The 288,358-nt window shown below is 39.3% G+C and overlaps 4 protein-coding genes and 2 long non-coding RNA genes across 10 annotated transcripts; 2 read left to right on the forward strand and 4 right to left on the reverse strand.

Moving 5' to 3' along the window:
- Positions 1-3,202: 3,202 nt before the first annotated feature.
- PGM2 (phosphoglucomutase 2) lies at positions 3,203-22,320 on the reverse strand. Its single transcript, XM_055796639.1, has 14 exons — positions 22,174-22,320; positions 17,392-17,559; positions 16,413-16,519; positions 16,001-16,085; positions 14,658-14,741; positions 13,013-13,206; positions 11,696-11,885; positions 10,900-10,997; positions 8,832-9,012; positions 8,615-8,708; positions 7,657-7,786; positions 4,908-5,097; positions 4,134-4,267; positions 3,203-3,602 (listed from the first exon to the last, which is right to left on the reverse strand). Exons 1-14 carry the CDS (start codon positions 22,243-22,245, stop codon positions 3,500-3,502), a joined length of 1,830 nt encoding a protein of 609 aa, XP_055652614.1. The 5' UTR covers positions 22,246-22,320; the 3' UTR covers positions 3,203-3,499.
- LOC114013823 (uncharacterized) lies at positions 20,905-23,672 on the forward strand. Its single transcript, XR_008745908.1, has 2 exons — positions 20,905-21,499; positions 23,285-23,672. It is a non-coding gene; the product is annotated as an uncharacterized LOC114013823 (long non-coding RNA).
- Positions 23,673-24,625: 953 nt separating this feature from the next.
- Positions 24,626-60,769, reverse strand: LOC129783872 (uncharacterized). The gene is made up of 4 exons (XR_008745909.1): positions 50,042-60,769; positions 36,678-36,770; positions 35,617-35,712; positions 24,626-26,678 (listed from the first exon to the last, which is right to left on the reverse strand). It is a non-coding gene; the product is annotated as an uncharacterized LOC129783872 (long non-coding RNA).
- RELL1 (RELT like 1) lies at positions 49,594-74,339 on the forward strand. Of its 4 annotated transcripts, XR_008745907.1 has the most exons (8): positions 49,594-49,771; positions 60,777-60,986; positions 63,221-63,292; positions 64,560-64,617; positions 67,321-67,560; positions 68,202-68,389; positions 71,827-72,067; positions 72,657-74,339. XR_008745907.1 is itself a non-coding variant. In XM_055796641.1 (7 exons), exons 1-6 carry the CDS (start codon positions 49,684-49,686, stop codon positions 68,380-68,382), a joined length of 849 nt encoding a protein of 282 aa, XP_055652616.1. In that variant the 5' UTR covers positions 49,594-49,683; the 3' UTR covers positions 68,383-68,419; positions 71,827-74,339. The 4 variants fall into 4 exon arrangements, 3 of the variants coding, with proteins under 3 accessions (XP_055652616.1, XP_055652617.1, XP_055652615.1); XM_055796641.1 differs by having other exon boundaries at positions 68,202-68,419; positions 71,827-74,339; XM_055796642.1 differs by having other exon boundaries at positions 71,811-74,339.
- Positions 74,340-84,869: 10,530 nt separating this feature from the next.
- Positions 84,870-128,986, reverse strand: C2H4orf19 (chromosome 2 C4orf19 homolog). 2 transcript variants are annotated; one of them, XM_005243215.4, is made up of 4 exons: positions 128,689-128,986; positions 103,765-103,819; positions 88,573-88,620; positions 84,870-87,419 (listed from the first exon to the last, which is right to left on the reverse strand). In XM_005243215.4, the coding sequence occupies exons 3-4, from the start codon at positions 88,602-88,604 to the stop codon at positions 86,480-86,482; spliced, it is 972 nt and encodes a 323-aa protein (XP_005243272.2). In that variant the 5' UTR covers positions 88,605-88,620; positions 103,765-103,819; positions 128,689-128,986; the 3' UTR covers positions 84,870-86,479. The 2 variants fall into 2 exon arrangements, with proteins under 2 accessions (XP_005243272.2, XP_027650854.2); XM_027795053.2 differs by lacking the exons at positions 103,765-103,819; positions 128,689-128,986 and having other exon boundaries at positions 88,573-89,972.
- A 5,399-nt stretch (positions 128,987-134,385) lies between these two features.
- On the reverse strand, positions 134,386-192,470 carry NWD2 (NACHT and WD repeat domain containing 2). The gene is made up of 7 exons (XM_055797454.1): positions 191,251-192,470; positions 169,623-169,711; positions 164,721-164,837; positions 144,495-144,698; positions 142,523-142,667; positions 141,634-142,223; positions 134,386-140,060 (listed from the first exon to the last, which is right to left on the reverse strand). The coding sequence occupies exons 1-7, from the start codon at positions 191,399-191,401 to the stop codon at positions 136,125-136,127; spliced, it is 5,232 nt and encodes a 1,743-aa protein (XP_055653429.1). The 5' UTR covers positions 191,402-192,470; the 3' UTR covers positions 134,386-136,124.
- Between the last annotated feature and the right edge of the window lie 95,888 nt (positions 192,471-288,358).

Here is a 288,358-nt window from a genome sequence, read left to right on the forward strand (position 1 = left end):
ATAATGGCAACAGCTCAGCAGAAACCCAGCCTGTCACAGGAATGTGAGGGATAGACCAGGTTGTCCAGTTCTCCTTAGCACCCCTCAACCGTGAAGCACCTTGGCAGACTTGGCTAAGGCTGAACACAGACAGATTTCCTAGAGAGAGGAATCATTAGCAAAATCCCAACATTCATCCTCCCATTTCTCATGTAGCCAGTACATTGAAATAAGGCCCCTTCCTCTATTCTGGGGACCACGTGCCTGTCTCTCCTCCTCCTCCCCGCAACTTGACTCTGGGCTAGAGACAGGCACAGACAGTCAGGAGTGTATGTGCCAGGCCAGTAGTGACAGAGTGATTTGCTGCAGCAGATTACTACCCAGAAGCCAAAAAGCCCAATGCCACCAGATAAAGAGTGCTATTCCTTGAAGAACCAACTGCATCTGCATGCAGAGTGAAACAAGTCATAGCTGAATACAGATGGCACATGCATCACTCCCATCATGACGCAGAGAAATTTCTTAAGCTTTTCAAGAGGTTCTTTCCCCACACCCAGCTGCATAACCAGTGCAATCTTAAAGTTGTATTGAAAATAACAAGGATAGAGAACTTGAGTTCTGGGAAGAAAATTAAAGCCTTAAAGTTCTGCATTTATAACAAGTATGTAGCTCTGGTTGTGAATGTAAGTCAGTCATAATTTACAGATAGCAAACCTGATTCCTTTTCTCCTGCAAGCTTCATCCTTTTCCTAATTCTGCCAGAACTGATGCTGCAGCTGAACATGACACCTTGCATCAACAGTTATCCCACACACCCAAAAGGCAGCATTCCTTCAAGGCAGGATGTTCCACATAGAAAGGGTCTTGCTGGGAATGGCAGAGTGAACAAATTAAGGTAAAGTTTGGAGAATCACGTGCCCCAATCTTCCACTCTGCTTCTCATCCTCTTGATCTTTTAATCAATGTGTAAAAGAGCAATAGCACATGGGAGCTATTTCCTTTCAGCATTGTTCTCCTACTTGAGCACAGGAGGATGCAATCTCCACATGTTATCTCAATTTAATCTTACCCCTTACCTTCTTCTTTCAGCATCTCCCTGCTGCCTCATCACAAATGAAGGAAAGCAGGACCTCACGTGCTGAGGGGCAGGGAAAGAAGAAAAGAGGAACCTTTGCAATAGCAGGGTTAGGGAGCAGTGGGTAGGATTCCTGCTTGATTTCTCTTCTTAGCTCTTGCCACATTGAAACATCACAGAAACCTCAGAACCCCAGGTGCATGCTTTTTTCTGTGATGTCTCAGCACCATCTTATACTTGGTCTCACAAATTTGTACCACACACCTATTATTCCAGGCCTCCCAGGTACTGAGGAAGCAGAGGAAATAGAACAAGGTAACATCTACTATTGATAAGTACTTCAGATTTGGACTATGCAAAAACCTAAAGTTGTCATTTTAATTCCTTAATAATAGATCCTTGTTTTCATGCCCTCCTCTTATGGATGGTCTTGAAATCCCTCCCCATCTTAGCTCTAGATGATAAGGCATGAGTTGGACTTTGAACTCTCAAAATACTTCCAGGGACGAAGATAAGATTACTAACCCCAACATTTTAAGACTGGTAACATTGCCTTCAGATTTCATTGTAAAAAAGTTTCTTTATTTAGAACCACCACCCCACCCCAGATTAATAGACTTTTCTGCCACAAGGTCAAGTGGAAAGGGACTGGTGATCAATCTATCTCAGTGTCTTAAGTAGTTCTACTTTCCTTTTGAGCATCAGTTCAGGTTTAGAACATGCCAAATGCACTGGTTTAGCACACTTAACATGCAAGAAAAAAAGTCTAAATTGCTATGTATTTAATTTAAGCCTTTAATTAGTTCTTAAAATTTCTTTTCAGAAGGAAAGGACAGTGGGAGTTTATAGGTGCAGAAGTTTCATCCAGTGTGACAAAGCTGACTGCACTGAAGTCAATATTGAGATTCTCTTCACAGTTACTACTACATTCAGTAACCTCTAGGGTCCTATTTAAGAGTAAGGACTGCACTATTCAAGGCACCAAACAAACACGTATCAATAAAAAACTGTCTCATCTTTGGTTTAGTATAAGAGAAATGGCAGCAGAAAAGCGGAAGGTGTGCGCAAGCACTTTCTGCACAAACTAGTAACCCATCTTTTTAGTTTTATTCTTAAAGGACTAGGATTTGATAAATAGCATATTCTGTTTCCTCAGTTCCCTTCTTATTACATTATTTTGAGGTTAATTTTCTATGCCACACAGATGGACCTCAATATGCATGATTTAGATACTGCCTTTGGCTCTGCACAGCCGAGAAAAACAGATGCGACAGCCACAGAATGCAGGGACTACTCCTTTCCATGCATCCTCCGATGGTATCTCTGAGGTCTTTAAGGTAAAAGCAGGCATCCAGTGTTCATTGCTTACCATCTTAGCTAACACAGTAAGCTAGTATTTACTGGGGACAGAATAGCAAGTTTGTTATTTCATGAATAATTTGCTAAACTTGACCTATGCTTGGTCTGGCAACTAGTCATTCTCCATGGGATACCAGAAGCAATTCTGGCAAAGAGCTTTCTTTACCCAAGAAGTACTGGGGCTGTTAGAGCTACACTGATATCCCAAACAAGTACTGAAAATGCAGAAACCCCTTGTATTAAAGTCAAATGCTAACCTCCAAATAACCCTCTCAGGCTCTGCAAATGCAGACAATAGCATGCAATAAAATGGAAACTTCTGCTCTAAATTAGACATGCAGAGTTACGCACACCAAGTCATGGTAGCATACAGTATAACAGGCTCTGAGATTTGGGTATGTATTGAACTAATTATGTTTAATTCAAAGAGGCAACAGAAACCTGCTGTATGTAGAAACATTATCTTAGTATGTCCATGGTATTAAAAGGCAGTTTAGTACACTTAGTATCTCTAACCTGGTTTATGATGCATAGTCCCACACCAAGCAGACCTTCTGCAAATTCACTGTTAGTTTCTTGTTTATTTGGGCCAAAATCCCCAAGAAAGATCACTGTTTCTGAAACATTTGCCCCAAGTTTATCAAAGTCTCACCTCAGGCTTTCATTACTTCTTGTTAACAGAAAAACTTGCTTTGTAAATCTAAAGCTAGGTAAAATTGCATAGTATTGTAAGATTACAGTCACAGAAGAGAAATAAAAGTCCCCACAAAACAGGCTGCATTTCAGAAATCAGGATATTACTTATAATATTTAATTAAAACAAGTTTTGATTGAAATATATTTGCAGTCAACTTTTAGTTCATAAAGCTTTCAGTTCAACTGATTGGGGTTTTTTGGTCCTTTAAGGGTAAAGGTACTTTCCTTCCAACATAAGATACTAGATCCAAGAGAACCCAGAATAACTCTTAATAAAAGCAGAAGTCTTTTTAGTTTGAGTTCTCAGATGTTTGGTCCTAAAAATCCTTATTTCTTAAATAATGCACTTATAATGCTGTAAAAATCAGTGAAGGTAGTAATATTGCTATTTTACTCAGTCTTTCGTTGAAGATTATTTTTTTCTGGTTGAAAGAAGTGTTTTTCAAGAGCGTTGACCAATTCATCTAGTTCCTTCTTCAGCTTTTCAACATCACTGAGAAACAAAATCCACACAAATACATTCTGTTACTAGATGTCTGTGATTAGAAATGTAACTTTTATACTTATAATAGTATTTTCAGGTTAATTTTCATCTGTGAGAAAGCCTTGGAAATCATATAGTCTTAAAGATAAGTATTTATTAACTTATGTAATGAAAATAAGGCTATCATTCAAGGATATAATTACTAAACATAAACCAGTTTAAAATACATTAGAACACTTTTATATAAGTTTAAAGCAACCGTGTATGTAAAAAGAGAGTGAATGTATTTAATTCCATTTAAGGCAGAATGTTTTTCTTGATTCTTGTTTTTACTGAATGTGAAACCAAGTTCAAAGGGATTTCAGTGACAAGAAGGCATCAACAAATTTTGCAGAATTGAGGGAATGCATTTGCATAAAGCTTTAAATAATGACTGTAGTAATACTACTTGATCACAGAGAGCCTCTTCCCCACCAAAACAATACCAAAAAGCCACACAGCCCCATATTACACAGAATTCACTGCTGTACGTGACAATACCTGTTTCCAGGTGGTGCACAAAGTTCAGAATAGTATTTGATCTTTGGTTCCGTCCCACTTGTTCGCATTGTGGCCACTCCTCCATTAGCAAAAGTGAATGTTATCATTTGGCTACTTTTACTAGTGGGAAGTATCTATAAATAGTATGAATAATTTTTAGAAGCTTGGACAGTGACTGCATATAACAAATTCAAGACAAAACGGATGACTTGATGTCATATCACTAAAGGATCAGCTAAAATTAAGCTTTGTTCTGTTTTCTTCATCATCGTGGTCTTGAGACCACAATAGGCAAATGACAGCCTTACCCTCAACCTAGAATCTGGTAGCAGCATATTACTTCTAGGTAGCTCACTTCAAGTCTAGTCAACATTTTTACTGCAAATAGAAATTGCTCTGTGATGGCATTTCTCAGGAGGAAAAGAAACACGGATTGTGGAAAACTAAAGAAACCAAGCCACATCTCCACAGAGAATTTTAGTTGCACTTTAAAGAAAATAATGCAAGATTGCTGTAGCAAGATCTTCTTACCGCCCTTTACAGACTGTCAACTTGGAGAGGAAAACCACCACAAAACAATCAAAAAACCCCAACCCTCCCACTCTCCCCAAACCTTCATTTCCTCCCACCAAGGCAAAACAATTATCCCAATCTAACTTGTTTTAAGACTCAGAATGTAACATAATGTTAAGAGTTTTTCATTCATACATTTTTTTATATATGTATATACATACTTATATGGTTTATATATAATTTTTTAAAAAATATACTTACAGCCTTTTGATCTGGCTGGCTGCTGTCATACCCAGTAGTTAGATCCCTTATTCCAGAAACTTTAAATCTACCACAAGATTTTGGATATGTGTTTTTTCCATCAAAATTTCTGAGGTTGTCAAAAAGCTGTTGAATAACTTTAGGATCATGGCAGATGAAATATGAAGCTTTGGTAACATGGAAGCCATATCTGTGAAGACAATACTAATGAATTGAAGAAGCAGTGTTCTTCTTAAGAGTTGTACACCATACACATTACACAACCTTCTATAAAGCAAGAATCTATACTCCTAGTCACCCAACTGCAGCATCAGTTCACCCCCTTACCATTTTAAAAAGGCCTCAACAGCTTAATTGTCCTATTATACATAAAGAAACTTCTGTGCAGAAAGCTTTTCCTTTTAATGATTAAAAATAAGAAATTTTACTGCTAAATGAGAAGAAAAAAAGATGTCATCATTGCCTTGAAGACATCTAACCATCAGAGGAAGAGAACAGACTACATCTAAACAGCTGCTTTGACAGCTGACCTTCTCCAAGGAAAACAAATCCTAGACTGTTTTTTCCAATGCCACTTCAGAAGCTGCTCTCCCATTAAAGTGTTTCTACTAAACCAAACTGTTAAAAGAACATTGTCTCTTTACCTTCTCTGTTTGCTGCCGGGTAATACGATGCAGAATCTGCATCAAAGACAAATGACCTGCTAACACTGACTTTTCAGAACAGCATGTAGTTGAAAATCATACAAACCTAGACTGGTCGTTTAATTGAACTCTTACTAAAGAGCAACACTTGATGATTATATCCTGGTTGCCAGAGAAAATCTGAAGGGCAGAATCTTTCATTCAGGATGTTCATGCTAGAAACCTGAACGGTTCCCTAACGGAGTCATGTTTATACCCAAATGGACATCTTGAAGATCAATAACTGTTAAATCCGTCTTGACGATCCAGCAAGGGAATTACCAAAACCTATCCTATAATTGAAAGAAGCGATGAGCCTGCTAGGACAGTGTCCTTTTCCCAATCTGCATTTGTTTCCTTGAGAAAAGATCCCCCTTCTATACCTCCACAACCCAGAGTAGAGTTTCTTCTATTTCAACAGCAACCCACAAGACAAATCTGACAAAGAATAAAGGAGTAAGGAGTAGAAAACTGCAACTCTGTATTAGCCACAAACAAACAACAAAATCAAACGCACAGAAAACGACCCCCCAAAACAAAACAAGACCCCCTTCTCCAGTTCTAGTTATCAAGCATCAAATCAAGGCAGATTTGTATCCTTCCCTGTTATGTAGGTTTTCCACAAAGAGTGACTATGACTATGTGCAGTGACATCTTTCAGGTACATCTACAGACTGCTTTTATGCTAAATAAGCTCTGACTTTTAGAGTCCTCTTCAGTAGTTACGTAAAGAGTGGCACTGTGACACAGAAAGTTCCACTCCGTCAAATATTCTGAGGGCAACCTGAAGGAGGTGTTTACTGAATGAGTATTAAAAAAAAAAGTGCAAGCCAGAGAAGGATAATTCTTTGAATATACACTTCCAGCTACCAGTACTTAAGGGATTTCTCATGTCAGATGATATATTTGCAGCTCTAGGTATGCATTCCTCTTCCATGCATTTATATTACTGTTTCTTGAACACACCTAAACTTCTGCCGCATACAACAGCTAATAAATCCTACAATTTATTTATGTAGTGTGTTAGCAAGTGTTTCCCACTTGACTCCTTCTTAAACAAGCATGGCTAGTGCTGCATGCAAATGAGTTCTGAGGATTGGTAAAACAAGCAGCACCAAGGCTGGAGTCTTCCATGAGTCTCTGCAGGTTCCACCACTCCTTCGTTAGCATCTGAGACACAAAGAGGTGGAGAGTATCAACCAGCTTGTGCTGCTCCCTCCTTTAAAACAAACAACCCAAACTCCCCACAAAAACCACTGTCTGTCCCATGAAATCCAGTAGTCATCTTTGCTATTGATTTCTGTAGGTCTATGAAAACATTAAGAACAAAAGAAAAGCAGTGCCTTGTATTAAAAGCTCTCAAAGGGATACCCTGCCATATATGGCCAATAGTTATGGCAAAACAGTCACAGCACTTCTGCATAATCAGCTCAAATCTCATTCACGTGCAGAAACAACCACCAACATCTACTATCCATTAAAAAAAAAAAAAAAGGACAGATTATCATCATAAAAAGCTTAATTTTAGAGCCAACTAGAATTAATTTAATCACAAGTAGCCCTGCAAGCAGGACAGAAGCAAGCTGGCTTCTATGAGTAGCATAAATATGCCAGAGGTACTTAGACCCATTCTGCAATCAACAATTTTGTGCATCTGGCACATTGAAGCAGCTGGCGACACTGTGATGTCCACAACACAGTAATACTACTGGCCAAAACCCAGGCCAATCTTCTGTAAAAGGACCCAAGAGCAGAACTTCCCAAAAGGGAAAAACCTTTCAGACAAGCAAACAAAACCACCTCAAAAATCTCATTAACTAATAGGGAATTAGTAAGGTAATACTATTATTTTTAAAATACCTTAAAATGACACAAGATAAAGTCATAAATATATTCATGAGGCAGGAGCGCTTTCTAGAAAATTACTATTAACACACAATTGTGTTAATACTGCAAGAACCCAATTTTTATTTCTTCCTATACTATAGCTTGCTAGTGAGTCCCTATTAACCCCAGTACATGGAATGGAGAAAATCTGAAAATTAAACAATTCTAAGAGAACTCACTCATCATAGACAGCTTTCAGCTGCTGAGACAAAGACAAATTCCTGGTTGCCAAAAAGCTAGCCATCTCTGCAGTTATAACAGCAGCGCTGACACCATCTTTGTCCAGAACAGCAGGACAGCACATATATCCTAAACAAAGAAAATTATATATATTTGATATATTTTTATAAGAAAATAAGATAAAATGGGGATGGGGAGTTAATAAACCCAACATCTTTTAAAGGAGAAATGCACACTACCATAGTACAGACATTTTATAGTTAAACAGAAAGTGTTAATTTTGACAAGCAAGGCATTTAATGGAATTTCAAGCTAGAGACAGATTTGTGTCAATGCTAGATGCTCCTGAGCATTTTTGAAGCTCTCGTTAAAAAGAAATGCCATACTGCAGGAACAAAACAAGTATAGCACTTTGTCTCAAATGTGATTACCCTTACATGGTAGCACCAGTAATCATCTGTAAAATTAATCACATTTTCCCTGGTTTTCAGGTACTGACATACTCCAAAAATAGCATTATAGCTTTCGTTTCCTTCTAATGAATTCACAGCTTTTGTTCATGGCTTTCCAGTTTACAAGTATAATTTGGGAGATTTTTTTTACTTTTTATTCACATTTAAAATCAGCTGAAAAATGTCAGGTAAACAGACTCAACCTGAAGTCTGAAAAATGTGTGTTTGTTTTTTTTAAAATACCTTGCAGAGCGTTTTCAGTCCAAGTCTACATAGCTATGCTACTGAAGGTATATACATCTAGCTCCTCACATCATCATACTCTGTGCTAAGCCGAGATACACAGGATTAAAACTAGTAAAATCGATCAGCCAAATGGATGATTATTGATTACTCACTGGAAATAGACCTATTGTGCTGAGGGCACCGTTACATTGGCAGTTTTTGCAGCAGGACTACTTTCACTATTTTACAGGATACCAGAATATAACATTCCGTTTCATACCTATAGCCTCCTCAAATGCAAAAAGAACAGCTTTTCCCTGGTCCATGAGCTGTTTGGCACGGTTGCCCATCCACTTGAAACCTGTCAGTGTTTCCTACAGCAGTGAGGAGGGGTGGGAAAAGAAAGGCATTAGAAATAAAAGTAATGTTTTACAAAGATATGACACTGCGTAGGAAAGCGTATAAAAGAATATGGAATAACGTGTAACGTTGCTTACCTCAAAGTGAAAACCTTCCTTTAGTGCAATTGCTCTCAGGATTTTGGAAGAAACAGTACTGGATAACATGTAGACATCTTTAATGGCACAAGTATCCCTATTGTGATTTTTCCAGCAAGTGAAGATCCACCAGCCTAAAAGAGCTCCCAGCTCATTTCCAGAAAACACTTTCCATTCACCACTGGAGAGAGGAAAAAAAATAAACAAAGTGTATGAATTCAAAGGATAATACTGGAGGAAAAAAAAAAATAATCTATTGGTTCTTGCATACATGAATACTAACAAACAACTGCACCTGAAATCCAAGTACCAGTAACAAGGTGTCATGTGTTCATTTTGACCAAAAAAAAAAAATTCCTCCCCAAAAATTTATGAAGTGGTTACCTTTGTCCTCCATAATACATACCAGCTTTTGAATTTATCAAAAGATGAAACAATGCTATTTCCAGCATATTTTTGTAAAACAAAAATATTCAGCAAATTATAAAATCCGTGATTAAGACAAGCACAGAGACACAAAAATACAGTTCTCAAGATCAGTACTTTTAGTTGACTCTGTGACAAATGCTTTTATATATAATCACAAATACATCAATGGTCATTGAGAAGATTGGAAAAAACCTCAAATGGGTGAAAAAAAAAATTAACATTGACATGTTGCTAGAACAAGAAAAATGGAAGGAAAAAAAGAAAGATGGATGTCAAAATTACCCAGAAATTCCCAGTCACAAAAGGGGACAAAGACACTGCCAAACTGACAGACATCAAGACCTACAGAAACAGTACCTGTTGTGAAAGAGAAGCAGACTCAGTCTCCTGCATTTATTGATGCCAACAGGCACAAAGCAATGCAAAGTGACAACTTAGTGTAAGAGCTCTAAGAGACTGTGCTCTAGCAGGAGTTTCTGTCAAAGAAGAAGTACAGATACTGTAGAAGCCTGTATTAATATATTCAATTAGTGTATGAACAGCTAAAGGAAAAGTCTGAGAGAAGGACGCAGGACTGGAAGTTAGGAGACAACTAAGACTGGCTACACAATTAGCAAAGAGGTAGCAGAATGAGAGCACGATGCTCTCAGTGGTGATAAATACAATAAACTAACATCCCCTCTTCAAGCCTCTGATAGCTGTAAGTTTTTAGACAAAAACTGTTTTAACCCATCATAACTAGCATAAACTGAAGCTTTTAATGCTTTTTCCTCAATGGTGAATTGCCAGCTGAGGCTGGCACAGGACAAAAATATTAAAATAAAGATATTCCAGCTACCACTGTCCAAGCAGAGTCCAATCAGCCCATTCCTCTTCAAATGGCAGAAAAGCCTCCTTAGTTCATGCTGTGAGGCTAATGAGTTAGAAAAAGACCCAAAACCCCAAAGAAAACACTGCCACCTTTGAAGCTGCTACAAGATCAAAAAGTATTATCTGGTGAGCAAAATGGGTATTTGGCATTGTGTCCTTTTACTGGGTTTTTGGAATTTGTGTAGCTGATAGAGGTTCAAATATTTGCATCATCCACAATCACTGGATGTGAATGCATAGAAATGGGGAACTGAGTGAGAGAGGCCTAAACCATCTGATTAGAAAAACGTCTGGTCTAACAGTATTGAGAAAGAAGGAACGCATGAAAAAACAAGAGATGTTCCCTATTCCTGAGATTATCAGCAAACTATATAAAGGTTCTCCTGAATATTCAAGTAATTATTTAATAAGCATAGAATAAAAGAACATTCATCAGTCTTGGGTGAAAAATTCCTACCTGAAAACCTACCTTTAAAAAGCTATAGCACAATCACAACAATTCATGTGCTTCTGTGCATGCCTCAAGTACCGCAAGTGTCAAGTATTTATTCAGGCTTCTGTACAGTATCTAATATTAATCATCATTTCACCTGCTGCCCCCACTGTGGTCTGCTTCATACAGTCCTCTCTCATTTCTACACGTTTTCAGTCCAAAATTGACTAATGTGACTATTTATCTTCCTCTGCAACACAGGTATCAAAAATCCCCCAAATGAACCTAGCCTTTAGGTAAAAAATGTAAATGGCTTGCAATTCTTTATTACCATACCTCTCTTGTTTCTCTGCCACTGCAAGTCGATCAGCATCAGGATCATTTGCTAAAATTATTTTTGCCCCATCTTTTTCAGCCAAAGCAAAAGACAATGTCTAGAAAAGTGGTAAGCAAGATGAGATGAGTGTTAATACTCCCAAATAACATTTTCACTTTCTTTATAGTTTTTAAATAATTTTCCCCATTTATTTAATCTCAAACACCCAAAATCATGATGTGTCTCTACAAAAAAGTAAATTTCAAGCCTGGCAGCAGTAGAGCACAGTCAGGATATTTAACTTCACCTAGATCATTCCACTTCTTCAGCCTGAGTCAAACACTATTTAGATTCAACAAGATCCTTCAGTAACAGTGTGTAGCAGAAATACTTGCAGCCAAAATTCTAATGACCTGTCAGGACTTCCCCTGCTGCCTCCTGGTGAAGAATCAGAACAATTTAGTCTTTGTATTTCAGATGTAAATTGTAGAAATTTCTCAAAACCAACTGTGAAGATCTTATTGTTATTATTTTATTTTTTAAAAGGAACTGAATCACTTTGTTCTACGTGCAGATGCTGCCAATTCTGTTAGAGCACAGAACAAATTAGTTTAAAGTTACAGATAATTACTTCCCAAGTGGTTCAAAAAGTTAAAAATTTCAATGAAAGGATACCAGCTAACTCTTCACTAAATGTAAGGCTATGAAAACAGAAACAAAATAGACCATCAACCAATATTTATAGCCATGACTACTGGCAGAAAGGATACGTTATTTGAAATACATTGGAACTATTAAAAAAAAAATTCTATTTACCAAAACACCTTTGCCTTCTTCAGGATTTGGGTACTTTACTGTGGGAAATTCTGGATCAGGATCCTTCTGCTCTGGAACAGCAAAAGGAGGGCTAAGGTCAAATGCCTTGAAGGCCAGCTGCACAAATTTATGACCTACGCCATGCACAGAAGTATGAACAAATTTCAGGTTTGTTTCCTTGTTTATATTCCTGAAATAAAACACATTAACAGTTAACTTGGATACGGAAGAATATTCTGCAGAAAATTGATTATGTTCAGAAACCGATACAATACAGTATTCTATATCACTGTTAAAATTATACACTAAAAAGGTCAGATTTTAAAGGTAATTGCTTGAAAACTGGCTTATGCCTCATTTTTCAGCGATATGAGTCACTCTTGGTATCTAGTGTCCTGGTATGTGCAAATCACTGGAGTAAGACAGTACACTGCACAAACCTCAAAGGAGGTGAGTGGAAAACAAATACAACTGCCTAATAAGACTCTTCATCCCCAACTCTGGCATTTAAATCAGCTCCAAAGACTGTGATCACAGTGGACCGACAGCAGCATGCTTCATTTGAGCGCACTGTTTTACGAAGTGCATTCCTGACACTGTAGAACATGCATGGAAACTCCTAAGGAGACATTCAACTCCTATTCTGAAAATGCAGCATAATTTCTCACATAGACCAAACTTTCTAGTAATCCTGACTATGTTTTTAGTAAGAGTAAGAACACGGTTACTGGTGGTTAAAATTTTGATGTAAATAAGCAGATTAACAGGTTGCTGCTCGCCTAATCCATAAACTGATCCTACGAGTTAATCATAAAATAAAACATGCACTTGATTTTGCTGAGTAAAGTTTTACTGAGCAAGTGACAGGAATAGGCTCATGCAAGGTGCCCAAGGTCACCAGGAGCACACACAAGGCTACAATGACAGAGCAAGACCTCCTTCCAGAACTGGCTTAACAGCCTGGTTCACCTTCGCTCTTAGCAGCCCATTTTAAGACTGTTGGACTGTCAGCGTCAGCGCAGCCCCAGGTGCACAACATAGCCCTAGTCTTGCTGTGGCACTCGGTCGATGCATGGTCATGCACATACAGGGAGATGATATAATCAGAACCTTGCTCACTTTGCTGGGTTAGATTTCTGCCAGGCCACCTATATGAACTGGCTTACTATGTCAGCATGCAGCTGCCAGTGCTACCACAAAAGGTGACAAGAAGGCACAGACAGAACTGGATCATGGCAGGATAATGGCCGCCCTGACTTCCATCAATTTGAACTAGATGGAAAAACCCATACTCTTAACGGAGTTAACACCGGTTACCTGTGAAAGCACTGTTTCTGTATGTCTTTGAAATACTCCTTATTGACCATGGCATATGGATCATGAAGTAGTAGGCTGCTGTCAATCAGTTTGTCATCCCAAGCCTGAGACCACGGCTCTTGGTTCTCCTCAATAGCCTGAGAAATTCCTTTGTCATGAGGGGAAATGATCTGAGCACCATTTTCCCAGTAAACCTAAATAATAAATAGGGTAAGGGAATATTTGGTCATTAATATTGTAGGATAGCACTGTTATTTCTTTTGTTGGCTAAAGTGCACTACCCTCGGTAAAGCATTACAGTAAATTAGGCTGAATTATACCAAGAGTATTCCCCTGTTCATATTCTCAATGTTTCCTCTCACATCCCATTTTTGTTCTATTAAACAGCTGCCTTTTTCTTTTTTTTTTTTTTTAAATCAGAAGATATCAAAATCCATAATGGAACACAAAACAAGACCCAGCTCATTTACTGAAAAGATTCCAGTATCAGCCTGTCTGCCAGGCTTGGGATTGATAACTTGCCTATGCTATTTCATATACCTTCTTCCAGATTTTTAGGTATAATCATTATATATTGAAGAATTTTTAAGAGGAAAAAAGTGCAAAATTGAAACACATTTCCCACCAAAAAAAAATTAAGGAGATAGGCACAAAAATTTTGCAGTTGCCTGCAGCAGCAGTATTGCCACAACAGCAAGCACAAATTCAACTAAGTGTCAAGATGTTCATTACTTGTAGTCTTCTCCTTTTTGATAATTGTTTACACATCTAGAAAGAGGTATATTTCCTATGTTTTACTTTTTGACAGTTGTTTGCACACTTCCTTCTATTGATGGTTTACAGACCACAGATTTTAAAAAAGCAACTGGCCATGTACATATGTAACCCAAATATCAAAAATTAAGAAAAAATGAAATTGATGAAAAAAGTAGTTGATAAAGCATCCAAACAAGCTATCAAGATCAATACACAAAATATTTTACAAAGCAATTTTAAAGAGACATGAAGTTCTGAAGGGAGAGACAGCAAGAAATTATTCCTGCTAATGCCTTGTTTTTCTATTAAGCTGACAAAAAAAGATCTCCCAATTTCAATTTTTGTATTTTGGAAACTGTCTGTATATGACTAGTCCAGCTATGGGTGACTGGCAGACAGGCAGCTCAGCCATGTCTTTTCCAGTGGAATGCAGATTTCTGTCATAGAAAAAAAGTCACACCGGTAACTGTATCATTTAGCGCCAAAAAAAAAAAAAAAAAAAAAAGTGCTACAAAAAATTAATGGAATTTATTAAAAATGCTTTGTACAAGCAACTCATTAGATTTCACACATTTTTAATTCTCTGTGTTTGTAAAACTAAAGACATCTTTTAAAATCATGAACTGGAAAAGTGATTAATGCTTTTGAAAAGAGGTCAGTTAATATTTTAAAGTGTTCCAAAGTACAAAAAGTACTGCTTTTTAGAACTAAGATTTTAATTATGTCATTAGTGTAACATGCTACTAGCTTTAAATACATACATCTCATTGATAGTTTGATCTCTTCTAATTTGGTCTATATGATGATAGGATATACACAATAATATTAGCGTCTCTACGTGGAAAAAAAAGTTTGAAAAAGAGCCAGAAAGTAGATCGTACAGAAATACCTTGTAACCATTATCTTGTTTTGGATTATGAGAAGCGGTAACCATAATTCCAGCACAAAGCTTCAGATGAGTTACTGTGTATGGCTGTAACAAGAGAAAGTTATCTGAAGTGGAACGTGCAAAGTATTTTATATTATTTATTCTCACGCACATGCAATACTTCTATACTGTTGAATGAAAAGAAAGCCAGGATATGATTCCTACAGACTGACTCTCTAAAGCAGAAGCTTTACTTGCTCCGCTAAACCCCATGTGGCACAACTTGAGTCCTTGCTTTTTCCTGTGCATTTTGCCTTTTATATATATATTCTTAGTGTTGTATCAAATGCTTTGTGGATCTCTAGAGTGGGGTTTCTATAGAAGGCAACCGACTAATGCGGAATGACCTGAGATACCAGAGGTCTTTAAGGGTGCAAAGTCTGTTGGGCTAATGACAGAAGTCTGCACAGGGTAGAGAACTACACCTGCAGCAGTCTCATCCACACTACCTTTTGAGAGCAGCCCGTGGAGCAATTACTCCATCGTGGTTCAGAAAAGAATTGTTTGGGAGAGAGCTCTTGTACAAATTAGCTCCACATGGGTGGAGTGAATGAAAAATATAGCATAGTTTGTGATCATAAGTCCAGTTTGAGTCTACTCCTGGCTCTTTATTTAACAGCCAATGCAATCAACCCCAAGTTTTGCAATACTGCTTTAAGCTGCACTGTGAAGAATCTGACCCTAAATCTACCAAAATTTCTGTCGATACAGGTATGCTACATATCAAGTCTTCATCCTGGTATGTTGTGTTTGCAGCACTTTACTGGAGCAACTGGTACCGGGAGAAACTTGTTTTTAGTGCAGCGGTAGGGGTTTTCTTTATTGCTTTAGAGGACTGACACCTAGTGATCTGATGATGAAAACGCGGTCACATCGAGCCTCCCGGCGCAACATTGCTGTATTCCAACCACCTGCTATTTGAAAAGGCTACTTTAGATTCAATACCCCGAAAAGAAAAACAAAACCAAAGCACCAAACCAACCAAAAATCACAAAATTAACGGTGCGTGTATGTTTCAGCCTCCACAGCAATCTGGAAACAACGAGCTGTCTTCTGAAAGAAACCTGCCTGAAAGCCAGAATAAATACAAACACATCCATCCCACTGTCACTGGCATTCCACTAAGCTTCTTCCTTTCTCTTGCTGTGGATGTTGTAAACTAAATATAGCTAAATACGCAGAGGTTCACAGCAGGTCCAGCTTAAAAAGTTAAAAGCAGTTTGTCTAGTTTTCCTTAATGTAAGTAATGCAAGATGTCTGACAGAATCTGTGTGTATAAAAAAAGATATAATAGAGAAGCCTACCACAAAAGGAGTTGGTATTATATCAGAGAACAGATAAACTGGAACTCCTTGGCTGATGAAGGTATTAGCAGCAAGTCTTGCAAACCTAAACAGGAAGAAAAGATGCCTAGGAAATATATTCATTTTCTCACCAATCACAGCTTCACACTCTGATTTAAAAAAGAAAACCAAGAAACTAAACCCCTATGAACAACCCCCAAATCATTATACAGACCCAATTTAAATGTGTTCCCTCACTATCGCCAACAGACAAAGCACAATAAGAACTGCTTTGGCATTTACAGAATACAAAAATACTATAAATCCCTTACCTTGCTTCACTCTACAGAAAGAGAAAATACTGTTGAAGCAGATATAAAATTATGATGGATCATATAAGATACCCACAAAATACTTAAATCCTAAAAAGTACCTTTTGCTACTACCTCCACTGGAAAGATGGGCACGAGCATCAAAACCAATCACAACTCCTCTCTTTTTCAGGTCACTGAAATTCTTCTCAAGGTATCTGCAAAATCCCTAAAGACAACAAGAAATTCAATTCATTAACCCAATCTTGATATTTAATCTATCATTGCATTAAGATGATTGCTAAGATGTTGACATCTCAGAAAGGTGAGCACACATAACATCTCACTGAACTGGATTAGGATTCAGTTTGTCTAGGACCAATAAACACCGAGAAATATAAGAAACGTTCAAATCAATACAGTGAGTTGGACAGCATTTCAGTACTTTTCCAAAACTCAGAACCAACTCGAGAAAGGAACAGTTAACACTATCAGTCTGAATCACGGATTATGATAAATGATTTAGCTGTGTTAGGTCTCAAACAAGGAAGAGAAGAACTGGCCAATATTCCAGGTTTTAACTGAAACCTCTGTTTTTTACTGAATCTCACTCTTAATAATGACACACGTTTAGGGCATGAGACACCACCACTCCAGGCTGCAGGAATTTAAGTTTTGGGGATTTTTTATGCTCTCCCCAGGTAGATTTACTTTAGGACCTACATGCACATATATATATGCAGCTTCACTGCATTTACGTAAATTTATGTTCCAACATACACAAAGCTTAGCCAAATGCTGGCTACCTTTGTGGGTTTTGGTAGTTATTACATCAGGACCAACTGATCCACTTGAGCTTAACTGTAGCTGTGTATAAATTCAATTGCAAATCAAATATGGAAAATAACTTATTTTCATGGCTTAATACCTCCTCTCTGCTTGTTTTCAGAGATCAGCAGTCAGCTAATAATTATTTACATGACTTCTGAAAACTGGAGGAATAGTAAAAAGCTTGTACTTCCACAGAATACCTGTTTGCTTGTCATAAATGAGGCTTATATATACAGCCAGTTAAGTGAGATCAAGTGCTGAACACAGTACCTGGGTTGTCTGGATAATAGTTAAGTCATTCATGTGGGAAATTCCTGCTCCCATGGCAGCTCTGAGCCCTGCTGTGCCAAACTCCATCCGTGAGCCGAAGTATTTCTGCAGTTCACTGGCATTTCCTTCAACAAGCAGTTGCTTCACTATTGCAGAAGTTTTTGGATTCTGTAGACACAAAATTCAGATTTTCTAGAACAGGTTTTGTTTGTATGTTTGTTTTTAATACCCTTAAGCATCTTAACAGAACTTTCTTGCCCATTCTCTGTGCTGGGTTATTTCAGTATCAAAACATCACACACCACTTCAAGAACACCAGAACTCCTACTACATCTTCCTAATTTTAAGTCAGTACAATCTCAAGTATTACTTATTTTAGATTTATCTCCTTAAGTTAACACTGCTGTCAAGGCAACATGTATATATCACATTTTAGCAAGTGAAAAGATTTCCGAGATGTCCTTTAATTTTAATACTGCCTGGTTTTAAAAACAAAACAAACAAAAAAAGGCATCTTTACATTCCAGAGAACTTTTGTCATCACAACACAAAGACTACACTAAACATATACAAAAGTAAGTTAAGCCGATGATTAATAAGTATTTGTTACTTCCATAGCTCTCTAAGTAGAGCTAAAAAAAATAATAAATCAGAACCTTGACCTGAGACTGGCTAACACCAGAGGCAGCAGCAAAACTAAGCAGACTGGTCAGAAGATAAAGATAACAATTTGCAGTGTATGTGCAGGTAACGGTTGTAAAAACAAGCACAGCCCTCAGGATGGAAGCCTAGCAACTACAGCTGAATTCCTCAATAAAATGGCTGTGCAGAGTGGTGACAAAAGGCCACATCAGATTAATCTGTGAACAGCGAAGGCCTTCTAAGTCTCACTGCTTTCCTTAGTATATTGCTTGTATCTACTCTTTATTGTTCTCAACTCTCTGTTTCCAAACTTGGGAATTAGCAAAGTCCTGTATCCCCAGCCTCTCAATCTTACTAAGAGAGAATACGTGAAGATTTCTGGATAACAGCGGAGCCAACCAGACAGACGGCACACTCCAGCCACCAGGCAACAGAGTTATGTGGAGAGGCAGCATCCTCCACAGGTTACTCACCATGATCACACACACTTTACACTGGAGTACAAAGGTTATAATTTCCAAATGGATAGAAACTTTGATTTCTAGTCAAGCAAATAACCTCACAGAAGTCAGAGACCATACTATTTCTTGGATGACCTAGGTATGCTTACAGCAAGGGAAGGCATATCATCCTATGCAAAAAAAACCAAACCACCAACCCAAAAAAGTATTTTCTGCAGCTCCAGAAAACACTTCCGAGCACGAACTGCAGTAAACAAGTGAATGAGCTTGCATACAAATGTGTAAGCATTCTGCACACCAAACTGAAACCAGGGTCTGGATGCCCTAATTGTTGACCTGTGTACCCCCTGCTGCAGGACAAACATCATAATTTAAATAAATACTCAAAAAGCTTCAGAGCTTTTGATGCTATTGAGTAAACTATATAATGCAGAATAAGTTAAATGAGAAAAAAAACCACCACGTGTTTCCTGGGTGCAATAAGCCATTAGGTACCCCATAATTACTGATTTCCAGTTTAAGAATTACCAATTTACCAGTCCAAGAACGTTGCAACTGACATTTCCTCGTAGGAGGCTCAACAAAATTCTGTATTATTATAATTATATTCTGTAAGAACATATATAATGTTATGTTATTATAGAATAATATAGGTCAGCATAATTATTCTGAGTTTAGGCTGTTAAAAAGTTGACGTGAACTTTTTGCTGCAATATCAGGCCTATGTCTCATAGGTAAAGTCTGAATGACATTTTTTGCATCAGGCTTTGTACGCTGCCTAGTCACCTTTTTTTTCCGCCCTGCATGAGCTCTATGCACCTGAGTTGTCTCTCACCACTGAAACAGGCACCTCTTTAGGAGGATGCCACACGTTTAAACATATGTTGGACAGAGTAGAAGCTCTAATGCCAGCACACAAGGCCAGCTGGACACTAGGAACATCCTGTAGCTCTCACTACCATAGAGAAATTTCCCAGGTTTGCTATCTACTGTAACACTACAGGGATCCTCCAATTTTTCAGGTCTGGTTAAATGATCGTACCAGGCAGCTGCCCGAGACTCACAGTTTCAATCCACATCATTTGCCAGAGAAAACTTGATTGTGTTAATTTAGCTGTTTGGGTTATTCCCTGCTTCCCTCTGCCCCACAAAACAAACAAACAAAAAAGGTAAAAGCTAGGCTCAAGTCTGTTTAATATACCAGAAGTATTTTTCCAGAATTACTGTTATAATTATTTATGGTTGTATTTGCCTTTTTTTTTTTTTTTTTTTTTCAAATGGTACAGAAGGCTGTTCCCATTTCAATTTTAGGACTGTTATGATGCCATTGTATGCAGCTAAGGAAAAAACCAGAAACTTTTTTTAAGCAGAATAAAAAGCCAAAACCAAATCTTCACAGCATCTCTACTAAAGAGGAACCCAGTTGTATCTGTAGAATTAAGTGCTGGTTTTTGCTTTCCTTGTTGGTTCTCTTCAGTTACCCTTTTTCTACTCTCAAATAAAACTGGATGTGAGTATGAGAACATTGATTTCTGTAAATGCAGTGGCAGATGATTTAATACAGAGTTAATATCCAGTAGTACAACTCGCTTGAACATCACCTGGTAACACTTGAGTTATTTACTTTAATCTACACTACAGGAAGACCTCAAAGAGGCTTCATCAGTGTAGGAGTCCCCGTAAAGTTTTAGAGTAGAAGGACTGCTACTGACTAAACAGGTTTTATTTTTTTAAAAAAACATAAGCTACTTTCTATTCATAATTTTATGATTGATAATAGAAAGAATGAAAAATACACTACTACTGTAATGAAGCTTGGTAACAAGCTCAGTAATTATCATCTAGGTAGAAATTTCCTGTTAAGTCAGCAGGACCATCTTCAGCCTTAAAAGCTTGCTCTTGCAAACTATTATCATGTAAGAAACTTGTAGCTTATCATCATTAAATATTAACCTATCTCTACACTTCAAAAAAAGAACTTTTTTTTTTTTTAATATCAGAGTAAATGGACAAGGGTTATATTGGATTGTTCTGTTAATACAAACCCATAACAGCTCCCCCAGAAATGAAAATTGCTCACTATTTTTGAGCAATCAGCAACGAGTATTGCAAACTAGTCAATTATTACTGAGTCAGACGCAAGCGTTAACAAAGAGTTAGCCTTTCAAAAGTAAAGATATCATAGGGGATGCTGCATTACATTTCCAGAGGGTTTTACAAAATAATTGGAATAACCAGCTGAGAATGAAATGAGTGGACAGAAGACAGGAATATAACTAAGGTTAGTCAAAAAGTTAAGGAAAGAAGAGGCCCTTTAAAACCAGACTGTATTCTCAAAATCAATTAAACTGGGGGGGTGGGTGGAGGGGGGGGGTGGGCAGGGAGACACAAAAGCTTACTGTCAGCTTACATCATAACATTAGCATTCCCCAAAGAAGGTCTGGTTTGGCACCACATTATCATTAATAGAAACAGCTGGGTAACTGATCAGTTAACCAGTTGAATGATCTTTAATGAAGAATCACAACAAGCTTGAGGTATTTCTAGTGATGTCCTTTAGAACCTGGAAAGGATACTAAAAAAAAAAGAATTATTCTATATTTTTATTGATAATCTTGAAATAAGAAGAATACCCCTTCCCAAACAAGTACATAGGTTGCACAGAGCCCAGAGAGCACTGTACAGTGCTGAGCCCTGGGCAGTCATTACAGTGACCCAGCAGGGGCAATGGCCAGTGTGTTCCAATACAGCCAAAGGAACAAATTTCACATGCAGGGACAAAAAAGAAAAAAGAAAACCCAACAAAAAAACCCAACCAAAAAACGCAAACCACATATACCGAATGTGGGCCTGCATCTCAGTAGGAACTGCAGCTGCAAGCAACTCCATAAAAATTTCCAGAACACCACTATGGCAAGGCACTTCTTTAGACATGTGGGATATAAAAAACCAAGGAGTTTACTTCTGCATATAGAGCTGTCAAGACCAAAACCGAAGACACAAAAGTAGAGTCTTAAGATGTTTAAGTATTTTAACAGGAAGAGAAGTAACACGTGCTAAAGGATTCATAAATCGTAACAGAAAAGGGGAGAAAAACCATGAGACTAGATAATGTTGAAGATTCAGGAGTTAATTTATTAAGTAAGGATCACTAAGCAGTGGGCAACACTACGGGGGGGGGGGGGGGGGGCGGGGAGAGCATGTATTCTGCATTTTCCAGTGGTTTTGAAGCATGCCTACGTGTCTTTTGGCAACAGTATTTTAATCAACAAAAATACGGAGGTACCGGGAAGCTGTTAACACTGAGAGCCAGACGACGCAGCACCGTGTTCCTGCCTTTAATAATTAAGGCAACCGGCTGCCCCGACACGGCACAGCACGGGCCCCTGCACAACAGCAGCTCGGTGCAGCTGGAAGCCGGGGACAGCGGCGGTACCCAAGGGACCAGCGACAGGGGTTTCTGCGAGGCAGCGGGGGCTGCTCGGACAGGTGGCGCCGCGGGCCCCGGCAGCCGCACCCCCCCCGCTGCGGCATACCCCGCCGCCAGGGCCTTGGGCGCAGGGGACGGGCGCCTCTGCCGCGCCCTGACACCGCACCAGCCTGCGCCCCCCAGAGCCCCTGCGGAGCCGGGGCGCCCCCTCCGGCCCGGCTCCCGCTCACCGCCCCCGCCGCCCCTCACCTTGTCCCACAGCAGCCACTGCTCGGCTGCGCGGCGGAGCGCGGCGTCCCCGGCCGAGCCCCGCGCTGCCATGCCGCCGGCGGCCCGCTCCTTCCCTCTCCGCAGCGCGCCCGCTCCGCTCCGCTCCGCCCGCCGGCGCCGCGCCGGGCCGGGCCGCCCCACCTCCGCCCCGCCCGCCCGGGTCAGGGTCAGGGTCAGGGCCGTGCCGGGGCCGCCCCCCCTCCGCCCCGCCCGGGGTCGGTGCCGGGGTCGGTGCCGTGCCGGGGCCGGGGCCGTGCCGGGGCCGCCCCTCTTCCGCCCCGCTCCGAGCCGCCGGGGAGGCGGGCCGGCCTGCGGGCCCTGTCGAGCCGGGGGCCTGTGGCGGTGTTATCTGCCGGGCCCTGCGTGCCACCGCGGGGCCGAACGTTACCCCCCGGAGCCCTGCGAGCCGGGGCCGGCCCGGGGGCCCGTCGGGACGCCCGGCACCGGCGGGGCCCCGTGGGGCGGCAGCGCGCGGCCCCTCCCGGGGGGGGCGGGGCGGGGCGCGTGCCCGGGCGCTGCCGGCGGCACTGCGGGACCGAGCGCGGCTGGCGGGGGGAACTGCGGTTCGCAAAAAGTGTGGCTTTGCACGGGCCCCGCACGAAGGCTCCTCGGGTTTGTTTCTGGAGCCGGTATAACAAAGGAACGTCCTCGGCGGGACGCTGGTTTGGGATAAAGATCATCAGCAAAACACGCAGAGTCACCCACTCTGGGCATAGGTGCGTGTCAGCGTCCTTCCGTACTCTGTACGGGGGGAGGTGCTAGTACGGAAAGGACAAAACAAAGGGCCCGATCACAATTTCTAGCCGTGTCTGGCTTTTGGCATCCTAACAACTGTGTGGCCAGTCCTTCCCATAATAAAACCAGGCCTGAATTCCATTCACCTGGAGACAAGCAGGAAACAGCCCGGAGAAACTCCGTTTGCAGCTTTCCTCCTGGTTTGCTCTGTCCCGTACACTCGCTCCAGAGCACGCTGGAATTCTGCACATGCCAAGTGGCATGCAAGGGGGATATTTCACTGAACCACCTGTAACTGTTTTTAACATTTAGTCTCAGACTTCAGAAATAAATACGACTTCTGTTTCTCTTTTAGTTGCCGGCCAGTCAGCCACAGGAGGCTCTTTATGGAAATCACAGCGCTCTACTCGTGCCGATTCTGAGCGAGCACGCAGCAGCCTGGCCTTGTGTCACAGCCCCTCCCGACCAGAGATTACCGTGATGAATCCTGCATGATCCCTATTCAGTGCTGTGAGAAGTTGGCTAACTCCATTCCCACTATTGGGGGCTAAAAATCCCATTCCTAAAAAAAGCTTGTTCAGTATTGTGAATATATTCTCCATATCAAAGAATGCTTTTTGTTTATTTGTGAATAAGTTTTCTATATATTACACCCTTTCAGGTTGGAGCTGCTCATTGTTATGACCTGAAATATATTATTTCTATGTGTTATAATTTATATACTAAAGCACATATTAATGGCATGTATGACTGGTTAGAATAATGACTACTAATTGGGTAAATTTTCATACAAGTAATGACTTGTACAGAGATTTGGAAACCTTTCGAAGTTCATCAGTATGTTGCCAGGAAGCACACAAACAAGAGAAATGCAACACATTACTTGCAGAGACGTTAATCAATATCCATCTGCACTACTGATCGGTAAAAATAACTGTTAAGATACCCTTCTGAAAAACTCTGAGATGAAGGATCAGTGGAACCAAAGAGTAAGAAAATCAGGCAAAAAATGTGTTGTTTGGCTGCTTTTGGAATCTCTGTTTTCTCACCCCTAGTGCTTGGGTAACCGTCCTTCAGCAGCAGCTCCTCTGGCCTCTGCAGCTCTGTCTGGGCACAGCTCCACCCTCAGCTGCCAAATTAAAAAAAAAAAAAAAAAAGGTAGCTGATTTTCGCTCTGGAAAATGGATTGTGTTCGTCCTGCCAGCATTAAAGAACAGTTAACACTGCATTGATGGAATAATTATTATAGCTTATAGCACAGCGTCTTTGAGAGAAGCCCGAGTTGCCAAGCTTTTGCTCTGTGTAAACAGTTCATTTCACTTAGCCTGGCTTTTGGCTGGAACCCCCTGCAGATGCCAGATAAGCCCCTTTGGCCAGTTTGATTTCTTACAACTTCTGGGGCAGAAGCACAGCCCAGAGAACACTGAACTCCCTTTCTTGCATAACGAGATACCCAGCACCAGCTTCCCGAGGTACTCGGGGAACAAGCAGCCTGCTCTGGAGCTTCAGGGCAAGGCGCTCGCTATTCAGGAGCTTTTCCCTACATCTTGTCAACCTCTGCCCGAAGCTGAGCTAGGCCAGGTGCCACATAACTGCAGAGCGAGCTGTGAGGAGTGGGTGGGATTTCCCCGCTCAGCTCTGCAGTACAGGCCGAGGCAGGGGGAGAATCCCCGGGTATGGCACACAGAGCGCGTGTGGCAGAACTGAGGCTGCCAGGCAAGGTGGCTGTGGCGTACAGGAGGAGCAGCAGGCACCCTGGAGCCAGCAGAGTAGCTTGCCAGCGCTGCCAAGTCCTGAATCTGAAATCCCATGAGGGATATAGCTATCCAGGTGTTTTCCAACAGTGTTTCAAGGGGAACAATCTGAGCATCTCTTTTGTACCATGTTTAAAGGATGAGGCAAACGAGGAAGGGGCTGCCCTTGTGGAAATGTCACTGAACTGCGGCCATGCTTCTCAAAGGCAGGAGAGAAGTAACCACAGAAAAACCCTGACTTTGCACAGCACCCTGACAATGTATCACCGTTGACTCAGCTGAAGGAGCAGTGGCAGACAGAACAGGTCCATGGACTATCTCTTCTTTCTCCTGAGTGCCACAGGTTGACTATAAATCAAAATGATTTGCTTCAAGATGGGGGAAAATGATCATCAGGATCCATCAGAGTGTAGGCTCAGATGTTTTCAGTGTGTCACTGAAAAGCTGTTTGAGAGTCCCCACCTCCCCTCTGGGACTGCTCTGAACAGAGTGGCCAGAACCACGCAACTTGCAAAGCGCCACAGTCCTAAAAACTTCATGATCTAGTGGAATTAAAGGAGGCTGAAAAAGGAGGAACAGCCAACTGCTGCCTGCAGTTGCTGCTGTGATTAACATCATTTTCAAGCAAACAATACAATGTAAATGATTTCAAAATACCAGATAATCTAACAATTAGATCCTTCCTAGTGACTCTTCCAGAAAGTGAATTTCCAAGCAAGAATTAGAAACCCAACAGTATTTCATGACAATCTCTAGATAATGGGTTGGAAGAAAGTTGTATTTACTTGACCACAGATCAAGAGTGTTATGACATGGGCTCAGCACAGCTGCAGCTGCACAGGTTCTTTACACCACGTATGAACGAAACATTTGCTCGTTAACTGTGTTATTTCTTTAGACGTAACACCACAGCAGCAAACTGCTTTAACTTGTAGATAGGAAGGAAAATTAGTAAAATTATTACAATGGCACTCATTAATATTTTCTGACAAGTTTTGAATTTTATGTTATGGGTGGTTTTTTTTAAGGGCTTGGTTCAGTTTTGAGAGAGCCAATCTGTGTGTGTAGTGGTTAAATAACCTGTCATTTCTTCTCAAAGCATGGCAGTCCATGACCATGCCTGCCCTCTGAAATAAAAGCAAACCAACAAACCCAACAACGACATGACTGTAAAGCTCCAAAATCACTCATGGCTGCAAGTCAGCTGCAACACAGGACATCTTTGGACTATGTCATACAGTTAAAATTGTATTCCACAGAGTGACTGCTGTGTTGGGTACAGTGTTTTCTGTTTTAGCAAAGTAGAGACAGTCTTACTTGTCAGTCAGAGGACTAGGAAACAGTTTGTAACCTTTTGGAGGACTTTTAAGCCCACAGGTCATCTGCTGATGCAGTTGATGTTACTATTACCGATTGCTCGCAAAGAGCAATATAACTACAACAAAAGAGAAATCCCGAAAGAAATTTAAAGACGTTTAAATTTCAACTCAGTCACAAACAAGATCATTCCCAAGTCAAAACAGCATGTGATTTCTGTAATTGTCAGTAAAATTGGCATTTTGATAAATCATATATTTTATGATACTTTTCTGCGTGATGAAAGAGCTTTACCTAATGTATCTGTTATATATTTTTTGGTTGTCATTTGTCTGTAAGCTGCAAGGAATGCTATTTGTTGCACTTCGTAAGGTATTTCTTTGTCTCAGCTTTCACGCTGAAGAGTGTCATCACTGGAAGGAAATCCAAGGAAGAAAATCCAGGGAAGAAAAGAGAAACCAGTATGGGATGCTGGCAGATAGCTGTTTTGTCTTCTGGTGGGTGCTTAGTAAGGTGTGAGCAAGGCTTTGCACTTGCTGCCACGTGCAGCCAGCCCGCCACAGGAATAAGGGCACTGCAAGCATAAGAGAAGAGACAAGCAGTGAATGGTTCGATGTTTTCTCCCTCTCTGTCAGTGCCCATGTGCCAGTTTGTCAGATTCAGTGTTTCAGTTAATACCTGAAATACAGATAGCAGTGGTAAGTTAGAAGTGTCAGCAATGACTTGCATTTTCAACGCAGTATATAAGTTTAGCACTAATTGTTAGCATAAGTAATTAGATATTACTTGTGGTTCTCCAGGTAATAGATGAATTTGCTGTGTGATAGTATAAAAGGCACATTTATTAAGGAAGCTGGTGTAAGCTGATGAGATCTGCCAAAGAGCTAACAGAAATCTGAAGCTAAGTCACAGACTACTTGGCCTTTACTACATTAGAAATTTCATAGGCATCGTAAAAAGACATTTCCTAGGCAGCCTTTCAATATAGCATACTATTTTCCACATGCTGAAACAACATGAGAGATGACCAGTTAACTGTTATCAATAAGGATTTTTTAAAAAGTTATCTACAACTTTAGGTTGTACAGGGGGATTTTATCAGCATGTATCAATACCCGAAGGGAGGATGCAAAGGGGAAGGAGCCAGGCTCTTTTCAGCAGTGCCCAGTGGCAGGATAAGAGGAAACAGGCACAAATTGAAACACAGAAGGTTCCAGGTGAACATTAGGAAATACATTTTCACTGTGAGGGTGACTGAGCACTGGTACATGTTGCTGAGGGAGGTTGTGGAGTCTCTGTCCTTGCACATACACAAAAGTTCACTGGACATGGTTCTGCGCAAGCGTCTCTTGGTGTCCCCTTTTGAGCAGGGGACATTGGACCAAATGATCTCCCGACATCTCCTCCAGCCTCAACAATTTTTTGATTCTGTGATAGGTGAGATGCTGTATATCCTGGCAAGGCACGTGATTTTTTCATTGTTGATTTCTGCATTACTGTGATACAGCCATACAGAAAATTTGTGAAATGCTAACAGGGAGTGTCACAATCAGTGATATTTTCCTGTTATATATGCAGATATTACATTTAAGCTGTTCTATCCAGTTCCCTTATTTTCACTATGCTTTTAGTGCATAACCATTCTCCATGTATTGCCAATTGGGACATAGCAATTGATATTTGTGGTACCTACAGAAAAGAAAAGGATTATAGGATATTATGCTAACAAGTTAAAGTTAGCTGTAGGTTCTCAGAGCTTAAAGTGCATACATGTCTAAGCTCTACTATTTTGTGCTGTCTCAAAATTTCAAGGTATTTTGTTAGTTTCCACTTTCATCACGAGCTTGTAATACCAGTGGGAGGCAAGAGAGAAGAAAGCTTTGATCCTGTAGCACCGATTGACTGGCAAACCGTGGTGCACATTGCACATTTAAAAAAGCACATACAGCTCTCAGAAGAGGATGTTGTCCTAAATATAGCACTGTTCTTGTAACCTAACGAGAGGGTAGAGGGAATCAGGGGAAGAGTAGGAAGGACGTAGTGGATATTGTATTCTTGGGTTGAGTTTTAGTATTTGTTCTCCACTTTGTCTGGTCCTCTGATCATCTACCAGCTAACCCAAGGATGTATCAGGTTATTTTACATTTCCTCTTGGAAAATTTTTCTCCATTGTTTATTGTAAGCCTCTTGTTCACAACTGAAAATCTTTTCTAGTTTCCACTGTTCAGCTTAAACTCCCAACCTCTGGCAGGCAGGCAGATCTCAGATCCTGTGGCAGCTGAACTACGAAAACGTGCTTTTTCTGTCTTGTTCTAGACAGCACCCAGCTTCTAGGTTCAAGGACAAATTAACTTACGTTTGTTTAACAGATAGGACAAAGTTAGAGCTAATGCCAGTTCTTTTCAAGTATATTTTGGACTGCTGCCCTTCTCTTAGATGTTGCTTCACTTTTAAAGCCCCAAAATGCAAGTTTAAGTGAAAAATAAAATTAGTTTGACTAATAAGGACATGACCTTGAACTCACCCTTATGCAAATGATTCAAATTATGCTGTGACAAAAATGTATTTAATGTTTTGGTTTCACAGAATTACAGATCCATATGCACAGATTATTTTGGCCCAATTCCTTCATAAAAAAAGTGAGTGGGGTAGACTATTATTATGTATGTTCTTCAGTTCTGTTGTAAGTGTAATTAAACTTTCTTCCCTTGTTAGGTAAATTTCTGGATGCCTAGGTAGATTTACTAAGCCTACAACTTGATTTGGACAGCACAGTGCCGTCTGTTAGAAAAATGGGGTTGAGAGTGATTCTGGCAGTTCTCTCACACTAAGTTATGGAAAGGTTTCCTTAAACAGAGAGTTATCCAGAGTAGAAGTAAAAAATCTATAGTGGTTGCAGCATAAATATACTGCATAGATATTTGCCTTAACAACAGTAAGTTATGAGGATTATAGACAAGTTTCCCAAAAATGTTAAGCTTCTAAATCCAACTTCAGACTTCTAAGTAAGCTGTTTCTCAAAAGTGCTGAACCTGCAGCAGTTCCCATCGAATGCTCAGGCTTGTCAATGCGTGACTAGAGGCAGGATGGCAGTATCAAAGGGGAAACGCAGTTGCTTTAAAAAAACTGGCACAGTATGCTTTTATAATATACAGCTACACGCCACAGTTTACACCACCAAAGTTGAAAGATCTGTTTTACAGCCAGCAAAACTGAGCTCAAATGCAAAAGATGTGTCTCATGTCCCACTGATGGAGGCAACAGTATCTAAAATATGGGAAGTTAACAGCTTCACATTTGTGCTAGAAAGCTGCTCTAAGAAGATAACACTAAATGCCCTACCTAAATAAATTAAAAAAAACCCTGCAATTAATGATCTGATTTTAAAGAGGTAGGCTTTTACTAATACAGATCATATACCCTTGGTGGAGGAGATAAAGCATATCCTAATGAAACCATACAAGGGCTAAATGAAAGGCTATACTGAGAAATTTGTATAGCAGGTCTTAAAATAGCCTCAAACAACGTGGAGACTGAACTACAGTCTACTTCGTAAACAGCTGCATTTTTAAATTTCAAAAAGTTTTAGCTAAAATGTAACAGAATAGTTACAAAAATTAACTAGGCTCTTGAAAAGCAGTAGTCATGTCATGATTTACTAGGAAAAGGATGCCCTCTCTTGGTAATAGCAGAAATAATGACACTATGATCTATTGCTGTAATACTTGAGGTAGAATTGCATTCCCAGTGTCCTGCCTTGTAAAAAATCCCCACATTTCTCCCAGACAACAATTGTTTGATAATTTAGTGCTAGTCTTCCTGTAATTTGGGGCGGGAGTTTCCACTGCCTGTCTTCAGAATTGTGTGATAGAAAACAAATGTTGGTGAATAAAAAATATCTGCACTGGTCCTCAAGCTGATCCAATATTCCTGTTTCCATGATGTTTCATTATCAAGAAATGAAAAGAAATACTGAGAACATAACAGGAGCAACACGCATTTGGAAAACTACCATCTTTGCCATATATCATTTTGCATAAAACTTTAAGTTGAAGTTGTATTCAACTAAATTTTGCTTTCTGAAGTCCTGTTGTTAATATATATAAAACTTAAATAAATTATCATAGTAATATGCTTTAGTAAAGGCTTTGAAACTTCACAATGGGCCTAGGGCATTTGTTTTGCTTTCTACCCTCTTATGACCAAATTGTGAAAAGGAATTAATGTTGCCACCTCTGAGAACAATTTGCTTCTGTAACCATTCCTGTATTAATTAATTTCCTGGTGTCATGTGCTTGCTCGGTAAATGCAAACATCTCACTAAGTATTTGGCTCGATGCCTTCACTGCTTGAAAAATTGTTTGGAGATTGGCTTTTTGATTAGCATAATTACAGTCATTTTTATTCTTGGTTTACTTGCCAAATACTCAGACTCAAAGCTACTTCCTGCTTGTTCATATTTTGTAGGTGATAGGCTAGTCCTAGGATGCCTGTTTTTCACAGCAAGATTGCTATGATATGTGATCAAAAGAAGTAGCATGATAATGTCTTGCAATTCTACCCTATGTCATAGAATGGGAATGCACTGAAAAGGTTTTAACATGTTTGACTGAAACTCTAGTTTCTTTCTTATATAACAGCTTCATAACATCACAAACAGTAATTAACTCCTTGCAAATATGCTATAAGTGATTCATAATATTTGGCCCCTCCAGCACAACTATCTGATACCAGTAGCAGACATGTCTGCCTTGTCTAGGGATGTATGACCACCATATAATTATATCTATATTAGGAACTGATAGCTCATAGTGTAGCACTTTGGATCATATGGTAGCCAAACCTTAAAAAAATAGTCTAGCAAAAAAAAAAAAGGTTACAAAAGCTTTACTCTTGAGGAAGGAAAGCACTCCATACCTAAAAAATGTACTTGCAGACAGAGAAGGGTAACAGGAAAACAAGAAGCTTGAGTCAAATTTTTGGGAAGCTTGAAGTTTGCTTGAAACTTTTTAGGAAAATATGACAAGGTACAACACCAGCACCGCAGAAACTCTTCAGTACAAGCTCTGCAAAGGGAGCAATATTATCGATTCTGAAGGATTATCTTTCCATTCCTAGTTGTGTCAAAATCAGATTTATCCTTAGAATATCTGTCTGCGTCTGAAGCAGCATTAACTTTTCATGTAGCAGAGGTATCACTCTGAAAAAAAGCAAGAAGTTTTATTGAAAGTGAGAAGGCTGTTAGTAGGAAAGAGACAGGATCACAGTATGAAGTACCATAAAAACAAGTTAAGTAATATATAGTTTACACTTATGGACACAAATTTAAAGCTTCCATATGTCCACAAAAAAGCCCCAGATAACCCTACTTGAGGAAGCATTTTTTTGCCACTTCTGTAGTCAGCGAAGAGGCCAGGATGGCTTAGTGTCTTTACCACATGTCCACTCTGCCAACACGGAAAAGCCCAAATCCAGTGACGTGTAGACAGGCTACAACTGCCATTCAAACCCTCTTTGGTGAATGAACTGTAGGTATTGCGCACCAATGACAAAGAGAGAGAACAAAGTCTCTGTAGGTGCCAGCTGATGAAAGGAATATATTGAATGATAAACTTTTCACACTACATTCTGAAACCTGGTCTTTATTACAGCAGTCTTATTATTTTTTTACTGTACCTACTGCTGGTGTATTGTAATACAATATTATTGTAGAGGAAACTACAATTTCCTCTATAAATGTAAATATGTCCTGGAACAAAGTCTTTCTGACAAGAGCACCATTAAAGAATTCTCAAGCAATTCAGTGTCAATAAGATGAGACAATGCTTTTATATTTAAAGACTTGCTTTAAAGCAATAATCTGGCTTATAAATTAAAAGAGTAATAAATATGAGGTAAACTGGGAGAGTAAACCCCATACACACATTGAGTCATCATCAGTGTGGGCAAGCGTGGACAATTGTTCACATCTTTCTTTTCAGGAAGCAGCAGTATGTGAGTTCAGTCACATACCAGATAAAATGTCAGCGAGATGACTTACTGAATACATTATTCTAAAGTCTTAGTTGAAATGATTAAACACAGCATTCATCTCGTGCTCTAAAACCAAAGCAGAGAAATACATGCTCAGACACAAGATACTCAGTTCCCCAATCTACAGACTTTTAATCATGCAGTAGCTGCCATTTTCTTAGCACACTAAAATGTGTGGCACATAAATTTTGGGTGTCTTCCTTTTAAACACATCTCCTTTTATTTTCTCCCTTTCCCTCTATAGTGTGAGGGACTTCTACTACGGTTAGTATACACTGCAGCAAATTTAAACAGTGCTAAGTTTTATACATAGCAATCTAAGAGTAAAAACCTTGGCTATTTCGGTATCTTTTAAAACCAGGTTTGCAATTTTTTAAACAAGAGATATCTCTGTCTTCAAAGTATTTTCGCAGCTTTTTTGTTAAATATTGCAGTTTTATGAGTCATGGGTTTTTTTCTGATTTAAGTATTCAAAAAAAAAAAAAGGAGTCAGCTTTGGTATCTTAACAAGAAATTTGATAAATATTTGTGGCAAAAGTGGGAAATAAAACCTGCAGGGAAGTAAAATACTTGTCTTCTAGAAGATGAGTATTCTCTGTCTGGGTAAGGGGGTGCTCCCAAGCCCAGGAGTGCTCGTGGGTCCTCCCACCTCTGTCTCCCACCACTACCTGGTGCCAGATGCCCTCTGCAAGCTGCTCAGGAAGCCAGCAGGACACATGGCCACCAAAACTGAAAGTTTCCACCCATCCCATGAAATGATCTAGTGCTCTGATGGGCTGAGAAAGTGCCAGAAGAACTCTAGAGGAAGGCGTCTTTTTAAAAAAAAACACAACAGCTTTTAGATGGACTTCACTGCTTGCCAAGCAGGAGAGGAGGAGACCTGAAGTTTCTTCATGTCCCTGCTCCTGGTGCTGCCACCTTGCACCCTGGGATCTTGTGCACAAAGTCCCAGTCCTCTTCTGCCGTGCTCTTTTCCAGTGCAAGAGCTAGGACATGTTAAATAAAAGCAGACAATGAAGGTTCTTCATGCGAGATGTCAATTTGTGGAATGCCCTGCTATGGATGCTGGAGATCTGCATGGTTCACAGGGCAATCAGAAGCTTAAGGAACAGAAATTCTACAACGGCTGTTGAGTATGTAGGCACGACTTCTAACAACGTGTGCAAGGGTGCAGATTGTTTGAGGCCCTGCAGATGGTCAGTTGGAGTAGCCTTGTCCCATAGTCTGTGCAGTCTGGCTAAACACTGCTGGGACTCAGCTGTCAGTCATCTTGTAGATGTATTGAAGGGAAAATCTTATTTTTTTCATATAGAAGCAGTCTCCCTCCTCAAAAAAGTAACACAGTTACGTGCTGGATAGCAGCAGCTGTTCTAACTACAGCGTGACTTTCCCATTGCTTTTCTTGCCAACCATTTTTTCCTGCCTCAGAGATCTGCATCCTCTGATTTATTTTGCTGCGTGTAATCTCTTAAAGTCAATACATTTAAAAAATAGATACTCTGTAAAATACAGCACTTCAAAGCAGACCTTGATTCTGAGGTAAAGCTCTGCCTCATATTGCTCATTTTCATCCAGGAATCTAAATACTAGCAGAACTGATGTACATATTTCTGTTTATTGTGTCTTGGGATGCTCCTCACTGAGATCTTTCTCTTTTCCTCAGCCTGAAGCAGAGGTTTACACCTGAGCATTCTTCAGGGCAGAGTTTTAGCAAAGTCACCTTGTAATTACTAATATTATTACTTCCTCACTTCTCTCCATTTTTAATGTTATTTTATTTTAAAAAGCAAACTGCACCCTGCCTCTCCCCTTTCCCAAGAAAGACATTTTGGTGCAGTGGTAATATGAAGAAGCTACCTTGTTACCAGCAATAAACATAACACACCATCAGGTTATAGACAGGGCAACACAGTACTGAAGAGGTAAAAAATTAATCGAGTAACCCACTGTTGAATACAAAGGTGTAGTGATTTTTCATAAGGTGCTGTACGATAGGACAGATAAGTAGCATAAAGCAGGAGAGCAACATTTTGTAATAACCTAGACAGATAAAGTCATCACTATGTACAAGTTTCATCTACAGTACTCCAGGTTGTAATTAGAGTTTTGACTTCGAGGACTTCTGACCAATTCTAGTACAATATTGCAGTTTATCATATTTTTCATTTCATAAAACTTGTATCATCATAGCTATTATTAAAGCCTTCCATAGCCAGTCTTAATATCTGTAGCATCACTGAAGAAATACAAATAGGACAAGCAGCATTTTTCTGTGTGTCAAGCCACTCTCCATCATCTTTGAAAGGTCATGGAGAACAGGAGAGGTGCCTGAGGACTGGAGGAAAGCCAGTGTCACTACAGTCCTCAAAAAGGGCAGGAAAGAGGACCCAGGAAACTACAGGCTGGTCACAGAAAAGTGATAGAACAGCTCATCCTGGAGGTTGTCTCAAGGCATGTGGAAGAAAAGAAGGATGTCAGGAGTACTTAACATGGACTCACCAAGGGGAAATCATGCCCAACCAACCCAATAGCCTTCTGTGATGGAATGACTGGCTGGGTAGATGAGGGGAGAGCGGTAGATGTAGTCTGCCTTAACATCAGCAAGGCTTTTGACACTGTCTCCCTTAACATCCTCACAGGCAAGCTCAGGCAGTGTGAGGTAGATGAGTGGCCAGGGAGGTGGATTGAGAACTGGCTGAATGGCAGAGCTCAGAGGGTTGGGATCAGCAGCACAGAGTCCAGCTGGAGGCCTGTAGCTGGCACTGCTCCCCAGGGGTCAGCACTGGGTCCAGTCCTGTTCAGCTTATTCATCCATGACCTGGATGAGGGGACAGAGTGTGTCTTCAGCAAGTTTGCTGATCATAAAAAACTGAGAGCAGTGGCTGATACCCCACAAGTCTGCGCTGGCATTCAGCGAGACCTGGTCAGGGTAGAGAGTTGGGTGGAGAGGAACCTGATGAAGTTCAACAGAGGCAAGTGTAGGGTCCTGCACCTGGGGAGGAATAACCCCATGCAGCAGTATGGGCTAGGGGCTGACCTGCTGGAAGGCAGCTCTGCAGAGAGGGACCTGGGAGTTCTGGGGGACAGCAAGTTGCCCATGAGCCAGCAGTGTGCCCTGCTGGCCAGGAAGGCCAATGGGGTCCCAGGGTGCATTAGGAGGAGCATGGCCAGCAGGCTGAGGGTGGTGGTCCTGCCCCTCTGCTCTGCCCTGGTGAGGCCACACCTGGAGTGCAGTGTCCAGTGCTGGGCTCCCCAGTTCAGGAGAGACAGGGAATGGCTGGAGACGGTCCAGCAGAGGGTTATGAAGATAATGAGGGGACTGGAGCATCTCCCTGGTGAGGAAAGGCTGAGAGAGCTGGGCTTGTTTAGCCTGGAGAAGGGAAGACTGAGAGGGGATCTTACCAATGATACAGATATCTTAAGGGTGAGTGTCAAGAGGATAGTGCCAAGCGACAGGACAAGGGGCAATGGGTACAAACTGCAACACAAGAAGTTCCATCTGAGTATGAGGGTGACAGAGCACCAGAACAGATTGCCCAAAGAAGTTGTGGAGTCTCCTTCTCTGGAGACATTCAAAACCCACCTGGACGTGACTCTGTGCAACCTGCTCCAGGTGAACCTGTTTTAGCAGGGGGTTGGACTGGATGATCTCCAGAGGTCTCTTCCAACCTCGACCATTCTGTGATTATGCAAACCAATCTTTAGGAAAAAATGGCACAAGATACCAAAAACTTTTTAAAAGGTACCCCTGCCCCTGCCTGCCCCCTCCCCCTGCCCCCCCCCCCCAGTGTAAGAAAATGTTCACCTAATTATGAGCTTTTGGTTATGGAAGTGCCACTCTATCACTGAATGGCTTAAGAGAGTTCCTTAAATCACTACCCATCATGAAAATACAGCATTTTTTAAAATCTTACAGCTGTAGACAATAGGCTAGCAACCACTGACAATTAAAACAATTTTAAACCAATGCAGTTACTCAGATTTCTTTCTGTGCCACTGAAAAAACTTGGTGCGTTCCATAAGCAAAAACCGTCTTACATAAAAAATAATGTATCAATGTGAAGAATATCAGTTGTCCCACATCTCCCATTAATGCGTTTGTGTACTGAAAAGAACCAGTGTAACACTTTTGTATCACTTTTTTTCTGACATAAAGGTGGAGGTTTTTCTTGACTTGTCCATCTTCTAGGTAAGGCAACAATGTACATTGAAGACAAAATTCAGTCTTACATTAGCTGACAGCCATTACACTTTTGAAGATACCTGAAGTACCTTCATTTTATTGCCTATTCATTACAGTAAAATTTTAATCAGAGTTCTAGACAAACTAATTTAATGTGGCATCTCTGATTCTTTTGCCTTAAAGGCTTAATGTGATGTGAACCTGATGCCAATATTGAAGATAGCAAAGCATGTGCATTTGAAGTGCTGTGAGAATTACAGTGACAATTAACTAAGTTTTCAGGGTGGCAGTGAATAAAAGGGAGGTTTTCAAATGTAAAATGACTTCTTTCCTCAGTGACTCAGAAGTGACTTGCAGTTTACCAGTTAAATTCTAATGAAGTGATTTATTTGTAGCTGACAGAAGCTCCTCAGAGAAACAATGAGCCATGATTTCCATTTCACATATACTGTATGACTTACCAGCTACTTAGGATCCTTCTCGGTTGCTTGGATGACTTAGAGGTTCCCAATAGGTCAGCCAGCACTGAGGCATCAAATATGATGTCAACATCACTGTTAAACACAGGGAGAAGTGTTAATTGTCAAAGAAAGGAAAATGCATTGGCCATAGCACAAACAAGCAAACAAAACCCCAATCTCCATCATTATTTGGAATATTTACAGGTATAGCCGATGGACTAGACAGACTAATATAAACCTAAAAAAGTCAGAAAATAGAAAAAAAAAAAAGTTGGAATAAAGAGTGAAGGAGTGAATGAGACAAAATCCCAGGTGTCAATAGGGCAGTTCTCCACAGAATTATTTACTACAGATGGGTTGTCTGTTCATCATCCACTGGAAGTATTACAGCCCTTTGAACAGAGAAACAATCAGCAATATAAGCCTTACTTACCTGTACAGCGGGGGAAGGGGGCGGGGAACTCAAGAATGCACAAAGGACCAAAAGTAATCCCTCTCCCCACCATACTCACCACCCTAAGTTAACCTGAAAACACTACTATTTCCTTTTTGAAAAAGCATGTAAGCAGATATCTGTGTGACAGGCAAGGATCACATGCCAATGTTTCCTCAGCTGGTTAAACCACAAGCTCTTGGCATGGCTATATTGGAGCTGGTAACCTTTTCAGCTGCTAAAACAGATCTGTGTTCCTATTTTAAGGTGCAGAGCTCCTTGCTCTGCAATGCTCATCTGAACTTATTTTGATACCTAGCCTGATTTATGTGCTCCCTACCTCAGGAAGTGGCTGTGGACTTTGTGACTGGAAAGTGCATCAGTCAGGTGTCCTCTGCCAGAGTCAGAGCTTTGTCAGGCTCTTTCAAAAGGCACAACCTAAACCAGTTAGTGATTTTATGAAGAGAAAACCATGCCATCAGCATCTGCCCTGTTTTGTTGGAGCAGAATGTCCTGCTTCAGAAAACCGCTGATTTCACTCAATCACTTCCAAGTTTTGTTCTCATTTATTCTTATGGGTTCCCGCAAACACTGTAATGTTGTTTCCACATCAGCTTTAGCAATGAGGACCACTGACAGTGTGCTGATTAATCAGCTCTTGCTCCCCTTCCTGTTACTCTGATCACATCTCTGTTTTTTTTCCAGCTCTAACACTATCAGTGGCCCCAAAAGAATCAGCAAAATTTGTCTGTATAATTTGTCTCCTAACAGAAAAATGTAATTCAGGCTGTCGTTTACTCTTTTGCTAGACTTCTGCTGCTTTTCAATTATAAATTGCATGAAAAGCAGAGTCAAAAGCTGTGTTGCTTTTAACCACAAATGTAATCTATGGCAAATGCCAACTTCACTAGCACCTCTTAGACTCTGATGCTCCAGTTACTCTGAGCCGCCCAAGGGGCCGGTCCTCCTGCATCCAAGCCTTCCTGCAGCCCATGGCAGCCGCTCTGGCAGAAAGGCAGGAGGAAGAGCTGAGAGGGAAGCAGCATAAAGTACTAACACTAAGTTTATGGACTGTTACTATCTAATGGCATTTTCTCTCAACAGAACTTACACCACTAATTGAGGTTGATTTGGGGTTTGAAAAAGGGTATTTCATACTTTAAAGGCGAAACAGAATCCTCTTGTCAGGATTCCTTGCAGTGGAGAATTAAGTGGAGGACACAGCAGCACTGTCTGATTTGGCTTGCACTCTGTTCTTAATGTGGTGTGTGGACAAACACCATTGGAAAAAAATGCTTTTGTTTTTTTTGAGTCAAAACATTTTGAACTGAAGGAATGTGAAAATATTCACTAAGACCTTTACCATAGGACCTCTATAGCCAAGACAAGATTACATTTTACAAACATCAGGTGGAAATCCTGATTATGGCTACTATTTGTAGTGTGCTATCATCAGAAGCAAATATTTGGAGATAGAAGGCCTTTTGTTGACTTAACCCTCTTGAGGGATGCTGTGGAATAATTTAGGTGTTTACTTTAGGAGGCTGAATAAAGGTCAAATGAATCCTTAGGAAAAAAACTCTAGTATGATATCCTACTTATACATTCCCTGTGAAGTGTTTAAGGATCTGGGATTTTTACCTAACATAATTCTAGGTTATTTCTCTATAATATATTATACATTACACATATGATGGAGATATATATCATATATTGTACAGATATTATAGAGAGATATAATATATTATATCTATCTAGGCACTAATATAACTCTAGGCAGTGCCTTTCCTGAGGAAAGCTGAGTCAAGTATTGCTCCTGCAGTAACGCTGTTAAGGATAAGATTATTGCAGATTAGTGTTTGGCGTACAGTGATTCATACAAAAAATATCCTTTACAAGTCTGTCCTCATCGTAATGTATTAATATTGTTTACACTATTACACTGAGATAATGCTTTGCAAGTCTAGGCTGGTTATAAAGCAATTTTGCCTATACCTTTTTGTTCCCGCCCCCATTCCCATTAGAAAGTACTCTGGCAGGAAGAAACTGGCTTGCTTTATACCAAAGCTGGGGCTTTCCTGAAAGTAAATAGCAAGAACACTTTATAAGAAACAGGTGACTTAACATAAAGTTAAGTATTTTATTGAAACAATTAATAAGGAGAAGTGAATTATAAACTATGGAGGAGTTTCTCTATTTTCACAGTAGTCCATTTCTTCATTTGCTGTATTCTCTCAGAAGACTGGAGCTATGTATTCTGGCAGTGTGTTAAATCATCAAACTGCACAATGTTTTGAGATTTAGACAGTGTTTTAAGTAAAAAAAGCCCTTCAAATAATCATTGAGGTAGCAGGAAAAAAGACAATTGCTTTATATTCCTGTGATTAGGACACAAGATACTGCTGACTAGTTTCTGCTGCTCTGAAGATTTGGCTGGTTGGACCAAGCAGAACACCATCCACAATTAAGAAACAGAGCAGCCAACCTCAGCTTCCACAACTCTTTGATTAGGGCTCTGTTTAGCAAGGCAGAACCCATGAATTTAAGTCATTCCAGTCCCAGAAGGAAATTAAACAACTTATCCATATCCAAAACGGAGGCTAACACACTGAGCTTTTTGCTTAAAAAAGCTTTTTTTTTTGCTTTTTTTGTCTCCTTCCTCTGCAAACAAGTGAACCTGATCCCACCATTTGCAGTATGTTTTATCTGTCATCATACTGCAACAAGCTTGACTGCATTTATTAAACAGTTTGGGAATATCTGAAGTCATGTATTTTAATGAATTTACTCTTCACGCCTGCCATCCTTGCCATCACCCTACCGAGAAACTAACTTGCTAAGACTTGATATGTATAGGCATATCCTAACCAAAACACCTATTTATCTACAAGATGATTTTCATATTAATTTAATTATCACACACCTATTAAAATCCTGTAAAATATATTTATCTCAAATCCTGTGGAAAGAGTAGGTGGTACAGCAGAGTAATGAGGACAATTAACAAGTCCCCATGCTCCGCACAAAACATGAAAGATGAGCAGCTCCTTTATTTACCACTGTTTCAGAGCACAACCGACTTGTTTCTTTCAAAAAAAGCACACTGCCTTCTGGTAAGAAAATTATTGTTTAAGCGGAATTTGTATCAAAGTTAACCCCTACAGTTTTTGAAAGTGTGACTCTAAAGGTAGATGAGCTCTGCAATGGTCTTAATCTAACCAGGGCAGGCCCAGGTTTGTGACATTCGGTGAAAGGCACCAGGATCTTTCTTATCGTCACAAGATCCTCTTCAAAAAACAGCATCAGAGTCCATTTTACCAGCTGAGCCTTCTCCTTTCCCCCAGAGTGACTCTCAGCACCCCTGCTGGCCTTTGGCACTAGTTGCTTTCTGATTATACTATTTTCTATTGCCAGTGAAAATTCTAACTAATTTAAAGCAAACAAACGAGAATATTAGTCTATACTATAATTATAGTATATGTGTATATATACACAATATACTATACTATACTGTAAATAATATAATTATTTATATTTTTTGGGGGGGGCAGGGAGGGAAATGGACTTCTCAGAATTACATATTTTACCTTTTTAAAGCTGTCACAAAAACTGACTGTTCATGAGCTGTTAAAACAAAGAATATTCTGACTTAATCGTGATTCAGATCTCAGCTTTGTCCTGATATGAAAGACAAAAATCTGTCAAAACCTTGTAAGTCTTCACAGTCAGGGGACATTATTTCCTGACCAGCTCTAGGAAGCTTCTCTTTCCATTGAGAAGTTTTCTCTAGACTCTCAGCCACCTGCCTCTCCTACCTCCATCCATCCCCTAGCTCCCTCTCAGTCTTCAAAACTGAATCAACTTCTGAATCAACTGTGCTTCAGATCCACACTCCCAGGTAGTTGATCCAACAAGGTCTTGTTAGTACAATGAAAACTTTGTGCATCAGAAATCAGGTAAGATTTCCCTAGCCCTTTTCATTTCAGTCCTTTTCAATAAACTATTCTGCATCTTCCAGAGAAAAAAAGTTACTGCAAGATGCTACCTTGGTCTGAAGATTACTGCATAGCTGGGCTTAGAGAAGGCAAGATTAAGGAGCTGCAGAAATTCCCAATACTCATACTATTTTAGGAAAACCCAAACATTTTCTGCCAGAAAAGTACCAAAATAATATCTAGCATGTTACATTTAATAAGTATCCATACAACTACATCCACTGTATATCTTACTGCATTACAGCATATATATTTTTCTAACTTTATTTGTGTACAACTGCTTTTAAGTGTTCTCTGGCTCTAATTGCTTGGTGACCTACCAGAGATTATACATAGAATAATCAATGAATAGAATCAATAGAATCGATGAATAGAAATACTGTTGTGAATACAATGGACTGGAATTAAAATCAAATATTTTCCCTCTCCCTACAGATTTTCAGTCTGTTTGTGATTTCTTATCTGAAGAGTTTCATATAAAAGCAGTGGAAATAAAAAGGTCTAACAAGATTTGAAGTTTATTTTGACAGATCTGTTCTTGACTGAGTTTTAAACCAAGCTCCTTGAGTGCAAACTGGGTGCGTCATATCTGCATAAAGTAGAGCATGCTTCTGAAATCTTGGAGGAAATCAAGGCTGTCCTCTACATACTAAGACTTTAAATTGTTATTTAGTGATTACTTACTTGGCTCTGGGCTTTTAGCCACATCATATATTCATGCTTAAGGAGATTAAATGTGGTAGCTAATAGTCTGGTCAAGAAGCCTAACCCTATCAGCCTAACAGATCACTTACCAGATTTTCATCCTATGAAAATGTATGAGGAAGTGTTAGCATAGTAGCGTGACTTGTGTTTTTCTTTGATAGTTCCAGCCTCAGTATTACTTTGAATGAATGTGCTATTCCACCTTCACAGCCAGCATGTTCAACTTAAAGCAGGGCTTTTTATAAGCAAGTGGGCCTCTAAGCTAATAATTGAAGCACTTACATCCTTTGCTAGAGGTCTCTTGGAGGTCTACATAGTTTCTTCTTCCAGGAAATTAAGTTAATAATTCCTAGAACTAGATTCTTTTTTTTTTTTTTTGAAAATACTACTTATGGGTGACTAAGAACTGAGAAAGCGGCTTCTGAGATGAGGATTGAGAAACCCTCGAAAGTGGCTAAGCATAAATGTTGCTGGCCGGCCAGGACCACAAATCTCCAGATGTGAATGCCAGATACATACATTTATGCTGTATCTCCTTACTAGTTTACTGTCATTGTGTTCTTATAGCCTGTTTTTTGTCATTACAACCTTCAGCAGGTGTGTGGGGTTTTTTTGTGTTCCACAATAAAGCTGCATGGGACATAATCTATACAAATTATTACTATTTGACTACCTTTTTTACTCTTATGTCACACCAGGATGGAAGAAAAATAATCAAAAAGTAATTGGTTTCATATTAGTTCTTTATATATTTCACAAAAAAGAAAAAAACCCAAACCTTTCATGAAATCACAAGGGAGCAAATTCAATACAAAGCTACTTCTGAAGAGTCCATGGTAGCACATTTGCCATTACTAATCACTTCTTACAGGGATTTAACTGCTATCACTCATATGGCGCTGGAGACAGAGGCCTGCTTTAGAAAGGCTGGCCTATAAAAAAAGCCAAAAGATGAGGAGAGCCAAGGAGTCCATTTCTACTGAAAAGCAAATCCCTTTGTTGCATTTGGGCAAAGTCACTCCTGAATTATCTATTATATGGACACTTGATTAATATTTATACTTTACAAAATACTTTGTAACTTTCCTTTTCAAATAAATTTAGTACTATCATATTACAGGACAGGCAGTTTGTTATTGATGATCAAATCTCAGAAACAAGGGAGACTTACTTCAAATCTTAAGTTTTGAACACAAAAATCATTTAACTTCAAAGATCAGAAAGTTATTTTGTTTTCCAAATAGGAACAGGGATAGAGAAGATGAGGATAACAAGTATCTTCAACCTGGCTGGATAAAAAAAGTCAGTAGAATTAGTTAATTTGAATATCCAGGCTTTTTAATTTGTACTGATCTTCTTACTAGCTCTGGGAATTGGAAAACAGCTGCAATGCAACACACACTGCAAGTCTGCCCTAGGCAGAGGATGGGGAGGGACTCCACTCAGATGTACTTTTACACAGCCAGCCAAAGTCACTGCAGAACCAAGAAGCGGTTCCAGGTTTCCACACACATGTCTCCATTTGTCCTTCCTGCTTCCCTGGTTGCCGAAAGGCAAAAGTGACATTCTTCAGTTACTTTGCCATTTTCATTTATGTATGCTGCCAAAATTATTAGAGATGAATCAAAATACTAATAGAATATTTATACTTCTCTATTTCCTTTTATATGTACATATATAGCTTTAGGCATCCAGAGCTGTGAATGCACTATTTGTAATATGGCCATTAATGAAGCAAATTCTTTCATGCTTAGTGACTTCACACAATACTACTGGGCTTTCCTGTTTTCCACCCACCAGTACTATCGTTTAATTCCCCCAATGAGTACTTGCTCAGCTGTGACAAATTCAAACTCCACCAGATTAATTCATAATCATGTATGAATGGGGAATGGGAGCCAGTGGATTTTGGTTTCATTACTGTAGACCTTTGCTTCATTTTTAATTAACTTAAAATAAATATTACAAGGTAAAACTTTAATATAGTATTTATATGATGATTTTTACTTGCTAACTACTGTGTGATAAATTTCTTAACAACTGTGCCAGCATAAAACTCAGAAAAAGGTGCCATCTCTAGGGACTCCTTTGCGCTACTTCAGTTTGTGCCTCTACCACACACCAAGCAAGCCACCCCATATATTGTATATTCATAATACGGTTCTCCACAACATTCAAACCCACTAGTCTTCTTTCACAACTCCTTTAAGCGTAGGATGGACTTTGCTGTTTTCCTTTAGTCCTCCTGTCAAGCTCAGAAGCTCCTTTGGTATCTGTTCAAGATCTTCTCTTTTCCTTATGTTCCAAGAAGCTGATGTAGTAACATGCAATTCCTTATATTCTACCGAAGCCCAAGGCTGTTAAACTTAGGAGACAGCTGAGCCTCCTAAGAAGCTGTAGCATAGCCTTTAAAGTTTCCCAGGCTTTAAAAGCACATTTGTTTTCATGTTTCAGACCTAGTTAATATCAAATCATGCCTAAACCCGATCAGAAGCCAGAACTTCAACATTCCTCTCTTCCAGTCCCCTGAGGAGAGCTCTATCTACCAGGCACTCACAGGGAACACCTATCAACTATCAACAGGACTATCAACAGGATCTGGCATCTCAGGAAATATAATGGCAACCACAACAGTTTTCAGAATTAAAGCTAATTGCACCACTTCCCTCTTTATTCCCTACCACAACTGCTATAATGTTAAGGGCTGGCATCCTGGAGGGATGTGCTAGGCTCAATTCTTGTTTTCAATAGATTTTTTTCAATCCACACGCAGATCATAGAAACACAGAATCATGGAATTGGATTGGGTTGGAAGGGACCTTAAAGATCATCTAGATCCAACCTCCATGCCACTGGTAGAGACAACTTCCACTAGACCGTGTTGCCCAAAGCCCCACCCAGCCTGGCCTCGAACACTTCCAGGGATGGGGCATCCACAACTTCTCTGGGCAACCTGTTCCAGTGCTCACCGCCCTCACAGTAAAGAATGTCTTCCTAAAACGCGATTTCAATCTATCCTCATTCAGTTTAAAGCCATTACCCCTTGTCCTGTCACTACAGGATCTCATAAAAAGTCCCTCTGCAGCTTTAGGCCCCCTTTAGGTACCTTTATGTAAGGCAATACCTTTCAGAAATACATTTACTTTCATCACCAGAAACAGCTGCATACTGGGCGAAGTAGAAAGTAATCATTAGGAGTTTAGCTTTTAAACAGTTTGCTGGGAGTGTTCCTCACAACTTTTTCTTAACTAAAGGTTTGATGAATATAGCTGCTTTGAGTTAGAGGTACCGTTTCCAAGTGACATGGTTTAACTCCAGGAGGCAGCTAAGTTCCACACAGCCGAAACCAGTACATCAAGGTAGGTTACACTGTCTGGGTCCATGTATTTGATTTTATTTTTTAATATATAATTTACCATAAAATAATACACGAGATTTCCTAGTCTTCAGACTGTAGACACAAATACTAAGAGGTGGTCTCAGTCCAACAGAGATTTGTAATAGCTGTTTTATGAAAGAAGAATTGAGCTTATGAATACATTAGAAAAAAAAAATAGTCTGCCAGAAACCAAAAATTAAACTTGAGTTTTATAAGTACCTAACATCTTACTCACCAAATCGATTTGCTTTTTTCTCATCATCCCTGCTCCTGAAGTTAATATTTTTTTAATACTTCTACATTATTATTTTTCTTGTTCTGATTTGTGAAGTAAACGACTGTCAGGTGAGTTACCGCTACCAAAGAGTGCTTCTTTGATGTATCTGAGTGTTTTAAATACTGTTGGTATTTGGATGCAGTATTAAAATGTTTTAGAAGTATTCTTGCCTTGAACATATAGATAATACATACAAAGAACGCTTTGAGAAAGAACCCTTAGACAGCAGAGACAAAGAAACCTGTGTCTTAACTGTGATTCCAGTAATAAAACTGAGCAACTAAATGATGTGGGAATATGGACCGTTTGAATTTCAAAGGCAATCTCATGTGTTCAGGCTTTACTAGCACTAACATTGGTCAGCTTTACACTAAGGTATTTGTGCATACATGTAATAGAGAATTTTTCAAGCATACTTATCTATATATATAGTTAATTGTGGAATTAGCATCCTGCTCAAAGATTTTCAAGTTCTGTATGAAGAATCTAGTTAAATCATATGAAAGTGCTTGATGATGTGACATTTCCAGTGTCACTTTCTTTGTTTTGAAGTTTAAGACCATGTCACTTAAGATGTGAAAGCAATGGGTTCTCTGTCTTCTTACTGCTGCCAATGTTTTTTCTTTCTGTGACTTAGAAATGAGGATGGCTAGTTGTCTGACCTGTTCAGGCATTCTTACCAATAAAAATGAAATCCAGAAGAAGTCTTCCAATAAGGAAAGTCAGCAATGAAACAACAAAGGAAAAATGTGGGAAATTAATTAATAGGACGTGCTCTAAATAATATGTAAGTGTGACTCAAAATAAAATAACAGAGAAATATCAAGCAAAACCTAATTGTGTCTTAGTTATAAAGGTCAAGAAAAGGCACATATGTTTTCCAGATTTCCAGTAACAGCAGAGAGGACTTACAAGGGAAATGCAGAAATACAGAATAATACATACCAAAAAGGCAAAACCTAAACTCTTCAAAGTGTATGCACAAACTAAGTACCAAATAAGATCATTAAATTTGGTTTTCAGATGAAGTGTCAAGAATTAGTAGTGTAAAGCCAAAGACTACGTAAAGAAGAAAATTCCTTGACTGGTTTGCATTAGAAAAACTGTTTACGTGTTTCTTAACTCATCATGCTCTCTAGTAATAGGAACAAACTGAAGATACATTCTAGAAGCCTTGAAGGAAAAAATGACATAGATAGCATCAACTAAACCCCACTGCAACTTAGTTTTGAGTCTGTTAAGTGTTCATAGTGTTTTGAGTGAGGTTTACTGTTCTTTGTAAAAGCTGGCAAGTGGTTTCACAGATCTTCTAGTGGCAAAGCTGACTTAAAGATTTCCTCTGTGTTTGGAGTGTTTGTTCCAGTGGGTGAAGAAGGGCTGGAAATCACTGCCGCAGAAACTGTACCAGTTCACTGCTTGTGAGCTGTGTTGTAAACCCAGATTGGTTCTCAAATTGCTGTTTATTTTTTTTAATAAAGTACAATCTTTCTGAAGTCAGAGGGAGACACTGAGATAAAATCTACCTCTGGAGAGCTTGTTTCATGAAGTCAGATTTGGTTCAGAAATCCTGAATTTTTGCAGTTACCTGTGAGCTGGGAACTGCAGTGCTATACTTAACCAGAAAGAAGGATTCCCCCTCTCTCTGAGTCTGTCTCCTTCATGACACTGAGTGCAGTTGACACAGAACTACACCCTCAAAAAAAGAATAAATCAAAGTTTGAAAGGCAGAACAGAGACAACTCAGGTGAGCAGCAGTACTTTCTGTAGGAAATCCAAAAGGAAGAAAGACTTGTTTTTCTAAGTGCAAAGAACCCTATCTCCTACTGCTTGCCTTCCTCTTCTGTTGAAAAGCACAGTTCTACTCATTCCTTGTTAGTTTTCTTTATTAATAAATAAATCAGTCTCCCACCAATTCTTCAAATAAGAAGAAATCTGAGATTTCATGTTCTTGGTTATCTACTTGACTGAGAAGAGGTATTTCCATTTGTAAACATTATATTCATTAAATTCCTTAATTCCTTCAGGCTGAGCATTTGATTTGATACACAAGTTACACTTGAAAAAAAAAAAAAAAAAAAGGACAATGAGCAATCCCCACTTATTCTGCTCATGTACTGTATCCTGTAGCTTTGGGTTTTTTTTCCTGGGCTTTAACGTTTTATTTTTATTACCTATGTCATAACTGTTTATGATTACTTAAATCATCTGTTCTCAAGACTGCTGTACTGCTTTTTCTATTTGGATGCTGACGATGAGCAAATAGCAGTCAAATTCAGCTGAAGTGTTTCAGAATTTGCTTCTATCAGGATTGAACTTTGAATTGTGAAAGGAATTGTAAAATCATGGTACTAATAGATGCTAAAAATGGAAATGTAAACAAGTATCTAAACAATCAGTAGCGCTCTGTCACTACACTCAGAAAATGCTTATTCTCTGGAAAGGCCTTTTTCCCTTGTGCCTGGAAGGATAAAAGACAGCTTTTTTACTTTTTGCTTGTCAACATGTTTATCTCCGATACTAAATCATCCTGATTTTTTATACATATATCTCTGAAAAAAAATTAATAAAAAACAGTGGCTACAGTTTGTACCATGAATAGACCTGACAGTCAAGCACAGAAGAAAAGAGTTAAAATGCTTTGGTTACTTCCAGAGCTGCAGTTTCCAGACTGCTTTATCTTCTTCAAGTGCACAAACGGTACTGAGGTACTATTTTTGAGGACACAATTGTCTGCATATTTTCTTTACCAGAAAAGACCACCAGGGTAGGGTAGGGGGCAGGGGGAGGAGATGTCACATGGGTTGATTGTCCCAGACAGGAAGGTGGTAGTCTGGTGTACTGAATCTGGCTGCGGATAGCTCTAGTCAGTGACTGTTAAGAATATTTCTGCACACATCATTGGTATTAGGTGAAAAAATAATTCAAGAATATATCTGCCTTTATAATTACTGCTATATTGCTTCTTAAATGAATGGTGTTTTTTGCTTAGGTATTTAAATAAGCAAGTAAATACATTCTTTAGACTAGAATCATTTAATGTATTTGGAAGTACCCAGGAGCTATAATCACCTCTGCCTTGATACAGGAACAGGACTTGGTTTCACACCATGTCCGTAGAAAAGTCCAGCAGCAGATGCTGAAACCCAAAGTGTCCCAAGGCCCCAGCACAGGAGTTAATTTACCAGAGTGTAAATCTAACCTGGAGTTTAGCTATGAAGAATAAAGGAATAAAGCATAAATTTGAGGCCTCGCAGATGGGAAGAGGTAACAGGGCGAGCATGAGCAATGTCCCTGCGCGCAAAGGGGCAGTCACTGCAGGACCACGTTTAATTTCTGGACACCTGTGCGTCCTGGTGGGAATGCTGCAGTGGTGGCAGCTGCTTCCACAGGCCCCTGCAGCCCCGGGCGGGGGACACACCGCCCTGCCCACGCACCAAGTCGCTTCAGCGCGGCTCCGTAAGCACCCAGGCTCCCGCGGTGCCGGGGAGCCCCCGGAGCAGGGCAGCTGTCCCAGCCAGTCTCCTCGGCCCCTGGGCCTCGCTGCGCCCCGGCGCTGGCAGGGCTGATGCTCCCTCCCGGCAGGGTGAGCGTGGCCGCTGTGGCAGAGAGGCTCCTCTGGCAACAGCTGAAGCCCATCGGCTTCAGGGGAGACACCTGAGCTCGCCGGGGTGAGAGGCCGCGGGCAATCCCCCGATGGAGGCGCAGCCCCCCGGTGCTCGGGAGCCAGCGCGGCACACATCGCACACTAAGCAAGTGGGGCGAGGGCTCGTTTTAGCCTGACCCGGATCCTCCAGGCTACGATGCACCGTCTCCGTCTTGCCTTCCCGCTGCAAGCCAGCGTTGCTAAGGGGGCCGGGGGCTGGCCGGGCTCCGAAAACCACGTCTAGGAGCAATGCTGCCCTGCTTCTGGGGGTGGGGAACTGCCTCGGAAAAGCCCTTACAGAAGCGTATGCAGGCCCTCCCGCGCTGTCAAAGGCAAGGCAAGGCAGGGCAGGACAGGGCAGCGCACCCCGCCAGCAGCGGCTTCCCGCGGCAGCCCCCGGAACCGCCGGCGCCGCCCGCCGCACGCGGGGCGGGACACCGCGGCGCAGCGCCGCCCCGGGCTGGCCGCTCTGCGCAGGCGCCGAGCGCTCAGGGCGCGCCCCGCCGCCGGTGGGCCGGGCAGGGCCGGGCGGCGCGGCTGCCAACGCGGAGGCAGCGCGGGCGAGGCGGCGGGTATGGCTCCGTCAGCCACGGGCGGGATCCCGCCGACCGCTCCTTCGCTGGGCCCGACGGCTGCCTGGCTGGGCAGCCCCCTTGCTCTCGGTGGGTCGCTGCGGCCTCGGTCCTTTGCCGCGAGTGGGAGCTCTGCCGGAGGCGAAGCTGCAAGCCGGGACCCCCCCTCGCTCCCCGCCGGCAGCCCCCTCGTCTCTGCCCGGGTTCCCGCCGCCGGCCGTGGCCTCGGCGGGGAATGCGAACCGCCGGGCCCCGCCGGCCTCTCCCGCCGCTCGGGTGCTTCGGCCGACCCCGCTGCTTCTCCCCCAGGAGTCCCACGCCCCCAACGCCGCGGGGCAGAAGCGGGTATCTCGGGGGTACCTGGCGTTGGGTCACTGCGGGCTCGCCGGAGAGTAGCAGGACAGGGGGGCGGCCCCGGTGGGACGGGCGGGGGAGGCTCGGGGCTCCGCGGTGGCGGCGGCTGAAGTTCCTGCCGCCGGTCAGCGGGGCGGGGGCTCCTGAGGGGGAACCGGTGCCGCCCGCGTGCCCTGTGCGGGGGCCTTCTGCCGTGAAACGGTTCTTCATGTCGCGACAGCCCCGCCCCGGCTGTTAATTTAGTCAGGTGCGGCCGTGAGTTGCGGGAAGGAGGGAAGCTCGTAATGAACTCTACAAACTCGAGTCTGGGGACTACTCCGTAGTTGATTTAAGCTGGAGTCTGGTGGCTCACAAGACAGAAACGCATCAAAGAATTGCTTCTACTTCACCATCTGTTGCGAGATTAAACTTGGCGTCGGATTTAGGTGTCGGGAATTCAGCTAACTGTAACCCTTGCAATCTCTGAGGACAGGCGCGCCTGCAGCCGCCCGTGGAAGTCGGTCTTCAATGACATTTGCTTTGTTTATATCTAACCGCAAATGTTGTGGTACTAGTAATCTCAAAGTGAAGATGATTTTCATGCCTGTGTAGTCTCAAGTACTTTTTTGTGTGTTGTCTGTGCTTCTCGAATGTTGTGTCTAAGAGGATGCTCATTTTTACCTGGTGTGATTTTCGGGTTTGTTACCTTCAGGCAGTGTGATGTTGATAAGAGTGTACTGGGTTGTGTGAGAGTAAACTTGGTGGAAGCAGTGAACATGGGCATGCTTATTAGCATAAAATTAAGCAATAATTGTTGCTAGTGTTTCTATACTTTTGCACATCTGTAATTTTACTTGGTGCAGGGCAGCTTGGTCAGAAGGGATTGAGATGTCTGCCACCGGCTATTTGTTTTCCAAAAGCAAGAGGAGTGGGAGGCTTGTCATCCAGTCTGCCCCTCTCTTCAGGAGGGTGTAAGGAGATAAGTACTGCTAGGCACAACTGGGGCCAGTGAAATGGTGCAAAAGATACTAGCGTTATTAATCCTTTCTTTTTTCCAGCTAATCAATTTCAGTGAATGAGTTCAAGCATCTTGAATGTCAAGTTTGTGTTGACTGGTAGCTAGTGCTCTCCAAGGCCCTAATTCTTAATTTTTTTCATGTTTTGTATGCAGAGGCAGGAGGAGGAGAGGAATTGTAGATCTTTCTTCTCTTTTTGATCATGACCAGCTTTTTGGGCTTTTTTTCCTTCTCAGTTGCTTCAGTGTAAAATATTTTTTAACAGATTATTTGCTCTTTGAGGGTTGTTACTTTGGCATATTACTGCATGTTCCTACGCATCAAGATTATTATACAGTTTACCTACTACTGGCATCTTGAAGAGAATGTAAACATGTTTTAGTAAACAAAAGGGTGTGTATACATAGGATTATACTGACTTCTTACAAATATTTATACTCAGGATTGCCTTACTGAGCTTGAAGGCAGTTATGCTGGAGGACTGTTGGTATGTCATGCGCATTGGTAGGATTTAATAATGATAATAATAATTTAGTCTGGTATATCTAGATAAATAGGATTGTACTTAAGTAAAAGTTGGCAAGTCTAGCAGGAAATGCGAAAGCTATGAATTTCTCCTCCCTCTGAGTGTGCCAGATAAACTGACAGAAGGTATCTGATGTGTCTTCAAGCAGGAGACGCTGGCTTTGGTTAAAATTTTTTGACTTGTCTAAACTGGTGTAGATGTTAATTTGCATAAATGCATTGATGTGATGTATTTGGTAGCATTAATTTAATGCTACTTGCACTTGTAAAACTACCTGTGAGATGGAATACTTCAAATCTTTCCTGAACACACCAGATACTTTCATTTTTTAAAAAACTGGTGAAGTGTGTTCTACTAAGTGTGTGTGGCAGCTGCATGCAGTGTGTATTTTATTTGCAAACTGAAATTTGAGGAAGAAATTTCCAACAGAAATGCAAAGCATAAGTTCTGTGTATTTTTGTGGTAGGAACTATGTACTGTGTAAGTAGTGACCAGAGCAGTCGCACTATAAGCACAGAGAGTTTTACACTGGTGAACGGTGAAATACGAGCTTTTTGTCCCTGTGTATGTTTCTGCAGCTTTATCAACTGCATATTGTACCATACGCAAGGAATGGACTGAGTCTCTGTTACTGCCCTTCATACTGCAATTTGTCCCTTTTCCAACAGGACAAAACTGCTCTAGATACTCTTCTCATTTTTTTTATCATTGAATTCTTAATAATGTCAGATTCCTTCGTGGTGTGATTATTTGGACTGCCTGGGTGACTGACGAGACAATTTGTTAGATTTGGTCTTACTTTTTGGTTCCTAAGAAGCTCTGTCTGGGAGTGTAGACATTGCAGTGCTTTAAAATTGTTGAGGGTTATGTGCATTGTGTAGTAATGCTTTTAGCTATAGTTTGCTGTTAATGGGACTTATCCTTACACAGGTGGTATCTCCTCTCTGAATCCCCACCCCCAGGCTTCCAGGGAAGCTTGCCTAAAACTTTTTTGCAGGCAGTTTACAGAGTGTTGATAGGGCATGTAGTTCAGAAGTAAATAGGGATTAGGAAAGAACTCATTAGGGCAGAGACATATCTCTGAGTAGTAAACCCTCTTTCCAGACCTACTGCAAAATCTGCTCAAAAATCACAATTTTTGTGGTGACATCAGTGAGCCAAAGTCTCAGTCTCTAAGGACTCGGCAGGCTCCATCTTTTGTGGTACTATGAAAGACTTGCAGTTTTATGGTTTTGAATACAACGTTGGGTAGTAAGGATGCTGTTAGGTAATGTGTTCAGGTAGGTCATCCCTGAGACTTGCTGCATGCATCTGACTGTTAGTGTTCTCAAAATAGGTGCAGTTAGAACGAGCTTTAAAGAAACTTGATTGATCCTTCTGCTGCCTTTCTTGAGATACTGCTTTTGACTAATGAAGGTTTTGAGGTCTCTTCTTAACAGCAGACCTTAAAACAACCTTGCTCAACCTCGAAGGCAATTGGCAGCACTGTTACTAGTTGTCAGTATGTTCTTTCGTCATGTGGCTTCCTCTTTCTCATCAGGCTTCCTGCTTATTTCACTTCTGGTTGTAGGTTCTGATTACTACGAGGAAGCTAGACATTAAGCGGAATTCACAAACTTGTTGAATGTTCCTCTTCGATGATAGGTGTTTTTCCTTTGTTGCTCAGTTTGTGCATATTCCCTAAAGTACAATTTCCTTGAACAATAGATCAAGCAAATGGTAGGCAATGGTTTTTCTTGCTTAAGAGTTTTTTTTCCTCTGGAAAATAAACTTTTTTTAACCTGTTCTTTGCTGTCTCTTCTAGTTTGCCTGACCTGTTCTGTAGCTACCACCTTACTAGTAAGGTGAAGAAGCCCAAACGTTTCCTAAATACCTTTGTGTCTGTTTTATGCAGTGATATACTTTGACTTGTGATTGAAATTGCTTGTTATTTCATCTGCTTAGTTATGCAAAGGCAATTTGACTGTAGTGTCCAGAACAGATAAATACTATTTAAATCAGATAACTAACTCTTTAAAAATATATTTAATTTGAAGTTGCAGCAAACTGTTCTGGTTGTATTTACTATCATTAAAATAACTAAAAACCTGTATTAAATCAGTACGTAATTACGATCGGGGTTCTAAACAAATTCACTGGTAAGCACTTGAATTGAGTATCTAAAAAATTAGGCTTTGATAACAGAAACCTCTACTGCAGCTCTAGTAGAATGATTTATTTTGTCTAAGTTGGATGTACAGAATGAAAATAAATAGCTGCTTTAGATTTCCATTCTTTTCAAAAATATCCACCACTTCTGAAATGCCAAGGGACATAAGCTGGCCATTTTTGGCATTTTAATTAATTTCACTAAAATTCCATTACCTTAGTAAAGCTTTTAAAAATAAAGCTAGTTTTCTTAATTCATTGAGAGTGAGGTATTTGGTGTGTATATAGGAAATCGAGCTAATGAACTTTTTTTTTTTTTAATTTATGCCTGAACTTAAAAGTGTGTCATTTAAAATCAAAGTTTCACTTCAAATGATACTTAAAATTAAGGCTTTACTTAAAATGAAAGCTTACATCTATCCACCTTGGATGTCTGGCCTGGAGGTCAGGAGCATTGTAGTTTAATGCAGTTCTACTTCCCCTAAGGCCAGGAGAGGATGAAGGACTAGGTATGATCGTCAGGTGCTTTTTCCTTGTTGTTCTGGCACTGTCAGCTTAAGTAGTCCTTTGATTATGCCCTTTAAACCACATGTAGGTCCACATGGTGGAATGAACTAGAAGTGATCCAGGTATGAAAGAAAGAAAAAGGGAAAAAACCAACAAAAAAACCCAAGAAAGAATTAAAGCAAACCATATTCTGTCTAAATTATTTTGAACCTTAAGTGCTCTTTTTTCATGGATGGGTAAACCTGGCACATTAATTGTGAGGAGGAGGAGAAACGTATAAGCTGATGTTGCTACTGAGACATGTTTCCCAGTTATGCTTAGCTGAGATGTTTGAGCAGATCATATGCCATATCTGAGTATTTACTTTGTCTTGTACTTAAATATATTGATCATAGTTAATTTCCTTAATTACTAAGTAATGCTAAGGCCAACGATAGTTTGTTTCTGCATACTGTGAGGTTGGTAGCTATGTTTTGGTTTGGTTCCTGAAAGCAGGAAATACAATCATGCAACTCCTTGAACTCTATGGAGAAGAAGATAGTGAATGTGTACTTATTTTTAGCAGGTAGATTGCTGGCACAATCAAATTCTTAAAATGTCAACAAAGTTCTTTATAAGGCATGCTGTAAGAAATAAATGGCATAGGCATAATGGGCAAAATCCAGAGTAACCAGATAGGATTCTTGATCAGCAGAGCAGAGAGAAGATGACGTCATTATTTATGGGATATTTTCTGTAAACTAAACAATAAAACACAACTAGAATGTGCTTGAAGTAATCAGCTGGATGTAGGTTATACTTAAGTTTAGCATAGGAGGTTTGGAAAAGTAAGTATAATGCATTATTTTAATCCTGAGGTTTATATTTCTTATATAACAACTAGACAGGCTTGATCTTCGTTACAACAAGGATTTCTTTTTCAAGAATCTGATTTGTTCTTCAAGCAATATTAAATATTTCTAGATATTTCTCTTCTGCTTCATGAAAAGTTTGAGAAATGTCTATTTAGATCAATACTAAAGGCAAAGCTTTGAGATAACTGGGGTGCATTTTGGGGAGGTCCTAGTGATCATGCCAAGTGTGAAATCTTTTCAGGTACATGCAGCTAAAACCAAGGAAAGAGTAATTCCATAATTCTGTGCAAGCAGAATCTGATTTTGTGGTAGTAGATAATAAAGGAGGAATTGTTCTGACCATCTATTTACAGTGAGAAAGAAAATAGGTGTGGAGGGCAAGCTTATTACCTTTGTAGGACCTCTAGCCATGCTTTGTAGATAGTTGTCTACGTACAGTTAATCCTGCTTTTTGATAGTGGGATGAGGCGGGATCGACTTCTCTAAGGTGCTCCCATCTCTCTTTTCTGTGAGTTTATAAAACTTTAAGAAGAAAGAGACTTTGTTACAGAGTAATACCTTTGCTTACATGGTTGGCTCCAGCTTTATTCTTTCTGCAGCCTTCAAGAGGTTGTAGTCTTAGAATATTTTTGTGGTCAAACTTTATTTTACTAATATGGAGGGAATACAGTTTTTAACTAGAATGTTAACAGATATGTCTAGGCCATGTAAAAATTGCAGTTTAATGAAGGATGAAATATTTTTTCATCCATGTGCTAACTTTTTGATCCTATATTGTTTCCTAAAGGTGGTGTAAAATTTTCTTGAGCCTTTGGTGTGATGGAAAAACACTGTCTTTGTGTCAGTGTAAAAACTTGTCTGAGATTTACTGTACCTATGTTTTGCTGTTTAGGTAAAGATTAAGTTGGGGCAGACAATATTCAAGTTCAATACCTAACACTAATTTTTAAGCAGATGAGTACATGGGATGTGAATTAGTAGCATGAATGCAGTCTGTGATCTATGGGTTAAGCAACGCTTTAAATGTGCTGAATATTGCTCCTAAATCTTTTTATATTACATATTCAAGTAATCTTGATATGTAGACTGGTATACAATGACAGGTATATAAAAATGCCAGGACAGCAAAACACTGAAGCAAATGAATTTCTATATGAATCGACTTGAGTCAAGGAAGATTGCTATGGCCTGAACTTGTCATTAAAAACCATTGTGAAGCAACATCATACATCGTGAGAATGAGGTAGACTACTTGCACTCTGTTAGTAAGCATAATATGCCTCTGGGGAAGAGGAATAGGGAACACACAATGAATGATGTAGCTATGACTTGGGACATAAAATATATTGCTCATTAGCTAGGCAAACCTTGTTTATGCATTGTGTCATAACTGCTGAAGTTTTTGAGGGTGGTCATTTTGGTATGTGTAGGGTGTTTGATAACGAAAGCAGAGTGCTTCACTCTGCTTATAAGGTTACCCAGCACCAAGTATTTGACCAGCTACTTCATTTCTTCCGGGATATTTTTGGTTTGCTTTTAGTGAATTTTTACATTTCTGAACATAAAATTAATGGCATCAAGCAGTTTATGGACTTTGTGTAGATTATGTATTTATATATGAATATAATGTTTTACTAGTAATAAGCAAAATACCTTACAAAATTTTTTGTATCTTGTTGAATTTTAATGGGAGAATTAGATTTTTTGGAATCTAAGGAGAACTGAGGAAAAATCACAGTTATCTGTGTATGCTGGAATGTTAAAGTATCTGTTTGTTAATGCATTTTTTAATGAAAAAAATACTTTGTTTTCCTGCCCAGTTCAAAAGCTCTTTAAATCTCCATGCAATTAGTGGACTAATCTATGCTACAGAGTATTCGGTTGATAAATTATGAGTTTAACATCCTTCTGTCAGGAAAAGAAATGCCATTTGAGGCCCAGTTCTGGCATTTAATTTTTTTTTTTAACTTTTATAGGTTGCGTCTATCCTTTGAGAACTTGTCTAGACTGTCATTACCTTTTGACTGGGGTTTAGATTGTGGCTGGTGAGGTTTTCTCATTGGTGTTTCAGGTGGCAGTCTACAAGCAGAGGTACTAAACTAAATCATAAAACAGATTAGGTAGGTAGAAAACCAAACATAAAACAAAGAAACTCAAACCATGGTCCTTACCATGCAGATATTGATAAGTGATATATGTTAGGTAGGCTGGGAGTATATCTGTGAGACAAAAACTACCATAATAGTTTCTGATGGTTTTCTTTTTTAGAGGGTAGGAATGGTATTTAGTGATTGCTCACCAATGATTTGTGCTTCTGAAAATGCAGTGTAGCTCTGTCACTGGAGTTGCTTGTGAACTTGGTTCAGGTTTATATATAACTTTTTCTTGTTTACTGTGAACATTTAATGGCATTTGGGATCCATTTTCCCATTTCCTTTGTATAATTGTTTTCTTCTGTTGACTCTGCAGCTTTGTGAGTCAGCTTTGTATTTTAAATTGTATGTATGTTTTCAGTGGCTATGTCAAGCTGATGGGGTTTCAAGTTGATGATTTAAAAATAATTGTCCAGGACGTGGTTTTTTTTTTGTTGTGGTTTGTGTTTTTGTTTTTGTTTTTTTCTTTCCCCATGTCCTGCCCTTACTTTTGGAACATACTCTCAGACTGCAGTTACTTTAGGAAAGCTTTTTTTAGATGTATGAATGTACCCTTATTCATGGTTGCTCATTCCCCCACTGAGTTTATTCAGTACCTTGATTGCCTTGATAAAGCAGTTTGCCAAACCACAGGTCATACTGTTTCAGTAAAACGACTGCCTAAAAACTGAAGACTTTGAGTCTTTTTTTTCTTAAACCTGGTCACCTTGGTAATCCAGTTTAAAACTCTTTCAGGGCTACAGTGTGACAGGAACACAACCACTGGGGTAGCAGAGGACTGAAGGGGAAGGGACTTCTTAAAGCTACTTTGCATCCAGAGAAATTGCAGTGAACTGCAACTTGGAGAGTCTAAAGCAGGGGCCTTTAGCCATCCAATAAGGCCTACTTGCTCTCTGGGTTTGAAGTGGGAATTGCCTACCATGGTTTTGGAGAAAATACTAAGAGATGTTATTTGTTCGAGCAATGCATGCCACTCTTGCCACAAAGAGAGGTAGAAAACATAAGAGTTGAGTCGGATTAATGTTGTGCCCCTCCCACCCATTAGCTTGACTAGTAAAGTGACTGTTGATGTCTTAAAAATAGTGCAGTTAGGTCTTTTTAGTAGTATCCATTTTAAGAATAAATAGGAATGTGCAGCAAAATCCAAAGCATCTGCCTGTTTTTGCCTTGTATTTGAACATGAAGGTTGCTTGTTCATTAATACCCTTCTGAGCTTGTGGTGTACACTGTTTAAGTTGGATTTCTTAGATTCTGAGATGTTGTAGTCATCAAAGTAATACTTCCCTGGTGTGATGGTTTTTCTCCTGCCTGGAAAGTAAGTTAAGCTACTCCGTGTGATTAAGTGGGGGACTTTGTAGCTATTGCTACCTGATGAGTTAGCAAAAATAAAATTTAAAAACCCACCAAAAAAACAAACCCAAAAACCTTGTGTATTTTGATGTATTAAAACATTAATTATGAATTCTTAGAAAGCAAATAAACTGTATGTAAGATCAACTTTCCCATTTATGTGGTTGTGTACATTACCCTTTCCTGTTTTTTGCTTCCTTGTAGTGCAGAACAGCTGTAGCCTTAGAGTGTTAAATTGTGTATATTAATCAATGTCCTGCTCAGGCATAAGTTAATGCTTCTAAAGGTTACTTATCTAGTAAATTCTTTATACAGTTATATATAGGATTGCTGGCCCCTCTTAAAAGTGAATAGCTTTGGTTTTGGGAGCAAGCTAGACCATCTGGCTTTGTCCAAAGCAAACATCCTGAGATTTTGTTTTAACATGTTAGCCTTGTGATATGTTCACTTACATTTCTTTCCATTTTCCTGCATTTCTGCTATTGTATAGAAAATTAGTTTAGAGAAATGCTTAATACACTTTTCCCCCTTTTTGCTATTTGAGGTTTTATCAATTGTTATTTCAAAGAAGTTGCAGTGTTTTTTCACTTTGAGCAAGTCTTGTGTATTACTTAGTACTTCCGAGTTTTCCAGGACAGTACTTTAGAAAGAGAAGGTTTAGTGTTTTGACATAAAGAAGACTAGGGTAAATACCTAACGACAGGTTTTTAAATCTTTTCTTAGCTGTCTGTCACCTGACTGGTGTTTTTCAAATACAGCTTAGTTAAACAGCTAAAGCAGTAGAGGTGTTTGTAGAATAGGGATCTTCAGGCAGTTTTCTGGAGGCTCCCATTACTGTTCTTTTTAAAGGGAAGGATTTGATTGCTCTAGACATTTCTATTGTGAAAGGGGCAGTCATGTAAATGGTTTTCTCAAGAGTCTTCACTCCTTCAAGCAGTTTGATTAATGGAATGATTGTGAATTAACTTGTCTATTTCAATAAAACCAGATGGAGAATGGATTGAAATAGTGTTAGATATTTTTTTATTGGTCTTTTTTTGTTATCATTCTTTCTTAGTCAGAAAAATTATTTTCAGCTGAAGTGGAGAAGAAGAATAGGGGGTAAAAATGCAGCAATATTCTTGCATATTGGAAGAGTAATATTTGTCTTTATTATGTGGGATGAGGAGTGTACAATTGAGACTCAAGGAATTTTAAGTATGCAGACATGTATTTTCTTGGATTTTGCTGAACAGTTGAATTTGTATAGTTTGATATATGAGTAGGTACTGAGATTTCAATTTATATGGGTATCTTGGCCATTGGACCAGGCTGCCCAGAAATGTTGTGGAATGTCCGTCCTTCAGATAGATCAGGTTGCCCACATAAGCTCTAATGAGAGCTGCTTTTAGCAGCATTTGGGCTAATGAATTTCAGAGGTCCCTTCTAATGTAAATATTCTATGCTTTTGGTAGTTCAAACCCCCAATCTATAACATGGAATATACATCTGATAAACTCAGACCGTAATTGAAACAAAAATGCTTAGTTGTGGGTATAGAGTTAGTGTGTGCCTATGCTGCAATATAAATTCTTTACGAACAAAAAGAAAAGCCTCTTTCCCATCTTGTTTCAAGTTTAGATTTGGAAACCCATTTTGTGTTTAAAACGAGCAAAGAATGAGCCCACCTGATGCTGATGAGAGTAAGTGTTCTTTCCACTGTTAAGAAAAAAAATGAAGGCTATTTCTCTTGTACTTGATACTCTTTGTTTGCAAGGATCAATACTAAATCCTGTACTTAACTCTCATATTAGGGAAGTATCCATGTTTTTGTGGCAATTTTGCATGAGCTTACGACCAGAGGAATGGTATGGCGCTTTCTTCACTGATGGGAAGAAGGAACAATGGTGGTGTTGTTCTTCTGTGAAGTCCTCTTGTTGAGGCTACAGGCCTATCAGGCTCGAATATTGTTTGTTCTTTGCTGTTACACTGAAAAAGTATCATGTGGGTTTTTTGCATGTAAGATGTTTTGTAATTGTTTTATGAAGAGGGAATATCAACTGTTACAGGTGTGAGTTTTCAGCCAGTAGGGTTCGTGTTGCCCATTCAAGTCCTCACAGAAGGTACATCACATTGATGCTATGGGGATTTGGTCATGCTTGTAATTTTCTAAATGCTTTGAAGTGTTTTACAGTATATAGTAATAACTGTGTTTATTTGTTTGTGTAGATAATGCAGAGTTTCTTCAGACAACTACTTCGACAACTAAAACTGATGGCAAGGCCGAACACCTAGAGTATATTGCCTTTGCACTGGTTCCTGTTTTTTTCATCATGGGTCTCTTGGGGATCCTCATCTGTCATGTCCTTAAGAAAAAAGGATATCGTTGTACAACAGAGGCTGAACAAGTAGAAGAAGAAAAACTTGATGAAAAAATAGGTAATCAACAAGTCTAAACCAGCTTTCTATTTCTGTACACTGCAACTTCTATGGAATAAGTATTTTTATTACCATTATGTCTGTTGGGTTTTGATCTTTGCCAGTTAAAACTAGGAGTGTTCCAGTTTCCCATGCAAGTCCTCTAACATCAATTAAGAGCTTAGAGGGATAAAAGTATCCAGTATATTTGTTTGTAACTATACACTGCAATTGGAGTCACCAGATTGCTTTTCTGCATTCCACATGCTGTTGCTGTTAGAAACAAAGTGTTACTGTACATAAGTTTATCTGAGGAGTGACAAAAAGCTGCTGTTCAAAGCCTGAAATCTTAAGTTTTATGTTTAGCAATCTTAATTTATTCCTGTTGTGCTGTCATTCTCATTGCCCTTTTCATGAAATTGAGTCTTTGGACTGACTATGTTCTGCTTTATGTAATGTGGGCTGCTGGTAATCTTCTCTTAAAGATACCTTTGTTTTTGTTCTAATGTTTGTTCGTTTGTGCTCTTGTCTTTATGGTTCCTTGTTCCCACCTACTCTTACTTAAAAAAAAAAAAAGATGACACAACAAACCCAAGAAAAATGTTATCACTTGGGAAAGGCTACAGTAACCTGATACAGCATTTGGCTAAGTAAATACAAGGGCCAAGTCACTTGTAAATGCTTTGGGTCTCTTGCTTTCTCTCAAGTAATTACTGTCGGTAGGTTCATAATAAGTGCAAGTTACGGTGGCCATGTGGTGCAGTAATGATGCGTTGGTAATGTTCTTAAGCAGTTACTGCCTGGGGCATGTATGCAGTGAATGGGACTATTTTATCTGTTAGTTCACCCGAGCGGTAACAGCAAGGTGAGCAGTAATGAAAGGGGGACAACTTTGAGATCTTAGTTTAGGGAAGTACCTGTGTCTGTTGCATTGCAAAGTTGCAGGTATTAGGAAGAAGATGAAGCAAGGGTACAGAGAGGGGGAAGCCCCTCATTTATTACTTAGACAAATCTAGAGTCTTGCCTATCAAACGTGCCTCAATCTTGTGATTTATGTATATATTAAATAAAAGTAGCTTTATAGTTTGAGGTCCCACCTGGAGTACTGTGTTCAGCTCTGGACCCCCTGAAGTAAGGACATGGACCTGTTGGAGTCAGTCTGGAGGAGGGCCATGAAGATGATCAGAGGTCTGGAGCACCCTGATCCTGTGAAGACAGGCTGAGAGAGCTGGGGCTGTTCAGCCTGGGGAAGAGAAAGCTTTGGGGAGACCTTATAGTAGCCTTCTAGTACCTAAAGGGGCCTACAAGAAAGCTGGAGAGGGACTTTCTGCAAGGGCATGTAGTGACAGGACAAGGGGTAATGGCTTTGAACTGAATGAGGATAGATTGAGATTAGGTTTTAGGAAGACGTTCTTTACTATGATGATGGTCAGACACTGGAACAGGTTGCCCAGAGAAACTCTGGATGCCCCATCCCTGGCAGTGTGCAAGGCCAGGCTGGATAGGGCTTTGAGCACCCTGGTCTAGAGGACAGTGACCCTTCCAACCCAAACCCTTCTATGATTCTATAACAGTTTGAAGGGAAGGGCAGAGCTGTACCTCTTTGTTGTTCAGTTTCTCAACCCGATCTTTCCCTGCCTTCTGAGGTTGTGCTGGGGAAGCTTTCAGTATTGTTAACAGACACAATTGATTCCAAAAGTATTGTCATGATGTTTCTCTGTTAAATCCCTTGCTCCTCTAGTCATATGAGAATATTTTTTTTAATTAAAAAAAATATTCAAATGTTGTGTCCTTGTAGATGTGGTGAAAAGCTGTAATTTAATCTCTCTTAGACTAGAAGCTGATAATACCTATTTTGAAATAGTAACTTGAGAAAATTTAATGCTTTTTTTTTGTTTCTTTTCCTCCCAATTGTTAGGATTAGAAATACTGCTCTCTTGTTAGTCTCCTCCTTGATAACTAGAGAAGGAATTTTGACATATGCTTGTGAAAATATTGAGTTTAAAGTTTTAGATGAGTATGTCAGAGCTGATGTGTGGATTCCATAAACTTGTGTTTCTGTTTTTTCCTGAATAAGGATTAAAAAGTCTTATCTAAGCTTTCTTTCCAAAGGAACAATAGATCTTGTCTTTGTTTTACTGTAACTACTTCTGGTGTTTGTTTTTGTTTTGACTGTTTCCTTATTGTGTTTTTAAATAACTAGTTCTTGATTCAGAAGGCCAAGATAGTGACAAAATATTTATTTTCTTGCACAGAAATGAATGAAACATTACACGAGAATAGCGACACTGTGGGTCAAATTGTTAACTACATTATGAAAAATGAAGGTATAGTATTGTGATATTGAAGTTATGAGCCTTTGTGGTGGTGGTCTGTAACAAATGTTTTTTCAGATACTTTAAAGTACGGTATGGTACGTTCATGTGTTTTCATTTAGTAACCATTTTGCACATGCTTAACTCTTTGAGATTGCCTTCAGAGGCAATAACTTCAAACAAAACTGGAAAGTTTTTTTCACTTACCTAAAATTATTTTGCATGGTAAGTTTAGTTTGTGAATTTCTTGATGTCTTAACTATTTGGATTTTTTTTGTTTTGTTCGTACTTTTGTGAAGTAAAAGCTCAAGGTAGCTTTCTTAATGGCAACATTTAAAATGTGGAAAATTTTATGTTTTGATCAGATTGAACTTTTTGTCTTGAAATTATTTTTGCAGCTGTTGGATGAAAGATGTGCGCATAACTGAGACAATAAGGTAGACTAGTACTGACGAATTCTGGATATGGTAACTCTGTTCTGTGTGCAAAGTAAAGAATAAAGAACAAATGACTAAAAAAATCATAGTTAAGCAGCACATGGAATGCTTGGTTAGCTCAGAACATACTTGCTTAGTAGAGGAAACATTTAGGACACTGCATGTTCTTATAATACAAGAACATTTAGCCCTTTAATTTTATGTTTGTATAAATTGAAGTTTCTGAAGCATTGAACTGGCTTTGAGTTACTTCTGAATGAAGACTATTTCTCTGGAAAAATTGTATTTTTGGGTTTATTTGTGGGGTTTTGTGATTTTTTATTTTTTTTTTCTTAACTGTTAGTGCTTTCAGCTTGTGTATTTTTTCCTTGAGGTTGGGATTAGGTAGATCATGTGGTTTTTAGAATATGTGAGCAATCGGTAGTTCTTGGCTGATACTTAATTTGCATTTTGTAGGGCTCGCTTAAACCGGTGTTTTTAGCCTGAAGTTGCTTCATACATGTAAGGTGATGGCACTCCTGTGGTCAAATGGATGTTTTAAACTTTTCAGAGATCTTTATTTGGGAGTGTTGTGCAGATAGCTGTGTTATATGGCTTGTATTGGGGCCGAGCTTTGTGTATAATATGAACTGTAATTTTAGTAGCTCATGTTAAGAAAATACCACAGAATTATATTAACACTTCCATTTGCATAATTTTCTCTCATGCCTTTTTGGAGATACAGATAATAGTCATCTTTCTTTTAGATGAAATTTCTTTGAGGACCTTTACTTTTGTTGTTTGTTTTTTTTCTGAAGCTAGAGCTGTACACTTTTGAAGAGTTCTATTTATTTTCATTGCAGCAAATGCTGATGTGTTAAAGGCCATGGTAGCAGATAGCAGTGTCTTTGAACCTGAAAGGTAATTATTCATCTTTCTAATGCATGTTACCTGAGGCAACTAAAAACATACCCTTTCAAAGGATTTTATTTTCTGAGCACTTTTAAGACTACATCTCTTCCTTGAGTTATTGGCTAAGAGGATAATACTTTGATTTCCTTGTGGTGTCTCTGAGTCACTAAATTTTAATGTATGCCCTGGGTTAGTAACTGGCTTTTCTGGTTATGTGTTGTAGGTGTGTGATATGGATTTATTGCTTTTTGGGGTAAAGATTTAGAGAGGCTGCAAATACTTGTTTACTTTAGAGTGAAGTTATTTAGTGCAAAGCTACTCTGACTTGAAAGAACGGAAGCAGCACTCATTTCATTTGTATGGATGCTAACTTAAAATAGACATTTCTTTCTGTCTCCTTCTGGTTTACTTTTTTCTTTATAATTGTGGTAATATGCATTGGCTGGCCTACCTCTCTTCCCACCCCCCACCCCCAATACACATCTGTTTAGAGAGTTATGTAGAGGAAGTAGTTCAGCCCTTGAGTTGCAGATGTATCATTTGTCTAAAAGTAGTTAGATCTGTACATAAATATCTTTAAACTATGTCTATACTACTATAAATACTCCTCATATGTAACCCTGCGTTCTTATTCAAGGCAGAGAAGATGAAGGCTCAGGTAGTACTGTGTCACTAATAAAAGTTGCAGTGTATGGTTGTAGCAAAACAAAGAGTGTGCAACAGTTTACCAGGTTTTAACAGTGAGAGGCTTGGTTATTGAAAAAAAAAAGAGTTCTTAAAGCACAGCGAAATATTTCTTGAATTTTACCTCAGTCTTTTTGTGTTGGCATGCGTGATGTTATTTTGGGAGTTTTAGACTATTGTTTCAGTGGTGAATTAATATGCAGAAAGGGGAAGGGGAAAAATGACTGATGGCTTTTAGATGATTACTAACAGATACTCCTAAAGCTTTAGTAACTCAGGTGCAAATTCACTGTATTTCTTTGTAAGTTTGGTGCACTATGAAATGCTTCCTAATGAAAGGTATAGTAATGGCTGAGTAAAATCTGCACTTCTGCCACTTAAAACCTGTTCAACATCTGAAGCAGATAGGAACTAATGGCTTTATTTCCCTTAATAACATTCTTTTATTTATTTGAAGACCATTACATGTCTCCTGTCAATTTCTTTGTTTTGAAAATAAACATCCAAGTAACTCCAGTTTTTCATGGCATGTTTTAGTTCTTTAATTTGTTCTTTCTATTCTCTTTTGGAGAGAATTTGTTAATATTTTTCTTGAAATAACATTTCTGAAATGGGATGGAATGATCAGCTGAGGCATGATTAATGTTAACTTTAGGTTAACAGACTATAGTCCTGTTAGTTCCTTGTCTGAAGAATGATCTTCTGGCTAATTGCTTTTTAATCTGGGTATGTAAAGTTTTTCTGCTAAAGCACAGAAAGTTTTGTTGTCCTTAGTGCTAGACATCAGTATTTTTAAAAAAGATTTACATATGTATGAATGTCTTTCACACACATGCTCTCCTCTGATCATCCTAATCTCTCAACTTGTCCTCTACAGTTACTATGGGCGACCCAAAGTTTATTGGTACTTTAGCTATTCTTCTATTCCATTACCCAAGGAACTATTTAAAACTGTGAATATAATCAGTACCAGAGTAACCACATTTAGTATGTCTTTCCAGTTTCATAGTAAACTGCTGATATATAACTTCTGTTACCTTATGTGACAGTAATTTCACCTTGATGCACTGAGCTGTAGCTTGCTTTAGGAGAATGTGTTGCAAGACAGTGTCAAAATAGATGCTGAAGTCCAAAACCCTGCATCTACTGGTGTCTATCTATTTGCTTTTCTGTTTTGGAAGAAAATTAGATTGGTTTGATATGCTCAATAAATGCCTTTTGGTGGTTGTACTGCTTTTTCTTTAAAAAACATTTTTCTTCTGAAGCTTAAGCTGAATGATCTGTTGATTCCTTTTGTCTTCATGGTAGACAGTTTTGCTTCTTTGCAATACTGTGGGACTATGCTCTTCGAGATCTTGGAGATCCTGTAACAATTCTGAAATACTTTCTGTAGTACTCTTCTGTAGAGGAATGAAGCTGGGTTAATTAACATTGCTAACATACAGCTGTGGGCTGGCTTCAGGGCGGTGGGTTGGCTGATGTGGATAAGGTGCAGCTGTGGCTGGTTCTGTGAAGCGGTTGGGCAGCCAGTGAAGAGACAGCAGCCGAGGAAGAGAGAGGAAGAAGAAGCAGAGAGAAGGGAGTGTGTGCCCTGGCTGGAGAAGAGACTGGGAGAAGGCAGCAGGGGGACTGGTGTGAAGAGTATGTTGGTATGTGGTGGTAAAAGGCCTTGTTGCAGCTTTGTAGTTTGGACTGTGATGCTCTTCTACTGATGAAGACATCTATTTAGCTGGTTAAATTTACACTTTGTCACCTGTTCTCTTCTGTTTTAGCCAGAATTTTTATTTCCTTGCCCTTTATGTTACCTTAACCACATGACTGCAGCTGAATTAATTTACAAGTGATTTTTAACTGCAAAAAATATGAAATTGGAGAGAACCTTAAAGCAGACTTTCTCACAAATGAATGATCCCTGAAAAAACTAGCTATTCATAGATATAACTGAAAGTTATGTTTTATCCTTTTTTCCTTTTTAAGAAACAGGATTTTATAGTAAACATTAAATTCCCTTTATGCTTTTACCTACAGCCCTTTATCTCCTACCTCTCCTGGGAGTCCAACGAGTCCAGGATCTCCTTTATCACCTGGTGCTGTTCCATTTAAACACAGCTGCAAAGGCCATCACTTCCATACTGTTGGAGGAGTGGTAGAAAAGGATGTTTGTACTCGTTGTAGCCACAAACGATGGCATCTTATAAAGCCAGCACACAAATCTAAAGAGCACAGAAGAAGTCGTCTTGGAGAAGTCACAGTCCTTTCTGTGGGAAGGTAAGACTTACGTCATTTTACTGTACACTTTCCTTTGGGACACTACAATGGCTTATGTTGGATCACGTATCCATTGATTTTACTCTGTTTATAGCATCGGTGATTGTTTTTTGTAACCCCATTACTATTAGACTGAAGTTAGTTTTGGAAGAAGTAGATGTGATTTTTTTTTTTTAACTATGTAAATAGATGGCAATTTACTGTGAGTATAAATTTAAAGCTATTGCTCTATTGATCCTGGCTAAAAAGAAGCAAGGATTGCACACTAATAAATTCCTGTTTCTGAATTTGGTGTTTCTCAAGCAAGTGTGAGCTATAGAAACCACTTCATTCTGTTTTATTTTTAATTTCTAGCTGATGTTGTAGTTGTCTTAGAAAATTATTGTTCTAAGTAGTAGTGTGTAGTCCGTGGATTCTACTTTAAAACAATTCCCTGAGAAAATGTGTTTCAGCAGTAGTGAGTGTTAAAAATATATGTAGGTAATGGGAAGGAAGATTGCTCTGAAATGAAGCTGGCTCTGTGCAGGTGTCTGCTCTGATGTAGAGGTCTTGGGACCTGAAAACGTGTTGCTGTCCATACACTGGGCCCTGAGAATGATCTGTGGGGAAATACAACTCAATCTTCATTTTGTTTACATCAGATTTAGAGTCACAAAAGTGGAGCACAAATCGAATTCCAAGGAACGGAAAAGCTTAATGTCGGTTACTGGTGTGGAGAGTATCAATGGCGATATGCCTGTCACGCCTGCAAAACAGGAAGTGAGTGAAGCATCTGCCATGCCAGTGAAACAGGAGATGCAGGAGAGGAGAAGCTTGGAGTAAACTGCAGGTATCAAACATTGGGAACTCATTGAAAGCGGTATGTTACAAAATAAGTGAAGATAACGTTTTCAACTTCATTTGCCTTTACTGGTTAACAGTTCTGTGTGAAAACTCATCTTTCAGTTTCAAAAGTCTGCAAAAATTAATTGGATCACTCAGTTAATGATAAATTGGTAAAGGCTAAATTGTCCATCAAATTCTTATCTAATTGTTTATTTAGACTTTGTAATTACAGTAGATGTTGAAGTAAAAACTATTTTGTGGCGGTGGCATCACTGGTCTGAGAAATAAAACATCTGCATATTAATTTTTGGCAATAAATGATGTTTCAGATTCAGTGGCAGTGTCGTACCCAAAAGAAGCAAATGCTGCTGACAGCTGCATCACTAGAACAACTACGCTGCTGCTTCTTGTGCTTGCTGGCCCTGTACTGTGTGCTTGTATAAGGTGACTGCTTACTAGATATTTCTCTGATAGATCAGTGGAGCTTTGGCTGATTAGAAGGGAGACGTGAAAATGATCCATCACAGGCATCTGTGGTAGGTTACTAAGCCAGGAGATTGGGTTTTTCTTGTGAGCTGTTAAACATCAGTGAATTGCTTCAGGTACTCCATTAAGCATGTTAAAAAACCAATGTCAGGCGTCCTTATGGAATGCACCCCGACTACTTTTTAAATTTTTTATAAGAATTCATGTTGGTGGGGAAACCCTGTAAGTCAATATGTTTTGCTTCTAACTGTGATAATCTGAAGGGGAAAGGTGAATTTACACAAATGTGATTCAAAATACAGGGCTTGACCCTTGGAAGAAAGGAGTTCTGGGGTGACAAAATAAATGCGCTGGGTTCGAAGCAAGTGAACAAAAAGTGCACAGTGCCAAACTATGCTGAGAGAGGATAAACTCATGTTGTGTCAGCTCAGTCCAGTTCCAAACTCTAACTTCAAATAGAGGAGGGGAAATGCACAACTGGAAATTGGGTATGTTTAAAAATTAACAAGACCCTCAAGTGTCTTGAGATTAAATTCTGTAAGGCCAAAGTGCAATATGTGACCTTTTCTTTATATCCATTGTTTATTCATTAAGAAAACATTCTGTAACTGTATTAACTTAGAAAAGAAGACAAAGTAGGAAGCTGGTATGCAATGTGATACCTGTGCTGCCAGGAAAGGTTGGAAGGAAGTATGACTATTGAACTAAGCAGAGTGTATTCCTCTGGAGTCTGTGCCTCATCGTTAAATTACACCAATTTTTTCAGAACCATTGCCATAGAGGAAGAAAGACTTGGAGATGTGGTATGCTTCCAAATGCTTAAAAAGCTGTGGAGGGTAATGAAGTAAATTGTTCTTTTTGCTCAGTGGGTAAAAAGGTAAATAGTAGGCTAATTTGCAAGGGGATGGAGTTCAGGTTTCAAAAATTAAGAAGCTGGAATAAGCTGTCGTATCTCCATTGCTGGACATTTGTAAAACCAGACTGGACAAGTGCTTGCCAAAGCCAGTGTAAATATAGCTGGCCGTGTGCTGGAGGCAGGTGATAGATGACTGTATGGATGACTGGGGTTTTTTTGTTGTTGTTTTGTGGCAAATCATAGCTTTATAGCGGCTGCAGTCTCAATACTGCTCTGTAATCTATGAAGGATCTGCAGATGTCAGTGAAAGACAAACTTTTATTTTCTGATTCAAAATTATGTCCTGGTACTCAGGTTTTTTTTTGTTGGTATAGTTTCGTTTTCATTTCTTCCCTTTTTAAAAATCAGTATTAGCTAACTGCAATAGAAAATAACCTCTTCCTTCACTGGCTGCAGTGGCATTTTCATGCCCACTAATTGTTTTGTTACTTCTGTGACTACTTTTTTCTTTTCTGTGTCTCTAATGGTAGCATGATTGGACTGTTCGTATTGTGATTTTTGACTTAAAGGCAAACTAGTTATCTTCTCTTTAAGCATTAGAAATAGAAAGAAAAGGGCATTTATTGAAACAAATTCAATTCCAGTGTGCTTTGATTTTTTTAAAAAAAATAATATTTTGAAATCTCTCTATAAATGTTTGGTAGTACAGTTCTATTTCTAATTTGTTCTTTCCTCTCCTAAATAAGAAAGCTGTTCCCTGTAATTACCTAAAGATTGTTCTCTAAATTCAAACCATTACTAATTTAATCTAAAAATAAGCTGTTCTCTAGAGAGATAAGATAGTATAGCCATAAATATGGCAGCCTTTTATTGTAGAACCTCTCTTAGGGTTAAAGTATCGCCCTTTCTGAAAACAAATGTTCTAATAGCAGAGAAATAGCTCTGTGGAATCTCTTCTAAAGGTCTCTCCAGTCCAACAGTACTATTCTGTAAATCATCTGGGAAACTAGCCAGGCCTGTTTGATGTGCACTACAAAAAACAAACAGATCTTGCTTGAAAGGCTATGGTACTGTTCCCTAGCATGGTTCTAGATCAGATTTTGTCCACTGCCGTGAAAAGCTGTTCACACATAAACAGGCAGTGATTAAACCTTTACTTCAATTACTTACTTCAGACTTCTAATGAATTATTATAGCTTACTTTACTGAAACTGAACAAACTTCTGTGCCTCCAGCCAATAAATTTATGATAAAAAAGCGTACAGTTTTGGAGAATGTGGCTCAGACCTTCAGATGCAGAGGAAGAAGACAGACACAAATATGTGTTTAATTGCTGCCAGAAAAGGTTTGTTCCGGCATTTGGAGGCAGTAGATTTGTGCTTTGCGGCCTGACTTTAACTGCTGCTACTGAGAGTTCCTGTATGAGATGTAATTCCTGAGCTGAGTGGTACTTGAGTGACATAATGTTGCTGGTTACTTCTGTTCACTGCTACTGTTGAGTTTGGGGTTTTTTTTCCCACTAAACTGACATGTCCTTGATATTTTCTTGAGGTGACCTCTGCAGTGTTTCAGCTTATTCTAGCATCTTGCTGACTGCTTCATTTGAAGTTAGAGCATGTCTTGTTCATATTCTCAGCAGACTCCCATTTCATCAGTTAAGTTTGTTTAAAAAATGCTTAGTGACATGAAAAAAAAAAAGTAGTAGATACACAGCTGACTGAAGTAAAAATTTTGAGCTGAGCTCTTGCACATCCACTGTGAGGTACTGGTGCTGTGAAGCTATGTAACATATTCCATCCCTAGTGTCCTTCTCAAAATTGGGTGTGCTTTGCACTGTGATGTGATGATGTGATTTGTCAGTTTGTGTGTGCGTTTGTCCTTTTCATGAGTACCAGCTGAATTTTTAGTTCCTCTCCTTTAGGATTTCACATGCTCAACTGGCAATATATGGCAACCACTTTGTGCGATTGTGGCGTTTTTTTCCATTTCAGACCATCTGCTAAGTTTCTAATTAGTGTTCCTCCTAAGACTGATTTTGCTATTTAGATATTATATTTTTATATATATATTATTTTTAGAATAGTTTTCTTCTCTTGCAGGTGGAACTTTTAGAAGAAGCTTTTTCTGCTAGCACTTTGAAGAAAACTGAAAACTCCCAAGAGATGCATACAGTTTTTGGCACTGTAGCATTTTGCAAGTTCTGTGATGGCATCCATGCGAGGTTAAACACTTAGTGGCTTTTCACCAGTAAAATCAGTAAGATTTAGACACTTAAATACTGTTGTGTTGTGTGGACCTCGTACCAAATGTTGGGCTTCATCTTGGAAAGAAAAAATACATGTAAGTCTTTGGACAGGAAAGGTAAAAGCCTTATCAAATAATCTTCTTTTTTGTACTTAAACAAGCATTTTTAATGAGCTCAATATTATGAGTAATATGATTACCCTATGGATAAACTGTGTTTATCCCTCTGGTCCATCTGGATTTTTTTTGCCTCTGTTCTTCCCCTCCAGAATTGACAAGTGTTTGCTGAAGATAAAAGCCAGCCTTTGGAAGATGAAAATACTCTTTTAATCTAACTGCTAGTAGCCAAGCAAAACATACAAGGAAATAATTGTCAGCCAAAATCTGCATATGTGCCTTTAGTACATAAGCCCTCAGACTCTGTGAAGGGTATTTCACAGTACAGAGTGGTTCAACTATATACAGATGTTAAATTAAATTGTTGCCTCCTTGCCCCTTACTTCCCACTTAGTACTTAACATAGGCTGAAGAACATCTTTTTCTATTTAGTTGGGTGAGCTCTTGGGAAGGTTACTTTCCTCAAGGCCACTTGTTCTCCTGTTTTCTTCTAACTACTCACTCATATTTGAAGAATGCCTAATAGTTTTGCCTTTTTTTCTTTTTTTTTTTTTTTTTTTACCCACAGGTTCCTTATTAAGCTAAGGCAACATATTCAACCATTAGATAAGGATATGGAATATTTGGCGTTAAAAATTTATGGAGTATATTCTAGACTAATTCTGAGTGGCTTTACTGGACTGAGAGTAGCTGTTTTCACTGGCACCAAAATCTTTAGCCAGTGTCACTCCGTTCATATTTTAAGTGTGACTTACTGCTAAACATACCAGGGATGGTTTTGTGATTTTAATTTTTTTGTCTACTTATGATCTCTGCTTTGTCCTGTTACTTGGTTTTGGAAGGGAAATATTTGCAATACTTAGCAAACTTTGCTGTGTAATAGAAACTGAAAAATAACATTCTGAGTGCCTAAGAATATAAGCTCTAATGTAATGCATTTTAGTAGAGGTTGCACTATATTCTGAGAACTATAAAGTAACTTAATCTGCTTTATGAACTCAGTGAAAATCGTTGTTTTGAAATTGATTTGTTTTAAATTAATACTTTCAATCCTTTTAGTTGAAGTGCTCTAAACTTTCTCCTTCAGATCTGAGAGTCTGGTTTCTTCATCAGTTTATGCAATGTTAACAATCAATGTGCACAAACATAAAAATTAATCTTCTTACGTATTAGATACTTCCACGTCTTGTCAAGGATAAATCAAAGTTGTTTTACTCTTGCTGAAAGTATGTACATCTGATTGTCTTCCTTCTACTTGTATCCATGAAATACTGACTGGACTTATCAATATATACTTTTCACCAATGCTGTATTTGCCAATATAGCACTCCACCAAAGCTCTGAAAGAATAAGCGGTTTATTATTCTTTTTAAAATGGGTATTTTTAGGGATAATGTCCATCCTTGGGAACTCAAAATAACTCCTTGGTCAGGACTGGATCTTGCATGTTTAGTGTCCCTGCTTGCATTAATTTAAACCTGGCTTATGAAATCTCTTCAATATTTTTAAGTATAACATAAACACCAAGCTCACCTTATACAGGCATATGCATTTAATATTCTTGTATTTTTGTCTTCTTCAAGCCTCACTTGATTATTTGCATGAAGAGCTAATACTTCTGGAATTTAATTAGCTCCGGTTATAGTAGTTAGCTTTCAGTTTCCAAGAGATTGAGAGCTATGAGTATAAAATGTTACTGGAAAAAGGGAGTATTGGGCAAAACCAGGCAGTTCAAATAATTTTCAGAAAGAAGATACACAGTTATAGACTGTCCCAAAAGCTTTAAAAAAAAAAGTGTGGGGGAGGGCATTTTGATAATACTGTGTTTTGATATGTGATGGGTTAGTACTGCAAGTAAATTTGCCAAAGGATGGAAAAAAGTTTAAACAGAAATACATATTTTTTACCTAATTTAAAAGTAGTTTCTATTTTGATTCCATTGGAAATATGTAGAATAAAAAAAAGAACTTGTGTTGGATATGTAAAACATTGTTTACCTGTACAAAATACCTAAGGTATTACAAGACGTGATATGTGCAAGAACTTAATTTGTGCATTGATACTTCAATAAGAGGATTTAGAAACTCTGCCTGTTTCATTGCATTTAACACTACACTATTTGGTAGGGGTGTGGATATTGACACAATTAGTTTGCCTTTCTTAAATTTGCATATCGGATGTATTTTTAACTAAAAGGTTTATATACAACTTTTGTACTGCCAAGCAGTAAATAAAAAATATTGGTTCTTAAGCTTGCTTGTGACTTCCTTCAGCCTGTGTCCATTGTGTGAAATTTAACCTTTGCATAGTCTTAACGTATAATGCAATCTCTTTGCATCTTAAGCTTTTTTTATGGAGGTAGTAAGGATAGGTGGTTGTGTTCTGTATTTCAGAGTAGTTTTATTTTCTTGGGAAAGGACAACTGCAAATACTAGTTCCATTTTACATGGGAAAGAAGAAAATCTGTGCTTTAATCCAAGTTGGTATCTGATAAAAAACCCTTTACCTTTAAAATATCGAGACTTAAGGTTTTTTATTATCTGACATGGAGGTTTTTTTTTTTCTAAAAAACCCACATTATCTCTCTCAATTGTTTTGAAAGGTATGGAATGAAAAATTACAAATGGCAGGAAGCTCTTTGTAGTTGCTTGCTCTCAGCCTGTGTCCCTCTGATACTACAATGCTTAATGGGTTACATTATGTTCTCACAGATGACTACTGTCTGTAAACGGCATTAAAAATGAGCTTTGCTGTATTAACAGTGTGAAGTAGGCTCAAAAGAAATTGTTGTGGCTAGCTGAGATGTGTAATTATCAATGTACCATCCTGTTTGCAGGGGTTTTTGTCCTTTATTTCAGTATTCCTGGCTGCACCACACAAGGTTTGTTTTGAGGTCTGTATTTGAATTTCAGAGGTTTATATTCAGAATTTAAAAAAAAACACCCAAAACCCCCTCAAACAGTCCCTCTAGGCCTTGATTTTCAAAGACACTCAAGATACTGTTGATTGTGAAGCTTCTGGAGATTGGACCCACTTTGATTCTCATTTTCAGGGATTTTTTTTTCTCCTTTTGTTCTTCTACATAACAATAACTGGAGAGTAATGTATTATACTACTGCGTAATTCCTTTAGCACGTTTACCTTCTGACTCCTTGTCACAGAATCATAAGAGTGGTTCAGGTTGGAAGGGACCTTAAAGATTCTAGTTCTAACACCCCTGCCATGGGTAGGGGCATTGTCCTGTAGACCAGGCTGCTCAAAGCCCCATCCAGCCTGGCCTTGAACAGTTCCAGGGATGGGGCATCTACCACTTCTCTGAGCAACCTGTTCCAGTGTCTTACCACCATCACAGTAAAGAATGTCTTCCTAAAACTTAATCCCAATCTATCCTCATTCAGTTTAAGGCCATTACCCCTTGTCCTGTCACCACATGCCCTTGCAAAAAGTCCCTCTCCAGCTTTGGGACCCTTTAGGCATTGAAGGGATGTTATAAGGTCTGCTTGGAGCCTCCTCCAGGCTGAACAACCCCAACTCTCTCAGCCTGTCTTCACAGGAGAGGTGCTCCAGCCCTCCGATCGTCTTTGTGGCCATCTGTACTTGCTCTAGTGGGTCCATTTCTTTGACTTCCTAATGCTTTCAGTAAGAATTGAAGTTAAAACTGAATGCAAGTATAACTGTATCAAGGAACTTTGATGCCAGAAAGGATAAGAATAGAAGATTTAAATTTTGTGTAATACACAGTTTTTATTAGATAATGTGCATATATTGAAATATTGAGAGGATTGCTGTATTAAAGTTTGAGAAATTCCATCATAACTGGACTAACAGAAGTCCTCAAATATGAAGAATTGTATCTAGATGGATTTTTTTTTTAACATGGATAATAGTTCTGTTACTTTTCCTCAATACAGCCACTTTTATGTTTTTTGGTAGACCATTATGCTGAAATTCAGGAACTTACCTCATGCTGCTGTAGCAAAGCAGATGAGGGAACTACTTCTACCTTTAATAAAATCTGATTTTACTGGCAAAGAGCACAAAGCACATGTATTTTTTTGAAACATGATAAAGATCAAAGCATTTCTTTTTATCTTATTTCTGAATCACTTATAAACAACCTCAGTTGAAAAGCATGCCATAGTGTACTTGGTAGCTCATTGCCATTTTCTTTCTGAATTATCTCCTGATTTTTCACAGGTACAGAAACTTAGATGAAAATGGTACCTTATGATTTCTGTACTTGCCAATGTTTTGTGTGTGTCACGTGTGGAAAGACTTATTTCAGCCAGCAGGTTGTTAAAAACTTACTGTTGTTGTACTTACTGCATACTAATACAAAATTATGCGGGTTAAAAAGTGCCTTTTAAGAGATTATTCGTCTCCTGATGTGAGGAGGACATATGGTCTGTTCTGGCTTGGTAATGCTGAAAGTGCCTGCTTGGTTGGGACATGAGACTCTCTCTCCTAAGGAACTGTTTCCTAGACTGTTTAATAGCTGTTAAGTGCTTCCACTTGTGCCCTAGATGTAGTCTGAAGTGCAAATCAGTTTGTATCTATTCAGCCAGGGCCTCTGTGCACTTTAGGCCCCTTCCTCCCTTTTCCCTACTAACTGTGTAATACTGCTGCTAATCAATACACAAGAAAACAGAGTGGTTAGGCCATGGCTATCTAATATTAATCAACAACATGTAAGACTTGGCCAGATAAAAGTTGGATTTAATTTTTTTTTCCCCCTCAGGGTTTTGTGGAGTCCTCTGTACTTTGGAATTTTGCATTTAGGTTCAAAGTACTGGAAGATGCTGGATGTCATTTCCATTTCTCTTGTTTTCTGTATCCTTGTTGATTTTTGTATTTTTCTTTTTCCTCTCCAGTTGTAGGGGGCATGCAGTAAGATGCTGCTGGTCTGTTTACTCTCACCACAATGTGATGGTGTCTTGCTCTGGACACACCATTTCTCCCCTTGGCACCACTGGTGGCAGGGCTGTCTGGCTGCTGAACTGCTGCTGCGCAGAGCTGCGAGGACCCAGTCAGCCTTGGAGCTGCCTTTCTGCCAGGTTAGGATCATCTGGTGAGGGAAAACTTATAATAAAAGGATGTGTAAGGCTGCAGCAAGATGTGGAAAAGGAAGCTGAACAGTTTGGGAAAGTAGGAGTCTGTTCCTCTAGCTCTTGAAGGAAAGAAGATAGAAGAGGCACCAGCCAGGCCTGTAGTGCTGGAAGTATTAAGATGGCGGATGCCTGTGGAGAACCATCCTGGCAAGGTCTGAAAGCTGTCTGTGCTGTTAAAGTAAGTGATCTCTGAATTATCTGTGACCCGGGTGGGGTGGGTGGGTTGGTGGTATATTTTGTTAGTATGTTTAGGTAAGGAGAGATATCACGTCACCTGTGACATGGATGTGCCTTAGTCCAGGGCCTGCTGTGTGGGTAGTGCTTGGCCATCTGTTTCTGCACAAGTAGTCAGGCTTGCTTTGCTTTGGTCTGTGCCTCCGTGGAGTAGGCCTGTTGTATCCTAACTGAAACACTTCTTAAATTGTGTCTGTGCAGCCCCTAGTGCTGTAGAGATGAATGGCATTAAGTTTAGCTTGCAGCATTGCTGTCTTGTGCAAAGGAAGGTACATAGGCAAATGTATTTTTCTGTCCACATAATCCTGCACTTCTGTGTGTGTAAACCCCCAGATTCCTCTCCCCTACCACCCTTGTTAGCTGTTGTTTCCTTGCCTATTTTCAGTTAGTCATCCCAGTCTGGTTTCTTCTGGGCTGTAGAGTTAAGCAGTGGTGGGCAGGAGGCAGTCGTGCTTGTGCCGAGTGGTTGTGTTGGATGGTCTTGAAAGGGTGGTGATGGGGAATAGAGAGCGTTTGCTTCAGCAAACCTTTCATAGCTGTCAGCTTGCAGCAAAACAGCTGTTTTGCTGTTGCCCAATAACTAACAAACCTAGCTGATACCTGCTGGTACTGATGGCAGAGGGACAAGTGTAAAGAGGAGACAGTAACAGGAATATGAAAGACTGGAAAACGGTAGTGATAGTAAGGGCAGCAGCAGTTTGAGACAAACTTGTCTCTTAACTGTCCTAAAACACTAGCCATTGCTCCATGGGCGTTGCTATATATCCAGTTAGATACCCAGGTAATATGCTGTGATTTTTGCATTGAATAAGATAGAATTTTGAAATTATCATATGAAAATAGTGAGTATTTAACACTGGCCTTCAGTATTTTGATTGACAGTATTTTGATATAAAAACTGAAATCTTAGGAGAGTGTTAAATTAAAATACCCATAGTATTTCCCAAATCTTTTTTTCAAGGATTCTGCATTCCTGCGTGTGTATACACACAGACTTTGTGTCAGCTGCGAGCATGCTTTGCGTGGAGCAGTGGAAATATGTATTTGCTGGCAGCAGAGGGAGCTATTGAAGCTTTTATTGATCATTCAAAAAACTTGGGAGTGTCAGTGTGACAATAAATACAAAGCCCTAATTTAACTGGTGATGTGAGGTGCCTAACTGTCTCAGCAGTGGCATTTGGCTGCCCAGGTCTCTTGTGGCCCAGGAAGGGATGGGGTGAGGCAGGCACAGCAGTCCCCGGGCTCGGGGGCCTGGGCCGGGGGGTGGCCCGCCGGGAGGGGCTCGGCTCCCCGCCTGCCTGCGCCCTGCCGGCCGCCTGCAAGTAGCTGCGGCAGTTATCAAAAGGAACGACGTCAACTGCTCCCTGAGCCAACTTTTTAATCAAAGCAATGAGGAAGAACTGGATCTGTGTGGCGTATGTCAAAACAATAGTGGTGTGCAGCGGCTGGTAATTAACACTCATGCATGACTCTGGAAAAGTAATTCCCAGTCAGGGTGGAGTATGTGTAGTATTTTGTGGGACTTCTGATAATTCATCTTTGATTTTGATTAATGTTGCATCTTTAGTACAGTTCTTTTTTGCAGATGTTAATTGGATGAGTGTTGTATGCAAGTTTGTGTAAACAAGAGATTAATGAATGAAAGTTAACAATAACCAAAATCAGACAGTGGCATTGCTCTGGCAAAGTATGCTGCATATTTGTTAGATAACCACTGTGTTGCTTTTACCTGCTAAACTGAAGTTTATGAGGTTAAAAATCTGTAATATTTCCAAAGTTCTGGAGATGGATTCTAGAGAAACTTACACCACTTTTGGACACAGCAAAGTTTCCTTATACAACTCATCTTATGTTAGAAATACAGAAATTTACATGGGTCTCGTTTTTTCCCTGAAGACTGTATGGAGAAACTGACCTGAGGAATGCCCCTGAGTTCCTTTAATATCATCTTGTTTCTGAAAGAGGTTCTGTAGTGGGTTTGCATGGCAAGGTTTTGGTAGTGGGGTGGCTACTGTGAGAAGATCACAGAAGTTTCCTCTGCATCCAACAGAGCCAGTGCCAGCTGGCTCCAAGACACTGGCCACTGGCCAAGGTTGAGGCCATGAGTGACAGTGGTAGTGCCTCTGGGATAGCATATTTAAGGGGGGGGTGTGTGTGGAATCTTCACAAAAAAAACTGCAGTGGAAGAGAGGAGTGAGAATGTGTGGGAGCAACAGCTCTGCAGACACCCAGGTCAGTGCAGGAGGAGGGGCAGGAGGGGTTCCAGGTGCCAGAGCAGGTGTTCCAGCAGGGATTCTCCTGCAGCCCATGGTGAAGCCCATGGTGGGGCAGGCTGTACCCCTGCAGCTCATGGAGGCTAACGGTGGAGCAGATACCCACCTGCAGCCCGGGGAGGACCCTATGCCAGAGCAGGTAGATGCCCTAAGGAGGCTGTGACCTGTAGGAAGCCCTTGCTGAAACAAGTTTGCTGTCAGGTCTTGTGACCCCATGGGGGACCCATGCTGGAGCAGTCTGTTCCTGAAGGACTGCACCCTGTGGGAAAGACCCATGCTAGAGCAATTTGTGAAGAACTGCAGCCTGTGAGAAGGACTCATGTTGGAGAAGTTTATGAAGAGCTGTCTCCTGTGGAGGGACCCCACGTGCTGGAGTGGGGGAAGGAGCAGCAGAAACAAATGTGATGAACTGACAGTAACCCCCATTCCCTGCTCCCCTGTGCTGCTTGCCAGGGGAGGAGGTAGAGAAATTGGGAACTGTTAAGCCTGGGAAGAAGGGAGGGGTGGGGGGAAGGTTTTTTTTTTGTTTTGAATGGTAATCAATTAAACTAATTTTCCCCAAGTCAAGTCTGTATTGCCCATGACTGTGATTGCCAAGTGATGTCCCTGTCCTTATCTTGACCCACGAGCCTTTTATGTTTTCTCTCCCCTGTCCAGTTGAGGAGGGGAGTGACAGAGCGGCTTTGGTGGGCACCTGGCATTCAGAACCACCACAGGTTCTCAAGTGGAGAAGGGAAGTAAAGCTTTATTTAGATACCAACCTTTAGACATAAGATGGTAACAACTTAGGTTATTCATTCTTGGTCAAATTGCTACAGTTTGTCCTCGAGCACTTAAACAGTACTTTAATCTCATTCATACATTCATTTTGCTCTGTAGTCATCTTGCCTTTGTCACTTACATTCCTTTCCTTTTGCCTAAGTCTAGGTAAATTATTTGCTATCACAGCTCCAAGTGTTAAGACCAGTGGGTAGCATGTGTGATCCTAGATTATTGAGAATCTGGCCATGCTTTGAGGTTAAGGTAAATAGTTGAGGGTGTTGCCTTGCTCCTTTCTGCTTCTGCACCCTCATAAAAATCAAGCTAATCTCTAGCTCAGAGTAAATCGAAGGGAGCTCAATGAGCAAACAAATTAAACTTCAGTCTTCATGTGACATGGTTTTATTGTACAGTTGGTTCAGTACTTCAGTCATCTGCAATCTGACGTTTTATTGGGATGCTGTGTTTCTTGAAAGACTTGTTTTTTCCTGTTTCACTACAGAATAAAATGTTTTTCGCTTGGTAATGTCCAGCTATTGAGTTATGAAGTACAGCAGAAACCTGTTAAATCCTGTTTAATATATAAAAACTTCAGTAAAGATTCAGAGCAGGGAACGGTGTAACCTTCATAGTTCATGATGGTTGTGAGATGACTGCTTGGGATCTGTACTTCAAGAACTGGATTAAAAACAAAATCAGGACAACTGTTGTCTTTTCTCTGTTTCATTGAGACAATCCTGTTCTTTGCATTAAGTTGTACGAGGGAGTATTTCTTTCCCCTGACTAAAGGAGGAAGAGGTGAGGAGTTGGGGAATTAAGTCTGTTTAATAAAGTTCTGTTGTGAAATTGGATTAAATTATGTTAACAAAGTTAAAATTGTATGTAACAAGAAAAATTTTAAGTTGTGTCTCTTATGTTAAGGCATAAAATTCCTGTAATTATTTTAACCTCTTACAGAATACAGCATGCACGCTTAATCTCAACACCTCATTGTTTGAAATGGAGAAAGTCCCAAAGGAGGTGGCACAGAGTTTGCAGAAGTGGTCAGTCAGTAGTTGGTACTATCGCTTGCAGTTACAGGCACTATGTCCTGTTTTCTGTTTGTCCAACTAGTTCAGTTACAGAATTGCCTGATCTGAAGTTCAGAAAATGATTGTGAAGGTTCAAAATTAAGAAAAGTTTAAAAACAAACCTCCCTGAGATGCCAGGTGAAGTTGTGAATGGAGAAGTCCTGAGACTGAGGTCTCTAGCTGTGTATGTGGATGCATGAAATTTGGAAATCCTGTCCAGGGAAGGAACTGAGGATTTTCTGTTTTAATTTCATAATGGCCATAATTGTATTTGTTGAGGGCAGTTTGTGTTGGAAAGACCAACGAAAAGGTTAATCTGCTTCTAACAATTATTCTTACACGTTGTATGATATAGGTGTTCTAAAACTTGGAAGGAGGACACAATGTCTGAAACAATTCTGTTGATAAAACTTCCTTTAAAAATAAATTAGTTTCTAATGTAGAATGACTTTGATAAATTTATTTTCTTGTGTATTCAGCATGTTGAACAAAGTTCTAATATGTTTAATTTTGAAGTATTGCTCTTGCACAACTCACATGGATTCCAATTTCCGTGTACATTCAAGGAGGGATATTACAAATCAAGATAAATAATCTATCAAGATTCGTTGTTTCAATGTAATTATAATGTACAATATAGACATTTCATAGAATCATAGAATCATTTAGGTTGGAAAAGACCTTCAAGATCAGAGTCCAACTGTAAACCTAACTTTGAATAAATGTATGAAATACCATATACACAGGTCTTAATAAATATGAAGTATTCTGTTCTATTTAGCAAAATGTGATACTTTGGCAAGAATTAATCTTTTGGAAAATTAAATCACATATAGGAAATTGAAACTACAATACAGCATAAGGCCAAGAATACTTTTTTACTTTTAAGTCAGTGCTTCTTATTTCATCATTTAAATGATGATAAAAAGTGGTATTTTTGGATTACTTTAAAGCAATCTAATCTGAAATATCTTTAGAAAATAGTAGACTTTCTATTACTGGATATTAATTTTTAATGGGAAGTCTCCATAGCAACGCTTGCCCAGTGGATTGCCTTTGTGCTTTAAAAGGGAGGAAAAATAATAAATAAATCTGTGCGGGATTTATTTATTTCCAGGTTTCTGCTTTCTTGTTAGGGTTTTGTTTGCTGAACTGAAGAATTCTGCAATATCAAATTTCAGGTTCTTCTGTTGCTCTGTAAACATACTTCCCCCATAACGTTTTCTCTAGAAAATAATTAACTTCCCTGAATTGGGTGGACTGGGCCATTTTCCACTCCTGTTGTTGTATCTGGAATCTCTGCAGTGATCTGATTATTTTTTTTTCATAATCCAGTGGTAACCCACTGCTAAATGAGAAGGTGCTAAGCTTACTCTTAATTACTGTCTCATTGCTTATATATGGAAAGATTACAATTTCCATTTAAGTCGTGTTAGTAGCTTTGGTAGTAGTAGTGAGTGAAACATGAGCTTCCAAGATGCAAAATCTTTCACAGAAATACTAGCTCCTGTAAGTTCCCCATCCTGCTTGCCTGTTCTTTATTACTACATATGTCTTCACACTCACCTATATAGAATTACATCGAATACAGAAACAGTAAAAATAGATATTGGCCAGTCAGTCAGCTACCTCATTAATTCCTTTTGTATCAAAGGAAAACTAAAACATCTAAGCTGTACTTCCTAAGTGAAACCTCTGAATATAGGAAACATAATTGATTAGTGTCTGAAGTTATGGTGTTTGACATGAAGGAGGTGTCTTAAAAGCTGTGTAGTTTTTGAGAGAAGTATTAAAATACACAGTTTACTGTTGATTCCAGTAACTTTTTCTTCCTATAATTTGTTTTTTCAAGATACTAAACTTTACTCCCATAATTGCCTGAGCAAAATGGATTGTTCAAGCTGGCAGTGTTTGTGTTTCTTTGCATCAACATCTGATCAAACTGGGTAAGATTTGGTTCTCGTAATTATTTAAAGGCTGATTTTTATGGAGGAAATTGTGGTATTTAAAAATTATTTCTGAGATAATTGATTGTTTCACATTGATTGTGAAACATATACTGCTGTCTGAGAAACTACTAGGGATTCTTGACACTCAGCTGTGACACTATAGAGCTGAAGGGATATAAACACATACATAAATATAAAAACTTTTTTTAGCTGCACAAGACACTTTTAGATAGCAGATAAGAGAAGTCTGAATGTTGATGATTCCTCATAGGTTTGTTCTATGGAAGCTTTCCATATACTGCAGAGTTGAGGTATATATATGCCAGACAGTTTTGGTTTGTTTTTGTTTTGCTGTTGTGGGGTGTGTGTGTGTTTTTTTGGTTTTGGGGTTTTTTTTTGGTTTTTTTTTGGTTATGAGAAGCATTGACCATTTGTTTCTTATGCAGTGAATATATTTGCGTTACAGTGATTCCTTCTTTATATTTAAGATCATGAAAACTAACTTGGGCTGCAAGAAATGTGATGTTTGTGGCTCAGCTGGTCTTTTGCAGAGGATTTAAGTCTGGTGGTCCACAGTTGTGGGCAGTTGTCTGTCGAAGCGATGCCTGGTTAGGAGTGTCCAGGGCACTGGCTGGGCTGACCAAATGCTCTCGTCGAGTCTGTTTTAATTCTTGGGAAGAAAGATGAAAACTTCCTGTGATTAGCACTCGGAGTTCAGGTTGGAGTTCAGGTTAGAAAAATCTAATTGAGTGGATATTGAAAAATCAAATAGGTTCAGTGGGATGTTTATTGCATAACTCTCTGATGGTTTTTTACATAAATAATTTTTCATGGTTTGTGTCATGGTGCAGCAGGCACTGGTGGCTCCCTGGGGCTGGGATTTGGTGAGCAGCAGAGGCTCCCCGGGGGACAACAGGGCTGGACTTCACAACCAGGGCCTGTCCCACTGCCCCAGCCAGGGAGCAGGGCAGGCTGGGGGGCACTGGGGCAATGCCAGCCCCCTGGGCATCAGGCACCTCCAGTGGAGCCAGGCTGTCAGCCTGCAGGTAGGCCCAGCTCGGCAGGGCCCATGGCTGAGCTGAGGCAGGGTCTGATGCCCTTGGGAAGGGGGGCTGACATGGGGTCCTGGGCCGGGCTGGGGAAGCTCTGGGGCAGTGGGCAGGGACAGTTAGGCCTGGTGATGCACTCCAGGGCCCTCACAATATAAAAGCAGACATATGCTATGTTCTGTCATAACCATAACTAGTCATATGCAATGTGCAAGTCGTTTTCGTTACAGTAATTTTTGATGCACAAACGTGCACATAAAACTTGTGTGTGCTTATGAAAATGCTTAAAGGACCTATTAAAGCAGGAGAGTGGTAGACAAAGCAACAGTACTACAATACTTTAAAAACATATAAAGCTTTTTTATTTTCAGAAACAAGGTGGTGACTTTCACCTGTAGCTGTATGTAGTTCTAAAGCTGAGACTTCAGGATTTTTTTAATTGCTCCAAGGGTAACATTAAAGTTTTGAGAAACAGAAATCTTGATTTGGTCTTGCAGTATTTGGAGGAAAAGAGGGAATCTGCATTTAAACAAAAATAATTTAAATATCTACACATAAGACTCGCATCCTTACATATGTTAATGGACTAGGATTCAGCATATACATGACTGGTGCTTTTCACGTATCTAATGAGGGCTATATCTTATAGTACTTCTTTTATGTAACATACAATCAGAAAATGCATAAAGCATAAAAGCTCCCAGATGACTTCTTTATATGATTAAAAAAATTTATTAAGATTTTATAACAAACTCGGAAAACACAAAATTTCTGTATAAAATGTCAAGCACTCTATTTCAACCATTAAGATCCAAATTTTGATGAATTGCCAGGTGAATTGGTTTCTACCTCCCCCCTGAAAGGTTAACATACTAGTCTTTAGATCAGAGGAAGAGTAAATACTCCAGGAATGCAGCTGATATTTTCAGGTCTTATGCTTAATGCAGCTTGGAAGCTAAATCCCTTTTCTGCTGTAAGTTTAAGGACTGAAGCAGAGCCAGGGAGGGGTCCACGCTGGCTCTTACTGTTTGTATATAAAAAAACCCCATATCTTGCTGGGGGTGTTTGAGATACAACCTGTTTGCAAACTGTTTGTTAAGGCAAGAGATGCGTGCCTGGAAAATTTAGCAGAGTTGAAAAGTCTTAGGCTGTACTTTTATAACAATTTTAATTTATGCAAACTAGCAGGACTGAGTTTGGATTCCTCTCTAGCACCTCTAAGAGTATGTGTGCTATTCTTATGTGAGCTACTTCAGCTCATGAAGCCAACAGAAAATTAGCCACTTTCCTAGATGTGTCTAGACTTCTTGCGGTTTTAATGAGCTGAAGCAGGTCACTTGGGGTATCAAAGAAATTCCAGGGGAGGCGTAAGGGAAGAGACAAGGTCCTAACACCAGCTGCACATGCACGGTTGTAGGCTTAATCCAGAATGGAACCTTAACTGCAGTGAAGTGCAAGCCAAGCTGCCTTCCCTATTTCATACTTCATTAGATCATAGAACTTTGGGTCAGTTTCTTCTTTTTTGTGCTAACATGATGAAAAACTGTGATTTCTAACTCCATGGCTTCCATAGTTCTGTTGTAAATAATGGAAGTTTTCTGAACCTGGAACATGTTGTGTGCACAGACCTTCTGGAGGGTCAAAACCAAAGGAAACATTTGCACGAGTCCAGGTGAGGTGGGTATAAAGCAGAATATCCTATGTAGAAGAAATGATGCTTTGCTCTCCTGGTTGGCCTCATGGAGAAGTGTGTTGGTATTGCCGTTAGTGAAGGGAACACTTCTGTACCGCAGGCAGTAGAAACTGAAAGGCTGTATAAAACAGCTGAAGGGCCAGAGGTTTAGTCTCAATTCCTTTTATATATGCTGTTCACAGCAGCTGTCACATGCTTATATAGATCCAGAAATGAAATCTGGATCTTACCCAGTGTATTAGAAAGAAACCTTCATCTAGTACTCATTGTCATCTTCCAGGTCTTCCCCTGCAGTTGCAGCCTCCAGTGCAGCCAGAGCTGCTGCAACTTCTGCATCTTCATCTTCAGTTTCTCCATTAATGTCTTTATATTTGGGGTGTGTGGGTGCCTGCGCTACTTTGGTAACAGCCACAGCAGTGATACTACCAGTAATACCCTCACTCAAACTTGTGGAGTAAGTTTTAAAAGGTTCAATACTGCTCTCCTTCATAGGCAAAGGTGGGATTACACAAAAGTCCTGGTCCTGTATTGCTGAAGGCCCAGCATTTTGGTCTGAATGTGCACAATTGACTGGAAAGCTATATTTTTCAACATAGTTCCTGGTTTGTTTGCCATTTTGGGGATAATCAACATCTGGCAGTTGTATGGCATTGTCTTGTGTCTCCAATATTGCACTTCCTTTGTCTTCTGCAGACCCAGAGTTCTCATCTTGAATACTGTTTGGTTCATTGCAGGCTGCCTTTGCCTGCCTACCTGCCTCTAGTTCAAGTTCCTGCCCAGACCTATTTGATTTGGTGTAAAAGTCTTTATTGGTGACTAAAGAAGCCTCTGACTGGCTGGATGTTCCCTGTTCACTGGCTTCTTTGACTGTGTTTGTGTTGGGGTTGAGCATGGAGTGCACTCCAGCACAGGAGGTGCCACTATTGACTGCAACATCAAGCTTTGCAACACACTTCGCAAGTCCATCTTCTTGAAAATCATTGCCTCTGTGGTTCCAGAGAGTTTCTTTTGTGCTATTTACCTGATTTCTATTTTCTGGTCTATTTAGCTCATCCTTCTGGAGTTCATTTTTACATTCTTGAATTTTACTGTTCTCTTTGAATTTGGATTTATTGCCACCTTGCTCATTGTGTTCATAGCTGTTTACTTCATGAATGCGTCCAGGCGACTGTACTTCTTCTGGATCAAAAATATAGCTGGAGTAAGGAAAATTTGTAGAAGAAATGTTAATTATGCTGTTAATCAATAGAATTAAAAGAAGCATTAAGCTTAATTTTTAAGCTGGAGATCTTGAGGACCTGGTGTCACTAAACTTTACCTGGTGTCACTAAACTTTACCTGGGGTCCCGAGAATGAGCTAAACCAAATGGAAATGCTGAACTGTGCTGTAGGCTGCTGTCTCCCAGGACTAATCTTAACTAACCCCTGTAGTGAGATTCATGAGGGGCATAAGGAGGATATCAGACAACTGTGTGCTGGTTGTTGCATGTTTCCAGCTTTATTTTTTATTTTCTCTGGGGGGTTGATTAGCCAATAGTCATCACATAGATTGTTAATTAATATGTCCTCATGTAGCTGCTAAAATATGTCCCTTTTTTTTTTTCCTGGTGTTTTTCCTTTGAAGCCTTATCTCTTTGCCCTTTTCCTTTTTGTGCTCTCCTTTTTCCTTTCTTCATTTTTCCTCTTGTTCCATATTTTCCTTGACTTGCTTCTTGCAGAGTGTGTCTCTCTTCTTTATTTCCCCTCTTTCTCTCATAGCACCAATTTTCTTTCCCACTTCCTTACTTGTTCTAGAGGTGTGGCCAAAGGAAGGAGTAACTGTCAAATGTCAAAAAAACTGTCAAATGTTGTCAAATATCAAACAAAAAAATAGAAAGTGCCTTTCTAAAACTAGTCAGTCTTGCTCTCCAGGGAGATTTCTAATGTGGGAATTATTCCCACAACTAACTATGCTTCCATCATAGCATTTAAGCAAGGATCTGTGGTTGGGTTTCATTGCTTAGGAGAAAGGGAGGATCTGATAATGTATGTGTTCTTTGTTTTACTGAATTGAGGGAAGCTCATGCTACCTAAATGAGAAAAGGCTTTGCTAAAGATGTTTTCAATGCTGCACAATTTTTGTGTGGGATAGAAATTATAGAAATGGACCTCAATTACAGTAAATCAAAATTACATTCCCAGGAAATCAGTATGCCTATACTCTGGCGTGACTTTAAAGAATACCAGAAACTTTTGGGAAACTCCAATCTTGCAAATGGGCTTAATTTAAGCAACAGGTGTAGGGGAGAACAGACACATATTTTAATGCATTTCTTTTATCCAGTCTAAGCAGCTCTTGTTCTGTTGTACCTTTGTATCATTTTGCAGCACCTGCACCCCATCTGGATTTTCTTTAATCTGGAAAGAGAGAGAGGGAAGGCAAGGGAGAGGGAAGGTGAGTGAAGCATTATGAAATCAGTACATGGGCAATTGCATTGAAAATTATGCTCATGTTTAGAAGGGTTTTATTACCTAAAAAGAAAGATGCCTACGTAAGAATGGATGCAGTATGGTTCAAGGTCTTTCTAGGTTGCTTACTTGAGTTGGCAGGGGCCTTTAGTTGGGGAAGAATTTAACAGTTCTTAAACAGATAGCAGTGTTCTCTCAGAACAGTTTGCTAAGCAATTTTAGGACTTGGAGGCTCCTAAGTCAGAGTAGTGGGGTGTATTTGGGGGATTTATTTATTTATTTATTTGGCAGCTATTGCCGGACTTCTCTTCCGTGAATTTGACAAGTTGCTTTTTGAACTCCAGTAAACTGCTAGCATCTACAGCATCCATTATTCGGGAGTTTCACAGCCCAGCCTTGCCTTGTGAAGAAGCACTGGCTTTTGTTTGACTTGAACCTGGTTCTTACTAGCAGCATTTGATGCTTTCTGTTTCTTGTATTGGAACAGGTGGTGAGCATCATGTCCTGTTATCACTACAGTACAGGTCCTGTACTGCCTCTTCAGTTCTGATATGCAATCTGAAGAATCCTCATATTTTTAAATGTTACACACACTGACATTGCTTCATGCCTATAGATTGTCCTTGGTGTGTTTGTCCAAGTCTTTGGCTTTTCAACATCCTTCTTAGATGAGGTGTGGGAACCACAGATGCAGAGTTCTCTGTGTATGGGGAACCACAGATTCCTTCTTTCCTAGTAACTCCTGTCCCAACTCAGTTGGCTCTGACAGCTACTGGGCTACTAGCCTACGTATTGCTGGGATTGGCACTTTATTATATGTGGAGTGTTGCACCTGCTTTTTACTGTAGTAAATTCTTAGAGTTTTACTACAACTAGCAGAGTGTTTGTGTTTTGCTACATCTCTGTATATTGCAAGCTGATTTTGTATGTGTGTCATTGCCTGACACAGTGAGATGCTAAGAGCTATCTCTTACACGCTTCATATGCCAAGGTCTTTTACTATGGGAAGAAATAGTTTGCTAACTTGGACCCTTGAGGACTTTCATGTTTGGAACCTAAAGTGAAGATGCAGATCTGAACATCCCCAAATCCTACAAAACTCATTAGTCTTCATGGATCGGGGCTATCTTATTTCTAATTAATCAAGTCAAGACAGGTTGTTAATATAGTTGTCCATTGTTATTCAGGCTCTTTCTTTTTCTCCAACCTCACATGCTTTTGCCATTGCCTAAGGACAGCAGCTCACTTGCCATAAAAGAGAAATTGATGATGCAAGGTCAGGGTATTTTCTAGAGTGATTTATTCACAAAACACCAAAGGAAAGTAGTGTTGATTTATTCTTACCAGGCATGGCCTGAACCTCACACCAGTGATTATGCTAGCAGAAATTACGATCAGGACTCTGCTGTATGGGCTTATTGTCTCACTTTTTTTCCTCTAAAATCTGACTTTCTCTGGTATTAGCACTTAACAAAATGCCTGATGTCAAGCCTCTCATTCTTGGAGCTTCTAAGGACCAGCCATCCTTCAGCAGCTGGTTTTAGCTCGTGTATAGCTGATCCTATCTATCCTTGTTGTTGTCTGCAAATGAGCTGTTCTGGAGCAGAAACTTCGATTAGAAGTAGCAAGCTTGCTGTAGCTCAGTGCCTGCTGGGATGGCTTGTAAGCCAGCTGCTTTGCTTCCTCTGTCTTGGTGCTGCTTTCCTGTCTTCCTTAAATGCAGTGTCCCTTCCACACCTCTGCTGATCTTGTGCTCTATGTTGTTATCCTCCACCACTCAACAATGTCGTAACAGGATTTCTGATACAGGGGTTTTTATCTGAAGAGGAGGTAGTAACTGGTGAGGTGGTCATGAGTACTGGCTTTCCTTATGTGCAGTTTCTGAAGTACCTATGTGTCTGGATGGGTTTGACTAGATATGGGGCTTATTTGAGCTGGCTGGCATAGCCATCTTTTCCAGCCAAAGAGGAATTCTTAATACAATTTGCTTTGATTGTGTTAAAAGCCGAATTAGCTATAGCCCTTCTTTAGTTTAAGATTGATATGAAGTTAATTCAGTTGAGCTAATCCCTGTGTCAACACTTGGTTTGGTTTGACTGACATCTTTAGTTTTAGCTTAAACCTGCATATAAATTGAGAGGACAAAAAGTGCATCAAGTTGACCAGCTGTTGATACACTCAACCTTCAAGTTGCAGTGGCTGGTAGGTTACCATGTGTTAGATAAGTGACGTGATCTCTGTTCATGGGAAAGTCAATGTAACTTGACTTATGGTAAGCCTCTTCCTATTCAGTCTTACCATCCCTCATGCTTGCCATGGTCTAGGAGTATGTTGATTATTATTTCAACTCTGCTAAATCACGATAACTTCAGTGGCTGTCAGTTGCCATGTGAGCCTACTGAAATGCCCACACAGCCTTTGGCTTGACTTTAAGGTTTATAGATTTGGTGAAAACAGTCCCAGTTTATATGTAGACCAGTTCTCAGAAGAGGTACTGCTTCTAGCTGGGTGGGGGCACTTCAGGTCAGGCTGCTTGTCTTCAAACTTTTTTCTGACAAATTTCCTACTCAGTGCTTTTACTTATAACTGTTTATAATTTTTAAAGTGCAAAATCTTGCTTATAGGTTTTAAACATTGGGAAGTGCTAACTGCTGTCCTTTATTCTGTCGTAAAGGTGCTTGTCATTGTCATCGAAGGCAATTACAAATGGAAATTACTGTTGTTGTTTTCATAGGAAGCACTTTCCTGGTTGTGTTTTTTAATTACAGTTACTGTTTGAATTATCTCTGTGCTACTGTGTTAAGTTTTTCTACTGATTAGTTACAACTGCATCTGTCCTCTGGCATGAATAAACTATTGCATATGGAAAATACTTTAGTTGTATTATCTTATAAATTATTTCACATGCCTGAAATAGGAATATGGTTTTACAATATCACTGTCTGAACAGTGGTTTGGTTTTTCGCTTATCCTTTTCTTCCATATTTTTAATAATCTTTTAAGTCAAGTTGAAAAGTAATTCTAGGGAACAAATTGCTTCTATAGTATGAAAAGGCATGCTTTAATCCTACTTATCTTGTTTTAGGTACCTTGCCCCAAAGACTTGTGTATTGTTTGATGTTCATAGTTCCATTAATGGACAGGTAGTATTAATAAGCTCCTCTCTGGAGCAGTTTGAATCAAGCACATGCTATAGACTTGCAACAGAAAAGGTTAGAGAGCTCAAGCAGTGCATAATGATATGCTGATACTGAGTTTAGAAACATTGCATCCTCTTATGATCAAACTTTTTTGCCTTTTTATATGATGTTTATTCTGTTATCTATTCTGTGCTGCTAAATTGATTAGATAATTTGAGATGAATGTGATGTGATGCAGAATACTCTGTTGCAGAACACTAATATTTATATCCTCAGAATTCAGACCGAACTGCCATTAATCCTAGACACCATTCATTCTCAACCATGAAGTTCCTGAAGGCCTGTAAATTTCAGTCACTGGTTTTTGAGTCATTTAATCCTGAACACTGACATATCATCTGGCATTAAAGCTCTACTAAAATGTTAAATACATATATTTATTTGTTGTTTTAGACATGCACTGGAACACTTGGGGCATTTACAGGAAGGAGATGGAGCTGTTTGGGCGAGAGGAATGAAGGAGGCCTAGAATTAATTTTTTTTTGCTCTGCTAAATCTTGAACTTTCACCTTCCAGCTTTGAGCAGCTGCTCAATCTTCTAAAGTGTGTATCTGAGGTTGAGCTTGTACCAGTTTTACAAAATAATCAGATTCTTGCAGCATGAGAGAGTAGGGATAGCCTTATGGCTTGCATATTCAGTGTAAGTGCTTGCTTCAGTTAAAGTTTTATAATACTTTTCTTCAGTGAAAGAGATGGAAGAAGCCCAGCTCTATGTGTTTCCTTCAGCCACCCCAGCAGACCCTTAGGTGACCACGCAAAAGATAGTCTAGATATAATGTCCTTGCAATGTATTAAATGAATGTTCACAGAGAGACCAGGAGGACCTGATGTTACAAAATAATTAATTTATTCCTTTAAAGGAAAATGATACAGAAGAGCAACTATTCTAAAATCAGTTGGAAAAAATGCTACTATGGAACGAGGTAGTAATCAGCCTTAATTTGAGGAGAAGAGAACACCAATCCCACCAGTAAAATAAATGCTGAAAAAGGGGAGGCTGTTAAATATTTTTATGGTGACACCTGCTAAGAGAATGAAATGGAACTTTTCTTAAAGTGTGAGACCTTGCTGACACTAACAAGAATGGTGTCTGACTCCAAAAATGTAAGCTTGCATTTCAAGCCACAATGTGCTTTAAGAAGAGTTTGCTTTGCTTTATCAGGTTCGAGAAACACAACTTATCTGATATTAAGTTATATAGTAACATAGCTTCTATTATCTATTTAAACTGTAGCTGTGTTATGAATAAATAAAAAAAAATGAAGTAAAATGTCATGAAAAGGGAAGGAGAAATATTTTTGAGAAATAAAAAAGGTTTGACAGACTTTCTTGATATTCTTGGAAGTTTACACAGAAGCACAAAACCTCCAATCTTATTTTTTTGTGGTGTATTTTTTCTTCTGTCTTGATTTAAAAAAAAACAACCAACAAACAACAAAAAAAACCCCAAAACCCTGCAAGAGTAAAGGCAGAAAGCTGAGGGAGAGCATATTAAAACAGCTTTTCTAGTAGGTCTTAAACTGATAAACTCTGGCTTTGTGACTTTTGATCTGGGTCATTCTTTTTGTTGGGTTTTTTGTTTTTTGTTTGGTTTGGGGTTTTCCTCCCCCACACCCATGGTGTTTTATGAGATTTTGTGTTTCTTTGGCTCTTCTCTCTCCTCCATATTTTCCCACTCTAGATTATAAAATAACGAGTATTTTTTTCCTACATGTGTATAATCTGGGCTGCTGAGACCAGATGATGCATCTCCCAGGGGCCTGGGGCACCTCTTTCTGATGACTTTTTCCAGTAGAGGCACCTTTCAGACTAGACCCTGCTGGTGTTTGCCCCATCAGTCTGCTGTGCTTTGCACTCCTCAGTGAAACCTGTCCATTCTGAGGCTACTAGCCTGAGCTACCAGTCTCTGTGCAAGGGAAAGGAGCCCTTGCTCATCAGAATTAAGCCTGGCTGTTGCACTACTGACAAAACCACAATTTACTTAGTGGGGTTTTTTTTGCTAGCAAGATCTCATATAGATGCCAAATGCTAACCAGCTAGGAGGCATATTCACAGGAGCAAATGTTGGAAGAGAAAGTGTTTACAGAAGGAACATGAAGAATTTGAGGTGGGAATAACCTTGCAGAGCTGTAGCACTTGGCAAGCTTCTCCTAATGGGAGGTGTGGTTTGCCTTCTGTGCTGAGTAGTCATTCACAATTCTCAGATTTCAGAGGCTGTCCTCAGCATGTGCCAAGGTCTGAGAAAGGGTTAGGTGTGTCTGGACTGGAGGAGGGACAGGCAATGTGTTACTGAGGGGTGGAGGCAGGGAAACAATTGATCTGGATGACAATATAAAAGAGGCACAGAAAGATTGTGGGCATATGGTAGAGCTGGGAAGAACTATATTTAGAAATTTAGAAAACTAGTAAACATACAGTAGAAAAAAAAATTACCAGCCTGTGGTAGAGGGAGAGAAGAAAACAGGGAAAAAGTTGTAAAGGAAGAAATACCAGGGACAAATTTTGTTAGCTACACACTGTGCAGTCTGTGACTACTATTGGATGAATACCATGTGTAAGAACTGCCTCACTTTGCTTAAAATACAGAGAATACTGCAAATCCTTTAGGTTTTTTCCTGACCTTGGTCACCCTTCTGAGTCCAGAGGGCCTCCAAAGAGGCAGGGGGTGGGAACCAAGACATCGTGGGCCCAGAATTACCTGAGCAGCCTGATCTAGTTGAAGATGTCCCTGCTTATTGCAGGGGGCTTGGACTAGATGACCTTTAAAGGTCCTTTCTGATTCAAACTATTCTATGATTCTATAAGGCTCTGTGGAGACTAACAGCACCAATAAAACCTTCAGAACTGACAGATGTGTTCTGAAAACAAATTACTTTCCTACAAAACTCCAGATCAGTTCGCCTCCTGCACCTGAAAGTTACAGCCCAATTTGGCTGGAATGGTCACATTTAACATATGCATGAGAACAAAAAAAAATTGTGAAAAATTGAAGTGGTATAAAATGCCTGATCTTTTTCATTGAGCCTCTAGAGTCTTTGGCAATTCTTGTCTTGGTGTGGTTGTTACGGAGGTAAAAATTTGATAAGTCTGTGCTTAATTCTTCATTGGGACCAACACTTAAAGCTGGACTGAAATCTGTCTACTTTCATTTTTCCGGACTGAATCTTTGTCTGGAAATTTATTTTAAAGGTGTGTCAGGCAACAACTGAATTGTCATATATAATCTAAAATAAATGAACTAACCTAACGAAATATCATAATACTCTCACTAATAAGAAGCAGGTCCTACCTCGTGGGCTCTTTTTGTTTGTTTTCTGTAGCTGAATTGGCTTCGGTCCCTTTGTTCACACTTTCTTAAAGTGCAGCACTGAAGTGTCATTCTTCCTGTGCTTCAGCCATCTTGCAGTCCAGCCCTAGTGAGATACCTGGCCGTGCTACCCTGCTGACAGAGACTGGTAGACTGGCTTTGAGTCACCCTGTCTGCATTGTTCTGCAAGAAGAGGGAACTGTGCAAGTGCTTTTCCTGGTACAGCTTGGTTTACCCTCCTGTTCTGAGGGAGGCAGGCTCTATATTTGGGAATAAGCAGTGTCAGAGTCCACCAGAAAGAGCCTTATGCTGTCCTGCCAGCACAAGGTTATTGCCAAGGTTATAGTTGCCTGTTATTTTACAAACAAAGCTGAGGAGCTGCACAGGTCTACCAGCCGCTTTTATTTTCCTCTGAGGCCTTATTTTTCCACCTGAATGGTTTGCATGCATCTCTAGAACAGCTAGCTGTGAAGATAAAAGAAGCTGGGAGAATACAGAGGGACCCATGAAAGACTCACATAAAACTTCTTCAGCCACAGCCTAACTACAGTGGTGACACGGCAGCTTTGGATGTCTTAACTTCCATTACCTCCCTCTGCTTGTTCCTTTTCAAATTTGATCCAATTTTTCACAGATAAATGTAATCATTGCATGAATGCAGATAATCCTTACGCTATCTTCAGTTGCTGAGAAGAATATTTATTTTGTTTTTTTGAAGATAATTTTTTCTGTTTTTTCTCACTGGTCAGGCTGAATTGAGATCATGGATTGTATGTCGTTTGAGCCAGTGGCCTAATTCTTTATGTGCTTTTGTGTCTGAAGTATCAAACTTTTGGGTGATACTATACACTGGCACTGTGTACAGATAATGGCTGTTTGTTTCAATGAAGGAAGAATGTGAGGTATTCTGTATGCTATTCAAGGCATGAAGTTTGGGTTTGATTTTATGGAGGGGGACTTAGGGGTATAATTTTCACTTCTTCCCAACGAAGCTGTGAAACTGATATAGAGTCATAGTTTTTTCAGGGGAGAAAAGTAGCTTTAACTGGGGCAGGTATCAAAACCTGGAGGTTCTCAGGCATCAGAAGCATGGGGTGTTTGTTATCTGGGAATTTATAGGATTTGCTCAGTCACGGCTTCATAAATTTTGATGCTTTGTACTCTGACAGTGAGCAAATCAAGTGATACTTAAACAGAATTGTTTCTAATTAGCTGAATCCCACACTTCTCAGGAGATGGTAGAGCAAAATGATTTAATATCAAACACCCAAATAGCAAATGTTATGCTTGCCCGATGAACCATCAATACAGCATCAGCTAATTGCCAAACTATGGCCTACTTGCAAATAATCAGTGGGAGCAATGTTATCATGATTTTAACCTCTATCTGTGTGGCAACTTCTGAAAATGTAGGCATGCATTAAGCGTTTATCCAGGAAACTTGTAATAATAATAATTGTCAAAAATTTGCACTTACTGTGCTCTTTGTCCTAGGATTACAACATTAACAGTCAATGCTAATTACTATGTACATGAAATAGCACAAACGGCATATTATATCTTTGGATTATTCATAACAGCATCCAAGGGAGAGTGCTGTCTGCTAGCTGAGAGGTGTGTCTACTGTGCAGGAGTCAATTATGTCCTCTAATTGTGGGTGGGTGCTGTGACATTTCTCAACATGGGGGAAAAGCATCGTGCCAGCATGATGTCTGGCTACAATCTGATGAGAAGCAGCTCTGGCACTCAGGATGCTCAGAGTAATGGAAATATCTGCTTACATTTGTATTCTTACTCAAAGAGCTGAGAAAACGTCAGATTTAGCCAGAGTCTGCTATTAGAAAAATACATACTAATTATCTTACATACATGTAGTTGTACTAACAAGAAACTGTATCAGTATAGTTGGCAATGGTAATACCTGCCAGTTGTTACATGTTAGTGTAAACAACTTAGAATGGGAAGCATCTGAATTGATGCAAATGCTACATGAGAAAGTGTTATACTTCTTTACAGCTCCTCTCTCCCCATGCTTCCAGACATCTAGCTACATTTTTATCTAATCCTGTTGGTATTTGTGTTCCCACCTTGCCCCTTCCCTTCTTTTTCATGCAGATATTTTGCACCAAACTATGATGCAGTGGTGGGCAGGTGTCAAGGTAGGGAAGCTTGAGTGATCTCATTGTAGCTTGAGCACACCTGCACTTGTTTGCAGGTGTGCTGGCGAAAGGGGAAGGTAATGAAAAGTAGATGCTATCAGTTTTACAGAAGGTGTTTTGTTTTGAATTGTAACTGTTGGTTATTGCCTAAGCTGCTCTTCCAAAAAATGTAGTAATATGCATAGCTATGTTAAGTCCTGCTGGCTCCTCCTCAAAATGTCCTCCTTTCCAAATCAGTAAAGTCAGCCAGATCTTCCACTTACCCCAGTGGTTTTCCTGACAGTATTATCAGTATATGAAGTCCCGTGTTTTATTCTCATCATAGATTTCTATTTCCACTCTGCCAACATTTTTTTATTTTAAAGTCATTCTTGTACTATTTCATTGACTAATATGTCTGGTAGCTGCAGGCTTTTTTGTAAACATCTCCGAGAAAGTAAGGCCAGCTCACAGGGAGGGACCTTTTTGTGAGGCCCTCGTTACTGCAGTAGAGTGATCTAGAGGGCACATGGGCTACAACTTGGAGGTGACCTGAATATGCCCCTTTTTCATGTTGGGCTCTTTGCAATTGATTTTAAATGTTTACAAGATACTTAAAAGGAAATGCGTTTTCTACGACTAGTTCCTCATCACTCACAGCACTAGGTCACAGAATGTTTCCCTACTCCCATTATTTACCATACATAATGTTTGTTTTATTTTTGAGTAAAAGGAAGAGTGGGGCAAAGGGTAAAACTCTCACAATCATTAGCCAGTTCACACAAAGGAAAAACAAATATAGCTTGTAGCATAAAAACGCTCGTTTCCTGTTCAACCAAGCTTATTCCCTACATCTTGTCTTCCCAAACTTATATCACTGTTTGGCGTTTAAGTTCCTGAAGTTTATATTTCCTGTCTTTTAAAACTGCTAATCCCATAAAGTATAATAGCTTGTACTCTAATAGGGCCTAAAACCCCGAATCATGTTTGGGGCCATACTGTGCAGCAGCAAACATGAAAATTCACTTCTTCCCAAGGGATGTGTGGTCTAAATGTGTGACAAGACAAAAAATGGATATAAGCAGATGGTCATGTACGTTTGAAAGAAGCAATCAGCAGAGAAACTATATTTGATTCAGTAATTGTTAGGCTAGGCCCTAGTGGGGATCTGTGTTTGGGAACACAGCTGGAGCCTCAAAATAGTTATAGCTGATTTTTATGTAACAAAGAGGGACTGTATCTGAAATCTCATCTCTCTTAGGAGGTTGAAATGCTTCTTTGCAATCTTGTGTGACTTTGCACTTTGGGGAGTGGATTCTTGGGTTGCAACCCTTGGTCCAAAAAAACCTTGGTTGTATCCAATATCTTTTTAAAACAATGCAGAAACAGTGCTAGAATCAGGGGTTGGGATAGTGCTGCTGCAAGGCTACAATTCGCAGAATCCTTTGCTGATGCTTTTGCCTGGAGCAGCTGCCTTCCCAGTGGGAGGCTTCAGCAGCCTTCTACACAGCATGCCATCAAGGACATGACTTTGATGGCTGTGAGACATGGCTTTGAGGCTGATGGTCAAACTGAATAGGGGCTCTTAATTTATGAGGGAATTTTCTAACCCTTTGAATACTATGTAAAATAATCACTGGCTCCTCTGTGGTTTTGACTGGGCGTTGCTGTGGCTACTGTGTTTTAGGTTGAATATTGTATTCTTAGTCTGTGTGAGATGTGGCCTTAATGCACCTGCCAGGCTTTGGAGCCTCAGGAAGACCCTGTGGTTTCAGGCTACAGGAAATCTAATATAGTCACAGTTTAGGGCAAGGGGCTCATAAGCTCTCGGCAGACTTGGCTGGGTATACAGCTGAAGTGCCTTGTCCCTCCTGGCATAGACACATATGGGTATTTGATTAGAAATCTTTGCTCTTAACTTGGACTCCCTGTTCTATCATGTCTTTGTCTAGACAGCCTTTCCTGATTCCTAATACAAATAGTCTGCTTATTTTACAGTTCCTAGATGAGCTTGGCAGGAGATGTTTTGCTGAGACCTGTCAAGACGGTAGGATCTGTGGTATGTCTGTCAAAACAGCTTTAGTCAGCTAGACACCTGGATGGAAGTGCAGTGTCTGTGGACTTCCAGAGAGTGCTGTGAATTTCAGTTTTGGGCTTGGGCACTTAAAATTGAAGTTTCACCAGGGTGCTAGAAGTATTAGAGTGAACACAATTAATAATGGAGCTGGAATAAGAAATCATTTAAAATGCCCAATTTTCATGACTCAAAAGGCTCTATCCTGACTAGATGACAATATGTCTGTGTGTGATATACAATAGATTGGCCTGGGCTTAATGAAACGGAATCTTGAATAGGGTCTGAAGACAGGTTGTCCGTATGGATAACTTCTGCTAGCTAGGCATTACACCGCAGACAATCTGGGTCTCACTGGCATAGCAATGGTACATGTAGAAGCTGAACACTGGCAGCTGATCTGTGACTTTCCTTCCTGAGGACAGCAGAGACTTCATGCACGTCATACATATGATGCAGTGAATCTTTTCAAGGTAAAAACGTGACTCATTTGCGTCATTTGTCCAGTCTTTCAGGATAACTCAGATTCAGCTAGAGGAAATGGCTTGTCATTTTTATGCCATAATCTTTGTGATAAAGAAATGACATGGCAGGTTAGGTTGTATTTTTATATACGTGTAGCTCTCTGTAGATATTTATAGATGTACCTCTCCTTAGGTGTCGTACACATATATGTATAGATAAATAAAAAGTTCTTAAAGAGGTCCATGGTAGTCCAAGCAGTTTTCTTTTCCTGTTGGTAAAATTGTGTCATTATTTGCTCCCCAGCTTTTGGAAACACAACTACTGAAGTCCTGGTTATGGATTTCAAAGGGTTATTGCTCTTGTGCCTCAGGGACTTCTCAAGGGAATAGTAGGAAGACATCATACAGAGAACTTGTTTGTCTTGGTTGCATAAGGCTGCTGCAAGAAAAGTGCATGGCAATTGATGTATGCCATATATGTCTGAGTTCCAGTTTTTTGTGTTAGAATATGAGGTAGCTTATAAAGATACTGCAGTAAAAATAAAAGCTGTAATTTGGAAATTCTGTTCCATGTTCACATCATTTTACTGTAGCTATTAAAAGCTGTTAGTTAAAAGCTCTAATAATTTCTGAAATATTTGCATTCTCCAAAATACTCCTCTACTCCCTGTCTTCTCATATAGTTCCTATTCTGTACCTTCATAAGAGGCTGCTTCCTGGTTCTTGCTAGAAATGTCTGTACTGTTAGGTATTACATAGCCTGTGCTGTGGATTTCCCCTTGTCACATTAACTGGGGGATCAGACCTGTTTGAACTGCTCTATCCTCCTTCAGTGGTATTCTGTAATTTCAATGCTGTTCGGTGGCCTGGTCTGAATATCCTGAAGACCACAAGACTTTTATACTGGGTGTACCCATATTCTGTGTGCCTACTTGAGAAACAATCATACACTGAAATCAATGGAGACATTTCAGTTTATATATAAAAAAAAATAAAAGATTGATGAGCCCCTCCATTCACACATTTCTGACTAGTTGTCTATTTAATTGGAAACACTGAGGGTTTTATATGTATGTTACTACTTTACGCTTTCTTTTCTTCCTAATGGTTGAACCATTTCTCCTGGCATAAGAACTACATACATTTTTTTTGGTGTTGTTTCCCCCAGTAGATCTCTTAGACTTGTCTTTAAAATATTAAGGAAATGAGAAAAACTAAAACTGGTTTTCTTACAGATGCTTCTAGTTCTAAGGTTAGCTGAAGAAGTCAAATTTCGACCTTTGGATGAAAGATGAGGTAACAAAGGAGGACTAAATTTATTGACTCCTGTAAAGTTATTTAGGTCTCAGAGTAGAGAGAAGACAGAAGCATGCTGCTTGATCCATCATTATATTAAACAGTTTGGTAAATTTTGAGGACTGAGAAAATTCAATAGTTGCTGAGAGGTCAAAGACATCTGTTAGAAATAGCAATAGTTGAAACATGTTGTTGTCCCTGGTGAAAGATCAGATTGAAGTCTTAGCTCAATTTGAGGAAGGGCAGATGCTGAGGTCAGAAAGGTACATTTGAAGAAAACAACATGTCAGGGTCTGATCCAGCCCTTGACATTTACTTTTGGCTCTGTCCCTTTTTGGCTGTATGTGAGATGCTGCTGAGCAAACTGCTGAATCAGAGTAGTTAATGAAGTATACCTGAGGGATTTCAATAGCTAAGTGTGACTTAAACATGAAGTAGCACTAAACTCGGGTACTGAGCTGAAAATCAGGGTATTGCTGGTCACTCAGGTCAGTGGTTTGAACTGGTATGGCAGTCCCTAAGATCCTGTAGCAATGCACTATCACATGGCAGTGTGAATACAAAGCAGATTCTCTCCTGGCCGTGATGTGGCCTTAGTTTCCTGTACCCTCACCAGAGGAGACCAGAAGAATGCAAATAAGGACAGAGCCTGTCTTTCAGAATATTTATTACTCTGAGGCTGAACGAGCCAGAAGCTGCACAGTTTGATTTTCTTTGTAGTACTGACAGAAAAGCAAACAAATCCTTTGATTTTTGTATGTCAGCACAACTGGCTGTGGAGCTGCTTGTTTTCTGGCTCAGAAGTCCCTTTTCTTTAGATGTCCATTTGCAGAATCAGCTGAAGGCTATGAGCCTGCTTAAAAATAGAAGTATTTTCTAGATTTGGATTGTTTCTCAACTGAATGTATACTTATATATATATATATAAAGCCTACTCTTGTAGACTCCTGGAATAATTTCATTTTTATTATATCAGTTTTATGGATGACGGTAACAATGACAAATTCTACTTGGGACATTAGGAAAACAAAATATCAGACAGTGAGCGTGAAGGCTACAGCCTACTGCCACAGGATTTAGTCTGTGAGAAAAACTTGGCAAGCTGGACTGGTTCCCAGCTATGTTACGTGATTGTGCCATGTGCGTGGTCACATAGCTGCCACTAGCTTGCAGCATAGCAGCACACTGTACACTGCTATGAAATCAAGCTCTTTGCTGATCCTTCATCTGCTGGAAGCTGTTGCCTCTTGTATTTGCCTGTGAGTTCCACACAGCAGCAAAAACCCAGAAAGAATTTATTTGCCTTCTGTAGCAATTTGGGGGCTATAGATAACAGAACCTTTAAAAAATGCTCTTGAAAGACTTTGAATCTTTAGGTGATCTGGGAAACACGAGAGAGAGAGGAAAGGACAGAAGGTGGAGACCTCATGTTTTAGATGTTGTAAAATTCTTGTAAGTTAAAATAAGATAATAAAACCTATGAAAAGAACTATGAAAAAAAAACCTATGAAAAGTGTAAGCGTGCTAAATGGTACAAGTTAACTCATGTAATTTTGGCATTCTAGCGTACTGCTCATCAGTTTTATGGATAGGCTCAGTGCTTCTTCCCCCAAGCAGTTTTTGGAGGTTGACGTGAAGAGACACAGCTATAATTTTGCAGGCCTTTCAGTATGCCAGACATTTTTACTGAAGGGAGCAATATTCTGAAAGTAAGCTTGGATGTCTATGGAGGTTGCTTCAAATATGTATTGAACATGTTTTGCGTATGTGCCTTTAGGCAGGATTGAGGCCAGGTAGGATATGTGATCTGAGCTGTAGTATGCAATTGTAGCTTTGTGGCCCCAAAAATCATCTTGCCCTGAATATTTTGAATACTTCTGATTTGTTTATATAATCTGAAATATTGCTAGTGGCAGGTATTTTGGTGGTGGTGGTGTACGGCTCAGAACATCAACCTCTTGATATAAAAAAAATTGTTTCAAGCTGTAAGCAGTTAGTATGAGTCAATGATTCTCTTCTGGTAAAAAAAAATCAACAAAAAACAAATGGACTAAGGAGCTTTCTTAGAATTGTCAGGATACTGCATTTGACCATTTAATGGCACAACCTGCACCCTTTTGTAAGGGAACTGTTAGAAGTCAGTGTGCTCTCCCTCTCCAGCCAAATCAGTCCTTATGCTTTTCAATTTGTTCTTCTTCCCCAGATCCCCCTCTTTCTTTTCCCCTTGCTTTAGCTTGTTCTCCCTGTACCATTTGCCTGCACTTCCATGTTTTCTTCTGCCATTTTTCACCTGTGTTAATTGACTATACAATGAGTAAACTTTGTATTCCTGTATTTCTTCTTTACAGTATCTTCTTCTAAACTTCAGAGTGGAAACTGGCAACCTTTGATTTATTATATCAGAAATATTAAAGGTTGGAAAGAAACACAATTCAGAACCTGTTCTGTCACCAGTGCTTGTAGCAGCAAAGCATCATCATTAGAAAATATCGTGGAGTACTGCAGAGACAAAAATAATCCAGTGATGTTCTCTGTTGGGGAGTGCTGTTGTTACCATAGTGAATAGCTAGTAAGTTTTAAACTTACACAAGGAGAATAAAAAAAATAATCCTACCTTTCAGATTGTACTTCATCGACTGCTTGAAATGTTTGGTTTAAATGTCTTCATCCTGCAATAGTAAAACACTTTGTGAGTGGTTTCTTCATGTGCCCACACAAGTAAGAAGGATACCCTGAGGTGTAGGCTGTCTACTGCAATCAATGTGGAAATATAACAACCTCCTCTTCGTGCCATTGAGAATTTTTAATTTAGACAATGATCAAACAAATCACTTGAGTAGTATGCTCATCCCCTTGAGCTGAACTGGAATGCTAACCTGCTTAAAGTGAGTATGAGCATGCCTGCTACAGTGGATTAGGACTCATGTGAAGTGTTTATAGTTTAAACAACAACAAAATTAGACAACTTTCAAATATGCAGTATTATGGGATTTCTTTTTTTTTTTTTTTCTTTGCTGGGAGCCAGGATGTTTGTAGTATCAGCTAAAACTTTACCTTTACTATATGCTTGTCAAAACTTTCAGATTTTCACGAACTTTGAAACTTAAATGCCTCTGGCATTGCAGTAATATTCTAGATATTGGTAAAGCTATTGTTCTTTCAGATATGTGTGCTCCAGGCCAAATGGAAAATTCAACAAAATTATTTTTTATTAAGACTTTACAGAGACAGATAAACTAATGAGATAATGATAAGTTTAAAATGAAACAATGCAGATGCTTTTGCTCTTTTAAAAAAAATGTATTTTTTGTATTTCTTGTAGTGAGTGGAATGTGGGCATATGCCCATGTGGATCTGTGTGTGCATGCAAATGTGTAATGAATATTAATCACCAAGTTGAGTCATTTCTGTGAAATGGGCAATGTATTTTGCTGGGGATTGTAGAATTTGGGCCATGTGGTTGCTTTCATTCTCAGCATCTCTCTGCCTGAGTGACAGTAACTTGAAAAATCTCAGTGCAGCTTACACTACAAGCCACAAATCCAGATAGTTGTGCTTGCACCATTGTTGAAACCTGCAAGGCTTTTCTTGTAAGAGAGTGAGGTTTTTACTGACCTTGAGATCCTTTTCAGTAGAATCCTAGGATTTAAGGCAAGGCAGTTCATTCCTGAATTCAGCATCCATAGGTAATGGGACTGGGGAGGGACAGTACAAGGCAATTTCATGGTCATTGCTGTTGCTGCTGGTTTTGCTACACTGTCTTTGCATACATACATATTCCTTGCAGTTATACTTTTCAGAATGTATGGGTAGACTCTGGAAAGTTCTTATAAAATTTCACTGCTAGATTTCAAGTTCAAGAAGTGCCTTTAGCTGTATAGGTAGTTCCATGGTTGCTGTTGGCCTACAAAGTCAAGACAACAACAGTGCATAGTATCTAACCCATAGGTGATACTTAGAAGATTTTATGATAAAGCCTGAAGTATGACTGAAAACTAAATGCAAATTGAGGTGGCCCAGATATCTCATGTGACTTGTTGCTAAGGAGAACCTGGGAAACCCGGAATCATTGCATTGCTCTGTTGCCCTACAGCAAGTCACTTGTCTTTTGTGCTATCATTTCATATCCTTCTCGGAGCTTAATGTTTGTGCAGCACTTTGGAGATTTATAGCCCTATTCAATCGTGTTATACTGTTGCAAAGGGTTAAGAATGTTTCGATGCAGCTGTTAAGGGTGCTGTCAGTACTTCAGGTGGAGTAAATAATAAAGCTTATGAAGGATGAGTCATTATGTGTTCCTGTTTTTATGCAACCTTTTAGTTGGGTCATCTTGTGTCTGTTTTTACCTTAATTCTATTGTTATTTGATATAGCTGTCATTATTAATTACCAAGTAGATTCTTCCATTTAATTTGTGTTCCAGTCTCCAATTAATCTTACTTACAGTGTGCTTCTGTCTTGATGCCCTTATTTGTTTTGTGTAAGCCATGACGTACACATTTATGTGTACAATGAAAGTAAAATGAAAAATAAAATCCATAGTTTCTTTTCCCTTGTTGAAAGGATGCAGATTTTATTTAAGAAATGCAAAAGATGTAGCCTGCTCAACTAAACCTTACAGTGCATTCTTATCTCCTGTGAATTGCTTTTGTCTGTTTAACAGATTTTTTAGTAGTACGTAGGTAGTAGGTTAGCTATAGGGTTTTCTTGTAAATTATAATTGGGTTTTGTTTGTTTATTTTAAATTTTCTAGGAAATGTGTTTCTATAATTCCCTTGAAATTTAAAATGAAAATGCCAAAAAGGAGACATGATAGGAGTCATAGCTATTGATAAGTTGTAAGCTTACCCATTATGTTATGTCAAGTGATAACTGATTTCAGTGTGAACCTCTCTGATGCATATGACTGGCAATTTAACCTGAAAATAGAGTGTGTGTTTTCTTTAAGGAAAAGGAAAATCAATGAATTAGTGAAACTGTTTGCCTGTAATGTTAAAATGAGTGCTGAAAACTCAGTCTCAAATGCTGGATATTTAACAGAAGAGTGTGTGTAGAAGCTGGTTTTCAATTGAACCAATAGTTCATTTTCTCTGTGTCAGACAGGATCAGGCATAAACTGTTCTACGTTTGTACTTAAGCTTGATTTAAAAATATCCCCTTCTCATTGTATTTGGAGCTTTTCCCTCTTCTGCTTGGTAATAGTTTGGAACATGGCTGTTAGTTTTCCGAATTACACTCAAACATCTTAATTAAATACTCTTTTTAACATCATCTCTGCTTACCAAGATCCCTTTTGAGACATTCTGGGAAACCTAATGCTTGTCTGGTGTGTAAAAGTGTTTGTAAATCAAGGAATGCTGCCACATCCTGCATGCTTATGTTGTCTAAAACTTTTTATATTACTCTTTTTGAGTCAGAAACAGAAAACAGAAGCGTTACACACCCAGTCACCCCAACTTATTGCATGACAAAACAAGTGACCTGAGACCTCATCTTTGGAATACGTCTTACCATGTTGGTGTAGATTGTCAAAGCAAGTGAATAGTATCTACATGGTTATCATGGATCCAAGTTGCAAGTAGTTTTCCCATTCCAAAATAACCTTGAATTTAAACAAAATCATTAGGCTCTCAGAAGCTCCTCTTTGCATTTTGCATTTCATTTAGTTGCTGAAAACCATGCTATCTCTAAGTCATGCTGTCAAAATCTAAATCCAATGCCCAAAGCCTGCTTTGACATAGACAGTGGGCATGCTTCAGACCCTGGGTGTGTTCTGTGCTGGACAAAACTAACCTTTTCAACACTGAGCAGTTGTTTCTTGTGTTTACCTTCTAGTGCTGCTGTTGAATGCCTTTCTAGGCTTTTGGTTTTCAAAGTCGTATTTGTCCTCTGCTTGAAGTGTGCTTGGGGTGCTGCTTTCTCTGTGCAGGCTGGACTGTTGTCACTCTGATCCGCCTATTGTCCTGCTTCATTAGGAGCTCCCACCCCAATGTTTTCAAGGACCACACACAGTTTCTCTGTTGTATAATGTTGTGTGAAGTCAACCAGTAATTTTCATAAGAAAAGACCCTCCCTCATCCTAAGGATCAAAGAGAACTAACATATATTTCACTCAAATAATACAGGGTTTAACTCTTTCCAGAATTCATAACTTGGTCTTTCAAGCTGATCTGAAGATCAGTTGGTTGTAGACCTTACTTGTTTTCTTTTGTTTGTCAAAAGTATTGGAACTCCACACTGTCCCTGACAGTTTTAGAAAATGTTCACCTATCAACAGTGGTTTTAATTTATACCTTGAGGTTTGCATTCCTCTCAGTTTCCTTCCCTTGGCCCTGATCCGTGTGTACTTTTGTGGTATTGTTCAAGTGCTTTCTCTGCTGCAAACTCTGTTGTCTAACAGAGTTTTGGGGGACTTTTTTATCAGTTCAACTCTTCATCTCAGTTCAAATTTCAGTGGAACAAATATCTGATTTCCATGCATTCTTTGTGTTTCTGCCCGTGTATTTCATTATAATTGCTTACATATGGTTGTATTAATGTGCTCTTTATGCAAGGTAAGCTGAGGTGTTTTGTATGAAGGATACTGTATAAAATGTAGGCATACTGCATGTTGATGATAAAACTGTGATTGACCTTGCTAGAAGTGGAATCAAAGCCTGTAAGGTTATGTTGCAAGATCATGAAAGGGAGAAGTTTTGTGAAATCAAAGCTGAATTTGAAAATCCTAAATTGTTTCTGTGAATGCTTTGGTGAAGAAATAATCTTTCAACTGTTGAACTGCATACTTCTCTCCTAGGCTTTATAGGGATGAGGAGAAGTAAAAATGCAGGTAACTATGGCTGTCTTGGTTTACCAGGGGAAATGAGGAAGAGAAATGAATAGTCAGTATTCTATACAAAAAGTACCTGAGAGATACAATTGTGTTGAGGTTAGTTATTCTATCAATGTTTCTTGAATTTGTAGAAGTTTTTCAAGAGTTTTTATGTATTTATCAGTATGCTAGTTCTTGAATTCTGACATTACACTCCTTGTAAACATCAAACTTGACGCTAACAACACGAAGAACATAAACTGGTAACCAAGATACCATGTACTAGTTCACATTTAAATGAACTCTGTTTAACTGTTCTTTGAAATTGCACCAATCTCCCTGATTTGTGGGGAGCGTGATCAGTAACTGAAAAGGCACAAGTTGTTTCCTGAGTGGTAAAAACAAGCTGACAAAAGGAGGTATCTTGATGCACAGCTGAAAATAGGTAGTATTTATAGAAGAGCTCTGTGGTTTTGCCAGTTCCTGGGTGCATGGACCAAACTTGCAGTTGCCACCTGTGTGAGCAGAGTTGTGCTTTTTTTGCCATAAACTAAAAATGTCATAAACTGCTGGTGTGCTGGACTGTAAGAAGTGGTATTTTCAAATATGTACAGGAGACTTCTGGAGAATTACCACCTCTCTATTAGCTAAGGCAGCTTAGGATAGCACTGTCAGTTTAGTTGATCTTGCAGTCCATTATCCTGTGCCCATTTTGTGTCTGTATACATGTTCTTAGCTAAGTCATCTTTTAGTGAGGCCCCTTTGGGTCACTGGCAGAAAGATATTTTAATGTTCTATTTGTTCTACTACTTTTGTACGCAATGCTGGCTCCTTTGTATTTCCTCCTGGCAGCTAGTGACCATGAGCTGTTTTAGATGGTAGTATTCTTGTTCCTAGCAGGCTTTCTACTGCCTGGACTGTGAATCACAACAAAATAAATTTGTCTTATGTTTTATGTACAGAATCATAAGATAATCGACTGAAAAGGAGCTCCAGAGTTCATCTGGCCAACCTTCCACTCTGTAGAGGTCAATATAGGTCTATAGCATGGTATGAAACATTTAACATCCAGGTTTAGCTCATTAATGCATGGGAAGCTTTGATCTTTATTGGCAATATCTGCAGCAGCAGCATATGGCTCTGCTGGGCAGGTGATGCAGTGTTCAATATACTCTGTCTATGTTTATACAGTTCTTTATTAGTAAAAGTCTTCCAGAAGCCTAGGGTGAAAGTTCAGCATCCAAAATTTTCCACTTCTGTAAGAGTTTCCTGTTCTCAGCTTGGGTGTTATATGTGTTCTGATTGCCTACCTCCAGATCTCAGCCTAAAACACTAGGAATTTGTCTCCTGTTTAAAGAACCTAAAAGAAGAAAAGAGCATACTAATGTATTGCTTTATATTTGTATTTGCCTATGTCGCTCTGTGCTACGGCATTGCAGATGCATTTATATTCCCTCTAGGAGAAGGTATTTGTGGCAATTTCCTTGAGTCTGTTGTTAGAAAGAGAATTTTTTTTTTGTTGCAGTAAGTTATACTGTTCCTCAGGTACCACTTTCTCATGTTAAAGTTTTTGTTGTCAGGACAAGTAAAATAATGACTAGATAAGAAATGTCTTATGAGTGGGACCTTTTACAGCTTCATCCTGCAGCTGCTTGGTTACAGAGATGTTCAGGTCCCCAATTCCTGTAGACAGTATTCAGCCAGCACTGAGAAACCTGACAGACAGTACTCTGCATGGAGCAGCTTCCTTTTCTTTCTTTGTAGAAATTGAGGACATGGAGCCTTTCCTATGATCAGAATCGGAGAAATCAACCTACTCAGATGCTTAAAAATTAAGGGGAGTGAGCAAACCCAGCTCCTGGTTTCTGCAGCTGTCAGTGCCTGTAAATCAGCTCTGTTTTTCCTTTTGAAGCAGGACAAGAGCATGAATTTAATTAATGGGTTTGACTTGCTCTGGAAACACATAGTAGAGAAATAGCCCTACCCACACCTTTCACAGATGCTGTAAACATATAAATGTTATTGTATATTTACTCGTGAATGCTTTCCAGCATCATTGTGCTAGATATGGTTGAATGCCTCAGGCAGGTGGCAAGCCCATGACTGCAACAAATCATTGATCTTTGGAACCCAGATCAGAGCCACAAAGGAGCAGAGGTTAGCTTGTGTTTTCGTGGTTCCACCTAAGTTCTGCTCAATAAAGCATTAGTAGTGGCTGCTACAGAAGTCTCTAGGGGAAAACAGAAATAGTGTTTTTCGTCTGTTTTCCATGATTGTGAATTTAATTGTAACATGAAAAAAAATATAAATTCAAGTAGATTTATCCTGCCACTGTTTTAAAAACAAACAAAACCCACACACACGCACCCCAACCCCCCAAACCAAACAGGAAAAAAGCTTATTGTTTGTAAAACTGTCCCTGCATGGATCATCAGAAATATCTCTGCATTCTTTGATTTTTCTTGTATTCTTAATTCTACCTTATTACTTGAGAAGAGACACAGACACTGTCAGGCTGGATTAGACCCCAGTTCAGTGCTGTAGTCAGCATCAGATGCCTCAGAAGAAGTAGTGCAAACACCCCTCAGGGAGCTGGTATTATGCAACTTCTACATCACATCAAACATGGCTTAATTCTCTGAGTTTGAGGACTTACCTTCTCTTAAAACTTCTAATTTTTTGAAAACCTGTATTTGATTTTGCACGTTCAATATTGTGATGCTGGATAGTGTTGTTTTCTGTGGAAACCTCATCACATTTTTTCCCTTCGTAACAAATTTATAGATAGCAATTGCCTAGACTAGTTGTGCTGGAGGAAAAATTTTGTTTGCTCCATTTTGAACTAGTAGCTTTTTTGATGTGATTGAATGTTCCCCAGTATTTATAACCGGATGGTTACACTTTCCCTTTAGTCTACAATGCAGTGTAGGATTTCGCTGTCTAGACAGAGGACTTTGAAAAATGTATACTGAGAAATGCAGCTTTTTAAAGAAGAAAGTTATTCAGAGCATTATTTGAGCTCTTCTGTATGGATAGGTCTTTTGTTAGTGTGGATGTCTCTGGGATGTGAAGTTAATCTCTAAGTAAATTGGAAAACAGTGGTGCTTTATTCAAATATGGAAAAATAAGCTTGAAAATACTGAAAAAAATGGTTAAATGACGGTTTTTATTCCCTGTGTTTCCTACAGGTGTGAGAGCATTCTGGTAACTTTAGGTGCAGAATGGTATCCACTGTCCTATGATTGCTTGGACCCTGTGAAGTTGTACTAACAGTATCAGTTCTAGCTTTTTTTGTCATTTGGTGTTTTTTTGTTTGTTTGATTTGTTTGCTTGGAGGGAGTTTTTGGGCAGGACCTATCTGGACTTAAGGAGAATCTGGCCTCTAAATTTCAGAACAACACTACCAGACCTGTGGTAAATGCATTTATGAATATTTATTTGGAACTTAAGATTCGAAGTGAGTGTTAAGAGTGCAAGCTACTGCACATTTTTGTCAGGCAAAATCCTCAGACCTCTCTTCCTTTCCCTGTCATGTTCATATCCTGAAAGTTCCACGATCCTTGGTTTTTAAACACTCATGTTAAAACAAGAACACCCATAACAAATTTCAGGAAAAAATTCTTCTTTTCTGAGTTTAAATATTTAAACGCACTTATAGCTGTAATGACCAGACACTGACATCAGTAATTCTGGGTATTCTCACAAAGAATGCCTGACACTGGGTGACTGGTGTGCTAGGTCTTTGTGTTTGTTATAAGAGAACATTTTTTCATTTAACTTCAGAATAAATATTTTCACTTTCTCATCTCTAGATAAGTTTTAATTAAAGAATTTAATAAAAGCTATACCTGTCAGCATTTTATCATGTAAAACATATTCATCAGCCTGATTTCATCAGCACTTCAGGTAAAGGCTGTGTTGCATGCACTGGTGTCTTAGTGATGGCTGAAAGTAAATCATCATCCCCAGCTGCTGGCCTCATTTCATTGCTGGATAAGGCCATTTTCAGTGTAGGAAAGGTGGAAGAGGGTGCACCTCTTCCGCTTCTTTTTACCAGGGTGTACAGCACATATTAATGTGAACTGCAGTTTATTGCATTTTAGCCTTCATTGCTGCATGTTCTACCATGTCTTCTCCATGGCAGTGACACTTCCTCCAAAGGGAAGAAACTTGTCTGGTCCTTAAGCTTGCTAAAAGCAGGACTGTGAATCACTTGTACTTGAGTGTTAGACTTGGCTCTGTTGTTTTGTTGCTTGGTGCTGAAGCATCTGACAAGTTAAAGGCAGGGCCTTACTGGAAAGTCATGCCCTGCTTTTAGCTGTTCAGCTTGTCCCTGTGTTGCGTCAGGAGCTTCATGGGGATGCTTTCAGGGGAAGGCTTGTTTTCAGCCTTTTTGTGCTGTACTGGAAAACACTGAGGCTTAGTTCCTGGCTGCAATGCTGTGGTGTCACCTAACGGTACGAGGTGACTTACCGCTGGACAGAGCCAAGAATGGGCTGTAAGCCTGACCTCACACTGCTTCCCTGTTGCTCTGCTCCCTGTAGCTCTTCTCTGCAGACCTGCCTTGGATCTTTTCCTTGCTTGCCCTTACCAGGGAGCTTGTGTTGTCTATATTCTTATGAATTATGTATTTACTGGTGAAGAGGAAGGGGAGGTGTGTGTCCTGTGGATGTCTGTCTTTTCTTTCCACTAACTTTTTCATTAAAACTGCCTGATGTGGCATGCACTACCTGATGCAAATGTATCCATGTGATTAGCCAGTCTTCCCAGCTTTTATCTGTTTATCTCTAATTGAGCTATTTTGCCTGGGACCTGGCTCTGTAGATGGTATTCCTAGACACCCAGTCATCTCCCAGTCTGATTATTTTCAGGCAGTGGTGACAAAGTAACATCTATTTTAGCTACAAAAATTACAGAGGTTTCTGAAGGGTGTAGCACACTGTCATAAGCTCTTTTGTTGGCAAAGAGCCATGGGGGGCTACCTGTAGAAATGGGATTTTCCTTCATGATTTTGAGGGTGTGGAAATGGATGACATTAAATCATGGACTATAATTGAGACAGTGAGGAGACTGCAGACTGATTCTCTAAGTAGAAAAATCCCTTGAGGAAACACGTTATGTCTATAATCCTGTCAGTCAGAAGATTAGAGATTCAATCAAAACTAACTTATATAAATGGCTTAATAATGAAGATTGTGCTAACAGAGGTAAGAAATGTATTTTGCTGAGGGCTATGAAAATTGGGGAACTTTGAGGAATGGTATTTCTTTTCGAGTAGATGTAGTAGCAAAATGTTCTGAGCTATAATTAGTTGAGTGTAACTTCTGTTGCAACATTTGAAATAGTTGTCATTACGTAGATTTGTGGTTGAATGAATCCCAATGTGCTTAGCATTCACTTACATATTTGGATAATGTATGCAGCCTTTAAGGCCCCAACTTTGGAGTGGGACTTGTTCATTATAGTTCGTAATTGTGTGAATATTACACTGACACAATTAAAGAACAAACCAACGTGGAACAGAGGTGCTTCAGATGACATTTTGAATATTCAGTGCTAGCAAGCACAGGCTTGGGAGCAGGTTTTCCCCATCACTTTTGTTAGGTGCATGTATCTATCTATACATATTCCTGCTTGCTGTGGTTAGTATGTGGAAAGCCCTACACTATCAAAGTTAGTTTTTAATAGTGTACATTTCTCTAGTTAGAGAAGTGAGTCACAGTGGCTGCTGCTTCTTTCTCCTGCTTTTGGTAGGCTACATGTTCCTTCTGAAAATGACGGGTTTTTTTGAGAGGATGGATGGACCCTTATTTTATAGTTGGCATACATTTATGTAGCTCATCTTACATCAGTAATCAATGTAACCAATGTATGCTTAAAATGTCACATATATTTGTTTTGCAATGTGTTATGAAATACTTGTATCCACAGTGTGAGCACCCCTGTTACATCTAGGAGATGGGGGTTGCAGTCCAGGGGAATTTGGCTGACAGCTTCCTGGCATCTGCATCGCTCCCAGAGGACCGAGTGATGGAGAGCCAAGGCTGATGTCAGTGAGGTGAGGTGTTAGTACAAGGCTTACTCGAAGCTTACTGCTTTTCGTGGTTGCTCAACTTGTGTGAGGGAGGTGTAAAGCTATCCCCAAAGCCTAGAAAGCCCTGCTGCTGAAGTAATCAACAACCCTACCCTTTTCTCCTTCTGCATTTTGTGTAGGCAGTATGCTGCATAAAACAGACAAAGACCAGACTGCAGCCGGGTAGCTCCTCTGGGCGAGAATTTTAAGTGTTTTTGATAAACGTTAATGTGCACATAAGGGCCTAAAAGGCTCATAAAATCCTGCTGAAGAAGTTCTAGCTTTAATGCTAGCAATATTTTTATCCTCTAGCCAAATAAAAACCCGGGAGGATGTATCAGCAGTGAGTCCTCTGAGAAAAGCAGGCAGTAGCAAAGATTAAGATTTTAAAAGTCTTCTCAGCGAAGCAGGCAGTAATGAAGAAGAAGATTCTGAAAATGAAAACATTTCCCTAATGTGGTCTCTAATGCTCTTTCAAAGTGGGTAGCAAAGGTGTTTTTCAGAAAAGCTACTGCAATTCAATTAGACTGACCTCATTTTTATTTCTTTTTTTTTTCTTTTTTTTTTTTTTCCTGTTACAGATATCCAAACTGATACAATTTAACTTTCTTAAGAACATTTATAGCCTGTATGGGACTTGGGTTACATCACTATTAATTTACGTAGTTTAAATATAGAAAATGTTCCCTGAATGGTTGCCTTATGTGTATGCTCATCTAAGCTAAGAATACTGAAAAAGGACTTTTCTGATTTGGGCAGATAAAACTTTTTGGAAGGAAAGAAAATGCTGTTGCAGCCCAGACCAAATGCTACTGGCTGTGACTTGTGCAATCTATATACATTTTTAATTAGAAGAAGTGGAGGTTATAGGCCCACTCTTCTGTATTTATATCATTATCTTTGTGCTGACTGCTCACAGTGACATATTAAATGGCACAAAACTCTCACTAAACACCTATAAACTCAGTTGTGTGCATCACATCCCACAGTTAGCAGAACTGGTTATGCATTTAAAACAGTTTTATCTAGAAATAGAAGTTCTTACTGGGCATTTCTTCAGCAGCATCTGTTTTCTTTATTTAACTTAATTAAAAGCTGCTTTAAAATGCATTGACGACATCAACATTTGGATAAGATTATGGGGTGATGGTTCTAGGTTCCAAGTCTTTGAAATAAGCTTTGAAAAAAGTTTGAAGCATGAAATTACTTTTTCTTGCAAGCTATTCCTTAATTTAAAATTGCTAATCCTATGAGACTGACAGTCCAAGCATCTACTTAAGGCTGAAGCCTTGTTTGCCCACAGAAGTGGCACTGTTGTGAAGGAAGAGTAAACTAATCAAGATAAACCGATTTTAAATCAGCATGGCATTCTTACGTACAGAATTGCTTCAGTGTGTAGTATGCATTGGTCTTTCCATGAGCTGCTCTGAGCAATGGCTTTGTAGCTGAAGCGGTGCCACTACAGCATTTAATGCAGGCTGGATTCTCACATCTCTTGTGCTGAGATGCTCTTGCAGTGCCCTAGTGTGAGACTGGCTTCCTTGGTATTTGCCAGGTGTTGGTATTTACTTGCAATATGCATATGCAGGATTGAATCCAAAGGGATGGTTCTAAATGGTGAGAGACATCCTCACCTTTTGCAGTCTTTGATCACTTCATCTGTAAAGAAGGTGTCAAATTCAGGTATTTATTTTTCTTTTTAGATTTAACCTAACTGGTGTAACTTGTATGTATTCCTGGGATGTTAAGCAGACAATGCAAAGGTTATAGTTAATCAGTATTCTTTCTGATTTTACACTCTCAAACGTTATGTATCCCATTTTGAATGAGTTTTACTTAAATTCTGGAGTTGCTGAGGATGGTTAAGTCTGTACCAAAGACTTCCTTTTTCTGTAGTGTAATCAGGCATGACGTATCAGTCCTTCAGTCGTGTGATTTGATTCTCACAATGGATGGTTCCTCAGCTTTGATAAAACCTATTTTTTAAATGTTAAAATCAGTTAAAATTAAAATCCTGGACCTCTGCCATGTATCCCAAAGCTAACAGTGCTTTTGTTTTACAGATCACCTTTAATTGAGGGCATAAGTGATCTATGGGAACTAAACATGAATATTATATAAAATAATAAGGATATTTTCCCCCTTAACTATTTAAGTTACTTCTCAGGTCCTAGTGGCAGGCACATCTGTATGGACTGGGGATACCAGAGCCTGTAAGGGTCTGTGCTGTCCCTTGCACTGCAAAATTCTAGGTCTTCTGTTGTGGTGGCTCACCATACACAGTTCCCAACATTTTGACATCTAGAGACATTCACATTTATTGTATACTTTTTTCAGATGGCACGTGGTAATATGATTGAATGGGGAATGGTAAGTCTGGTTTACAGAAGCTATAAAAAATGTAGCTTTTTCCTGGTTGAGAAAACACACATTTTGTTTGTGGTTTCTTCTTAAAATTCTCTGTGAAAACACCATTTTTCCCTTAACTCTACAGGATAATCTTTGTGGTGGTCTTTCCCTATTTGAGAGAGCTTTGAGGTTCTTGTATCCCTGGAAAAAAATCAGGCCTTAGTTTTTGAGCTCCTTGTCAGACTGCCAGTTGATATCCAAAAGAACTGAGCTTCTTTCCCAGTTTGGATCATAGTGCTGGTAAGATGAGATGATGAAGCGACTGAAAAGTGGTTGAGTTGCTGATGAAGGCTGAGATACCTGCTATATTCTATCAAGTCTTGCCTTGTTCATGTCAAAAAGACATCAGAATTCATTTCAGCTAGGATGGACTGGCAAATCTGCATAAAAATGTAGCTGGTGCTTTCCTAACCCTTCTGCTATCTGATGAAGTTTCAGTCTGCAGGGCTTGTGATGAGGTGAGGAAGGGGTCTGAAGGAATAAGATATTTTTGTTCTTTACAGAAAAGAACGCTTTTTCACACTGTGCTATCTGGCATATTACCTTTTGAAATCCTTTAGATATATCAAGCTTATATTTTTATTTTCTCTGTAGCAAAACTTTCTTCCAGCAAAAGTGACATATGAGTGACTTGCAGTGTAGTTTCCTGTCACAACTAAACTTCTGTGATACTGAATGGCTGCCAAGAGATGACCCTTTTCTCAACTGTTCCTTGTACAGCGCTGCATGTATTCAAAAGGAAAAAAAATGAATTTAAAGATGCATAATGAACAAAAGTCCTGGGGAAAAAAAAAAAGTGCCAGTCTGCTGTGGCTAAAGCTTAATCTGAGTCCATAAGGTTGAGAGCCTGTGAACCATAAACCTTGACACCCACTGAAACCATTGCATTTTTCTAGCTGGAGCTGAGTACCCTTGGGCAGTGGATTTGAGCACAGCATCTGGTGGCCCCCAGCAATGGGGAGAGGTTTTCCTCAGAGGTGAGAGGACAGAGAGGCAGGTCTCTGCTGATTTCCTCCTTTCTTCCTCTGACAAAGTAGCTATCTTATTCAGGTGGTATTTAGTAGTCAGAAACCAACAAGGGAGTTTGCAAAACAAGCCTGCTGTTTAGTTTGCAATGCCTGCACTGTTATGACATTGTCTTAAAACACCAGCCCTGCTGCAACCTGCATGGGGAGAGGGGAGTGGAAACTATACTGTTGCTGTCTCTGGAAAGGAATATGTTGTGCATAATGTACAAAAGAAACAAAGCCTGTCTAGCTCAAGCTCTTTTGAAAGTTCCCCTGATATTTTTGTTTTGTTTTGTTGTCTCCCCCCCCCCCCCCCTTTATTACTTTTTCAGGTAGCTGAAAGTTTTACAGACATGAAAGTGTGGAAACTTGGGCTTAAGGAAAGGATGTCTCCATAGGCAAAGCCTAAGAAGAAAGAAACAGGTGGCAAATATGAATATTGGGGCAACTAGCTACGTGGTTTGGGTGGAGCAATGACTGGGGAGGACAGCTTTGTGATTAAGAGGCCTGACTAACACCCAGCATTCTGTTTGTGGCTTTCTGGCTGTTGCTGCCTGCCTGCACTTTCTGTTGATGCAGCAGTGAGTGGGCTGCAGGAGTGGTCCGGCCCAGCTCCAGCAGCAAAGTGCCACATCATGGCGGAACAATTCACAAAGGCCCTGCCTAGCTGTGTGGGATACTAATGGCTATTATGTATTAGATTTTGCCCCACAAAATTTGTGTAGCTGTCTGAAATCCTGTTACTTGGCTTGACAGCAGCATGCTTGTTGCAGGTCCCTTCTATGTGAGCAAGGCAGCTTGACAGCCCCATTTTCCACAGCAACTTAAGGTTCACAAACCTTGACTCTGAAGAGTCCCTGCTACTCTACGTGAGCTCTGAGCCCACCTCATGCACCAGGCAGACACCAGAACCCACTGCTGTCAAAGCCACATGAGGCAGTGCCCACCACATACTGTATGATAACCTCCTACTGTCACCCATCACTTGGGATTTCAGGTGGTTAAGTACCTCCTAAATCCAAACGTATTAAATTTCAGAGTGTTTATTTCTTAGGGATAGTATATTCTTTACTAATAAGCAAGGTGGGATTGGGTTATGCTTCCTTACTCTTCCTAGAGTAAGCAGTTGCCAGAAGTCTGGATCTAGTCTGGAACTGTCTAGGTAATCTATAAACGTTTAAAGAAGGGATGATTTACTAGGTGTCTCCAGGACAGCCAGACCAATGAGGCCTTTATTGCTTCTGGTGCCTGTAGATGCTGCTGTAACACAAACAAGGAAATACTGTGAAAAACTAAAGGTAACTCAGAGGCAAAGCACCTGCAGCCTCTTTATATGGGGATATCCTGCAGGAAGGGAGGGCAAAAGCCCTGAAGTATAATGGAATCTGGGTAATTGCACACTGTGAATAACAAACACCTCAGAGTCTTCCTGGCATCTCAGCCTGGATGCTTCAAAAAGGCCATTCATGGAAAGCTTTGTGGCAATCAGCTGCAATCTTGCTTCTATAAAGAGATCTTCAGACCTCCTGGAAAGCAAAAGAAATGCCTGGAAAAAGAGGAAAGGTGAAACCCAGCCTCTGTTTCAGGCATGCCTTTGTTACCAGGCCTTTCAAAAGGGCTCACTGACATGAATGCTAAGTCTTGTTTGTGTTGCTTTTTGCTGGACTGGACATACAGTGTTTCTTAGTGGGAGAAAAATATATTGGCTCATTGAGGAGATTTTCTCAAATCAGTCTTTTCCAGGCTTTATGATGCTCTAGCCTTTGTTTTCCACATAGGTATGTTATTTTTCTCATGGGAGGAAAGTGGCAAAAGATTTCTGTGGCAGAAGTGGCATGAGAGGAGGGTGAAGCTCGTTCTGCCAACAGGCTTGTTTCAAATACCACACTAGAGAGAGACTGCAGATTTTTTGGAGACCAGGCTCCATGTGGTAGGTGGGAAGGGATTTCTGTGCTATTGATTAACTCCAAATTGTGTGTGATTTTCTTGGCATAAATGAATGGGGTCTTTGCCAACTTAAGCTTAATTTTCCTTCTGTCAGATGAGCTGTAAGAGCTATGTGATGAGGAATTTTTGAGGATGAAGGATTTTGGAATCTGCAGGGCTTGATGGAGTTAACCTTTCCATTTGCTTGGGAAGAGGAAGCATGGATTTTCCAGGGAGATAGTATATTTACTCATGTAATTTCTTTTGTAAAGCTTCCAGAGTCTTATTCAAGAAACCCTGTATATCTCCTGAAGCACAAAAGGCTTTTTTTTTTTTTATTGTACCTTTGGATATTATGCTTCTTTCTGGGGATACCATGGAGATGAGGAAAACCAAAACAACCTGAATAAAGTACAAATACTGCATGGTAACAGCAGAGACTTGCACAGATTGGGGAAACAGAAGGCCAAACCTAGAAAACAGGTGGCATTTGATGGATTCAGTCCTTGGGTTAGAGAAATTGTGCCAGTGTCTAGGTGAGTTGTTCGATGGATTTAGCACTGCACTGCACAGTGAACTCTGAAGACAGAAGAGTATTGCAGGCTATAGGAGTGTTAGATAAAGTAGAATTGAACAGGCCAGAAAAAAAATCTGATTTACTGAACAAAGAAATCTCACTCTATGATGAACTTTATTTCATGCCGAGAATAGAACATACAAATCTAGGCTCTTTCATGGCATGATGCTGAACAATACAAGCCCTGTAGCACAGAGAGCATACCACTGCTGGATTATCTGTCCTAAATGTACTGTAGAGAAATTCAGTCAGGTTTAGTTTATCCTAACAAATACTCTAATGCAGCTGTTACAGCAGGGCAAACCACAGATTTGCAATAAGCCACGCTATTGAGGCTCATCTCAAATACTGGCCTTATGAAACAATTTTTTGTGCAGATCTGTTGTTTTGCAGCAAGGTAGAATGCTACAGAGACTGGAAAATAAATTTCATAAGATTAGAAGAATCAGTGGTTTACAGACTTCAAAATCATGTGACAAAGGCAATTTAACATGTGTGGCAGCTTAACAGGTTAAGACAACTCAACAGGTTTAGGAGGAAAACACAAAACTTCAGCTCCTGGAAGGGCAAACAGAATCCACAGGGTAAAGGGTTGATGTTGGTTTCATTGTTTCAAAGGAAATTTAAGTAGATATAGGGAAAAAAGCTGTATTTTGTGTGGCTGGCAGCCTGGAAAATCTTTTCAGAAAATTTCAAATTATAACTGGATCTTCACATTGGAATGTAAACAGAATGAAAGCATACTGAAACTTGTTTATTAATAGCTTGAGTTCACAAAAGCTACATCCCTGGCTTCTTACTTCTAGCTCAAAGTGAACCCTACACAGAGGAGTAGGTAGGACCCCCAAATCACGTGCTATAAATTCATTGTTCAGTCAAAACGTATATTTTCTTGGCAAGACTGAAAGAGAACACAGTGAATTAACAGCTTGGCCTCCTGCCCAAATTCATGGCTGCTGGCAGGTCTAAGAATCAGAAGGCTGTGCGTAGGGCACAGTGTTTGGGTTAAGGCATGAAAGAAGAATAGTGTGGGAGAAGTAAATCTCAAGCCTGGAGAACAGTATACTTGGTGCAGATGAGTCAGTGAGTTTGAAAGAAAAAATTTACTTTGCTAATCTTAAAAACCAACCAACGAAACTTCAAACTCAAACTTTCCTTACCCAGTATTGTATGGAAACAACGGCAAAATCAGTTTTATAATTTTCATCATTATTCCTTATTTTTGTTGCTTTTTAATTGGATCGCAGCATGAAATCTAGGTGAAGTAATATAGTTGTGTTTGGATACCTGAAGAGGATCCTTTCCTCAGCAGAAGAATTTGACATGTTGTGGGAGCAGGGTTGGTTTATTTTGTGAGCAAAATGGTAATTTTGTTTGTTATGTCAGGTACTAGTGGTCCACATTCAGATGAATGCCTAGCATGTTGGGGTGCCATATGTTTAGAATCTGGTATTTCAGGGAATGGTAAGGCTATGGTTGTGCCTGGCTCAAGCAGTTATTTCTGAGATGATCTTGTAACCTCTAAGTAGAACTGCTTAGACACAGACAGCTCTGGAGATGTTTGAGAAGGATCAAATACGTATACTAAAAATAGGAAAACTTCTAAACCAGTATAAACCATATAAACCAGTTTCTTTATCAGATTATATCTTTATTAGCTTTCAGGTTAGGCATAGCCTGAAAGATATTAATACAATAGATGCATTTCTTTTTCCTTCACCCTTTTTTTTGTGAGTATGGGTGTCTTTCCCCCCAGTTTTATTGCTCAAGGTGCTCCCCCTACATGGTACTGCCTCTACGTAACAAGTATGGGAAACATACCAGGAGTCACTTTTTACCTCATTGTTCCTGAACATTTCACATAAAGAATGGTCAGCAGAGAGCAGAAAAACAGAGGAATATTTGGGCCATAGCTATAAAGTACTGAGAAAATGGTTAATAAACTTTTTGAAACAGAAAAATACAGAAATCACTAAAAGTTACAGTCAAAAATCTTCAAGAAAAGACTGATACAATGCCTTAATAAAGACCCTTTTATTTGATGTGACTTTTTCTTTTACATGAATTCTTTTGATTCAAAGGGATTTTCTTTTAAATACAGCACTTAGATTAAATGTAAAACATATACGTAATTTAATCTAGAGCTGTTTTGAGTGCGGGTGAACTTATCCATTTGGTTATTTTAAACCAATTTCCTTAAACAGACATTGAGTGATGATGGGTGTCTAAGGGAATGATTAGATATAATGATTTTGTGAACAAGAATATAGAGTTTTTATGTTATAATTACGATAACTATTTCTCAGAACAAGGCAGATCCAAAGTATTGACCACTCACTGCATTAAAAAGGTTGAAATAGGGGTAAGATACAGAAACGGTGAGATAGCAGTGAAATACAGTTGTATTTCTGTAGTATTACTGAATTGCTTATCTATGCATTTGCAGCCTTTTTCAGTCTGTCAGTAGAACAGTACTTGAAAGCTATAGAAAAGTATTCATTGCCTTGAAAGACTTAGTGTTGTGTGGCATTGAGCCAGTTTAGTAATCTCTGCTCCTCGCCCCCCCCCCCCCCCCCCTTCTATTTCTTTTAATCCTGTGCAAAAGAATGGACTGTATGCACCAAAATTATCAATGAAAATTGCACTACTAAATCTGACTTGCTGGACTGTGTTTCGGCAGTGGAGTTGCTCGTGGTGGTGTATGCTAACAATAGCCTGACATTTCCAGCAGAATTCTTTGTTCCAAAGAGTTTATGCCATGGCTATAAAAGCTGTGTCTCAGGTAGCTGTATCATAAAGCAAATACCTGCTGCCTGTGTGTTAGAACTTTCTTTATTGGCCAGTGTGACATATTGCCTCATGACAAGAAAGCTGTCGACACTGGCTTGGATTTTTAAAGTGTTGGTCTCTAGCGGCAGGTTTGGCCCTTAGAGCTTTTGGGAAACTTGCATTCACATTCTGCCTCCCGCACTGAGCCACGGGACTGATTTAGCTTCTTGCTTCTCCGACCTAGCCTTCCCCCGTACACAAAATGTGGGTAGCCATATGTGCTCTGAGCTAGATAGGTGCGCTCTCTCCAGGAGGAAAGTCCAGCCATACAGGTTTCAGTGGTGCCACTGTAAAGCTTTATCATGGAAGGATGGCAGAGAAATGAAACAAAGCTAAGGCTGTAGTCTGATGAATACTAGATGCTGGTATTGGCTGTGAATGCAGCAAGCTGGCCTTCCCCTGGTGTCTAGCTCTTTGTCCTTGGCTTCGCTCTGTTTTCTTAAACTGTCTTTGGGGTTTTTGATCATTGGTGCTGTTTGCAAATCCGTATGTTTGTACTCTATATAAACATGAAGTGAATGGAAACATTTTTATAGGAGGTAATTAATTGCATAATTGCACTGAGCATTAGTTTTTAATATATATATTGGTAAATCCAGACTAGCCTTTTAGCAATCTGTGTACATTCATGGAAAGCAATGGAAAATACTCCCAAGTGATTTTAATTTTAAAAGAGATGTTAAGGACAGAAATTAGACATTGTACATGGTTGTGGCTTCTCAGACCCCTGGAGGCCTTTGGTTCAGAGCTGATCACTGTAGCTTTTGTTTCATTTACATTGAAAATGAAATCTTATGGTATTTTTGGTCTTTATCCATGTTTGCTTCTGAAACAGTGCTGGCAGTTGAGTCTGTATCTTTGCTGCACAGACATTGCCTATTAATTACTAGCGTTCAGTGGAGACATACACGTACTCTGACAACAGAAATGCAGGACTGATATCAAGCCATGCAACATCTGCTAAATTCACATGGGGAAAAGGAATATGAAAACAAATACACAAAGGGCACAGCTACTGAGATGGTAAATATTATTTTTCCATGCCACACCCAAACCAAAAATAGAGACAGAGGGGACCTTAACAAAGCTTTTTTCAGGTTCCTGACAGCTGACAGTAAGTGCTTGTTTTCCACTGAGCTGCAAGTGAACAAACCTGCCACCTTACATCAAAAGCTTGAATTTGGTTGAGACTTATGCTTCTTTTACTATGAACAGATCAGAAGTAGATGAGAAGAATAGCTCTGTGGAAACTTGTAGTGTTAAAATCATGCAAATACGAGTGTCAAGCTTGCATGCCATAAGAGGCATAAGAGCTGGTAATACTTTTTTTGGAGGGGACAAAACAGCCTGTAACATGGAGCAGTGTGGATCTGCTAGATGGGCAAGAAGAGCAGCAGGTGTGGCTGCGGTCTGCTGTCCAGATATGAGAAATGCCCTGACATGGTGGGCCTCAGGGAGGGCCCCTGCTGTACCAGTGTGGCTGTAGGAGGGAGAGCACAGCCCAGAAGGGAGAGAAAGAAATTGCTGGGCAGCTGTGTCAGGGCATAGGTGGTGCTTTCTCTGTCTTAGGCTGTTGCACAAAGCCCAGGAGCTTAATAAGGTAGGTAAAGCTGGGCACTCCCAAATCTACAGCTGATAAAAGCGCTGCAAAGTGGCTGTGGGGTGAAGGGGGGAGTGAGTGTAATATATAGAACCCAGTCAATAAATAGAGTCATTGCAATAAATCCACTGGGGAGGTTAGGCAGTCAGGGGAGGAACAGACCCACAGCCTGATGACAGGTCCTCAGGACTGTGGGATTGTGGCTCCATATGGCTCATCTGGGACACTCGCTGTCTCTCCTGCCTGAAAGCTGCCTTCAGAGACTCTGCATTGAAGTGTATCATAAGAAGATCTTAATGCCAACGTGTGTGGGCAAAGTGCCTTAACATCCAGATGCACCTGTCCTGAGCATGGGAGACTGGGCAGAAGTGAAATAGTCTGTTTTGATACAGCCTGGAGAGTTTTTGTCCAGCACAGGCAAACAGGTACTGCTGCCGTGCTGTCATTTCTGCTGGCAGCAGTGTGCTAAGTAGCACTGGCGTAACTTGAATTGAGCTATTACTTTTTCACCTGGCCTTTCTTGACAGCGTGAGGATTTGATACTGTTCCCATTGGAGCCAGTATGAAAAGTTCCCAGGGTGGACTTCAGGTTGATAGGGTTTTTAGTCATTGGGGGTGTGTTCTTCTTGACATGGGATACTCTTGTCCTTGTTACTGAGTTCTTTCAGAAAAGCAGCTTGCTTGCTATAGCAAGGCATTGGACCTTGTTTACATAAAATATGACAATTAACTGCTCTGTAACAGGAATACACAACTCTGTTAAAGAGTTGGGAACTGATGCAGAGTTGAGCCAGGCCCAGTTGGTAACACTAAAAAAAGTAAGCCCCAAGGAGATGGCTTATTCCTTGCTATCCCAAATGGAAAAGTAACTAAGGTGAATTAATAGAATATTCAACCAGAAATGTTTTTATAAGCAGAAAGCATCCGTGGCTTTGCAGCAGACATCTGTGGTTAAAGTGAAAAAATGGAAGTTAAATAAACGTGTGTAAAAACTGCAGACAGGAAAACGTCACACAAAAAAGAAAACTTGGGCCTATTTTTCCTGCTTCCTGCTGTAAATGATTAAATATTTAGTCTCCAAACAATGCTCTTAATAAAATTTTAAAGTTCCTCCGTATGTCTAAGTGAAAGTGACTCAGAGGAGAGCTCACAGGAAAACTGCTGGCCGCTCCCCCCACCCCCCCCAATAATCCCTTTTGACCTTTCTACCAAAACTCATTTACTTTGTGCATTTTGATGTCAAACTTTTAATAAGTAAAACTACATTGTGTTTTATACCTATTCTCCTTGGCAATACATCTTGCTTGCCAGCACTCTTCTGTAGCTTAGTAAAAATCAAGAATTTCCGTGCATCGTTGCTTGGTCATGAGATTTGACATGACTTCTCTAGCATTATCAGGTGCTAAATGAGGTGGGCCTGGTTAAGGAGCAGTGGAGATCTGGCCTCCTGCTCTGTTAGCTGTGCCCTCCACACGGCAACTTTGTTGTGTGGAAATCACGGGCATAGTCTGCTGACAGGTGACCATATGTAATCCTCAGATAAACAGGGTCTGAAGGAGGAATTCTAGGTTCCAAACATATATTTATTGCCTGACTACATTTCATCATGTTTCAGTGGGTTGTATGTGTTGAGTCCCCCCCACTCCAAGTCTTTTGTGAAATGGTATCAGTGGAAGACGTAGGCAACGCTGAGGCCATGTTTAACTAGATACTGTGCAAACATAGCAAAAGACCATTCCTTCCTGAAAGATGTGAAGAAAGGCTTTCCTTGGCTTTCCTTCAGTAAAGACTGGGAGCAAATACTTCTTAAGTTTGTTTCCTTGAGATCAGATACAAGCAACACTGTGGTTAAGAGAAGGGCCTCAGCACCCACAAATATTTACCTTGCATAGTGACCATTTTCAACCAGGCTTTCCAAGGAGGCCACTGTTCCCTTCACTTGCAGGTTTTGCAAGGTCTTCCTACCTACGTAGAGCTGCACAAAAATCATCAGGTTGACGATTTTCAGTATTAGCCTTAAATCTGGTACAAGTTTCCTGAGACTTACAAAGCTTTTGGAAGATCTGGACTGACACTTGACTAATGCTTGTCTTAGCTCTGGTTCTGGGGTAAAAAGAAAACTCTTCCAAACTGCTGGTAGTGTTTTTATTTTTATGTTTGCTTGACTTTGCCCAAAATCCAAATGAAAAAAGTTTCTCTTAGGTTTCCAGTAATCTCAGTTTCCAATAACCTCTCTCTTTCCTTGTTTATGAGCAGGAAGTTTTTTATTTGTATATCTTGCCCATGAAACAACACTACGTTTGACTCTCTATTGATGTGACAAAGCAGGAGAATAGATAGGTTTGTTTCATCAGGAAAAAAAGTAATAATTAGAGCCATACAAATTCCTGCAATAAGTGTAAAATCCCGAGTATAAAAACAGTCTGAACTACTAGAGTGTTACGACAGCAGATGCCTCATTTGTATTCCTTTCTTTAGGAAAGGAGTTATGGCTCCCTCTCATTCAATGGCCAGTCTGTCTTTCTGGTCACAGAGTAACTTCAGTGTTCATTCTACCTTCTATTCCACAAAGATACTTTACGTAATTGACATCCAATACAGTTAACAACTGAGCTACTAAGTGCTGGTTTACCACGACACACCCAGTTTGTACAAACATTTCTTAAAAGGCACCGGCCATAGCAGGCTGTTCCTACTGTATCAGGTGCAACGTTTCTCCTCAGTGAAAGCCTGTGTAATAGGTTGCTTGTTTATTTGGGAGCTGGTGCATTCCACTCACTCCCCTGAGATTTAAATTCAGCTTAACAAATAAGCCACTTATTTACAAGAGTTTCTAAATAGATTTTTGTAAATAATTTACTTTCAGAGGTCAGTTATAGTAAATTTGGAACAGTTCTTTTAAAGCATAGTGGCTTCTTGCTGCATTCCCACCAGAGCAGTTGTGAGTGACTCCGCTGGGAGGTTAGGAGTACAATTAGTTTTGATAAAAAGTTATTTGATGTCTGAGGATGAACATACTAGGCTATACTAGGGTCTTGGCCCTCCTCAACATTAGACTTACTTTTCTGAGATGGGCACCTTGAAAGTGAATGATTATTATTTTTTTTTAAGCCTTATTGGTAAACTAAGTACTTGTAATGAAAAAAACTTTTTTTTTTTGCAAAGAAAGTTGAGAGTCAATCTGAAGCAAGTTGTTGTAGTTGCTATTATTCTTAATTTCTTTTTAATATCCCTTAGTGTTATGTGGGAAGAAGAAAAAGAGATGGGTTTTATAGAATAAACTAAGGAAAAAATATATTGCTCGCAGTCACCACCCAACCATTGTAGGAGTAAATCAATAAAACACTGTTTGCTGCTTTTGTGCAGTGGGAATCCTCAGGGGGTGGAAATCTTACGATGCACTAGAGATCTTTTAGTAAATATAGATTCTGTAGCTCTATAGAATGTATTCTGTAACTAAATTCCTATAAAGGGATTAAAATGCTGAGTATTTAGAACACTGTCTGAAAACAATTACAGTTTAAAGAAAAATTGTGATGAGAAAGGAATCTTTGTGATAAAAATGCTAATGCTGTACCCTGCAAAAATCCTTCAGCAGAAGTAAAAAAAAATAGACAACTCCTGCAATATTGCCAGCAATTGTCACTGAAACTTTATCACTCCATGTAAAAATAGTTACGCTTTAATGTAGTTTACATTCTCAATTAACTGGGTTTTAACTGACTTTCCTCTTACTCTGTAGTTTGTAACTTTGTCTCCTTTTATGGAGCACTGTAGTATTCCCCATCTGCTTTTCATATGCTTTTCTAAGATTTTTCTTTTTTTTAAATGCACCAAATTCTAGGAGGAGAAATCAGAAATCATGTAAGTTCAGTGAGGAAGCCACATCCATTCAAATGCAATTTGAAGTGACTGAAACAACGTGCAATTGATGATATAAGTAAAGTCAAAAGAGTTCTAAATCCCTTTGTTTCAGACATAAAAGACATATTAACTCCCCCTTTGCCCCACATACTCCAACACAACCATTTCAATAACTAAGAAATCTTTTAAAATGCTACTTTTGAAATAGATGTGGCTTAAAAACTAGTTTTGTTTTGAATTCTGCTGAGCCAATGGTGTTTCTGAGTATAAAAACAGTACTGACTCTACAACAGGTGGAACAAGTGATACCAGATATTTTCAGGATAAAACTGTTAGGCTATTTTGAAAGTGAAAAAAAGAAAGCGAGTACAAAATATGCCCTGTAAACAGTTTCTCTTGAAAGCACAATGTTACAAGTTCAAAGGAAGAAGAACTTTTCTTACCTGTAGCTTTTGTGTGGATCAGGAAGTGTAGCTTTTTTCTGATTACAATCTTCCATGGCTTAGCTTGGCTTCTGCATTTGAATGTTAAATATGTAAGAATGCCTTGTTTAGCTTGGGAGTTTGCATGACCTCTTAATGAGACACTGTAGTTAGTGTCATTGGGTATTAAGGCATCATGTGACTGTAGATGAAAATAAAATCCTTTAAAGTTTGCATTTAATACTTCCTAGAATCTGTAACCCTTTACCTGCAAGCTGGATAAAAACCAGATAGAGCTCACCGTTTCCTGGTCAGGGTTAGAAGAAGGGGAAGAGGAAGAACACATGCTAAGTGATTCCTTTTTCTCTGGGACAGTCCCTTACAACACCCACAACAAAGTTCGAGCCTGTCAGTGTATTAATATTGTCATTTGCATATTCATATCATTAAGTCTCCTCATATCCCAAAGAGTGCTGGAGGGATTTGGCAGAAAGGTCCTCTGTTACATTTTGCCAAGCAATGACATTTAATCCCCACTGTTTTGGGTGATGCTTTACTGAGGAACTCGGGTATAAGGTGTATTTGCAGGCATCATATCATGTTTACCTATGAAAGTTGCTGACTTTCCTGGAATTTTTTTGGTTTGGGTGTGGTGCTTCCAAAATTATTGTGAAAGATGTTCTGCTGCCACAATCCTGTTACGAGAGTGTTCCCTGTGCAGGAGGAGAGATTTTATTTAGGCAATATCTGCAAGCAGCTGGGTCAGGTGTTTCCCAGCTGTAATCTTTAACATATTGATGTACCTGGAAACTGTAAAAAAAGCCCTCCTGGAAAGAACTGGCACTAACATTGTGTCATCTAACTGCCTGCGTCACAACCGAGGGGGTCCAAAGCAGTGCTGACAGAGCCTACTCAATAGTACTTTGGAAATGTTCTGCTAAATCCTTCGGTTGTTCGTGATGTTAAGCCTCATGGAAGCCGTTATACGAGGTTCAGCTGCTATAGGGTGTGCTGTTCTCAGCCTAAATAATGCTGGATTTAGAGTTGCCTCCCTGCCTGGCAGGGGTTGTATCCTTGCCTTCCCCTTGGAAGGAGTGTGCTGGAGTCCTGCTCATGCAAAGCATCCTCCTAAAACGCCACTTCAGCAGCGGGCTGTTTGCCCTGTCGTGCTTCCCCTCGCGCGCGCTGCGGCGAGCTAAAGATGCGACCGTCGAACTCGGTTCAGCAGTGGGCTGAGGGGGGCAGCGGGGTCCCCGAGCTGGCCCGCAGAGACTCGGCTGCGCCACCTAGCCCGGCGCCACCTAGCCCCGCCGCCCCCTGCGCAGCCACGCCAGCCAGGCTGAAACGCCGGACGCCAGCAAAGAAATTAATACAAGCTGCTTTGGATATGCTTCTTTTAAGCAGAAAGCTATGGCATATCGTAAAGGCCAAATATCATTTATAGCCTGTGAGCTAGCGAACTGCAAAGCTCTGCAACAGCTCTTTGGCAGATTCTAGTTTTTATTTTATTTTTCTCCTGTAAGCTTTTAGTCTTAGCTGAAAATGGGCTTCGAGAACCAGGAAATGTCTTACTGCAAAACCTTCACTGAACTCTCCCAAAGGCTCTCTGATCAGTAAGTATTGTCAGCCTAACCCATCCCCAGGTTGTTAGAGAAGGGTGAGGAGGGTGCAAGGTGCAGACAGCACGGAGCATGATGCTGTGCACGGACCCATACATGCTGTGTGCTGTTTACTCAGCTTACAGCCCTGCCAAGCCAGAGCCAGCCCCCGTGGGCCACCTCTGCATCTGGTAGTATTTTGCCATTACCCTCATGGTGGTTGGGCTAATGAGCTGGGCTAACAAGCTGAGAAACATACCAGTCAAAAAGCTATGCTGTAGGCTAGGAGATCACTGGAAGTGACCTGGGGGAGGCTGCCTCCCTTTTTTCCCTGATACCCAGCCTCCTTCAGACCCTTCTCAGGGCTACTGTATTTTTGTCATTCTACAAACTTGATTCTTGTGGTTTCTTGAACTCACACCCAGTATTTCTGCAGTAGTAGAGAAGTTTTGCCCCAGCCTCTGCAGTCCCAAGCAGGGGACTGTTCCTGAAACCTAGTATTTTCTATGAATACATGCAAACTGCTGTGATGTTTTGGTCAGATTTTCACAGTTGTCTCCTGCAGGAAATGATCACTGTCTCACCAACCCATAGTCCTTTTTCAAAAGCATGGGTGTGACAACATATTTTCAAAGGAAAAGCAGCCGAGACATTCTGCCTGCAGAAATCCTCTTTTTCCTCTAATCTCTTTCTTGTACCTTAGTCAACTGTTTTGGCTGAGGTTTTCTGGAGAATGTTGCTGCTGAGATAGAAGTCTGCCTTGAAAAATTACAGCCCAAAAGGTTAACTTTGTAACATCAGATACTATCATCAACATGATATTACAGTGGGAAGTGCTGGGCAATTTACTAACAGGCAATGGAATAATGGAGACAAATGGCAGCAAACTATCCTGTTGCTTTTGGGATGTTCTGTCTTCATTTGCGCTACAGCATGTCTGGATTTTTGCTTCATCTGTCACCTTGCAAGTGTGTGTATTTCACTTTAAATATGCTGAATAGATTTATTTTAGTCTAGAAGCTTTCTCACATGCACTGAAATGCATGTGGAATCAGAGCTGTAGCATGAAAGCCGGGAGATTATTTTATTTAACTGTTACATGCTATGTAAAAGTAAGACTCATGCTGGTGTGGCAGTATTGTGTGGTGAAAGCTGTGAGAGCAGGAACATGTGAATGTGCCTTAAATTTGCTTTTTGTATATTCCCTGCTGAGGCTGGAAAGGAGCGCAGTGTGCTGCCAAAAGGGCAGGCGCTGCAGGTGGACAGTGTACCATGGCTGGGAACATGTCAGGGGCTTTGCTGAGTTGGGATGGGAACATTACCCACCCTAGTAAGCAGGAGCAGCATGGGCTTGGGATGATGGGGCAGCAGAAACAGGAAGAAGAGCTTGCTACAGCCAGATTTTAACAGTCACTTTGGGAACCACTTGTGATTTTTGAAAGCACATTCTGCTGGACTGGACATCTTGGGAGAATGTTCCCTTACAGTCTTCTGGTTATTGGCCTGTGTTTTCAAGTGAATTTAGCATGGTGTAGCTGGTCCTTGATAGTGAAAGTTCCTTTTTCACAGAAGGATGGTGATTCAAACTGCCCCTTTTGGAGAAGCACATGATGAAATGCCTCATCCTGCCCTGGGAAGGATCATGATGACTATTCCTTCAGCCTTTGACCTCCCTGTTGAAATTGATAATTGAGACTATGATTTAGACCCACACTGACAGCATCACTTCCCATCATATAAGTCAGAAGACTACCTTCAAACTGGAAGGAATGGTGTTTGGTGACCATGCTGGGAAGATGTAGCTCATTACTTTCCCTGCAGCAACATGGTATTCCAGGAAGAGATATAGAATAACATCCTTAATAGGGTACAAGAACTTTGCAGTATGTCATATTTGTGGCATAAATGCTTGACAGTGATTCTTAATAATAAATCCTTGATAACCAGAACTATCCAAAGGCCCTAGTCCATGTTTTGATGATTACATGATCAATTTTATGATTACACAAAAAATAATGTGTGAAAAAATGTCTTTGGTTTTATAATTAAAAGAAAAAAAATATTTCAGCATTCTGTCCTTTTGCAGTCTTAATATTTGTGTTAAAACAGATATTTTTTAATCCTTGATCAACAAAATAAAACAAAGCAGACTGTTGCTAATACCCTAATGGTAATGATCTAAAGGCCCCATTTTATGATGTATCATACAGACACATATAGCTTTTGAGCAAGGGGAAAATCTTAGGATTTTAAGTTGATCTGTGGCTGAAATAGTCCCCCCTGCATATGAATGCCATTTTAGTGATAGTTTTTTGCTGCACATTCCCTTTGCTAGATGGCTAAAACTTCTGTTTCCATAGGTTTATGCACAGGGCTTGAACACACAGCAAGGAGAAATCAGGGCTGGTGAACCACTGAAACCTGAATGCCTTCTGAATGCCTTTTCCAGGCTACATGTTAACTTACATTTTGATGTTATCTGATAATAATGTGAAAAAAGTCAAATGGCCACAGGCTGTATGAAATAAAGTCACGGGCCGTGCATTCCCCAGCTGTGGTACAAAGGAAATGACTGATAAAAATATTTTTTCTAGCTGACCTCTGGCTTACCTTTGTCTGCCAAAGAATTTCCGGCTAATTCCCCTCTAAAGCTTTCTTGCAGTTACAGCCTATTCCTAGAGTCTTCTATGTCAGAAAATACAGACCCTATCTAAGCCCGTTTATTGATGCACTTCATATAAAGAATAAATGAAAGGTTTGTTCTAAATATGCAAATAGTACTCCTTAAAAGAAAGTAAATTGCTGTATTCCTGTGTAGGGATAGATCCATTAGGGATGGCTCATTATTACAGAAACTACTTTGTCCCTGTCCCACTACACAGATGTACTTGGAGACAGATTTGTGAGGGGCTATGGAGTGCTTATTCTTGCAGTAGCAAGTATTTGGACACTGTGCAGTCTAATGCCATTCAGAAACTGTGTCTGCTGCTTAGGCTCACTGTGAGCAGTCTGACCCATGAGAAATAGATTCAGAAATCTGGAAAGCTGAATGAGATAGTTTAAAAACTATGAGGAGGGACAGGACTTAAACAGCATCCTTCAATGAGGTAAGGAACCCAGCATTTGGCTGAAGGGCTTAAGTGGATTAGTAATCATGTTCATCTTTCTCACTGTTTTACAATTAAGAAAAATAATAGTGTTGCCCCACTCTTGCTGTCCTTGATTAGAACATAAAAGACTAAGGTTCAAAGCAGGACAAGAACACCCATGGCTTGTTATATAGAGCATCACTGCTTTCGTATGTCAGTCCACTGCTTTGACAAACTAGACAAGGCCTAAAATCAATTCCTTCTTTGGCCTGAGATGAAGGCAAGACTGCTCTCACATTTAGATCAATCCTCCTTTTTTCTGGGGACTATCTCCAGCCCCAAGAAGCTGTGCCACTGTGCAGAAGACCAAAGTTCATTGAGCCAGAAAACAAGAGAAGCAAGTTTGGGTGCTCTATAAGCTACTCAGCTGAGCTGGGACCAGCTAGGTTCTGGTAGTGGTGCCCAAAAACGAAGAACATTTCTGTTTCTGTGTTTTGCTTTGTTTCTATGCTATACTCCTTTACTACCCAAACTGAGCTACTCTCCTGGCAGATGGGAGATAACTTCCCAACATTATGCGCAAAGAATTCAAGGCTGAAATGTGTGAGTCATACCCAGTGTTTGAAAGAAGGTGGAAGTTGCTTACCTTCAGGACAGGATCCCAGGAGGTGTGGATCCCACAGCCCCTTCCCATAGCTCCACAGGTCTGAAGGGGAGAGGGATTTCAGGTGCTCAATGAACTTTTCTGTGCTTTCCACTGGGTAGGTTATACAAGCCTTCACGAATGTTGACTTGCATAATGGCAGTATGCAATCTAGTCATAAGCAGCATATAAGCATGCATTTTTTTTTTGTGAATCTCATTGGTTTTTGAATGCTTGATTTAGTTAACTAAAGTGGGAAAAATATTGGAATGTTCCCTTATGACTATAGCCCTTAAGAATGAATTAAATACAGGCTAATGGGACTTGCAAATCCCTTGTGTCCCTTTGCCAGGCTGAAATCTCCCTGAAATCAAGGGGGACACACAAGTCTGTTTCCATAGTTTATTAGTACAAACAATGCATACACAAGACTGTATATTGTTTGAAGACTGCAATAGATTTCTAATGTAACAACTCTGTAACAAAATTTAACTAAATTTGACATTTATGAAAATATAAATCTCTGATTGGGTAGGTTTTCCCAACAATACAAAGTTTACATAAAAACATTCAATATGATCTATTGGTTGCAAACAATTTAGGAAAAATCATTCAAGTCACTTAATATACTATATTGGCTTGTACACTGAACATTCACACACTACATTAAATTCTAGCTTAGCATTCATTTCTTGAAAATTTGTGGCATGGCGTTCTGATTTTAAAAATAAAACTGTTTTGTTTAAATGATTTGAAAATATTTCCACAGGTGTGCTATCTTTAAGATATGTAAGGAGGGAAAAATCTTCTTATCCTTTCAGATGTTGACCAGTTTTGTTTTATTTTTTTACTTGGGTAAATGAAATTTTTTTTTCTGAAGCATTTCTCATTATTTCACAATTTCTGCCTTGAAACTGGTAAAATTGTAAAAAAGGCTCAGAACAGTTCTAAAGCAGAAAGTGAAGCTTGTAAGTATGTGGAAGTAAGAAAAACCCATTACAAATTGGACCAGTAAAGGACCTTTGGACAGCCTTTACATTTAGTGGAGTATTTCAGCACATATACAAGCAGTCCCAGAGTGTTTGGTCATCTGATCTGTATTTATCATCAGAAAGAACAGAAATGATAGTAAGGCAAATGTTATCGAGACTAATACATGGTATGTCTGAAAACTTTCTATTTAAATTACTTTTGGGACATAGGAGATCCTTTAGACTTTCTGACAACAAAATGGATAGCAACCTTTTAACATAAAAAAATTAATATGTTTAACTGTTCTTTTGTAACGCCCTTTCTTTTTGAAAAAGTTTCCATTACAACCTATACTAATACACATTGTGAAGACGAAAAAATTCCCCAAACCAAAAATAAAACCCAAAATCCTATATTCCTTTTATGACCTAGGTTTTTATCATTTTTATCACAATACAGAAACCTGAAATCCCTGCATGCAATTAAAAAAAATAATCTTTCAGTCCATTCATTGAGGTGAACAAATACTTATCACCTCACATGTTGACATGTTTGCAGCTACTGGCACCTACTACTTTCAACCCAAAGATTAATCCCAATTAAAAAAAAAAAAAAAAGTAGTACGTATTATTTAAATGATGATGGAATGTATCAAGTGTTCCAGGTTGGCAGGTGACATCTTGTCATTGCACCATCAAGCAGAAAAACACATTTTTGCAAGTGGGTATAAAGTTGGCTGTTAGCTATAGACCCATCTAGGTGACTTGGTATATAAAATAGTGGTCTGACTCTTCTCATCGATCATGTGGAGCTTTAGTTCTAATTAAAACAGTTTGTCAATCCCAGATAAGATCACCTAACTTCTGTAATAGCATAACAATTTTGATAGTATTGCTAGAAATTTTTAATCAAGGCCCTGGTGAAATCCTGGACTGAACCTTGTATTCCGAAAATTAAAAAACCCTGCAGCCCATTTGCTTTACGTTTGTTTTTATGTTTACATAAATGTAAGAATATTTGTTGAGGAAAAAACAGCTGGTCTGCCCTCTGCTGTTTCTGTCTGTCTTCCAAGAAATGCACTGTTTTTTACGTGAATTCAGAAGACAAATCTATGCATGTATACTGTTATTCAGATAAGATCATCCCGATGGTTACTCAGTTGTCAGGAGCAAAACTGTGTCCTCTGCAATCTATGGCTGAGCACACTTTCTCATAGCAATAGTTGTGTTTTTTGGTTGGTGTTGCTTCACTCACCTCGGGCTCTGTAACTGTAATGGGGCTATCCCTTGCAAATACTTCCGTTGATTCCCTCCAAATGCAGTCTGCAGTCACTTTGAAGCTGTAATTGTGACATTTTGGCCTAATCACCTGTGTTGTATTGTTGAAAATCTGACGGCTGTTTGAAGTAGCAATTTTGATTTTCAGTGCAGCATCAACTCGATCCACTACAGTGTAAGTACCTATACTTCCATCATCAAATCCAATAATAATATTTAAATGTCTCTGTGAGAGTGCAAGAAAAGTGGGAGTTTTATAAAGAGAACAGGCACCGATGTTTTTGCCATCCGCTAGCCTCATTACAATTAAGCTAGAGACCGCACCATTGTCATCATCTTCTTCACTGCGGAAACAGATGTACACAAGATAGCGGCCATCACGAGACAGCCTCTGCCGCCAGATGACACCTGGAGCGTGAACCACACGGAGTTTTCCACTGTATAAATCAAGCACATTGATGTTCTCATCACCACGGGTTATAATTCCTAGCTTCCCATTTGGGGATATTTCAAAGTCTTCCAAATTTTTTAAGAAATTGGTAGGCAGTTGTACACGTCTGCAGATGACTTCCTCTGTTAGGCTCCAGATGTTCACAGTTTCAGTAGATGTTATAAATACTACAATATCTGGGCAGTCTGGTATCAGCTTAATATCCACAATGCTTGCACCATCATCACAGCAAAACTTCTTGGTTATACTGCCTGTCCAGAGACTCACTGCCAACACTTTATTCTTCGCCATTCCGACTACGAATGTATTTGCAGTTGTTATAAATGCATTCTGTAAGGCAACTAAAATATTGCAAACTCTATGCCCTGTAGCCAGTCGCCAAACTCTGGATGCATTTTGCTCACAGAGAGAGACTACAAATTGATCATTATGAGTAATCATTAGCTCCGAGATTTTTTGTCCATTAATGCGAAAGATATTTTCACCACTAACTGTGTGCCATACGTACTGGCTGCATTTATCATCTGATGTAACCATAATCTCTCCAGAAGAGGTCAGCACACAGTTTTCAACGATACCTTCGTGCTTGAACACAGCTTCAATAAATCCAGTACTGAAGTTCCATTTATGGACAGAATCTGATCCATCCAATGTGTATATTAATTCACCTCTGGCTGGCAACACCAGTCTTTGGATAGGCTTGCCAGATTTGTCAATATTGGACATAGCAGTTATGATGTCTATATCCCAAATAGAAAGGACACCACTGGTGGATAAGGATAGCAGCATGTTATGATGATTTGATTTAATTAGCCTGACTATAGTTCCTGAGATTTCCTGTAAGCTTGCCATACACTGTCCTGTATCTCTTCTCCAAACAAAAATGGCTGAGGTATTTTCCATTGAAGCAATTATACAGTTGCCGTTTTTGGACAACACGGCAGAGATGAAGCGCTCGTTGTGTTTAGCTCTAAACTTTTCAGCCACCTTCCACACATGAGTGTCAAGAAGTTCAATGCTGAGAGCCTTACAAATTAAAATTGCACTTTGGTCTTCAGAAAGCTCTATGCTGACAACTTCACTGTCTTCTCTCCTACAGTCAAAGTCATCTGTAAGCTGGGGATTCGCTATTTCCTCTGTATTCCAAACAGAGAGGCTACCCTCACTGTCTACCATCACCATTTCTTGCGCGGTGTCCAGAATGAGAAGGAATTTCACAAATCCACCAGAAAATTCAGAGGTCACAGTGGCCAGTTTCTCACCACTGCCCAAGTGAAAAATGGTTGCAGTGTTCAAGTACTGTCCACAGAATGCATAAACTCCATCTGGAGAACACTGCACACAGGTCACTTCATACCAGCAATGGAAGTGATAGAGAGGCCAACCGTAAAGCAGATCTATTACAGTAACATCTTTGCTGGCCTCCAGCCAAGCAAGCACATGGTTGACTGATAACGTAAATCCGTTTATAAAACTGGAGCCCCCCCCAACTCCACAATGTTTTGTCCCCTTAATTTCCACCTCAGACAGAAGACAGGAATTTATGTTATCGTATATCAAAAGAGTGTTTTTTGTTGTAGCCACTATAAGGTACTTTTCATCACTAGTAAGCTTCATGCCTAAAATAACAGATGGAGCTGTTGTAATCTGCCTTAGTAACTGGCGGGTCTCTACATCCCAAGTGCTGATGGAGCCATTTTCTAAAGCAGCAATAATTGTACTGGGATTAAAAGTAGGCAAAATCTCGATGACGTGCATGCAGCTGGATGACAGCGGCAGGCGCTCAGGGCTGTAAGTCACATCCATGGAGGAATGCAAAGGGACAATAGAACAGTACTTTGGTCCATCCTTGTCACATTCTAAGAGGAGATGTCTGAGTTTGGGCAATGAACTTACTACTGGGAGAAGCCTCTGCTGCAATTCAGCAGAGAGCGAACCTGGGTATTTTACTACTTTGAACTTTATACTGCGGAGGGTACTGGCCAGAAATTTCAGTTCCTTTTCTTGAGAGTAGGTGTAAGCCAGTTCTATGTCAGAAAGTGCTTTATCGAACTGCCCTATTCTAATCATGGTGTACAGCCAGCTGAAGTTCATAATGACTCCGTACAGAAGATCATCTGTTCTTCCACATCGTGTCAAGTGATGAATAAGCTCTGTCATTTTTCTGTGATTGATAAAAAAGATATCAGGCTCTAATGGATTACACTGAAAGACCCATGGCTGATCAGGTGCCTGCCTGTCAAAAGCAGTCTGATCTACGTAGTGCTTTTCATCCTCATTCAGGCCTCTACTGTCAGGGGCAGGGCAACCATTCAGATACTGGTCATTACTGTAAAAAGGTTTCCTTCGTCCACCTGACCAAACACCAAGGAAATACTCTGCCATGACAGTGTGCATTTCATGCAAGTCTTCTTCATTTTGCAGGTACAATTTCTGGGCAATTAGTTGCAAGTGCCTATTTGCCCAAAGCAGCAGTGTTACATTTTTCACCTGTCGCTCTATTAAGTACCCCTGTAAGCCCTCCTTAAGCCTTGCAATGTATATATATGGAATTCTCAGTGGGTTACTTTCTCTGACACTCTCACTCAGTTCATACATAACACTGTTGTCAAGAGCTAAAATATCTTCCAGTTCCATTTCACTTAGGCCAGATTTGGACATCGTGATGTAGCCAAGTGCTCTTGACAATAGTCTTGATCCACACTTGTTTTCCAGTGACCAAAACAACTGCTCTATGCTTTCATGGACAGTGACGCAGAGGGAGGACTCATCTACATCTTTGTGAGATCTCCAGTTCCTGACCTCTCTGAAGGTTAAGTTCACAAACATAGGCAGTGTACACTTGGAGAATGCTTCATTGACGTAGATTTGTTGCCCTGATGTTACTTTTCTTTTAACTCGCAGCAGCTGATGTTTTAGTACTTGGCTACACATCTTTCTGTCCCTTGCAGTCAATTCAATGTAGTTATTTTCTTCATGAATAAGGCACCTCAGTTTTTGCAGGATCCCATGCTTGTTTGGCAGTGTTGACAAAATTATCCGTACTGAACGGGGAAGGTGAATGGGAAGCCACCAGAGCTTCCTACCATCATCACTATCTGTTAGCTGTTCTAGGGCATCAAATATTATCACCAGTGGCCTGTGGAATGAAGACTCATTCAAGAGATTTATGAACAAGTCCCGAAGGTCATGAATCTTTTTTGGGTAACTTTGTACGAGGCAACGATAGTTGACTGCTAATTGTTCACAAATGCTTTGAAGTATATTCTTCAGATCTGTACTTGTTTCGGTGGATCCCAAAAATCTTATAACTACCACAGGGTCAGAATCTGGTCCCATTTCTTCTTGCAACCAGGAATAGGCCTAGAATATAGAGCATAATGTAGTTAATATCAAAATGAAACACAGTAACAGAGTTTATAAAAAGTGATTGCCTGTATGTACATAAACATTTTAAATGTTACTGGTTGAATGGAAATGCTTTTACTGGCAGAGTTCAAGGTAGGCTTGATTTATATACACTGAATGAAATTCATATCATATGCCATATTTGTTTAGCACAGGTAATACCTCAAAACACTAAGACCCAGATCCACAGGCTTACGTCTAAGGGGACATGAGTAGAATGTAGTCCATAAATCTCAGGGCACTCTTTGCAAAATCTGTGCCTCACTTCTGGAAGTCAGTAGGTAGATTCTCTTATAAATAGACTTTCTTAGACACTAAGCAATGTCATCCTTGGCCAGGCAGACCATCTTCCCACCTAAACTTAACATTGATTCCCAGCTGAGTATAAATGCGTGCCCTGATGGTTTTGGAGGACAGGTATCAGAGCACAGATTGCCCTTTACTAGCTGGTTACCTTCACAGAAGTTCTCTGCTGGACCACAGTTCTGTCTTGGTGTGCCTGTGACTTTTGCTCTTATGTGCTGCCACAAAGGATAAAAGGTATCTCTTGCTGTATTCTTTGGTTAGCGTACTCTAAGCAAGTGAGGAATATGGCTTTAAGTCCTCTCTGTACAGGCTGACACACTCATTTCTCTTACTCAGTCTTTTAACCTCACTTTAAGTTATTACAGAATATTTTAAAAGTGTAACCAGAGTCTCTAGGTTAACTTATATACCCAGATCTGCAGTGAGGCCTTGAGTTGCAAATCCCTATTTCATATATGCAACTAATGTGAGTCTACAGGAAGTTACAATTGGGAAAGATATGGGATTTTAAACATTATTGTATCCTTCTCCATTTCCTTCTGGCTGAAACAGCTGTTCCCCAGCCCACTGTGTTAAACTCCCTGAGCACCCTGCAGAGAACTCGAAGTTGTGACTCCCAGCTGGAGAATTTGGCTTAGAGATGCCAGCTTGGTCTTTTCTGCAACTGGTCCTGCTTTGCACAAAGTGTTTCACTCATTTCCCTGTAGTACTCAGCTCAATGACTTAAACAGCATATGTCAGATAAATACGTACAGGTATTTTTGCAGGTTATTATAGATAGATTTGTAGCAAGTGTATCATACTAATTCCGGAATAATTTCTGATGAGAACATAAGATGGCATGACTTGGAAAGACATATTGTATTTGTGATTAAAACTAAAACCAGCATATGATATTTAGATGGTTTCAGATTGGTAGGACCTCAGTGGAACAAGAGGGAAAGAGATCCTTCTGAAATACATGTTGTTATTTCAAAAATATATTGATTCCTCTTAGGTTTTTAAAAGCTCTGATGAAGTTTTGGCTAAGCACATACTATTATTGAAAGGTAAGTATTTTTTGAAATATGTGTACAATAATACGAAGAATATACTTTTTATTTTTAATTTATATATTACAGATTGATATCAGGCCTGTTGATAAAAGGAAGAATGAAAACTAAGCTGGCCTTTACACACTAATAGTCCTAACATCACCATATTATGTAAGGTATTTATTTACCTTCTTCGCCACTTCAGCTAATAAAAGAGTCTTCCCTGTGCATGGTCCTCCATATATGATAAGAGGGTTAATATGTCCTATTTTGCTAGGTAGAACGTACTTGTGAACTATGTTTAGTGCCTCGCATCTATATTCATAAAAAGCGGAGTATGTTTTACATAGCGATGAGTGCTGAAGAACTTCATCGTACAGCAAGTCTGTCTCAGTGTCAAAATTCTGCTGCACTGTTGCTTGGATTATATCAATCATGTCTTCATAGAACTGTTTACCGAGTCCTTCAATGTAATGGTTCTCCACTTCTTGGGAGTAACCCAGTTTCATGTCACAGTGAGTGACAGATGTGTACACTCTCAGATTGGACGATGCGACAATGGTAGGAATGAATTCATCCCTGAGCTTGATCAGTTTCTCATGGGCTTCAGGATCTCGTAGAAACTTCCCAGCTGTATGCACCACATCCATGTATTTTCCCATCTCTGGAATTTTAACAAAACGCTCAATGTTGGCAATTTTCCGAATGTAGCAAACACACTTCTTTAGGAAAGCGGGTGTTTGTTTACCCAAGGCAAAATCAAGTTCATCTTCAATAGCTGAGTTGGAAAGAGAACACAAGAGTCTCTGTTAACTTTTCTTTATAAACACTTCAAGAACATCCCCCCACCCCCACCATGCAGACTCTTAAATGAATGCATCCATTTTTTGTAAAACACAGCAAAAGCACAGAAAAATTGCTGGGTGCTTTCATATGGGTTTTGGTCTCAAGCAAGCACAATGAACTTTTTTTTTCTCCAATTACATGAGAAATGCTGACAGAAGTACATTTTCCTGTTTGTGGAAAGGTTGGTAGAAAACACAGTAAATGAAAATATAGAAATAATGAGAACTTTACCAGAGGAAAGGTATCTCTTTGCTTGGCTGTGTTTCATTTTTCCTTTCTCATACAGCAATTTCACAGCAGTCTTAAAAATTTTCTTAATCTCTTCTGATATATCTTGCCATTTGTTTTCATTAACAGAGTTTGAAGAAGATTCCATCTTTAAAAAATACCCATAGTTAAACAGTAGCTGGAATACACACATTTACAACTTCAGAAAGTAAAAGTCTAACATTGAAGGTCATAAATGCCATGGTTACACAGAAACATATACACTAAAAATAAATGAGTAAGAGTTCACTTTTTATACTGCAGATAATCATAATATATTGCATTTTACAATTCTGAAAGTTTGCTACTTTGAGTATTTTCTGAATTCCTACTGTAGGCAGCTAATGCAATATTTTTCAGGAATAAGACCAACAGTACCTTTATTGAAAAAGGGTTTTGAGAACTAAGCCTGAAATAATGATAATAAAGCAGCAGTAATACTGCTAAAATTATTGCTCATTTAATAATAAGAAATAATAATAATAATAATAACAACAACAATAATAATAATAATGATAATATTATTATTATAAAATTGGATCTCAAAATCTGAATTTGGATCTGAAAATGAGGTTCCTGGTACCTGTAATTAAGACCTAATATTAGCTTCCATATTTGAAAAATACAAGATTATATGTGATATTACTTTCATTCACTCATTGCTATAGTAACAGTAATCTTACAGTCACCAGAGAGGGACTTTAATATAAATTCACTAATCCTTTCTGATGGTATCTCACAGGTGCCACAATGGAGGTTTCTCTAAGGCAGCTAGTAGTCACTGCTGCATTACTTGCTGCAGGTGAAGTGTTCAAGGGGTCTCCAGTTTTCCTGGAAGGTGTAATAGGAAAAAAGGCAGCCTCCAGGACAAGCTCCCTAGCAACCCTTCTTTGTCATGTTCAGAGCTGTGTATCTTTTATTACTTTTGGTAAGTTTATGAGATGAAACTCTCATTAGTTTTAAGTTCTCACTCCTGTGTATCAGTAGCTTGTGGAAAGGTAAAAAGTTTTAATAACAAAAAAGTCAAGCTTTATTCAAAGAGATATTGTGGGCATTTGCAAAAAAATGCGAAGTTACAAAACTTGCTTCAAAATTAGCCACATTATACTGTCTTCAACTCATTAAAACTCTTTCTGTGTCTATGTTTTTCATGTTTTCAATGTTTTTTCATGCAACAGAAAAAACATTCTGTTACATGGTAGATGAATGCAGTATAATGGTTTAATTTAATTTTTCTTGTGTTAATACAGTAAGCACTCAAAGTGAGTACTGTTAAGGATTTCATTTTTTTGTACACTGAAATCTGTTCTTGGGTATATTGGATATGTAAGAGGGTAGAACTGAGCCCTGGGTAATATGCAGTTTTTATTGTCATTGGTTAAAGATAAATGCCTGTTTTGAAAATCATAATTAACAGTGTTCAAAAATCTTCTGTTAGAATACAGTTAATAAGCTGAAAATATGAGATCTGCCTCAGGACAGCTCTAAGCACTTTTTTGACTGTTAAAAACCTTTCTTGTATGAGGACAGAAAGGAAAGTGTGTATTTCCTCTGCAAATCCTGTTCATTGAAATCTAGCAAAAGCACAATATCAGGGCAGGAGAGCCTGAGCTCTCCCTATTCCAACATCAGAGAAGGGAAAAGAAATCTGTACAGCTGTCCCACTAGCCCCAATGAGTCATGAATGACTGAAATCCACTTGCTCTAGCTGTTACCAGAGAGTGCATCAATGCAGGAGTCATGACCCGTCATGTTCCTTGGTGTTTTGCAGCTGCTCCCTTCACGTATGGGAAAGGAGCATCACAGCACCAGTTGCCCAGCTGTGGACAGAACTGTAGAGGCTAATTCAGAGACAGCAGCCAGTGCCTGGCCCTGAGGACTGCCTGCCACTGTAATTAATAGAGAAGAATTTTGTAAGGAGGTGACTATGACTTACTGTATTCTGGTAGTTCTTCAGCATTTCAGATTTTGGTCTGAGGTAATATGCTGGTGGCACTGCATTCTCATCCCTGCAGTACCACTCTTCTAAAATCCTTGTCTCTAGCTTGGCTTCTACAGCAGCATCCAGGATCATTTCAAATTCTGCTGACTCAACTTCCCCTGGTATTCGGATATTCCCGTACTTCTCTCCCAATAGGCCCTGTGTATTTGCAGGAAAGTAGGGATTAATTTTTTCTTTTTAGTTATGCAAAAACCCTCCTCAGGATCTGAATTTCATAAAAATCAGTGTGGTGTTAGTTTAATGACTTTGAAATTACTAGGAAGGGAAACATACAGTGTAAGCTGAATAACTGTTAAGGGTACTGTACTGAGCTGTATTCTACTATGATGAGTTAATAAAATTTCAAGTAGATGCATTGTCTTTCATAATATTAAATGGCAAGAAAGATACAAAGGCATTCCAAACAAGTAATTAAAAACCACCCAACATAGTTAGCACAGTATTGACTTACGTATTATTAGTCACAGGTTGGGATTAATCTCACATGCAAAAGCGAATGTGGAAATCCTTTTTCCTGGACTAAGGATAAAGATGCATGTCTGGATTCTTTATGTCTTGGCTTTATTCTTAGTTCCCACAGTAATGGAACAGAAGATTTTATGTTCTCTTTGATAAAAATTCACATGATGTTACATACAGCTCCTATTGGTATTGTTAAAGATGTGGCTTATACCAACAATACCAAGGATCAATGTTACAGAACCACAAGCTGCTTTGCTGTATTATATTCACTTGCCGCAAAAAACGTTCAACGTCTTTGCCCCAGTAGCTGTCCACTGAATGAACAGTGGGGGCACGGGAAAACAGTTTTGACCTAATACCAAATAGGAATGGATCAAACCCCATTTTAGTACTTAAATGCACATATTTCCTATACAGGTAAAGGTTTGTGGAAGTCAGTTCATTTATAAACTGTGGCACAGGAGATATTTCACTTTCAAAAATGAGAATTAAAATATTGGTTGTGATGCTCTGAATACACTTTTTTTGAATTTACTTCTGTATTTTGCTGTCTGTAAATATTTCATAAAAATACAATTGTCATGTTCTTCAGCTTTAGAGAAGATAGAGTTATAGGATATTACTGCATTCTTTTGACATTTTTTTTTCAAATTTGTGATCATCAGATTAATTCCGCATTCAAATCTTAGTCCAAGGAAGTCAGTGAGAATTCCTACTTCGTTTAAAATAGGATTTTTTAATTTCTTTCCTCATTTAAATGTATTCAGTAAAGATTTATGAGTTAATGAGAAGGAGTACTTAATATGGAGAGGAACCAACAGTGTCAGCATCTTGATTTGAATCAGAAAGACCTCTTAGTAAAGTAATGCTAATGCAAATACAGTAATACTCTAAAAATGTAAATTACCTTGTTTGTAAATAATAAAAATCTAAATATTCATTATTTTTAAACCACTCATCATAATGAGAAGCTGTTTTAAACTCTTCCAGCTGTAACTAAACCTTGAAAATCAATAACTGATGATGATGAAGCCTGCTTCACTGATTATAAAAGTGTGAACCTGCAGACCACTTTTCTGAATCCAGCTATGTTGGCAGAAGGTACTCAAGCAGCTCATCATCCTAGGTGCTGCAGCTTCAGAGCAGAGATGTCAGAGCAGTGCACGTGAACACTTCCTAACTTCTTTTAGGCAAAACCACCTCAGTTAGCTTGGACCACAGTTCACATTGTGTAAACTAATCTGCCTGATTTTTGCCTGGAGCAGATCAGGAAGAACTCACATGAACTACAGTGCTGGCTCTTATGACAAGTGGTTGACACCCTCCAACAGAGGAGTAGTGACAGAAAGCTGGCAGACAGGAACAAGTCAATGCCTGTCCACTGTTTAGGAGAAAAGAAGGAATGTAGGAATTGTGATAGTTCATATAGGTCAGGTTCCAGTCTCTGCCAAGTCCCAGCACCCAAGTCCTTCAAGAAGCTGCTCCAATAGAGAGGCATTAGGGGAAAGATGGGTTTTGCCTGGCTGTCCATTCAGATTCCACAGTAGCTTCATTCAGGGTGCACAACAAGGAGTCAGGAGAAAGGAACAAATGTGTTTAGTAACTAGAATTATATAATAATAATTTTAATGAAATGATCCAGTATTTCTCTAACATGAATTTATTTTTTCTGTGTGGTCATTCTAACTAGTAACTCCCCTCACAGAGAGAGCTATGTTGCTTCACATAATGAGATAACCAGGGAAAAAGTTTTTACTGTTCTAATCTATTCATAGACCTCTATTAATTTTGGAATTCCGAAGCTGCAGAAGTTAAACAATATAATACTCTTTTCCTTCTTTATTCGAGTGAGGCTAATAACTCATACCATGCTGAATTGCAAGACTTTGCACATTCAGCTTGAGAGAAATTTATCTCTCAGAGGAGCTCTGCTATGCAGATTTTGCTATTACCTTGTACAGCAATTATTACTTGAAATTCATTTGTCTACACTTTTTCTGAATTGAAGTCCAGTAGATTCAATAGGCAGTTGCCTGAGCAAAGATCGATAGCTGGGCCCTTCATTAACAATACTAAAATGTCAACATTAAAATGTCTGTTTTTAATGTACCGCATTTAATCATCGAAATTTGTTTTGGAATTATTCTGTGTACTTTTCTGCTTCTCTGGTACAGTTTGTGCTCTTCTCTCTCCACTGTACTATAGGTAAATAACAAACAGCAGTACTTTAAAATGAAAGGATGTATGTTTTTTTCTTCTATCTTATCTGTCATTGCAACAGATATTATGTAAATAATGTGTTAGGGATCATCTTCCTGGCTACTTGAGCAAAACACAATAAAAAGGGACATGACATGGTCAGAATACTAGAATCATTGTGGATGACTGTATCATGAGCTTTTAAATTAAATGGAGGCCTATGCAAGTATTATTTGAAAGCCTTCACTTTTTAAAAAATCAAATGTTAAACAATAGAGGACATTAGCATGGTGTATCTTTGTGCTAGAGATGGCATTGCTAATATTTTACTAGAAGTCTAGCATTAGTTGAAGGAAGAATAGACACACGTAGAAGAGAAATCACACAGATAGAAGAGTGTCCTCCATTTGGGATGATGGCAGTGAATATCCATAAATCTTAATAAACAACATAATAAACCTTGTATCATTTTGCTTTGAGGTCTTTCTCCTCATTTTGGTTGGTTGTGGTTTATGGAAAACTTAAGGTTAATCTTAAAAGATGACACATGCATAGTGCTAGGAAGAAAAGGAGTGAGGAAGTGTGGAGGAAAGAGAAGTCTGAGCAAATATACATTGCACTGCAAAGTGAAAACTGAGTCTAGCTTGTTATTGTTGACATCTAGTGTTTAGGAAAGCCTGCAGCTAACAGCTATACCAACAAAGGAACACATCAGCTGAATATCATGTAAAGATATAAATGTTTTTTATTTTTCCTATTTTTTTTTTACATTTTTTTTTTACATTTGCTTTTAGAACTTAGAAAAAGTTGGCTTGGATCAAGGCAGAAACAAAGCTGCAGAGGCCATGCCAGCACCCCATTGCCATGTATTTTTTCCCTGAGAACTGCTCAGGGAAGAGCAGGCAGTATGGTGCTGACCAGTCTTCTGTAACTGTGCCAACTGCACACCAGAAAACTATTGCAGGGATTGTGCTACAAGTCCTTCATAGAAGCTGCATGAGCTGGCCAAGCCCAGAGTATACTTCTGAAATTTGCCTAACTCAGGAATACTGCTTCATGTGACTGATGTGAACAAGGACTCCATGTTTTAGCCAAAACTTAGGCATTTCTGCAATTAAAGCAAAGTTAAGGACAAAGCTAAACAGATTTTGAGGACACCTGTGGCACCTACTTGGTCAATATGTGCATTCAGAAAGCTAATTAAATTAGTTGGTTTCTTTGATATTCTAATACATTCTAATAATTGACAAGTAAACAAAGAGAAATAGAAATAGGAACATGACAGGGAATAAAAAGAACAGCACTGGTATGAAGAAGGGAATTGTTTACACACGTAGAACCAGCAAGTCATAAATACTGTGCTGAGCAGGTCTGTCATTTAGAGCAAGGCAATCCCAGATGTTGCATTGCAGCTGTGTTCCTCTCAGTGCCCCCAAAAAGTTAGCTGAGGTTCTGGTATTAGTACCTGACTTCTTGTAGCCATTTGATAAATATTCTGGTAAATATTTTATGTGGTAGTAAATTCTTCATGGAATTATTTCTGTGCTTTCTGATAACACTGGGCTAGCCTCAATCTACAGCTCAGTTTCACTGGCCATTTAACTGAGGTATTGAAACACAACTCCTTTTCATTTTTCTGGAGAGGACAAAAGTAACTGACACTGTTTTTCTAAAGGACTGCTATATCACACCCCAATGTTGAAAGCAGGAGGCATGCTGAGTAAGTGCCACTGTTTTCTACTGTGGCACTAGTGCTCAAATGCTAGGTTGTGTCACTTAAACACACCAGGTTTCTGGGGAACCGTTCTTCACCTAAATACACCTTTCTCTAGAAGCACTGTGTGTTTTCCATTAACGATGGTCACTAGTAAAAAAAAAAAAAAAAAAAAAAAAAAAAAGGACTATAAACAGAGTATATGTGTTTGCTGGAATCTTAATAAAATATTGTTTGTAACGCTACATGACAGCCTCAGGATGGGTGTATTTGCGTGGCCAGGCTGTGAAAAACTACACCTTCCCATGTCTGGACACAGTGGTGAAGCTTGAAAGTACCTCCTTCTAGCTGGTACCGGGGAATAGCCACCTCCCCTACACAATTTTGGTGTCATTATATTTAAATTTATACCTGGCTGTGTAAGTGTAGTCTATCAGGGTACTACAAAAACACTCAAACCTTTAGAGGCCTAAATAAGAAGCTCTGAATTGCACTTTCCCTCCAGGGGCTTCAGTGTCTAAACTGCATCAATGCCAGAGGTTTGCAGCAGCCTCTGGAAATTGCTCTGTCTCCATATTCCTTATACATTCAAGTAAACGCAGATTTCTTCATAGAAAAGTGAAGAAAAATGAAGCAACAGAATTGAAGGAAAATACAATTTCTCACAATCTTCATGTTGTTTCATACTAAGGCTGCAAATAAACATTATCATTATTTCAGACCTTTATGAAAAATACCACAGTACTTTGTAGCAATAATCCAAAACTTCAATTTGTGATAACAACATTGCAGCATTTTTATGAATATTATAGGAAATTATTTTTAAAGGGAACAGTAATGTTTACACTATGTTCAGTACCAAGAGACAGTTTTATATGCGGACTCGTGAATCAAAATCTCCCACCTGATGAGTCATTTTCCTTTAATAGTAAAACAACAAATTAAAGATTCATTAGACTGAAGGTGATTGAACTGTTTAAAGCTACCAGACTGACAAACATGTATAAAACCCTCAGCAACCACTTGTATCTAACAAAACTTTATAGAATCAATGCAGAGCAACCTCAGCAGTAGTCTTGCTAGCTTCGTTCAGCCTGATGGTGAAGTAACTATTAAATAAAGATTAAAAATTTACTGTTTCAATCAAGATGGGAAATATGTTTTTGTTGTAATATTCTTGGCGCGGAAAGATACTAAAATTATAGGCATAGTCACAATAATGACCAAAAGGAGGAAACTAACAAGATTTGGATTTGATCTTGAGATATGATAGATTCATAGTGCATGTCATGTAATTAGTTCAGACATCACCACTGAAATGTTTATGAAACCCAATACCATACCTTATATTAATACAGAACAAGTTGAAGTTTTAGATATATTTAATTCCAAGATATTTAGTGGTAATTTTAATAAAAAACATGCTGTCAAATATCAGCAAGTTATATTCATTATTAATTGGTTTATCTGTTTTTTTTAAAATAAATTCTATATTAACATCTGCAAACCAAGTAGTTTGAAAAGTCAGATCTGTAATGTTTTCTGAAGTGATTTCAGATACCTGTCAACTTGAAAACAACAAGTTTTTTTCTGTTTTGCCAATGCAGAAAGCTGAAGATTCATTGAAAGTACAGATTTGTAGTTGTATCCAATGATCTTTTGCTGGACTTCATGGAATCAGTCCTACTACTTTTACCTCTTGGTCTTTGTGAAGTTTCACATGTGACACTAAAGCGCATACATATGTCCTCTCTGCCTCTTCTCAGAGCCGTCCTGGACTGCCAGCTTTTTGAAGCATAAGCACTCAAGAAATCATCTTTGAAGGAGTTAAAATCTAACCACAATTAATTTTTTAAGCTAAGATACCTCTGTGTGTCCAGATCTGAGCACCCCTTAAACAATTTTTTTTTTTCAAGATCCATGATGGGTTAGGGAGTATTGTTGTCCCCATTTGACATAGGAATTATGTGCAGGGCATTAAGCCTGGGCAGGGATTCAGAGCTGTGACAGGTACGCAGTGGTTAGTTATAACTGGGTAGTGGAAGCTGTTCCTAATTCACAGCCTGGTCCTTCTTACAGAAACTGCTCAATACTGAAGGAGGAAAGCCCTGCCCACTTGCGAATGAGGACCTGAGCGACTCACATTTCAGCCTGCTAAATTAATGTAAACTTAAACTGAGATGACTTAAAGTAGAACAGCTCCATTAGTAGAAAGAGTATCTCACGTTATTGAAGATGCAGGGAATGTTTCACGCTTTGGCTGAAAATTGCCTGCAGGCACCCAGCATCAGCATTCAGGTGCCACTGAGATGCACCAAATGGTTCTTCAGCAGCTGCTTGACTTGTAAGGACTTAAGTACTTTTAAAATGCCTTGGGATATTATGCTTATCTGTTGCCAGGGTTTGGCAAATGCTGCTCTCACGGATGTCCCGGAGGTGTCCTTCCACTATCCCCATGGGAACTGTGGATTGCTGTCTGATATGTCACCCCTCACCAGGCAGCAGAAAACTGGTGAGGAGCAGGCTGTAGCTAGTGGGTCATAATCTAGAGCCAGGTGGGTAATAAGGGAGCTCATCCATAAAGCAAGAGGCCTGTTTCAAAATCTCTCCTGAACTGGAAAAAGGACAAGTCTGTGGTCACCAGGTATATACTACCCTACTCATCAGGCTTCTGGACAGGAATGATTGGTTATGTCAGTATGTCAGAGCTCCTACTAGTGCAGCTCCTTTCTGTACAAGAAATCACACAGCACTGTATAAGTAACTCAATATTAATTGGGGCAGGATCATGAACCTTATCTTTCCACAGTTTGCATGAGTGCCCTAACCAAGGGCTACAAAGTCAGTCCTCTGGATCCCTGTCTCTCCTGTGGTCACTTGCTCTTCACTGCCTTCTGTGAATTGTGGGGCTTGACACCTAACTCCCTGCTTCCTCAGCCTGCACTTCTAGGCTTCCTTCCTCTGGTAGCTAAATCTTTCTTATGAAATAAAAACCTTTTTCCTCTTTAAAGCCATACATTTCAGTCAAATAGCATTTTGCTCATGGAAACATGGTTTTTGCTCTACTGCTTACTGTGATGTTAATGTAATGTATCTATTAGCTAATAAAAAGAATCTTAATAGATCAGATTTCTGTAGAAAAAAGACACATAAAGAAAAAATACAAATAAAAGATTGACATTTCTATTTAACACCAGTTTTAAAAGGCCTCAATTTTCTTCTAAATATTTTGTCTAAAAAGCGTACTTATTATAATCAGATGCCAATACCCATCAATTTCTTTCAGTGTATATATATATATATATATACAAATGGAAAACAGAATAATTTCAGCATAACTAACGAAATGCTCCATTCTTTTCAAACCTTAATTTTATATGTATAGTGGTTACATTCTGTGTCCTGTCATACTGAATTCGGAGGTGGTTACACAGTGCATTTGCATGTGTGAACCTACTTAGGTGGCACAACAGAGTCAGGGAAGGCATGCAGAATTTGTAACATGTACATGTGTTTACCCTCCTTGTCTGCAGAGATGTGGGCTTAACTGACATAACCAAATATACAGGTAAATCATGTTTTGAAACACTGGAACAAATGGTCAGGATAAAAATTTTTAAAGACCTTATATTTAACATTTAATTCAAGGAAATTTAGTATAACTATAGGCCTTTTTTATTTGTTGCCAGTATATTGTAACTCTGTTCTAACAGTATCCTATATAAATTATTTATTCAATATGAGATGTTCAGATGCAACTAGAGATATTTTTGGGAAAAAATGAAAACCAAAATAACAGGATTAGCTGGAACCTTGTTTCTGAGAAATAAATATGATTTGAATCGAAACAGAATTTGCTATCAGAAACAAACAGAAAAGAATGTCCCTTTTTTATTACTTATTTTTTTTTAATTCTTCTTCTTCTTCTTCTTCCTTAAGGGAACAACAGCCAATTCTTCTCAAACTCAAAGCAAAAATGCTAATGGCTAAGCAACAGTGAATCATCTGAATTGAAACCTGAAAATTGTATTTACTTATTTTCAATGTACTAATGATTTCAGTAAGAAGAAAAACAAATATATGAATTAATTGAAAATCTCAATGGAGTATGTATGTTAACTGCTTGTTAGGACAAACTCCAAGCCATTAAACTGAACGGAGCTGAACAACAGAAACCAAGATGGAAAAAGCTTTAATAATGCACTTAATCTAAACCAAGTTTTAGGAAGCTGGAGTTCCAGAGTAGCTGGTGCCCAAGAGTTGTCCTGAAAATAGCTGCCTCTACTCTTTTTTTTTTTTTTTTTTTTTTTTTTTTTTTTTTTTTTTACTTCTAGCTACAATACAGTACAGTGTGAGGACCTCCTGTTACAAGCTCAGAGAAAATATTCTTCAATTAAATACATTTGACTGCTTTTCTTGCCTATTCATGGTAGTGATCAAAGGACAAATGTTATGTTGCATTGGAATTAAGTCCCCCCAGAATACTTCCATTAGAAATCAAATATATATATAAAAAAGACAAAAATGTATTCTGTGATTTCTAGGACGTACAGGTCAAAGTGCCTTCAGAACAACATTCTTGTTCTATCTTACAACCATTGGCAGTGCAAGTTAGTAGACAGAATGTCAGAGCTGCTGCAAATCTCTTAAATCTTCTTTCCACATTTGCTTCATCTCAGTATGGAAAATGGTAACTTCCTGATGCTTTTGCCACTGTCTTAGATTTCCTATCTCTAAAATGAAGCTAACGATAGCTTGCAAAACAAGCTTTTCTATTTTGAGTGCTGATATGCAAAAGAACTTGTGTATTTATGTATCAGCAGGGATGGGTCTGTTGCTTTACATTATTTGTCCTGTTTAGTTTTTAAGGGGAAAATGATACCATAGAGCAGTATCAAACATTTTCATTTGATGTTTCTCCATACCTAGTGATAATAATAGTGTCCATATCTCAGTTCTTTCACTGAAGCTTAAGGGTAAATAGATTTAGTTTTAGAACTTCAGCTGACTGTACAAAACATAAAATAAGAATACAATTTTTAATTGAAATTACTGAAGTGAATAGAAAACTTAAGGCATAATAAAGACATCTCGTGCTGAGAAATAGATTTTTTTTTCCACCTGCCTGGACATGCATTTATGTTCCTTGTCTTGAGAAGTTTTGCTGTGCATTGTTTCACAAAGCCACGCCTAATTTCTCTCTTCCTTTTTTCCCTGGAGGCACTGCAGAAGCACAGGGTAGGGAGGGCTTGGGGGGGTTATACGTATTTCAGAAACTTGAAATGGGTATTGGTTTTAGTTCCATGAAAAACACAAAAAGGGCTGTTGAACTACCTTGTAAGAAAACTGACTGGAATTGGGATTGGAAGGATGAGGTGCAAGTGCTTGAAAGTTTTTTGCTGTGAGTAATGTTCCTGACATAATGTGTAAGAAGAAAATGATGATGGAGTCACTTGATGCTTCACTGTCTTTCAGAAAATTAAACGAGAGCACCCAAATCCAGCTGTAAACAAACAATTCCCTCAGCTCTGAACTCCACCCACAGTGCAGTATTTTTAAATCTCAAAGCTTTTCCCTAGTGGTACAGAGATATGAAATAATGATGAGTAATTTCTCAGGACAAGTGGGTAAGAGCTAACTGTCCATCACACAGAGTAAATGTGCTTTCTCAGAAGAAATTAATGACTTCCCTGATACACTTCGCTTCATCAGAAATCTCCTTCCTCCTGGCTATGGAAGCATCAATGGTCTTCCTCCACACTTTTTCTCCTGTCTTCTACATGATCATGTGTTGCTTCTTTCTTCATTGTTTGGCATTGCTGGGTCTTTGATCTCCCGGAGTGTGGGTGCAGGTGAGAAAATTAGTCAAAAGGAATGAAACTAGGAAAGAGTTCTGTGGACAAAAGTAGGGTAGAGCAAGGACCAGAGAAGATTTTGCCTACCTCTGGCTACAGATTTGAGCTGCTCATTCTGATTCACCTCCAAAGAAATGTAACATTCTCACTTTGGGTTTATTTTTTGAAACTGGTTGGGAGATTTCTTGACAGAAATGGTGATGAAGGACACAGAGAAGGTGGAGTTACTCAATACTTTCTTTGCTTCAGTCTTTACTGCCAAGGCCAGCCCTCAGATTTCTCAGACCCTGGAGGCAAGAGACCAGGTCTGGAGAAAGGAAGACTTTCCCCTGGTCGAGGAGGATCAAGTTAAGAGATCACTTAAGCAAACTTGACACCCACAAATCCATGGGCCTTGATGGGATGCACCCCTGAGTGTGGAGGGTGCTGATGTTATTGCCAAGCCACTCTGCATCATCTTTGAAAACTCATGGGGAACAGAAGTGCCTGAGAACTGGAGGAAAGCCAGTGTCACTCCAGTCCTCAAAAAGGGCAGGAAAGAGGACCCAGGAAACTACAGGCAGGTCACCCTCACCTCCATCCCTGGAAAAGTGATAGAACAGCTCACCCTGAGGGTTGTCTCAAGGCATGTGGAGGAAAAGAATGTTACCAGGAGTAGTCAACATGCATTCACCAAGAGGAAATCATGCCCAACCAACCCAATAGCCTTCTGTGATGGAATGACTGGCTGGGTAGATGAGGGGAGACTAGTGGAGACTGTCTACCTTGACTTCAAGAAGACTTGTGACACTGTCTCCCTTAACATCCTCATTATTAGGATGTTAACATGCATTAGGGGGAGCATGGCCAGCAGGTCGAGGGAGGTGATTCTGCCCCTCTGCTCTGCCCTGGTGAGGCCATACCTGGAGTGCTGTGTCCAGTGCTGGGCTCCCCAGTTCAGGAGAGACAGGGAACGGCTGGAGATGGTCCAGCAGAGGGTTATGAAGATAATGAGGGGACTGGAGCATCTCCCTGGTGAGCAAAGGCTGAGAGAGCTGAGCCTCTTTAGCCTGGAGAAGAAAAGACTGGGGAGGGGATCTTATCAATGATACAGATATCTTAAGGGTGAATGTCAGGATGATGAGTGCCTTTTCAGGCTGTTTTCAGCAGTGCCCAGTGCCAGAACAAAGGGCAATAGGCACAAACAGCAGCCAGGAAGTCCCGAGTATAAGGAAAAACGTCTTTACTTTGACAGTGACAGAGCACTGGAAAAGGCTGCCCAGAGAGGTTGTGGAGTCTCCTTTTCTGAAGACGTTCAAAACCCACCTGGATGGGATGCTGTGCATCTGCGCTAGGTGAACCTGCTTTAGCAGGAGGTTGGAATACATGATCTCTAGAGGTCCCTTCCAGCACTGACCATTCTGTGATTCTGTGACAGGCATCTACATTTTTCATCTCATATAAAACTCTGGATCTTGCAGGTAACTCCTACCGCAGCGCATATCCCTGTTAACTCTCTGACAAGGTCCTGTAACACTTTACAGCAGTAAGGCTGGGTGGAAAACCAAACTACAAGGGCTAGGTTTAAGAAAAGATTTTAGCGCACAGCCCAGACTGGAGTCAATAATCTTATCTGTGGAAATTACTATTGTTCCTACAGGGATTTGGAAATGTACCTTTCCTGAAAACAGCAAGGAGATCAATCTTGTCTTTTTGAGCAGGGCATGGTGGTGCAGCTTCCCCAACTTTGTAAAATAATCACAACACTAACCCAAGCAGGGAGGAACTGTGATAGGGTTTTAAATCCTGTCTTGCATCTCATAGGTGAATTCTGGCTAATGGAGAAGAGCTTTTCTTGCTGTTGCTGTTCCATGTGCCTTACTGAGCACCCACAGATACAGGCATCATGAAGCCAGAAAAGAAGATATTCTGAGCCTATCAGTGTAGTCAGCTGAGAGGACAGGGCACTGGCTTCTGGACACCAAGCCCTGGAGTTAAAAACTAGGACTCTTCTTCATTCTTACTGCCCTGTTTGGTATGCTTCATATGTAAGAAAGGATGCTGCCTCCTGCTGCATCCATGCACCCTCTAAAAAGAAGGGGCCATATCTTTATTTTCTGTGAAATATGATCTTGCTAGTGTTTATCAGAAGGGCAGTTTAGTTTCTAAATTCCCATTTTGGGATGGTATTTAAGTAATAAATGATTAGCCAAAGAGCTTAGACTGAGGTAAAGTTGAGCATGGCAAGAAGAGATGGATCAGGCACTTCAGGGGTTGACAGAGAGGCATCTAGCCAATTATTACGATGAGAATGCTAACCTTAATTAATTTATATTAAATATAAATCCAGCTTTCCATAAAGCCACCTTCACAACTGCCACATTTCAAAAACTATTGTTCTTTAAAACTACCCAGTGTTAGTTTTCCATTTATAATATAGATGAAAAAAATCACCTTTATAAATCCCCTTAGCTTTCACTTGCCATATTTCTTCAAGAATGGAATAGATCAAAATAAAATCTTATCTATAGTAGCTTTCTACTAGGACATCTCCATGCCTTTTCTAACACTTAATTTTTAACTAAAAGTTAATCAGGCTTAAGTAAGTGTACAAGCACTAAATACTAAATGCTGCCTGCAGGTAAGGTCAAGTCATTAGCCAAATGTTTAAAAAATCTATAGCAAACCCTCATGGAAATGAATGAAATATATCAGGTCATGACACCTCTCTCAGTAAAAACACTATCTTGCCTATGCCATACAATGGCAAGATTCAGAGGCAGAGTATATGCTCTGCAAAAGTGTGTGGCCAGGTGACAAGTTGTTTTTCCAGCCGTGAGTACTACTATTCTAAATTTTTTTAAAACACTGTTAAGGATTAATTTCTATGTAAAAGAGTTAACAACAAAAGTTTACTCATAAACATGTAGTTTACTCCTAATAATTACAGTCTACATAGTTTTCTATGCAAGTATTCTCTGCTTCATTCTTTTCAAGGTGAAATGGAATAAAAAGTTACTCTGTGAGGTTTTCCAGTTATGGAAGAAAGAAGCATATGATAATTAGTTGCTACATTGCACGATAACGGAACAGTAACTCTATGAAAGCACCTTGCACTGAAAGCATATATTTTAAGAGAAAAGAGGCAATATGTTATGGATGCATACCAGTATCACTATGAAGAACACTGATACTGTGTCTTATTTTACCTCTGTAAATCAGTATCTTTCACGGAAGAAAAAAAGATCTTGTGAAATTATACACTCTGATTATCTTACAAAAAAAGAAAAGACCCAGCTACTTCTAGTTGGATTTAACAATAATCAGAGTGAAATGTGAACTAGTTACTTTGTGGGTAGGTATTTGTTTCTGGGTCTGTTATTCGAGAACGGAAGGATCTCTCAAGTGAATCTCTGTAGTTGAGAAAACGGAAGGTATATATGCTAGGTGCAAGCAACAGGATTAATATCTCTCTTTGTACTTATCAACTGCCTGCTAAATACTGTAATGTATGCTGTTTCTTTACACAGAAGTAGCATTGCAAAGTTTAGGATTTCCCCTGCCCCTGGTAAAATAGCTGATATTGGCTTTCTGATCTACAGTTTCATTTGCAGAGCAGACCATTACATCTAGCTGATTACAGTACTGCCTCAGAAGATGGTATGTTAAAGCTCTTGAGGATCAAGAGAGAATAAATCTCATAAATCTCATGCAGCCTATTTCTTCCTTTACACGCTACACAGAATAATGGAAGTCTGAGTTCATGCTAATCTTATTCTCCCTAATATGATCATTTATATTAAATATAATACTTACCTTTCTGGGAGGCAGCACCAAAAATTCTATTTATGTAAAGAAATACAGTGACTTAGCAGAAAATATGTACAGTCTTTTGATGTAGGCTGAAAATGCAAGCTATTTTAAGGCTACCTCAAAACCCATGCAGTTTCTCTGTTCCATGGAAAAACTGCCTGATGAATCTTGTAGCTATTTTCCATGGGATATGTTTTAAAAAATGGTAAGCATTTTTAGACCCTAGATTTTAGATTTAGAGAATCAGAGATGATTCACAGGAAAGTACATTCCCAACTCTAAAGCAGATCAAGGAACTCACTTATAATATCTTAATCATACAAATATCCCCCACGCTTGATTTCACTTTGTGTGTATATCTGTTGTTCAGAGATAGACAACATGAAATGGGATATACACCCTTTGCCTGTTGGTCTGGAGGCTGCAAAAAAAGACCAAGGCTTGCTGAGGGGAATGTCCATCTAAAACAGGATTAGTGTCCGCAGACATATACCTTACTTCAGATTAATGCCAACAAGTTCTATGGAGCCATTCCTTTTATATTGTATGACCCCGAACACACTTATGTTAGAGCTTTTATTGGGATGGGTTTTTTAATCAGATTTGGAGTGAGAAGAAAATTTATAATTTGATATTTGTTTCTTGGAATATACTTCATTGGGAGAGGTAGGCGGTCGTGTGATGTCTGGTTCCAGCTACTTCTCCTCATTCACTTAAAAACTATATATAGAGCTGCTTCCTTGAGAAAAATATACCAAGAGCATGTAACTCCAGCTGAATTCCCAAAGAGCACTGGGTTCTTAGATTCCCCCTAAACTGGCTGTTTTAGTATGGACACGTTTAACTGACTTTAGCCTCCCTAACTTAAAATGTGTGGCAATTTCCCCAGGAGAGAAAAAGCAAAATGTAACTCAGGTGTTCCAGAACCTGTATATATTTGGTTTTCACATTAGAAATAAACCCTAAAGTAACACCAGAACTGAAATGGGAGTTGAGGAGATTCAGCAGAGCTGGAGTAATATAATTTGGAATTTTCTCTGAGCTGGAATGCGCTCAGAATTAATTATCAATCATTTGTACTAAGCAAAGAGAACCAAGTACCAGTGTACTTTGTGGAATGATTAAAGTATGCATTGTACTGTAGGAACAAAAAGATCCAAAGACGTAAAAAACCTTTAACTCCTCAATCAATTTACCATATTTTATCTTCAATTTCAGGGTGATTTAAGGACATGCCAAATATTGTAAACTGCTAATATTCTTTTAAAAACCTAATGGAATTCCAATTTTATAATGCTAGGTCTTTTTTAAGGGTTTATTAATGCTGAAATTAATAACAAGCTGTCAATAATTTGAGAGCGATAATGTAAGTTACAGTGGCTGTTCAGAGCAGGTAGAAAATGTGTTGACTATTCTTTAAACCAGATTATTTGAATCCTGGGTGGAGAGAATCTCTGAGGTTTGTACAGACATATTTAACTGAGGTTACAAGTTACAAGTGATAAACTAACATTTAATTTTCACTTCTCTCTTTCATTTTACAAATTTTCAGGACATAGCCATGCAAGAACAGCAGTTCAGGCAGAGACTGTGTGGTGCTGCACAGATGGAAAAGAGCACCCATGTGTTATAACTTGCAGGGTGTGTTTGAAAAGAAGTGCAGAGAAGCCTGCCAGTTCTCTCGTCTGTACTAAGGCACAGTCAACAGCAGGTTAGTACTGCAGTATTAGTTAGGGAACCCCGATAAAAGGGCAGTAAGCTTACTCTGCACATAATCACTACAGACTAACGACACCCTAAATAGCTCAAAGCCTTAACTGATATGAAGCACAGTACTTGGTTTGCTAAGTCAGCAGTCCAACTCCCTAGTGTCTCCTTGCTGTTAATGGAGAAACAGTCATCCAGAAGATGACTCGGATGTTACTGGAGGTACCTGTATCCTTCTATTAGTTGTTGAAGCTGAGACTAGTTCTGTAATAGATGAATCCTGTTCATTTTCAGTACTAGTTGTGGGATGATAATATAACCTTTACTGTCACTCTACGATCCTGTCTACACTGCCATCTCCTATGAGTTTACTAGGAAACATAACCCAACAAAATATATAGGTTCCAGGGATGCACTAAATGTATTTTGTCTTTGGTATCATTATGTAATGCAGAGTTTAAGCAGTTCACAATTTAATAAATGTACTGCATTTCAGTCTCCCCACGTAGATTCCAGAGACAACCAGCATGATTTCTGCAGAAAATTTGCACAGAAACTGTTTTTCCCACAGAAATAGTACTTTTCCCCTCATAAATAAGTCTTGATAAATGATTCTGTAGATCAAAACCAGCATGGTATGTATTTACCTACAGTAAAGGCTATGAGTTTTAAAATGATCATGTATAATAGGCACTGATTTCACCCAGAAAATAACCAATGAAACAAAAAACCCAACCAAAACAAAACCCAAACAACTCCCCTTTCCCTTAATTGGATTGTGTGTTGATAGAGTTTAGGCAGTAGATAAGAGGAAGACTGTATGTTCCCAAAGAAAGTGTCACAGGAAATTAATTACCCATTTTTTTCAGAACTGTTTCGTCCTTTGTATTTATGAATATATGTTCATTTGGATTTTGTTGTTTTGTATCTGAAGAAAAGCTTAGGAGTTTCAACTTACACACTGCACTAATTTAAGAACTGAATTTCATTTTCCCTCCATCTGATATAACAAGGCAGGCACAAGGTGCCATAAAGAAACACTTTCTAAAATCATTCCATATCTGCTAGTTAATTCTGAATAGTCTGATTTAATCCCAGATCTGTGTCTGAATTAAAAAAGTGGTAATTGAAAAGTAAAAAGAATACCCAGCTGAATGGAAGTGGCACTTTTTATAGAACTTTCTCAAGAACAGGGAAGTTGCCCAAAGCCTGCAGTTCCACAGTCAGTTTGTAATTATGTTACTATAAATTAAAACTAATTATGTTTGTTGGAGTAGAATCATCTTCAATTTGCGTTGTAAATGAAATAAACCCCACCCCACTAAGGTACAACAGAGCAAAAACCAAATGTGCATAGAGAGACTTCTGTAGTTTTGCCAGTCTAGTCATTGGGAGAGCTATTACTCTGGCCCATACTTGGAAAACCTGGAATAAATATTGAAGTTGTTGGCTCACTGCAACCTCTTCACTAACTGTTTTGTTCTGTTTAAATTTTGTGATTTGGCTTGATTTCTTTCTTTAGCAACAATATGAGGCAGGCAATTCTTAACAGCTTAAAAATTCTGCTAAAAAATGCAGCAATGGTACATGATGAGGTTTCTTTCACTGTCAGATCTTAGAATATCCATGTCTAAGGACACAGCAAAAAAAGCCATGGCTTTCTGTTCCAACTCCGTTTTTTCATCAAAGGGGAGATAAAAAGTGGAAAAATAAACTCTGGAAACTAAATTTAGTCACGCAGCATGGAAGCTACCCAAACCTGCTAGAGATCTGGGCCAGTGTGTGCTTGTGAAAAACAGGGTCATGACAGCATAAAACCCAGCCCAGACTCGGGTCTCCAAGCACCAGGCTCTTTACAGTCAAGTGCTGAAGATGGCCTTTGTTCCCCAGGGCTCTGAAGCTAAGTAACAGAGTGAGGCAAGCAAGTGAATGAAACGGAGCCAGCGAGATGGTTGTAAGGGTGTGATAAAAGTACAGAACAACACATACTACAGCTTGCTCTTTCTCTAATCTCTGCCATGGAGAGAAGTGATCTCCAGCCTTCACAGCAGGTAGCATTTTGTCTCTTTTCCATCCCCATGGGATTCTGTGGTTTCAGTTCACTAAATCTTTAAAATTCTTCAATCAAGGACTTGCAGTTTTTTCAGAACTCTTCTCTGCCTTATTATGACAAATCTAAGAATTAGAGCTCACTTAGCTATATTTAGGTATAGAGGAGAAATCTACCTTTTCTAAATTATTTCCTTAGCAAACATAATAATGAAAAGAAATTTGGAATAGCAAAGGCATGTCTTTCCAATTGTTTTCCATTGAAGTCTAACATAAAAACACAGGTTAATAAGTTGGAATTAAAGCTGTCAAAGGAGAGTGGCAGTTGTCCTTTGATGTCTGAGTGAAAAGCATTTCCATGGCCCTTCCAGTTGCAATAAATAGGTGACTATGGAGAGGACAATCAGTAGTATATAAGTAGTAAACAGAAGTGATCTTTTTTCACTTTCAAACCAATTCTTGAAAACTTGTAATAAAGATATGTAATAGCAAAATTCTTTTAATTTAGTAAAACTTACACTAGCAATTAATATAATCATTGACCAAAATTAGTTAAGTAGGATTAGGCATGTTTACTTGAAAACATCCAGCCTGGCAGGTAGGTACTGAATGAGTCTGTTTTTTGCCTTGTATGCTCTGGTGCTTCTACAGCACTAGAATGAAACTGGAATTGAATTTATCTAATATAGGCTGGATATCTACTTTTTTCTCTGCAAGCACGTTGTTTTAAAAAAAATCTTGGTTGTTGTCTTAAACACAAATGAAAAGCTTTACAGACGTTAACTTGAGACTTATCCTAGTGTCTTTGCAGCCCTACAACTATGCAGAGAAAAACAATTGTCATACATCCCCTATTTATTTCTCACAAAGATGGAGCCTCAAGACAGCTCATAAAGAATTAAATACGTTTTGCAATAATATAAATATTTATCTTTTATAGAGAAATATCTTTGATCACAACAAATCCTACTCATTGTGGCCTTTTTGTACTTTCACTGAAGTCTCCCTTATACATAGTACTTATCATATACAAAATAAACCCACATTCTTCCCAAACTACCTTGTCTTTTGTTTTGAGGCTTTAATAGATGCTGTTAAGTATGCAGTATATGACACTGAATAGCCAATCTCATTAGAGAGATTCTCTACCTAGATAACACCCAGAACGTTAAAGAACAGCTTTACCCTTCACAGATAAAGAGGCTATGCTACTCTCTGAGCAGCTGCGAAAAGGCATTTATCAAAAGTTATATTTTTTTGTCTATGCACTGAAAACTAACACAGTCAGCATTCCATACACTAAACTGTTGAACTAAACTTTTTCAAGTTAACTAAGTTAATCTTAAAACATGAGACAGATCTTTCTAAATGCAGAAGAAAGAGGGAAAAAATGCACTACTCTGAATTGTATATTTAATATAAAATAAATGAGAGCAAAATCTATGGTACATGATTCTTTGGAACAGGGAAAAGCACACCTGCCAGGATATTTTTTTAATATATATATATATATATATATATATATACATATAGCCTACTCCCAGTGCCTTTCAGCTATTAGAACCCTACACAGTGTTTGACATGACTTCATAAATTCATACTGCTTCAGCTGTAAAAGCTGTGAGGGATAGCTGAAGACTGCTGAGCCTAATGTATACAGAAAAAGACCTCTCTGACATTAAAATAAATATGTAAAGCTTTATAAACCACTCCTGTAAAAGTGGTTCAGTCTCTTCTTTTAGGCCTAATAGGAAAAGCCAGTGAAGACCTATCTTTTTTGCCAGCTTTACCGACTCTTATGGAATCCTAAAAGCAACGCTTGTTCTGGCAACAGTAAAGAGAAGGCAGAGTGTAGGAAAAACACCAAGACTCAGAGCCTCCTCAGGTTGTCACTGACCTCCAGTCTTTTCAGACTCTAATACCTGGCATACTAACTTGTCTTGGGTTTAAAACACAAAACAGCAAAACACAGATCAGAACAGATAGTTCTTTGTTGCTGCTGTGCTTTTCTAAGTCCTTCTAGGCCAGCCAATAATGCCTGTGTGAGAACTGCCAAGAATTAATTATCGGTGGCCTCCTTAAACAAGTAGTCCATACTTCTGTTGTGATAGTAGTACAGTCATACCATGTGATTTCTAAACCCATCTTGCTATGGGGACTGATCATGAATGATCCTTCTTTCCTCTCTGCTAATACTGAGTAATTGCTGTTAATCTATAGTGCTGCACGGGGAAACATTTGGGTGCAGTATAGCAAATGTACAGTGAAGATTACCAAATATTTTAGAAAGAAGAAAAGAATACATTTGTTACTGAATCATGCATGTTATGATGGCTAACATTATATTTTTGTTGTAAAGTAAAAGATTATTTTTATACCCACAACAAAACATGGACCTGCAGAACTTTTCAAGCAATCTTCTAACAGCTTCATGCGAGTCTTTTGCAGCTCAGGACTGTCCCATTCATCTGCTTCAACTCCCCAGTATAAGTCTATGACCTGGAAAAGAGCATGCAACATTGTTACTTTATCATATGCCCTTTCTACCTATCAAATTAAAAATTAACTTTGTCAACATTTCATGTACTGCTAAGGATTGCTCTACAGTGCAGTAAAAGGCAATGAGGTCGACATCCAGTCCTTACACAGACTCACAGGGTTTCCTTAGGTAAATGACAATTCAAGCCTCTTATTTTCCCACCCAGACAATCCCTCCTGGGATAGTCTCTCATTTCACATTCATACATTTTTTCAGAGATTAGCATGACAAGGTCTAGATTTGATGTAGTCTTTATTTGCTGCTAGATTGCGTATAATGGATGGGTCAGAATAATGACAAAATGCATCGATAAAATCCTGGCTCCGTGGAAATTAATGGGATCACAGTCAAGACCATGACTTGACACCCTGTGTAACTTGTATCCACAGGATATAAACTCATTCTGTGCATATGGCTCAAAAGCAAAAAATATATGCGGTTCTGTAATATTGTACTTCCTTTGTTAGCTGGTCTTTGTTACTTTAGAAGCAGAGATTGTATAGATATGCAATGGCAGACAGCTTGCTGTTCTGCCTTTCATCTGTAGCTACTGACTCAGTTTTGTGATGGTAATCAGTTGCAACAAATTCCTGGAAGAAACTGGAATATGGATGTTAAATTTATTTGAAGCGATTAAGTGAATTGTGATTTCACTACACATTCTAAAAGGCTGAATTCTTCCCATGGGAAATTTAATTTAAAAGAATAGGGATCAGACGTATGCAATTCTTTTGGAATAAAACTGATGGTACGTGCTACTATGCTCTCATTTAAGCTACTATTGCTTATTAACATCACATATGTAACTTGAACAAAAAAAGTCCAAATAGTTAAAAAAAAATCAAAATTGTATTAAGGCACAAATATATTACAATATTGTTTATTGTAATATGATTTGTACTATGGAAGCACTCTGCTGTTTCCATAAGAAACAGAATCACAAAACTAGCTGTTCTCTAAACAGATCATAAGATCAGCCTGAAGATCTAATATAGGAACTAATAATGGGTTGATATAAAAGTAAAATTCACCACTTTGCAGCTGGTTCATCTACTTGGAAAGTTTCTCATAGCAATAAATACCAAGGTTGAAGACCTAATTGTAGAAGTATTTATGCCCATGTTTAATTTCACTACCAACAGCCTTGTTGGTTATTTCTGCCAGAAAAGTTTGGGACGTGCCAGTTTTTGCTGGAGTAGACACACTGTTGCCAAACATGAGAGGTAATGACTGATGATGAGTGAAATAGCCCAATGTATAGAATGCATTATAGCTGACACTGCCAAGAAAATACACTTAATACCTTTATTTATTACAGGAACTCTGTTCCAAAATTTTGCTGGAACAAGCGCTTCTGCTTTACAAAACGGCATCTCAAGCATCCTTCCTGTTTCCCTCATTTGCACTGATTTCTTCTCTGTCCTTTTCTCTTTTAGTCTCATTCGGAAAAAAGTGTTCCCTTCTTCCTCTCTCCCTTCTGTTATTTATCAATATGACCTCATTATTGAACATCACATTGTGTTCAGCTGTCTGATTACTTGAATGACATATGATAAAGCTTAACTATTCTAGTCATAAAATTAGACCTTCTTAGCATACAGTCAAAAATATTTGAATTACTTGGTTGAATGAATTTATTTTGCTGCGCAAGTTCATCTGAAACATAAAATCAATTTCTATTTTAATTAACTGTTCAGGAATCATGTTAGTTCTGTAAATGTGAAGAGGAAATTCTCTGGAATAGCAGATATTGTAGGGGCTTAGTGGCTGCCTTCTCTGTGTTATAACATTATAGATTATTTTTGTGGGGTAACACAGTTTTGGCACATAGGATGTTAACATGTTATAATTTTGTCCTGCAAGAAGAAATATTTTAGCCTTCAAGCCTCTGAAGACACCAAGAATTTCAAAATGAGGGGCTTATCAGTTATTCTTTATGTTAATTAAAATAAATAGGATTTACAAAATTGAAGAAATGAAACAAGAAGACAAGTATTTCTGATTTTGAAGTATGTTTTTACTTATACTTGGAAAACCTGTGTGGAAAACACCCACTCTAACTGTCAGTAGAGCTGCCAAGGTGAGACGACAACCAATGCTGTGTGAGGGCTACTTACACACAGCACACTGACCCTGGCTTTGTTCAGTTCCACACTAGTCATCTAACGGAGACTTCTTGTTCATAATTCAGTGTTTCCTTTTGTCCTACCAATCTGAGAGTTTCACAGATTTTTATAAGGAAATGAAATAATTTTATCTTTATTGCTTTCAAATGCTTAAAAAAAACATTAAAAATGCATTAATGCAAAATTCCACTTACCTTCTAACATATTATCACATGGTGAAAATGATTTTAAACAGTTCGTTGTTCCCAAGAAGAAAAGAGTATACTGTTAATTAACTATGGTTAGTTATCCTCCCAAAATTTTCTGTTACAACTGCTTTCTTTAATCTCTGTCCTTCCTTAAAAAAAAGTACTGTGTTTCAGGTATGAAACACCATGCACTGAGTCTTTTTCTCAGATTACTTGCTTTCTGTCTCCACCAATACCTGTTTTTCAGAAATATTTTCTGATTCAATGGAAAAGGAAGTCCATCGAGCCAACAGATTCATACAGTGATTGAATATATTCAGTTCTGCTTCCATACACATGGTGGTTATATTCCCTAACAGCTTCCACCAACTTGAGGATGCCTGACAGATCTCATGCTTTGCAACAACTGAAACACTTATCAGTGCAGCCAGATGACTCAGTGGAAGCTGGAGCAATGAATTACTCAAGTGCATTTCATGTGGGTCACGATTTATTAGGAAAAGGATGTCTTTACAACACCCTATATTGCAGCATGTTTGTGGTAGTTGCACACAAGGTATTCTTGTTTGTTCAGTAGAAGATTACATATCAGGATGAAAAGTAATGTGTTCTTCTCTGTACAGGGAAATATAAATTTATCCCTGTATCTAAAAAGTACATAGTATTTCCTTACCACCACTGCACTAAAACCAGTAGTCTTAATTTTGCATGCTAACGTAGAGAAACTCAGTGTATCAGGAAAAGAAAAGGAAAAAAAAAAAAAGTTTTGATAAACTCTATCTCACAGTCTCATCCAAAATGCCTTACTATTTTCCCTTGGTAATTTTTTGTACAAGTTTTCATACTTTGCTTCCACAGAAATGCGAGAGCTTTCTAGCTGTTTTCAAAAATGTGTCAGTGGAGCTGTCTCTCAGGCCTTGTATCACATAAGGATGCTCCCGGTGTTGAAACTATATAATAAAATAATTTGCTTCCACGAATATCAACTAGAGTAAACGTAATTATTCCTCCCCTAGAGACTACATTGCAACGTATGTGAAGAAAGATGTGTTTCATCTCACAAAGAACTCAGTGGTTCATGATCTCCTTGGAATAGACATTTCCCTCCTGTCACTGAGATGTCTCCTCAAAGATGACTGAGAAATAAAGAGCTGATGTTTTCCATTTAATATCACATGATTGTAACAGGAGAAATATGCTGTATTATTTAAATATCTTTTGCTATTCCTTGCATGTACCACTGCAGCTGGGACTTCCCAATCAGCTGATGAGCTAGGGCCTTCAGATGAAATTCTTTGATAGCCATAATCAAAAATCACTCTGGAATTTATGACTATGCAGAATCAGCAACTCCACTGTGACTCAGGGAATTAAAACCAAATATTGTAATTTAAGAACTTGTTATTTTGATTAAAAAACAGCTGCATGTGCATCAAGAATAATACACTGGGAGGAACAGGATGTTCCATAAAAGGCGTTAGCTGTTTCCAAGTAAGCTACGCTCTGGAGAGCTGAGTTTTCGAAGCTGCTAAGATGGGAAGTTAATACCAGTATGTGAGGAAGGCTTGAGGATGTAGAACCAGAATTTTTGAAAAACTGAATAACATTTTTAGAACATCACATGCTGTATTTGTTTCTCTTAGCAGAGAGCCTATTCCAAGCCTGTTGACACATATGGGACTTTACTGGACGACTTTACTGGACTGTGAATTAGGATATACCTGACTTAAAAAGTACCAGTGACTTATGCAACTGTATTTATTACGAATTGGCTCTTACCAAAGATGTGTATGGGTCTGTGTCTTCCTTAACACAAAGGAAAACATGAACCGACTGAAGCAATGGGAATTTCACAATTGACATTAAAGGAAGCAAATTTTGTAGTATAAAATCACAATAGAAATGTTCCACATTTGATTCATTTTGGTAATCAGTTTCAATATTCACCTCGTTAAAGTATTTTACACACTGCAGTGGAAGACAAACCGATAGTTGGAGTAGATATAATGTAACAATTATGTGAGTATACAGATGGTGCTACTTCAGTGATTACATGAAAAGTAGGTTGCATTGAGTATGTTTTCTAGAAGTACAACACAGTAATTCAGATGTAACATTATTTCTCCTTAAATACTTTGAGTATCTAAAATAGAGGTGGCTTCATTAAGTTTCTAATGTGAAAGTTGTCAGTTTGTTGCCATATTGTTTTTAACACCCATGCAATGTTGCACTGTAAAATCCTGTTCCTTTCCTCTATGTAGAATTTACCTCAAATCTGCCTGTAAAATAATTTAAGTACATCAATTCAGTACAATTAACATATGAAAGACATTTTTTGCAGTTTTCTGGTTTACCAATCATAATAAAAATCTGTTCTAAATAGAGTTAATTTCACAAAAAAATAACACAAGATTCAACCAAAAAAACCTACCTGAAATTCCAGCCCATAGTTTTCCCTGCAGAATTCTCTCAGCTTAGGATACACGTGTTCTCTTAGGGTGCTCCTTTCTGCTATTGTATCTGTGTTGGGAAAAAAGATGTTATTAACAATATTTAGACAAACTCTGTTCTTTTAGTCAGAGATACAGATTTATCACATAAAGAAGAGCCCTTAACTCACACACCCACCCTCACACCCCCACCAAATTAAAATCAGGTGCTGGGATTTTATCTCCAAACTGTATGTTGTACAAACACATTTATGTGTTTGTTTGTGCATCATTAGGCTTCAGAAACATCTTACTATTGCAGCATATTCCAATACAATGCAGCTGAATTAATTTTGCAATTCAGCAATCAGAATTTCTTTATCAGTCTGACTTATATTTCATTTTCAGGAAGCTGAATTTTACAAATTAGAAACACCATGGATCAAAGAGATAGACCAAAGATGAGAGATCTCTCTATACTTAGAAATAAATCAATAACATGAATTACTGACATTGTGTCAAACACTATAACTTTCTTCACCATCTTTAATCTGATAGTATCTTAAAAGGAAGAAAGCTGTTAACACCATTATTTATGGTATCTTTTTGGTCCAGGTGATTCCTGCTATCATACTAAATGCACAGTTCTGACATCATGTTATTCTTACCATGCACAATGACATGCTTTTTGATAAGGTACAATAAGGCAATGACACCAAAATTATTATTAATTTCCATCTATCCAACACATTTATATACAACTTAACACTCAAGAAACATACTGTCAAATGTGAAGTAGATTTGGTTAGCAATGACATCTTCTGTAGATAATAAATTTTATTGTCTTTCCTAATAAGACTAAGATATGTGATCGATTTTGCTAGGTCTAGATTATGACCAGTGTCAACTGAGTTAAGACACAGAGGGATGACACTGTTGCTAAGTTATTTTCAAAAATAAAACACAACTGCTGTAAACCACTAGATCTGAGCACCATATGATGAAAAATAAAGTGTTAACTTATGAATGATGGAGAACATCTGCTGCAGTTAAAGCAGTATTTGTATAACTGCACTGAAACAATAGGTTAAACCCAATTTAACAATCCCCGTATTGTTGTATATCAGAGATATGTATACAAATCTAACAACGTTTTGTTTATCAGAGCCACAGCTGATACATCTAAGTCAGAGGTCTGTTCATAGAATCAAAGACACAGATTTATATTTTTTATTTTGACAATACTAGGAGAGTGTGAAATGCATACTTCAATTAATTACACCAAATTCATAATATCCTTCTTAATATTTAAACATATCTTTGAAATATTTCACAAACGTGTGGTGTAATTACCATTTATTTTATAAACAGACAGCAATCCAGAACACTTCCAGAGAATTATTTCTTGTGAAATTTTCATCAAGGTAAAAAGGCTTGAAAGTACAGTTATGAGCTTAACCCAATTTATCTGAATTACCACAGTTCTTCCTTCGCCAACTTTTGATGGGGAAAAAAGAACTCAAAAGAGTAGTAGTTTTCATAAAACATCCTTTTAAAGTGTAACAATATTACGTATTTATGATTTCATGTTTTACAATATACTAACTACACTAATGTGTTCTGAAGACAACAGTCCAGAAGCATTTGCCAACTCCTTGCTCCATCACAAGCTTTCTATTTGACTGTGGGCGCACCACTCAAGGCAAGATCCTGAATCTGAAGTGCTCAGCTTTTATATATCCAAGTTGAACACTGCAAATAAGACAGACCCTGCTCTGGACTACATTCAGAGGATTGTGGCCTCACTCCCCCTCTCCTCACTCACTTGTCTCTCAGGAAGTTATTACCCTTCTCTCCCTGGCACTGAAGAGGCTGCACCAGGAGTGCTGTGTCCAGCTCTGTGCACCCCAAATCAGGAGGATGGGGAGGAAACTGGAGATGCTACTGAGATGGTTGGGGCTAAAAGCACATGGCCTCCAAGGGGAGATTGACGATCTGGGCTTCTTTAATGTGGTGAACAGTCTACAACTACTTCTAAGGCACTTACAACGATGATGGACCCAAGCTTTCTGTGGCAGTGTCAGACCGTACAATAAAAGCAACAATAACATATTAACAGCTGGGAAGTTCAGCTTGGACACTTAGGAGAAGATCCTCTGTCCTTGGAACTCTTCAGCCCTTGACTAGACAAGTTCATGGTTGACCAAGTTACTGTTGGCAGCACTTCAACAGAGAGGTTAGCCCAGATGACCTCCTGAGTCCCCCTTGCAACCAGCAGTGATCCTGACCCTCAGAAGAACCTGCAGGTTTGGCTTAGTCATCCAAGCCCCTCACAGAGTACCTGGGAAGACTTTTGCTACTGTGTGGGCCAGTGGGAGCAAAACTGTAGAGTAAACTAGCTGGTGCCAGGGACCCAATGTCCATGCCATATGTATTTCAGGGGATTTTACTTTGGGTTGGGCTCAACCCTCACACACACTTGGAGTGCATTAGGTGAGATCCTGGAGTTATCTTCCTGTTTTTAATTCAAAAGGAACCCAGTTCATGCACGCCAAGACTGCTCTATGATATGATATTAGATAGTGATGTTCAAGAGACCCACCTCAGAAATGTACTCCAGATCTAGATGAATACAGACATATCCTACATATATGTAGGAACAGACTGCAAAAAACAATGCTTTCAGCCCAGAGCTGCCTGAGATAGTACATAAGGAACAGAGGGACAGGTGAGTTGCTCCCTCCTTAGGATCCACAGTCACTAATATTCTCTCATACTTTAGTGCCTAAGTCAACCTTTTCTTGCATAATGTAGTACACAGCTTACAAGGCTAATTAGCCAGAGGTTTGCACTGTGCCAACACAGCAGTCTTATTTTGGCTCCCAAAGCACCTTTTCTCAGTGCTAGCTTGGAGTCACTGTACTGCATGGTTTCTGTACTTTGTGGTAAAAGCTACACGCATACTTGGCTTCATCTGAAATAGTTCACTTTTTTTTTTTTAACCTTTACAGTAACTGAGACCCTTAGATTAGTTTGTGATAAAAGGCTATATATTCTATATTCTTTGTCTTAACACAGGTTAATTTTGGCATGCAAGTCTATGAAAACACAGAACATCATATCATCATGACTGAGTAGAACAAACTGTTGAAAACCAACTTACTACTCAGTTACTAAGCTAAAAAAAATATTCTTGTCTCTAAGTGGAAATTAATAATGACTACAGCTTTATTATTAATGAAGAAACAATTCACAGTTACTGTTTGCAGTTACTTAAATGATCAATGTGATAGCAGACGCAACGGTCTTAGCAGGGAACTAAAATAGGCTAAGTTGCAGGAACAACAGAAAAAAATTATTGGGAAAGGGAAGAAGTGAAGAGGAGTAAACGTGATTAAATGATAAATGGGAAACATATTGTCTGAGATATACAACAACTAAAACCATATCCTGCTGCTTGCCATTTATGCCCATAGGATTTACACTGCAGAACCCCACTGGCTCTAGTTTTAGAGCACGGTGCTGTTTCCTGCAGGGTATCTTGTAGAGTTGTTCACAAAATGAAACAACACACTGCAAGAGTAGTGCTACCTTTCTAATACCTTATAAATGAAATTGAAAGAGATAAAACATTCCTTCAACTAGAACTGTGCTCTGGATAAGATACTTGGTGTACCTATCCTGTATTTTTATTCCTGCCTAATGGAATATGCTTGTCACATTGGAATTTGCATCTGGTGCTTATATTAATGAATTTTAAGAGTCCCTCTATATTTGTACTAAGTTGCAAAACTTTACGGAAATAAAAGTGCATGTAGTTAGGATGAATTAGAGTAATTAGTATGGATGGCAGATAAGCTAGTTTAATTAAATAAAGTCTAACCTGATTTACAGTGACAGCAAATCTGTGAAGCTGGCAGATCCTAACAACAAAAATGTCACACAGGCAAATTCTACTTTCCAGGCTGCTGCTGCAGATGAACAAATTAACTAAATGACATTCTTCTAGCCGCCAAAATGAGAGTATAGTTTCGAGATAAACTTTATACACCTCCTAATGTTAATTCTGATACTCTGAAATCCAAATAATACTCCACAATAAACTGTGAGAATGAAACTACATCCGTGAAAAGATAAGACTTAAGCCCCCTGCAGCCCTAAGCTTGTCTCCAGTACTTGAATGAAACCAAAAAACAACTCCATCTTGAGCAAGACAGTGACTTGCTGAATGCACAGCTTCCATACAAGTGCTAAGACTTGCAGATGGTTGCCTCCTAAGCCAGTCCATGACCACACCGCCCTGCCCACTGCTACACTCTGAAGTGACGGAATGCCATCCCAGCCCTTCCTCTCCCCGGGCATCCCCAGTGTAATGCTGACGACTGAACTGAATGATCCACCTATGCATTTACAGCCTTTTTGCCAAATAACAGGCAATCACTGTTTAAACATGACTGTGTGAGGTGTGATTTCTGAAGGCTTAGAGCTCAGTCAAATCACTGCCAGTTTTCATTAGAGTACTCCAAGGTGCTGCTTCTCAGTGTGAACCACTTCCATGCCAAAGTCCGACCTTCAAACACAAGCTGTTCTGCTATTAGAGTTGCTTATTTTATTTTTAATAGGGAAAGTAAATTTTTCATTCTTGTGTTAGTAAACAGATGATGTGTATTTACAAACAGTTGCCAAATACTAATCTCTGGGATAAAATAAGTCATGGAAAATAGCCTAGTTGAAGAAAATTTCAAAACATACATACAAGTTAACAGAAAGAGTTAGCATGGAAGCCCAACAGAAATTGCCCATTTTCAAGCACCAGTTATTCTGCCCTAAGACCAGTTTCTCTTCTCACCGGGGTTGTACTGGTCTGAGTTCAGCCAGTGATGGGAACGGCTGTTTCATGCATGTGGGCTGCAGTCACACAACGACTCTTATTCAACCAAGTCTTGATGCAGGAGAATAAGGAGGTTGCTCAGCCCCATCTTGCTGTCACATGTTGCACAGGGGGTGCCAATGTGAGGACAGTGAGCGCCACTCGACCACCCTCAAATGTGCATCCACGACAGTATGTTCTCAGAAATGTAACCCATGAGTAACCTTACCCATGCATGATGCAAACCAATGCCCTCAAGCTGGGGAAAGTCCTAAGCAGGGAGGGTGTTAGCACTGCTACGGTTTGACTGACAAAGGAATGCTGCATTACCCAGCTCACGGGAGCCGGCAGGAAATTTGTTGACTTACATAACATGTTGAGGCAGGGAGTGGAACCTGGAAGAACCAAGGAAGAAACAGAAGAAAAAAGCTGTCCTTGCAGCTGTTGAAGGCACTGCAGAAATGAATGTCATATGGGGTTACAGACCTGCCTGCAGGTTTCATCTCCAGCCTCTCACCCAGGGAAGAGCAGCTCCTTGTACGCACAGAAGAAACAATTTCTGAATCATCCCCTTTTTCTCGGTGTTCCTGCACTTTGCAGTGGTTAGGACAAAAGCTTGCTGGAGGTCTTGGTCTCACCTCTTTCATAGCCTACTTCCCTGCTAGCTTGATCCCCTGCATAAGTGCACACATAACTGTTTATTACCACATAATGTTGGAGTCTCTTGTGCACCTATGGAAGCCCTGGATGAGCAGAGAACTTCTAATCTAGTCCTGAATGCACATCCACAAAGACACTCAGCTGTTTGCTCTAAATGCTTAGATTTGCTGGATGGGCAGGCCAAATTCTTGCCGTAGGATTTTTTTTAATGCATTGCAATATTAAAAAATGTGGGTGTTTTATAACCATTGTCTATTACCACAGGGGGAATTTCTGCACTTGAATTATCTAAGGTTATGATGCAAATAAGGTTAAAAATTACTTAGCAGCAATACCAAGTAGCTGCCAAGCCTCTTAATGGTAGTATGTTCTTGTCACATACGACTGAATTATTCCTTTTAAACTGCCTTTTTACTAATAATGCAAAATAGCATTGTGTATTACCCCTAATAGTAAAAGATTTGAATACCAGTAGGTAACAAACATCCCTAAATATTATGGAAACCTTGTATCTGAAAATAATACCATAATAATAAGTCATTTGCATTTCTATAGTGTCTTTCATCTGAGAGTCTCAGAGAACTTTGCAAGCAATGACTTTGAATCATGTAGCTGGTAAGAGAGGGAAAAATAACTTGAGCTACCTAGTACCCCTGCCTTCCTACAAAATACTCCACAGGCTCTGTTGTCATTACATTCCCCTGCAGTTTCTGTGAGTAGAGAGCATTAGAATAAGCATCCAAATCTTCCCAAGGCTCTTTTTAGGTAGACTGGGAATGGGAAGAGATTGGTCTGGGTCACTTCTTCCAGTGTCCCCTCCCCAAAAAACACTGCCAACCTTCAGGTCTCTACTGGCTCTCTAAGGCGGCAAATAAGAAAGTGGACAGACTGAAGGCCATTCATTAATTAAACTAAACCCCACAACTGACTGTAACTGTCCAAATAAATTCTCACTAGCAAAATACTGCAACATTACTGTGACATACACAGCTGTGTGTCCTCACCCACCTGATGGTGGGAGCTCTTTCATAAGATGTGCAGAAAATGTGCGTGACTCCGCTGGATTAGGGAGGATTGAGATCACAGTCCTTCAGCTCAGAGGTTAGCATGCTAGCCACCAGGCTCTTGTATAACAACACTGGTGGCACCTCCCTTCCCTCAGACTTCTCAGCTCTTAAAATAAATAAGTAAATACAACAACAGTGGGCTGAGTATTTGAGCCCAAAGGAATGGCTGCTTGGCACAAAAGTCAGAAGAAATGAAAAATAATATTAAAATCGTAAGTAATCCTGAAATGTGTCTTTCAATTCTGAAGAAATGACAGGATGTGACTACAAATTTGTGGTCTACACCAGAACATTTAAACAAACACATTTTCAGAACAAAAGACCTAACTATCTGAGGCAGGATTCAAAATGTAGGCCATAATTATAAGCCTAAAACTTCTAGTGGCAGCAATTAGCTCTTCTTTTTGGCTCCAAATCAAACAATATTGAATTTAAAATTAGGTGTACTTTTAAAATCTATTTCTCTGAAATGTTCCCTACTGTCAGTTTTGCAAGATGCAACACATATAGAATATGTATTTAGTATTTTTTAAATTATAACGTTTAATAGCTGGCCACATTTCACAGTGACATCTTAATTACAAAATAACCTTCATCCTGACTGTTAATATGATTAACCAGTGCCACCTATTGGCTTAACAATAACACCCAGTTGTCATTTTATATACATAAGAAAATGAGGCAACTAGCAAAATCAAAGGGGTAAAGACCCATGTTAACATACAGAATTTAGGGGAAATATCAGTATGGAACTGACGTGACAGAAGGGAAAAGCAGTTACTAAGTCCAAATATAAAGATCAAAATTTTCATTATTCACAGATGATTGCATTCTTAATTTAAAACAAATGTTGGTTTCTAAGAATTCTGAGTTTTATTATGTGTGCAGTATGCTTACATGGAACAAATTTGGAGTCTGATCCAAAGGTTGGTGAAGTTAATGGAAAGATCTGTTAATCTCAGTGGATTTTAAATGAAGTTCTACATTTGTGGCACAATTTGAAACCCTGTACCTTCTGACACCTTACTGACTTCCACAGGTTTGAATTAAATCCTCCAATCCATAAATAAATTAATAGATAAACAAACACTCATTAAATCTAGTGGGTATGGCATGGGTAAGGACTCCGAAGCAGAAGTTTATCTCATAACATATCCTAATAACTAACATCACATTAACCCTTGGGAATACAGCACCCTTACATGTAGATGTCCTTAAAGAAAACAAAAGAGTTAGGTTGACCTGCAATCCTTTCCCAATCCTGCAAATGGCACCTAGATTGCAGCTTAGGTGCCTAGGCATCTTTGCATCCCTTGACTATGATTTGTGGCAAACACTGCAAATGTAAATGCACCTGAATGCAAACACCAATGCACAGTGGGAGCTTTAGCAGCACCACCGGTTGCAGGCAGAATCTCTCCAGGGGAGAACTTCGCATTCTGCAAACTGCACAAGATGAAGAATTTGCCAAAATCTAATTCTTTCTTTTAATAAAGCAAACTAGGAAAAGCTCTTGAAAACATGACAATTTACAAACAATTACTGTCATACAATTAAATGATGTGATAGGAGAAACTGAAGACACAGCATATTTAGAGACACCAAAATTAAGTCTGAAAATTATCTCTACAGAACACCAAAGCTTGTTACAATTAAGCACTGGAAAACAGCAAAGCCTGCAAGGACAAGAATTTGCAACTATAATCAAAATTAATGTGAAAGAAAAACTTCTTGTGAAACCTAAAAGAGGACTTCTGAGTGAGCTGTGCAAAAACGCGTAACTGAAGACCTAAAAAGGGCCAGTGCAGTATAAAAGATACGTGCAAAAATCCTACTAATTCATCTAAAGGTGTCAACTCACACTTCAAAAAATGTGGAATTACCTGGAAAGCGGAACAAAAGCTGTACAACACTGTAAAATATTTTTAATAAGTTATGTGTACTGCAGTAGCTTTACTATTTTATTTCTGACATCACCAGACCAAAGAGAAAACAATCAGGTTATGTTACTAAAGCACTTAAGGTAATGAGGCACTGGCAATCAATAAAGCAACGGGATGTCACAGACTTTTTGCCTCATAACTGAACTGCAGATTCAAGTGCTGGAAGCAAAGTCGTATGTTGTGAGCTTTGAGAAGGCAGAAAGCAGAGGCGAGCCATAAAAAAAACCCAAAAAAACCCATGAGAAAGCAAGGCTCATAAAAGCACAGACATATTTCACAGTACAGGCCAGCACAGGATCATTAAATACACCTCGTTCTGAAGAAATTCCAATTAACAATTCTACGTGACTTTACACCCGACAGTGCTGCACAGCTATGGAAGAGCTCTGCGAGCACTGCTGGCCCTCTGGTAAAGTTGGCCGTCCCTTCTCTAAATGTTCTATTGAAGTTCACAAGCTACAAATTTCTAATCCAGGTTGTATTCTTCCTTAAGTCTGGTGGAACATGGCCATGGTTTGGGTCAATACAGAAATGCTGAAGTCAGTCAGGCCAGCTGGAAAAGCACGACCGATAAACGTAGCCTACAGTAATAGCTTCAAGTAAAAGATGTGAAAACTTTTATGCCAGAAGATGAAATAGTCTTGAACCTGACACCTGCGTGTGCGCAGAGACGCCCACAGAAGTGAGAGGTGCTGCTTGCTTCAGTGCAGTACGTTTGCATAGTAGGAGTTTTCTTTGCAACAGACTTTTTTTTCTTGATGCTAAATGGAGAGGACTATTAAATAACATCACTGCACAGTCAGAATAGTTCTTGGCTGCTGTAGAGACAGTTATCAAAGATGAAGAAAGTAAATGACAATCCCAGTAAAGGAGAGCAGCTGCAAGAGGGCATTAAGCCCAGAACAATGTGACTACATGAGGGAGGGATGCCAGAAACTCAACTACGCCTTGCCTAAATAAGAGAATCTCAACTGATTTCTTTACAGGACTATTTCACATACCGACAGACAACTTCTACCTAGCTATAACCACCCACTTACAGGCACTGCGGTACAACAGATTTTAAAACTGAGAATTCCAGGTGGGGTCTGCGCTAAAAGTCATTGAACATGACCAAATAATTCACAAAACTGGCTTGTTTTGATGGTTTATGTAACATCTGAGGGGAAAACTCACAGTGACTGACATGTAAAGGAAGAGTGATTTATCTTACCTCCGTTCTTCCTTACCCTTTCCAGTTCTAATGATTCATCTAAGCATTATTTTTAGTGAACCTTATGTAATCCAGTTGAAAAGGTCATTTTTAATAAATTCTAAAATGTATCTGGTTTTATGAGTAAAATATTTTTCTGATGCCTTGATTTTACTAGATATTCTTTTCTTGTTCCAGATTTTATTAATTTCTTCTGCTCGCTAACCACAGTTGGTTGATTATATATATTAAAGTAATAGTAAATTTGCATTTTAACAATCTTGAGGAGTTAGTGATTGAAAATGGATAGTACATGTTCTAGTCAGTAGCTCTGTTTCAGAAGCAGATGTAGTTGAAACAACTAAGTTCAATTTCTCACAAATACCTTTCATAAGTGTGATCCAGGAAACACTATTTGAAGAACTTCCAGAACTGGCATACCAATTAAATCAATCAGCGACTGAATTACAGACTGTCTCCCAAATTAGTACTTTCAAATTACTGTAGCCATCTCCCCCACCTCTTTGCTCCTATTTTCACAAGAATGATACCCAATGACTTACAATTACCTTTAAAGATCTTCTGTGATGCTATACTCTCAATGGCAGTGTAGAGGGTGGCTTAAAGGGTGGACTTAATTTCCATTTCTTGCACTGCCAGACACTATCAGTCTTTCTCAGTGCCTCTGAGGTTATCTGTCCCTTGGCACAGAATAGATAAAAACATGTGCAAGCTGTCTGTTACCTTCCACGCCTGTACAGGGTTAAAAGCAACTGAATCCACAACTGAGGATCTCATTTCTTTTACTTGAAACAATTCTGAATTTACATAATGACTATGAGGAGCTGACTGTGGTATTAACAATGGAACAATACACCAGCAATGGCATTGCTTAATAGAATTATGTAGTATTATACACGGTTGATTATAGAAAGTATAAAATAGAACAGGCGTAATTAAAACAGGTGAGATTTAAGGAGTTAATTTGCATTTTTAGCTCTGCTTTTTGAAGAAAGGAGGAATAAATGTTAATCTGTGTAGATCATGTAGAAATGTCTTCTGTTCTTCTTTGAAAAATATTTTTAACTCAGTGACTGACATTAAACAAATCTGACTGAAGTATATTAATCTCAAATATAATGAATATCCTACGTGAGAATAAATCACCAGGTAAACAATCCTGTGAGTCTCCTCCCCATTCTCAAATAAACCACCAAAGGAAAAGTTGTAACATGAACTATTAGACCCTTCATAAATGCCTCATTTGCAGGAAAGCTTCTCCTGAAACAAGCAGGCCACTACAGGACATACAGCCATGGTAAAATAATCTTTATGGGAGTTTATTGCTTTATATTTTCTCTCTTTTGCAATGATGTATAGACTGGCTTCCTGGCATGGTAAAAGGATGAAGAGGCAGAAACTGGATTTGAGAAATTTATGAAAAATGACATACACTAGTGCAAGTCACTGAAACTCATTCTAAGCAAGGAAATTTTATATTGACTAATGAGCTAATTTTGTGTCTGTGCATGTTGCTGTAAACACTGCTGGTAGTGCTATGGAAGATACAGTGCAGCAGTATGCTGTACAGTCTGTTTTCTTGTGTACTTTCTTAACTGGCTTGGAGACAGCTCATGAAGAGCTAGACAATCTTCTCTCAGGGATAGCACAGCTATATTTGATCCTGCTTCAGGCAGGAGGACAGACCTGAAGGCCTCAAGAGGTCCCTTCCAGCTTCCTGGTCTGTGATTTACACAACAATAAATAACTGACTAATGAAATAACTGCCTTAGGTCCCTTGGACCTCTGTTATGACCACATATATCTGGTTTAAATGGCATGTCATTTAACTCAATGGCACTCATTTTGCTCACCACTGATTGCTTAATTCTTTATAATCCCATCTTGTAAATGACTTGCATTTCAAAGTAAATCATCATACAAACTTTGTTAGTGTCTGGATACACCAAATTAGGGATCACATAAATAGGAATGCTTCAGTAACTTGCCTCATTGCATAATCCTTCATCACATTTAAATGTAATCCAATAAATATGTAAGTAAATCAAGACTATTATCAACCAATACTATGATTTTATAATTTTCCTAGTATTTTCTAGTAACCACTCCTAAAAAGAGGATCAACACTTCCTGCTCACTGCTCTCAGTATCTGAGCTATCAGAAATATTATAGGGTGAAAAATAAAGGAGAAAAATAGGCAATTTCTTCAGAACAAATAACTTTGTCTTGCCAGAACAGTACAGATTATGAATCTAGCCACTACGACTATTATCAAGTAAGAAAATATTTTTCTTCTGATCTCCTTTTCTAGAACTTGTGGGGTCTTTATTAAACAACAGTAGGTATGAAAAAATAAAAAAATGAAGTTCTTCATTTTAAGAAAATCACTTATAAAGCAGTCATACATGATTTATGTTATGTTTGATTATGCTAGTAAAGCAAGGTCCTCTAGATGTGTCATGCTGACATAGGTGTGGAAAATTCCTTAAGAGTCCTGCATGACACATTGGTCTCCTTTAGATTAGACTCCATACTTTAAGCTCCTTAGATTATTGACCACTGTCATTTCCTTATTTATTAGCATGGCTCCAGTTTAATAACCCCATGGAAATATGGAGATCAGATAACTAGGTCCTCACAGTTAAACTGGAAAAGTTAACTTGGCAAAGCTGTTACAAGTACCAAGACTATTAATTACTTAGTAAAGCAACTAGACCATTTCATGGAAGCAAAGGACCTCACAGACTATTAAACACAAACACGTAACCTTTATCATTTTGTCTTTGTTGTGATCTTTTATTCTTTCGTCATGCATCCATAACTGTCAGGGTCAGAGGAGGAGTATTGGGCGCCTTAGGTCTAATCCACTAAATCCGATCTTATTGCATTTGCTTATCATTTATTTTACATATAATTGCTGACGTGCATAACTCTATAAATTCCGATAACTCCTCTCACCTAGAAGTATTAAACTCACATGGTTATTTGATGGTTCTCAATCATTTAAAAATAATCTTAATCTAAGAAAATCCAGTCAGTGAGATTGCTTGGGAATAAACACTGAGTGTAAACTCAGGCAGTGTCAGGGCTTGTTACATATACTCTTAAGTGCCAGTCACTTCTTCTTACATTGCACAGTCAGGCATCAGCCTTGTACAACACAAATACACAATACTAACTAACAGATAGTATGTATCAAAACCACCATGCTTAAGGGATTTTTGGAGGGTTTGCACAAGCCATTTATTTTGCCAATGATTTTTAACTGTGAACTTCTATACGCTTCTGAATGTCAAATGTCTATTCTGTACTTTTAAAGAAGTGCTGTAGCTTGTAAGAAATGCAAATGCTTTTTAATAATACGAACACATCAAAGGATCTAGGCTTCAGAAGTGCCCACTAATAGCAAACGTTATTGTTGGGGAGCTCTCAAACTAAAGCTGTCCAGATAGGACGCTTAGTCTTTAATTCTGATTTCATCTTAATGTTTTGTAAAATGATGCTAATTAGAGACTCTAAAAAATATTTTTACAAATAACATTTGCTAGTTATCATACATACACTGTAATAATTACATGTCTCAATACCTGATTCACATTAACAGAGAGCTGGAGGACAAAGCTGGAGATTCATAAAGCATAGGTGAGACTGAAAAGGTACTCAGTTGCTAGCAGGGTGAAATGGACTCTATTAATACACATTTTTGAGTGTTTAATCACACCAGAGGCATGTTACTGAAGACTGCAGCTGTGCCACCCTAAGCAACCGCCAGGCGGAGGTTGTACGAGAGTATTTGTCAGGCTCTGACAATTTGAAATCTCATTTGTTTAGCTGTTTGATCAGTCCCAATGACAGATACATAGCAAAAGCATGGCTCTGGATTAAGCCCAGTGAGAAAGTCCTGCCATTTGCTAGTCTTTCCAGTTTCTAGCACAAGTGTATTTTGAACAGCCTGATAAATCTAGTCTGTAAAGGTGACATTTTTTCTCTGGATCCAGATTCTGTACAAGAATGACTGTAGCTGGTCAGGCATAAGGTCTGTCCAGCACAGTGTCTTGTCTCCAACAATGGGCAATACCAGACGCTTACAGATGGAGTTTAAGGTCAAGTCAAAGACAGAGGCAGGCATGTAATTATGGTGGTGATGGGGTGGCTTACAAGAGTTGCGTGTGGTATATCTCCTCCTTGCCCAACACAGCAGCATGCACATGGTGCTCTGCACTGACTCTGGGCTCCTTCCTCTTTACCTTGCTACACTCCTTGTTTTCAGTTACCTGTGATTTAGCTCTACTCCCCTTTTGACTAGAGATTTTCTAAGTAAAAGCCTCTCTCCAATACAAAACCAAAATTAATGAGAGTACCATCAGGGCAGTGGAGTTGCACCGGCACAACCATGATTAAATTGGACTCTCTAATTCCATCTATTATTATCCTTCTTTAATTAAAATTCCAGTAAGGTGATAAAGCAGTTGTCTTGAACAGCACTGCCTATATTAAAAACTGCCAGATTTCTCTGTATTCCATACACATGACTATTTATGACAACATTATATTTATATCTAACACCTTCGCTGTATTACAACCTTAAATTACTGGTAGCTAAATATTACTAATGTATTATTACTGCAGCCTGACAGGGTAACTTATCACAAAATACCCTTTCAGCAGATAAAAATGCAAAGATATTTCATTTGTTTCAGATGAAAAAAATTGCTGCTCAGGCATTGCCCTCATATCTTGAATTAGAAGTTCAGTAACTCTTTGATCTGAAGTTCACTTTCCATTATAAATATTTTAAAATTGTCCAAACAAAACTTTAGGTCTAATGGTCTAATGTAAGATTTTCTCTTGTGTGTTTACACACCTGTGGACACACGTAAGTTTCTTAAAAGGAGTTATTTTGCTGCATAAGCTTAGAGAGAGGATGCCAAGATATGTACCCTTTGTACTACCCTGTTCTTATGCGATTACACAAATCCCACCACAGAATACACATGGTCTCCTTGAAACAGCCTCCGAAATCCTCTTTAGTTTGCTGCACAGCAGACTGTTGCTCAGCTGAGAGGTCACCTCACTGCCCTTGATGGGGCACAAAGAAGCTCCCCTGTGTTGATGGGGGAAGGCACTGTAACACTGCATGCACAGTGCTGCCTCTCATTTCAAGCTAGGTCTCATACCTCGCTGAGGTAACGATTCACCATAAGGACACGATTCAGTACTACTTCTGTCCATTGTCAAACATACTATTTGAGAAATTAGCATCACATGGAATTTGCACAAGTGTGTCATTAGAAACTATGTCAAGTGTACAGGGCTGCAAGCTCCTCTGTCATTGGAAGAATGGCCACTTTGCACAAGACCATGCACAAGGCATGCTCCAGTGTGCTACGCTCATCTTGACTTCTCTGTATTTCTCGTTTAATAAAAAGATGCATGCATGTATATATACATAAACCACAATATATGGAACCAGTTTAGCATGCAAATATATCTGAAGAAATAAAGCAATTATTTGGAAAGTTAGAAAGGAAGAAATGAACTTGTAGGTTCTGCTCTGTTCTAATATTATTTCTTCAGTGCTAAGAAAAACATTGATCAAACCTAAGCTGCAGGTACATACAACCCCGAATGTTTACAAGTTTATTTGTGGATAAAATCTAAACTCCTCTGTAAAGCTCTTACTTTTAAAACAGCATTTAACAAAACTTAGGCTGTTCTTCAGTAATGCTAGAATTCTAACCTTGAGTGATGCCCTTTGAACATGAATACTCAGTTCTCACAAGGGGTTCTAACAGCAAGTTTTAAAATAGTCTATGACAGTGGCTTGAGTTTTATACACCCATTTATGCCATACAGTTCATACAATCTTATATAATTTGCATATATGTGTGCATGTGTGTATACACACACACTATAGAAAGGTATGCAAAAAATATAAAAAATACAATTTTAATAATTTTCATTTTAATTAAAAAAGAATTGTCATTGGTTAAAAAATTTAAGTGCTGTTTTTTACGTAGATAGCGTAAATACCTAATCCAAACTTTTGGAGCTGGTAATTTCAGATGCAGGAAGGTGACTGGGTTTCAGATGACTTTGTTATTTCTAAACATCAAGAAGAGACTGAAGATATGCTGTTTTACTAAAAGAAAACAACCCACAGCTCTTGATCTTAGTCTTGCTCTCCAAACACACATCCTCCTTTTGAGTATGTGAATGAAAAATTTTGTTGAATATTAAACAAAGTTCTCAATGTTTATACTTGTGTATTTAGTACATTTAGAGCAAATCCTTAGCCCAGTCCCCAGGCTGCATCAGTAAAGAACTCACAAAAAGAACAGGGGGACATGAAAAGCCATTTTTTTCATACAGTTTATCAACAGTTTCTTGAGTTTGTCTGTTAGGCAGAATAAACTTCCATCCAATTCAATCTCCACCCTAGCCCAAAAAGATAATTTCTTCTAACGGGAACAAAGTCTTGAAGATCTATTCAACAAAAAATCATCTTGTACTGGTTTTGCTTGAGATCTACTGTCTCTGCCTTGCAAAAAAAAAAAAAAAAAAAAAAAAAAATCAAAACCTACATGAGACTTGCTCATACAATCTCAAGGAGAGTCAGATCTTGCTTCTTCCTCAACCACACCTACAGCAGAGTTGTTCTGTGGCACAAGAGGACAGAGAGAAAACTCCATGTAGAGGCAGAAGTACTGAAAATGGCAGGCTTCTTTCCAACCTATGAACTGTAGGTATCTCTGACATCTAGGCCTCCTGAAATAAGACATATTTTAAATCAAGACTCAAACCAAACCCAGGTACTGTAACCATGTTGCCCTCCCAGACTCTGACTTTACTCAACTTTGTCTCTAAAACTATCAACTTTCCCCCGCCCCCCCCCAAAGTGTAGCTTGGTTTGTAGTTCTTAAACATTACAGTGATATGCGTCACGTAAGGCCATAAATAGGTACAAAGTTAGGTAACCAGAACTAACACTTAGCACAAAAAAAGTCCTGGATTTATTTGTCTCCACATCTCCGCAACACCTCCCTTGCAATTTCATGCACTTGAACATCTGTGTTTTCCTTTAGCTAAGGAATAAATTCCACCCAGATTATATAAAATTGTCTTTATAAAAAGATCTTCATGCAATGTATCCAAGTAGGGACACCATATGGTATTTTGGGGCTGGACAAAATGGACCATCATTAACTAAGCATTATTACGGCTTTTGAGTATTTTTCCACATTAACATTTCCTCAATTATATTTTTCTTAAGGGAAACAATATTACAGGTAAAAACAATATAGTACACCTGGAACATGCTAAGAATGCAAGGTTATACCTTTCTTTTACCACATATGGCAAGAACTTTGTAAGTAAAGCAGCCTTAATCCTTCATATTTTATGAGTTATCCATCCTCATGTTCAGTAGTACTAAACTACAAATGCAAATAACATCTCTTTCAATGTACATCAACATGCATAAAAATACATGTAATTCCTGCAAAGCAGCCTACAATAATAGATCCAAACACAAAGATTGGTGACCCATTTCTGCAATCACTATTCATAGGAATAATTGTTTTCTAGTCAGCGAAACTAACAGCAGGTGAGAATTTTGCTTTATGTATCATGAGAAAATATGTAAATTGGGCATCAGACACTTCTAGCTTATTAGAATTGAGTATTTTCAGATTAATATAATGTTCTGGATGATGCATGTCAATGGAAATAAACAAAGCTGAAAAACACTAGAATAACACAAGAAAACTCAAACTCATTCAATAGAGTAAGAAAAGGAAATCTCACTCAGGCAATCTATGAGGAAGCTGGTAAAGTTCCAGCTGACAGGTTAGTTTTATACTGTGTTGTTGTTACAATGGAGGCATTAAAGTACTATCAGTACTACCTTCTCTTAAAGTAAGTTCTTAATTTTACATTCCTACATATATATATGTAGGACTTCATTCTTAAGATTTTTAATCATGCCCAAACTAGTATTAGTTTAGGGTTTTTATATATAGCTTGTTTTATAGTTTTAAAAAATGGGTACTGGAGGCGCAGAAACCACGAGGAACATAGCTTTTCTATATTAAAAATGGCTGTTTAAACAAAGCTTGTCCATGATCTTATCACAGTTCTTTCTGTGCGACAGAAATGTTTTTCATGGCTAAAAATTGGCTGAAAAGTATTAACTTTCAAGATCCAATAAAAGCAATCCTGTACTAGAACTTGGGAGGTACGCGGAGGTGCTGCACAGAGGAGAGAGAGCAGTATAGAGCTGTAATAAGGGATGAAAAAGGGAGCATCCTTACCATGTGAAGTGCTAAAGGCAACCCTCTTTACACTTTGAGATAAGACTGGCTAACACCACCAATGTCAGGACACACTCAGGAGCTATATAAAGGTGTTATCCTGTCTTCAATGGAACCACCTGTGTGTAAGATTTGGCTTTACACATATCCCTCACCAGTGCATTCATTTGTGTCTGTTGAATTACAGACATGAGAGGCACCTTCACAACCAAAACTTAAAGAGCTCAGAGTAAAAAATTATCCATGCCTTAACTAACCAAAGCTGTAGCAACACCTTAATTCAAACCAGCAAAGGGCTAACTTCCCACTTTCAGAAGCGTCGAGAATTTGAAATTATTGGAGTTTTGACTGTATGTTCCAATTCACAGGATTTCATTTTCAAGACAAATTTCTAACTCTGTTTAAGGCATCAGTTTCAAGCAGGCGTTGTACTATTGCTGTATAACACCACATAATTTCTTGAAATAGCAAACTTTGCAACTCAAATAATGTTAGAAGTAGTAACGAGAATCATTGGAATGTTCTTAACCTACATAGGGGCTGATGCCACAGCTCCATGTAACAGGACCATATGGAATGTGGACCTGTTGTATTTAGTATGAACTGTATGTTAATGTCAATCATCTATGCAAGCACCACTGAGTAGCAGAGAAACTGTCATTAACTGGTTGCTGTTACAGTCCATAGATTTCTACATGAAACAGTAAAAGCACTTACTACAACCAGGTGAACATAACTTACTTTCGTTATCACTTGGAAGCAATAAAATTATCTTGAAAACCCCCAAAATTATTTAATGCAAAATCTTCAACCTCTCTTAGCCAAAATACATATTTAAAGTGTCTGATTGCTTATATCTACTGAAATGACAAAACAGACTTATTTACATTCAAATAATAAAGCAACTTCAATGTTTCTAAAGAGCCAATGATCTTCAGTGATATGAAGGTTGATTAATTGATATCAACAATTTGAGCAAGACAATGATGTTAACAACTAGAGGAAAATATAGTTTCACTTGTCTACAAAATTTCCTCCAGAAAACAAGAGACAGTAAAATGAACCAATTTTGTTCCTATTACCCATGCTTACTGTCACCACACTGTTCTTTTCAGAGAGTCTGAATAAGACATTTTACAAATAACTATTTTCCTAGCTGCATAATAAAAACATATTTCAGTCATACTAAAGTACGTTCATAAAGAACAGACCAGACACTGATTCACCAGAGATCTCCAATATACACTTGTTAAACTGATATAATTCAAGAAAACTTTTAAGTTTGCACGCTTTAGGTTGTACATAAAGTTTTCTTGTGACTGCTAGCAGGATTGATCCCTAAGCTGCTCTAGCCCACTGCTGATCCATACAGAGCACAGCTGGGGGTATTCAGTTCTACCTCTAGGAGTTTGGGGACTCACTGCTCCTGTCAGGAATGCTCTGCATCAAGAACAACAGGTATAAACTCTGTTATGTGCTGAAAATCAAAAAGGCAGGCCTCAGTCATGCAAATATACATTGTGGTTTGGGGCTGAAATATGTTAAACAGTTTACTAAGTAGGAAGAGTTTAACCTTTTTTTCCAGAACTCTTGCATTGTGAAGTCTTTTAGGTGTTTTGCCAACAGCATTTCTATTTCTAACTGCTTTACTAGATGGTATCTAAACCCTGTTGAGGCTACTTTTCCTTGTTTATCCATACATATATTTTTTATGGTCACATACAGTTAGCAATACTTCTGTAAGTGATATCACTGACAAATACTTATGGTTGTTTCCCATTATTTAGAGTCCCTAAACGTTCATAATAAAAATCTGTCATCACTCCGAAATTTCTGTCCCATGCTATCGTTTTTAAAACCAGGAGTAGTGTTGTTGATAAAATTTTGGACATGAGAAGTGTTAATCCTTGTGGACCACGTGAGTCTGTAAAGAAGCTAATCCAAATAATCCTGACATGACCAAATTATTTTCTTTCTTTTCGTGGTTTTTTTTTGTTGTTGTTGTTTGTTTGTTTTTTGAAGCTGAAATATTCAGATAACAATGCAAGGGTCAAATCCTGCAAATGGATATATATGGCTTCAAACTCCAACTTTTAGAATGAGTTTAGTGGGGTTTTTTTCCCCCCCCCTCTCTTCATTTTAGCAAATAGCTAGCTAACATACCAAGCTATCTAAATGCAGTTCACATCAAATATGGAGGCATCAGTAGCTCTACAGTTAAGGCAATGCTAGCAGAAATCCATTTCTAATGAATAAAAATTCATACTGATCTTCTTTCAGAACCAAATAAACATTTTTGAAATTATTATCACTATTTATACATCTTTGCTTAGATTGCAACAATAAACATTTTCATGCCTGCCTTAAATAATCGCATCTTTTTAAACCAACAGGGATGCCGGATGTGAGAGCAGAGTTTCCTTGTGTCGAGAGCAAATTGGAAGGCCTGGAGGTGTGGGAATTCTTCAAGGCAGCGCTATGCACACTTTTTTACTTGTGAGTGCTGTTTCTCATACTCCTGTAAGTACTAGTGCCAAGACAATTTGCACTTCAAAATTCAAACTGTTTTGCCATTTCTGACATGATTTTCGGATCTCTGATGTTTGCATAAAAGGTGACAGTATTGTTGAATTAGAAGTGTTGGGGGGAAGGTAGTGGGTGGCAGCATGAAAGAGAATCATGAATACAGTGGGCATACTTACAGAGACAAGGGATGTCACAGGTGTGAACACTTGATTTGTTATTACCGTGCTTCAAGTGGGAATACGCTTCAGCAACTAAAAACTTATGAGTGGGAATGCCACCTCCTGAATGTATGCAAATTCCTCTTATCAAAGGGCAACGTTAAAAATAGACTTAAGTAGTGGGATGCCTAATTAGTTCAGATAGCTAGTATGCGACCCCGACTTTATTAAGCTAAACCTGCAGGTTTCAGTGCATGCTTCCTTGGAAGCTGAGTACGGCCGGCATCAAAGGATCACATTTGCAGTAGCCTCTGCCGGCTGAGACCTGCTTTCACCGTGCTATGAAACCAATCAGAAACTCCATTAACCAGCCTCCCCAGGAGAGCTCCATAACACATCCCCCCAGGAAAGCCTCCTCTCCTCGGGAAGGCAACCCCTTCCCCCGTCCCGAGCCCCAGTGCCCCGCCACTCCGACTCCGCAAAAATGACACACACACCCCGGTGCCCTTCGAACGTGACATTTACAGGCATAAAACTCCAGCACCGGAGTGTACCGGCGCCTCCACCGGCCCCGCTCCCGCTCCCCGAGCTCGTACCCCGACAGCCGGCAAAGCGAGCCGCCCGCCCCGCTCCCCGCGCCCCGCCCCGCCGCCCCACACGGCGCCCGGCGGCGGCGCGGGATGGCCCCGCTCCCCGCCGTCCTGGCGGCCCGGGGGCGGCCGGGGGGGCAGCGGCAGGAGCGGGTCGCGGCCAGGGCGCGGGCCCGCCGAGCGGAGGTGCCGCGGCGGCGCCGGGACCGGGTGCGGGGAGCGGCGCGGGCGGCAGGGGGAGCTGCGGGGCGGGCGGCGGGGAGCGGCGGGGCCCGGCGGCCGCGGGTTACCTTCTGGGTTGGCGCTGATGAAGACGCGGACGCTCCTGCCGCTCGGCACCAGGTGGGACGGCAGCGCTGCGAGGTTGCCGGAGAAAGCCGCCCGCCGCAGCGCCGCGTCCCGCGGGCAGGGCAGCCTGCCGCCCGCCCCGGCCGGCCACATCGCGCCGAGCCGCAGGGCGGTCCTCGCAGGCGGCCGCCGGGCCCCGGCTCAGGGCAGCCGCCGGAGCGCCGCGGCGGCGGCAGCGGCGCTCGCCACCGGCTCGCCGGCAGCGGCCATGCGGACCCTCCGGCCGCCCGGGGCCGCTGCCCGCCTCCTCGGCGGCGGCGCGGTCGAGGCTGGAGCCGCCGCCCGGCGCCGGAGCGCGGGGGCAGCGAGGAGGCGAGGCGCCGGACCCCCCCGCGCCGCTGCCCAGCGGCGGCCGGCGGCGGGGAGGGCGCGGGAAGAAAGTTTGCGGCGGAGCGGTGCCGAGCGCGGCGGGGGCGGCGGGCGGCGGGACGGCGGCCGCCTGCACCCCCAGCACCGCCCGCCTGCGGCCCCGGCCGCCGCGGAGAGCAGCGGGAGAGCCGGGCGCCGGGAGAGCCACTGCGCGGTGGGGCCGGCGGGTCTCTCGGGGTCCCCTCCGCCCCCGAGGGCTTGCGGTTGTCCAACGCAGGGACGTCTCCGGCAAGGCTGACGGCGCCTTCCCTCCTCCGAGTGTGTCACAGCCCCGGGATCGGATTTTTATAGGAAAACCGCTGCCGCCTCATCCTCCGCGCTCCGAAGTTCAGAGCCCTTTTCTTGTGTTTTGTTCTGTAGTCACCTGCACCGGAGTCCCACCTGCTCAGATACAAAAGAGTGATGCTCTTGCTGCTTGTTTTCTTTTTTTCTTTTTTTTTTAATCAGTTATTTATTTATCGGAATAAATGAAAAGCCCCGGTTTGAAGAATGAAAGAGGAAGGAAGCAGCGAGACTAGCAGCCGGCGGGATGCGGTCCCTTTGCAGCAGTCAGTGGCGGGGCATCCCGTCGGGCAGCGCCGATGAAATATTCAGGAGGGCGGCGGGGTCGGGCCGCGGCTCCGCCGTGCGCCGGGGCGGGCGGGGGCGGCGGGCCGGTCCCCGCTGGAGGCTGGTGGTGCGGTGCGGTGCGGTGCGGTGCGGCGGCCCCAGCCCCAGCGGGCGGCAGGCCTTCGGCGAGCCGCACAGTTTAGAAACCTCCCGGGGAGGGGCGGCAGGCAGGGACCTGGCAGCAAAGCGGAGAGGAGGGGCTGGGGGCGGGGGGGGGGGCAGGGGAGGGATGGGCACGAGGCCTCAATTAGCCTGGTGGCTCTGCTGGCCGTGGGAATACCTTCTTGGAAGGAAGATGCAGACTTCGGCAGGGGTTTGCAGGTGTTTCTGTGTGCTTAAAAGGCATCTTAAAACATGAAAGTCTTTAATGTGGGTGGTATCTATATAGGCTGTTTCATGTGCTATATATGATAGCAAGCTGGTTTGTGTATTTACACATATTAAATATATAATACAATCTGTATAATGTATGTAAAAGAACCTTTTTGTGTATTTTTAAGAGCTGAGGTCTCCCCACCCCGTCCTTCTGCTTGCTTTCCACCAGCCCCGCTGGGGTCCCTGCCGGACAAGATGCCGGCTGTGTCTGGCAGTGTCAGCAAGAGGGGAGCCTGAGCTGGCTTTCGCTACTAAAGTAGGCAAAAGCAAACTGCTCAGCTCAGTTTCAGAAACGAAGGTGACAGCCAGATGGGTTCCTTAAGTATTGCTGAGCAGATTTTTTTTTTTTTTTAATTCTGATTTCTTAAAGAAATGAGGCATATGCAGAATTGCATCCTGTGTGTATTTGCATGTGAGTATAAGGGAGTAATTTTCTTGCTGTTTGCTTGCTGTTGCTTTAGTTCTGCAGCCCATAAATTTTGGGCCGATTTCAACCAAATGAAACAGAGGGGCAAATTTTAAGATATTAACTCTCAAAGAGAGAACATTCCTTTAAGTTCTGTGAACATAGCTGGGCAGAGGAGAGTACACTTACTTGCAAAGAGAAAAATACGCAACATACATTTCAACCATTAATATTGAAATGTCAGCATTGGACAGAGAGGTTGTACCACTGTGTTGGGAACTGAATGCCTAGGAATTGGAAAATCCCTCTTTCAATCAAAATATATATTCATGTAGGATTTGGTGGTGTCCAATAAGTAGCAAATCTCACTTGAAGCCTTTTGTAGTAAACATGCGTATTTCTCTTCTCTGCAGATTCTCTGATGCTCTGTTTAAGAGAAGCCTGAAGCTTTGGTGTAATTTGGTTAAAAAATCTGACGGTCATGAGATGCAGTTCCCTAGGAAATGAGGCTTCATATATGTCACTGCTTACAAAACTATTGGTCTTATCTGCACTTCACTTACCCTTTGTATAGCCAATGTGTTTAGATGGCCTTTTTCTGGCTTGTATCATGAACAGGTAATTTCTCTAATAGTAAGCTGAAAAGCATTTCTCTGAGGTTGCAGACAGTTAATGAATGCATGAAGGAAATGATTTATAGTGCAGGCTGAATTACGTCTTACGTACTTTGCTGGGACTATCTCCTTTGCTTTTCCAGCGTAAAGTACTAGGCAGTTCTTAAATATGAATTTGCTTGTGCAAGTAGCTCCTGGTAAGGATGCAGAGACTTTCACTTCATATTCCTGCTGCCTTAGTATTCTCATCAGTACATTTCTCAGATGGCTTCTTTGGAAGATGAGGCTCATTGATCTACCCCTTTACCATGCCAGATATAATGTAGTGGTTTTTGAAGACTCTTTTTGACAGTCGCCTTTACTAAGTTGAAAACTTGAGTCTGCATAGGTTGAACTCTTTTGGGTTTTTTTCTTTGACAGCGTTGACAACAGCATCAGCTTTTAACTTAGTATATTGTCTCGCAAACCCAGGCTGAATCAAATGGGACCAGACCTATGATTTCCAGCTGTTCACCCTGTTTATGGCCTGGGTGTTACTGCTCTTGCAGCAGGCATAGTTGCGTTGCATACGAAGCAGGCAGTCTGTGCATCTTGCAGGCTCCTACTTTGCATTTCAGAACCTGTGCGGATCTATATTACTATTTTGATCTGTAAACTGGATTGCCTTTGTGCATGACTCAGCTTCCTGTCATGGTAACTGCCACCTCTGTGAGAGCTGAACTGGACAGATGCCTTGGAATGGTAATCTCTTCAGCTGTCCGGCTTCAGTCTGTCTGCTTTTGGGGCTCAGCACTCTCCGATTCAGCACCTATGAATATAAAATGCTGAGAACGAAATACAACGAGGCTTAAATGGAGAGGATAAAGAAATGATTACAGAGAAACTAATTTATTGCTTTACCTAAGACTTTATCAGTATGAAAACACTCAGGGTTAACTCTGGAGTTTGGAGATTAGTTGGTAGCTTTTCTTAAATTAAAAAGAATTACTTTGTTAATTTGACAAGAAAAAGTATCAAAGAATGTTATGTAAACCCAAATCATGAAGAGTACTGCTGTGTTCATTATAAAACATACATCAAAATTATTCTGTTTCATATTGAATAACAGATTTTGTAAATTTTTCATTTGGGCAAATGTACTACTTTAGAAGTGATGTTTTAGAGTCTGTATTTGAGTTCCAAATGGGTTATGTGGAAGCTGCCTGAATAGAGATTCTCATCCTGTAGGAAAGATTGCAGAACATTGTATGAAGGCATGGTCCCCAAACTTTCACAGTGACTTTACTGTACTTGGAGCAGATCTTTAGTGTTTGTCATTTAAATTAATGGAAGAAGTATCCTTGTGCTGAAACAGGAATACAGATCTGTAATCCTGCAAGTGACTTAATGTAAACACAGCTAGTAGCGTGATCCTGAAAAACTGTAAATCAGTAAAGTAGCAGGGAATCTTTACTCATATGCATTCAGTATACATGTTTTCCCTTTTATCTGAACAGTTCTTGGTTATCATTCTGGCCTCATATGCTCCAAGTTCAGATGTATTCAAATGAAGCTACAGAATGCATCCCTTGGTAAAACACATGAGTAAACCAAGGTTATTCCTGATGGCCTGATCCTTCTGTAATTCAGACAAAGCTTTACTTCTTGAGCAGTCCCACAAGAAATAATAAGACACTGGAGGTATGAAGTATAGCTCAGTACTCCTGATCCAAATCCATGGAGATAATAAAAAAATGCACCAAGTTCTTTGGCTTAAACCCAGCATGAGTAAGGGTTTGCAGTTTACAAACAGCTTTCTGAGACATGTTATTCCAAGTTCAGTTTTGCATAAAGATGAGCATTATAGATCAACTCGAATAGTTTGAAGAGCTTAGGAAGTAACCTGAGTGTTACACTATAGGCAGTGTTGTGATACAAACTTAACTATGAGAAAGAAACTTACTACTCTGCAAGCTAAATTTATGTTCTTGTTCATATGTGCTTTAATACTTACTGCGGGTGTGCAAAAGTGCTCAGCAGTGGTTTAATTTCAATCTCACTGCAATCAGTGGAGACATGCTCAGTAATTTTGTTGAAGTGAAGGCGTACCTGTAGTTAGCACTTTTGGAAATCCTATACCAAATATGTGACAGGGTCATAATAGCTGAGGGTTTTTTTAAAGATCTTTCAAGTAAAATGTTTTGCCCTGTGTTAAAATACAGCCACTGAGGTATGGCCTAGGTACTTAAAATACCCATCAATTCTCCTCAGATGTTTAGAGCCTGGTTCTGCCAGGGGGTGCATGTTCAGTTTTCCTATTGTCTTCTTTCCAAACCAGTGTAGGTATTTGCAGGAGCTGGGAAGGTAAAGTTTTAAGATCAGGTCAAAAATCAAAGTTTAAGTGTCAGCAAAATGACCAGCATCTTCCCTTTCACGTGGTATCTAAAAGACACCTGTGTGGAGCTACATCTTTTGATTGACTACTAACTTAAAGCTGAGGGGTTTTTTGCACCTCCCTAGCAAGCTGGCCCAGTTTTAAGAGCCAGCAAAGCAGGCAGCTGCCTAGAGCGACAGATGAAAGGAGGCAATAAAATCGCATTTTAAGCAAGAAAGAGACCCTGTGACTCTGTGCCCGTTTCTGCCTGTTCAGTGAGGACTTGGTGCATTCCCCAGGCGTCATTCTCGCCGAGCTGCTAAGGTGCTGAGACTAAGCAAGCTCCTTAACCACTGGAACCATGGCCACAGTCCTGTTTGAACAGCCCATCTATTTGTTCTTGTCTCTGCTTCAGCTTGCTGCTGCTGAAACTGAGGGGAGAAACTTTCTGTGTTCCTTCTCTGCTCCTTTTTCTTGACAGTGCTGTATTACTTTTGCTGGGGTGGTTGGATTGGCAGGAGATCAGGGGCAGATGTGCTAAGACTAGAGAGCTCACAGAATTCATGCTTCACTAAAAAACCCCCTGTTATTATTATCCTTGCAAATTAGGAACGACAGGCTGCCAAGGCTTACTGAGTTTATATTTATGTCAAGAAACTGATTGCAAGAAGTAAAAGATGTCTTAGCAAATCTTACACGGGTACTGGGTTCCTCTAAGGACCTTTCACAACCATTTCAGGGCTCAGTGTACTTCATGTGGACTTCCATTTTCTGCCCAGTTTGGGGAGCTAAAAAGGTTTGTCTCCTTCCCCCAGCCCCTCTCACTGCTTGTGCTCTGACACCTCAAGGTTTTGGGGATTAATCTCTTCCATGCTGTGAATAGGTTGCTGTATCAGGCTTTTCCAATAGACAGACTTGACAGTAACCTTCAGTCTCCCTGACAACATGGTTTACAAGCTGTAACAGAGAACCTGTCTGGAGTGATAGTCATTTTGCTCTACAGCCCTTCAGAGGAGCTGCTCGGAGCAGCAGAGTTTTGTGAGCTGACTGCAAGGTCTCAGAGATGATGCTGTGTTGGTTTGCACCGGGTTTGCAGCTGGGTTTTTTGTGTCATCTGAAGGCACACACTGAAAGCCTTCATCACACATCAAGATCCTTAATAGCAAGGTAGGAAATCCAGTCAGTCACTGCGTCACATCAAGAGGAGGTTTTTGACATTGGCCCAGTGGAATGTTCTTACACTTTCTCTGAAACACCTACATTACTGGATCCAAAAGGGGATGCTAAACTTAAGTCTCATAAAACAAGGACAAGTTTGAGTTTCTGTGTTTTTCAGTCCAGGAATACATTTTTTCCTATGGATGAGCCTGTAATGAAATTCTGGTAACTTCTCCATGTTGTCTGTACAATTTAATAATAATAAAAAAACCCCTTTTTCCATTTTGCTGTTTTGCTTTTGAATATACAGTAATGGAATACATGTGAAGTCTTCAAACCGCATCACTTTCAGAAGTGCTAGGGAGGGGACTCCAACCTAGAATAAGATTTCCAAATCAGAGGCATAAGAACAACCTTGGTGTTCAGGAGCTGCCAAGCAATGTAATTATGCCACTGTACAATATGCAGATTAATTTATATTTCAAGGAAAGCGGGAAAGATAATACTTCCAAACTGGTTAGGTTTGTAGCTTTGTAAGAACAGCAGTACTTCATTCTCACCTTGAAGTCCTAGTCTTACTTGCCAGCTGGCATTGGCACAGGGAATTCTACTTTATTCTAAAAACAATGCACCCCCAGGAATCTGCCTTAACTCCTGGAATGACAACGGTCTAGAAATGGAAGAGGTCTGCACAGTTTTTTTTCTTCTTCTCCCCCCCATTTTTTTTCTTTTTTTGAGCTTCTTTAAAAATCTGTTTTCTTTGAACCTAGCAAGGCAAACATATCCTTTTCTCTTAAAATGTTGTAAGTGGCTATACCACATCTTTATTTTTATCTCATGTCACACTTGATTTAAAAGTTCTTTGCAGCTAAATTAACATTATGAAGGCATGGAAATTATTTTTGTCTTAGTTTCTACTGGAAGCTTAAAAGAAACCTGTTTCTTCATACAGAATTAGCGTTCTCTTGCACACATACATAGATGTACCCTCCCCAAGGACAGGTGCGTATACACATGCACACACACACTTAAAAGACACACAAGGACGTATGGATTGTTAAATTCACACAGGCAGTATGCAATAGTAAGATTTCAAAGTTAGTCGTTCAGACTTGCCCCTATAGCTTTAAATTTTACCCTGTTGCACACAGACCTTATAGCAATCTTTAACTGACCTAGAACTCTGTTTTACCATCCCTTGACATACCTCAGTGCAGAGAAGAGGGCCGTTCCTTTAATGAACAGTAGTCACCTGTCGGGGTGTGTTCAGTGGCATATTTGCGGCTCAATGTTCAGACCCTGACAAAAGACAGAAGCTGTCTTTTTCTTCTGAGCTCTTCCATATAATTTCCCAAGCTAGTAAGTATACAAGCACTTCCAAAATCTGAATAACACCCAAGAGAGAGAATATTTCATTATTGAAGCATACTTGTTCCACTGAAGCACAGGAAAATTAACACCCAAAGTATCTGTTAATTTTGGATGCCCTCTCCGAGATACCAAGGACTGCGTTTTTTTAAAGTAACTGGTATCAGATACTAAGTACAGGACACCATTTTTATCAGCTTGGGTTGTAGCTGAGAGTGTTCAGTGGGTTTGTGTTTAAACTTTCAGACTTCCAAATCAGGTGCCCAAAAGATGAAGAACCTAGAATTTATGACCACCCCTGAAAAATTTAAATTACTTAATTAACATCCAAGGAAATCTGTGGTGAAAGACAGGATGGAATGTAATTCCCTCCTACTCTGGAGCAACATTCACTTTCTTAGCCATGAAATTATCTTTTCCTGTCCTGTAATTCCTTGCCTCTTTCCTGCACCTCCTAACCTCAGCAATCAGCAGTCTCCTTTGTTTTACGGTCCTGCATCATCCTTAAAGGTTATCAATAGTTACAACGAAATAAGCAAAATACGCTCCCATGTGTTTTTAGCTTACTCAGTAAGCCATAATTTCCCTCTTTAACCCACCATCACAGTCTTCCCACACTCTTAGTCTTCTTCCCTAGGGATTTTATCCTACTTCAGCCTCCCTTTCATCATCCCAGTCAGCTTGTCTTACCCAGTCCTTTTACCCTTTTTCCAGATTCCTGTCCGATGTGTCTGTCTCTTTCCATTGCCTGCCACCTGTTTTCCCCCTCTCTCAGCCGCTGGTCCTAGTCTTCACACACCCCCACCCCCCCACCCCCCCTCATTTTTTGGTCAATCACTCGTAGCTCTTCTGTCCCTTTCCTTTCTAGGGATCATGACTTTGCATAGCTGTTCCGAGCCTCCTTTCTCCCCAGTTCCCCACCTGAGCTCAGTCCTCCCTTTCCCCTCTGCCTGCTCTGCTCCCTCCCATCCTGGAGGTGGTGGGATCGCCCCTGCTGCTCTCTGACAGGCACTTCTCCTAGGACAGTAAAAAGGCACTTTAGTTTTTAAAAATACATACTGCTAGTGGTGACATGCATGGTAAAGTTCCATATGGTGAGAATGTCTGAGATGGACCTAAAGGCTTCTCGGTCTAGAAGTTGCTTGCAGCAGCAAAGAAGATACACGTTGGACTCCCTCTGGGGAAATGCAATCCAAATACAAATCAGAAAGTAAAGGAGGAGGGACAGAAGGCTGAGATGTTTCTCTCTGAGCCTGTCCAACTTTCTGTGCTGCTGCTTTTGCATAGATTGTTATGGCAAGTCATCTTGGAATCGTGTTTGAAACAGCAGTTAGGGAGAGGGTGAGCCTGGTGAGTACGTACACGTCTGCAGCGGAGTTAAGAGAGGGCCATCTGCTGTGCAGGATTTTATGTGTTTTCTTCTTCTAAGTGAACTACACCTGCTGCACATGTGGCAAGTGAATTTTAAATAGATGAGTCAAAATATGCTGCAGGGGTGCTGATGAATAAAGCTTAACAACCTGATTATACATGTGTGCGTGTGAGTGTATTTATTTATTTGTGCACATTACATAGCAAATAAAATCGGTACTCCGATGTGTTTGTGCTAATAGAAAATGAAGCCATTTACACTCCGTAGTTAATGTGATTTTATAGGAGTTATTGACATGGTATGTTTCTTTTAGACATATGAAGACCCAGGGGAGTGGGATTATAATAGCCACAATAATTTGTCTTTTTAGTGCTAAGAAAGCAAAAACCCCAAACTTGCTAAGCTTTGTTTTACCTGCAGAGGTTCTGAAAAAGCAGCTGTCACTTTTTTTTAGTCTTATTTAGTGTATGCCATCATTTTTCATCTGGTTCCTGAATTGATACTGCAATGATGCTGGGGGAAAAGGAAGCTCTCCACCAGCTCCAAGTCCAGTACAAAGTACTTAATCTTGGAGACAAGCACTGAGAGCAAAAGGGAATGTCTTTACATGAATCTGGTCGTTTTGCCACAGAAATGACGGCAGTGGATTTCTGTCTCTAGTCTACTGTTGCTAATACCGATTTGTGTAAGTTGATGGAGCATGGAGTACCTTATTACCAAATGCCATCATAGACATGTTTTGCAACCATTGCTCTGCCACAGTTGTGCAGTGCTGTTCTCTGAAGTGTTATGAAGGCCCTTAGGCAGCCTGAATGTAGAAACATTCGCTGAAGAATCGTGAAGACAGCTATCATCATCCAAGGGTGAATTTTAATTTGAAATAGTCTTTATCTCCAAATAAAATCTGTCATTTGGGTCATTGCTTCCATAAAATGATTTTATTTTATTTTTTACAGAAGCAAGAATAGTTTAGATCTGTTCTTGGCTGTTAATCATATTTGGTGAGCCATTTAAATAATTCAATAAGTCTCTTCTATGAGTTACTCATTGCTTGTTGTAAAGAATGGCATCAGAGTCTGTTCTTTCGTCAGTGTAGGTACGTGTAAACTGGCAGGCCCAAAAATGTTTCAGAGCTCCCAGTTATACAGTTGTATTGAAGGTCACTGTCAGGGTGAGATCATGCACCAGCCCCTCTTGTGCATTGTTTTTCTTGGGAAGAAAATCTGCAGGTTTGGGCCAGACTGGAGCAGCAGCAGGCACCAGACAGAGAGACAAGTGCCCCAACACTCCCTAGCTGCTTACTCTAGGCACCAGCCTCTGACTCTTTGCCAAGTATTCTGCCAGCAGGTAAGTGTGCTGAGCGTGGGATTGAATATTTCCTGATGGATGAGCTGCCTGATTGGTGCAGTCACTCCTTTTTTAGTTTTCCCACTTAAGAGACTTGGTGGCTGGCCTTCCAAGAGACATGGTTCTCTCTTGTTTGTCTGGATGCCAACTGAAACTGGTTGGATGGCTCTAAATCTTTTATAAATACAACTCTAAGTAAAAGCTTTGCTTTAAGATGTCCAACTACCCACAAACCTCCTAAAAACAATAAATTGTATTTGTTCAGAAATAGAGCTGTTCTCCCACTAGGAGTGTGTGAATTCACTTTATTGCCCTTTTTGTGATCATCGTCTCATGATGGAAGTAGGGCCTGGAGATGCTAAGTGACGGTTCAGGCATGTCTGGAGAACTGAACCCCGAATTCTTGAGTCTTAATTGAAGTGACTGAAACAGAAGTTCATGTCTTACTCTGTCTTGTAAAAAAAAAAAAAAGAAAAAAAAATGAAAATATCTGAGCACATTTTATCACACAGCATCCCCCTCCTCCCAAATTAATTTGTAAGTGAAAGCACATAAAAAGCATGCAAGCTGAGGAAAAGTGCCTTCCTCCAAGGAAGCGAGTACTCCTGTTGATTTGAGTAGGAGACAGAGCACAGCTGGAGCTGGGATGAAGCCTTCTGCTTCCTGCTGGCTTGTATCTTGCTTGTGCACACACAGTTAAACAAATTGCTAAATCTGAGCCATGAAGATGATTCCCTACAGGCCAGGTGGCCTAAGACTGTTGGCTGTATTTGCTACCCGCTGTTATGGGTGGCCTGATCTGCTTCAAGCAGTCGTTGAGCGTATTTGCTCCACAAATTCTCATGCCTACAGTAATTTTGTGGCTTTGTAGTGTTGTACAAAGTATGCAGGCTTCAGTTTGTTACTGGGTGTTGAAAAATGTGTTATAGAGTGTGATATACGTAACTAAGTAAAATAGATTTCCTTTTAGGTTCCTTCCAAAAAAGGGCCAAATATATGTTATGTATTCTCTTCAACACACAGAGAACAAGGCATGGTCAGGGTGTCAGGAGGCTGGGGTTTGACTCCCAGGTCTGTCAAAGTTTCCTATGCAATGATTAAGCAAGTCATCTAGGACTAGATCTACTGAGAAGTTTAAGGATACAACTCCAGGTGATCACAATCCTTCTTTGGATGCTGCTGAATCCTTAATTCTAGAATTGCTAATTTAGGTTACTCAGCCTTATGGCTTCTGAGAGCCTCTTTCCTCAGAAAATAATTCTTCCTATGGATCTTCAGGAGCCAGGGAGTCAAAGTTGGGGCTGAGGGCTGAACAGCTTTAGCAGTAAGTTTATATACTTCATTTCCTCATTTGTAAGCTGTGAGGGAGCTAAGATACAAGCTGTAGTATCTCCTCACCTCACAAGGTCGCTGGAAGCATTAGAGCTCATGAGGAAAACGAGCATGAGAGCCTCCAGGTACTATTGGATGTCTTTACAAATTTCACTGGTTGATCCTTAAAAAGGAAGTATGTAATTTAAAAAATTGAAATAATCTAGTTTACCAAGTCAGAGTTTGACCAGTACAGTACAGTGGACTTAAATCTACTACTCTTGGGAGGATTGCTTTTGGTACTCTCATAACCCAAGGGCATAAGACATCATTTAGCTTTTCACATGGAAAATAGCATTTTGATCGACACCCTGTGCTAAATTCATCCCATGGTATTGAATCAGTGAGAGCAGATAGGTGTTACAAGTTACCATGGCACCTCCTCAGCAGTTTCCACTTCATGGTTCACTTAAGGAGCAGTGTCTTTTATACGAGTTCTGAATTTTTTATAACACTGATTCCTGGGATAGTGTGTTTGTGTTAAGCGTTCCTTTTCTGTGTTTGTTTTCAGGTATAGCACTGGAACCGAGCTTTTCAGAGCAAACGTTGTTCTTCAAAGACACAGCCTTCACGTGTGAAACATTATGAGCTTAAACCAGGTGCTGAGGCTATTTGCATTGCTGGGTCTGTCCACCTCTGCAAAGCTGCTTGGCAGGTAATGTGCTCCCTGTTTGGCAGTGTTTTGGGAAGCCAGCAGCACAGAGGAACCTTGACATAGTGGTGGTCTGTATTGTCTGTATTTAGGAATGGATTAAAGTTTCATTCTTCATATTGAGTGTGTCACAAAGGTTGCTTGCTGCTTTCCAGAGGAGAAGGGCAGTTGAGCTGTTCAGAAGATAAAAGCTCACTGCCAAATAATCTGTTGAGCAAATAACTTGCTGTGCCTTCAGAGTGCAACGATACTATGACTGTTCAGAGAAAACAGCACTGAAAATGTCTGCAACTGGTAAGGTCTCCCAAACTTTGGTCTTACAGGCTTATTACTCACAAAATTAGGTGGGTATCGCAGTGAAATGCATAAAGCTGTTTAGTTCTGTACTCTTTAAGGTCTTTTGTGACATTTTGCAACAATACAGAAATAGGTGGCACCTTACAGCTGTTACATTTCAGAGTCTTGTGTTTTCAAGAGGTACTAAGGTAGTCAATGGAAATATTTTTTCTCTTAGTTGCAAAACTTTATTTTTATATGTATTCCAGGTAAACAGGATTAAGTTTAATTAACTAGTTTTCTTAGGTGTGAATTAATTTTATATCATATCTATGCTATAATTTAATTAATGTCTTAATGGATACTTACATTAATTTGTTTTGGTCGCATCTGCTCCACTTTCCCTTGCAAATAAATTCATCCATGTTATAGTAAACAGATTAGTGGATGCTGAAGAACAGAACTGCCTTTTCTTCTGTGATGCAGATTGATTTCGAAACCCAGAAGTGGCAGCAGTGGAAGGGCAGGCACCACTAAGTTACAGGGAAATGCCTCCATATTCAGTTTGGGTTGAAGTGCACTTGTGATAAATCTCTCCCAGTAGCCCCCACTTGCTGGGTTTTGGCTGGTATCATACAGTAGTCTTGGAGTGCGTGAACTGGATTCTTTTTGGGTGATATAAACTGAAAGGCAAGCTGTGGCATTCAGCCCATGGAGCCAGACCGGAGATAATCTGAAGTAAAATATCAAAATGTAAAATGTGTATGCTGTTTGTGTTCAGACCTTTGCATCAACAGTTTTGCTTTACAGAGTGGTCCACACTACTTGCTAATGTAGACGTAGCTAAAAGGTAGCACAAACTAGAGACTTCTGCTGAAAATTTTCAGAAAATGGGGAACAGAAAACATCCCTGATCTATAGAAAGACAGACCTCAGGATCTGTATTTTTTTGGTAGTCAGAAAAGAAATAGCATTCTTATGCATTACTACTGATGATTTAAATTACACCTTTTGAATTCCCATACAACTGAAAGATCAGAAATGAGGATGCCAGGAAACAGTTTAATCTGCTGCTCCAGTTTCTCTCTACTGCTAGATAAACAGTTTTTGTTGGAAAATGTGGCCTATGTATTGTCTCCTTTACAGTCAGCACCTTTGACTTTAATTTTGGTTTCCCCTGTTCCACTGTTCTCAAAAAATAAAATCACTTGTAATGTAAATTAAGTAAAGATGCTTTGAATCAGCCCAGCCACGTGCATTGTCTGCTTACAGCTGTGGTAACACACTAGCTGAGGAGGAGTGCACAATACACCAGCACATGTACGCACTTGTATACATGCACAGGGCCTATCCAAAATAATTAGCATTCCAGTTGTTGGTAATACATTTAAAGCCACGAGTGCCTGACATTTATCAGGTCATTTCTTATAAGATAATATTATAAATATTATGGCAATAATTTAATAACATGTAATGACATACATATTATTATAATACTATGTGATGGTAAGAATAATAATATAACATTATAAATATATGAGTATATTGTAGTGAATAAAACCAGTATTTAGCCTTATAAATGGCAAATGTTTTTCCCTGGCAAGTTTCTGAAAACCTTTCTGTTCTTACATTCTGTAACATGGTGTCCATAATAGATTAAAATGCAAAGAAAGCATGTAAATATACAGCATAGTCTTTGGATTTAATTCCTAATGAGACAAGAGAGAGCAGGATCCTTAGGTCCAAACCAACTTTTCATTGACTTCGAAGTGTTTCAGCCATGTAGATTCAGCTCGTTTGAGTCCTTGCACCTGTCTCACTTCCATCAGCTGGGGCTGACTTCTGTCTCTGGCAGGATGTACTGCAACTCGAGGAGGAATTTCATTATGCTTACTCAAATGGACATTTCTTCATAGGACGTGTTATTTTCTCTGAAATCCTCTTTTCTTGGACCCTGCAGGAAAGCATCTGAGTGAGACATACCATGAATTATTTATTGGAGTGACTGGGTCGGGCATATGGCAATAGTTTATTCTGAGCACAAAACAGCGTGCAGTGAATAGGAGCAGTTTGATGTGATTTTCTGCTTATCGTGGCTTTTCAGTCTGGAAGAACCAAAACTGAGAGTATATGTTGAAGTGGAAGCTGGAGTGTTTTCCTGTTTTCTGAGTTGGCATGAGCTTTATGTGTCTTCAAAGCACAAGGCTTGGGAAACACTCTTGTTCTGTGGTGTCTGCCTCAGTACAGCCAAGCATTCAGCTGTGCCTGTGGTTTCCAGAGGAGTAGTGCACAACTGAGGAAGAGGAAGACCTGCTAGGAAAAAAAGTTGTGGGAAGTCCAAGCGTTCAGGGAAAGAGGCTCTGGACCTGGAACCTCCCTGTGGACTTTGCAGTGAGAAGACCACAAGGGAGGACTTGCAGAGGAGCATTCTGGCTGTGGTCTACAAGAGGTCTGTCTGGACAAGGGCAGCAGAGGAGGCCTAAAAGTATGTATTGCTGGGCCAGTTCCTGGGAAATAGTGAAGCAGGTCAGGTTGAACACTGGAAAAGAGAGTTTCCCAGTGATTTAATAGGCTAAGCCTCCAGTACTAGATGGGGAACATAATCCTGTTCCCCTGATACTTGTCCAGAGGTGGACTACTGATGAAGAAGAACTCATAAGCTTTAAGAGAGGCTACCAAACCTTGATATGATAGGGAAAAGTGAGTCCTGGAATATGGACTTACTGGGACCAGCCAATTTGCTCTGCTTGTCGAGAATATTAATTATTCCTCAGGAAAACGGAAAACATATTTGAAGACACTATAAATCCAGGTAGCACATAGCTGTCATTTATTCATCAGGAAAAAAACAGAAAGGTCTATTTTTGTTCTTGAGCAATCTTTTCACCTTCCTCCTTTTTAAAGCACAATGACAGTTAATGATTAATAGACACAGTCTGCAGTGCTGCCAGCAGGAAGCGAGCTTAAGTGTGGGGGAAGTCTAAATAATTGAAGGGAAGAGGTGACAGAGGCAACCATTAGTTCTGGATAGGAAAATCTTCACTGCCTGGCTACTTGCCCAAATGAAAGGGAAAACTTACAATTTGAGTAGTGCAACCTGTAGACTTCATGTTGAACTTCTCTTGGGGGCAAAAGAAACAATAGGGCTTAGTGTTTCTAATTTGGTAGAAATTGATGCAACCCCCCCCCCCTTGTTTTTAATTGCCTTACAACACATTAGCAGGCTTGCAACATAACCAGCTTGTCAGAAATAACTGGGAAGCATTCCAGAAGAGAGACCTGAACAGCCTATAGTAGAATGATTGATGTTGTGCTGGGCACTTGCCTTCACAGAGTGACTCCCCTCCACGGACATCCTGGCAGTCACAGGAGACCCTGTATACTTGCAAAGAAGGTTGGTAATTTTTAGGGCTGAGCAAATCAGTGGTAAATATTGAGCAGAAAACTAGCTTCAGCCTTCCCAAACTGGGTGATGAAAAACCAAGGTATCCAAAATAAACAAACACTTTTCAAGGAGCAAGCTTCGGTTTGCTGAACTCTACATTCTGGAGCTCTGTGTCACAGACATAAGTGAAGAATATTATTTCTGGCTCTTATCAAGAGAATAAGATGATCCTTTCCAACATTGTTTGGACAAACTGGATTACTGTCTCGTCTGACACTTTGCATAATTTTGTTTCCTTTAATTTCTAGTCATAATTTAGCAAGTGCCATATCACAGGCTGTCCTGTCTTCTACAGGAAAAGTGTTCTAGAGCCTAATTAGTCCTTTTTGCACAGGCAATAACAATAAGGCAATTATTAAATGTGTTTGTTTAACTAGTGATGTAAAATGAGAGGGTGGAAGCAGTAACTACATCTAGCCCCAGACAGCATTGCATCCTGGACAAAGCTGTCCGGACCTGTGAGGTGATTACAGTAGTAGCTGTACCCTGTGCAATGAAGGAGAGGTGTGCTGACGCCTCTCCCTGTGGTGTGACAGCTGAGCTTTATCAGCTGTGGCATTCTGGGAAAAAGCTAAAGCTGTGGTAGTATGTGTAAGGGGAATCATTCAGCAAAGTAAATTTGAGATCCTTCATTGTGGCAGGATATCTTGGCAAATTTGTGTCTGCTGCTATCCTGCCCTCTTGGTAAGGTCTTGGTTCTAGTTCCAGGATGCTGCTTGCGTTAACTGGTAGTCTCACTTCTGTATAACTTTTCTAAGAGAACGTTTTGCTTACATTTGTTTGTCTTCTTTTGGTTTACTACTTTTGAAGAAATGTGTAGAGTCTATGTAAATTAGATGGACAGTGCAGTCATGCTAGCCAGGTAGGCAACTGCTTAACACCCTGGTCATGGGCGTGACTGTCAAACTGCAAAGATTTCAGAAGTTTGTTGCATGCATATACTTTATCATAATTCGAGGGAGCTCCCCTAAAAAAGTATTTTTCCTCTAACATTTTTCATTGTATCTGTCACTTGCAAGTGGCAGTGAGCTGACACCATTTCATGTTGAGATTATCACTCTTGAACCATTTAATTGCGATCTTGATGCACATGCTGTGTGGAGAATAAGAACTGGAATTAATTTTAAACTCTTTTTCATCCAGTAAAACCTGAGAGGTGTTTTAAAAAAATCTATAAAAATACAAGGTCTGCCAAACATAAACTTGTACTTATGATCCCCGTAAAGAGGATATTGTTGTTGCACAAATTATTTCTGAACTGGCATTTAACTATTTACACATGTTCTCTGTGTTTTCATCAAAGGGGAAGTTTGTGACTTTGTATGACGTTAAGTGGTTTTCTGCAACCAAAGTTGCGTAAGGTACCAGAAGGTTCTAGAAAGGTACTGAAACCATGTGAAGGAGGGTAGTAGGGGTTAATGCCCTTTTCAAGGAGTTTTTAAATGAAGGGGAACCAGAAGTGTATTTTGGATTCTTTTCCCAGAGGAGTCGTGCTCGATGATATCAATACTAGGAACAAAGGCTGAAGAGAGAAACTGGAGTTAAGGGACTTTATTTGAGAGCAGAAAATGCTAGTGATACCTTGGATGTCAATGAGAAGGAAAGATGCCAAGAGAGAGAACAAGTACAAGTAAAGCAGCAAGCAAAGTCAAGCAAGAGAAGGTTATGGAAGAGGAAAGAGGCTGTGCCAGGAGAAAGATGGTTGAATACACAAGAGTAGGAGGAGCTCCATGATCCCGACTCAGCAGCATTTAGCTAAATTACAGACGACTCTTCTGTATGAATGTAAGTCAATGATATATTCTGTTGCTTATTTAAATGTGAAACATCTATAACAAACTTCCTGGAGGCATTTTAGCTGCAGAGACTCAGGATGTAGTCACCTTCCCACAGTGACTGTCAGTGTAGAAAACTGCAGAGACACTGTGTCCTGATCCCACCACCATTTCTCATCTGGTAATGCTGGGATTTTCCCTTCCCTGCTTAACAACTTTGCAGCAAAAGACAGCTGCAGTCAGGTACCAGAGCAATGCCTAAAGGAAAGGTCTCAGAGAGGGATTATGGGAGGATGTGAGGCAGGAGCAGGGCTGCTGCCAAAAAGAGCAGCTTGGAGGATGAAGGAGGGACCAGAGCCTGAGGGCTTAATCTGAGACCATTTGGGTATTAAAGAGGGGGCACATTTAGTCCTGATGGAGGGGAGCTGAAGACTTTAGTTGTGTTGGGATTTCTGAAGCAAAACTCCTGTTTACTGTGATCTTTTAGAGGAAGTGGTATATAATTATTTCTTTAGAGCAACAATTTTTATGTGGACAGTTTGTGTATTTAAGCTGTTGACAGCAGTTCTAATGCTGTTCCTAATAGAGCTAAATTACAGATTAGAAGCTTCATTTTTATTCATCAAATAACACTCTGTAAATCTGCAGTGATTCTCAGTGAGACTGGAGAAAAAATAAAAAATGTGTGTGACCTGTTTTGATTGCTGCATCTGTCATGTTTCTCCTCTAATCCTGATTTTTCTTTCCACTATTTTAATATCTGTGAGTTTGATAAATTATTTCTAAACATAGAAATGATGAAAACTACAAGAACTGGCTCTAGGACTGCTTATTGCACTTTGTGAGGATAGTTTTCATTAAAACCCTACCATATTTACAATATACTCGGAAGCGGATTTACTACATCTCTTGGGCACTCTATGCTTCTCAATGGATATTCTGCTGAGCTTCTGTGACTTCTGGAAGTCTACTTTTATTTTGGCACATAAGAAGTTGATGTACCAACCAGCCTGCTTACGCTGATGAGAAGGTCTGTGTTAGAGTTAGGTATTACCAGATTGCAAATCCCAGACTAATATTTTAAATCCGCATTTTAAACAGGTCAGTACTTGGCTGGATCATCATAGTAATTTCAGTTCAACTTCCTCACATGAAGCTGACTAATATTTCCAGTGCATTGGTATCCTTAACTCATTCTATTCTCTTATGCTTTTTTGAGGTACGAAAGGTACTGCAGGTGCCTTCTACTTTCATTTTTCAGTTGTCTTGCAAAGGAGTTTAATCAGCTTCTATTCACTGAAGAGTATCTCTGTCTAAAGAGTTCACTTACTCACAGAAAGGTCAATGAAATCATAAGGGAACCATCACTGTTTCCATTCCACATCCATGCTGTAAAGGCATTCTTATTCTATCTGCTAGCAGGAACGTCCTCAACATTTCTCAGAAGAAAAGGACAGTCTTTTTCTCTGTTCAGTGGAAGCATCTGCCTTTCAAGCTTTCATCATTCGGACAAGCAGGAATAACTGTAGGCTTTTCTGAAGATCAGCTGCTCATGAACAGTTGTGCAACTGTGGATTAGTTGTTAATAAACAAGGTCAGTGATGAAGGCTGGGACCTTACCCTCTGTAAGTACACGATGATGGGATTTTTTTTCGGTTAAGAACTAGACTGGAATAATTTTGGTTTTGAAATTTTCCAAGTAATTTTTTTTTAAACATTTATATATTTTCAAAATTAAATATGCTTGCTATACCTTGGAACTGTTCTGTGAACCTGAAACCCGTATCTAGTTCACGTTGGCAAATAAAAAGAAAGATGAATTCACTGAGCTGTAGTCTAAAATGCCCAGGTTTGTGTTTTTGGATAGAGATTTTAGATTCCCAGCTCTACTGTAGAGCTAAAGCCCTGAGTTACTCATCAAAAGATCCACCCTGAAAGTGTGGACCTTGAAAGAGCTGTGCTCCTGGTTTTGGGAAGGTCCTGGGGACAGGCACACCTGGACCATTGAGGGCTCTTGATTCCTCTAGGTTCCATGTTCTAGAGCACTCAGTCAGCATTTGGCAAACGGTTGTCAAGCCTGAGATATTTTTAATAAAAGTTTGTGTTCTACACACACATTGGCATTTTCTGACAAGCATTTATCAGAATGTTTCGGCTGAATTTAATTCCTGAGTACTAGGAGCCATAAGAAGCCAAGCAATCCTACAGCAATAGGATATATTTGGGTCAAGCTACAGCATGCATCTTCAGTGCTGAATTAATATCCTCTCTTCTATTGTTAGTCCAGGTAGCTCATAGCTAGTTGAAGCACAAGAAAAGGTGATACTAAAAATTACTGAGCAGTGGCTAAAATGGCCAGAGAAGTGGTAGTATGTCATATAATAATCTTGGAACTTGAGGAGGCACGGTTATTACCTATTCAAGTTGATACTTTACATATATATACAAAGCCACTGTACTATGATTTTGAACTGGTTTAGGTGCCTTTGTCTAGTCAGAATTAAACACAATTTTTATAAGAAAAGTAACCTTGAAATGTCCAACAGAAAATATTCAGAATGCTCAAGAGTTCAGACTAGAACTTATGAACAAGGATGATTCTCTGTTGCATTAATCATAAATGATGTAGGCAATAACTCAAAGATGTTTCCTTGAGGAACCTAAAATCAGATTTTTAAAAATCCTTTTATAATAGATAGCTGTAGGCTTTCTAAGGAATTAAGCTAAAGTTCCATATTCTGTTATTACTGCCATATGGATTATCTTTGCCTCACCCACCTAGACACCACAAATTGTTGGTGGCAACATCTATACCTCCCGCTCTGATGCTGTGTTAGATTATTTTAAAATAGAGATAGCGATGTTTCAGAATTACTGTCTATAGATGTGATTCTGCTGTGGGAGCCTGACATAATAGCATAGCTACTTTACTACATTGCTAGAAGGATAAGATTTTAAACACCTGTTCAGATATGAGTGATACATTTACTTCTCATATCTCTACACTGAAAACTCATTTTGCTCTGAAGATAAAAGTAGTTCCTCCTGCAAATACCTGAACACCCTCATTTCCACCCAGGAACCTGCTGACCCCTCTGAAGCAATCTGTTCCTCCCAAACTCAAATCAGCTGGTTCCAGATGGAACAGGTTCATGCATTGGGGCAAGTTTTTGAAGAAGGTGATTGGACTAAAACTACATACATGCCCTGGTTGCCACTCTCTTAAATTGCCCCTAACATATCAATCTGTTTGGAACAGATACTTACAGAACAGTTGGAGCCTGCCTGTGGGAGGAAAAAAAGTATTCAAGCTTTTTATGAGAAGTATGTCAGCCCTATTAAGAGGTTATAGAACAGGATGGAAAAGGTTTATTTAGTACCCAGAGAGCAAGTTGCAAATATGATGGCGGCCAAATACTAGGTGAAAAATAATCTGGCTTGATCTCAACTTGGTTTTTATACTATGCATCATATTTGTCATTGTGTGCTTGGATGACTCTAAGACTAGCATATGGTAATGCTGTGTGCTCTGGTAGGTGCATAAGAATATGGAGTTGTGATATAGATAACGCTCAGAGGCCAGTTATGGGAAAAATGCCTAGACTAATGAAAGCGTGTTTATTGAACTTACACTGGCATCAGTTCTGCATGTAGTAGGCCAGACCAAGTAATCTATAAATAATATGAAAATGCCTGCTAGGGAGATATTCAGTCTGTAGAAGTAATTCATACCCCAAAGTCCAGAAAGCAGAGTTTAAGAGGCTACGAGAATGTTTCGTTCTCCTTGGAATGTCTTTGCTGTTATAAAATCAAGCTCTTCGTCTTGACACTCAGGTTTCTTTTGCGATTCTGCACTCTAAACACAATTTTGAGTAATGATTTTGTTTAGAAGTTGGAAAGCTCTGCAGAAGATAGAAAAAAAAAATCATTGGTAAGTTAGATATTGCTAAGCTAAGTCATACTGTGCAGACCTTCTGTGAAAAGTTAGCTCCAGAACTTACTGTGCTGCTTAAACGAGGCCTGTAGTAAGAAGCAAAATTATTTGCACTACGAGCAGATTAATTCATTTCCTATTCTGAGGGACATGTCTATAGTTGGAGTAATACTTCAGTGTCAGTTTAGCAACAATATTTATATCTGTCTGTACACCTCTTCTGAGATAGAGCTGGTAATCCATCCCATTAAAGGCTTAAATAGTTCTTTGGTACTGAAGCATTTTCCTTTATTCCACAGATATCTGGTGGCACTTACTCTAAACTGAGGAGAGGTAGGACATGCTGCCTAATGTAACAGAGAGCTACAAACCTGGAACCAATGAGCAGTGTCAAAGTGTGCCTTTTCCAAAGTAATTATTTTGATAAAACTTTAACACATTCTGTAGGCCAGCAAAAAGACCTGTCAAACATTGCAGATACCTGGTGTAAGCTTTTCATTACTGCAGCTGCCTTCCACAGATAGAATGGGTAATTTTTGAAATTTTGTTTCAGAAACTTCTAGCAGCGCTGATCCCAGCAGAACAGTGATTGCAGTGCTGTGTAGTGCAAGCACTTCTCTGAGCATTTATCCACTCATGATGTCTGTCTTGACCCAAATCCCCAGCTGTGCTGACCTCTGCAGGGACTGAGCCTTTGGTATTACCTGAGAGGGAACTAAAGACAAACCAGGGACTGAGTGTCCGCTTAACCAGGGCTCTTCTGAAGAGAACCTGTGGGACTTTCTTTTGAGAGGCTGTCGTTCATTTCAGTGGATGTTGGTTCAAAGTCTTTAAGTAACCTCATCTTTCTCCTTCCCAAACTGGACCAAGCCTTGTTCCTCCCCCCGCACCAGCACCCCAAAAACAGGCTAATTAGTGCAGGCCTCCCTGGTGTTTCTTGGGATGGGTTTTGTCCAGTCAGGAGAAGGTACTTATGTCTCAGGCTTCTTAAGATAAAATCTGGGGTATCAGTAAAAGTAGCGTCATTACGGTAATTATATTTAAGTGCTAATAAATGCATCTTGTACTTATTTCACACTAAAATAAATGTTTCATTTTAATTTAGTCTCCTCATTTTAATTTAATCTTCTTAGTATTGGTCAGAGGAATAAATGTGTCAGTTCCTCATCAAGCAGAAATGCAAGAGAAATGAAGTTAAATGGCATTTGAATGCACTGACTTTGTATTTATCTCATAGGATTTTACCTGAAGAAAAAATACGTGGATTCTATGACTGTCAGACTGCTGTCCTGTGTAAGGCATGAGGACAAGCTAGATCAAGGTCATATATGTGAAATACAAGACAAATGTTGTTTCAAATGCATGCTGATATTTATTGAGACCTTGCGGAGTCATCATTAGATTTAATTCAATATAAAGATCTTTGATAGAAACAGAAATAGTAGCAAATCTTACAGCTTTGGGGATTTTATCTGTATTACAAAACTTTTATGAAAGCCCCAGAACTATTGCCAAGGAAAAGAAAAAGCTGGAACACTCAAATTGTGGTGTTGAACCAGAAGAAAATAAATAGAAATTGGTGACTTTTTACAAAGCAATCTCACATTTCAGTTGTGAGGGGAAGTGTTAACATGCATCAGTATGTGCTGAGCATGCTAAATAAAAGTAATTTTTAACTTTTCATCTATTAAAAGTCAGTAGTAGAGCAAGATGAAGGCGAATTTACCGGGAACTTCACATTAGAGGTTGGTTAGGTCTGAAATATTCCTTTTATCTGATCTGTTTGACCCACCACGTATACAAAATCTATTCATTATGTTATTCACTATGCATCATCTGTTGTTTAGAATATAAGACCATCTCAACTGGTGTTACTGTTTGACAGTCTAGGTATATTTGTGAATGGAAACTCATGAAGCTAATTTCTTTTGGAAATTATGTAATCTTGGCCTTTGTGGAAGACTGGATAATTTTAGGTGTGTTTTTATTTTTTTTTTAAGAAACCGATATACATTAAAACATACACTGCTATGACATAAAGAAGCTTTTACTGATTGCATACTTTCAGATGAATGAATATGAACTCAATACATAGGGCGTGTCATCTTCCAGCAAAGCCAGTTTTTGTGCTATTTAATTCGCCGAGAGGTGGCAGCCTTCACTCAATTCCCTCCGGACTTTTCCTCTCGAGCAGGTTGGCCAGATGGGTATCTGGCGTTGATATGCATGTACAAAGGCTGGTGGGTATCTCGAGAGGCATCCTCAGGCTGTCTCAGCTCTGTTAGGTAGCCTGTATTATTGACTTCATAATAAAATAACTGGAAAAAGACAAATTGCATAGGAAATTAAGTTAGATTTGAAGAAGATGGCCGCTACTTCACCTTTGCTGCCATTCCCATTCCCTGCTGAAATCGGGATTGGAAGTTTTGGTTTACTCTGCCTTGGTTTTGGCAGAAATGTTTGTCTGCTTCTCACTGAAAGTTCTGGACATCGATAGGTACTTGATGCATTCATAAGAACATGCATACAAAACTTTATTAAAAACTGATTATGTGCTCTTGTGTTGTTACATATTAGTTATTTTTAATGCAATTAAAGTTATCAGAACATACATCATATTATGATCTCCTTCTGTCTGGAGGAGGAAGTGTGATGGCTGCTCCCTGCAGCTGGCATAGATGTGTCAGGATGGTGTCTGCACGCCAGACAGCTATCAAAACTGTCCAGATATGCCCCTCTTTGGTGACACACTGACATTATTGGTGATAATGATCATTTGTTTGTTAATTATTTCTTCTTTCCAGGTAAGTAGTATGGAAAATCTGAAATAGAGAGTTTAGGTAGAATTTTTGTAGGTTAGTTTTGTAAGAGTCAGATATCTAACTTAAACTGATCATTTGGGCTGTCATCACTCATGGTGAGAGGGAGTATCTCCACAGGCTCTACATTGCATCATGAGAGGCTTTAGGATATATGAATTGAACAGCAGTTAAACATGCCCATCTCTCCCTGCAGACTGTGGAAGAAACCTAGGTAGCTAGTTTAGATTAGGTCTGAGTTTGAAGAATTGAAGTGAGATGTCCTGAATCTTTATGTCTTTAAGTTCTGTCTGAAGGCAGGCATTAATTTTCATAATTATTCTAAGGTGTTGTGGACATGTGTGTGAATGAAAACAGATAAACAAAATATTCCTGCTAATCTTTTTTGCCTCCTATTTATATTGGGAAGAGATGGTGGGAGAAAGCACATACCAAATTTTTTTTTGACATTTTGCACTTTTGAGAAGATGGTGTTTAGTTATTTAAAAAAAAAAAAAATTCTGCAAAATTTATAGCTAACTGAAATTCCTAAAACGTGATTAGGCCAAAGAGTACCTGAGGTAGAATTATATCTTGCAAGATTTTGATTCCTTATATTTTGCCTGGTGAAGCATGTAACAGCTTTGATTTTAGATTTTCTGACCTGTGAGGAAGAATACTGATAGAAACCAGATTGAGGTATGATGCTCTGTTTGTGATTTAATCTCATATGCCTTTTGAAAGCAGATCAGTAATTTCCATCATCATTTGCATTAATAAAATTCTGCAAAAACGTATTAGAGAGTGATTTCTCTCTTGGTCATAACAGGTCTTGACATTTGAATAATTCCTTTGGTAACTGTAACAGAAACATTACAGATGAAACAATGGAAGGGCAGAGGAATTGGTACAGATAAACCAGATGCAGTGACTGTAAGAAGAATGCAGCCGTGTGAGCATGCTGCCAGTGTCTCATTAGATCACAACACTCATCCCCTGCTTCTGTGACCTACACTGGCACTGTGCTTTTGCACGTTACTAGCTTTCATGTCATTGCGAAGGTCCTCGGGAAGGTGATTTAAAACACAGGGTGCAGTCTCCAGTTTTTAAACTATTCCCACATGCCACAGTTTTAACACTAGCAGTTTTGAGGAAAGTGCATATATTTTGTCTGTGATGGGAATGCTCCTCAGAGTTTTCTTATTTCTAGGAATAAGATCTGCAGTATATGTTTGTACTAAGAAACTATGAAGGATGTTTATAATGTTCTTAGTCTTATTCGTGCTCTTCAGAGGCTTCTTGTTCTAACTGGAGACAACATATGCATGTCTTAAGCTATTTAAATAAATGAATGTCTGTGCTGGAATAATCTTTGCAGGGATGAAAAAGAGAGGAAGGTTAAAAGCTAAATGAGATCATTCAGAAGATTTACAATCAGCTGTGAAAGATGTTTCCCTGCACTAAAGCTAATCAAGACAATGAATTTTCATGTTTGTCTGGTACTACCGAGGAAATTGGATCAGATGTCTCCTGGGGATTCCTTTATTATTTGGTATTCACACACCGGCACCCACACTTTTTCAGCTGCTGGCAATGATATAACTTTGATGCACATATGGTACTAGGCTTCTCACAAGAAAGTGAAGAAGCAACATTTCCCAACAATCCCAAACGCATTTTGCGTAATGGAAAGAGATCTGGCACTTAGATAAGAAATGTTCCTTTCCTAGCTGTAGGGTGGTCCAGTTTCGTCAGCTGCATGGGACAGATTTGGGTTCTAGGATCCCTCACGGGCCGTGTTTTGTTCTCACTGCTGGGAGTGGGGGAATGGCTGTTGCCTGACACAAAGAGCTGGATTGTGCTGCTGGGTTGCGGATGGGGCAATGCCTGTGACTAGTGGCTGGCAAACCACAGCTGGTGCGAAAACAGGAGGAGGCACCGTTCTGGCTGAGTTCACTGAACAAGCTGCTTCCCTTCTCCTTTGGGTAAGAGGAGGCAAGCCAGGGCTGCCCGTTAGACCAGGCTGCATAAGGATTGTGTATTTGTAAATCACGGAGAACTAAAACAATGTACACAACAGCACTATGACTTTTTAAACACGCAAGCCTGTTATTCTCTTGCTGTTTCAGGTCTTTTTTTTTTTACCTTGAGAGGGGCACAAAATGAAAAGTGACTGTTTAAGTGTCTTGCTTTGGGTAAAGAGAGAGAGACTACAAAGTAATAATTCCGTTGAAACTATAATGTACGGGTCCAACTGGAGTTAAATCTGGCTCAGGTCATCTGTTTTAGAAGATTAGTCTTGGTTGAGATTGACTTGCCCTGGTGCTAGCAAGCACAGCATGTTTTGGTAGTTAATATTATTCAGTCACCTTCTTCCTGGTATCTCAAGATTTGTAAACTATAAAGCAAACTTTGACTTTTTAGGATCTGAAAAAGGTCTAAATCAGTAAGAGAAGACTATTCAGCAATTCCTGGCACATGAAAATATCACAGAATAACTGTCCTGTTTCTTTTAGATCCAGAAGAGATAATTAAGACTTTTTTCCTGCAAAAAGAATGTGAAATACTATTTGATTAGAGAAAATGTGTTCCAGATTGCACAGAACTACAGTGTTCATAGATCATTTAAGAATAGCTACCCAGCCCCCTGCCCCAAGCTGCTACTTCATAAAAGATAGTTACTCAGTACAGTAGGGTTTTTTTTTTAAAAGCAATGCCGTTAGCTTTGTCTAAGTGAAATACCTATGGAAATGTAGCAGGCTTTCATTAGAATTAGCAAAGTTACTGACATTCCAGATCTTTCTAAGTTATGCAAACCAATTACAGCTGCTATGAACTCATTGCATATAAAGAAAAATAGTCAGCCTTCCTTGCTGCCCTGTGGAGCAGGTGTTCCCCATCTGGCCCTGATAAGGTGGGCAGGCCAGGTGGCACCTGCACCTAGAAATGAGGAGAAGAAAGCCACTTTAATATTTGTAAGGCTTCCTAGGGATTGCCTTGTGCTCTTTGACTCTCCTACTGTAACAAAGGTGACAGAAAGATTGGTTTATTGGCTCTGGTGGTTTTTTTTAATTACTATTTTTAATTAATTTATTTATTTTTTAAGGGAGATGCAGTGGGATATGTTTCTATCCGCTTGCTACCTGGATATTGAAGGAGAAAAGGGTAAGTAGAAGCTCGCTTCCCTAGGAGCTAGGGAAGAAAAAAAGGCAGACAAAGTTCTTAGGAAGGGGCTGTGGGATTCTTGTTAAGAAAAGCTCTAGGAGGTAGGATTAGAAAAAGTAATTATAAGGGTAGGCAGTCCTGAAGGTGTGGGCATATTTGTGTTGTAGTATGCTTCAGCATATTCTGATTTTTTAGTCCTGGGCATAGAAGAGGTACACCATGAATGTTCTTGCTCCTTTATATAACTTGAGAGGGAACACATGACTCCATTAAGGAGAAGTTGGGGAGAAATATAATTGTGTGCAGCTACATGAGAAAAGAAGCTGTAGCTTATATATGATAAAGTAGGTATGATCTACTAGTTTGTGATGAGGAGTTTTCCATGGAAATAAAAGAGGAAGGAGGACAGATGGGATGCTTATGAAATAGTTCCTGGGTAAAGTTTTCATGATTTCCCACTTGATGTGAGCTCAGTCTGTAATGACTGCCTTCTACAGGAATTTTGCAAGGCTGCCCTAAAATGGGAATATGCAAAGGCAGAGGAAGTGCTTTCCTGTGCTGTAGGTTTTTAAAGCAGTAAAAAGGGTCGCACAACTGCGTATCTTATACCTGTGTTAAGTGTAAGTGATAGAGGTGTTGCTCTGATTTGGAAAGAGGATTTTATGCAAACGTGTTCAATTAAGTCTGAAAAATGTGTGTTTTATTTTCTTTTTTTTTCCCCTTGTAACAGCTGAAACCCTAATACTCTAGTCGTATTTGAACAGGCTCTCATGTGGCGATGATTTTTACTAATGCATGTAATACTCCAATGACCGGGAATATCTGTATTTTGCGGGGTATTGAACAATCTCCTCCTTTGCATGCACACCCCATGCATGTTTGCTTGCTGCTAGCATGATGAGTTGACCTTGGATGTCACTACTCCCTCCTGCAAGAAGGGTTTGTGTGCATGTGAATTTGGCTCCATGGTATGCTCACAGCCTCTTTGCATGTGGCAGGAGAGAAAACAGAATCTTCAGCAGGAGGAGAAGGTGAGGGAGACTTGCTTAAGCCAGTCAGCGACCACTGAGTTGTACTGACCAGCTCATTATCTGCACCTGAGTGTTTAAAGGAAAATGTTGTGTACTACTTCTCCCTGGCTGTTCTCTCATTTCAGTGTGTTTTACCTTGCACTGAAGCCTAGCTTTCCCTCCGGAGCGGGCATGGTAAACCCCCTTCTAGTGTGAGTGCTGTTCTTGATCTGTTTGCTCAGCCATGTATCTGACTGAAGCTTGTACCTGGGTCCTGGATGAGCAAGCAGAGCTAGTAATTCAAGTTTTGCAACAGTGAATTACAGCAACTTGAAGAATGGCTTCTGTTTTTGTAGAAGGACATTCTCTGTAAGGTAACTGTCAGCATGGATGAAAAAATTGGTGCAGAGAAATACCTTTAAACTGCTCCTTGATGGAAGGAGAGCTAGGGGCTTAGTAAAGCCTGGAAGTTGTCTACGCAAATATAATTGAAACACTAGCATGCACGGCTGCAATTAAGAATTTTAGGAGTTGCAAGCAGGACTTCCAGCTCCAGCAAACCAATCCGTAGTTGCTTACGTTGTCTATGAATGCACATCCCTTTCCCATGCCTCTTCTATATCCAAAACAGCTTTGTGTGGCCTACAGGTGTTGGAGTATCTGGCTTTCCTGCTGTGATGGCTTTCAGTTGTCTGATATAACATTATGCTCTTGCTGTAACAGGATGTTTATGAAATGCATTGAAATTAGCCAGGTGCTGATATAAAGAAGTGCTGTCCCTGAATGATCTGGATGTACCTGAGTGGAAGATGAAATGGACAATTTCCCAATTGAGGAATTGTTTAGATGTCACCTTGTCTGTAAGGGTTATTTTATGCTAAATCTGCCTTGCATTAAATTGCATTTTGCTAAATTAACAATAAAACAAATATTTGTCTCTGTCTTTATGCATCACTTTCCCTGAAGTTGGAAAGCACTCAAATGTCACTTATGAAAGCTTCTTATGGTATAAATAGTATGAACATCCTTTTAAAATGAGGGGTGAACCATACTCATACATCATGGAATATGGTAATTATGACCTTTAGTTTCTTATGTTAAGGTATCTAATTGTGATGTGTATTGATATTAATGGTAAATAACTTTATCGGTGAGTTTTCAGGGATACTGTACACTTTTGGAAAGTAATTAATACAAAAGGATAATAGTGTATCATGATGTCTTTGTCACCCCACCCCCAAGATTTTTTTCAATAAAATCTTACTTGTATGGTTTTTAAACTTCAGAACAATGCAGAAAATGTTAGACCTGTCTGAAGACACCTGCTGTAAAAGTATTTTTGTTGGAGGTGGTTCCCCTGCCCTGTTATACACAAATGTAGGTAGCCATCTCATTTAATTTATTGAGGTAGGTGAAGGGTGAAGTAAAAGCTTTCTAACTTGTATCTTCTTGTAGCTATTTGTGTCATTTATTTTATTTGTGAGATATGTAACTTGATGGGAACGCTTCCTGGTCTAGATCTCTTCCTAAACAGAATTTGTGCAAGGGGAAAGTGTTAGATTACACATTTTAAAAAATGTTTCTGGAGAAGGATTTAGTTACTTCATGTGTGCCTTTCACGTATCTTTCATGTATCTTTCCACCTCTTCCTGTCTTTACTACAAAATAATTCAAGGGAATCAATGACTATGGAGTGTTTCTAATGCAGTGTGGATTAACTGAAATAAAAGTAGTTTGAAGACTCAACTTTTATCAGGCAGGATCATGCGATCTAAATTGAACTCTACAGTTACTTCCAATGTGAAAGAGAAATGAGCTTCATGTAGTCAGTTTGTGTAGTTCTTCCTAAACGAACACAAATTTGAGTAAAACAAAAAAAGTCTTCCATACCTACATATCTCATTATTCTTAGGAAATGTCTTATGTAATGCTTTTAGTTGATAATTATGGATCTTATCTCTGATGCCAGTTGGTGCAGTAGTCATATTGGACTTGAACAGACAGGATATGTCATTTTTGCAGGATGCTTGAAGAAGCCTCCTGTGGAAAGTGTCACAAATAAGTTCTCTCATGTGAGTGCTCTAATGATCATCAACTGGTATGCACAAGAGGTATAAAAATCATTGGCTTATCCCAAAACAAAAAGCCAGGTCATTTCAAATGCTATGCGAAAAAGATGTACTTTATAGTTGAGGGAATGCTCGTTAGATTGTGAGCATATTGACAGAGTGTTTTTTGAAACACTCAACGATCAAAATTGCTTCTGAATTTTGATGCAAAGATGTATGATATAGAGAAGTCTTTTTAATCACAGGAACTAACATGCTATGGAGGCTGTGTTGTGCTAGTTGTGCAGTAATACATTTTTATCAGTATTAAGGTTTTCCTCATGTGCTTAGAAAAATAATATTTCAAAGCATTCCTGAAGCCTGCTAATGAAGAAAATAGAAATAGGTCACAGTGGCATTGACCTTTGAAGAAAACTCAAACTTGATTTGAAGAGGAGCCTTAAGGCTTTTTTCCAGCCTGTCAAACTTGACCTTTTCATCATAGTCTGTCTTGTTTGGAACACAGATCTTCACATATCTACATATTCGTGTCAAACAAATGCTCCCCATGGTGGTTACTGAATCAGGTATTTGGAACAGAATAGCAAACGCTTTTTGGTAGCTAGCAAGCATTTTGCACAAGATGCAATCACATCATACAGGGTAAAATCTCATTTTAGCATAACACCTGTTGGTTAACATATAAATGATAAGTAATGTGCATGTTGGGATAAGTAGTTTTAAAAACAGCTTCAGGAGTACAATAAGCAGTTTCAACTTTTATTCTTGCTACGGACCTAAGCTATGAAAGTTTGCTTTATTTCTGTCTCTGTAAGCCTGCGTTTACAGGGCCAGATGGCAGCCTATGAAATGTGCTGTAGCTAGGGAGAAAATAGGTCCTCGTCACAAGCAGCTAGTCGTGAAAATTTAAGGGCTGTATTAGTCTTGATACAAATGTGCAAATAAATCTGGAGTAACCATAATGCTGATGGTATAGTTGGGCTGGCTCCAGTAAACTACCTTGTTTGCTAAACAGTGAATTAGCAAAGGGTGAAGCTACTCTTTGTCTTCAAAAAGATGACTTCGTGCTAACTGGAGTAAAGCAGGCAGGGGTGTGTGCTTTTTAGCAATTAAAATCTTGACTTTATGCACCTGCTGTTGTGCCAAGTTCAGTAGTGGAAACTTACCGATTTTCAATAGTTTTGCATGTGTTCTTGGAATTTTAGCTGGTAAGGCAGCACTTCTGGGTGTATAAATGGGCATTTATTGCAAATGTGAACACTTTCAGTTTTAAATTAGAGTGAAATTAACATGTTACAGTGGACTCAAACAGCAATAATCTATAGTTTAGATTCTGTTTGTACTTAGACTTTTATGGTAAAATGTTGAAAGACATTTGCAAGAAAGTAACATGCGTTTCAGGTCATCCTCATCCTTGTATGTTCTTTTGTGCTTCCATGCAAATTCTGTCCTGTATTTCTGAGGTTTTGCTAATACATTCAAATGTAACCACTTTTTCCCTTGCTGTGCCTTGGTGTGTTGTGTCCTGTGCTGCAAATCCAGAGTTCATAATATAAGAGATATGTTTTCTGTCATTGGTAAGGGAAAATGGAATTGTGAATTCTTTGTACAGGTTTATTGGGGTGTGCTCTTTCCTGATGATTCTAGCTGAATTGCCTTCAACATAATTAAACGTTTTTTCTATGTTCTTGTAAAAAGGTAGTCTATGGAAGTTTTCTCAGGAGTGGAACTACCAAAGCCTAAGCCTCAAGTTGTCTGCCAACCTGGTATCTCCAGGGGAGAAGGGTGAGCAGAAAATTAGATTTTTACCTTTCTGCTGACTTCCCTGAAACCTGAAGGGACTTAAATTTTCTAAGACAGATCTCCTCTGTCAAATTGAAATTGGTTGGGGCAGTAAACCTTACCTTTTTAAAAGACATTGACAGTAAAATTTTAACCATGCTGGTTTAGTTATTCTTTCTCTTGTGAGATATGCTGGTTTTACTCAAGGATGTATTATGAATGAAATAATCAGCTTCATGCTGTATGTGATGGTCTGCTAACTATAAGGGGAGCGGATCCTGAGTCTTAAAGCCATGCACCTAAAGCTGCCTGTATCTGCCAGGGAGTCAGAATCTGATGCTTCTGTCTGACAGGTATGCAGGCAGGTTATTTTCTTTAGTGTCCTGAAGTCATTAGAAGATTAATAGAGGATACTCCTGTCTGTAGGAAAATGAATGAGCTCTAAATGAGATGGCTTTTGAGCTGAAGGGGTGCTGTATTTGAGTTGCTTTTAGGATTAAGACTGAAGATAGGTGAGTACCAAAGCATGTGTGGAGTTTGTCAGTTGTGAACCGATACCTCTATGTGAGAAATTAATTGGAAACAAGAACAGATGTAACAGAACAGGTCTCATATGCATAATCTTACCGGGGCCTCCAAATAAATCAAGGGAGATCCCTGTAGATAGAATCCGAGAGGTCTTAGAGCCTTATAAATGTATTTTGTTATTCTAAACCACAGCTGAAGTAGTAGTCCTCTCTGAACTTTTGTGGCTTAGCTTGTAGTATGTGGGCTCATGGTCCTGGTTAGCTGGAATTGCAGTGGGGATGCATTGTTCAGCATGTTGGAGGTGGGAGACAAACAATAGCCCGATTCTGTTACAACACAACTCTGGCAAGCTGACTTGTACTAACTGAGCAGGCTTTGGAAGCCGGGCTGAGCTCTCTGTTGCTAATAGGTAGTTCAAATCTATCTACCATACTAATTGCAGATTATTAATTCAGGGTATACCTGTATTGTTTTGTTTGCATCTGTCTGAAGTGATGTTTTGCGCATGGCTGATGTGTGTATTGAATGCAAGATTAATATATTGTGACCTACAGAGCTGAGAAGGAGGAAGAAAATACATAGAAATGAAAAACTGGTGCTTTACATACTTTAGGAAGGAGCATATTTGGGCAGTGATAGCCTAATTTGAACAGGATATCAATCAAGAGGTCATTCATGTGAAATTGTTTCTGGGTAAGGCTGTCCGTGAACGAGGTGTAAGGAAGAAAGCTATGGATATAGTCACACAAAAAACTCATAGCTGTGGAAATAGTTGCAGATTATGTGAAAGTTAATGTGCTTGATAACAAAGCTCATGTGCTTATTTGACTGATGATATGAAAATCAATAAATCAGACAGGAAAGGTATCAAACTGGAAATCTTAACCTTGGAGATCAGTAGGAATAAAACCATTTAAGCTCTATTGCATAAGTCATCATTTCACTGACTAATTTTTGTTCAAAAATTAAGACACTAGAAGAATTACTGATGAATATACCACCACACTGGCTTTCCAAGAAGAAACAAGCTCTGTATGAAGACAATATGGTGGCAAATTTAAGTGCAAGTACACAAAAGGAGAGCTATATTAATCCTTTTTTGTTGGCAGTAAACACTTGTGTAAGCTGAAACACTCATTAAAAAAGTGCTAATTAGCATTTCAGTTCCTCTTAATAAAAAGCAATCACTTATTGCTTCCAGTATATTATAATTAAACTGGTGAGAAGTACTTATACTCTTATTTACAGTGAAATGCATATTTTTATGTTGTCCAACTGGCAGTTGTTATATTGCTATAGCTCAGCATAGTCGAAAAGTTTTTTTTTTTTAAAAAAAATAAACCCCGATAGGGCGCAGAGAGATGTAGTTTAAGAACAAATAATAAAAAATCATCTGAGAGCTATGTAATATCACAACTAAATTGTCAATACACTTATAAGCAGATGAAGAATCAGTTGGCAAGCTACTCTCTTGTCCCTGCCAATGCACAACTAAAGTTACGGTAAGGCTCTCTATTACTCTCTCATCTTGCAGTAAAAAAACAGCCTCATAGGCATTAAACAAAGAATAGAAAATGCAGTATTACTTCTGCTGGTACTTTTTAAAAAATTACAGTAGCATTTGAATAATAAGGAAGTTTATTCTTTAGGTTGCATGAAGCAGCACTTTAATTCTGTACTAAAAATGGCTTTTAAGTGACTTAATCTCTTCCTGATATTTTCTGCAGTTGTTGAAAGGATATAGGAATTAACAAGACAGGGATGCCCTTGTTCTACTGAATGAAGCTATTTCTGGTCTAACTCTGGGGGCTACTGAATCAGTCCCTAGGAAAGGCATTTAAAGAGTGTTGGAATTGTTTTTCCTGTAAAATAAATCCTGCACCTCGTAGACCAGTGAAGAACTATATTCACACTGTACATATTTATGCTCACTTATCTCTTAAGCTGGATCAAGGAATTAATTATTTTCTTACAGGATTTGTTGACCACTTAACATGATTTGTGAAAAACTGGGTTTTTTTTTATCTGCTGATGTGAGCCTCTTCAAAACTGAGTTGTGGAGAGCTGGCTGAAGCTTTACCCCTACAAAAGCAAGGAAGAACTATAATTCTGTAGGGCTACTGAATAAGGAATGCATGACTAGAGATCATGAGCCTGGTCCTTCATTTGTTTGTACCTGGTAGTCATTTAATTAGAAGTTAACATGGGTATTTGGCACTGTTGCCTTGATTTGGTAAGTTTGCAGTCTGTCTGCACAGGTGGTAGCGGTACTTGTGTTCGTGTAAAGTGACTTACACTGGATGTGAGTAAATCTAAAGCAGGTTGCCCAGAGAAGCTGTGGATGCCCCATCCCTGGAAGTGTTCAAGGCCAGGCTGGATGGGGCTTGGAGCAACCTGGTCCAGTGGATGGTGTCCCTGACCCTGGCAGTGGGGTTGGAACTAGATGATCTTTAAGGTTGCTTCCAACCCAACCCGTTCTATGAAGTTTTATCATGACAATTCTGGATTTTCTGCAGTCAAAACTGACTGGCAGCATACCCCCACTGCTAAGTTCCTCTTAATAGCTAGACTCTCCCTTCACTGTAGGTTTCCTGCTGTGGTGAATTTATTTAATTCTGTGTTTGTATTCAGGCTATGTCCTGAATCATGGTGAGGACTAATAAAAAATAAGTAGCAATGACTAGCTACTTTAGAATGAGGCTAAAGTAGCCTCATTTGCCTGTACTGTACCCACGGCCCTGTGCAATATTTTTCCAAGAACTTATTTCTGACTTGGCTGTGATGAGCTCATGACCTAATTTTAAATACCGTTAGCTCTTGTAACTTCCTATCATTCATAGAACTGCAATTGCTATTGTTACTTCTATAAATGGGGATTTTGAAGGAGCTTCCTTACCACAGGATACACTGCATTCTTGGGAGGTGGTGGTCTTTACAAGAGCTGAAAGACTATACAAGTGTGTGGCTGTATGGGAAAGCAACAGAATTCTCAAAGGTGCTTCCAGATGGCCTAACTGCATTTGCTTTGAGTAAATTAAGTAGTAAAAGTCCAGTTAATTCAATGACAGCAGACTTGGAGGCATTTTTTTGGAAGGGTCGGAATATTCAGTAGGTCAACAGGAGTGTGCTGTAAAAGCCCTGGAGCAAATGACAGTAGAAGAAGGATCAATAGTATGAAAAGTACAGTCAGGAGGATGATCAAATACTGGTCACTGCATGTGCTATTTGTGGTATTCCTGAGATCTCAAAATGGGAAAATATATATATATATTTACAAAAGTGTAATTGGTGCCTACAAGCAAGCTGAGTTTGCAGAAAGTGTAAATAGCAAATTTCCCATTTGGTTGCAAATTTTCACACACCTGTGATTAACAACAAGGGGTCAGGTAATGGAAACTCTCCATTAGTACCAGGCAACAAGAACAGCACCCTGTTTTTCAGAAATACATAAGCAAAGTCCCAGTGTCAAGGTTTTTTAACCTCATAATATCATGGCTGGGGTGTCTCAAAGGTAGTTACCAATGTGGTTTGACATAGAGGTGGATGAAAGTACAAACCCTAGGTGTGTGAAAGTCAAGTAAGAGACAAATGGATGAACAGGTTTTTAGAAGCAATAAAAATGGAATTACCCAAAAGCAGTAGGTTTGCCTCTTTCTATTAGTGTATTTGTGGGGGTTTTTTTTACTGTAGAAAATGCATCACTGCTTTGCTTGAGTCAGGAGTGTGAATCGCTTATAGTTTCATCTCTTAGTCTAGTGAAGAGGTATTATTGTGAGAGACAGTTTAAGCAGGAGGAAACCTGTCTGTTTTCAGTTGTCTTTCAGATATACTGCTTTAAGTCTTTATAAATGCATGAGTAAAAGGGTGGTGGTGGGTGATAAAATCTGACCTTTCTCCTGACTTGCTGTCACCTGTATCTGTAGAAATTCTGGGCTTTTCACTTTTCTAATTTTTGTTTAAAAAAAAAAAACAACAACCAAACCACCAACACAACACAACCCCAACTCCCCCACCAAAATAAAAATCCACAAAATCTTTCGTACCAAAAGTGCTTTTACCTTCTGTGAGTAGTTCCCTCCCTGGAATGGCTGGGGCTGGGGACAGTGGTGGAAGGGGTGTACCATGGCAAAGAAGTCTTAAAGTTTGTGTCCCATGATTTTTTTTTTGCCATCTTTGGAGTTGCCCGTTTCTAAAAGTGTGAAAATCCCTGGAAGTTATTTCACCCTGTATTTAGCAAAATAATCAAGACAAGTAAGAGAAGCCACATGTGAGGCAGCAGCTACGGGCCAGCTGTACCAGCCAGCTGTACCTCCCAGCTGGCGTGCAGGCGTGCAAAATCCATTTGGGGAAGGGGTGTCTAAGGTTTGCTCAAGTTCACTAAGATTCAAGACATGTTAATTTTGTTCCTTCTGAATTTCTTTCTTGTTAGGTGTGTTCATAAACTTTTTTTATCTGTATTGAATTAATTTTGCAGGGAACTTTATGCTTTTATAGTGTCATTTCTTGATTTAGTAGTTTAAAGAGGATAAAAATATTGAAACAAATTGGAAGAAGGTCCAAGTCTTTAGGCCTTTAAGAATAAAACTTCCTTTATAAACCTTTGGAAGCCATGAAGGCTGTGAGTCCTTTTAAAGCCCTTAGAACTGTTCTATCCTCAAGGTAAAAAAACCCTGTTATTTTGAAATGTTAGAGATGTCACATTAGTTTAACTGAAATATCGAAGAAGGCATCAACAGAGCATTTTAAAATACTTGAATTGTAACCTGTCATTGCACTGCAATAGACTTGCTGTGAGGTGACAGACAATTTTAGTGAGGTTGGTATCAAACCACATTTCAGACTCATCATGAGGCACAGATGGAAGACCAGTTTTGACTAATGGGAGGCACCTGTATCTGAGAATCAAATTGGTATCTGAGCCTTTAAAGTGTGACTCTATTACAAGTCTGGACTTGCATGTTGAATCTCAAAAGCTGATAACTTTAGATTATGAAAAAAAATTACTATCTTTGCTCTTTCAGTTTTGTCTGGGTATGTATCACAGGATCACATTTTAAAACAGCTTCGTGTATTGTGACTGTAATATACTACTTATTGACACAGCTGGCATTTTTTTTGGCACATTTTCTGGCTGTTCAATTTCACGTATATGTGGGTATATATATGTGTATAGTAGCATTTTTACCACCTGAATTCTCTTTGTTATGCTTATTTCTGACATATTCTTGAGCCTTTTTCTAATCGTGCAATTATTGCCTTTAAAGATGGTATTAATTCTTAATACTGTTTTCCAAGCAAGTTGGAATCAGGCTCTGAGAACAATGTTTTTCTGCACAGGTAACTTTTTCAAAGAGGTTAATGCATATAGGTAAACTTAATAAAATCTGCCAAGTTAGAAATTCAACTGACAATTTATTATTGTCTTGATGCTGAGAAAGTGACATGCATGCCCTTTCACAAATCCTTTTCCAGCCAGGCAAGGAACTGTAAATTAGGTCACAAAATTTTATCAGAGAAGCTGCTTTATGGCTGTGGGATGAAGTTTAGTGTTTTCACCTCCAGAGATACTAGGTAGTCTTGAAACACTTTTATGGTTGCTCAGATTCTTATTAATATTGAATTAGAAAACTGTCTCAGAAAAAACATGGTAAACAATTTGTATTAAAGAGCTGAGACTTAGCTGAGATATAACAACTCACAATTTCAAGTTCTCTTAAACCAACAGCCTGTTTGATTTGTGTGTTTCCTGCTCTCTGCAGAATTTTATCCTTGCAGTCAGTTGGGGGGAAAACCCTCAACTAAACACAAAAAGCCTCCAACATGTATAGGTTGGATGAGTAACCCTTTTCTTTTGTTAACTACCTTTTTTAATTTGCTACCGCTGTCAGAGTAGGTTTACTCAAAGTAACTTTTTTGAAAGCAAATACAGAACAAGATGCTAGCAGTGGTTGCGTTGCAAAGCAAGATGTCTCAGCAAAGTAGATGCTCTATTAATAATGGAAAGTGTTTACTACAAAGGAAAAAGTGACATTTTGTTGCTTGAACGCACTCTAGGGTTCCTGATGACATTTGCTACTTTCCTGCCTGTCTCAATAATTTAAAAACAGGCAGTGAGTAATGGGGCTGTATTTGTCAATCCTATTTAGACTACTAAACAACCACCTGAAATTGAGGGAAATCCTTCAAGTTGATCAGAAGTAATGCAGGTCCAGTTCAAATGTGAGCATATATAGGTCTTGACTGTAAGAGTATCTGGGTTGACAGGCTAAGCTTTAAGTTCCTTTTGATTTGCCAGTGATAGCAAGAACTTAACTACACTTGCCAAGTAACTTTTTTCCTTGAGATCTGGTTTATAGTCATGGCCTTTCACTAATTCTGGCTGATTTTTTTTTGGGGGTGGGATTTTTTTATCGAAACTATAAATTCCTAGATGTTCCAGGACTTGCTTCTCTGATAGTCTTGCAATTCTTAACGAAGAGACCCTTGGTCAAAGAGAGAGACAGGGCAACAGTTGAGGTATTTGTGTAACTAACCTTGAATGCTGGAATTCATTCTAGCCTGGTGTAATTTTGCATTCTTTGAATACTGACATGATAATTCCTCTTTTAAGTATTGCAAGCTGGGACAGGAAGGCTCTTCTAGTATTCTTTGTGTCACATAAGATATCTAAACTGATGGAAACTAGAAGACCTAAAGGAAAATTAAACTAAGAATGTCACTCTGGCCTCTCTGAGCATGTTGCAGACTTCTATACTTTTGACTTCATATCAGCAGGCTTTCTTATAAGAGGAAACAGGTACACAAGTGATACTACAGGGTTGTTCTCGTTCCCCAAGTCTCTTATCTTCATGTCACACTCTTCTTCATTCTGCTAGTAAGGTTTGAATTCCTGAAAACTTGAACTTTTCCACTGGCAGCAAGGGTAATCTAACCTTAAGAACACTTGTGGAGAGAGGCTTTCTGGCAGTTATAATTGCATTGTTTCTTATTGCTTCTGGAGCTTTAACATCCTGGATGTGCACATTAGCATGTAAGGTGCTCCCCAGGTTGGAGCTACCCTGTAGCAGTAGAAACCGACTTGAGAAAGAAAGGAGGGAGTGGACTACTTCTATGTAATTAACCCCAAATTGTTGACTTCTGTTTCATTTATGACTCCCTTAATGAATGACATCATTGATCCAAAGATTTCTGGATTGAATTAATCCTGTTTTCAGTAGAATCAAGTCTTAAGTGTAGGCCAAGTAAAACAATTTAGAGATTCAAAAAGATTAAATGATTTGAGGTCAGCTGATGCTTCATGGCAATCATTGAGATTCAGGATTTCTTCACACATATGTTTCAGAATCTGTTCCGGTTTAAAATATTTTCTAGAGCATACTGCATTAATTGTGGACATCAGAGCAATCAAAGCTGAGGTCTGAAAGGAATTCGTGACCTGTTTCAAACAAAATAAACAGTTTTTGAAGATGGCTTGTTGGAAAGCTGCTTTAAAGCTCTTTGCTGCTCAAATTGCATTTGAAAATTAGCTGCCCGTACAAAGGTGCTAGACAGGCTTCTTCCAGGCAAAATAGCACATACTTGACTGATTTTTCCCCAAAGAGATGTACGTTATGTCCAGTACAATTGAAACTACTTAGGCTTGTACCATAAATGATGTAGTGAACAATGTCTTGTAGCTTGATGGTTACTGCTTGGAGAAAACAGCTGGTTGCAATAGTCAAATCTAATCTTAATGGGGTGTGTGTTTTCAGGAAGCTCAGAAACTAATGGGCGAGGCGGTGGAGAAGGAGAATCTTCTACTTACAAGGCAGACATTAAAAGCTAGAGTATATCTTGTTGGAATGTTTAATGTGTATTAATCATAATGTTTCTGCATCAAATACTTGTTTCTTGTGAATCTGTGGAATCGTGGAAGACTTGTTAGAAGGGACTTGTGTATGATCACCTAGTCCAAGCTCGTGCTCGGTGCAGGACTGTTGTCAGTATTAGGTCAGCTCAGTTATGGGTTTGTTTGGCCAAAATTTGAGAACCTTCAGGCTGGAAATTCCGTGACATTCCTTGGTAACCTGTTCCAGTGCTGCAATAATGTTAATCAAGAAGCTGTGTCTAATATCCAGACTTGAACCTTCAGGAGTTGGCAACTGACCCAAGTGACTTATGGGAGCTGCATTCAGTGAAATGTTTGCTCATGAAATATGTTGTTTGGTTTAGTTTTCTTAGTAATGAAGTAAACTCTAAAGCCTTTCATGCATCACATGAGCATGGATATTTTGATTTATTTGGTTTTGTTGGTAACCAAAGAACAAAGTTAACCTTAGTTTCATTTGTAAAACCTTTTGGGTGTGTTCATTCAAGGCTTGTCCTTATTCGGTGAGTCTTGGGCTTTGATACTTTGACACACTTCTAACATCCTGAATGTTTCTGTCTGGAGTCTGGCACTTGTGGTTGAACGCACCTGAGTCTGAGACTACTGGGACAGGGTTTGTCCAACATGAAACTGGAATGGTGTAATATACTGTGGGTGGCTGTACAGATTTCTTTTGACTTTACAGCCCAAATCTGTGTCTTGACAGCTTAATGTTTATTAGCCAGCCAACTACTGATTTTCAAAATATAGGCAATATTTTTGGTGGGTAAATGACAATGTCTTTAGTGTGACTGCTGTACCATGAAAACTATGTAGATAATTGTGTCCAAATAATTTTTTTAAGCCTTTGTATGAGTTTTATTTGTTTAGGTGTACATATTGAAGTGCAGTTTTTAGCATAATGGGAATGGGAGCAGTACTGGGTAGAATGAATTCATTGCTTTGTGCTGACTGGATAGGAAATGATGAGCTGAAGAAGTTATGTTGATTTAGAACATTTGATTCTAATCTATATCTTTAATTTAAATATCTGTAAAAGCCAGTATTTCCCTCTGTAAAAAACCAACCAACCCAAAAAACCTCAACCGAACAAAAAACCCACCCCATCAACCCCCCAAATCAAAAAAAAAAAAAACCAAAACAGCCAAAAGGAACCCCCACCACCAAAACAACCCCCAGCCAAAAGGAACCCCCACCACCAAAACAACCCCCAGCCAAAAGGAACCCCCACCACCAAAACAACCCCCAGCCAAAAGGAACCCCGACGACGACAAAAACACCCCACCAAAAAAAAATCTCAACTAAAAAACCACAACAAAAAGTCCCAACCAAAAAAAAAAAAAATAAACCAACAAACAAACCCCAACCAAAAACCCAACAACAAAACCCCAACCAAAAAAAAAAAATCCAACAACAGAAAAAACACAACCAAAAAAAAAATCCAACAACAGGAAAACCTGAAACCCACACAAACCCTTACTTTTGTCACCTTTGGATGTGTTTTCAGTTGTGATTGCTTGCTTGGCTTGGATGATTTGAATTTAAAAAAAAATAATTTTCTGAAACCAGTCGAAAATTTATTAGATGCGGGTTGCTTTAGAACTTTACTTCGTGGAAGCAGTAGAAAGTGAGGGAACAGTTTCAAAATCTGAGCCTGAATATAGACTGAACTTGGTGACTTCTTTCTATGGTCTAAAGATTTGAATGTACTCAGATCTGGAGATGCTCAAAATAACCCCCCTAAGATTATGCTCTGTATCATCAGGATTATACTTACATAATCATTATTTCATAAGCAAAAAACATTCACATCAAAATGAGAAATGAGTTAATGTATTACCAAAGCTTCCTGAAGTGCATGCCTGAGTCAGTTACAGTAAATTCATTTTATGTTTGAATGTTTGATCCATCTAAATATTTTCTGCTAATGTTCCAGGAGTAATACAAAATAGGTTTTTTTTGGCTTTGTGCTGATTTGCAATTAGTGATATTAGAATGAAAGAAATGTATGTTTGTGTAAGTTTTGCTGATTACCACCATTACTGTAATGACTTTGGTCACCTATGAAAATTATCTGCTTCTGTGTATTGAAACCAAATGTGCATCACAAGACTCCAGTTGTGTGGAGTCAAGATGTTTGCTAAAGGACCTTTTGCCTTCTGGTGGCCTTAACAGTGGCTGAATATAGTCGAAACATTGTGTGCTTGGAGCTGCAATGTATAAATGCTAGAACCCAGAGTACAGATAGCTCTGTGGAAGGTCTGTGAACAAGTGGCAGCTGGGATGCAATAGGAGGACAGGGAGGTCTTCTGCCTTATGCTGCTTACTGGGGTTGATGGGAGGCAATGGCATCACACTTCCATTCTTCCACTTACTCTTAAAATGGTATGCGCTTTCCTTGGTCAGTTGCTTTGGGGACACTATAGGAAGCACAGGTTCCAACTTATTCCTATCCTAATGGTATGGAATTGCTATCATCATTCAAGTTTCCTGAGTTACAGTAATGTTGCAGTGTGGGATTTAGGTCATCCAAGGCCACATTTTGGAGAATGGGGAATTAGGCCACCTTCTCTAAAGTCAGAGGATGAGAAGTTGACTCCCCTTACATTTTTCTTAGGTGTGACAGAAAAAACAATTCGTATTAATTCACCTCGTTGTAGATTTACACACACTCGTGCCCCATGGACAAACTAACATAGTGGGGAGCAGGCTTTTGACAAATTTTCAGCTTGTGAGTGTGTTCTGATCCAAAGTGACACTGTGCCTTTCTGGCAAACTGAAACTGTTCCAAGAAAAAAGGAAACCAAAATGGAACGCCCAAAAAACCATAATAGTCCTTGGAAGAAAAAAGAACTTGTAGTGGCCCAGGAGGAAAGACTGAAAAGAGGATCTGAAGTGAGTCTAAAGAAGTTGCTCTTTGAGCATGAGAGTTGGAGAAGTAGCTGTGTATGTAACTGTTTATGCCTTAGAAAATCTTAATACATCACCTCAATAATGATATTTTTTTTTCCTAAGACACGTGGCTTTAGGAAATTTGTTTATATACTGGGTGTCACTTGCTTTGCAAAGTTTTAGTGACTGCATGCAGTTGTTAGCCCTCCCAGAGGGGACAGAAGAGATGGAAATCTGGCAGTGTGCTCTGTTGTTGGGCTGTGGTTCTGCTCAGCTAGCTGTGCAGGAGGGCAGGGCCATCGTGTTCAGAAAAAGAAGCTGAAGATGGAGATGTGAGGTGAACATATTCAAATGCTGCGCTTGCCTTGTACTCTTAGCTTGAGTTCCCTGTTAACCTGTTACATCAAGCCTGTATTATCTGCACATTGACCTTCAGTCTGGCTTTAATTTAGAGCCAACTGGCTGCTTTAGCAATATCGTGCAGCAAAAGCAAGTGGGGGGCACTGGCGCACTCTCAAGCTCCATTCCTATGGCAATGTGAGAGAAACTGGCTCAGAATGTTGGCTGTGCACGGGTGGTGTTGCAGTTGAGACAAAAAGATTAGGAGGGACTTGGAAGTAAAAGTGTGTGTGTGTGTAGTGATCCAGTAACACAGTTTTATTTCTTCCTACTCTCTTAGATTCATGCAATTTCCGAAATAATTCCTCACAGAAACTTGGGAAAATGTTACTGTAACATTATTTTTTTAATGTGTTAATTTTTAAGAGATTAATCATTCAATATTAGGAAGTGGTGAAACCTTTTGTTTAAAAAAGTTTGTTAGCAAAAAAACCCAACACCCTCTTAAATATTTCTGGGTTTTAGATTAACTGAAACTAATCCAGGTAACTTCTTGGAGTTACCTGTGGCTAACACAGCAATCATACTTTTGTGTTGTGATCTGCCAATTGAACTTTCTCAGCATGAGCAGAAGGTAATGATAAAACATTCTTCCTCCCCCCCTTTTTTTTTTTTTTTTTTCTTTCAGAGATTAGAAAATGCATGTTAAATCTCTTAATGCTTTGGAACTCCTCATGGCCTTAAAATTGTGTCCCTGTTCCAGTAAAATACGCAATCACAGCCTTGAGGATAAAGCAATAAATGTGTTGCTGAGAAAGGCACAGAAAAGCCGCAGGGTGCCGAGTTTGAATGCTCTAGTGCTAATTAAGACAGTCATGCAGATCTGGAAACAGCTAAAGATAAGATTGTGCCTTTCCATCGTTGCCACTAAATAGAGGCAATTTTTGTGCATTGTAATCAAGTAATCAAATCTATGTATCTAGAAGAGGACTGAAATTCGTGCCTTAACAAATTCTTAAGAATTGGAGTTCTTTAAAGATGACAGTAAATTCTCTTATTGTCAGGGGGATCTTTCCAGGCTTTAGAAAACGTTGTCATTCCAAACATCTACATAACTATTCTCCTTTAACTCTTCAATTATCCTAGAAGAGGAAAGGGAAAACAAAACCAGAAGCAGAAATCCTGGTCTTCCTAAACATGGTTGCTTATTGATTTACCTTTGTCTGTCTCTCTCTGGAGAAAAACTTAGATGCCTCCCTAAGGCAGGCCTCTTCTTAGAGGACCAAACTACCAAGCACCTTCTATGTGGTTAGAACATCAGTTAAGGACCAGCACAGCAGGTGGCATGATTAATTGTATAAGGGAGCAAAATGAGCATTCTTAAAATTTTCTGGTTGCAACATGACTTAGTTATGACAGCTGCTGAAAGGCCTCTTTGAAAAAAGTGGGTCAGTAAATCACCCTGAAATTCCAAATTTAAATTTGCTATTTCTTTTTGTTATGGTTGCCCAGAAAAACAGCATGAGCCATATATGGCCTATTCTTTTCAGTATGAGAAGTGATTAGTATTTTAAACTGCAGCAACGTCTCATTAAAATCATTAGATATCTTTGAATGTAGTGGAAACGCTTGAAAAAGTTCTGTCTTGCCAATTGGGAAGCAGTGTTTATTATACTGCAGAAAGATTTGGGCTGGGCCGGTTGTTCTGTTCTTTGTTCAACTCAAGTGAACAGAGTTCTTGCAAGATTGCAGGAAAAGTGCTGTAAGAAGTCAGACAGAGCCAATAAGATATTTTCAGCACATGCATTTCCCTCAGCTGTTGAATGATGTGCAGCCACAGGCTGGGGTGCACAGAGTATCAATTGTTGGATTTCTGAAGTGCAGGTGCATGCCCACTGCTCCCACCTGTGTGCTTGAGGACCTGTTTCTAATCCCACCTCTTCTGGGGATTGTACTTATGCAGCTCTGCTAAACTATGGAGAAAAATCTAGTATAACTGATTTTTTTTTTCTATTTTTTTTTTTTTTTTCCTTCTGGCTGCCAAAATGCTTTGTTGTGTAAACAGCTTCACCATTTGCTATCAGGAAACAAGTATATAGGTTTTATGCGCTTAGGATAGTATATCTTTGAAGGGGATCATCATTGGAAACTGCTGAGGAATTACCAATGTCTATCTTGTGGAGAGCAATCATGAATTAAAATAACAAACGTCACCTGCAAAGCACTTCTAACTTCTGTTATTTGAAAGCTGTAGAATACGTAAATATATAAAAATCAAAAAGAATATAGTGAAAGATTAAATGAAAGCTAATTTGTAAAGAAAGGAAACCCTATGGTCTGATTGGTCTGATTTCAGTGTGATAGTCTCACATGTACTGTTCATTGAAGGATTGTGAAAAACGTACTGTACATTTTCAGGAATGTCCAACTTAAAAAGAAGAATTTGACAAGCTGTAGCCTGTTCTTTACTTAGATTGCAGTAATTTGATATTTTTTTTTTTCTTAATTCATGGGCAAACATGATCTTCTGACTTACTGGTCAGTTACAGAATCATAGAGTAATTTAGCTTAGAAAGGAGCTGTGGAGGTTGCTTTGAACATCACTCAAACAGAAGGTTAGAGATGCTCAACTTACCTGGACACCCTGGGGTTTGTCCAGGTGAGTTCTGAGTATTTCCAGGAATAGTTTCCACATCCTCTCTGAGCAACCTGTCCTGATACTTGACCTCTGCCATGGTGATGTTTGTACACCTAAACAGAATTTCAGTTGTTATAACTTGCCTGCTGCTGTGTGCTTTGTAGAAGAGACTGGATCCATCTTCTCTATACCTTCCCATTAGGTAATAGTCATGTATTTGCATCTTAAAATGAATAAATAAATCAACTTCTATAAAGCAGCATAATGCCCGCCCCCGAACAAAGCAAACCATGCACATTTAATCATTTAATATCATTTAATGCAAGATAGACCTAAGGTGAGCAGTGTCTTAGGTTTTGGATTAGTCATACCTGAGCATGATTTCACAACTAAATATGTGTTGGTTCTACTGCTCTTTACATGCAGGTAGGGGGGGCAAAAACCCCCATGTCTGGTATCCACTAACTTAACTTGAACACAAATAAATAAATATCTATGTTTACAGAAGATGGAACAGTCTCTAAGTCTTACATATGGAAGAACATACAAGTATTTATTTAATGTTTGGTAAAGGCCCCAGCAAACAAGTTTAGAATGTACTTAACATTTCTTCACCAGCAGTTGACCTGCTATATGTTGTAGGACTGTGGTGTTGCACTGGAAGCAGAGCTCAAAGTGGGGATTTTGCCTATTATCAGCAATAAACACTTGGAAAATTAACTAATGTTTGAAACAGGGGAAATACAGGGTTTTAGCTTTCACTGAAAATACAATGTTCTTTTGCTTCTCAGACTCTGTAAGAGATATAAAGAAATATAGGATGCTTGAATTATTATGAAGCCATAAGAGTAGTGAATGTGCACTGCATTTCAATACTGTGAACTTATTCTAATACTCTTCCAGTTTGCACTTTGAATAACCTCATCTCACAGAATAGATACTGTATGTCAAGCCAAATTTTATCATAACTTAGAGCCCTCAGGACTTCTGTGACTTCAGCTCCTGTAATCTTGTTTCTGTTCTTTTCTTTACTTGAATACTTGATTCATGTTATGATCACATCTACATTTATTATAGGTTGAATAATTTGATTGGGTTATGTTCAGTAATGCACAATATTCCTCTTACACAATTTTCTTAAGCCAAACTCCCTTTGAGATTTATTGTGTTTACAAGTAGATGATTTTTCTTTCTTATTTCCTTTTTGTAGTCTCATTTATTAAAATGTGTTCATTGTTTTGTAACAAATCTAAAGAACGCTATGGCTTGTTCTGTATAAAACTCTATACATAGACGTTTCTGACGGATTCCTACGGCTCCCCTCTGAATTGAGACTTTTTTCACAATTACTCTGTAAACAGCAAAAAAAAAAAAGTGGCTGAGGAAAAGACTCAGTAACTCACATGAGTTGAATAGTAAAATATAAAAAATAATTCTTGGAATATTCATAAATATGACCATGAATAAATGTCAATTACTTCACAGTATGTTTATTATCTGAGATAAAAGACAAGCTGACATATACTATAATCAGTATACTAGTAATTGTATTGCTTTTTCTAATTTTGATAGTGATATGACTGGATTGTGATATAAGAGCTTTATAAAGTTTGTTAGAATATGCTAATATTGTTGAAAGGTGGAAAATGCTATGGAAAATAGTTAGGAGACCAAGTACTGAATATAGAATGTGGGGGGGAGAACGATGCATTCCTTGAGGTTGCAGACTTCATAAAGACATATATAGAAATACATTAGTTCAGGGGTTTAGTGTAATCTAACTACCAACATATACTAGTAGGCTAGAGACACTGTTCCCTGTGAAGTCAGTGCATGTTCTGCTATGCGTACATTTTTGCAGCTCATAATTTCTCTCCTGCATAGGATATGAACCTCTTGTGGGTGTGCATCAGTTAGGGAGCAAGTCTTGTGTATGTTCTTCACCAAACTCATGCAACATAAAGTGAATTGTCAGTATGGGGATAGCTGTGAAATTGGAGAACAGAAGTTTTCTAGTAGGAAAAACTGTATCATTAGTACTCTGCACACCTTTCCAAAGTGATGCACAAGGTAATAGAGAAGCTGTATTGGTAATGTTGATGCTGGGTGCTCTTGCTGCAATCGTAAAAGGCCAATAAAAAGGTTTATGAAGTCCTGGTTATAACTTACTCACACACAACAAAGCTGAAGGGCAGACACTTTTGAATTTGAGCAATACATTGCTCTAAGAGATCAAAACCATTTGACTTTACACTGTAGGGATAATCTTTCTGATACAAGAGATCTGCTGTGACATCAGGCAGCATTTGTTTGTGTGATGTGAGCTGTGGCAGTAGTTGTCTGACAACTTCTTGTTTTTTGCTTTTTCTCATATTCCCACAGTTTCAGGATGTGACTGTAGGCATGTGATACAGATTTTGCTGTCTCTGTTGCCAGGAGCAATGTTACACAATGCCTTTGTACAAATGTGCAATCTGTAACATCAGCGGTGTTACCATGGCATGTCACTGTTGCTGAGTGCTGTCCTCCAGTGTGTGCGTGGCTAATGGCCTAAAGCATTGTAGAGAAAAATAAACAAAATATGATTATTTTTATTAATAAATTTGAATATTTCAAGTGTCAGCTCCTGTGGAAGCCTCGTCCATCTTTGTTGATGAATCCACTCCAAGATCAAATTACTTTGGCTAGAAAGGTGTCCGCTAACAGTTCACAGTTGAACAGTTCATGCCGTTAGCTCCCTACACCAGAGCCAAGGGCAACAGAATAGTCTCACGTGGCTCAGGCAGCATACAGTGATTTCTTAGCCCATGATAAAAGGTCACAAATCCTAGTCCCCTACCAAAAGATACTGATAATCAGTGTGCTACCTTAGTTAATGCTTCTTTCCCTGACCAGACCTGCTACCCTGCATATAACCATAAGCTTTGAGGAATAATAGTGGAAAAGGGGCTGTAGCTCTACCTTCCTTAGTCTCTTCCCCAACAGCACTGAAGTCAAAAAGTACTGAGGAGACCTGCAGCCTCCTTAGTTTGGGTTTAAGTTGTCTGGCTTTGATCACAGTAACAGATTTTTTGTTGTAATGTTGTAGGTTCAAAATTGTGTTTTTTTCATTTAACATTACTGCATGCTGGGAAGAGGAAGAAGATTAGGTCATTTTGACTCTACTGCCTGCTGCTTTTAGGTCCTGTTGGGTAATAGAGTCACCTCTTTGGAGAAAACTATGCTGAGCCTTTAAAATAAATAGCAGCCAGTTGTTTGCACTTTTTTTTTTTAAATTAAAAAAAACCCCAACATAATAAATGCCTGTTGACTGTAAATTCATGTGAGCAGGAATGTGCAATTTTTCTAATGAATTGTTCAGGTTTCTGATCTCTTATTTTATACCAGTATGGTGATCCTAGTCATGGAGCTGCACTCTCTCCCTCTGCAGATAGTTTATTCTACTAGAAAATTTCATTAGGTTTATGGCTGTTTCCCATGATTTTCAGAGCTGTCTCAGACCTTGTCAGGAAGAGGGTCAATACGTAAATGGATCATTCTGACATTTTTCCTGATACTTCTTTTTTGCAAAGCTCTTGTAGCCTGACCATACTACTGAGGGGGGTTATGGGATGGGCAACTTACAGATGGCAGACACTTCCATTTTGATGATAAAAGACCAACCTGGAAAATGTGCTTCACATATCTCCATGAGAAATTGTTTGTTGTATTCAAGTGCTTGGGTGTACCTAAACAGACTACATAGCTATGAAACAAAGCCAAATCCCATCTTGTAAAGTTTTGATTTAGAATAGCTCTTACTTCTGAGTTTTTCTGTGAAAATGAGGTTAGATGTGTATATTAAATCCATGTGTTGTTCATGAAGACCTCTTGAAAGTGGTCCAATAGCTGCAGAAAACCGAACTGTTCACAGGTAGTATCAACTTAAGAGCTGCTATGAGATACCAATGATTTCTGCATAGGAACATTTTTTTTTTTAGTTGCATTGTGAGAACCTGTTCAAAGGACAGTTTTAAAAGTCAAGGAAAACATTCAGAAGCTCTTTCTGTAAGGAAAGGTGATCTGCAATGCTGTTGATTTTTTCAGTCATTTTGTTACACTTGTGTCCATTGCAAAGTTTTTGTGATACATGAGAACAACTTTTAAAATTACGGTCTTATCAGCTCTTCTGAGCTAAAAGCCAGAGTACTGAAGTAATAGCATTTATTTTTAGTCAAGATCAAAGAGAAATATAGACAAAACTCTCCTGAAGTCAGCATATGATTAAAAAAATTCATGAAATCCTTTCTTTGGAACATACTCTTTGGTCTGTATTAAAATTCAGCAGGCTGTCCAGCAAGGAGAAATAGCGTGGGCTCATGGGGCAGCCCCTTCTGTTCATCTCTAGAGCGCTTCTGGAAGGACTGAGGTAATTCACACCAATTATTCTTGCTGAGGTTAAAGAGAAAAGTAGTTTTTAATTAGTTTTAATCAAGAAATTCATAGAGAAGTTATAAAGAGATTTTCCAGAAACAATGGAATTTACTGGATTTTAATTGTAATAAGTAATAACACTTCCTATTTTAAAATTGGTCTGAAGCTGTCATTTGAGTAACACTTCAGACTTACTTCTCTGAAGTGCTGCAGTGACAGCAGGCACTGAATTTGCTGCAGCAAGGAAATCTGTTCTGAATTGCTGTATCAGGTTTGCTCTTGGTGTTGGTTGTGGGAGTAGGCTGTGCGCATTTACAATGCAAATGAAAAGGACTTCTTTCACTTTGCTCTTAGTAGTCGTAAGCAGCTTTCATATTAGAAGACTGAAAAAACATAATAGTATATGTGTTGTAGTCCAGTGGTGTATCTTACTTTTCATGGGTCAGCTCATCGTTTAATAAAGTATTTAATTCCTATATAAAATCAAACATACAGTTGCTTAACCTAAACCCACTGTCTACCCTTTGTTGAAGGAACATTTTTTTTTTTTTTTTTTAAAATCTTTCTGGAACATTCATGGGTCTAATTTTTAAAAAGCATCTACATTTGCAGCTGGGAATCAAATTTGATTTGTCTCTTGTATTATTGCTTACTGATTATGTAATAGGTGCTTATGAAAAAGTTTAATAACTATACAATGTAGAAATGGAGGGAAAACTATAGACATGATTGACTTGAAATGCACATTGCATCTCCCTGTTCCCAACAGAAGCAGGGAATTGTCTCTGGTTTTGAGAACTTTCAGTACCAATGGTGGGAGTGAGCTCTATAACAATTTAACTAATTTACAAATCGGTTTTGAGACAGAATAAGCAGCATGACAGAAGTATGTCTTCTAGAGAGATTTACATATTGGCAAAGTAGTGACTGCACAGAAGAGGTGAGAATTGCATCATTCACAGAAAATATGAGGATGGAGCAGGGATTTTTGTGAGAAGCTGACTACAAGGAGAAACTCTGGCAGAATGGAAATAGGAGCATATTTGTAGCTAAATTTTCCTTTTAGATCATCAGCACCCTCTCAGCTAAATATTGGGGTTGAAGAAATGTGACTTTTATTTAAGACTGACCAAAAATAGGTCTCAGGAGGAATTTGAATGAGAATGCGTGTGTGTGGGAAGGGGATGGCATATTGGAGTGAGAAGACTTTTTCTTTGTAGAGTGGGCAGCACAGAGGAAGTGTGAAAAAGTATCAAGAGAAGGAGACAAATAGGCATTTCTGACTAAGTTGTTGTGACAGGAGGCAAGGTCCAAGGAATAATTTAGGATGGTAAACCTTTAAGACCAGACCTGATCTGATACGGTAACGTGGAGGAAAGTACTGTAGAGGTTTGAAGCAAGGACATGGTTTGAACAAGGGGAGCGATTGAACAGATGTTTATCAGCATTATAACATTATAAAGCAATGTTATGAGTACAGAGATGAAGTTATGATGTTTAGGGTGTGGATGAGTGTGAAAAGTCATTGGTCAAAGAAAAGTGTATCCATCCAAAGAAAAGATATATGTTATGGTGGTGAAAGTCTAGTGAATGAGATATGAACAAAAGTGCAAGGCTTTGTTGTGCTGCAAGAGTAAATAATGGGGAAAATAGATGGTTTGCCAAAATGAATGAAAAAATGTAGAAGGGGCTGCTGTAAGAGGAACAAAAGGTCTATTTTGTCCATGCTAAGCTTTAGCTCGCCATCACTCATTCAAGATATATATTAGCTGACAAAGGAGAGAGCAGATGAACTAATAGGTGTGAGAACATCAAAAATCTGAGGATTAAAGTGTAGAGGAATGAAGGCAGTGGGTTGATCAGCATTGATAACATGCAGCTGTGGCCTTGCCTTGAAGGCAGTGGGTTGATTGACATGGATGATGTGCAGCTGTAGCTTGTTCTGCTAAGTGCTTAAATAGCCCTGAGGATTGTGGGAGAGGGGGTTGGATGGGGGAGGAGTAGTGTGGTCTGACCTCTGAAGGAAGGAGAAACAGCACGGACAGTAGACTCTGACCAGCAGTAAAGCCTTGTTACAGCCTACTAGTTTTTGTGCTGCAACAGTAAAGCAGATGGGAGACTGGCAAGTGAGAACACAATAGGTGAGAAACAGCAAGCTTGTGAGTTCTTAGGACACATATAGCAAAAGCTGAATTTCGGATATTTTGCTGCCTAGCAGCCATTGTCAGCTACCTCCTAATATTGCAGTTCAGACTGTTCTTTCTTTACCTTATGTTCTATGTGGTATTGTGAATTCCTCATTCTCGTATACAGGAGAAATGAATCTGTCTCCTGTTGTATTAAGAAAGAATGTGCTTCAAATGTGGCTTAATTAGAATAGTTTATAGCTAAACTCTTATAGCTGTTGAAACACTGAAGACCTGAAAAATGTGTTTTGGTGTATTATAAAATCTGTGGGTAACTTCAGGCTGTATAGGCTCATATTTCTCTGTGGCAATGGAAAATTCTCATCTGACTTAGCTGTTGCAAGGTTAGTACTTTCTTTCCATGGAGAGAGATATAGACACCTTTGATCCAGCGGAGATGCACAGAGGTCCTGTTTAGAGGTCTAGTTCTTCCCACATCATTTACACCAGAACTGCCCTGCCTTGGCTTCTTGTGGTGCTTGTGACCAGGCACATGGGGATATGCACAGGCTGTCAGTGGCCCTACTTCAGATCTGCTGGTATTTTAATGTGGATTCTGCTTTCTAAGGCAATTGGCTCATGCTAGGGGCAAGAAAAGAGTACCATTGATATCTGGACCTTCCCTTTCTGCACTTGAAGGATGCTGTATGTCAGGAGTAGGCTTTGTATCAGAAGTATCAGCCAAGTGATTTGCCTCAGCCTCAAACTTTCAGGAAGCTCAGAATTAAATCTGAACCCCTGAGCAGAGGATGATGTTGAAGTGCTATTTAACACAGCTCTGTAGGATATTGGAGGTTATGCAGTATTTGCTTAAAGCAAATCTAGCTCTGACTTGCCTGTAATATCTAGCTTCAATATCAATAAAAATTGGAGGTTTCCTATAAGAAAAATCATAAGTGAAAAGGAAGAACCTGAACATACAGCAGCTGAAGCAATTCTTAACTTGGATAACTCTGTTATTGTTTCATTTTTTGTTATACCTTATTATCTGTGTTTCACAATTTGGGTTTTATATACTCTTTTGCTTTTCTGTTTTGTTTCTAAAGATCTTCAAGGCTAAGAACGGCCTGTCTTTCTAACTGTTTTCTTGAGTCGGGCATTTCTTCCATTTAATTTGGATATGAAAAGCTGTATGTTTATCTCATTCCATTTCTTGATATAAAGCTGATGCAATTTTAAATATGGTTTAAATGGAAAGGAACTGAAGGCAGTCAAACTTGGAAAACATATCTGTCTCCATTTTCTGGGAAAACAACAAGCCTGCCAAAGGCTTTTAGCAAACCTTAAGAGGTGCCTGTTATAAGATTACGTACTGTAATATTATATTAAAGAAACATTTAAAAATAGTGTTAGGAAGCCATTAAATCTTATTAGACAGTTTCATTTGGTCTTTTGTGTACGTGGGTTTTTAAAGTGAACGTAGAGATTGAAAAAAAAGTTTGCAAGGCAGTGCAAAAATTTGGTGCTACCCTGATAATCCTGTACCACAGGGACACTTGAAATCAGACGAGGGCCAGGAAAGGCCTGCGTCCCATGTGAATGAATGGATGATGACTGTTGAATTCTTGGACACTTCATGGGTACAGTGATGAATCTATGACTTGCTTTTTATACTCCTCTGAAACCAATGAAAACTGGACTTCCTCAGTAAGAGCTTTGTACACATACTTCACTCATATGTACCCTATCTTACTGGTAAGACTTACTGATGGGAAAGAGAAATCTAAAATATCTGTTCTTCCTGAGTCTGGTAACAAGATGCTTTGTCAAATGGCATCTGAGGGAGTGCTGTGGTACAGACACATCAGGTTTGAATTCAACAGAGATTGCTGGCGTGCATCAGAAAAGCCACTCAACAGATGGTAAATTAAAACAACTTCTGTCCCCTAACAAGGTGGGCTGACTTTAAATCACTGACCTGAATGTTAAAAACCAATAATTGTCAGTTATCTAGTCTGAATTAGTATTTCATAATAGCACAGTTTGCATTTCTGGGCAGGGTTTATATTAGTTCTGAGGTGACCAACACATAAAACAGCTCCTGAAGTCTGTCTGGGCTGTAATCAGAATAAACTAATCGGTTGCACTAGCTCTTGTGCATCTCAATTTTTTTGATAGTTTCTTTCTATGTTTCTTCCCATGGGTTGGTTTGCTGTTTAGAAGACAGTTAAAACAGTGTGGTTTTTTGGTTTTTATTTTTGCACAAACAATAGAAATGGATAAATCTTCATGGAGGTTTGAAGTACTTACTGTAAATGTCTTGCATCAGACAGGAGGGACACTGTCCTCCTATCTACTTGATGGAAGTCCTTCCTGTTATGCCCGATTTGAATTTGTAATTTGTTTTTTACATGATTACTGCTTACCATAAAATAGATTATTTATTTAATCACCATTGTGTATTATAGAGGGCTGGTGCTTTTCACCTGTGTATAAGTGTTTGTGTGAAAAGCGACAGTTTGGGAAGTTAGGTGCATGTTTCCTACTCTTCAATAAATCACTGTTACTGTGTTATATATATCTACACCTATATACCAGGGCTATATAGGTACAAAAATACGTGATTAAGAACCAGAAGCTGTCAATCCGTTCTGGTTAACACTGCTGGATAGTTACTGATTCATGCCAAACCACTGTGTATACACAAACATGTTTTGTCCCTTCTTCAGCCACAGCCCAAATGTTATAATCTTGAGCTGAATGCCACTTCCAGGATGATAATTATGGTAACTGGCCCTAGTTTTAACTTCACCCCCCGTTATTTTGCATACAGCTTTTATTCAACTGAATATTTATTATTTTATTCTGTAGAATAAAAGTTCTATTTGGCACCCCTGAAAGTTCAAACTGAGACCTGTACTTTTAGAGTAAGAAATACCAGCTTTTTTCTTGTTCAGAAAATAGTTCCAAACAGTACTTAAATTTCCTTAGACCTCTACATTTTTTCTAAAATACTGAATCGTGAATGTCTGGGCAGAAAATCAAGAACTTGGCAGTGGTATATGCTTAATTTATCTACATTTATTAAAAAAGGTATCCTGGAATGGAGGAGAAATTTGGAAAGCAGAAGTTTTTCCTGTCTGGATCACCAGCTTTCTGAGGTGTGGCAGAACAGCTGTTGTGAAACTGTGCTGGAGGGTGCTGAGTAGGTTGTGCTGCCATACAGTGACCTATAAGAAGGGAAACATGTTGTGAATAAAAATAAACATAAATGTCAATGATGATGAATAGAATTAAGGTTTGTTTGCCAACCACATAGGAATGTTTATATATATCTATATTTTTAATATACATTAAAAAAATACACTTGCACATGGAGAGGCATATTCAATGCAGAAGAGAATGTGAAGAGTTGTGTGAAGAAGAATTAAGAATTGTGCAAAGACCTTGATGATTAAGTTAACAGAAAGGAGACATAAGTAATGTAAAGTGTTTAGAATATTCAGTTAAAGGAAGAAGTTGTAGAATCATAGGATGGCTTGATTGGAAGGGACCTTCAAAGATCATCTAGTCCAGTCTCCCTGCCATGGACAGGGGCACTTTCACTAGATCAGTTTATTCCAAGCCTCATCCAACCTGATCTCTAATACTTTCCAGGGTTGGGGAAGGGGAATCTGCAGCTTCTTTGGGCAACCTGTTCCAGTGTCTCACCAGACTTAATAGTAAAAAATCTCTTCCTGATGTCTAGTCTAGATCGATCTACACTCGCCTAGTTTAAACCATTATCCCTTGTCCTGTCACTACAGGCCCTATTAAAAAGTCTCTCTCCAACTTTCCTATAAGCCTTCTTTAATTATTGAAGAGCTGCAATATGGTGTCACCAGAGCCTTTTCTTTCTCGGGCTGAACCACTCCAACTATCAGCCATTCTTCATAACAGAGGTGCTCCAGCCCTCTCACAATTTCTGTGGCCTTCCTCTGGACCCACTCTAATAGATCTATGTCTGTCTTGTACTGGGGATGCCAGAGCTGGATGTAGTAGTCCATGTAGGGGTCTCATGAGAGCAGAGAAGAGGGGGAGAATCACCTTCATCAAACTTCTGGGCATGCTTTTTTTTTTTTTTTTTTTTTTTTAATGCAGCCTGGGATACAGTTGGCTTTCTGGGCTGCAAGTGCACACTGCTGGCTCATATAGAATTGTTCACCCACCAGTATCCCCAAGCCCTTCTCCACAGGGCTGCTCTCAATCCATTCATCACTTGGTCTGTACTTATACAGGGGATTGCCCCAACCCAGGTGCAGGACCTTGCCCTTGTTGAACTTCACGCAATTTGTATGGGCCCACTTCTCCAGACTGTCAAGGTCCCTCTGAATGGCATCCCTTCTTTCAAGTGTATTAACTGCCTTACTCTGCTTGGTGCCATCCACAAACTTGCTGTTGAATCACTCAATCCCACAATGTCACTGATGAAGATGGTAAATTGTCCTGATACAGAACTCTGAAGGACACCGCTTGCTACCAATCTCTGTTTGGACACTGAGACAATGACTGCAACTCTTTGGATGCAGCCATCCAGCCAATTCCTTATCTGTCAAACCTATGTATCTCCAATTTAGAGACAAGAATGTTCTATGGGATGGTGTCAAAGGCTTTACAGAATTCAAGGTAGATGGCATGGTATCTGTTGCTCTTTCCTTTTCCACCAATACAGTCACTCCAATAGCTGGAGTGAGGTTCTTTATGGCTAACCAGCAACTCATTAGTTGGAAATAATAACCTGATGTAGTAGTCAGGACTGTAGGGAATTAATATAATACAAGTAAACCCAGAAATCATTCTAAATCTTAACAGGCCATCTTCATAAATAATACTAAAGAATGAAGTTTGTAAATTGATATATCAACTAAAAATTATGCTCTATGAAGTTTTACAGTGGCTACTTTTTGTTATTCAGGAGCCACCAAAAGCTCTGCCTTGCAGATTCCCTAACCTATAAGCACAGACCTTAACAGAGTAGTTTCAAATCCCAAATATACTGATCGTATTTTCAGCTGCTGAAAACTGGCATGGCTCTGCCTTCAGTGAGGTGATTTTCATTGAAACAGTAAAAAATTTTAGCCTTTAGTCTGCAATAACCTTTAGTATATCTGCTTCCTTGTGCTTTTGGGACAAAGGCCCTTTTTACAGCTACAGGCTGTAACCAAGCGGGTGAATGGAATAATAGTGCCTTATTTCTACACAGTTATTTTCCTTAGTCCATTTCCATGAAATGTGTCATTGATGGAGACACAGAAAGCAGTGCCAAAGTACTGGAAGTTGTTTTTCGCTTTTGAACCAAATAAGTGAAACATGCAATGCTTTGGAAGCAGATTAAACCAGTTTTCAACAGTGGTGAAAATGATTGCTTGAATGTGTTGCCCTGTGTAATACATTTTACTCTAAGTTTTAGTGAGGAATAAAACCAAACACAGTACTTGATGGAAAATTTCTTATTCATTGCATTTTTTTGCTAAAACACTTCTGAAATAGTTAGAGAAGACTGTACAAAGTAGTAGAAGTGACTTGAAGTTATACCCAAGTCTGCCTGGGATTATACTTTATGCCTCAATATTTTCCAACCTCTCATCTCATCATACATTTTCATTTGAATTATTGAAAGAGAGAAGGTTTTCATAATATAAACCTCTTTCTCTAAAAATATTAGTTATTTCTTGCTGAAATGATAGCCTAGTTCATTTCTCTGAACTCTGCTTTAGAAAAGCATTTTGTTCAAAGGTGCTAACAGGTGCTCTTAAGTATGGTTATATTTCTTCTGAACTCCTCTGCAATGTCTGCTTTGTCTACAACTGGAATGAGGAATTACAGAAAATAAAATGGAAAATAATCTTAGGTGATAAATATATATTCATTATTCTGAATACATACTAATTCTGTGATACATGACCTAAATTCTGATCTCTGATGGAGAGGCCCTACTGAAAGGGGGAAAGATAGATGACAGGGAAAAAAATGCCATACAAAAATCACAATGTCTGTTCTAAAATGTAAACAGATGTCTGTATCATTTTATCATGGTTTATTGCATGTGCTGATATTCATATGAAGAACTGGATTTTAAAAATGAAAAATATCCATTCTGTAGCCTGATATGTAGACATTTTTGTTTTAGCAATGCAAGTATATTAATAGTTTATATTACATATATTTGATCTGGACAAACCCAATGTTATAAAGAAGGAAAAATTGCATGTGGAAATGTACCAGGTATCCTGAAAGTGTGCATTTCAGCATCAAAACTTCTTTAAAATTATTAATATTTACAGTTCAGATAATTCTTATTACTTAAACTTTTGGATGGAAAAAAGTATTGAAATAAAATTCTTAATATATTCACTTCTTGTTTAGCACATGTTGATTCTTAGTTCCTGTGTTGCTGCAAAATGCACTTCAAAATTGTGGCTATATAGAAACTCTTGTAGCTCCTTTTTACAAAACCAATCAGTTTATGATACTTAGTCCGAGAATGTCACATCAGGAATTTGGTCCCTACTAGAAAAGTTTCTTTTGCTGCAACTTGAAAAGAACAGTGCTACTGACAAATACATTTTGATTTTTTGCAAACATTCCTTTACCTTTTATTGCAGAACATCTGCATTTTACTTGGAATGGAACTAAAAAAGGTGTTACCTACATATATAACCCTACATGAATGCAAAACCAACTGAAAGTGGAAGTATTTGTACAATGCTTAAAAAGGGTGTCAAGAAGAAAAAAAAGTCTTAGATCAGTTTACAAAAAAAGTATGAAAACAGGTAATAATATTTCTTTAGAAAGATTAATTTGTGCTGGCAGCTGTGAGGCTTATGAGGTGACTAGAGCATTTTGCTTTTACGTTAGGCAGGAAAGAAAAAGGTGTGTCTCACAAAGGAACAATAAAAGATGGAAAGAAAAATTAGCAAATTAAAAATTTGAGATGACTGCAGCTGGTAATAAAAGTAGATGAAATTACTGAGATCTAATCCCTATTTATTTAATCTCAGACACGCTAACTCTTCATCTATAAGTATCTACTGTTCTTGAATGTACTCATGATGGCATGATGTTGTGGACATAACTTGTAACAAGAGGTGACATAACAGAGGAAATACCAAGTTTTTATGTGTCATCACTTGTTAGGTAAAACCTGAAAGTAAACTCCATTTATGTGCATACAGATGTGTATATACGAATGCAGTTACTATTAATTGTATTGGAGTTCTCATGCGCTGGTGTGCCATTACAGCAGCGAGGATTTTGCTGGCTACTTCCAAGCTGACAGAGACAGGCATGTAACGTCTTGGTTTGAACGTGAGAAGAGGTGCATGGAAGAAAATCACAGAGCTCTTCGCAATGTAATGGACAATTTTCAGTTTTTTAATTTATAGCAACTAAATAGTCTTCTAATCTGTATTGTTCTTTTTTGTACAGCAATGTTAGCTTAAATTTCTTGTATGTGTGTGGAAAATCTTCTGCTGAAAATGCCACAAACTTGGGAAGTCAGAGCTGCTATTGACTCAGTTCTTGGATGCCATGGGGTAGCTCGTCCGTGACTAAGCCTCTGGTTAAGGTTGAGAGAGTAGGTCCAGAGCTACAAGTGCAGTTGAGATTGGAAAGGGACTGCTAAAGCAAGAGATGGCGGCAGAAGGAACCCATCCCTGAGAAATTTTTTTGGGGTGGGAAGAGTTTGGTTTCCTTTTCCAGCTTGTGAGAAAGGAAACCCAGAGCAGCAGTTGTAGAGGAGCTGGAAAGCAGTTTCCTAAGTGAACTGGGAGCTGGTGCTGGAATTCTCCTTTGGCTGTGAATACTGAGGACCTGGGATTATTGCTCAGGTAGGGGTTGGTGTTGAGAGGGGAAAAATGAGTAACGTTTGGAGCTGGGCTGCAAAATGGCTTGTCGTGGGTTAGGCAGACTAAATTTACAGTGGATCTGGATACTGGGGTTTATCTAAAAGCAGACAAAGAGAGAATTTATATGCCGCTTGAATAGCTCTCACATGAGCTCACTTGTTTGCACGCAGTGCTACATCCCCTAGGTCTCACCTTCCCTTCCTGGCAAAGAGATTGCAGCTGGTCCAGGGAGGCTGGGCAGAAATTTGTGGTTCCTGCTGCCCAGCTGCTCACAGTTATGCAGTTACAATCTCTGACATTATTGACCAAGGTCCTTGAGCACCCTTGGCATTTGTCTCCATGCATCCTTCATCTTCAGTTTTTTTCCCAGCATGGATTATTTTCTTATTCTCTCCTAGCCTATACTCTTGTTTTTAAGACAAACATTTTTGGCAGCCCTTCCTTTTTGCATCAGCTCTTCTTTACAGGGCCTCAGATCCCTAGTTATCCTAACCAAACAGTCTATATGCAGAAGCATAACACGTAATCAGCTTTCTAATCTGTGGTTATGTCTCATCTCTCTCTTATGAACTGGAGAATTCAGGATGTGCTGCTTTTGTTCAGACGTTACCAAAATATGCAATCAGCCCATATTGGTTGCACTTAGCAAATAGGGTTCCACTTGAGAGTTTAGAAGTTGTTTTGGATGTTCTCCCCTGCCTGACACACTCCCCTCAGTTACCTACCCCTGTATCTGCATTCACAGCTTAAGCTACATGTTACCTATGAGGCAGATGGAGTTCTTCCCTGGAAAAAATTGACTCTCGCAATGGAATGCAAGTTCCAAACTGCCTGCTTGGTGTTGACTTGAGATCAGGGCTGAAGGTGCAGTCCTATAGCTGAAATGGAGACAGTATACAAATCCCTTATTTTGAGTATGCAAATATCCACTGCTCTTTATTCAAAGGAACAAGACTCGTGACAGGACATTACGTGTTGTAATTGTCTTTTTAAACTGTAGGTACAGGACCTTGTTTTAGTGCTGGTTTCAACAGCATTGTTTACTCTGGTTTCTCAAGTGCACAAATCTGTTTTCTAGATTAAGCTATTTTCACATGTCCTTGAAGGTAAAGAGATAATTTTAGATAAATAAGTGATAAATTGCAAATCAAGTGAGCTTGTTCATTTTTGGCAGAATGTTTCTTCTTGTGAGGCATCAGCTGTACTGCAGGTGAATGTAAAAGTCTGGTTGAAGTTAAAGTGAGTTCAAGCAGAGCCGGTGATGTTTTTGCTTTGAAGCCAGATTTACTGCTAGAAAGTACCATAACATTTTTTTCTTAAATCACCAGGGTTTGCTTTAAAACAGCTTGAGGTTGATATTCAACAGCTATGAATTTCCAGGTAATTAGCATAACTCTCTCAGCATGAAGGTTGTTCTTCCTCACAAAGATGTCACTGTCAGTGATATTTTCTGACTCACATCCGTTACAACTGCTGTGTTTTTATTCTGACAGGTCAAACAGGTGTATATCAAACAAAAGCTCTGTCTCCCAAGGTGGTATTGGATGTAATTCTAAGAGCAAGTAAAACTGCTACTGTTTCCTTGCTTGTTTAATTTCTTTTTTCTGGGTATTGTGTGCAGAGCCCAGAGTGCCACATTCTCCAGGTATAGTGTCTCCCTGAAAACTATTGTGCTTATGGTTTCAGAAATACACTTTCATAGCATGTACAATTTATTCAGTGCCAATGGAAAGCGTTAAAGACATAAATACTCCTTTTCAAATTAACTGGAGTATGATTTGAAATGTTGACCACTTCTACAGAAAGCACAGATCTTTCTGCTGTCCTGTTATGGATTCAGATTGACAGTCCTAAAGGCAAAATATTGCTTGCATCCTGAACAAGCACAGCCTATGTAACAGTATTGATTTTCCAACGTGAACTCTCTGGAAAGATGGTGATCAAATTTCCATGGTCTCTTTGCAGAGATCTTCAATTAGAATCAATTAACATGAGAGTAGGTTTGTTTGGTGATGAGCATCTAAAGAAATGCTCTTGGTCCATCAGTCTATTAGAAGATGATGTTTTTAATTAAAACCAGTTAAGATGACATCTAAATGTGAAAGGTCCTACATCTTCCAGAGGTTATTTCTCTCTTCACATCTTTGGGAAATGGGGCATTGATAAATGCTGTGAAACTATCATTAGTTCTCTGGGTGCAGGTGGAAGAGAGCAACAAAAGTTTCTAAGACCTTGCAGTCTCGGGAGGTAAAATTAGGATACTAAATTGGTAGAAGGTATCAGTAGACTATATTAGAGAAGTTTAAAAACTCCATGTTACCGAAATAATTTCCATTTCACTTCCATTAAAATTGCCAAAGTATTTCAATAATGGATTCTTTCATTTTTCTGTTTCATTTTAAAAATAACCTAAATCTCTATGTAAGGCTTTCAATTGCAACTGTGACCACTTGAATAATTAGACAATTAGAAAGAGGAGGAAAGCTTTCTGACTGAGCCAGAAATTTGAAGTGCTTCTTGAAGATGGACTACCTTCTTAGGTACATGTATAATTAGGGAGGTTTGTTTTTTTAAATGCTTAAGGAAACGTACTATTTGTGTAAATGACAGGAGTAATTTTGAACTGAAATTTTAGGCAGTTCTACAGTTATTTTTCAAGGATGCAATCCACGTACTTTAACAGTCCCCCCACCCCCCAAAAAAATCCAAAATCTGTAACAAAACTCAAGCCCCAAAGATAAAAGTACTGTATATACTCTGAAATCAAGATTTAAACCAAATAAAAAAATAATTTTGGTGTTTTTCTCCTAAAAATAAGATTGTTATTTCCTAGGTTATACAACAGTTAAAAGTGCAGCTATTTGCATGCTTTCTTGTTTCTAATGCCAGTATCTGGCTACCTAATGCAGGTACCTGAATGAGAAGAGAATATTGAATTTAATTTCCTAATCTTAACGTACTGTGTCACTAGCCCCTTTGGCTCTTAGTGCTTAAACTGTACCCTGGATTGCTTTTGTCCTTTTTAAGTGGATATCTTTGGAAATAGGCCTTGCTGTCTTCATTTCTCTTTGGTTGATACTGTCTGGTGTAACACCTTGCAGTAGACCTCCCTTTCCAGCTGTAATAAGTCTGCTGGCTGGTTGAGCCTTCCGCTGTTTCCTGCTGTGAATCTGACCAAAATCAGTGTGTTTGAAGCAAAATGTGTTAGTCTTTCTTGCACTTACACTGTGAGAGTGTTGCAGAATCATGGTCACAGAATGGTTGAGGTTGGAAGGGACCTCTGGAGGTCATAGTGTCCAACACCCCTTCTCAAGAAGGGCCACCTAGAACCTGTTGGCCAGGATGGTGTCCAGACAGCTCTTGAATTTCTCCAAGGATGGAGACTCCACAAGCTCCCTGGGCAATCTGGGCCACTGCTTAGTCACTCACAGTGAGAAAATGTTTCCTGATGTTCAGAGGGAACGTCCTGTCTTTCAGTTTGTACCCATTGCCTCTGGCCCTGCCACAGGGCACCACTGCAAAAAGCCTGGCTTTGTCCTCTACATACCCTCCCTTCAGGTACATCTACACATTAATAAGATGCTCCCTGAGCCTTCTTTAGGATAAACAGTGAAGCTATCTCAGACTTTCCTCATATGAAAGGTGCTCCAGTCCCTTCATAATTTTCATGGCCCTTTGAGAATCTCTCCAGTATATCCATGTCTCTTTTGTACTGGGGAACTCACAACTGGACACAGAACTCCAGGTGTGGCCCTTACCAATGCTGAATAGAGGGACAGGATCACCTCCCTCAACCTACTGGCAACACTACTCATAAAGCAGCTCAGGGTACTGTTGGCCTTTCCTGCCACAAGGGCACATTACTGGCTCATTTTCATCTTGGTTAGTCTTCCTTTACATGCTTGCTATATTTTGTGCCACTCTGCTTTCTTTGTCTCTTGGTTGGGAAAGCAGGCTATTGGCAGCAGTTATTTCAGCCTTGCTGGCATGGCATTTCTTACTGGCAGGTCTATGGATAGCTGGGTCCTTGTTTTCCTTCAGGAAGCTACCAGCTGAAGTGCAAAATCCCTCTTAATCCGTTCTTCTAGGCTTGAGTGGACTAACCTATTGCTTTCAACCCAGGAAAAATAGTCCCTTCTGAACAAGATTTGTGTAAGGCAAATTAGTATTTTTATTTGTCTTTACTGTCGTGGCTTCTATAAAAACCTTTTTTTTTTTTTTTTTTCCTGTCTAGAGGTTCAGGCTGGAGGATATCACATCTGACCTGACAGCTGCTGATATCTGACATTGATATAAGCAAAGCTGTTTGCATGTCACTGTTCTCTTTTGCTTCATCTGTGTTTTGCCAGTTGAGAAAATGAAACCCAAGGGAAGATTCAGATCCTTCTGGTTCTTTTTTTTTTTTTTTTTTTTTTTTTTTCTCTCGTTTGCTTTTGGTACATTTGTATTAATCAACTCAGATTACTGAAAAAAATACTGGTCAAATTTGTATTTATTGTTCTGCAAGGAGAAATGTTAAAGAGCCCATGGCTATTTCCAGGATGTCGTTATTAGGAGTAGAGGTTATTTATTGTCACTAACACTAACTGTAGGTAGATGAACTGCATGAATTCTGCGATTTTACAAACCTCCCCTTAGGAGGCTTGCAGAAATATTGAAAATCAATATAACTTCCTTTTTACTGTACTTTAAAAATCTGCAATTTTTCCTTTTCCTTCTGGGTAATTCAGCCTTGTATTCCAGCTCAGGGAAAATCTTTGTGTAGTGGAGATGTCTCATGCAATTGGGCACGTAACTACTTCACCCACTGTATCTTTATTGGATGCCTAATGTGAACTTCTGAGTGTGCACTTCAAGATTGCTGTGAGTTTAGTTCCTTTAGTGAGTGTAAAGAAGTTCTTAAACAGTTACAGATTCACAGTCTAAATTTTACTTGTATCTCTAACTCAGGGAGAATGAATGAAACATGCCAGACAAAGGAAATGGTCCAGCTGTTAGCAAAATATCTGGCTAGCCGTAAATGGGAACATCTGGGATCTCTTACTCATCATAATAGCCAGCACAAACAGGCAGTGTTATATCTAAATCTCAGAGGTTTTGGTCATTCCTTTCATTTTCACTACTTTGTCATTCACTTCATTGTTTTGCCCAAGTCTGGATTTTTAGATGACTGATCACATTATTAATCTACTCATCTATGTCCTTAGAGAAGACCTGAATGGGAAGGGCTGAGGATTCCACACTTTTGGATTTTGAAGAGTGATTCTGATTTACATTTAATTAAACTTTCTAGCTGCTTTCAGGTGCTTGGACAGGTATTTGCTGATGTCTATATTTCCAAGTAAGCATAAGTATGAAGCCTAAAAAAAATTTGTTAATATAAATGTGCTCTTTCTATCAAGATGAGAGAACAACACAGCTGCACTTCCAAAATTATTGCTGTATGACTTGAGGATAAGAAACTTATCTAACTATAATGCTTTTTTGGTACTGCATCTTGATTCTACTTCTAAACACAGAACGGTTGAGGCTGGAAGGAACCTCTGGAGGTCATCTGATCCAGCCCCCTGATCAAGCAGGGCCATGTAGATCCCATTGCACAGGACCATGCCCAGATGGCTTTTGAATTATCTCTAAAGAGGGAGACTCCACAACCTTCCTGGGCAACCTGTACCTGTTGCTTGGTCACCTGCACAGAAGAAGTGTTTACTGATGTTCATCTGAAGCCTTCTGTGTTTCAGTTGGTGTCGATTGCCTCTTGTTTTGTTACTAAGCACCGCTGAAGAGCTTGGCTCCATCCTCTTTGCACACTCTCAGTATATCTATACATAAGTAAGATGACCCCTGAGCCCTCTCTTCTCTAGGCTAATTGGTGCAGCGCTCTCAGACTTCCTTCATGCTCCAGTCCGTTTATAGTTTTCATGGCTCTTTGCAAGAATCATGCCAGTATGTCCATGTATCTCTTGCTCTAGGGAACCCAGAACTGGACCCAGTAATCCAGGTTTGGGCTTCCTAGTGGTGGCAACACTCCTCCTAACACAGACCATGATACTGTTAGCCTTCTTTGCAGCGAGGGCACACTGCTGGTTCATGTTCAACTTGGTGTTCACCCAGATCCCTAGGTCCTTTTCTGCTGAGCTGCTTTCCAGATGGTCAGTCCTCAGTGAGTACTGGGGGACTGGCGTTATTCTTCCCCAGGTGTAGGACTTGGAACTTCCTTTTTTTGAACCTCATGAGGTTTCCGTCAGCCCATTTTTCCAGCCTATCGAGGTTTCTCTGAATGGCAGCACAACTCTCTGGCGCATTATTAGCTCCCCGCAATTTGGTGTGATCAGTAAACTTGCTAAAGGTAACTCTACCCAATCACCCAGATTGTTAATGAAGATGTTGACTGTGATTGGAACGAGTATTGACTCCTGAGGTACATTGCTAGTTACTGGCCTCACTCTAGACTTCATACAGCTAACCACCATCTGCTGGGACCAGCTATTCAACTGGTTTTCAGTCCACTTCACTGTCTGCTCATCCAGCCCATACTTCTTCAACTTCTCTATCAGGACCTTATGTAAGACAGTGTCAAAAACCTTACTGAAGTCATGGTAGACAATGTTCAGCGCTCTTTGGTAGTGGATAGGGGAGAGGAGCCTTGTCTACCAAGACAGTTATTTCATCATAGAATGTTACCAAGTTGGTCAAGCATGACTTCCTCTTTGTGAATCCATGCTGACTCCTTCATGTGCCTGGAAATGGTTCCTGGGATTAGTTGCTCCATCACCTTCCTAGGTATTGAGGTAGGGGTGACTGGTCTGCAGTTCTTTGGGTCCTCTTTCTTGAAGATAAGAGTGACATTTGTTTTCCTCCAGTCCTGAGACACTTCTCCAAATTGCTGTGATCATTCAAGGATTACTGAGAGTAGTCTCACGATTACATCAGCTAGCTCCCTCAAGACTTGTGGGTGTGTCCCCTCAGAACCATTCACTGGGCTTATGAATATTCAATTTCTGTAAGTATTCTGATCCTTTTCCACTAAGGGTAAGTGTTCCTTGCTCCGGAGTCTCCCTGTGGTCTCTAGGCCCTGGGGTTTCTGGAGGCCAGTCATACCTTCCAAAAGTGAGGATTAGGTGGTGTTCTTACACACTTACAGAAGCCCTTCTTGTTGTCTGTGACATCCCTTGCCAGGGTCAGCTTCAGGTGGGCTTTCATTTCATTCAGAGCGTATGAACTTCTGACCCTCCTAAATGAGGGACCGGTCCTTATATCACCTGTAAGAAAATACCTCTAATAAAATATGTGTATTACTTCTTTGTGCTAATATCAAAGCTAACACTTGATTTATTACTCCCTATAGACATAAGAGGTGTGATTATGAAGAAAAAATGTATTATGAAGAGCTTTTAGCCAAATGAACTCCTTTGATGGATATTGATTTAACATAATGCATTTATAAATTCCACATGCTATTAAAATAATGTCTGTCTTCAAAGAGGGGAGACGAAAACAAAACGAAAAAAGATGAAAACCTGTAGATATGTCATTTATGAAGCTGAAAAAAAAAATCACAATGATTTGCTAGTCAGCAGCATTAAATAATGTAAGTCACCAAATAAGAAGTTGTGGTTGAAAGCCATTTCTGTCACTGTTCTTATAATCTGATTCCCCAAATTTGGGAATAAATGTACTCTTCAAGTGATTTAAAGCATGTACTGTTGTTTCCTGGAAAAGGAGATGTATTTATCAGCAGCTGTCAGTGCCAGGAGCTGGTGTCTACAACAATGAAAGTCTGATTTAGTGTGCATTATATTCACACTCTGAAAAACCTGTTCTTCCACATATGAAGTGTAAACACATTCTCATGCATTCTCCTCTAGGAAAAACATGTGAAGATATGTTTTCAGGTAGAAAGTCAGAAGACTTATTCTTCTACTTCTCCCAGTGAATCAAGAAAGGAGTTGGGAAAAAAATGAACAGAACTGTAGACAGAACTGATGATCTTTAAATGCATGTACAAGAGAAGCAAAATCCAATGCATTTGCTCTAAAACACTGTTAACAATGCCTCCCGGTTTACTTGTCAGACAGAAAAGTATATGTTTAAGAAATCTTTGTCCCTGAAATTGTCCCTAAAAACATACCACCTCTGCCTCTTGAGATTAACATTTTGGGTGGTTGCTGATCAGATGCTGAGAGTGATAAAGAGGAATGAAAACTATCCCCTTTGTTTGCTACATATAATGTTTATTGCAGATTTCCCTTCTGGTATTGAAGTGTGTTGGCTATTGCAATGAAGTTCAGAACACAGTATTTGGATTTTTGTGGCTCTTGACTCTTATCCCATCTGCAAAAGAAAGAATGTACAGTAAATAATGGTATTCTAGAAAAAAAGGGACAATATTAGGTTCAAGAGACTTAAGATGTAATTCTGTAATTAAATAAAGCATTTAATGGTGCTGAACTTTCCCTCCCACACTTTTGCAGGCTACTCGGTCTGATATTTGGGACTTTCCTATTTTCATTTCTTTAATGGGGCTTTGTAGAAGAAATGTGTTTTTCTTCTATACTGAAGAATGGTTTGCACACAATGTAATTTCAATATTGTCTTTGTGTAAAATTATATTCCTCAGATTTTTTAACATTAGCTGAGGTCCTAGGATTAATCAATGCATGCTAAGTGGTGGAACCATCCCCATGACAGTGTGTAAAATGGCTATGTTTTCATTTAGAGCTCTGACGTGTAAGCTTGAAGAGAAAAGACAAGTGTTAATTAGAGAAGGGTTAAACCCAAGAGGTATCAAAATGTTATGAGCGAGCATGTGCACAAACCAAATACAGTAGAATTTTTCTGTGTCATATGTACATATGTGTCTGTATATAAAATTGAACCATTCATTCCGGCAGGTGGTGCATCATAAACTTTGTAGTATACAGAAGAGTCATTCTAGGTGATTTAGTGCTGTTCTGAAGTGGGAGAAGAATGGAGAAAAAAGGTGAGGAAAAACCGTAGGCAATAACCATCATAAATCCTAGAAACTGATCTCTGAGTCTATAAAGAAAAAAAAAATCCTAATGAAAATGAAACCAGAACAAACCTGGTTATTAGCACTATTTGGTGTTACTACACCTATTATAGTAAGAAAAGCAGAAAATATGAAGTAGAGATAGATATAAATGGTAGAACGTCAGGCCAAGCTGCACTGTATGTAACTCCTTGTGTTTCACAGAGTTAAACCACTTTACTGTTCTTTTCCAGATATTAAGCTGTTTGTATGTACAGATCAGTAAATTATGTATGTTAAGTAAATAAAAACAACTGGCTGAGTTAAGTATGGTGAAACTTTAGACTTTTTGTGGTGGAAGAGTGGGGTTTTTTAATCTGAAATAAGCATGAGGACAGTATTTTCTGCTGTCATATGTGGAAATACCTTGCAATGAAAAATTTGAATTTGATATACTTTTTTTAACTGTGTATTTAGCCATCTCAACTGTCCAGATAAAAAGGGTTTTGGTGACATTTATTGTTTGAGCTAGATTTTTCTATCTTCAAACACCTTAAGCTTTGTATTTATGTGTACAGATAGTCAAGGGAGATGTATATACTAAGGCACAGAATCTACAACATGCATAAATGAATAGGAACTCCCGTCAAATTAGATTGTGTTTTACAGTAGCTCAAGAAAAATATTTTTAGTTTAAAATGATTGGAAGCATAATTAGAATTTTAATAGACCTAGACAAGATACATGTTGCTGCACAACTGCTGGGTTTGTCTGAATTCCAAGCATTTAAGGAAAACAATGTAGATATGAGAAAATATTTTGCTGAGTAGCCATATTAATGTAAAAGCAGTTTGCATTCTAATTCTTAAATAACAGGGCTGCCTGTAGTTAAATGAAAACAAGTAACAGCAACTCTGCTTAAGGCAGGCAATGTCAGATTATAGTGGGTGTGAGATCAGTAGACACCAGGGTACTGCTATAAACCACAGGTGGAATTTCTGTTTCCAATATGATAGAAAAATATCATATTGGCTGGTTACAGACAGGGTTCACCTGTCTCAGAGGGGGAAAAGGATGCTGGGTGAGCAGCTGCAGGGCTCATTGAGAGAACATTAAAGAGGATTTGAAGGGAGAAGAGAATAACCCCAGGCTTGTTAGAGATGAGCCTGGGGCGGCATGCCAGGGTTGGAGGCAAGATTGATGGTACAGCTGAAGGGCATCTGTGCCAATGCCTGAAGCACGGGCAACAAACAGGAGGAGCTGGAAGCCATCGTGCAGCAGGAAGACTATAACATATTTGCCATTGTGGGATCACTTGCATGACTGGGGTGCTGCAATGGATGGCTACAAACTCTTCAGAAGGGGTAGGCAAAGAAGGAGAGGTGATAGGGTAGCTCTGTATGTCAGGGAATGTTTTGACTGTCTAGAGCTTAATAATGGTAACAACAAGGTCGAATGTTGGCTTTCCCCCTCATCCTTACCCATAAACAAGGCAGATATCCTGGTGGGAGTCTATTATAGACCACCCAACCAGGATGAAGGGGCAGATGAAATGTTCGTTCTGCAAGCAGCTGGGAGAAGCCTTACGATTGCTAGCCCTTGTTCTCATGGGGGACTTCAGCTTACTGGATTTCCACTGGAAATACAACACAGCAGAGAGTAAACAGTCTAGGAGGTTTCTGGAGTGTGGGGAAGAAATATTCCTGACAGTGCTGGTAAATGAGCCAACCAGGGGAGATGCCCTGCTGGACTTGCTGTTTACAAAGAGGGAAGACTGGTGGGTGATGTGGTGGTCAGAGGACACATTGGGCATAGTGATTGCAAGAAGATAGTTTTTGATTCTTGGAGAAGTAAGGAGGGGTGTCAGCAGAACTGCTACCTTAAACTTCCAGAGGGCTGACTTTGACCTGTTTAACAGCCTGGTCGACAGAGTCCTTTAGGAGGCAGTCCTGAAGGGCCAAGGGGTCCAGGAAGACTGGACATTCTTCACAAAGGTAGTCTTAAAGTTGCAGAAGTAGGCCATCCCCATGTGCCAAAAGATGAGCCTGTGGGGAAGATGACCAGCCTGGCTAAACAGAGCTTTGGTTGGAACTCGGCAAAAAAAAGGAGAGTTTACCACCTTTGGAAGAAGAGGCCAGCAACTCAGGAGGACTAAAAGGACATTGTGAGGTTGTGCAGGGCAAAGATTAGAAAGGCAAAAGCCCAGCTAGAAGTCAGGCTGGCCACTGCTAGAAAAGATTATAAATGTTTTTACAAATACATTTGAAACAAAAGGAAGGCCTGAGATAATCTGCATCCTTTATTGGATGCAGGGGGGGGAACATTGTTACGAAGGATGAGGAAAAGGCCGAGATACTTAATACTTCATTTGCCTCAGTCTTCAATAGCAAGACCAGCTTCCTTCTGGGTACTGAGCCCCCTGAGCTGGAAAGACAGGGATGAGGAGCAGAATGAAGTCCTCAGAGGCCAGGAGGAAACAGTTAGGGACCCACTGCTTCACTTAAACGTGCACAGGTCTCTGGGCCCAGATGGGAATCCACCCAAGGGTACTGAGGGAGCTGGCGGAAGAGCTCACCAAACCACTCTTCATCATTTATCAGCAGTTCTGCCTAACCGGGAAGGTCCCAGTTGACTGAAGGTTAGCCAACATGATGCCTGTCTACAAGACAAGCAGGAAGGAGGATCCAGGGAACTACTGGCCTGTCAGCCTGACATTGGTGCCAGGGAAGGTTATGGAGCAGATCATTCTGAGTGCCATCATACAGCATGTGCAAGGAGAACTGGGGGATTAGGCCCAGGCATCATGGGTTTATGAAAGGCAGATCCTGCTTGATGAACCTTATCTCCTTCTATGAGAAGATGACCCATTTAGTGGATGAGGAAAAGGCTATGGATGTTGTCTACCTGGACTTTAGTAAAGCCTTTGACACAGTCTCCCACAGCATTCTCCCGGAGACACCGGCTGCTCATGGCTTGGATGAGTGTGTTTTATGCTGGGTAAAAACCTGGCTGGATGGCAGAGTGTGAAGAGTGGTAGTAAATGGAGTTACACCTGGCTGGTGTCTGGTCACAAGTGGTGTCCCCCAGGGCTCAGTATTGGGGCCAATCCTGTTTAATATCTTTATCAATGATCTGGACGAGGGGCTTAAGTGCACCCTCAGTAAGTCTGCAGATGACACCATGCTGGGGGGAGGAGGGGAGTGTTGATCTGCTTGAGGGTAGGAAGGATCTGCGGAGGGATCTGGATGGGCTGAACTGATGGGCCAAGGCCAATTGTATGAAGTTCTGTAAGGAGAAGTGCCAGGTCCTGCACTTGGGTCACAGCAAACCCGTGCAATGCTACAGGCTTGGGGAAGAGCAGCTGGAAAGCTGCCTGGCCAAAAAAGACCTGTGGGTGCTGGTTGACAGCTGGCTGGCAGAACATGAGCCAGCAGTGTACCCAGAAGGCCAAGAGGGTCCTGGTTTTTATGCAAAATAGTGTGGCCAGCAGAACTAGGGCAGTGATTGTCCCCCAGTACTTTGCACTGGTGAGGCCACACCTCGAATACTGTGTTCAGTTTTAGGCTGCTCACTTCAGTAGGGATGTAGAGGTGCTGGAGCATGTCCACAGAAGGGCAACAAAGCTGGTGAAGGGTCTAGAGAACAAGTCCTGTGAGGAGCAGCTGAGGGAACTGGGGTTGTTCAGTCTGGAGAGGAGGTAGATCAGGGACAACTTTATTGCTTTCTACAACTCCCTGAAAGGAGGCTGTAGGCAGGTGGGGTAAGTCTCTTCTCACACATAGCAGGCAAGAGGACAAAAGGAAACGGCCTCAAGTTACACCAGGTGAGGTTTAGATTGCATATCAGGAATTTTTTCTTTCACTGAAAGGGTGGTCAAGCATTGGAACAGGCTGCCCAGGGAGATGGTGGAATCACCACCCCTGGAGGTGTTTAAAAAATTTGTAGATGTGGTATTTAGGGACATGGTTTAGTGGTGGACTTGGCAGTCCTGTGTTAATTGTTGGACTTGATGATCTTAAAGGTCTTTTCCAACCTAAATGGTTCTATGAAAAACAATACAAATATGAACTTTAAAAAAATATTTCCTCTTACTACTGTAATATTTCTATGATGTGCCTAAGTGCTTTCACAGTGGAATAAGGTGATATGTCTCGCTTGTGTTTTGATACATCGCAAGAAGGTGGGGTGCTTGGGTCAGAGCTTGCAAACGGACTTGGTCTATATTAGTAATGCTCTGTTTACCTTTTGCTTTTTGGAGATTAAGCTTCGAACTTATTTTGTTTAAGTATAGGTTCCAAAACCTGTCTTTAGTGAAGATCACTACTAGCAGTATGGAGTTATGTTATTTTGAGGCTAGAAAATTCTCAGCTGAATTAACTGTTTTGCATAGTGGAAATCTAATGGATATCCATGAGTTCAAAATGGTATACTGGTGTCCTTGAAAAAATACATCAAAATCTAAAGTATCTTTTGGAGACAAGATACGTGCAAGGTTTATTTGGTTGAACCAACTTAAGTAAATGGGATGCAATTATTTTATTAGGTCCATGAACCCATCAGAATACAGTGAAGGAATAAATTCCTCCACTTATATTTATGAAGAGAGATATTTTCTCCATGCGTTGAGATCTTTCAAATATCTCTGTTGCTGATATCAAGCAAACTTACTGTGAGCTGAAGAAATTACTGGCACTACTCTTGGAATAAGTCACTACTGATTGTGAAAACACCTAGAATAAAAATTGGGCAATCACTGAGAGGTACTTATATCCCCAAGCACATTAAGAAGTACTCTTAATGTGTAAGCAGTATTAATAATCTTTCATATAGATATTTTTAAGTGTTTTGGAAATGGGTGAATAAAAAAGTAGTTGAGTGCTCACAGTTCTAGTAGAATTAGAAAAAGAATGCAGAGGTTTGGATTTCTTTTTTTCTGATTGTAACCCTATGACAATATCCTAATTACTCTTTGGATTGATATAGAGAATGTTCTGCCACTGAATATTTGAAAATGTCCACTTTATCTTGGCCGCAGGGATTATTTTCAACATCTTTGGGTAATGAATCATACAATTTAAACTGATACTTGCTGCACCAGCACCAACACTTCCAGAAGCGCTTGTTTTGTCCATGTCCTGAACAGTTTAGAAACAAGTTTGGGAGCCAAAGGGAAGTCTGCTATGACAATGATCCTCTGTTAAAAGCATTCTTTTTCATGATCAGCACCTTGATAATATGGACAGCTCCAATATGCAAAATGCATCCAGCCGGTTGAAAGCAGGGGGAGGAGTATGGACATGATAGCCTGTACAGGTAAACCCCTTCCTGTTGTCATATCAGGATTGCCCTCCTGTGGTGAATGTTCAAACACTACCAGTGCATTGTAACTGCATTATGGCCATAACCCCTGAGAATTAGCTTGTTGAATCATTGTACAAGTCAGATGTTATAATCTAGATGAACATTTTCAAGCCATGAGTATATGTGATGAACTAGAATAGACCCATTCTCTCAGGGCTAGAGAATTCTGAATGTGTTTCTGTTGTGTATGCTTGCAATGCCTTACATGTATGTGCAGATTTGTGCAATACATGTGTGTATGTACTCTAAAGCCGGATTTTGTTTACAGATCGATTCAAAGTAGGTTTCCCAAAGAATTAAAGTACAGTTCTGACTGTTAACGTTAAAATGCATGATACGGGATCATTTATGTAAGAGCTTATTTGTGTGACAAAGTTGTGTGTCAATTGTGTAGTGTCTTGGAAACTTAACTTATTTTGGAGGTTCGGTTTTGAAAGCTAGAGGAACAAGTGCTGAGCCTACTAGCTTAATGCAGCTTCTGTTGTTGGTATAGTAAACCTGTTTTGCATGTGATTTACAATACAATGTTTTTTTCTTTCATAATCTCTCCCCTACTGTCATTTCCCCCATGTCTTTCTCCCAGTGCAAACATACGTTCATATTAAGGACTGTATTCTGGTTTGTTGTGTTGAAAAGACTTCAAATTCAACAAATGTAAATGAGAGCTATAGGGAAAAAAAAGATACTAAGCCACAAAATAATGATGATGCTACTATTGCTATCTATATCCCTATCAAAATAAAGATATTAACATATTATCTGATTTAGCATTAAGGACTTAACTGGCCACTAGTTAGAATTGAACAAAGTGAACACGTAGATAATTTTTTAGCCTTTTCTACATATATTAAAAATAAACATTTTTAAAAGTCCAACATTTTATATGAAAATATTGTGATATTGGTCTTGAGACCAAGAAGGTCGACCCTTGCCTATAGTTCTAGTTTTACTGCTTTAAGTTAATGGCCAACTGTCTTATTGCATATGTGTGTACTTGTATACCCCCAAACCACTCCCTGAAAGTGTGTTGGAAGTTGTGACAGTGAGATGTGCAGATAGAATAACGGGTGGTAAGACTTTCAGGATGTGAGAGTAAGAATTGAGTGCTTGTATGTTGTAACGTATCTTGTTTTAGTGGATCACGAGAATAAATGATTTGTTTCTTTCAGTCTCTTCGTCATATTAGCAATTTCTACTGAATGTTATGACTCTTACTATCTAGTTCAGCTGCAGGCAAGTCCAATGCAGTATCTAATTGCTTGATGGATAACTCAGCATTTGTCTTTTACTTTCCACATTTCCAAAGATTACCAATAAAAATGTCCAGGGTTCTGTAGGACCGATGTGGGTATGGTAAGTTGACAGTCAGTCTGCAGAAAGTAGATGGGAACCTGAGCTTGTACTGGGTTGAATGAACAGTCTGAATGCCTAAAATCCCAGATAGTATTGAATTTTTCTATATTAGCAATGTATTTTTTCTTTAAGCTCCAGTATTAATCTTCTAAATAGACAAGTTTTAACTTTGCTTTTCATGTTTAGTATCTTCCAATTCAGCTTCCTACAACTGTATTAAAAACTATAATTCATTTAATTCTTCAAAACTGCACAAGAAAACTAAATCTGACTTTTTTTTAAAGCCATGTGTAAGCAGCTAAATATTGCCTTCAGAATCATATTTATCTGCAAGTGGTTTTGAGCTCTGAAAACTGGAAAGAATTCACACTTAATCATCCATCCCTATGTTTCACAGGCAGTCTTTCTTATATCTTCACAACCTCATCTAAGTCATGCTACAGACATAATAGGGAAAACTGAAGAAGGCTGTGGATCTTCCTGTATTTATTGTTGCTCCTTAACTTGTTAACGTTTTCCTCCTTTCCTTGGCAAATAGTAGGAATGTTGCAGAGATCCAGACATACAATTATTTTCCTTCAAAGTTGCAGATCTTCCTTGAGCTTGGCTAAGCGGTAACTTTTTCTGAAGTCTGCCTAGCTGCCAGTTCTATATGTGTTGGACAGAATGTCCATGATGAAAGAATATATACATACATTTAAGAATACAAGATAATAGGAAAACCACATTGTGGAGTTTGTAAGATGCTAGAATATTTCACTAAGAAATGTCAAGTGAAGAACTACTGAGAAAATGTACTTGCTTTGAAAATAACACAAATGCAAGCTCCAGGTAATTTTTTAGGTTATATTCACTTTGTGACAGAAAGATGAGTTAGAAGGGTCTTATAACAGAACAAAAATTCTACAGGAAATCTAACTCGATCTACTAAACCAAACTAGTAATAGATGCTCTTTGACTTACTATTTCCAGATTGTTTTGCTGAATTGTTGTAGCATCCTTATGAAGGAATGCTTCTGAAGATGTTTATTTCAAAGTTGCTTAGAATCTGTGCCTTGGAGACATGGGGACTAAAAATGAATGAGTTCTGTATCTCCAGCATGGGGCAATAGGTTTAGAATATTAAATATTTTTTTTCCCCAGGGTTTTTTGAGATGTGAGCAGTTGGGACTGATTTCAAGCATAAGCCCAATGATAAAAGATTGGAAATTACATAATTAAAAAATTATAAGCAGTAGGTTATAAATTTTTATCGCTCACTATTGTTAATTAACCTTTAAAAGCTGATCCTGTAGAGAAAGCCTGGGGTTTGGTTTCTGTGGGAATACGTTTTAGTAGTAATGAGCACCTGAGGATTCTTTCTCTCCTAGAGTGAACATGACATTTCAATTTTCTAAGATGTGAGTGATGCCAGCAACTTTCAGTGTTTTAAGCATAGCAAGAAAGCTTGGTATTTTCAATACAGATGCAGAAAGGGCAGCGATTTTCTTCTGCTTAGGCTGGATGTAACCCCAGATTTTCCACTCTCACATTCAAAAATTAGTCCCATGAATAGTACTCATTTTCAGAATTGTTGCTGGGAACATTTTGCTGACATTTTGCCATCAGCAGGATTGAAAATGAAGGTTTGTAATGACTTCTTCACCTTTGCTTATATTTATCCAATTGGATATGCTTCCATTTTTGAAGTAATTTTAAAGTAGTTTTTTTCTTTCAAACAAATTGAATAACACTAAAATAGGCATTAAAAATAATGGCATAAGAATACTAATTTAGTATCTTGAATCAGGTTGCTTCAGATGGTGCAGAAAGATCATTGGACTATTCTAGTTGTATAGGTAGCATGACCTGGATCCTGCAAATATTTTGCATGAACTTGGCTTTATAAAAATAGTAAAAAAGTCTTCAGAATGAAAGAGACCAGGGGGCGAAGTCTGTAATATATGTACATAGGCTCTTCTGTCCAGGTGAGAAGACCCTATGCTAATCTCCTACTGCCACCCTCAGCCCCAGATCTCAGTTTGACAGTGGGGCCAGCTGTTCCAAGGAACAAACATGCTTTAAGTGTTTAGCAAATACCTGATGCTGACTGCAGTTGTTAAACACATAAAAGTGGAGAGTCATCTTGTGTGTCTATACATATAAATGAACACATACATTGGCTTCTGCTTTTTCCCTTGTTGCTTATTATTTTTCTAGGCTCATTTATCTTTCATCTAGAACCCCAAGGGTAGACAATACAGTGAATAAAATGCTTAAAGATATCTTTAAAATACTTTTTAGTGTACAGTGTTTACAGTTTAAGAAAGTTGTGGATTTTGTGTGTGTGTGTATGAACATAGTGCTCAACAGAAAAGCACAAGGAAAAGGCTGCAAATACTTTTGTTAGGATAAGACTCTGTATCATGAAGGTACTGGTGTTTGGTGTTTTTCATTATGATTAAAATGTGCATTTTTTTCCCATGGAAAAACATGATCTAGTATAGCTAGTATGTTAATAATTAGGAGTTGTCTAGAGATAAGTTTAGTGTCTTCTGAATCCATATGGCTACTCTGTGGTGTCTTTCCTTCTCTTAAACTTCACTTCAAACTAGAGAGTTTTTCCTAACATTTCCACACAGACATGAATTAATTTTTTTAAAAAAGTAAAAAACTGATATCACTGTATATATAAGAATTGGAACAATTTTTTTTTACTTTTTATTAACTCTAGCAAATACTATAGTGTTGCTGGTTGATTTTTAAAAAATATTATTTTACCTATATCAGAATGAATTTAGTAAGAAATAATGACCTGGCCACTTGTTTTCAGTCCTTCCTCTCTATTAAAAAAAAATCATGGGCTTTGGTTCCCTGTATTTTTATAGACAGATGCAAAAGGCCAACTATGTTGTGGTACATAACACGGGTTTGAGTCTATCTGTCTGGAACATCCATTAGTGTATGGTAAGCAGTATATATTCCATTTAGGACAGATGAATGCAATCTATAATGTTAAACTGGTAGGAAATTCTGATCTTCCACTGCTTGGTTTTCATACCAACCAACACCAAGAGTCTGAAACTTTTGGATTTTTCCAGAGTGGAAATTCTGGCAGTTTGAGTAGAAAATCCCAAAATATTTTGTCTTGAAACTTCTTGGAAGGTAAGCAAAAATAAAGTGACCCCCTTGCAGGGGGGGTTCTTAAGAGATGTGATGCCACTAGGAAGGTAAGATAGCAAAACTTAGCAGTAATGTGTGGTGAAAACAAAATTGGATACACAGAATGCTTTTTAGGGAAAAATGAAAGACTCTGCTAGGCCAGCGGGCCAAGTTTTGCCTCAGCCTGAACGAGGTACTTCAGAGGAATTGACAAGGAGAAAAGTATAGAAGAGTAGTGCATAAGTTTGTAAGAGAACCTCATTCTTACATGCTATTAATAAAGATTGACAAAAAGCCCCCTTTATCCTGTAAATAAAATCTTCAATAGCTGAATCAGAGCTCCCATTAACTGCAGTTTGTATGAAGTAGCTCACAAGACAAAACTTCTGACCCCATCTACAAACAACCATTTCTCATAGATTTCATAACAGACATCCTCCCACCCACGCCCCGCCTCTGATATCCTTAGTTTCTGTTTATGAATTTGTCGTGGTTTAACCCTGGCTGGCAACCCAGTACCATGCAGCTGCTTGCTCACTCCCCTCACCCAGAGGGATGGGGAGGAGAATCGGAAAGGAATGTAAAACTCAAGGGTTGAGATCAAGACAGTTTAATAGGTAAAGCAAAAGCTGCACACCCAAGCAAAGCAAGGAATTCATTCGCCTCCTCCCATGGGCAGGCAGGTGTTCAGCCATCCCCAGGAGAGCAGGGCTCCATCACGCATAACTGTTACTTGGCAAGACAAACGCCATAATGCCAAATGTCCCCACCTTCCTTCCCCCAGTTCCATATACTCAGCATGTTGTTATATGGTATGGAATATCCCTTTAGCTAGTTTGGGTCAGCTGTCTTGGCTGTGTTCCCTCCCAAGTTTCCTGTGCCCCTCCAGCTCTCTCACTGGCAGGGCCTGAGAAACCAAAAATTCCTTGACTTGGTATAAACATCACCCAGCCACAACTAAAACCATCAGTGTGCTATCAACATTGTTCTCACATCGGAGCCAAAACACAGCACTGCACCAGCTACTAAGAAGAAAATTAACTCTATCCCAGCTGAAACCAGCACAGACTTTGAGACAATACAAATAGTACCTAAGAAATAGGGAAGGAAAAAATAAAAGCATCTAATTCTACTGTTTTTTTTTTTTTTTTTTAAATACAAATACTCTCTCTCCAAAGCATAATATCTCCTTTCATTTTTTCCCCAGGTATTTGTAATTGTGTGCTTCAAAATAAGACAGGATTTATATTTTATTTTGTAGATACAGAAGCTTGATGCAGCATTTATATGTAATTCACAAACATCATGTGATTTCATAGAATCATAGAATGGTTTGGGTTGGAAGGGACCTTACAGATCATTCTAGTTCCACCCCCCTGCCATGGGCAGGGACACCTTCCACTAGACCAGGTTGCTCGGAGCCCCATCCAGCCTGGCCTTGAACACTCCAGGGATGGGGCATCCACAGCTTCTCTGGGCAACCTGTTCCAGTGTCTCAACACCCCCACAGTAAAGAATTTCTTTTTAATATCTAATTTAAATCTACCCCCTTTTACTCTAAAGCCATTACACCTTGTCCTGTCACTACATGCCCTTGCAAAAAGTCTCTCTGCAGCTTTCTTGCAGGCCCCTTTTAGGTACTGAAGGGATGTTATAAGGTCTCCCTGGAGCCTTCTCCAGGCTGAACAACCCCAACTCTCTTGGCCTGTCTTCATAGCAGAGGTGTTCCAGCTCTCTGATCACCTTCATGGCCCTCCTCTAGACTTTCTCCAATAAGTCCATGTCCTTTTTATTTTGGGGGGTCTAGAACACAGTACTCCAGGGTGGGGTCTCATAAGAGCCAAGCAGAGGGGGGAATCACCTCCTTTGATCTGCTGGCCATGCTTCTTTTGATGCATCCCAGGATTCAGTTGGCTTTCCGGGCTGCAAGCGCACGTTGCTGGGTCATGTTGAGCATCTAATCCACCAACATTCCCAAGTCCCTCTTCTCAGGGCTGCTCTCAGTCCTTTCTCTCCCCAGCCAGTATTTGTGCTTCGGATTGCCCTAACCCACATACTGGACCCTGCACTTTGGCTTGTTGAACATGAAGTTCACATGGGCCCAACTCTCAAGCCTGTCAAGGTCCCTCTGGCTCCAGTGTCCCTTCCCTCCAGTGTGCCAACGGCACCACACAGCCTGGTGTCAGAAAACTTGCTAAGGGTATACACCCAATCCCACTGTCCATATCACCAACAAAGATGTGAAAGAGCGCTGGTACCAATACTGACCCCTGAGGAATGCCACTCGTTACTAGTCTCCACTTGGACATTGAACTGTTGACCTGAACTCTTTGAGTGTGACCATCCAGCCAATTCCTTATCCACCAAGTGGTTTATCCATCATAATCCATGTCTTTCCAGTTTAGAGACAAGGATGTCATGTGGGACTGTCAAAAGCTTTGCACAAGTCTAGGTAGATGGTGTCAGTTGCTCTTCCCTGATCCATCAATGCTGTAACCCCATTGTAGAAGGCCATCAGATTTTTGAGGTCCAATTTGCCCTCAGTGAAGCAGTATTGGCTGTCACCAATGACCTCCTTATTTTCCGTGTGCCTTAGCATAGTTTCCATGAGTGACCAGCCTGTAGTTCCCTGAGTCTTCCTTTTTCCCTTTTTAAGAATGGAGGTTACGTTTCCCCTTCTGCAGTCAGTGGGGGCGTCACTGGACTGCCACGGCCTCTCAAATATGGGTAGTGGCTTTGCCAGTTCCCTTAGGACCCATGGATGCATCTCATTAGGTCTCATGGTCTTGAACCTGATCTTCTACAATGGGTCGTTTGTCATTCTCCCAGTCCCTGCCTTTCCCTTCTACGACTTGAGTTGTGTGGCTGGAGCACTTGCCAGTGAAGATGAAAGCAAAAAGGTCATTGAGTACTTTAGCCTTGTCCATATTCTGGATAACCAGCTCTCCCATTTCCTTCCACATTCTCCCTAGTCTTCCCTTTATTGCTGATATACCTATAGAAGCTTTTTTTGGTGCCCTTGACATCTTTGGCCAGATTTAATTCTGTCAGGACTTTAGCTTTCCTAACCTAATATGTGGCTGCTTGGACAATTTATCTGTATTCCTCCCAAGCTACCTGTCCTTGCTTCCACCCTCTGTAGACTTCTTTTTTGTGTTCGATTTCGTCCAGTGGCTCCTTGTTCATCCATGCAGGCCTCCTGGCGTTTTTGCCTGACTTCCTTTTTGTTGGGACACATTGCTTCTCAGCTTGGAGCAGGTGATTCTGAAATATTAACCAGCTTTCTGGGGTCCCTCTTCCCTCCAGGGCTCTATCCCATGGTAGATACTAGGCTAGTCAGCTCTTCTGAAATCCAGGGTAGCGATCTTGCTGTGTGTCGTCCTCACTGCCCTAAGGAACTTGAACTCCACCATTTCACGATCAATGCAGCCAAGGCTGCGCTTCAGCTTCACATTCCCCACCAGCCCCTCCTTGTTGGTGAGGACAAAGTCCAGCATAGCACCTCTCCTTGTTGGCTCCTGTAGCACTTGGAGGAGGAAGTTGTCATGAACACATTCCAGGAGTGTTCTGGATTGCCTGTGCCCTGCTGTGTTGTCCATCCAACAGATACTGCGGTGGTTGAAGTCCCCCACGAGGGCCAGGGCTTGTGAATGTGAGACTGTTCCTATCTGCCTATAAAGGGTCTCATCTGCTCAGTCTTCCTGGTTGGGCAGCCTGTAGCAGACCCCCACTGTAATGTCACCTGTCCCTGCCCTCCCTTTAATCCTGACCCATAAGCTCTTGAGCAGCTCCACATCCATCCCCAGGCAGAGCTCTATGTGCTCCAGCTGGTCATTGACAGAGGGTGACACCCACTCCTTGTCTCCCCTGCCTGTCCTTCCTAAAAAGCCTGTACCCTTCCATCCCAACACTCCAGTCACAAAGGCCATCCCACCGTGTCTCCATGATGCCAATAAGATCATAACCCTGCAGACATGTGCATGTCTCATGTCTTAACTCCTCTTGTTTATTTCCCATGCTACGTGTGTTTGCAGAGAGGCATTTAAGTTGAGCCCCTGGTGAGTCTGACCTGCTGGAGTGGTTGGAATTCCTTTGTGCTGCTCTTCAGGTGCTCTCCTGCTGACCTGTAATTCCTCTCCAGGTTTTACATTTGTATAAATCATAAGAAATGTGATCCAGAAAAAAATCAGGGTATGAATGGGAAATTATAATGTAGAATTGCAAGGAATGTACATCCAGAAGTTAAATCTGTTCTGTGATCTGTTGGATCCTAATGGCTTATGTATTGGAAAAATATGCAAGTAGGGTGAGATTTTTAGAATTGTAAAAGTCTTGCTTTATTGAAATTAGTTGTGAAACTCCTTTTATTTTATTGGAGACATAGTCTCCTTCTGTAATTTGGGCCTGAGTTTTGGGGTTCTAGCACTTCATGTTTCTCCCCACTGTGTTGGGCTTTCTTTCAAAATGCTGAAGCCTAGCTGGAGCAAAAAAAAAAAAAAAAATTATGGTAGCAATTCTGAGTAGCAGCCAAAATACTCCCTGCAGCCAGAGGAGATTTTTCATGCACCTGGCTTCTTCACAGTTTAAAAACACCTACTCTTTCTTAGCTTTTAAATTAACAGTAGCAAAAGCTGAACCTGAAGGAGTCTGAGAGGTTGGAGAGGCTTCTTCTGGTGTCTGAATAAGCATGTCTGTTGTCAACTACATCTCTTTTCAGATAACTTTCTGTAAGAAAGGGTGTTGAAAGAGGGAAACCTTGTGGTAAATCTGTGAGGAATGTCTCTCACAGATTTATTCTGAAATATAACCAAATAAAATATATGTGAATGAAGATGGAGGGTGTAAACCTCTCTTCTCACATTACTTCTGTAAATGCTTTCCAATGAAAGAATAGGAGAGGATGACTACAAGATGTGCCTTAGGTAGCTGCAATAGGCACAAACATCTGGCAGGGCATTGTAACAGACTGGTCATGCTCTGCAAACGTTATTGCTAGTGCTGCAAGAGCTGAGCTGATGACAGGGCTATCAATATTGGCAGCAGCCCAGACAAAATCAGTATCAAATCAAATTAAGTTTATCCATCTCAAGAATTGCTGCCTTCTGCTCTAGTGATCCCATAATAATACTCATACTTATTTTTAGATTGGTCATCATAAGGATTTTTCACTATTGGGAACATTTTATCAAGTGAGTAGAAAGAAACAGAGGAAGTAGGAATAGATAAATTCTTTAGTTTTTTCCTGACTTTTCACAGGTTTTTTTCTTCTGTAGATACTGTACTTCAAAAGTTTTGCTTTTCACTGCATACGTACAATTACTTTAGTCTGAAGATACCTGTATGAGGTCCTTTTGGTTATGAAGGCAGCTTTTTGTGCAGCATCTCTCTCGGTGATACATGTGTCTATGCAGCAGCTTATTTAGAATATTGGCAGGGATGACTTTTTGTATTTGGGAAATTGGATCACGTGGTATAGATGACTTTAAGTTTATGTAAAGTGAATTGTGTGTCTTCTCAAGTCCAGACTTGTGCTGTTTGCATACTGAATCACTTCCTTCAAGTTTCCAAGGGAATTTCTGCATCTAAGTACAAGGTTATTTTCTCAGGTTAATAAATGCAGAAGATGATAAACTTATCTGACAAGCTTTCTGGACAGCTCTTAAATGAAAAATGCCAGAGAAGAAACACACCAGGCAAGGAACAAAGATTTTTCTTCAGAAAGCCTTGAAGACCTTTACAGCATCAAGGAACATCATAATTTGTAACCTTTCTGATGTTGATTTTATTAGTTACTGGTTGACAGATGACAGGGGGCCAGCAAAAACACTCATTAGTTTCCCATCTGTATGTCTGTGCATCCATCCATGACTTGCAGAATATGCATTTTCTCCACTTAATGCATTTCCATGTCAGAATCTATTTTATACTGTATTTCAGATCCTGCTTAAGTTAGAAGCTGTTACCTGAAGTTGCCTTGTATTTGTCATGGGAAAAGACAATGATGATGAAGTGATGTGCTTTTCCCGTCATGCTCTGTTATGCTGTATGTATCACCTGTAATCATATAGCTGTTTATAGTAGCAGAGCATGCTTGCAAAATTACTGAAGTGTAAGAATGTTGTGGTCCTCCCCTACAGCTGCAGGGCTATAACTCACAGGTGTTGAAAATGGTACGCTATTGGCTCACTGTTGTAGACAATAATCTTTCCTTGTCTCTAACTTACAGCAGACTTGGGTTATATGTTTTCTATTGCTTTCGGTTGTGGGTGGGAAATAGGTAGAAAACCAGAAATACTGCAAGTCCTGTTATCACTTCAAGGTTGTGTCAGGGTGAGTTTTCTGCTTGCTGCCTTAGAAGTGAATAGCTAGCTAGGAGTTTTTTAACATTGTTTGTTCTGGGATTGTTTAGGTGTTGTTGGGTTTTTTTGTTCCCCTCCCTCGCCCCGGATTTCCCAGGAATCTTTCTGTGTGTAGAGCAAAATGGACTGTTTTCTGAAATTGAACAAGTCAGTTGTGTTTGATTCAGTATGGTATGTTCTCCTATCCACAATATATATACAACATCTGTGAGACTATTTGTTTCTCTAGCCCAGGGGTCCTCAAACTTTTTAAGCAGGGGGCCGGCGTGCGGATGCAGTGGCAGGCAGTCATCTGCGGCTGCTTGGTTTCCCCCCCTAACCCCCGGCGGGGTGTGTGGGTGTGTGTGTGTGTAAATACCAGGGGCCGGATTGAGGACCCTGGGGAGCCGTATCCAGCCTGTGGGCCGTAGTTTGAGGACCCCTGCTCTAGCCTATTATGCCTGAGTTGGCATATACTTCTGGAAACAGTAGAGGTGAATGACCTCAAGTTGTGCTCCAGGGTATCTAGGTAGTGCCTGTTTTGGTGTGTGTGTAAAGCTTGTGTGAACAATGGTAGAAGAAGGTGGTCTGTCACCACCCTCTTTTCTCTTTTGCTTCATGCAGAAAGTGAAATACAAAAGGAGGGATTCTTTTTGTGGCTTGCTAGTATTTGTGTTTCCCTAATTGTAAAGTTATCAAAGATCTGTTTTAGTCTGTTCACCTTCTCTATCTGGAAACAAAAGGAAAAACAAAAAGGAGGATTCAGGTTTTTTTTCTCATTCTTTGAATGAGAGCAGAGAAGGGAAAATCTCGTGTTGCTTCTCCCCTCACAGTGAGAAAGAGGTTATGTTTTCTTGCAGGTATGCCTCTTGTCTGTCAACTAGTATTTTGTCATGATGGTACAAGGTTTGTTGGTTTTGAGTTTCTCCTCAGTGGTCTGCTGTGATTTTGGTTATGGTGATTTTGGCTTTTGCAGGTCTTAGCTCTTTACACATGTAGCACAATGTTCACGTAAAAAATATTTTTGTGAAAGATGGACTTCACTTTCCATAAATCTTCTTTTTCCATAGCTTAAGGCTTCTGTGCTAGGTACTGTAAGTGTTTTAAAATAGATGATCTCTTTGTTTCTTAAAGCTTCATCCTGGTGCATCTGTGAAGGTGCACTTGCTTCACTGTAACCTTTGTTTTCATTCAAGTGGAAAACAGAACTATGTTTAAAAACTGTTTTAGTTAAATACTATTTTCCTTCTTTTAATTAGAGACTGCAGACATCTGAGTTTGACTTTTGTTGTACTGCCAGCTGTAGGAACATAAACAGACTTGGGCTCCATGAAGAATGTTTTCCTATAGTCTATAGAGGAGGAGAGGAAAAAAAACAAAACACGCCAAGCCAGCCCCTGACAAACTGTGCACTCTTGAGCTGGATAGGTATAACATGACAAATCTCAACATAGCTACCTAAAAGTCAGTGAAATTATGTTGATTGTTTGCTGTACTGTAAATAGTTTCAGTGTGAACAGGTTGTGTTTGTATTTTACTCCAGAACAGAAAATACAGGCATGTACAAAGCCCAAGTGCAAATCAGCTCCAGGTACATAATATCCTCTGGGGTCTGGCATTATTTAACAAATAAGCAGGAAACTGTTGTAGTGAAACTTAATTTTTCATAGAGTTGCAACTAAGTTTGCTCAGTTTCTGTCTTAGGAATACAGAAGCCTTTCATCAAAGTGTTCAGACAAATCATCCAAACTATAATAGTAATAGCTTCCTGAGGAGACCTTACACAGCTGCTGACTTTTAGTTGCTCTGTAATATTTCAAGATCATTTTTAGAAGAAATTTCCACAGAGCTTGGGATTCTTTTCAGTTGCATCAGAGGTTCAGCTCAAGGCAACAGAATTGCAACAGTGCTGCAAAATGAATGAGACAGAACTGAGCTTTGTGCTCATAAATGTGTATTCCGGATTTTTAGGGTTATACTTGAATTGTGTAGAGCTAGCCATTTCTACTGTAAACACAGCCTGTTTGAAAGATGATGACACTGATTTAACCAGCTTAATAGCAAAAATATTCTGACATTTAATCTGAAAGAAACTGAAGATGCTCGACCTCTTACTAGACTGATTATCCTGATAGTTACAAAATGGGTTTAGATATTGAGTAGTTTTGATTAGCTTGCAATAGTGACATTAATCTAACATAACTACCAGTTTCCATTTTTTACAATTTGTTAGGCTTATCAGATTAACCTAGTAAGGAGAAGGTAGAAAATAATGATTTTTTTCTTGAATATTTGTATGATTTTGAACACTAGTGTAGGGGAATTTACTGCATCCGAATAAGGTACGAGTCTCCCCTGAACATATCCTAGGATATAGTGGCTGCAGATAAATTTTGTTGTTTTACTTCTCACAAAATAACAGACAAGAAAGTTTACTGAAGGCCAGAAAACAAAAGCAATAGAAGTAAAATGACCTAAAAATCGAGATGACATAAAGATTCACACTCTCCTCAAATAAACAAGCATGGTAGCTGGACTCAGGTTTTCTCTCTGAAGATTCACCTTGCATTTCTGTCTATTTTTTGTGAACAGCTTATAAGACTTTTAAATAATGACATCTTTCATCCCCATTTCAATGGAAACAGAGAAGATGGGTTCTGCATTATATTAGGAAAGGAAGATAATAATTAAAACTGATTAGAGGAAGGCTTAAGGGATTCTGGAGATCCAGCTACACTTCATGCAATCATCTGGCTTTAGGAGCAGGCCCCCTTTGTCAAGGAGAGTACCGGTCCATCTGGCTACAACAAAGGAGCGTGAAGAAAATGCTGAAAGAGCCAACTGGAACTATATTTTTTTTAAGCTGGATAAAACTAAGGATGATGAAATTATAGTTGTATAGCCAGGGACACTGAAGACAAAACCCTGTTGTTTGGTTTTATCTTAGTTTTCCTCACAATATCCAAACAATTAGTGTTCATCAAATAAGCCTTGAATAAAAGAGGCTGTTGCATTCTTAACCACTTGTTTTTTACAGTGGCTGTTCAACACTTAAAATACAGATGTACTCAACTGTTCTACAGCAGCAAAATTTCCAAATATTTCTGCTTTAGAGAGACAGCAGAGTTCAATACCTTAGGTTGCCTGGTAGAGTTATTCTAAATGTACATGGAGTATTACTCATTTAAAACAAATCTCTGAAAGATTTCTGTTTTGAAGTTTCATAGCTTATAATTTTCGTTTGATCACCTCTAGCAGTATTATGGGGGAAGCACTGAGAATTTTTACCCTTTTCATCATAGTGAAGGTGGAAATACACTGAGAGGTATGTTTTATGGGTTTTCACATGGCCTGTTTCAGCATTACAGACTCTTTATTAGCCAAGTCCATTAAATACTCTTTTCCCAATGGCAATAAGCAGACTTTCCAATAAACCTGTGTAACCTAGTTTGCTTCATAGTTCAGAGTGTGATGCTGAGATCTCATGAGGAGAGATGTGCCACTTTCTTGCTATTTTGAGAAGCAGTAACTGGAGCATTTACCAGTTTGTAATGCAAACATGCTAACATTTATGCTGCTCCTTAAAATTATTCACTTGTCCACATTAACGGTGTGGGTGGCCTACTTAGATCGGCGTTTGCCTTTGGTTCCCTGGTCTTAATATGTCTTCTTCCATTCTACTTTGCTTTCTTCATCTGTTATGCTTGCTTTTAATTTTCTCTCTCTTAGGATATGCATTTATATTGCATTGTTTGCCATACGTTTCTGATCGTGTAAAAAAATCATGTACAAAAAAGAACAACAGAAAAAGAGCATGTGGATGAAAAGCCTGCATTAATAAGTTTCCAAGGGATTATTAGGATTTATGACTACTTCTATTAGCCCTAGAATAAGTATTAAATATTGAACAGTCAAGTAAATGTGAATTCTGTGACTTATCTAGGGTGACTCATTTGACTATGGTCTACACCCATTTTTTTCTGAAGATAAGTAAAAATTTTCCTAACCTTCACACAGTGCCTTTGCACATGCATAAACAGAGGGTTTTCAGATGTACGGCACTAAGTATATAACAAAAGCATTGACAGTTTTGAGCACTCTTCTCAAAATGTGCTGATACGTTATACTTCAGAGTATAGACCACTATAAATAGAACACCACAAGACATTTACTTGTTCATCTTGCTGGAGCTGCAAAATTATTTCAATTCATTGAAAGAGAGATGATTCAAGTACAAGTATTATAAATCTACTAAATGAACTGGTAAGACTGTGCAACTGCATACAAAAGGAACTGTTGATAAAGTATATAAAGATGTTGTTAGTCCTTTATTAGCCTGATGTCAAGTGACTTTTCAGGGACTTTTTTCTGAGTGGTCCGAGTTGGGCACATTGTGACCTTGACCTAGTCAGAATACCATGTGGTGGTTTTATATTATAACAAAACCCTTTGCCATTTGAACATAATGTGGGGGTCAGAGCCAAGATCACAGAGTCAGAACATAAACAATGATCAGTCATTTAAACTATTAAAAGGTACTTCCCTAGCTTAATCATATTATTTTAATAAGTTCTCTGAATATTGTTTTTTACCCCCCCCCAATATTAGTGCAAATCAACACTTTCAGGAGAGCTGGATTCTAGGTATGGGGTCAGTTTTCCTGTCCCCAATTTTTAAAGGCTGATAAAGCTTCATTTGGGATTTATCCTGGCAAATTTAAGCTGCTTACAAACTTGGTGTCTAGTGTAACTATCTTAGAGACAAGTATTTCCCCTGGATGAGAGGGGATGAATCTACAATTGTCTATTGATTTCTTAGACTAGATGCTGGACTCCAGGCAACAAACTTTTAGATCATTAAACTTAGGTAAGGAGGGCTCTACCATAATTAGTTATATTTCTTTGTTTTTTAAGATCAATACTTTAGTAATTCTGGGGAAATAATTTCCAGAAACTGAGTTGCTAGTGACAATTTTATGTGGTATATTAAGAAATATATGCATGCTTTTGCACTATGTCCTGTTAGTTTTTCTTGCTGTAAGGTGGAGCTTGTCTATCATATTTCCAGAGATGCTGAAAGGGAGGACAGAAAAATTACTAGAGGTAAAATATGATGGAATTTTAATACACATTTTGCAGTCTAGAGCCTGTGTGCATTTTGGGCAATCACATCAGAAGATGGTGTCACTCTGCTGGTTTTCTCCCACTTCACACTTTGAATGTCTCTGTCTTGCCCTCCCGGAGCAGCGTATTCTTTTTTCCTTCAGTTCTTGCAACAGCTCACTCTCTCTTTTAAAAATATAATGGTTGGGCTGAAATTTTTGAGGCATGGGGAAAAACTATGGATATTGAATAGGAAATTTTGAGATAGGCCTGTTCTGTTCAACTCAGAAGCTCTATCCTTTTTTAGCTGTGATAAATCATGGGTATGTAAACAAGGCTTTGGTTCTTTAGCACTAAGACACACACAAATTAATAGCTACAAACTAATATTGAGTCTAAATGCAATGTATCTTTTCAAAGATATAGCATAAAGATAATGAACTGCAGTAGTCTTGTGATTATAGTTCATAACAAGGTTTCTGTTTTCCTCCAGACCATTCACTTTTACATCACATAACAGTCAGCAGATAATCTCTTTGCTGACACTCTTGTCCAAAAGGTTCTTGTTGTACTGCTGAGTTGTGATAACAGCCTCCTTGAAAGTGTTGGTTGGTTATTTTGCTCTTGTTGTTTCTTTCAAACACATGTCCAGGAAATACTGAATGTTCTTGAGCCTGGTAACTTCATAAATCTGAGGCCACTTCAAAAAACTGGTGAAGTGCTTAGGATCATTAGCCTTCCAAGCAGAAGCATCTTCAGGGGAATGCATATTAAAAGGATGTAAAAAACAAAACAATGAGTCAAGCAGAGGAATTGATATGTAAGCGAAATACTACTTGAGTGTATTTTTGGGGGGGAAAAAAAAGAAAAGAAATGAAAAGCTGATCTAGTTATGCTTAAATGCAGCAGGACTAAGACAGAAATGCAACATGTTGCTCCCTGTAGCCAGACTTTTAAATAGGTTGGATGCCCTCCAATAATTTAAATGAATCTTTAGCATGACTCATGACCAGGCTGAGCTTTGCCAGTTTCACTTCAGGGAATTCCTCCTATGTGAAGGTGACACTTTGTGGCCTGTATATTATTGGATGTTGTGTGTCTTCTTGCCAACTAATCATTTTAATAGAAAGACATTAGTACTTTAATATCACTTCTTATGCTTTATGTAAGATTATAGCAATCAGCAAAATGGTTACGGGATGAAATGGAAAAGTACTGAATTACTAAAGTTTTTCTGTTGTTGTTGTTAAATCATAGTGCAGTATACAGGGGAAAAAGTGAAATGTGAGCTTCTGCTATTCAGAAGAAAATCCCCCAATTACAGTTATACTAGCTATTGCTATTTTTTATTCCCTTTGTGCATTTTTTACCTTAATTTTCTATAAGAATTTTGAGACAAGAATTATAACTCAATGTTTAGTCTTTTGCAAATTATCTCTCTATCTAGAATCCCATGTTGTGTAGTTTCATGAAAACAAATAGATGGCTGGTTTTGGACCAACTCTGAGAAAAAAAATTGAATCACTCTTCAGTTTGAAACGTGTTTATGTTTCAAAAAATAAACTTGTCTACTTCCCCCCTCAAACAAACCCCACCAAAAAAACAAACAAAAAAACCCCAAGACCCAAACCAAAACAAAAACTGAATAGTTTCCTGAATGTGCTTCTCTTTTTTCTGTATGCTGAATATGTACTAGTTATCAGGGTGAATTAGGGTTTGTCTGGTGATAAGATGCATAGCCAGAAAGATACTTCCCTATCTCAAATATTGCCTATCTTGTGAAGTGAAGGACAGCTGCAATGGTATCAGCTCCTTGTCAAGATGAGTATAGGTCCATCTTTAGTGGGGCCAGTGGGGAGACCAAACCAATTAGCGCCTGGCAGCAAGGTCAGGGTGACGAGCTCTCTGTGGTGCTGGGCTGCTTCTCAAGACTGCAAGGCCCAAAGCAGAAAATGAAGTTTCTGATTTCTGTTTCCAGCCTGTTTGATTTAGGTTAATAGCATTTCAAGAAATTCAAGACTGTAACTTTAATTTGCTATTTTTGTGTAGGTCTAAATTTGTATAGTTTCCTGACTTTCAGATATTGCTAAAAAGGAAACAATACTGATTGAGATGCGTGACCAATCAGAAGCTCATTCCATGATCTAATCCACTGGGAGAGACCAGCTAAAATACACCAACTATACTACATAACAAAGCCTTTTTCATTCCTTAGCTAATAAGATTCTCAAATAGCAACATCACTACTTTGTCAGTGGGGGCTACAGTACTTTCAGTCAGCTGGGACAATGGGTAGCATCATTGAATTAACCTGAAGCTACATTTTTATCCTTCTTCTATAGACAGGTTTAAATTTACAGCTGGCCGTATTTAAGCAGGTCATCTCAAGCCATCCCTTACTTTTGGTAAGGAATATTGTAGCTATGCTACAATAGTATTTTGGCTGAGCCAATGAACACTTTTGACAGTGAGCTTATTCTGTCAAGCAAAATATCACAAGCATGTGGTTACACAACTTCTATCCTGAAAGTGGTTGCCAATGACAACATGGTTTGCAGCCAGGATGAATGTGGATATACCTGCAAAACATTGTAAAGACAAATTCAGACTTAAAATGGTGGCCTTTCTTGGTCTGTGGTTACCTCACTTGATTCAATTCCATTTACCATAGATCAGTATGCTTGGCTGTCAGGTTTTCATTCGGTACATTCGAGTAGGTCTGAATTCCTTGATGTTACATCATGTCAGTAAGTTCTCTGTAGAGTTTTATTTTGTTTTTCAGAAATGTATGCTAACACTGAATTTTGTGAGCTTTCTAACTTTAATTTTATAAAATACAACCATTATTTTAGAAATTTGGCATTTTTCTATAGCTATGTTAATTTCCAGTTCAAGTTTAGAGCCTCTAGAAACAAGTAGAGAATTCTAGTCGCTTACATACATATGTAAAAACCTGTCCTGGTTTTGTCTGGGATAGAGTTCATTTTCTACCTAGTAGCTGGTTCAGTGCTCTGTTGTTTTGATTTAGAATGAGAATAAGTTGTAGCACATGGATGGTTTAGTTGTTGCTAAATAGCGCTTACTCTAAGTCAGGGACCTTTCAGTTTCCCATGCTCTGCCAAGGTGGTGCACAAGGAGCTGGGAGGGAGCATAACCAAGACAGCTGACCTGAAGTGGCCAAAGAGATATTCCATACTACAGAACATCATGGTCTGTGTATTTACTGCTGGCCAGGAGGCACTGATTGCTGCTCAGGGACTGGCTGCACATCGCTCAGTGGGTGGTGAGCAATTGTAGTACATTGCTTGCCTTTCTTGGGTTTTATTTTTCTCTCTCTCTTTTTGTTGTCTCCTTTTTACTTACAAATTACTACTGCTACTACTACTACTACAAAAACATTTTATTTCAGTTATTAAACTGTTCTTATCTCATGATAAACTATGAGGTTTACCTTTTTTTCTGATTCTCCTCCCACCAGGGGTGGGGGTGAGTGAGTGGCTCATGCTACTTAGTTGCCAGCTGGCTTTAAAACACATTACCTTTATATCAGCTGTTATGGTTACCCGAGTTGGATTTTTGTTACTTTGGGGTTTTTTAAACATCAAGTTTGCATAAAGTTAAATTGATTAGTACCTCATCATTCTTGGTAATAGATCTTTGGTTCAGGAATTTGCTTAAATTTCCAAATCTAGGATTTAATGGCATAAAAGACTTACCTGAAATTTCATGGAGCTTTTGGGTTGAGTGAGGGTTTTCATGATTAATATGTTTTCTTTAAAATATGAAGTTTTTAAAACATCTGTTCTTTTCTAATAATTTTCATATTTAGTTAAAAGTTCACACTTTCGTGTCTATTATGCCCACTGAACTTTTGATGATGACTGAAAAAAAGTCTAAGCAAATAAAAAATGCATAATAACTGTCTAAGATAAATTTAATGAGGGCCAAAAGTTATTGCAACATCTGGATGAGTACCATTTTACTTACTGCACTAACTAAACTCTGTTCATCTTAGACAGCTGCAGGAGCAAAGTATAAGGAGCTACACAGGAGGTTCTTTTGAATTAAGCCAACATTCTAATAATAGAAGATTGCCCAAAGTAAGCTTGCCAAAGAATGGGAGATTTGACCACACCCTTCCAGCATCTGTGGCCCTAACGTAGCAAGATGTTGATATTAGATGTTTTTAGAGTCGATGACTATCTGACTATATTATTTTGTAGTAATTTTATAAAATTTAAGGAAACCATGAAAAGTTAGTTTTTAACTGTAGATCAAACCAACGGTTGGAAATCAGTTATAAAACAAAACAAAACAAACATCAGGTAATCTTCTGCTTCTGGCATCATTCTGTAGATTTAGGTGAGTATAATTTAATGCTTTATTTTTCCATGTTATCTTCACTGGGATGAAGTGACTTGTTTTGGTTATTTCACATAGTTAATATTACCTTTCTTTTTAGACATTTCCTAAATATTTAGTGCTTAGGAAAACAGTCAAAGAAAATTATTCCAAACAGATCTTTACCAAAATGATACTATACAGATCTTGCTATGCCTAACTTAGATCAGACTTCCATATAAGCTTGATTTTATTCTGAAACAACTTGGAACAAGAACAGATTCTATATCAGTACTACAGTTTTGTAATAAAGAAATTGATCTCTATAATTAAAATACCATACTTCTTTCCTGAAGTGACTGGCTGTATTTCACATTTCGCAGTACATTTTATATTCATTGTATACAGTATTTTGGAATTGTTCTTAGAATAGAAAATAAGAGAGACCACTGGGATATCAGGGATTAGTACAAGCTGAAATTGGATCAATCATGGTACTGATACGATGAAAACTTGTCTATATGGGCCTCATGTGATCCTGAGGTAGATTTGTCTTACATAAAGTTGGATGAAAGCTATTTAAACTTCTTCCTAGTCATTGGAATACCTATGTAAAATGATTGCCCTCTGGAGATTTCTTGTTTCAGACAGGATTAATTGAACCTAATACAGGTTTAAAATAAGTATTTAGAATATGTGTTAAAATCAGAATGTCCGGTTACTACAAGTGAAACCTAGATGACTTGCTTAACCTTGATGACTACCTTCTAGACAGCTGAAGATATTAGTTGAGTCCTGATCTTGGACTCTGGAAATCAGATTGGAGTCATAGTATTAAGCTTTAGATAATACCCATTCATCTATATCTGGTAAAGGAAAAACAACAGTGTCAGCATCATCAAAGCTGAACACTGATCTAGTCCTAAGCAGAAAAGACAAATCTAAAAGATACAAAAATACATGCATCATAAATTTCTATACTACTTAGATTATATTCTGTTTTAAGAGAAAGAAAAATATAGTTTATCCTCTTCAGGTCACTTAATATACCTTTAACTTTCAACACACCTCAATAAATCTGCGATTCCTCACTGTACAGATAGGAACAAGCAGATTAAGTGAGTAAACTTTTAATAAGCTTGCTCAAATGTGCAGTCATTTCCTAGGTGAATCTAGAGCAGGCATTTATACTTGACTATAATTTCTCAGCACTAAACTATCTGTCTTTAAATGTGTCTGACCTGATGTAAGGTTACTATCAGAATATGTTTAATATTAGATGAGACACTGAAAAAATCAGTTTGTGTACAGTATGCCTACATCTATGAAGTCAAGTGTTCAAGCCAAAAGAAATAGACTAAAATAGAAAGGTTAAATGGTGTACTTGCAGGAAAATGTAGACTTTCTCACAAGGTATTTACAGTTAACCATACGTTTAGGCTTTGTATAATCTCTTTAAAGGGCCTTTTTAATTTTCTTTGAGAT

This window comes from Falco peregrinus, chromosome 2, assembly GCF_023634155.1.
Source record: "Falco peregrinus isolate bFalPer1 chromosome 2, bFalPer1.pri, whole genome shotgun sequence".
Classification (NCBI taxonomy): Eukaryota; Metazoa; Chordata; class Aves; order Falconiformes; family Falconidae; genus Falco; species Falco peregrinus.

Bases quoted from the DNA above. Each gene is read 5' to 3' on its own strand.
- PGM2 (XM_055796639.1), bottom strand. From the start codon at position 22,245: ATGGCAGCGCGGGGCTCGGCCGGGGACGCCGCGCTCCGCCGCGCAGCC. The intron at 17,560-22,173 runs GTGAGGGGCGGC...TTGTGTCTACAG, and splicing joins AGTGGCTGCTGTGGGACAAG to AATCCAAAAACTTCTGCAAT. The intron at 16,086-16,412 runs GTACTTTTTAGG...CTTCCTGTTTAG, and splicing joins AGTGGAGGTAGTAGCAAAAG to GTTTGCAAGACTTGCTGCTA.
- RELL1 (XM_055796641.1), top strand. From the start codon at position 49,684: ATGGCTCCGTCAGCCACGGGCGGGATCCCGCCGACCGCTCCTTCGCTG. The intron at 49,772-60,776 runs GTGGGTCGCTGC...TTGTTTGTGTAG, and splicing joins GGGCAGCCCCCTTGCTCTCG to ATAATGCAGAGTTTCTTCAG. The intron at 63,293-64,559 runs GTATAGTATTGT...TTTTCATTGCAG, and splicing joins CTACATTATGAAAAATGAAG to CAAATGCTGATGTGTTAAAG.
- C2H4orf19 (XM_027795053.2), bottom strand. From the start codon at position 88,670: ATGCTTCACTCACCTTCCCTCTCCCTTGCCTTCCCTCTCTCTCTTTCC. The intron at 87,420-88,572 runs GTACAACAGAAC...TCCTTACTCCAG, and splicing joins TGCTGCAAAATGATACAAAG to CTATATTTTTGATCCAGAAG.
- NWD2 (XM_055797454.1), bottom strand. From the start codon at position 191,401: ATGTGGCCGGCCGGGGCGGGCGGCAGGCTGCCCTGCCCGCGGGACGCG. The intron at 169,712-191,250 runs GTAACCCGCGGC...TTCCCAACACAG, and splicing joins CATCAGCGCCAACCCAGAAG to ATACAATAGCAGAAAGGAGC. The intron at 164,838-169,622 runs GTAGGTTTTTTT...GCTCTTTTCCAG, and splicing joins ACTATGGGCTGGAATTTCAG to GTCATAGACTTATACTGGGG.